General features: G+C 50.6%; 1 protein-coding gene, 5 long non-coding RNA genes and 1 pseudogene across 14 annotated transcripts; 1 reads left to right on the top strand and 6 right to left on the bottom strand.

Moving 5' to 3' along the window:
- Window positions 1-20,767: 20,767 nt before the first annotated feature.
- Window positions 20,768-23,658, bottom strand: LOC146767744 (uncharacterized). The gene is made up of 3 exons (XR_014955057.1): window positions 23,073-23,658; window positions 22,953-22,994; window positions 20,768-22,846 (listed from the first exon to the last, which is right to left on the bottom strand). It is a non-coding gene; the product is annotated as an uncharacterized LOC146767744 (long non-coding RNA).
- A 21-nt stretch (window positions 23,659-23,679) lies between these two features.
- LOC144248925 (uncharacterized) lies at window positions 23,680-132,879 on the bottom strand. Its single transcript, XR_014955056.1, has 3 exons — window positions 132,185-132,879; window positions 24,294-25,453; window positions 23,680-24,215 (listed from the first exon to the last, which is right to left on the bottom strand). It is a non-coding gene; the product is annotated as an uncharacterized LOC144248925 (long non-coding RNA).
- LOC146767743 (uncharacterized) lies at window positions 117,532-119,135 on the bottom strand. Its single transcript, XR_014955055.1, has 2 exons — window positions 118,536-119,135; window positions 117,532-118,190 (listed from the first exon to the last, which is right to left on the bottom strand). It is a non-coding gene; the product is annotated as an uncharacterized LOC146767743 (long non-coding RNA).
- Window positions 132,880-180,545: 47,666 nt separating the features above from the next.
- On the bottom strand, window positions 180,546-181,771 carry LOC146767742 (uncharacterized). Its single transcript, XR_014955054.1, has 2 exons — window positions 181,104-181,771; window positions 180,546-180,853 (listed from the first exon to the last, which is right to left on the bottom strand). It is a non-coding gene; the product is annotated as an uncharacterized LOC146767742 (long non-coding RNA).
- Window positions 181,772-210,718: 28,947 nt separating this feature from the next.
- LOC146767741 (uncharacterized) lies at window positions 210,719-225,675 on the top strand. 2 transcript variants are annotated; one of them, XR_014955049.1, is made up of 9 exons: window positions 210,945-211,083; window positions 211,167-211,239; window positions 211,317-213,538; window positions 214,830-214,893; window positions 214,972-215,646; window positions 216,944-217,044; window positions 224,175-224,238; window positions 224,491-224,568; window positions 225,057-225,675. It is a non-coding gene; the product is annotated as an uncharacterized LOC146767741 (long non-coding RNA). The 2 variants fall into 2 exon arrangements; XR_014955048.1 differs by adding an exon at window positions 210,719-210,829 and having other exon boundaries at window positions 210,917-213,538.
- Window positions 214,607-233,993, bottom strand: LOC146767740 (uncharacterized; annotated as a pseudogene). Its single transcript, XR_014955047.1, has 3 exons — window positions 232,659-233,993; window positions 232,445-232,564; window positions 214,607-230,890 (listed from the first exon to the last, which is right to left on the bottom strand). The product of XR_014955047.1 is annotated as an uncharacterized LOC146767740 (transcript).
- A 3,318-nt stretch (window positions 233,994-237,311) lies between these two features.
- On the bottom strand, window positions 237,312-250,575 carry LOC144248480 (UBX domain-containing protein 1-like). 7 transcript variants are annotated; one of them, XM_085578473.1, is made up of 7 exons: window positions 240,656-240,763; window positions 240,356-240,409; window positions 239,726-239,845; window positions 238,872-239,004; window positions 238,484-238,630; window positions 237,836-237,887; window positions 237,312-237,578 (listed from the first exon to the last, which is right to left on the bottom strand). In XM_085578473.1, the coding sequence occupies exons 1-4, from the start codon at window positions 240,706-240,708 to the stop codon at window positions 238,995-238,997; spliced, it is 237 nt and encodes a 78-aa protein (XP_085434599.1). In that variant the 5' UTR covers window positions 240,709-240,763; the 3' UTR covers window positions 237,312-237,578; window positions 237,836-237,887; window positions 238,484-238,630; window positions 238,872-238,994. The 7 variants fall into 7 exon arrangements, 3 of the variants coding, with proteins under 3 accessions (XP_085434599.1, XP_085434600.1, XP_085434598.1); XM_085578474.1 differs by having other exon boundaries at window positions 238,484-238,627; XR_014955052.1 differs by lacking the exons at window positions 239,726-239,845; window positions 240,356-240,409; window positions 240,656-240,763 and adding exons at window positions 245,438-245,538; window positions 246,796-248,176; window positions 249,829-250,575 and having other exon boundaries at window positions 238,484-239,004.
- Window positions 250,576-263,217: the final 12,642 nt, after the last annotated feature.

Below are 263,217 nucleotides of genomic sequence, written 5' to 3'. Positions count from 1 at the left end.
TGGAATGGAATGGAATGGAATGGAATGGAATGGAATGGAATGGAATGGAATGGAATGGAATGGAACAGAATGGAATGGAATGGAATGGAATGGAATGGAATGGAATGGAATGGAATGGAATGGAATGGAATGGAATGGAATGGAATGGAATGGAATGGAATCAACCCGAGTGGAATGGAATGGAATGGAATGGAATGGAATGGAATGGAATGGAATGGAATGGAATGGAATGGAATGGAATGGAATGGAATGGAATGGAATGGAATGGAATGGAATGGAATGGAATGGAATGGAATGGAATGGAATGGAATGGAATGGAATGGAATGGAATGGAATAGAATGGAATGGAATGGAATGGAATGGAATGGAATGGAATGGAAAGGAATGAAATGGAATGGAATGGAATGGAATGGAATGGAATGGAATGGAATGGAATGGAATGGAATGGAATGGAATGGAAATGGAATGGAATGGAATGGAATGGAATGGAATGGAATGGAATGGAATGGAATGGAATGGAATGGAATGGAATGGAATGGAATGGAATGGAATGGAATGGAATGGAATGGAATGGAATGGAATGGAATGGAATGGAATGGAATGGAATGGAATGGAATGGAATGGAATGGAATGGAATGGAATGGAATGGAATGGAATGGAATGGAATGGAATGGAATGGAATGGAATGGAATGGAATGGAATGGAATGGAATGGAATGGAATGGAATGGAATGGAATGGAATGGAATGGAATGGAATGGAATGGAATGGAATGGAATGGAATGGAATGGAATGGAATGGAATGGAATGGAATGGAATGGAATGGAATGGAATGGAATGGAATGGAATGGAATGGAATGGAATGGAATGGAATGGAATGGAATGGAATGGAATGGAATGGAATGGAATGGAATGGAATGGAATGGAATGGAATGGAATGGTATGGAATGGAATGGAATGGAATGGAATGGAATGGAATGGAATGGAATGGAATGGAATGGAATGGAATGGAATGGAATGGAATGGAATGGAATGGAATGGAATGGAATGGAATGGAATGGAATGGAATGGAATGGAATGGAATGGAATGGAATGGAATGGAATGGAATGGAATGGAATGGAATGGAATGGAATGGAATGGAATGGAATGGAATGGAATGGAATGGAATGGAATGGAATGGAATGGAATGGAATGGAATGGAATGGAATGGAATGGAATGGAATGGAATGGAATGGAATGGAATGGAATGGTATGGAATGGAATGGAATGGAATGGAATGGAATGGAATGGAATGGAATGGAATGGAATGGAATGGAATGGAATGGAATGGAATGGAATGGAATGGAATGGAATGGAATGGAATGGAATGGAATGGAATGGAATGGAATGGAATGGAATGGAATGGAATGGAATGGAATGGAATGGAATGGAATGGAATGGAATGGAATGGAATGGAATGGAATGGAATGGAATGGAATGGAATGGAATGGAATGAATGGAATGGAATGGAATGGAATGGAATGGAATGGAATGGAATGGAATGGAATGGAATGGAATGGAATGGAATGGAATGGAATGGAATGGAATGGAATGGAATGGAATGGAATGGAATGGAATGGAATGGAATGGAATGGAATGGAATGGAATGGAATGGAATGGAATGGAATGGAATGGAATGGAATGGAATGGAATGGAATGGAATGGAATGGAATGGAATGGAATGGAATGGAATGGAATGGACCCTAACCCTAACCCTAACCCTAACCCTAACCCTAACCCTAACCCTAACCCTAACCCTAACCCTAACCCTAACCCTAACCCTAACCCTAACCCTAACCCTAACCCTAACCCTAACCCTAACCCTAACCCTAACCCTAACCCTAACCCTAACCCTAACCCTAACCCTAACCCTAACCCTAACCCTAACCCTAACCCTAACCCTAACCCTAACCCTAACCCTAACCCTAACCCTAACCCTAACCCTAACCCTAACCCTAACCCTAACCCTAACCCTAACCCTAACCCTAACCCTAACCCTAACCCTAACCCTAACCCTAACCCTAACCCTAACCCTAACCCTAACCCTAACCCTAACCCTAACCCTAACCCTAACCCTAACCCTAACCCTAACCCTAACCCTAACCCTAACCCTAACCCTAACCCTAACCCTAACCCTAACCCTAACCCTAACCCTAACCCTAACCCTAACCCTAACCCTAACCCTAACCCTAACCCTAACCCTAACCCTAACCCTAACCCTAACCCTAACCCTAACCCTAACCCTAACCCTAACCCTAACCCTAACCCTAACCCTAACCCTAACCCTAACCCTAACCCTAACCCTAACCCTAACCCTAACCCTAACCCTAACCCTAACCCTAACCCTAACCCTAACCCTAACCCTAACCCTAACCCTAACCCTAACCCTAACCCTAACCCTAACCCTAACCCTAACCCTAACCCTAACCCTAACCCTAACCCTAACCCTAACCCTAACCCTAACCCTAACCCTAACCCTAACCCTAACCCTAACCCTAACCCTAACCCTAACCCTAACCCTAACCCTAACCCTAACCCTAACCCTAACCCTAACCCTAACCCTAACCCTAACCCTAACCCTAACCCTAACCCTAACCCTAACCCTAACCCTAACCCTAACCCTAACCCTAACCCTAACCCTAACCCTAACCCTAACCCTAACCCTAACCCTAACCCTAACCCTAACCCTAACCCTAACCCTAACCCTAACCCTAACCCTAACCCTAACCCTAACCCTAACCCTAACCCTAACCCTAACCCTAACCCTAACCCTAACCCTAACCCTAACCCTAACCCTAACCCTAACCCTAACCCTAACCCTAACCCTAACCCTAACCCTAACCCTAACCCTAACCCTAACCCTAACCCTAACCCTAACCCTAACCCTAACCCTAACCCTAACCCTAACCCTAACCCTAACCCTAACCCTAACCCTAACCCTAACCCTAACCCTAACCCTAACCCTAACCCTAACCCTAACCCTAACCCTAACCCTAACCCTAACCCTAACCCTAACCCTAACCCTAACCCTAACCCTAACCCTAACCCTAACCCTAACCCTAACCCTAACCCTAACCCTAACCCTAACCCTAACCCTAACCCTAACCCTAACCCTAACCCTAACCCTAACCCTAACCCTAACCCTAACCCTAACCCTAACCCTAACCCTAACCCTAACCCTAACCCTAACCCTAACCCTAACCCTAACCCTAACCCTAACCCTAACCCTAACCCTAACCCTAACCCTAACCCTAACCCTAACCCTAACCCTAACCCTAACCCTAACCCTAACCCTAACCCTAACCCTAACCCTAACCCTAACCCTAACCCTAACCCTAACCCTAACCCTAACCCTAACCCTAACCCTAACCCTAACCCTAACCCTAACCCTAACCCTAACCCTAACCCTAACCCTAACCCTAACCCTAACCCTAACCCTAACCCTAACCCTAACCCTAACCCTAACCCTAACCCTAACCCTAACCCTAACCCTAACCCTAACCCTAACCCTAACCCTAACCCTAACCCTAACCCTAACCCTAACCCTAACCCTAACCCTAACCCTAACCCTAACCCTAACCCTAACCCTAACCCTAACCCTAACCCTAACCCTAACCCTAACCCTAACCCTAACCCTAACCCTAACCCTAACCCTAACCCTAACCCTAACCCTAACCCTAACCCTAACCCTAACCCTAACCCTAACCCTAACCCTAACCCTAACCCTAACCCTAACCCTAACCCTAACCCTAACCCTAACCCTAACCCTAACCCTAACCCTAACCCTAACCCTAACCCTAACCCTAACCCTAACCCTAACCCTAACCCTAACCCTAACCCTAACCCTAACCCTAACCCTAACCCTAACCCTAACCCTAACCCTAACCCTAACCCTAACCCTAACCCTAACCCTAACCCTAACCCTAACCCTAACCCTAACCCTAACCCTAACCCTAACCCTAACCCTAACCCTAACCCTAACCCTAACCCTAACCCTAACCCTAACCCTAACCCTAACCCTAACCCTAACCCTAACCCTAACCCTAACCCTAACCCTAACCCTAACCCTAACCCTAACCCTAACCCTAACCCTAACCCTAACCCTAACCCTAACCCTAACCCTAACCCTAACCCTAACCCTAACCCTAACCCTAACCCTAACCCTAACCCTAACCCTAACCCTAACCCTAACCCTAACCCTAACCCTAACCCTAACCCTAACCCTAACCCTAACCCTAACCCTAACCCTAACCCTAACCCTAACCCTAACCCTAACCCTAACCCTAACCCTAACCCTAACCCTAACCCTAACCCTAACCCTAACCCTAACCCTAACCCTAACCCTAACCCTAACCCTAACCCTAACCCTAACCCTAACCCTAACCCTAACCCTAACCCTAACCCTAACCCTAACCCTAACCCTAACCCTAACCCTAACCCTAACCCTAACCCTAACCCTAACCCTAACCCTAACCCTAACCCTAACCCTAACCCTAACCCTAACCCTAACCCTAACCCTAACCCTAACCCTAACCCTAACCCTAACCCTAACCCTAACCCTAACCCTAACCCTAACCCTAACCCTAACCCTAACCCTAACCCTAACCCTAACCCTAACCCTAACCCTAACCCTAACCCTAACCCTAACCCTAACCCTAACCCTAACCCTAACCCTAACCCTAACCCTAACCCTAACCCTAACCCTAACCCTAACCCTAACCCTAACCCTAACCCTAACCCTAACCCTAACCCTAACCCTAACCCTAACCCTAACCCTAACCCTAACCCTAACCCTAACCCTAACCCTAACCCTAACCCTAACCCTAACCCTAACCCTAACCCTAACCCTAACCCTAACCCTAACCCTAACCCTAACCCTAACCCTAACCCTAACCCTAACCCTAACCCTAACCCTAACCCTAACCCTAACCCTAACCCTAACCCTAACCCTAACCCTAACCCTAACCCTAACCCTAACCCTAACCCTAACCCTAACCCTAACCCTAACCCTAACCCTAACCCTAACCCTAACCCTAACCCTAACCCTAACCCTAACCCTAACCCTAACCCTAACCCTAACCCTAACCCTAACCCTAACCCTAACCCTAACCCTAACCCTAACCCTAACCCTAACCCTAACCCTAACCCTAACCCTAACCCTAACCCTAACCCTAACCCTAACCCTAACTAACCCTAACCCTAACCCTAACCCTAACCCTAACCCTAACCCTAACCCTAACCCTAACCCTAACCCTAACCCTAACCCTAACCCTAACCCTAACCCTAACCCTAACCCTAACCCTAACCCTAACCCTAACCCTAACCCTAACCCTAACCCTAACCCTAACCCTAACCCTAACCCTAACCCTAACCCTAACCCTAACCCTAACCCTAACCCTAACCCTAACCCTAACCCTAACCCTAACCCTAACCCTAACCCTAACCCTAACCCTAACCCTAACCCTAACCCTAACCCTAACCCTAACCCTAACCCTAACCCTAACCCTAACCCTAACCCTAACCCTAACCCTAACCCTAACCCTAACCCTAACCCTAACCCTAACCCTAACCCTAACCCTAACCCTAACCCTAACCCTAACCCTAACCCTAACCCTAACCCTAACCCTAACCCTAACCCTAACCCTAACCCTAACCCTAACCCTAACCCTAACCCTAACCCTAACCCTAACCCTAACCCTAACCCTAACCCTAACCCTAACCCTAACCCTAACCCTAACCCTAACCCTAACCCTAACCCTAACCCTAACCCTAACCCTAACCCTAACCCTAACCCTAACCCTAACCCTAACCCTAACCCTAACCCTAACCCTAACCCTAACCCTAACCCTAACCCTAACCCTAACCCTAACCCTAACCCTAACCCTAACCCTAACCCTAACCCTAACCCTAACCCTAACCCTAACCCTAACCCTAACCCTAACCCTAACCCTAACCCTAACCCTAACCCTAACCCTAACCCTAACCCTAACCCTAACCCTAACCCTAACCCTAACCCTAACCCTAACCCTAACCCTAACCCTAACCCTAACCCTAACCCTAACCCTAACCCTAACCCTAACCCTAACCCTAACCCTAACCCTAACCCTAACCCTAACCCTAACCCTAACCCTAACCCTAACCCTAACCCTAACCCTAACCCTAACCCTAACCCTAACCCTAACCCTAACCCTAACCCTAACCCTAACCCTAACCCTAACCCTAACCCTAACCCTAACCCTAACCCTAACCCTAACCCTAACCCTAACCCTAACCCTAACCCTAACCCTAACCCTAACCCTAACCCTAACCCTAACCCTAACCCTAACCCTAACCCTAACCCTAACCCTAACCCTAACCCTAACCCTAACCCTAACCCTAACCCTAACCCTAACCCTAACCCTAACCCTAACCCTAACCCTAACCCTAACCCTAACCCTAACCCTAACCCTAACCCTAACCCTAACCCTAACCCTAACCCTAACCCTAACCCTAACCCTAACCCTAACCCTAACCCTAACCCTAACCCTAACCCTAACCCTAACCCTAACCCTAACCCTAACCCTAACCCTAACCCTAACCCTAACCCTAACCCTAACCCTAACCCTAACCCTAACCCTAACCCTAACCCTAACCCTAACCCTAACCCTAACCCTAACCCTAACCCTAACCCTAACCCTAACCCTAACCCTAACCCTAACCCTAACCCTAACCCTAACCCTAACCCTAACCCTAACCCTAACCCTAACCCTAACCCTAACCCTAACCCTAACCCTAACCCTAACCCTAACCCTAACCCTAACCCTAACCCTAACCCTAACCCTAACCCTAACCCTAACCCTAACCCTAACCCTAACCCTAACCCTAACCCTAACCCTAACCCTAACCCTAACCCTAACCCTAACCCTAACCCTAACCCTAACCCTAACCCTAACCCTAACCCTAACCCTAACCCTAACCCTAACCCTAACCCTAACCCTAACCCTAACCCTAACCCTAACCCTAACCCTAACCCTAACCCTAACCCTAACCCTAACCCTAACCCTAACCCTAACCCTAACCCTAACCCTAACCCTAACCCTAACCCTAACCCTAACCCTAACCCTAACCCTAACCCTAACCCTAACCCTAACCCTAACCCTAACCCTAACCCTAACCCTAACCCTAACCCTAACCCTAACCCTAACCCTAACCCTAACCCTAACCCTAACCCTAACCCTAACCCTAACCCTAACCCTAACCCTAACCCTAACCCTAACCCTAACCCTAACCCTAACCCTAACCCTAACCCTAACCCTAACCCTAACCCTAACCCTAACCCTAACCCTAACCCTAACCCTAACCCTAACCCTAACCCTAACCCTAACCCTAACCCTAACCCTAACCCTAACCCTAACCCTAACCCTAACCCTAACCCTAACCCTAACCCTAACCCTAACCCTAACCCTAACCCTAACCCTAACCCTAACCCTAACCCTAACCCTAACCCTAACCCTAACCCTAACCCTAACCCTAACCCTAACCCTAACCCTAACCCTAACCCTAACCCTAACCCTAACCCTAACCCTAACCCTAACCCTAACCCTAACCCTAACCCTAACCCTAACCCTAACCCTAACCCTAACCCTAACCCTAACCCTAACCCTAACCCTAACCCTAACCCTAACCCTAACCCTAACCCTAACCCTAACCCTAACCCTAAGCCCTAACCCTAACCCTAACCCTAACCCTAACCCTAACCCTAACCCTAACCCTAACCCTAACCCTAACCCTAACCCTAACCCTAACCCTAACCCTAACCCTAACCCTAACCCTAACCCTAACCCTAACCCTAACCCTAACCCTAACCCTAACCCTAACCCTAACCCTAACCCTAACCCTAACCCTAACCCTAACCCTAACCCTAACCCTAACCCTAACCCTAACCCTAACCCTAACCCTAACCCTAACCCTAACCCTAACCCTAACCCTAACCCTAACCCTAACCCTAACCCTAACCCTAACCCTAACCCTAACCCTAACCCTAACCCTAACCCTAACCCTAACCCTAACCCTAACCCTAACCCTAACCCTAACCCTAACCCTAACCCTAACCCTAACCCTAACCCTAACCCTAACCCTAACCCTAACCCTAACCCTAACCCTAACCCTAACCCTAACCCTAACCCTAACCCTAACCCTAACCCTAACCCTAACCCTAACCCTAACCCTAACCCTAACCCTAACCCTAACCCTAACCCTAACCCTAACCCTAACCCTAACCCTAACCCTAACCCTAACCCTAACCCTAACCCTAACCCTAACCCTAACCCTAACCCTAACCCTAACCCTAACCCTAACCCTAACCCTAACCCTAACCCTAACCCTAACCCTAACCCTAACCCTAACCCTAACCCTAACCCTAACCCTAACCCTAACCCTAACCCTAACCCTAACCCTAACCCTAACCCTAACCCTAACCCTAACCCTAACCCTAACCCTAACCCTAACCCTAACCCTAACCCTAACCCTAACCCTAACCCTAACCCTAACCCTAACCCTAACCCTAACCCTAACCCTAACCCTAACCCTAACCCTAACCCTAACCCTAACCCTAACCCTAACCCTAACCCTAACCCTAACCCTAACCCTAACCCTAACCCTAACCCTAACCCTAACCCTAACCCTAACCCTAACCCTAACCCTAACCCTAACCCTAACCCTAACCCTAACCCTAACCCTAACCCTAACCCTAACCCTAACCCTAACCCTAACCCTAACCCTAACCCTAACCCTAACCCTAACCCTAACCCTAACCCTAACCCTAACCCTAACCCTAACCCTAACCCTAACCCTAACCCTAACCCTAACCCTAACCCTAACCCTAACCCTAACCCTAACCCTAACCCTAACCCTAACCCTAACCCTAACCCTAACCCTAACCCTAACCCTAACCCTAACCCTAACCCTAACCCTAACCCTAACCCTAACCCTAACCCTAACCCTAACCCTAACCCTAACCCTAACCCTAACCCTAACCCTAACCCTAACCCTAACCCTAACCCTAACCCTAACCCTAACCCTAACCCTAACCCTAACCCTAACCCTAACCCTAACCCTAACCCTAACCCTAACCCTAACCCTAACCCTAACCCTAACCCTAACCCTAACCCTAACCCTAACCCTAACCCTAACCCTAACCCTAACCCTAACCCTAACCCTAACCCTAACCCTAACCCTAACCCTAACCCTAACCCTAACCCTAACCCTAACCCTAACCCTAACCCTAACCCTAACCCTAACCCTAACCCTAACCCTAACCCTAACCCTAACCCTAACCCTAACCCTAACCCTAACCCTAACCCTAACCCTAACCCTAACCCTAACCCTAACCCTAACCCTAACCCTAACCCTAACCCTAACCCTAACCCTAACCCTAACCCTAACCCTAACCCTAACCCTAACCCTAACCCTAACCCTAACCCTAACCCTAACCCTAACCCTAACCCTAACCCTAACCCTAACCCTAACCCTAACCCTAACCCTAACCCTAACCCTAACCCTAACCCTAACCCTAACCCTAACCCTAACCCTAACCCTAACCCTAACCCTAACCCTAACCCTAACCCTAACCCTAACCCTAACCCTAACCCTAACCCTAACCCTAACCCTAACCCTAACCCTAACCCTAACCCTAACCCTAACCCTAACCCTAACCCTAACCCTAACCCTAACCCTAACCCTAACCCTAACCCTAACCCTAACCCTAACCCTAACCCTAACCCTAACCCTAACCCTAACCCTAACCCTAACCCTAACCCTAACCCTAACCCTAACCCTAACCCTAACCCTAACCCTAACCCTAACCCTAACCCTAACCCTAACCCTAACCCTAACCCTAACCCTAACCCTAACCCTAACCCTAACCCTAACCCTAACCCTAACCCTAACCCTAACCCTAACCCTAACCCTAACCCTAACCCTAACCCTAACCCTAACCCTAACCCTAACCCTAACCCTAACCCTAACCCTAACCCTAACCCTAACCCTAACCCTAACCCTAACCCTAACCCTAACCCTAACCCTAACCCTAACCCTAACCCTAACCCTAACCCTAACCCTAACCCTAACCCTAACCCTAACCCTAACCCTAACCCTAACCCTAACCCTAACCCTAACCCTAACCCTAACCCTAACCCTAACCCTAACCCTAACCCTAACCCTAACCCTAACCCTAACCCTAACCCTAACCCTAACCCTAACCCTAACCCTAACCCTAACCCTAACCCTAACCCTAACCCTAACCCTAACCCTAACCCTAACCCTAACCCTAACCCTAACCCTAACCCTAACCCTAACCCTAACCCTAACCCTAACCCTAACCCTAACCCTAACCCTAACCCTAACCCTAACCCTAACCCTAACCCTAACCCTAACCCTAACCCTAACCCTAACCCTAACCCTAACCCTAACCCTAACCCTAACCCTAACCCTAACCCTAACCCTAACCCTAACCCTAACCCTAACCCTAACCCTAACCCTAACCCTAACCCTAACCCTAACCCTAACCCTAACCCTAACCCTAACCCTAACCCTAACCCTAACCCTAACCCTAACCCTAACCCTAACCCTAACCCTAACCCTAACCCTAACCCTAACCCTAACCCTAACCCTAACCCTAACCCTAACCCTAACCCTAACCCTAACCCTAACCCTAACCCTAACCCTAACCCTAACCCTAACCCTAACCCTAACCCCCCGCTCCGCCCCCCGACACGCCCCCCCGACACGCCCCCTGCTCCGCCCCCCTGCTCCGCCCCCCGACACGCCCCCCGCTCCGCCCCCCGACACGCCCCCCTGCTCCGCCCCCCGACACGCCCCCCTGCTCCGCCCCCCGACACGCCCCCCTGCTCCGCCCCCCGACACGCCCCCCTGCTCCGCCCCCCGCTCCGCCCCCCGACACGCCCCCGCTCCGCCCCCCGACACGCCCCCCGACACGCCCCCCGACACGCCCCCCGCTCCGCCCCCCGACACGCCCCCCGACACGCCCCCCGCTCCGCCCCCCGACACGCCCCCCGCTCCGCCCCCGACACGCCCCCCGCTCCGCCCCCCGACACGCCCCCGGCTCCGCCCCCCGACACGCCCCCGGCTCCGCCCCCCGACACGCCCCCCCGGCTCCGCCCCCCGACACGCCCCCCCGACACGCCCCCCGACACGCCCCCGACACGCCCCCGGCTCCGCCCCCCGACACGCCCCCGGCTCCGCCCCCCGACACGCCCCCGGCTCCGCCCCCCGACACGCCCCCCCGGCTCCGCCCCCCGACACGCCCCCCCGACACGCCCCCCGACACGCCCCCGACACGCCCCCGGCTCCGCCCCCCGACACGCCCCCGGCTCCGCCCCCCGACACGCCCCCGGCTCCGCCCCCCGACACGCCCCCGGCTCCGCCCCCCGACACGCCCCCCTGCCTGGGCGGGGTTAGGGTTAGGGGAGGGGCTGGGGGCGGGGTCGGGGGCGTGGTTAGGGGCGGGGTTAGGGGAGGGGCTGGGGGCGGGGTTAGGGTTAGGGGAGGGGCTGGGGGCGGGGTCGGGGGAGGGGCTGGGGGCGGGGTTAGGGTTAGGGGAGGGGCTGGGGGCGGGGTCGGGGGAGTGGTTAGGGGCGGGGTTAGGGTTAGGGGAGGGGCTGGGGGCGGGGTGAGCGTCGGGGGAGTGGCTGGGGGCGGGGTGAGCGTCGGGGGAGTGGCAAGGGGCGGGGTGAGCGTCGGGGGAGTGGCAAGGGGCGGGGTGAGCGTCGGGGGAGTGGCTAGGGGCGGGGGAGTGGCAGGGGGCGGGGTGAGCGTCGGGGGAGTGGCAAGGGGCGGGGTGAGCGTCGGGGGAGTGGCAAGGGGCGGGGAGAGGAGGAGGGGTCGGGGCTACCTACTAGAACCCCTATTATGTATATAGTATATATATACACACTATAGTATATATAGTGTATATATAGTGTATATATATAGTATATACAGTATATATACTATATAGTATATATATAAAAAGAAGAAAAATATAAAGTCTGGTGCAGCAGTAGAAATTTTGATGCTCCCAGGGAGTAAAAATTTCTCTTTTAAATGTTTTTTTTTTTTTTTTTTTTTTTTTACTCCCTGGGAGCATGAAAATTTCTACTGCTGCTTTTTTATTCTAAGTTTAGAAAGGAAGAGAAAGAGAGGAAAAAGAAGAGAGAGTGAGAGGAAGAAGAGGAGAGAGTGAGAAGAAGAAGAGGAGAGAGTGAGAAGAAGAGAGTGAGAAGAAGAAGAAGAAGAGACAGTGAGAACAAGAGGAGAGAGTGAGGAGGAGAGAGTCAGAGTGAGAAGAAGAAGAGGAGAGAGTGAGGAGGAGAGAATGAGTAGAATAAGAAGAACAGACAGTGAGAACAAGAGGAGAGAGTGAGGAGGAGAGAGTCAGAGTGAGAAGAATAAGAAGAGAGAGTGAGGAGGAGAGAGTGAGTAGAATAAGAAGAAGAGACAGTGAGAACAAGAGGAGAGAGTGAGGAGGAGAGAGTGAGTAGAATAAGAAGAAGAGACAGTGAGAACAAGAGGAGAGAGTGAGGAGGAGACAGAGAAAGAAAAATGAAAGAGTTAGAGAGAAAAGAAAAACCAAAAAAGTCAGATCAGAAAGAGTAAAGAGAAAAAGAGTGAAACGCAAACAGAAAAGGAAGCGCTGGAAATGAAAGAGAAAAGGAAATGGGCGAGGAAAAAAAGAAATAGAGACGGAACAAAAGGTAGGGTTCGAGAGGGAAAGAAATAGAGAGTTAGAAAGACAAAAGAGTTAAAGTTAGACAGAAAACAAAAAAGTGTTAGAGACAAAGAAAAGGATAGCGAGTGTTAGAAAGACAAAGGGTGACAAAGAGAAAGAAAGACAAAGGGTGACAAAGAGAAAAAAAAAAGAAGAAGAAAATGCAGTGAAACCTAGATTGAAAGAGACATACAAAGAGACATGGGGAAATACAAGTAGAGGACTAGAAAAAAATAGACAGGGTTAGAGAAACATAGAGATGTGTTAGAAATGGAAACAAAGGAAACACAGCCAGAGACAGAGAAAGAGTTAGACGTGGAAGGATAAAGTGAGGAATAGACTAAAGAGGAAAGTAAGAGGCAGAGGGAGAAATAGGGTTAAAATGATGACGTGACCACACCAAAGAAAGACAGGACACGAATGGTGGGCGGGGCAGAGGGTAAGGGGAATTGTTATTGGGGCTGATTAATCTTTATTCCTTTAATTTAAACTTCAGCAATACACAGGGAAATAAAGTATACAAATGTGAGTACAGATACAAATACAATTAAAAATACATCGTACCTGGGTACACAAGTACAAGTCCAATTTACATACAGCAAAATACATCAAAAGACAGGAACAACTGCAGATACAGAACAATATAATGTACTACAAGCCAAATACATATTGACACAATATAACCGTTTCAGACGAGCCCTTTACGCTTTTATTGTTATGACACGCCCAGAACAAAAACGGCACGAAACTCTCGGCCGACCTGCACGCCCCCTTCCTGTTGCACAGAAACTCACATTCGCTGCAACTGCATTCTGACCCCTGAGGCGTCGTCTCTCCTCGGGAACGTGGTTCCCTGGAGACTCCCAAAAAATCCTCCTGCCTGACGAAAACCTCGGTCCCGGGGCGGTCGGCACCCTAACTTTGGCGATGAACGTCGCCTCGCTGACCGGCCGGGACCGAGGAAAAAAAAACCCAGCCGGGGGGAAAAAAAAAAAACCCCCCGGCTGGGGATTTTTTATTCTAAATTTAAAAATGAGTGGCAAAACCTGAAAGGCAATATGCACAAGGTTATGACTGCTTCACACACACAGCACTCCTTCGGCTTACACGCAAACCCACCCTCGCTCTCATCTCAACCGCTCCGCTAAGCCCTGGCCGCCGATGCTCGGTCGTGACGCTCCTCGGGAACGTGGCTCCCGGGAGACTCCCAAAAATTCCTCCTGCCTGACGAAAACCTCGGTCCCGGGGCGGTCGGCGCCCTAACTTTGGCGATGAACGTCGCCTCGCTGACCGGCCGGGACCGAGGAAAAAAAAACCCAGCCGGGGGGAAAAAAAAAAAAACCCCCCGGCTGGGGATTTTTTATTCTAAATTTAAAAATGAGTGGCAAAACCTGAAAGGCAATATGCACAAGGTTATGACTGCTTCACACACACAGCACTCCTTCGGCTTACACGCAAACCCACCCTCGCTCTCATCTCAACCGCTCCGCTAAGCCCTGGCCACCGACGCTCGGTCGTGACGCTCCTCGGGAACGTGGCTCCCGGGAGACTCCCAAAAAATCCTCCTGCCTGACGAAAACCTCGGTCCCGGGGCGGTCGGCGCCCTAACTTTGGCAATGAACGTCGCCTCGCTGACCGGCCGGGACCGAGGAAAAAAAAACCCAGCCGGGGGGAAAAAAAAAAAACCCCCCGGCTGGGGATTTTTTATTCTAAATTTAAAAATGAGTGGCAAAACCTGAAAGGCAATATGCACAAGGTTATGACTGCTTCACACACACAGCACTCCTTCGGCTTACACGCAAACCCACCTTCGCTCTCATCTCAACCGCTCCGCTAAGCCCTGGCCACCGACGCTCGGTGGTGACGCTCCTCGGGAACGTGGCTCCCGGGAGACTCCCAAAAATTCCTCCTGCCTGACGAAAACCTCGGTCCCGGGGCGGTAGGCGCCCCAACTTTGGCGATGAACGTCGCCTCGCTGACCGGCCGGGACCGAGGAAAAAAAAACCCAGCCGGGGGGAAAAAAAAAAAAACCCCCCGGCTGGGGATTTTTTATTCTAAATTTAAAAATGAGTGGAAAAACCTGAAAGGCAATACACACAAGGTTATAACTGCTGCAGACACACAGCTGCAGACACAAGTACACACAAACCCTTACAGACAGACACAGACAATCGCACTCTCACACGTTCTTCTGCTGACAGGCTGGCTGCCACCCTTACGTGAAAGAATACGCTGAAGAATATGCTTTAAACGCATCTTCTGACCGCAGCTCCTCGATGTCGAATGGTAGATTCCAGGAAATCCTGTAGGCACCCGGCGACCTATGAGACAAGGGGAGGCGGTCAATGACTGACTATCTGAGAGCTAGGAGCTACACAGACTCTGGGCCCATCGCTGTTGTACCCGAAACCCCGTAGAGGACAGATGAATGGCAAAGTTTTATAACTGCTCTACCTAAGCGTAACTACGTGGCCGGGCAAGGCAGCTCCGATCCTAATTGGCACAACAGAGGTGCATACAACATAAGCCAACGTTAGGTACATACAGTATAAGCGCAAACAACATAAGCCAAGGTAGGTACATACAGTATAAGCGCAAACAACACAAGCCAACGTTAGGTACATACAGTATAAGCGCAAACAACATAAGCCAAGGTAGGTACATACAGTATAAGCGCAAACAACACAAGCCAACGTTAGGTACATACAGTATAAGCGCAAACAACATAAGCCAAGGTAGGTACATACAGTATAAGCGCAAACAACATAAGCCAACGTTAGGTACATACAGTATAAGCGCAAACAACATAAGCCAAGGTAGGTACATACAGTATAAGCGCAAACAACACAAGCCAACGTTAGGTACATACAGTATAAGCGCAAACAACATAAGCCAACCTAGGTAGGTGTAACATGCGCGTGTACGATATAAGCCGATGTAGGTAGGCGCGACATAAGCTGACGGAGATAAGAGATAAGTGAGGACTTGATACAATTCTCCAGAAGACTAATTTTTAAGCCCTATATCCTTTGAGAAGGCAGATGCTACAGAACTACTGTGGTCAGGTGATGAGGGGCTAATAAGCTCTGTACGGAAGTCCAAGAGAAAGGCTACCAAAACTGAGAATGAAGATGAATGAGAACATCTCGTGTACATCTTTCGGTCCCAAAAAAGTAAATATGTAAAGATGCCGGAATAATTGATATCCGGAAAGGTATGTGAGCAAAATATGGCCGATACGGCAAAAAAATGATGCTGCTAAAGCATGGAGATGTAACAAAGACCTATGACACAGACAACGGGACACGGACACAGACAACGGGACACGGACACAGACAACGGGACACGGACACAAGTGGAAACTGCCTGGCAATTTCATCTTATGGACCCAAGATTCCTAAGCCAAGATGAGCCATGGGCTGATGATGCCAAAGGAAAGAGAGCCCTAGGGCAATAGCACTTGATGATGATGTGTAACTCCTTTCAAGATGTTAGTGCCAAAGCACTTAAGAGGAAGCCTAAGAAGCTCAGTAGGCCTAGAGAAGGAAGAAATGACTACAGGGTGACCGTGGCTATAGCTGCGGACGTGAAGGCGTGCTCCTATGGTGAAGAGATCCACGACGACGTCGAGAGTCGAAGAAGGCCGCCGATGCGAACGTCACGAGAACGCGGATAGGGATCGGAACTGCCCTGCCCGGCGACGACTCTGGGGGGGCTGAGGAGAAACCCTCTCCCTTTGCTCCCGAGGGGCCCGTCCCACTATGGGCCTCTTCTCTGAGCTAACATCAAATAGCCTCCTGTGCTAGTAAAGGTTTTCCCCCCCAGCTCCCACCTACTGGCCCCAGCACTTAGCTTTTGCAAGATGACCGGATGGAATCCCATGTCAGTTGGATGTGGACGGCAAGACGTTCTGTGCATCAGCTTCGGTGCTCCCGTTTCCAAACTTCAGCTACGCTCCTCCTCAGGGTACCTAAGACAAAACGGAAAATTCAACTAGTGCACACAAAAAGAGAAATCCCCGAAACTCTGACACACCGCTGCCCCGGCTCACCTGAAATCTCAGTTTGACTCCACCGGCTGCCTGGAGGATACCTGGAAAACAAAAAGGTACACGCTTAAACATGCTGCTGCATAACGGTCACCTGTGAGTCACCGTGCCTAAATGCCAACTCACCCGCTCGCCTCTGTTCCTTCACACAGCTCGGGCAGCGACAGCACCTGCAAAAACACAAAGCAAAAAAAACCCACACTGAGAAACTGTGAAAACAACATCCCCCTGACCTGAAAAATACGCACACCCAGACCTTACACTTGAACCCACCTGGCCTTCGACATCCGGACCGAAGACATCTTGCAAGACGACTGCCTAAAATAAAACAAAGGAACCAAGAATGGATGCTTAGAATTGCACCAGAAATTGAGACCTGATTCAGAACAACTCCTTCTGTCCACTGCTCACCTGGCACACTTGGCCTTGACTGCTGCCGTCTGCCTGGACCTCCTAAAAATAAAGGCAAAGAACACTGTGGTAACACATTCACCATTTAGGCTTCCCCTGCAAATGCAAACAATGACTGACCCGCTCATGGCAACACCCTCCCCCAGGACTGGGGCCCTCTGCCGCAGATTTGAACTGTCAGCATCTGAAAGGAACTTAAGACTAGTGTCAAACAGCTGCAGGAAAATTTAGCTGCAGCAAAAAGTTATATGAATATCCCCATACAATCTAGAGCCCAACTACACCCTGCATTACAAATTTCAAGTCCCCAGGACTTGTGCTATTACAGGCTATGCAACAGGGCAGAGCAGCTCCAGGAAAAATACGTGCAGACACCCGTGACACAGGACAGGGAGAGCTTTTGAGGAGAAAAAAGGACTGAGAGATGCAAAGATAATAGGGTGCACCAGAGACAAGTGACAGGACACACACAGGAACTGCTCTGCCCTGAGCACCTCAGCATTGTGGTCAAAACAGACACTTTCCCTTTAGGTGGCTGAAGGAGACACTTCTTGGACATCCTCTTATCCAAAACTGATGCAAAAACCCCTTCTAGGAAGTCCTAACTCAGCACCCACTTCCATCCCCTCTGTGGGTCATAACCCTCAACTTATCTTGCATGCAGCAAATGCCTGTTGGGTCCAGAAGACGGCCATGGGCCGGTCTGCTAAGTTCCAGCTGTCACCTCTTGGTCTGCCGAGAGAGAGAAAACTAAACATCAGTGCACGGTCTTAGCAGCACATCGGCTAAAACCTGGTAAATCTGTTACTCACCATCCTCCTCAGAATGCCTGGGTTCCTGGCCTGCACACTTCAAGCGTGCTTGGACTCTGATGCCATCATCGCAGGGTACACCTAGGTTAAGTGGAGACAAGACAACATGGCATTGCTGAAACATGAGAGTACTGGGCTGTGGTCCTTTGCTCAAATTACAAACATGTTATGGCAAACTCCTGATACAATCTACAGCCCAACTACACCCAGCATTACCAATTTCAAGTCCCCAGGACTTGTGCTATTACAGGCTATGCAGCAGGGCAGAGTAGCTCCGGGAAAAATATGTGCAGACACCCGTGACACAAGACAGGGACAGAGAGCTTTTGAAGAGAAGAAAGGACTGAGAGATCAAAAGAACACAGAGTGCACCAGAGACAAGTGACAGGACACACACCGGAACTGCTCTGCCCTGAGCACCTCAGCACTGTGGTCAAAACAGACACTTTCCCTTTAGGTGGCCTAAGGAGATGCTTCTTGCACATCCCTGTCTCCAAAATTGACACAAAAACCCCTTCTAGAAAGTCCCAACCCAGCACCCCTCTTTCATCCCCTCTGTGGGTCATAACCCTCCACTTATCTTGTACGCAGCTGCGGATGCAAATCCCTCTTGAGTGTAGAAGGTGGCCATCTGCCTGTCTGCTAAGTTCCAGCTGTCACCTCTGGGTCTGCCAAGACAAAGAAAACTAAACATCAGTGCACGGTCTGAACAGCACATCGGCCAAAAACTTGTAATTCTGCTACTCACCGTTCTCCTCAGAATGCCCGGGTTCTTGGCCTGCACGCTTCAGACGTGCTTGGATTCCGACGCCGTCATTGCAGGGTACGCCTAGGTTAAGTGGAGACAAGGCGACATGACATTGCTGAAACATGACTGTACTCTCACACCCCCCTCCCTACCTCCCGGACTCACCGCAACTCCGCAGCCATTCCTCAGGGCTGCTCAGATGGGACCTTGAAATGCAGGATTGGAAGGCTCCGTCACAGGGTCCTGTAATGCTTCCAGAGAGATCCAAAGTGCATGAAACCTGATCCATCAGCTGGTTGGTAACAGAGTTATGCATACTCCGAGTCGATTCCCTAAAGCCCACAAACAAGAATGGATGCTTAGAGTCACACCAAAAACGGAAAGCTTAGCAAGAACAACTGCTTTGGTCCACTGCTCACCTGGCACACTTGGCATTGACTGCTGCTATCTGCCTGGACCTCCTAAAAATAAAGGCAAAGAACACAGCTGTAACACGGTCACCATTTAAGCTGCCCCTGCAAATGCAGACAATGACTGACCTGCTCATGGGAAAATCTCCACACAAGACTGGGGCCCTCTGCCACTGATTTGGACTGTCTGCATCTGAAAGGAAGTTAGCACTAGTGTCAAATGGCTGCAAGACAACTTAGCAGAACCAAACATGTTATGTCAATATCCTAATACAATCTAGAGCCCAACTGCACCCAGCATTACAAATTTCAAGTCCCCAGGACTTGCGCTATTACAGGCTATGCAGCAGGGCAGATCAGCTCCGGGAAAAATACGTGCAGACACCCGTGACACAGGACAGGGAGAGAGAGCTTTTGTGGAGAAGAAAGGACTGAGAGACCCAAAGATCACAGAGTGCACCAGAGGCAAGTGACAGGACACACACCGGAACTGCTCTGCCCTGAGCACCTCAGCACTGTGGTCAAAACAGACACTTTTCCTTTAGCTGGCCTAAGGGGACGCTTCTCGCACATCCCCGCTCCCAAAGCTGATTCAAAAGATCCTCCCAGCACACCCTCTTTCATCCCTCTATGGGTCTGAGCCCTATACTTATCTCTTGGGCATCTGGGGATGACGATCCATGTCGCATGTGAATGGAGGCTGCCTCGCCTGCAGGGAATGTCCTATGGTCACCGGGCTGTGGTCCCGTGCTCAGCTACAATCGAGAACACCAAACATCACTGCATGATCTTAGCTGCACAATGGACAAAACCCAGCAATCCTGCTACTCACCGTTCTCCTAAGAATGCTCGGGCTGTGCACTTTGGCCAGGCTCGGAGGCTACCACCGTCATCGCAGGGTCTGCCTGGGTTAAGAAGAGACATAGTGACTCAGCATTGCTGAAACCTAAGAGGACCTTGGCTCCCCCTCCCTACCTCGGCGACTCACCGCAACTCCTCAGCCATTGCCAATGGCTTCCTGGATGCCATCGTGAAATACAAAATTTCAAGGCTTCATCTCAGAGTCCTGAAATACTTCCAGAGGGCTCACAAGCACAGGAAATCCAGGCCATCGGCTGTCGGTCACAAAGGCTTGGCATACTCTGAGTGGATTCCCTAAAGCACACAAACAAGAATGGATGCTTACAGTTGAATCAAAAAGTAAAAGCTGAGCAAGAACAACTGCTTTGGTCCACTGCTCACCTGGCACACTTGGCCTTGACTGCTGCTGTCTGCCTGGACCTCCTGAAAATAAAGGTAAAGAGCACCGCTGTAATACAGTCACCATTTAAGCATCCCCTGCAAATGCAAACAATGACTGACCTGCTCATGGAAACACCCTCCCCCAGGACTGAGGCCCTCTTCCACAGATTTGAATTGTCTGCATCTGAAAGGAAGTTAGGACTAAAGTCAAACGGCTGCAAGACAACTTCGCAGAACCAAACATGTTATGTCAATATCCTAATACAATCTAGAGCCCAACTGCACCCAGCATTACAAATTTCAAGTCCCCAGGACTTGCGCTATTACAGGCTATGCAGCAGGGCAGATCAGCTCCAAGAAAAATATGTGCAGACACCCGTGACACAGGACAGGGAGAGAGAGCTTTTGAAGAGAAGAAAGGACTGAGAGATCAAAAGAACACAGAGTGCACCAGAGGCAAGTGACAGGACACACACCGGAACTGCTCTGCCCTGAGCACCTCAGCACTGTGGTCAAAACAGACACTTTCCCTTTAGATGGCCTAAGGAGATGCTTCTTGCACATCCGTGTCTCCAAAACTGACACAAAAACCCCTTCTAGAAAGTCCCAACCCAGCACCCCTCTTTCATCCCCTCTGTGGGTCATAACCCTCCACTTATCTTGTACGCAGCTGCGGATGCAAATCCCTCTTGAGTGTAGAAGGTGGCCATCTGCCTGTCTGCTAAGTTCCAGCTGTCACCTCTGGGTCTGCCAAGACAAAGAAAACTAAACATCAGTGCACGGTCTGAACAGCACATCGGCCAAAAACTTGTAATTCTGCTACTCACCGTTCTCCTCAGAATGCCCGGGTTCTTGGCCTGCACGCTTCAGACGTGCTTGGATTCCGACGCCGTCATTGCAGGGTACGCCTAGGTTAAGTGGAGACAAGGCGACATGACATTGCTGAAACATGACTGTACTCTCACACCCCCCTCCCTACCTCCCGGACTCACCGCAACTCCGCAGCCATTCCTCAGGGCTGCTCAGATGGGACCTTGAAATGCAGGATTGGAAGGCTCCGTCACAGGGTCCTGTAATGCTTCCAGAGAGATCCAAAGTGCATGAAACCTGATCCATCAGCTGGTTGGTGACAGAGTTATGCATACTCCGAGTCGATTCCCTAAAGCCCACAAACAAGAATGGATGCTTAGAGTCACACCAAAAACGGAAAGCTTAGCAAGAACAACTGCTTTGGTCCACTGCTCACCTGGCACACTTGGCATTGACTGCTGCTATCTGCCTGGACTTCCTAAAAATAAAGGCAAAGAACACAGCTGTAACACAGTCACCATTTAAGCTGCCCCTGCAAATGCAGACAATGACTGACCTGCTCATGGGAAAATCTCCACACAAGACTGGGGCCCTCTGCCACTGATTTGGACTGTCTGCATCTGAAAGGAAGTTAGCACTAGTGTCAAATGGCTGCAAGACAACTTAGCAGAACCAAACATGTTATGTCAATATCCTAATACAATCTAGAGCCCAACTGCACCCAGCATTACAAATTTCAAGTCCCCAGGACTTGCGCTATTACAGGCTATGCAGCAGGGCAGATCAGCTCCGGGAAAAATACGTGCAGACACCCGTGACACAGGACAGGGAGAGAGAGCTTTTGTGGAGAAGAAAGGACTGAGAGACCCAAAGATCACAGAGTGCACCAGAGGCAAGTGACAGGACACACACCGGAACTGCTCTGCCCTGAGCACCTCAGCACTGTGGTCAAAACAGACACTTTTCCTTTAGCTGGCCTAAGGGGACGCTTCTCGCACATCCCCGCTCCCAAAGCTGATTCAAAAGATCCTCCCAGCACACCCTCTTTCATCCCTCTATGGGTCTGAGCCCTATACTTATCTCTTGGGCATCTGGGGATGACGATCCATGTCGCATGTGAATGGAGGCTGCCTCGCCTGCAGGGAATGTCCTATGGTCACCGGGCTGTGGTCCCGTGCTCAGCTACAATCGAGAACACCAAACATCACTGCAAGATCTTTAGCTGCACAATGGACAAAACCCAGCAATCCCGCTACTCACCGTTCTCCTAAGAATGCTCCAGCCGCTCACTTTGGCCAGGCTCGGAGTCTGCCACCGTCATCGCAGGGTCTGCCTGGGTTAAGAAGAGACAAAGTGACTCGGCATTGCTGAAACCTAAGAGGACCTTGGCTCCCCCTCCCTACCTCGGCGACTCACCGCAACTCCTCAGCCAGTGCCAAGGGCTACCTGGCAGCCATCGTGAAATACAAAATTTCAAGGCTTCATCTCAGAGTTCAGCAATACTTCCAGAAGGCTCACAAGCACAGGGAATCCAGGCCATCGGCTGTCGGTCAAAAAGGCTTGGCATACTCTGAGTCGATTCCTTAAAGCACACAAACAAGAATGGATGCTTACAGTTGGATCAAAAACTAAAAGCTGAGCAAGAAGTAAAAGCTGAGCAAAAACAACTGCTTTGGTCCACTGCTCACCTGGCACACTTGGCCTTGACTGCTGCTGTCTGCCTGGACCTCCTGAAAGTAAAGGCAAAGAACACTGCTGTAACACGGTCACCATTGAGGCTGCCCCTGCAAATGCAAACCAGGACTGACCTGCACATAGGAAAAACCACACCCAGGACTGGGGCTCTCTGCCACTGATTTCAGTTGTCAGCATCTGAAAGGAAGTTAGGACTAGTGTCAAATGGCTGCAGGACAACTTAGCAGAACCAAACATGTTATGTCTATCTCCCCATAAAATCTAGAGCCCAACTACATCCTGCATTAAAAATTTCAAGTCCCTAGGACTTTTGCTATTACAGGCTACGCAGCAGGGCAGAGCAGCTGCGGGACAAACACATGCAGACACCCGTGACACAGGACAGGGACAGAAAGCTTTTGAGGAGAAGAAAGGACCGAGAGACCCAAAGAACACACAGTGCACCAGAGACAATTGACAGGACACACACCGGAACTGTTCTGCCCTGAGCACCTCAGCACTGTGGTCAAAACAGACACTTTTCCTTTAGCTGGCCTAAGGGGACGCTTCTTGCACATCCCTGCCCCCAAAGCTGATCCTAAAGGCCCTCCCAGCACCCTACTTTAATCCCCTCTGTGGACCTTAGCCCTATACTTATCTCTCAGGCATCTGGGGATGAGAATCCAATGGAGGCTGCCTCGCCTGCAGGGAATGTCCTATGGTCACTGGGCTGTGGTCCCGTGCTCAGCTACAATCGAGAACACCAAACATCACTGCATGATCTTAGCTGCACAATGGACAAAACCCAGCAATCCCGCTACTCACCGTTCTCCTAAGAATGCTCAGGCCGCTCACTTTTGCCAGGCTCGGAGGCTGCCACCGTCATCGCAGGATCTGCCTGGGTTAAGAAGAGACAAAGTGATTCGGCATTGCTGAAACCTAAGAGGACCTTGGCTCCCCCTCCCTACCTCGGCGACTCACCGCAACTCCTCAGCCATTGCCAAAGGCTACCTGGCTGCCATCGTGAAATACAAAATTTCAAGGCTTCATCTCAGAGTCCAGCAATACTTCCTGAAGGCTCACAAGCACAAGAAATCCAGGCCATCAGCTGTTGGGGACAGGGGCTTGGCATACTCTGAGTGGATTCCCTAAAGCACACAAACAAGAATGGATGCTTACAGTTGAATCAAAAAGTAAAAGCTGAGCAAAAACAACTGCTTTGGTCCACTGCTCACCTGGCACACTTGGCCTTGACTGCTGCTATCTGCCTGGACCTCCTGAAAATAAAGGCAAAGAACACTGCTGTAATACAGTCACCATTTAGGCTTCCCCTACAAATGCAAACAATGACTGACCTGCTCATGGAAACACCCTCCCCCAGGACTGGGGCCCTCTGCCACAGATTTGAATTGTCTGCATCTGAAAGGAAGTTAGGACTAGTGTCAAACGGCTGCAGGACAACTTAGCATCACCAAACATGTTATGGCAAACTCCTGATACAATCTAGAGCCCAACTACACCCGGCATTACAAATTTCAAGTCCCCAGGACTTGTGCTAATACAGGCTATGCAGCAGGGCAGAGCAGCTCCAGGAAAAATATGTGCAGACACCCGTGACACAGGACAGGGAGAGAGAGCTTTGGAGGATAAAAAAGGACTGAGAGATGCAAAGATAATAGGGTGCACCAGAGACGAGTGACAGGACACACGCCATCGCTGCTCTGCCCTGAGCAGCTCAGCACTGAGATCAAAACAGACGCTTTCCCTTTAGGTGGCCTTAGGAGACGCTTCTTGGGCAGCCCCATCTCCAAAATTGTCTCAAAAACCCCTCCTGGGGAGTCCCACCCGGCACCTCTCTTCCATTCCCTCTGTGGGTTGTAGCCCTGCACTTATCTTGCACGTATCAGGGGATGAAAATCCCCATCGGGTGCAGAAGGAAGACGCTGCTCCCATCTCCAGGCCCTGGCCCTAACTTATCTTTTGGATGACTGGTGATGTGAATCCACGTTGGACCTGAAATGAGTCTGGCTCAGAGGAGATAGCCTGTTAGCCTCTTAGTCTTCTAAAATAAAGAATGGGAAAATCAATGGTTGTGTTTAGTGCTATGTGGGCCGAATCTCAGCAAGTCAGTTACTTATCCTCTCCTGAGTGTGCCTGGGTGTTCAAGTCTCCGGCCTCATCCTCAGTCTAAGGTATGGCTGTTATGATGAGTGGCACGGGGGTTAGAGAGGCAAAGCTACATGGCATTTGTGTGAGTTCGGTGGAGGAGCTTGTGTGCCGTATGACACGTGGATGCCTCTGCTATGCTTGTGAAAAGCCTTGCAGATACGCACCGTTTCTCACCCTACTGCCTGCAAACCCCCACCGGGATAACTCCTAACTCGGTACCCTGCTTAATCTCCCTCTCCTAGTCACAATCCTCAACTCACCTGAAGCCGCCGTCTGCGTCGTGATGAATCTGCTGGAAAAATGTTGCGCTCGACACAAACTGCAATTACTGGAAGTTGCCCTCCTCCTAAAAAAAGAAGAAAAAAATCAGAAATTACAAAAGCACCTTACCAGCCCTGAATACTCAACCCCAAACTGTGAATTTAAATACTCCCTGTGTTCAACGTTGTTTTCTTTGCAGTATCTTCAAAGTCTCTGTTGCATTAGAAGCCCAAAAGCAGCTGCAGAGAACAAGCTAAGCTAAAGGAGCCTCTTCATCTGAATGAGAGGAGAGCTCTTACCCCAGCTGATCCCACTGAGGGAATGAAGCCCCTTGGGAAAGGCTGGGGTTAATATACCCCTGATTGGGCCCGCCTCTCGTTCCCGTGGCACCTGGGAAAAGGGAGGGGGCAAACCCCACAGTGTATAAAAGCCATCAGAGGAGCTGTGGCTATTTGGCTCCTCTGGCTTGAATTCAAGGAGAAGAAAGGGCTGGATATAGAAGAAAACTCTTCAGGGAAATGACAGCTCTTTCTTTTTTCTACAACTGCTTGGAGCAAAAGGGCAAAAAATCTGGTAAGAAATAAAACTTTGTTTTTAGGCAGCATATCTAGATAAGTTGGGTAATTTGCTGTTAACTTATATAATTATTCCTCAGTGACTACTAAGTAGTACTCAACCTGAGACTAAGGGTGGAGAAAAACACTAATTATATGAACAGTTTAAGTCTCCTTGGGGCTGCTAATTAGGACTAACTACATTATAAATAACAATAAGAAAAACAATAGGCTCCTGGGCAGCATAAAGGTTAAGTACGTGCTAGGCTTGCCTTTCTCTGAGGTACTTAGTCCTAGGGCACAGAAAGAAGTGCCCTGAAAAGTAGTTTTAAATGCTGAAAAAGCATCTTAAAAGAGCCTCCTTCAAATTAATCCCTTAAAATGAAGAAATGGGGAAGTTGCCTCCACTGATACCATGGCAAATAAATGGCTTCCGCCCTTTAACTTAATCCCCTCGAATACTGGGAAAAGAGAGGCTTTCCTCAATTTAAATCTCTCCAGTTATGAAGACAGAGGGATTTTCCCCTCAATCCAAACCCTTAAGAAAGAGAGATAGCTGGGCTTCCCCCTCAATTTAAGCCTTAGGACAACAAAAAGGGTTACTCTTAATTCAAACCCATAAACAACATTGTCAAGGTTTTCCCCCTCTATTTAAACTGGAAAATAATGGAATATGGGGATTCCCTGTCAATTACCACCCCTAACAGCATAGAAAAGGCAGGGACTCTTTCAAATGAGACCATTAAAATTGCAGGGGAAGTGCATTTCCTCATTATTTGAAAGCAAGAAATAATGGAAAAGGAAGTTTTTTCCCATACTTTAAACCCCTTGTCTCTCCATAACCCCTCTTTTTTCTGGGAGTGCTGTGGAAGGTCTTGGGGTTCTAGGGAGGGACTGACACAATAAAAGGGGAAAGTTGAAAGCTCTCCTATGGAACCCCACATGCTGCCCGGCCTGCTCAGGTGCTGCCCCTTGGCAAGAGGGCTCTGCCCTCTGCATTTTCTCAAAGGGATGCTCCGTGCCCGGGTGGGTCCGGCTGCTCCCCGGTCCCAGCTGGATGTTCCGACTGTAGCTCCTGGAGGGACGCTTGGGATACCCCTGTTAGCCCCTCTGGATTAGCAGCTCCCTGTGCAGGTGTGCGCAGGTAGCTGCACTAAAAGCAGCTGCTCGCATGGGGAGCTGCTACACCTGAGTGGGGGATAAGGTGAAGAAAGGTCCTGTGGGGTGTTCCCTCCCCTACACAGCCCTTTGCCAGACCCTTAAACAATGGGGTGCCAGATTTTCATTGCCAAGATAATTAACAATCTTTCCCCTGGCCAAACAGGAATGGTGCTACCAAAATTGCAAACAGTGAATGATTTCTCACAGACCACAGCTGCCAACACCAGGAATTCTCGCTGCCCTTAGAGAGCAGCACACCTCCAGTGAAGAGACATCAACACACAGAGAGGGTGAGGTTGGTTTTATAGGGAAAAAGGGCAGAGGTTGGATCACGAGGTCTGTGGCTGCAAGTGACATTCTACATCATTTTGTTCTGAATGGCACAGGATTTATCCTGGAGCAAAACTGCTCCCACCAAGAATTCTGCCTGCCCCGGAAGAGACAAGCACCTCCTTAAAATTGAAACCAGGAAGTGTAGAGGGTGAGCCATCTTTCACAGAGAATAGGGCCAGTGACAGAGTCCAAGACCCAGGGGCCATGAAAGAAGGGCCGCCCACTGAAAATCTGAATGCAGAAGGATGTGTTGTGGACCCAAGCTGCCCTGATGTTAATCAGGGGTTATCTTAAACATCCCAAGCACAACTCGCAAACTGACATCAGGAACCTGGACTGGTGAGTTTTCTTTCCCAGGCTAAAAGTCTGGAATTGGCACTCAGGACCCCCTGGCCCTGGGTGGGCAGCTGACTGCAACAAATATGACCATCGAAGAATATCTCCCAGACCCCATCTGCCCCCACCTCAAACTTGTACTGCCCTGATGGTCCCAATGGAGCCCTAAAAACTGACATCAGGAACCTGGACTGGTGAGTTTTCTTTCCAAGGGAAAAGGGCAGGAGTATGTGCCCAGGGGCTCCTGGCCCTGAGCAGGAACCTGACTTCAAAAACTCCAATCATCAAAGGATGTATCCCAGAACACAGCTGTCCCCACCTCAAACTTGCACTGCCCTGACAGTCCCATGGGAGCACTACAAACTGACATCAAGAACCGGAACTGGTGAGCTTTCTTTCCCAGGAAAAAGAGCTGGAATTACAGCACTGGACCCCCTGGCCTTGGGCAGGCGCCTGACTGCAACAAATACGAATATGGAAGGATATCACCCAGACACCATCTCCTCCAACCTCAAACTTGTGCTGCCCTGACACTCCCAAGGGAGCCCTGCAAACTGACATTAGTAACCTGGACTGGTGAGTTTTCTTTCCAGGGAAAAGGGCCGGAGTATGTGCTCAGGGATCCCTGGGCATGAGCTGGCACAGAACTACAAAAACTCCAATCATCGAAGGATGCATCCCAGAACAAAGTTGTCCCCATCTCAGACTTGCACTGCCCTGATAGTCCCATGGGAGCACTACAAACCGACATCAAGAAACTGGACTTTGAGTATTCTTTCCCAGGGTAAAGGGCCAGAGTATGTGCCCAGAGGTCCCTGCCCCTGAGCTGGCACCTGACTTCAAAACATCGAAACACTGAAGGATGCATCCCAGGACAAAGCTGTCCCCACCTCAAACTTGCGCTGCCCTGAGAGTCCCAAGGGAGCCCTACAAACTGACATCAGGAACCTGCACTGGTGAGTTTTCTTTCCAGGGAAAAGGCTGGGACATGAGCCCAGGTGCCCCAGTCCCTGTACTAACACCTCACTCCAAAAACTCCAAATATCAAAGGATGCATCCCAGAACAAAGCTGTCCCGGCCTCAAACTTGCGCTGCCCTGACCGTCCCAAGGGAGCCCTACAAACTGACATCAGGAACCTGGACTGGTGAGTTTGCTTTTCAAGGAAAAGGGCTGGAATTAGAGCAAAGGTCCCCCTGGCCTTGGGCAGGCACCTAACTGCAACACATAAGAACATCAAAGGATATCTCAGAGACTTCATCTGCCCCAACATGTAACTTGTGCTTCCCTGAGAGTGCCAAGCGAGCCCTACAAACTCACATCAGGATCCTGGACTGGTGAGCTTTCTTTCCCAGGGAAAAAGTCTGGAACTGGCGCACAGGTCCCCTGACCCCGGGTGGGCGCCTGACTGCAAAAATAAGAACATCAAAGGATATCTCCGAGACTTCATCTGCCCCCACCTCAAACTTGCGCTGCCCTGAGAGTCCCAAAGGGAGCCCTACAAACTGACATCAGGAACCTGGACTGGTGAGTTTCCTTTTCAGGGAAAAGGCTGGAAAATATTTCCAGGTGCCCCTGGCCCTGAGCTGGCGCCTCACTCCAAATACTCCAAACATCGAAGGATGCATCCCAGAACAAAGCTGTCCCCACCTCAAACTTGTGTTGCCCTGATAGACCCAAGGAATCCCTACGAACTGACATCAGGAACCTGGACTTGTGAGTTTTCTTTCCCAGGGAAATTGGCCAAAGTATGTGCCCAGGGCCCCTGGCCCTGAGCTAGCGCCTGAATGCAAAAACTACAAACATCGAAGGAAGCATCCCAGAACAAAGCTGTCCCCACCTCAAACTTGTGCTGCCAGTACAGTGCCAAGGGAGACCTACAAACTGACATCAGGAACCTGGACTGGTGGGTTTCCTTTTCAGGGAAAAGGGCTGGAATTAGAGCAAAGGTCCCCCTGGCCTTGGGCAGGCACCTGACTGCAACTCATAAGAACATCAAAGGATATCTCCGAGACTTCATCTGTCCCCACCTCAAACTTGCGCTGCCCTGAGAGTCCCAAGGGAGCCCTAGAAACTGACATCAGGAACCTGAACTGGTGAGTTTCCTTTTCAGGGAAAAGGGCTGGAATTATAGCAAAGGTCCGCCTGGCCTTGGGCAGGCGCCTGACTGCAACATATAAGAACATCAAAGGATATCTCCGAGACTTCATCTGCCCCCACCTCAAACTTGCGCTGCCCTGAGAGTCCCAAGGGAGCCCTACAAACTGACATCAGGAACCTGGACTGGTGAGTTTTCTTTCCAGGGAAAAGGCTGGGAAATGTGCCCAGGGGCCCCAGGCCCTGAGCTGGCACCTCACTCCAAAACCTCCAAACATCAAAGGATGCATCCCAGAACAAAGCTGTCCCGGCCTCAAACTTCTGCTGCCCTGACAGATCCACAGGGAGCCCTACAAACTGACATCAGGAACCTGGACTGGTGAGTTTCCTTTTCAGGGAAAAGGGCTGGAATTAGAGCAAAGGTCCGCCTGGCCTTGGACAGGCGCCTGGCTGCAACTCATAAGAACATCAAAGGATATCTCCGAGACTTCATCTGCCCCCACCTCAAACTTGCGCTGCCCTGAGAGTCCCAATGCTTCCCTAGAAACTGACATCAGGAACTTGGACTGCTATGTTTCCTTTCCCAGGGAAAAGGCTGGAATTTGCGCTCAGGTCCCCTGACCCCGGATGGGAGTCTGACTGCAACAAATAGGAACATCAAAGAATATCTCTCAGAACGAAGTTGTCCCCACCTCAAACTTGTGCTGCCCGTACCGTGCCAAGGGAGCCCTACAAACTGACATCAGGAACCTGGACTGGTGAGTTTTCTTTCCAGGGAAAAGGCTGGGAAATGTGCCCAGGGGCCCCTGGGCCTGAGCTGGCGCCTCACTCCACAAAATCCAAACATTGAAGGATGCATCCCAGAACAAAGCCGTCCCCACCTCAAACTTGTGCTGCCCTGACAGTCCCAAAGGGAGCCCTACAAACTGACATCAGGAACCTGGACTGGTGAGTTTCCTTTTCAGGGAAAAGGGCTGGAATTAGAGCAAAGGTCCCCCTGGCCTTGGGCAGGCGCCTGACTGCAACACATAAGAACATCAAAGGATATCTCCGAGACTTCATCTGCCCCAACATGTAACTTGTGCTGCCCTGAGAGTACCAAGCGTGCCCTACAAACTGACATCAGGAACCTGCACTGGTGATTTTCCTTTCCAGGGAAAAGGCTGGAAAATATGCCCAGGTGCCCCAGTCCCTGTACTGACACCTCACTCCAAAAACTCCAAATATCAAAGGATGCATCCCAGAACAAAGCTGTCCCGGCTTCAAACTTGCGCTGCCCTGACCGTCCCAAGGGAGCCCTACAAACTGACATCAGGAACCTGGACTGGTGAGTTTGCTTTTCAAGGAAAAGGGCTGGAATTAGAGCAAAGGTCCCCCTGGCCTTGGGCAGGCACCTAACTGCAACACATAAGAACATCAAAGGATATCTCAGAGACTTCATCTGCCCCAACATGTAACTTGTGCTGCCCTGAGAGTGCCAAGCGAGCCCTACAAACTGACATCAGGATCCTGGACTGGTGAGCTTTCTTTCCCAGGGAAAAAGTCTGGAACTGGCGCACAGGTCCCCTGACCCCGGGTGGGCGCCTGACTGCAAAAATAAGAACATCAAAGGATATCTCCGAGACTTCATCTGCCCCCACCTCAAACTTGTGCTGCCCTGAGAGTCCCAAGGGAGACCTACAAACTGAGATCAGGAACCTGGACTGGTGAGTTTTCTTTCCAGGGAAAAGGCTGGGAAATATGACCAGGGGCCCCTGGCCCTGAGCTGGCGCCTCACTCCAAATACTCCAAACATCGAAGGATGCATCCCAGAACAAAGCTGTCCCCACCTCAAATTTGTGCTGCCAGTACAGTGCCAAGGGAGACCTACAAACTGACATCAGGAACCTGGACTGGTGAGTTTTCTTTCCAGGGAAAAGGCTGGAAAATATTTCCAGGTGCCCCTGGCCCTGAGCTGGCGCCTCACTCCAAATACTCCAAACATCGAAGGATGCATCCCAGAACAAAGCTGTCCCCACCTCAAACTTGTGTTGCCCTGATAGACCCAAGGAATCCCTACGAACTGACATCAGGAACCTGGACTTGTGAGTTTTCTTTCCCAGGGAAATTGGCCAAAGTATGTGCCCAGGGCCCCTGGCCCTGAGCTAGCGCCTGAATGCAAAAACTACAAACATCGAAGGATGCATCCCAGAACAAAGCTGTCCCCACCTCAAACTTGTGCTGCCAGTACAGTGCCAAGGGAGCCCTACAAACAGACATCAGGAACCTGGACTGGTGAGTTTCCTTTTCAGGGAAAAGGCTGGGAAATGTGACCAGGGGCCCCTGGCCCTGAGCTGGCGCCTCACTCCAAAAACTCCAAACATCGAAGGAAGCATCCCAGAACAAAGCTGTCCCCACCTCAAACTTGTGCTGCCAGTACAGTGCCAAGGGAGACCTACAAACTGACATCAGGAACCTGGACTGGTGGGTTTCCTTTTCAGGGAAAAGGGCTGGAATTAGAGCAAAGGTCCCCCTGGCCTTGGGCAGGCACCTGACTGCAACTCATAAGAACATCAAAGGATATCTCCGAGACTTCATCTGTCCCCACCTCAAACTTGCGCTGCCCTGAGAGTCCCAAGGGAGCCCTAGAAACTGACATCAGGAACCTGAACTGGTGAGTTTCCTTTTCAGGGAAAAGGGCTGGAATTATAGCAAAGGTCCGCCTGGCCTTGGGCAGGCGCCTGACTGCAACATATAAGAACATCAAAGGATATCTCCGAGACTTCATCTGCCCCCACCTCAAACTTGCGCTGCCCTGAGAGTCCCAAGGGAGCCCTACAAACTGACATCAGGAACCTGGACTGGTGAGTTTTCTTTCCAGGGAAAAGGCTGGGAAATGTGCCCAGGGGCCCCAGGCCCTGAGCTGGCACCTCACTCCACAAAATCCAAACATCAAAGGATGCATCCCAGAACAAAGCTGTCCCCACCTCAAACTTGTGCTGCCCTGACAGTCCCAAAGGGAGCCCTACAAACTGACATCAGGAACCTGGACTGGTGAGTTTCCTTTTCAGGGAAAAGGGCTGGAATTAGAGCAAAGGTCCCCCTGGCCTTGGGCAGGCGCCTGACTGCAACACATAAGAACATCAAAGGATATCTCCGAGACTTCATCTGCCCCAACATGTAACTTGTGCTGCCCTGAGAGTACCAAGCGTGCCCTACAAACTGACATCAGGATCCTGGACTGGTGAGTTTCCTTTTCAGGGAAAAGGGCTGGAATTAGAGCAAAGGTCCCCCTGGCCTTGGGCAGGCGCCTGACTGCAACTCATAAGAACATCAAAGGATATCTCCGAGACTTCATCTGCCCCCACCTCAAACTTGCGCTGCCCTGAGAGTCCCAAGGGAGCCCTACAAACTGACATCAGGAACCTGGACTGGTGAGTTTCCTTTTCAGGGAAAAGGCTGGAAAATATGCCAGGGGCCCCTGGCCCTGAGCTGGCGCCTCACTCCAAATACTCCAAACATCGAAGGATGCATCCCAGAACAAAGCTGTCCCCACCTCAAACTTGCGCTGCCCTGAGAGTCCCAAGGGAGACCTACAAACTGACATCAGGAACCTGGACTGGTGAGTTTTCTTTCCAGGGAAAAGGCTGGGAAATATGCCCAGGGGCCCCTGGCCCTGAGCTGGCGCCTCACTCCAAATACTCCAAACATCGAAGGATGCATCCCAGAACAAAGCTGTCCCCACCTCAAATTTGTGCTGCCAGTACAGTGCCAAGGGAGACCTACAAACTGACATCAGGAACCTGGCCTGAAGAGTTTCCTTATCAGGGAAAAAGGCTGGAATTAAAACAAAGGTCCCCTGGCCTTGGGCAGGCACCTGACTGCAACACATAAGAACATCAAAGGATATCTCCGAGACTTCATCTGTCCCCACCTCAAACTTGCGCTGCCCTGAGAGTCCCAAGGGAGCCCTACAAACTGACATCAGGAACCTGGACTGGTGAGTTTTCTTTCCAGGGAAAAGGCTGGGAAATGTGCCCAGGGGCCCCTGGGCCTGAGCTGGCGCCTCACTCCAAAACCTCCAAACATCAAAGGATGCATCCCAGAACAAAGCTGTCCCGGCCTCAAACTTCTGCTGCCCTGACAGTCCCAAAGGGAGCCCTAAAAACTGACATCAGGAACCTGGACTGGTGAGTTTTCTTTCCAAGGGAAAAGGGCAGGAGTATGTGCCCAGGGGCTCCTGGCCCTGAGCAGGAACCTGACTTCAAAAACTCCAATCATCAAAGGATGTATCCCAGAACACAGCTGTCCCCACCTCAAACTTGCACTGCCCTGACAGTCCCATGGGAGCACTACAAACTGACATCAAGAACCGGAACTGGTGAGCTTTCTTTCCCAGGAAAAAAGAGCTGGAATTACAGCACTGGACCCCCTGGCCTTGGGCAGGCGCCTGACTGCAACAAATACGAATATGGAAGGATATCACCCAGACACCATCTCCTCCAACCTCAAACTTGTGCTGCCCTGACAGTCCCAAGGGAGCCCTGCAAACTGACATCAGGAACCTGGACTGGTGAGTTTTCTTTCCAGGGAAAAGGGCCGGAGTATGTGCTCAGGGATCCCTGGGCATGAGCTGGCACAGAACTACAAAAACTCCAATCATCGAAGGATGCATCCCAGAACAAAGTTGTCCCCATCTCAGACTTGCACTGCCCTGATAGTCCCATGGGAGCACTACAAACCGACATCAAGAAACTGGACTTTGAGTATTCTTTCCCAGGGTAAAGGGCCAGAGTATGTGCCCAGAGGTCCCTGCCCCTGAGCTGGCACCTGACTTCAAAACATCGAAACACTGAAGGATGCATCCCAGGACAAAGCTGTCCCCACCTCAAACTTGCGCTGCCCTGAGAGTCCCAAGGGAGCCCTAGAAATTGACATCAGGAACCTGGACTGGTGAGTTTTCTTTCCAGGGAAAAGGCTGGAAAATATGCCCAGGTGCCCCAGTCCCTGTACTGACACCTCACTCCAAAAACTCCAAATATCAAAGGATGCATCCCAGAACAAAGCTGTCCCGGCCTCAAACTTGCGCTGCCCTGACCGTCCCAAGGGAGCCCTACAAACTGACATCAGGAACCTGGACTGGTGAGTTTGCTTTTCAAGGAAAAGGGCTGGAATTAGAGCAAAGGTCCCCCTGGCCTTGGGCAGGCACCTAACTGCAACACATAAGAACATCAAAGGATATCTCCGAGACTTCATCTGCCCCAACATGTAACTTGTGCTGCCCTGAGAGTGCCAAGCGAGCCCTACAAACTGACATCAGGATCCTGGACTGGTGAGCTTTCTTTCCCAGGGAAAAAGTCTGGAACTGGCGCACAGGTCCCCTGACCCCGGGTGGGCGCCTGACTGCAAAAATAAGAACATCAAAGGATATCTCCGAGACTTCATCTGCCCCCACCTCAAACTTGCGCTGCCCTGAGAGTCCCAAAGGGAGCCCTACAAACTGACATCAGGAACCTGGACTGGTGAGTTTCCTTTTCAGGGAAAAGGCTGGAAAATATGCCAGGGGCCCCTGGCCCTGAGCTGGCGCCTCACTCCAAAAACTCCAAACATCGAAGGATGCATCCCAGAACAAAGCTGTCCCCACCTCAAACTTGCGCTGCCCTGAGAGTCCCAAGGGAGACCTACAAACTGACATCAGGAACCTGGACTGGTGAGTTTTCTTTCCAGGGAAAAGGCTGGGAAATATGCCCAGGGGCCCCTGGCCCTGAGCTGGCACCTCACTCCAAATACTCCAAACATCGAAGGATGCATCCCAGAACAAAGCTGTCCCCACCTCAAATTTGTGCTGCCAGTACAGTGCCAAGGGAGACCTACAAACTGACATCAGGAACCTGGACTGGTGAGTTTTCTTTCCAGGGAAAAGGCTGGAAAATATTTCCAGGTGCCCCTGGCCCTGAGCTGGCGCCTCACTCCAAATACTCCAAACATCGAAGGATGCATCCCAGAACAAAGCTGTCCCCACCTCAAACTTGTGTTGCCCTGATAGACCCAAGGAATCCCTACGAACTGACATCAGGAACCTGGACTTGTGAGTTTTCTTTCCCAGGGAAATTGGCCAAAGTATGTGCCCAGGGCCCCTGGCCCTGAGCTAGCGCCTGAATGCAAAAACTACAAACATCGAAGGATGCATCCCAGAACAAAGCTGTCCCCACCTCAAACTTGTGCTGCCAGTACAGTGCCAAGGGAGCCCTACAAACAGACATCAGGAACCTGGACTGGTGAGTTTCCTTTTCAGGGAAAAGGCTGGGAAATGTGACCAGGGGCCCCTGGCCCTGAGCTGGCGCCTCACTCCAAAAACTCCAAACATCGAAGGAAGCATCCCAGAACAAAGCTGTCCCCACCTCAAACTTGTGCTGCCAGTACAGTGCCAAGGGAGACCTACAAACTGACATCAGGAACCTGGACTGGTGAGTTTCCTTTTCAGGGAAAAAGGCTGGAATTAGAACAAAGGCCCCCCTGGCCTTGCGGAGGCACCTGACTGCAACACATAAGAACATCAAAGGATATCTCCGAGACTTCATCTGCCCCCACCTCAAACTTGTGCTGCCAGTACAGTGCCAAGGCAGACCTACAAACTGACATCAGGAACCTGGACTGGTGAGTTTTCTTTCCAGGGAAAAGTCTGGGAAATGTGCCCAGTGGCCCCTGGCCCTGAGCTAGCACCTGAATGCAAAAAATCAAAACATCGAAGGATGCATCCCAGAACAAAGCTGTCCCCACCTCAAACTTGCGCTGCCCTGAGAGTCCCAAGGGAGCCCTACAAACTGACATCAGGAACCTGGACTGGTGAGTTTCCTTTTCAGGGAAAAGGGCTGGAATTAGAGCAAAGGTCCCCCTGCCCTTGGGCAGGCACCTGACTGCAACACATAAGAACATCAAAGGATATCTCCGAGACTTCATCTGCCCCCACCTCAAACTTGCGCTGCCCTGAGAGTCCCAAGGGAGCCCTACAAACTGACATCAGGAACCTGGACTGGTGAGTTTTCTTTCCAGGGAAAAGGCTGGGAAATGTGCCCAGGGGCCCCTGGCCCTGAGCTGGCGCCTCACTCCAAATACTCCAAACATCGAAGGATGCATCCCAGAACAAAGCTGTCCCCACCTCAAACTTGTGCTGCCACTACAGTGCCAAGGGAGACCTACAAACTGACATCAGGAACCTGGACTGGTGAGTTTTCTTTCCAGGAAAAAGTCTGGGAAATGTGCCCAGGGGCCCCAGGCCCTGGGTCAACACCTGAATGCAAAAAAATCAAAACATCGAAGGATGCATCCCAGAACAAAGCTGTCCCCACCTCAAACTTGCGCTGCCCTGACAGTCCCAATGGTTCCCTAGAAACTGACATCAGGAACCTGGACTGCTATGTTTCCTTTCCCAGGGAAAAGGCTGGAATTTGCGCTCAGGTCCCCTGACCCCGGGTGGGAGTCTGACTGCAACAAATAGGAACATCAAAGAATATCTCCCAGAACAAAGTTGTCCCCCCCTCAAACTTGTGCTGCCCGTACCGTGCCAAGGGAGACCTAAAAACTGACATCAGGAACCTGCACTGGTGAGCTTTCTTTCCCAGGGAAAATGTCTGGAATTGGCGCACCGGTCCCCTGACGCCGGATGGGCGCCTGACTGCAAAAATAAGAACATCAAAGGATATCTCCGAGACTTCATCTGCCCCCACCTCAAACTTGCGCTGCCCTGAGAGTCCCAAGGGAGCCCTACAAACTGACATCAGGAACCTGGACTGGTGAGTTTTCTTTCCAGGGAAAAGGCTGGAAAATATGCCCAGGTGCCCCTGGCCCTGAGCTGGCCCCTCACTCCAAAAACTACAAACATCAAAGGATGCATCCCAGAACAAAGCTGTCCCGTCCTCAAACTTGCGCTGCCCTGACAGTTCCAATGGTTCCCTAGAAACTGACATCAGGAACCTGGACTGGTGAGTTTCCTTTTCAGGGAAAAGGGCTGGGATTAGAACAAAGGTCCCCCTGGCCTTGGGCTGGCACCTGACTGCAACACATAGGAACATCAAAGGATATCTCCGAGACTACATCTGCCCCCACCTCAAACTTGTGCTACCATTACAGTGCCAAGGGAGCCCTACAAACTGACATCAGGAACCTGGACTGGTGAGTTTTCTTTCCAGGGAAAATGGCCAAAGTATGTGCCCAGGGGCCCCCAGCCCTGTTCTGGACCCTGACCGCAAAAAATCCTTATATCTAAGGATGGACCCCAAACCGAAGTTATCCCCACCTCAAACTTGTGCTGCTTGTACAGTGCAAAGGGAGACCTACAAACTGACATCAGGATCCTTGACTGGTGAGTTTTCTTTCCAGGGAAAAGGCTGGGAAATGAGCCCAGGGGCCCCCGGCCCTGGGTGGGCACCTGAATGCAAAAAATCAAAACATCGAAGGCTGCATCCCAGAACACAGCTGTCCCCACCTCAAACTTGCGCTGCCCTGAGAGTCCCAAGGGAGCCCTACAAACTGACATCAGGAACCTGGACTGGTGAGTTTCCTTTCTAGGGAAAAAGGCTGGAATTAGAACAAAGGTCCCCCTGGCCTTGGGCAGGTGCCTGACTGCAACTCATAAGAACATCAAAGGATATCTCCGAGACTTCATCTGCCCCAACATGAAACTTGTGCTGCCCTGAGAGTCCCAAGGGAGCCCTACAAACTGACATCCGGAACCTGGACTGGTGAGTTTCCTTTTCAGGGAAAAGGCTGGGAAATGTGCCCAGGGGCCCCTGGCCCTGAGCTGGCGCCTCACTCCAAAAACTCCAAATATCGAAGGATGCATCCGAGAACAAAGCTGTCCCCACCTCAAACTTGCGCTGCCCTGACAGTCTCAATGGTTCCCTAGAAACTGACATCAGGAACCTGGACTGCTATGTTTCCTTTCCCAGGGAAAAGGCTGGAATTTGCGCTCAGGTCCCCTGACCCCGCGGTGGAGTCTGACTGCAACAAATAGGAACATCAAAGAATATCTCCCAGAACGAAGTTGTCCCCACCTCAAACTTGTGCTGCCCATACCTTGCCAAGGGAGCCCTACAGACTGACATCAGGAACTTGGACTGGTGAGTTTTCTTTCCCAGGCAAAAAGGCTGGAATTAGCGCACAGGACCCCCTGACCCCAGGTGGGAGGCTAACTGCAACAAATAGGAACATCAAAGAATATCTCCCAGAACAAAGCTGTCCCCACCAGAAAATTTGTGCTGCCCGTACCGTGCCAAGGGAGACCTACAAACTGACATCAGGAACCTGGACTGGTGAGTTTCCTTTTCAGGGAAAAGGGCTGGAATTAGACCAAAGGTCCCCCTGGCCTTGGGCAGGCGCCTGGCTGCAACTCATAAGAACATCAAAGGATATCTCCGAGACTTCATCTGCCCCCACCTCAAACTTGCGCTGCCCTGAGAGTCCCAAGGGAGCCCTACAAACTGACATCAGGAACTTGGACTGGTGAGTTTTCTTTCCCAGGCAAAAAGGCTGGAATTAGCGCACAGGACCCCCTGACCCCAGGTGGGAGGCTAACTGCAACAAATAGGAACATCAAAGAATATCTCCCAGAACAAAGCTGTCCCCACCAGAAAATTTGTGCTGCCCGTACCGTGCCAAGGGAGACCTACAAACTGACATCAGGAAGCTGGACTGGTGAGCTTTCTTTCCCAGGGAAAAAGTCTGGAATTGGCGCACAGGTCCCCTGACCCCGGGTGGGCGCCTGACTGCAAAAGTAAGAACATCAAAGGATATCTCTGAGAATTCATCTGCCCCCACCTCAAACTTGCGCTGCCCTGAGAGTCCCAAAGGAGCCCTACAAACTGACATCAGGAACCTGGACTGGTGAGTTTTCTTTCCAGGGAAAAGGCTGGGACATGAGCCCAGGGGCCCACCGGCCCTGGGTGGGCACCTGAATGCAAAAAATCAAAACATCGAAGGCTGCATCCCAGAACACAGCTGTCCCCACCTCAAACTTGCGCTGCCCTGAGAGTCCCAAGGGAGCCCTACAAACTGACATCAGGAATGTGCACTGGTGAGTTTTCTTTTCAGGGAAAAGACTGGAAAATATGCCAGGGGCCCCTGGCCCTGAGCAGGCGCCTCACTCCAAAAACTCCAAACATTAAAGGATGCATCCCAGAACAAAGGTGTCCCTACCTCAAACTTGTGTTGACCTGATAGACCAAAGGGATCCCTAGAAACTGACATCAGGAACCTGGACTGCTATGTTTCCTTTCCCAGGGAAAAGGCTGGAATTAGAACAAAGGTCCCCATGGCCTTGGGCAGGCGCCTGACTGCAACGCATAAGAACATCAAAGGATATCTCCGAGACTTCATCTGCCCCCACCTCAAACTTGCGCTGCCCTGAGAGTCCCAAGGGAGCCCTACAAACTGACATCAGGAACCTGGACTGGTGAGTTTTCTTTCCAGGGAAAAGGCTGGGAAATATGCCCAGGTGCCCCAGGCCCTGAGCTGGCACCTCACTCCAAAAACTCCAAACATCAAAGGATGCATCCCAGAACAAAGCTGTCCCCACCTCTAACTTGTGCTGCCAGTACAGTGCCAAGGGAGCCCTACAAACTGACATCAGGAACCTGGACTGGTGAGTTTTCTTTCCAGGGAAAAGTCTGGGAAATGTGCCCAGGGGCCCCCGGCCCTGGGTGGGCACCTGAATGCAAAAAATCAAAACATCGAAGGATGCATCCCAGAACAAAGCTGTCCCCGCCTCGAACTTGTGCTGCCGTGACAGTTCCAATGGTTCCCTAGAAACTGACATCAGGAACCTGGCCTGGTGAGTTTCCTTTCCAGGGAAAAGGGCTGGAATTAGAGAAAAGGTCCCCCTGGCCTTGGGCAGGCGCCTGGCTGCAACTCATAAGAACATCAAAGGATATCTCCGAGACTTCATCTGCCCCCACCTCAAACTTGCGCTGCCCTGAGAGTCCCAAGGGAGCCCTACAAACTGACATCAGGAACTTGGACTGGTGAGTTTTCTTTCCCAGGCAAAAAGGCTGGAATTAGCGCACAGGACCCCCTGACCCCGGGTGGGCACCTGACTGCAACAAATAGGAACATCAAAGAATATCTCCCAGAACAAAGCTGTCCCCACCAGAAAATTTGTGCTGCCACTACAGTGCCAATGGTTCCCTAGAAACTGACATCAGGAACCTGGACTGGTGAGTTTTCTTTCCCAGGGAAAATGGCCAAAGTATGTGCCCAGGGGCCCCTGACCCTGAGCTAGTGCGTGACTGCAGAAACTACAAACATCGAAGGATTCATCCCAGAACAAAGCTGTCCCCACGTCAAATTTGTGCTGCCAGTACAGTGCCAAGGGAGCCCTACAAACTGACATCAGGAACCTGGACTGGTGAGTTTTCTTTCCAGGGAAAAGTCTGGGAAATGTGCCCAGGGGCCCCCGGCCCTGGGTGGGCACCTGAATGCAAAAAATCAAAACATCGAAGGATGCATCCCAGAACAAAGCTGTCCCCGCCTCGAACTTGTGCTGCCGTGACAGTTCCAATGGTTCCCTAGAAACTGACATCAGGAACCTGGCCTGGTGAGTTTCCTTTCCAGGGAAAAGGGCTGGAATTAGAGCAAAGGTCCCCCTAGCCTTGGGCAGGCGCCTGGCTGCAACTCATAAGAACATCAAAGGATATCTCCGAGACTTCATCTGCCCCCACCTCAAACTTGCGCTGCCCTGAGAGTCCCAAGGGAGCCCTACAAACTGACATCAGGAACTTGGACTGGTGAGTTTTCTTTCCCAGGCAAAAAGGCTGGAATTAGCGCACAGGACCCCCTGACCCCGGGTGGGCACCTGACTGCAAGAAATAGGAACATCAAAGAATATCTCCCAGAACAAAGCTGTCCCCACCAGAAAATTTGTGCTGCCACTACAGTGCCAAGGCAGACCTACAAATTGACATCAGGAACCTGGACTGGTGAGTTTTCTTTCCCAGGGAAAATGGCCAAAGTTTGTGCCCAGGGGCCCCTGACCCTGAGCTAGTGCGTGACTGCAGAAACTACAAACATCGAAGGATTCATCCCAGAACAAAGCTGTCCCCACCTCAAATTTGTGCTGCCAGTACAGTGCCAAGGGAGCCCTACAAACTGACATCAGGAACCTGGACTGGTGAGTTTTCTTTCCAGGGAGAAGTCTGGGAAATGTGCCCAGGGGCCCCCGGCCCTGGGTGGGCACCTGAATGCAAAAAATCAAAACTTCGAAGGATGCATCCCAGAACAAAGCTGTCCCCACCTCAAACTTACACTGCCCTGAGAGTCCCAAGGGAGACCTACAAACTGACATCAGGAACCTGGACTGGTGAGTTTCCTTTTCAGGGAAAAGGCCTGGAATTAGAGCAAAGGTCCCCCTGGCCTTGGGTAGGCGCCTGACTGCAACTCATAAGAACATCAAAGGATATCTCCGAGACTTCATCTGCCCCCACCTCAAACTTGCGCTGCCCTGAGAGTCCCAAGGGAGCCCTACAGACTGACATCCGGAACTTGGACTGGTGAGTTTTCTTTCCCAGGCAAAAAGGCTGGAATTAGTGCACAGGACCCCCTGACCCCGGGTGGGCACCTGACTGCAACAAATAGGAACATCAAAGAATATCTCCCAGAACAAAGCTGTCCCCACCAGAAAATTTGTGCTGCCACTACAGTGCCAAGGCAGACCTACAAACTGACATCAGGAACCTGGACTGGTGAGCTTTCTTTCCCAGGGAAAAAGTCTGGAATTGGCGCACAGGTCCCCTGACCCCGGGTGGGCGCCTGACTGCAAAAATAAGAACATCAAGGGATATCTCCGAGACTTCATCTGCCCCCACCTCAAACTTGCGCTGCCCTAAGAGTCCCAAAGGAGCCCAACAAACTGACATCAGGAACCTGGACTGGTGAGTTTTCTTTCCAGGGAAAAAGGCTGGAATTAGAACAAAGGTCCCCCTGGCCTTGGGCAGGCGCCTGACTGCAACACATAAGAACATCAAAGGATATCTCCGAGACTTCATCTGCCCCAACATGTAACTTGTGCTGCCCTGAGAGTGCCAAGCGAGCCCTACAAACTGACATCAGGAACCTGGACTGGTGAGTTTCCTTTCCAGGGAAAAGGGCTGGAATTAGAGCAAAGGTCCCCCTGGCTTTGGGCAGGCATCTGGCTGCAACTCATAAGAACATCAAAGGATATCTCCGAGACTTCATCTGCCCCCACCTCAAACTTGCGCTGCCCTGAGAGTCCCAAGGGAGCCCTACAAACTGACATTAGGAACCTGGACTGGTGAGTTTTCTTTCCAGGGAAAAGGCTGGGAAATGTGCCCAGGTGCCCCTGGCCCTGAGCTGGCGCCTCACTCCAAAAACTCCAAACATCGAAGGATGCATCCCAGAACAAAGCTGTCCCCGCCTCGAACTTGTGCTGCCGTGACAGTTCCAATGGTTCCCTAGAAACTGACATCAGGAACCTGGCCTGGTGAGTTTCCTTTCCAGGGAAAAGGGCTGGAATTAGAGCAAAGGTCCCCCTGGCCTTGGGCAGGCGCCTGGCTGCAACTCATAAGAACATCAAAGGATATCTCCGAGACTTCATCTGCCCCCACCTCAAACTTGCGCTGCCCTGAGAGTCCCAAGGGAGCCCTACAAACTGACATCAGGAACTTGGACTGGTGAGTTTTCTTTCCCAGGCAAAAAGGCTGGAATTAGCGCACAGGACCCCCTGACCCCGGGTGGGCACCTGACTGCAACAAATAGGAACATCAAAGAATATCTCCCAGAACAAAGCTGTCCCCACCAGAAAATTTGTGCTGCCACTACAGTGCCAATGGTTCCCTAGAAACTGACATCAGGAACCTGGACTGGTGAGTGTTCTTTCCCAGGGAAAATGACCAAAGTATGTGCCCAGGGGCCCCTGACCCTGAGCTAGTGCGTGACTGCAGAAACTACAAACATCGAAGGATTCATCCCAGAACAAAGCTGTCCCCACGTCAAATTTGTGCTGCCAGTACAGTGCCAAGGGAGCCCTACAAACTGACATCAGGAACCTGGACTGGTGAGTTTTCTTTCCAGGGAAAAGTCTGGGAAATGTGCCCAGGGGCCCCCGGCCCTGGGTGGGCACCTGAATGCAAAAAATCAAAACATCGAAGGATGCATCCCAGAACAAAGCTGTCCCCGCCTCGAACTTGTGCTGCCGTGACAGTTCCAATGGTTCCCTAGAAACTGACATCAGGAACCTGGCCTGGTGAGTTTCCTTTCCAGGGAAAAGGGCTGGAATTAGAGCAAAGGTCCCCCTGGCCTTGGGCAGGCGCCTGGCTGCAACTCATAAGAACATCAAAGGATATCTCCGAGACTTCATCTGCCCCCACCTCAAACTTGCGCTGCCCTGAGAGTCCCAAGGGAGCCCTACAAACTGACATCAGGAACTTGGACTGGTGAGTTTTCTTTCCCAGGCAAAAAGGCTGGAATTAGCGCACAGGACCCCCTGACCCCGGGTGGGCACCTGACTGCAACAAATAGGAACATCAAAGAATATCTCCCAGAACAAAGCTGTCCCCACCAGAAAATTTGTGCTGCCACTACAGTGCCAAGGCAGACCTACAAATTGACATCAGGAACCTGGACTGGTGAGCTTTCTTTCCCAGGGAAAAAGTCTGGAATTGGCGCACAGGTCCCCTGACCCCGGGTGGGCGCCTGACTGCAAAAATAAGAACATCAAGGGATATCTCCGAGACTTCATCTGCCCCCACCTCAAACTTGCGCTGCCCTAAGAGTCCCAAAGGAGCCCAACAAACTGACATCAGGAACCTGGACTGGTGAGTTTTCTTTCCAGGGAAAAAGGCTGGAATTAGAACAAAGGTCCCCCTGGCCTTGGGCAGGCGCCTGACTGCAACACATAAGAACATCAAAGGATATCTCCGAGACTTCATCTGCCCCAACATGTAACTTGTGCTGCCCTGAGAGTGCCAAGCGAGCCCTACAAACTGACATCAGGAACCTGGACTGGTGAGTTTCCTTTCCAGGGAAAAGGGCTGGAATTAGAGCAAAGGTCCCCCTGGCCTTGGGCAGGCGCCTGACTGCAACTCATAAGAACATCAAAGGATATCTCCGAGACTTCATCTGCCCCCACCTCAAACTTGCGCTGCCCTGAGAGTCCCAAAGGAGCCCTACAAACTGACATCAGGATCCTGGACTGGTGAGTTTTCTTTCCAGGGAAAAGTCTGGGAAATGAGCCCAGGGGCCCCCGGCCCTGGGTGGGCACCTGAATGCAAAAAATCAAAACATCGAAGGATGCATCCCAGAACAAAGCTGTCCCCGCCTCGAACTTGTGCTGCCGTGACAGTTCCAATGGTTCCCTAGAAACTGACATCAGGAACCTGGCCTGGTGAGTTTCCTTTTCAGGGAAAAGGGCTGGAATTAGAGCAAAGGTCCCCCTGGCTTTGGGCAGGCATCTGGCTGCAACTCATAAGAACATCAAAGGATATCTCCGAGACTTCATCTGCCCCCACCTCAAACTTGCGCTGCCCTGAGAGTCCCAAGGGAGCCCTACAAACTGACATTAGGAACCTGGACTGGTGAGTTTTCTTTCCAGGGAAAAGGCTGGGAAATGTGCCCAGGTGCCCCTGGCCCTGAGCTGGCGCCTCACTCCAAAAACTCCAAACATCGAAGGATGCATCCCAGAACAAAGCTGTCCCCGCCTCGAACTTGTGCTGCCGTGACAGTTCCAATGGTTCCCTAGAAACTGACATCAGGAACCTGGCCTGGTGAGTTTCCTTTCCAGGGAAAAGGGCTGGAATTAGAGCAAAGGTCCCCCTGGCCTTGGGCAGGCGCCTGGCTGCAACTCATAAGAACATCAAAGGATATCTCCGAGACTTCATCTGCCCCCACCTCAAACTTGCGCTGCCCTGAGAGTCCCAAGGGAGCCCTACAAACTGACATCAGGAACTTGGACTGGTGAGTTTTCTTTCCCAGGCAAAAAGGCTGGAATTAGCGCACAGGACCCCCTGACCCCGGGTGGGCACCTGACTGCAACAAATAGGAACATCAAAGAATATCTCCCAGAACAAAGCTGTCCCCACCAGAAAATTTGTGCTGCCACTACAGTGCCAAGGGAGACCTACAAACTGACATCAGGAACCTGGACTGGTGAGTTTTCTTTCCCAGGGAAAATGGCCAAAGTATGTGCCCAGGGGCCCCTGACCCTGAGCTAGTGCGTGACTGCAGAAACTACAAACATCGAAGGATTCATCCCAGAACAAAGCTGTCCCCACGTCAAATTTGTGCTGCCAGTACAGTGCCAAGGGAGACCTACAAACTGACATCAGGAACCTCGACTGGTGAGTTTTCTTTCCAGGGAAAACGCTGGGAAATATGCCCAGGTGCCCCAGGCCCTGAGCTGGCACCTCACTCCAAAAACTCCAAACATCAAAGGATGCATCCCAGAACAAAGCTGTCCCCACCTCTAACTTGTGCTGCCAGTACAGTGCCAAGGGAGCCCTACAAACTGACATCAGGAACCTGGACTGGTGAGTTTTCTTTCCAGGGAAAAGTCTGGGAAATGTGCCCAGGGGCCCCCGGCCCTGGGTGGGCACCTGAATGCAAAAAATCAAAACATCGAAGGATGCATCCCAGAACAAAGCTGTCCCCGCCTCGAACTTGTGCTGCCGTGACAGTTCCAATGGTTCCCTAGAAACTGACATCAGGAACCTGGCCTGGTGAGTTTCCTTTCCAGGGAAAAGGGCTGGAATTAGAGCAAAGGTCCCCCTGGCCTTGGGCAGGCGCCTGGCTGCAACTCATAAGAACATCAAAGGATATCTCCGAGACTTCATCTGCCCCCACCTCAAACTTGCGCTGCCCTGAGAGTCCCAAGGGAGCCCTACAAACTGACATCAGGAACTTGGACTGGTGAGTTTTCTTTCCCAGGCAAAAAGGCTGGAATTAGCGCACAGGACCCCCTGACTCCGGGTGGGCACCTGACTGCAAGAAATAGGAACATCAAAGAATATCTCCCAGAACAAAGCTGTCCCCACCAGAAAATTTGTGCTGCCACTACAGTGCCAAGGCAGACCTACAAATTGACATCAGGAACCTGGACTGGTGAGCTTTCTTTCCCAGGGAAAAAGTCTGGAATTGGCGCACAGGTCCCCTGACCCCGGGTGGGCGCCTGACTGCAAAAATAAGAACATCAAAGGATATCTCCGAGACTTCATCTGCCCCCACCTCAAACTTGTGCTGCCCTGAGAGTCCCAAAGGAGCCCTACAAACTGACATCAGGAACCTGGACTGGTGAGTTTTCTTTCCAGGGAAAAAGGCTGGAATTAGAACAAAGGTCCCCCTGGCCTTGGGCAGGCGCCTGACTGCAACACATAAGAACATCAAAGGATATCTCCGAGACTTCATCTGCCCCAACATGTAACTTGTGCTGCCCTGAGAGTGCCAAGCGAGCCCTACAAACTGACATCAGGAACCTGGACTGATGAGTTTCCTTTTCAGGGAAAAGGGCTGGAATTAGAGCAAAGGTCCCCCAGGCCTTGGGCAGGCGCCTGACTGCAACTCTTAAGAATATCAAAGCATATCTCCGAGACTTCGTCTGCCCCCACCTCAAACTTGCACTGCCCTGAGAGTCCCAAGGGAGCCCTACAAACTGACATCAGGAACCTGGACTGGTGAGTTTTCTTTCCAGGGAAAAGTCTGGGAAATGTGCCCAGGTGCCCCAGGCCCTGAGCTGGCGCCTCACTCCAAAAACTCCAAACATCAAAGGATGCATCCCAGAACAAAGCTGTCCCCACCTCAAACTTGCGCTGCCCTGACAGTCCCAATGGTTCCCTAGAAACTGACATCAGGAACCTGGACTACTATGTTTCCTTTCCCAGGGAAAAGGCTGGAATTTGCGCTCAGGTCCCCTGACCCCGGTGTGGAGTCTGACTGCAACAAATAGGAACATCAAAGAATATCTCCCAGAACGAAGTTGTCCCCACCTCAAACTTGCGCTGCCCTGAGAGTTCCAATGGTTCCCTAGAAACTGACATCAGGAACCTGGCCTGGTGAGTTTCCTTTCCAGGGAAAAGGGCTGGAATTAGAGAAGAGGTCCCCCTGGCCTTGGGCAGGCGCCTGGCTGCAACTCATAAGAACATCAAAGGATATCTCCGAGACTTCATCTGCCCCCACCTCAAACTTGCGCTGCCCTGAGAGTCCCAAGGGAGCCCTACAAACTGACATCAGGAACTTGGACTGGTGAGTTTTCTTTCCCAGGCAAAAAGGCTGGAATTAGCGCACAGGACCCCCTGACCCCGGGTGGGAGGCTGACTGCAACAAATAGGAACATCAAAGAATATCTCCCAGAACAAAGCTGTCCCCACCAGAAAATTTGTGCTGCCACTACAGTGCCAAGGGAGACCTACGAACCGACATCAGGAACCTGGACTGGTGAGTTTTCTTTCCCAGGGAAAATGGCCAAAGTATGTGCCCAGGGGCCCCTGACCCTGAGCTAGTGCGTGACTGCAGAAACTACAAACATCGAAGGATTCATCCCAGAACAAAGCTGTCCCCACCTCAAATTTGTGCTGCCAGTACAGTCCCAAGGGAGCCCTACAAACTGACATTAGGAACCTGGACTGGTGAGTTTTCTTTCCAGGGAAAAGGCTGGGAAATGTGCCCAGGTGCCCCTGGCCCTGAGCTGGCGCCTCACTCCAAAAACTCCAAACATCCAAGGATGCATCCCAGAACAAAGCTGTCCCCGCCTCGAACTTGTGCTGCCGTGACAGTTCCAATGGTTCCCTAGAAACTGACATCAGGAACCTGGCCTGGTGAGTTTCCTTTCCAGGGAAAAGGGCTGGAATTAGAGAAAAGGTCCCCCTGGCCTTGGGCAGGCGCCTGGCTGCAACTCATAAGAACATCAAAGGATATCTCCGAGACTTCATCTGCCCCCACCTCAAACTTGCGCTGCCCTGAGAGTCCCAAGGGAGCCCTACAAACTGACATCAGGAACTTGGACTGGTGAGTTTTCTTTCCCAGGCAAAAAGGCTGGAATTAGCGCACAGGACCCCCTGACCCCGGGTGGGCACCTGACTGCAACAAATAGGAACATCAAAGAATATCTCCCAGAACAAAGCTGTCCCCACCAGAAAATTTGTGCTGCCACTACAGTGCCAATGGTTCCCTAGAAACTGACATCAGGAACCTGGACTGGTGAGTTTTCTTTCCCAGGGAAAATGGCCAAAGTATGTGCCCAGGGGCCCCTGACCCTGAGCTAGTGCGTGACTGCAGAAACTACAAACATCGAAGGATTCATCCCAGAACAAAGCTGTCCCCACGTCAAATTTGTGCTGCCAGTACAGTGCCAAGGGAGCCCTACAAACTGACATCAGGAACCTGGACTGGTGAGTTTTCTTTCCAGGGAAAAGTCTGGGAAATGTGCCCAGGGGCCCCCGGCCCTGGGTGGGCACCTGAATGCAAAAAATCAAAACATCGAAGGATGCATCCCAGAACAAAGCTGTCCCCGCCTCGAACTTGTGCTGCCGTGACAGTTCCAATGGTTCCCTAGAAACTGACATCAGGAACCTGGCCTGGTGAGTTTCCTTTCCAGGGAAAAGGGCTGGAATTAGAGCAAAGGTCCCCCTAGCCTTGGGCAGGCGCCTGGCTGCAACTCATAAGAACATCAAAGGATATCTCCGAGACTTCATCTGCCCCCACCTCAAACTTGCGCTGCCCTGAGAGTCCCAAGGGAGCCCTACAAACTGACATCAGGAACTTGGACTGGTGAGTTTTCTTTCCCAGGCAAAAAGGCTGGAATTAGCGCACAGGACCCCCTGACCCCGGGTGGGCACCTGACTGCAAGAAATAGGAACATCAAAGAATATCTCCCAGAACAAAGCTGTCCCCACCAGAAAATTTGTGCTGCCACTACAGTGCCAAGGCAGACCTACAAATTGACATCAGGAACCTGGACTGGTGAGTTTTCTTTCCCAGGGAAAATGGCCAAAGTTTGTGCCCAGGGGCCCCTGACCCTGAGCTAGTGCGTGACTGCAGAAACTACAAACATCGAAGGATTCATCCCAGAACAAAGCTGTCCCCACCTCAAATTTGTGCTGCCAGTACAGTGCCAAGGGAGCCCTACAAACTGACATCAGGAACCTGGACTGGTGAGTTTTCTTTCCAGGGAGAAGTCTGGGAAATGTGCCCAGGGGCCCCCGGCCCTGGGTGGGCACCTGAATGCAAAAAATCAAAACTTCGAAGGATGCATCCCAGAACAAAGCTGTCCCCACCTCAAACTTACACTGCCCTGAGAGTCCCAAGGGAGACCTACAAACTGACATCAGGAACCTGGACTGGTGAGTTTCCTTTTCAGGGAAAAGGCCTGGAATTAGAGCAAAGGTCCCCCTGGCCTTGGGTAGGCGCCTGACTGCAACTCATAAGAACATCAAAGGATATCTCCGAGACTTCATCTGCCCCCACCTCAAACTTGCGCTGCCCTGAGAGTCCCAAGGGAGCCCTACAGACTGACATCCGGAACTTGGACTGGTGAGTTTTCTTTCCCAGGCAAAAAGGCTGGAATTAGTGCACAGGACCCCCTGACCCCGGGTGGGCACCTGACTGCAACAAATAGGAACATCAAAGAATATCTCCCAGAACAAAGCTGTCCCCACCAGAAAATTTGTGCTGCCACTACAGTGCCAAGGCAGACCTACAAACTGACATCAGGAACCTGGACTGGTGAGCTTTCTTTCCCAGGGAAAAAGTCTGGAATTGGCGCACAGGTCCCCTGACCCCGGGTGGGCGCCTGACTGCAAAAATAAGAACATCAAGGGATATCTCCGAGACTTCATCTGCCCCCACCTCAAACTTGCGCTGCCCTAAGAGTCCCAAAGGAGCCCAACAAACTGACATCAGGAACCTGGACTGGTGAGTTTTCTTTCCAGGGAAAAAGGCTGGAATTAGAACAAAGGTCCCCCTGGCCTTGGGCAGGCGCCTGACTGCAACACATAAGAACATCAAAGGATATCTCCGAGACTTCATCTGCCCCAACATGTAACTTGTGCTGCCCTGAGAGTGCCAAGCGAGCCCTACAAACTGACATCAGGAACCTGGACTGGTGAGTTTCCTTTCCAGGGAAAAGGGCTGGAATTAGAGCAAAGGTCCCCCTGGCTTTGGGCAGGCATCTGGCTGCAACTCATAAGAACATCAAAGGATATCTCCGAGACTTCATCTGCCCCCACCTCAAACTTGCGCTGCCCTGAGAGTCCCAAGGGAGCCCTACAAACTGACATTAGGAACCTGGACTGGTGAGTTTTCTTTCCAGGGAAAAGGCTGGGAAATGTGCCCAGGTGCCCCTGGCCCTGAGCTGGCGCCTCACTCCAAAAACTCCAAACATCGAAGGATGCATCCCAGAACAAAGCTGTCCCCGCCTCGAACTTGTGCTGCCGTGACAGTTCCAATGGTTCCCTAGAAACTGACATCAGGAACCTGGCCTGGTGAGTTTCCTTTCCAGGGAAAAGGGCTGGAATTAGAGCAAAGGTCCCCCTGGCCTTGGGCAGGCGCCTGGCTGCAACTCATAAGAACATCAAAGGATATCTCCGAGACTTCATCTGCCCCCACCTCAAACTTGCGCTGCCCTGAGAGTCCCAAGGGAGCCCTACAAACTGACATCAGGAACTTGGACTGGTGAGTTTTCTTTCCCAGGCAAAAAGGCTGGAATTAGCGCACAGGACCCCCTGACCCCGGGTGGGCACCTGACTGCAACAAATAGGAACATCAAAGAATATCTCCCAGAACAAAGCTGTCCCCACCAGAAAATTTGTGCTGCCACTACAGTGCCAATGGTTCCCTAGAAACTGACATCAGGAACCTGGACTGGTGAGTGTTCTTTCCCAGGGAAAATGACCAAAGTATGTGCCCAGGGGCCCCTGACCCTGAGCTAGTGCGTGACTGCAGAAACTACAAACATCGAAGGATTCATCCCAGAACAAAGCTGTCCCCACGTCAAATTTGTGCTGCCAGTACAGTGCCAAGGGAGCCCTACAAACTGACATCAGGAACCTGGACTGGTGAGTTTTCTTTCCAGGGAAAAGTCTGGGAAATGTGCCCAGGGGCCCCCGGCCCTGGGTGGGCACCTGAATGCAAAAAATCAAAACATCGAAGGATGCATCCCAGAACAAAGCTGTCCCCGCCTCGAACTTGTGCTGCCGTGACAGTTCCAATGGTTCCCTAGAAACTGACATCAGGAACCTGGCCTGGTGAGTTTCCTTTCCAGGGAAAAGGGCTGGAATTAGAGCAAAGGTCCCCCTGGCCTTGGGCAGGCGCCTGGCTGCAACTCATAAGAACATCAAAGGATATCTCCGAGACTTCATCTGCCCCCACCTCAAACTTGCGCTGCCCTGAGAGTCCCAAGGGAGCCCTACAAACTGACATCAGGAACTTGGACTGGTGAGTTTTCTTTCCCAGGCAAAAAGGCTGGAATTAGCGCACAGGACCCCCTGACCCCGGGTGGGCACCTGACTGCAACAAATAGGAACATCAAAGAATATCTCCCAGAACAAAGCTGTCCCCACCAGAAAATTTGTGCTGCCACTACAGTGCCAAGGCAGACCTACAAATTGACATCAGGAACCTGGACTGGTGAGCTTTCTTTCCCAGGGAAAAAGTCTGGAATTGGCGCACAGGTCCCCTGACCCCGGGTGGGCGCCTGACTGCAAAAATAAGAACATCAAGGGATATCTCCGAGACTTCATCTGCCCCCACCTCAAACTTGCGCTGCCCTAAGAGTCCCAAAGGAGCCCAACAAACTGACATCAGGAACCTGGACTGGTGAGTTTTCTTTCCAGGGAAAAAGGCTGGAATTAGAACAAAGGTCCCCCTGGCCTTGGGCAGGCGCCTGACTGCAACACATAAGAACATCAAAGGATATCTCCGAGACTTCATCTGCCCCAACATGTAACTTGTGCTGCCCTGAGAGTGCCAAGCGAGCCCTACAAACTGACATCAGGAACCTGGACTGGTGAGTTTCCTTTCCAGGGAAAAGGGCTGGAATTAGAGCAAAGGTCCCCCTGGCCTTGGGCAGGCGCCTGACTGCAACTCATAAGAACATCAAAGGATATCTCCGAGACTTCATCTGCCCCCACCTCAAACTTGCGCTGCCCTGAGAGTCCCAAAGGAGCCCTACAAACTGACATCAGGATCCTGGACTGGTGAGTTTTCTTTCCAGGGAAAAGTCTGGGAAATGAGCCCAGGGGCCCCCGGCCCTGGGTGGGCACCTGAATGCAAAAAATCAAAACATCGAAGGATGCATCCCAGAACAAAGCTGTCCCCGCCTCGAACTTGTGCTGCCGTGACAGTTCCAATGGTTCCCTAGAAACTGACATCAGGAACCTGGCCTGGTGAGTTTCCTTTTCAGGGAAAAGGGCTGGAATTAGAGCAAAGGTCCCCCTGGCTTTGGGCAGGCATCTGGCTGCAACTCATAAGAACATCAAAGGATATCTCCGAGACTTCATCTGCCCCCACCTCAAACTTGCGCTGCCCTGAGAGTCCCAAGGGAGCCCTACAAACTGACATTAGGAACCTGGACTGGTGAGTTTTCTTTCCAGGGAAAAGGCTGGGAAATGTGCCCAGGTGCCCCTGGCCCTGAGCTGGCGCCTCACTCCAAAAACTCCAAACATCGAAGGATGCATCCCAGAACAAAGCTGTCCCCGCCTCGAACTTGTGCTGCCGTGACAGTTCCAATGGTTCCCTAGAAACTGACATCAGGAACCTGGCCTGGTGAGTTTCCTTTCCAGGGAAAAGGGCTGGAATTAGAGCAAAGGTCCCCCTGGCCTTGGGCAGGCGCCTGGCTGCAACTCATAAGAACATCAAAGGATATCTCCGAGACTTCATCTGCCCCCACCTCAAACTTGCGCTGCCCTGAGAGTCCCAAGGGAGCCCTACAAACTGACATCAGGAACTTGGACTGGTGAGTTTTCTTTCCCAGGCAAAAAGGCTGGAATTAGCGCACAGGACCCCCTGACCCCGGGTGGGCACCTGACTGCAACAAATAGGAACATCAAAGAATATCTCCCAGAACAAAGCTGTCCCCACCAGAAAATTTGTGCTGCCACTACAGTGCCAAGGGAGACCTACAAACTGACATCAGGAACCTGGACTGGTGAGTTTTCTTTCCCAGGGAAAATGGCCAAAGTATGTGCCCAGGGGCCCCTGACCCTGAGCTAGTGCGTGACTGCAGAAACTACAAACATCGAAGGATTCATCCCAGAACAAAGCTGTCCCCACGTCAAATTTGTGCTGCCAGTACAGTGCCAAGGGAGACCTACAAACTGACATCAGGAACCTCGACTGGTGAGTTTTCTTTCCAGGGAAAACGCTGGGAAATATGCCCAGGTGCCCCAGGCCCTGAGCTGGCACCTCACTCCAAAAACTCCAAACATCAAAGGATGCATCCCAGAACAAAGCTGTCCCCACCTCTAACTTGTGCTGCCAGTACAGTGCCAAGGGAGCCCTACAAACTGACATCAGGAACCTGGACTGGTGAGTTTTCTTTCCAGGGAAAAGTCTGGGAAATGTGCCCAGGGGCCCCCGGCCCTGGGTGGGCACCTGAATGCAAAAAATCAAAACATCGAAGGATGCATCCCAGAACAAAGCTGTCCCCGCCTCGAACTTGTGCTGCCGTGACAGTTCCAATGGTTCCCTAGAAACTGACATCAGGAACCTGGCCTGGTGAGTTTCCTTTCCAGGGAAAAGGGCTGGAATTAGAGCAAAGGTCCCCCTGGCCTTGGGCAGGCGCCTGGCTGCAACTCATAAGAACATCAAAGGATATCTCCGAGACTTCATCTGCCCCCACCTCAAACTTGCGCTGCCCTGAGAGTCCCAAGGGAGCCCTACAAACTGACATCAGGAACTTGGACTGGTGAGTTTTCTTTCCCAGGCAAAAAGGCTGGAATTAGCGCACAGGACCCCCTGACTCCGGGTGGGCACCTGACTGCAAGAAATAGGAACATCAAAGAATATCTCCCAGAACAAAGCTGTCCCCACCAGAAAATTTGTGCTGCCACTACAGTGCCAAGGCAGACCTACAAATTGACATCAGGAACCTGGACTGGTGAGCTTTCTTTCCCAGGGAAAAAGTCTGGAATTGGCGCACAGGTCCCCTGACCCCGGGTGGGCGCCTGACTGCAAAAATAAGAACATCAAAGGATATCTCCGAGACTTCATCTGCCCCCACCTCAAACTTGTGCTGCCCTGAGAGTCCCAAAGGAGCCCTACAAACTGACATCAGGAACCTGGACTGGTGAGTTTTCTTTCCAGGGAAAAAGGCTGGAATTAGAACAAAGGTCCCCCTGGCCTTGGGCAGGCGCCTGACTGCAACACATAAGAACATCAAAGGATATCTCCGAGACTTCATCTGCCCCAACATGTAACTTGTGCTGCCCTGAGAGTGCCAAGCGAGCCCTACAAACTGACATCAGGAACCTGGACTGATGAGTTTCCTTTTCAGGGAAAAGGGCTGGAATTAGAGCAAAGGTCCCCCTGCCCTTGGGCAGGCGCCTGACTGCAACTCTTAAGAATATCAAAGCATATCTCCGAGACTTCGTCTGCCCCCACCTCAAACTTGCACTGCCCTGAGAGTCCCAAGGGAGCCCTACAAACTGACATCAGGAACCTGGACTGGTGAGTTTTCTTTCCAGGGAAAAGTCTGGGAAATGTGCCCAGGTGCCCCAGGCCCTGAGCTGGCGCCTCACTCCAAAAACTCCAAACATCAAAGGATGCATCCCAGAACAAAGCTGTCCCCACCTCAAACTTGCGCTGCCCTGACAGTCCCAATGGTTCCCTAGAAACTGACATCAGGAACCTGGACTACTATGTTTCCTTTCCCAGGGAAAAGGCTGGAATTTGCGCTCAGGTCCCCTGACCCCGGTGTGGAGTCTGACTGCAACAAATAGGAACATCAAAGAATATCTCCCAGAACGAAGTTGTCCCCACCTCAAACTTGCGCTGCCCTGAGAGTTCCAATGGTTCCCTAGAAACTGACATCAGGAACCTGGCCTGGTGAGTTTCCTTTCCAGGGAAAAGGGCTGGAATTAGAGAAGAGGTCCCCCTGGCCTTGGGCAGGCGCCTGGCTGCAACTCATAAGAACATCAAAGGATATCTCCGAGACTTCATCTGCCCCCACCTCAAACTTGCGCTGCCCTGAGAGTCCCAAGGGAGCCCTACAAACTGACATCAGGAACTTGGACTGGTGAGTTTTCTTTCCCAGGCAAAAAGGCTGGAATTAGCGCACAGGACCCCCTGACCCCGGGTGGGCACCTGACTGCAAGAAATAGGAACATCAAAGAATATCTCCCAGAACAAAGCTGTCCCCACCAGAAAATTTGTGCTGCCACTACAGTGCCAAGGGAGACCTACGAACCGACATCAGGAACCTGGACTGGTGAGTTTTCTTTCCCAGGGAAAATGGCCAAAGTATGTGCCCAGGGGCCCCTGACCCTGAGCTAGTGCGTGACTGCAGAAACTACAAACATCGAAGGATTCATCCCAGAACAAAGCTGTCCCCACCTCAAATTTGTGCTGCCAGTACAGTCCCAAGGGAGCCCTACAAACTGACATTAGGAACCTGGACTGGTGAGTTTTCTTTCCAGGGAAAAGGCTGGGAAATGTGCCCAGGTGCCCCTGGCCCTGAGCTGGCGCCTCACTCCAAAAACTCCAAACATCCAAGGATGCATCCCAGAACAAAGCTGTCCCCGCCTCGAACTTGTGCTGCCGTGACAGTTCCAATGGTTCCCTAGAAACTGACATCAGGAACCTGGCCTGGTGAGTTTCCTTTCCAGGGAAAAGGGCTGGAATTAGAGAAAAGGTCCCCCTGGCCTTGGGCAGGCGCCTGGCTGCAACTCATAAGAACATCAAAGGATATCTCCGAGACTTCATCTGCCCCCACCTCAAACTTGCGCTGCCCTGAGAGTCCCAAGGGAGCCCTACAAACTGAAATCAGGAACTTGGACTGGTGAGTTTTCTTTCCCAGGCAAAAAGGCTGGAATTAGCGCACAGGACCCCCTGACCCCGGGTGGGCACCTGACTGCAACAAATAGGAACATCAAAGAATATCTCCCAGAACAAAGCTGTCCCCACCAGAAAATTTGTGCTGCCACTACAGTGCCAAGGGAGCCCTACAAACTGACATCAGGAACCTGGACTGGTGAGCTTTCTTTCCCAGGGAAAAAGTCTGGAATTGGCGCACAGGTCCCCTGACCCCGGGTGGGCGCCTGACGGCAAAAATAAGAACATCAAAGGATATCTCCGAGACTTCATCTGCCCCCACCTCAAACTTGCGCTGCCCTGAGAGTCCCAAAGGAGCCCTACAAACTGACATCAGGAACCTGGACTGGTGAGTTTTCTTTCCAGGGAAAAAGGCTGGAATTAGAACAAAGGTCCCCCTGGCCTTGGGCAGGCGCCTGACTGCAACACATAAGAACATCAAAGGATATCTCCGAGACTTCATCTGCCCCAACATGTAACTTGTGCTACCCTGAGAGTGCCAAGCGAGCCCTACAAACTGACATCAGGAACCTGGACTGGTGAGTTTTCTTTCCTGGGAAAAGTCTGGGAAATGTGCCCAGGTGCCCCAGGCCCTGAGCTGGTGCCTCACTCCAAAAACTCCAAACATCAAAGGATGCATCCCAGAACACAGCTGTCCCCACCTCAAACTTGCGCTGCCCTGAGAGTCCCAATGGTTCCCTACAAACTGACATCAGGAACCTGGACTGGTGAGTTTCCTTTTCAGGGAAAAGGGCTGGAATTAGAGCAAAGGTCCCCCTGGCCTTGGGCAGGCATCTGGCTGCAACTCATAAGAACATCAAAGGATATCTCCGAGACTTCATCTGCCCCCACCTCAAACTTGCGCTGCCCTGAGAGTCCCAAGGGAGCCCTACAAACTGAAATCAGGAACTTGGACTGGTGAGTTTTCTTTCCCAGGCAAAAAGGCTGGAATTACCGCACAGGACCCCCTGACCCCGGGTGGGCACCTGACTGCAACAAATAGGAACATCAAAGAATATCTCCCAGAACAAAGCTGTCCCCACCAGAAAATTTGTGCTGCCACTACAGTGCCAAGGGAGACCTACAAACTGACATCAGGAACCTGGACTGGTGAGTTTTCTTTCCCAGGGAAAATGGCCAAAGTATGTGCCCAGGGGCCCCTGACCATGAGCTAGTGCGTGACTGCAGAAACTACAAACATCGAAGGATTCATCCCAGAACAAAGCTGTCCCCACCTCAAATTTTGCTGCCAGTACAGTGCCAAGGGAGAGCTACAAACTGACATCAGGAACCTCGACTGGTGAGTTTTCTTTCCAGGGAAAACGCTGGGAAATGTGCCGAGGTGCCCCAGGCCCTGAGCTGGCGCCTCACTCCAAAAACTCCAAACATCAAAGGATGCATCCCAGAACACAGCTGTCCCCACCTCAAACTTGCGCTGCCCTGAGAGTCCCAAGGGAGCCCTACAAACTGACATCAGGAACCTGGACTGGTGAGTTTCCTTTTCAGGGAAAAAGGCTGGAATTAGAGCAAAGGTCCCCCTGGCCTTGGGCAGGCGCCTGGCTGCAACTCATAAGAACATCAAAGGATATCTCCGAGACTTCATCTGCCCCCACCTCAAACTTGCGCTGCCCTGAGAGTCCCAAGGGAGCCCTACAAACTGACATCAGGAACCTGGACTGGTGAGTTTTCTTTCCAGGGAAAAGGCTGGGAAATGTGCCCAGGTGCCCCTGGCCCTGAGCTGGCGCCTCACTCCAAAAACTCCAAACATCGAAGGATGCATCCCAGAACAAAGCTGTCCCCGCCTCGAACTTGTGCTGCCGTGACAGTTCCAATGGTTCCCTAGAAACTGACATCAGGAACCTGGACTGGTGAGTTTTCTTTCCAGGGAAAAGTCTGGGAAATGTGCCCAGGGGCCCCCGGCCCTGGGTGGGCACCTGAATGCAAAAAATCAAAACATCGAAGGATGCATCCCAGAACAAAGCTGTCCCCACCTCAAACTTGCACTGCCCTGAGAGTCCCAATGGTTCCCTAGAAACTGACATCAGGAACCTGGCCTGGTGAGTTTCCTTTCCAGGGAAAAGGGCTGGAATTAGAGCAAAGGTCCCCCTGGCCTTGGGCAGGCGCCTGGCTGCAACTCATAAGAACATCAAAGGATATCTCCGAGACTTCATCTGCCCCCACCTCAAACTTGCGCTGCCCTGAGAGTCCCAAGGGAGCCCTACAAACTGACATCAGGAACTTGGACTGGTGAGTTTTCTTTCCCAGGCAAAAAGGCTGGAATTAGCGCACAGGACCCCCTGACCCCGGGTGGGCACCTGACTGCAAGAAATAGGAACATCAAAGAATATCTCCCAGAACAAAGCTGTCCCCACCAGAAAATTTGTGCTGCCACTACAGTGCCAAGGCAGACCTACAAACTGACATCAGGAACCTGGACTGGTGAGCTTTCTTTCCCAGGGAAAAAGTCTGGAATTGGCGCACAGGTCCCCTGACCCCGGGTGGGCGCCTGACTGCAAAAATAAGAACATCAAAGGATATCTCCGCCGAGACTTCATCTGCCCCCACCACAAACTTGCGCTGCCCTGAGAGTCCCAAAGGAGCCCTACAAACTGACATCAGGAACCTGGACTGGTGAGTTTTCTTTCCAGGGAAAAAGGCTGATATTAGAACAAAGGTCCCCCTGGCCTTGGGCAGGCGCCTGACTGCAACACATAAGAACATCAAAGGATATCTCCGAGACTTCATCTGCCCCAACATGTAACTTGTGCTGCCCTGAGAGTGCCAAGCGAGCCCTACAAACTGACATCAGGAACCTGCACTGATGAGTTTCCTTTTCAGGGAAAAGGGCTGGAATTAGAGCAAAGGTCCCCCAGGCCTTGGGCAGGCGCCTGACTGCAACTCTTAAGAATATCAAAGCATATCTCCGAGACTTCGTCTGCCCCCACCTCAAACTTGCACTGCCCTGAGAGTCCCAAGGGAGCCCTACAAACTTACATCAGGAACCTGGACTGGTGAGTTTTCTTTCCAGGGAAAAGTCTGGGAAATGTGCCCAGGTGCCCCAGGCCCTGAGCTGGCGCCTCACTCCAAAAACTCCAAACATCAAAGGATGCATCCCAGAACACAGCTGTCCCCACCTCAAACTTGCGCTGCCCTGAGAGTCCCAAGGGAGCCCTACAAACTGACATCAGGAACCTGGACTGGTGAGTTTCCTTTCCAGGGAAAAAGGCTGGAATTAGAGCAAAGGTCCCCCTGGCCTTGGGCAGGCGCCTGGCTGCAACTCATAAGAACATCAAAGGATATCTCCGAGACTTCATCTGCCCCCACCTCAAACTTGCGCTGCCCTGAGAGTCCCAAGGGAGCCCTACAAACTGACATCAGGAACCTGGACTGGTGAGTTTTCTTTCCAGGGAAAAGGCTGGAAAATGTGCCCAGGTGCCCCTGGCCCTGAGCTGGCGCCTCACTCCAAAAACTCCAAACATCGAAGGATGCATCCCAGAACAAAGCTGTCCCCGCCTCGAACTTGTGCTGCCGTGACAGTTCCAATGGTTCCCTAGAAACTGACATCAGGAACCTGGACTGGTGAGTTTCCTTTCCAGGGAAAAGGGCTGGAATTAGAGCAAAGGTCCCCCTGGCCTTGGGCAGGCGCCTGGCTGCAACTCATAAGAACATCAAAGGATATCTCCGAGACTTCATCTGCCCCCACCTCAAACTTGCGCTGCCCTGAGAGTCCCAAGGGAGCCCTACAAACTGAAATCAGGAACTTGGACTGGTGAGTTTTCTTTCCCAGGCAAAAAGGCTGGAATTAGCGCACAGGACCCCCTGACCCCGGGTGGGCACCTGACTGCAACAAATAGGAACATCAAAGAATATCTCCCAGAACAAAGCTGTCCCCACCAGAAAATTTGTGCTGCCACTACAGTGCCAAGGGAGACCTACAAACTGACATCAGGAACCTGGACTCGTGAGTTTTCTTTCCCAGGGAAAAAGGCTGGAATTGGTGCACAGGTCCCCTGACTGAGGGTGGTCGCCTGAATAAAAAAAGAAGAACATATATCTCCGAGACTTCATCTGCCCCCACCTCAAACTTGCACTGCCCTGATGGTCCCAAGGGAGCCCTTGAAAGTGACATTAGGAACCTGGACTGGTGAGTTTTCTTTCCAGGGAAAAGGCTGGGAAATGTGCCGAGGTGCCCCAGGCCCTGAGCTGGCGCCTCACTCCAAAAACTCCAAACATCGAAGGATGCATCCCAGAACAAAGCTGTCCCCGCCTCGAACTTGTGCTGCCGTGACAGTTCCAATGGTTCCCTAGAAACTGACATCAGGAACCTGGACTGGTGAGTTTTCTTTCCAGGGAAAAGTCTGGGAAATGTGCCCAGGGGCCCCCGGCCCTGGGTGGGCACCTGAATGCAAAAAATCAAAACATCGAAGGATGCATCCCAGAACAAAGCTGTCCCCACCTCAAACTTGCACTGCCCTGAGAGTCCCAAGGGAGACCTACAAACTGACATCAGGAACCTGGCCTGGTGAGTTTCCTTTTCAGGGAAAAGGGCTGGAATTAGAGCAAAGGTCCCCCTGGCCTTGGGCAGGCGCCTGGCTGCAACTCATAAGAACATCAAAGGATATCTCCGAGACTTCATCTGCCCCCACCTCAAACTTGCGCTGCCCTGAGAGTCCCAAGGGAGCCCTACAAACTGACATCAGGAACTTGGACTGGTGAGTTTTCTTTCCCAGGCAAAAAGGCTGGAATTAGCGCACAGGACCCCCTGACCCCGGGTGGGCACCTGACTGCAAGAAATAGGAACATCAAAGAATATCTCCCAGAACAAAGCTGTCCCCACCAGAAAATTTGTGCTGCCACTACAGTGCCAAGGCAGACCTACAAACTGACATCAGGAACCTGGACTGGTGAGCTTTCTTTCCCAGGGAAAAAGTCTGGAATTGGCGCACAGGTCCCCTGACCCCGGGTGGGCGCCTGACTGCAAAAATAAGAACATCAAAGGATATCTCCGAGACTTCATCTGCCCCCACCACAAACTTGCGCTGCCCTGAGAGTCCCAAAGGAGCCCTACAAACTGACATCAGGAACCTGGACTGGTGAGTTTTCTTTCCAGGGAAAAAGGCTGGAATTAGAACAAAGGTCCCCCTGGCCTTGGGCAGGCGCCTGACTGCAACACATAAGAACATCAAAGGATATCTCCGAGACTTCATCTGCCCCAACATGTAACTTGTGCTGCCCTGAGAGTGCCAAGCGAGCCCTACAAACTGACATCAGGAACCTGCACTGATGAGTTTCCTTTTCAGGGAAAAGGGCTGGAATTAGAGCAAAGGTCCCCCAGGCCTTGGGCAGGCGCCTGACTGCAACTCTTAAGAATATCAAAGCATATCTCCGAGACTTCGTCTGCCCCCACCTCAAACTTGCACTGCCCTGAGAGTCCCAAGGGAGCCCTACAAACTGACATCAGGAACCTGGACTGGTGAGTTTTCTTTCCAGGGAAAAGTCTGGGAAATGTGCCCAGGTGCCCCAGGCCCTGAGCTGGCGCCTCACTCCAAAAACTCCAAACATCAAAGGATGCATCCCAGAACACAGCTGTCCCCACCTCAAACTTGCGCTGCCCTGAGAGTCCCAAGGGAGCCCTACAAACTGACATCAGGAACCTGGACTGGTGAGTTTCCTTTCCAGGGAAAAAGGCTGGAATTAGAGCAAAGGTCCCCCTGGCCTTGGGCAGGCGCCTGGCTGCAACTCATAAGAACATCAAAGGATATCTCCGAGACTTCATCTGCCCCCACCTCAAACTTGCGCTGCCCTGAGAGTCCCAAGGGAGCCCTACAAACTGACATCAGGAACCTGGACTGGTGAGTTTTCTTTCCAGGGAAAAGGCTGGAAAATGTGCCCAGGTGCCCCTGGCCCTGAGCTGGCGCCTCACTCCAAAAACTCCAAACATCGAAGGATGCATCCCAGAACAAAGCTGTCCCCGCCTCGAACTTGTGCTGCCGTGACAGTTCCAATGGTTCCCTAGAAACTGACATCAGGAACCTGGACTGGTGAGTTTCCTTTCCAGGGAAAAGGGCTGGAATTAGAGCAAAGGTCCCCCTGGCCTTGGGCAGGCGCCTGGCTGCAACTCATAAGAACATCAAAGGATATCTCCGAGACTTCATCTGCCCCCACCTCAAACTTGCGCTGCCCTGAGAGTCCCAAGGGAGCCCTACAAACTGAAATCAGGAACTTGGACTGGTGAGTTTTCTTTCCCAGGCAAAAAGGCTGGAATTAGCGCACAGGACCCCCTGACCCCGGGTGGGCACCTGACTGCAACAAATAGGAACATCAAAGAATATCTCCCAGAACAAAGCTGTCCCCACCAGAAAATTTGTGCTGCCACTACAGTGCCAAGGGAGACCTACAAACTGACATCAGGAACCTGGACTCGTGAGTTTTCTTTCCCAGGGAAAAAGGCTGGAATTGGTGCACAGGTCCCCTGACTCAGGGTGGTCGCCTGAATAAAAAAAGAAGAACATATATCTCCGAGACTTCATCTGCCCCCACCTCAAACTTGCACTGCCCTGATGGTCCCAAGGGAGCCCTTGAAAGTGACATTAGGAACCTGGACTGGTGAGTTTTCTTTCCAGGGAAAAGGCTGGGAAATGTGCCCAGGTGCCCCAGGCCCTGAGCTGGCGCCTCACTCCAAAAACTCCAAACATCGAAGGATGCATCCCAGAACAAAGCTGTCCCCACCTCTAACTTGTGTTGCCAGTACAGTGCCAAGGGAGACGTACAAACTGACATCAGGAAGCTGGACTGGTGAGGTTTCTTTCCCAGGGAAAAAGTCTCGAATTGGCGCACAGGTCCCCTGACCCCGGGTGGGCGACTGACTGCAAAAGTAAGAACATCAAAGTATATATCCGAGACTTCATCTACCCCCACCTCAAATTTGCGCTGCCCTGAGAGTCCCAAAGGAGCCCTACAAACTGACATCAGGAACCTGGACTGGTGAGTTTTCTTTCCAGGGAAAAGTCTGGGAAATGTGCCGAGGTGCCCCAGGCCCTGAGCTGGCGCCTCACTCCAAAAACTCCAAACATCAAAGGATGCATCCCAGAACAAAGCTGTCCCCACCTCTAACTTGTGTTGCCAGTACAGTGCCAAGGGAGCCCTACAAACTGACATTAGGAACCTGGACTGGTGAGTTTTCTTTCCAGGGAAAAGTCTGGGAAATGTGCCCAGGGGCCCCCGGCCCTGGGTGGGCACCTGAATGCAAAAAATCAAAACATCGAAGGATGCATCCCAGAACAAAGCTGTCCCCACCTCAAACTTGCACTGCCCTGAGAGTCCCAAGGGAGACCTACAAACTGACATCAGGAACCTGGCCTGGTGAGTTTCCTTTTCAGGGAAAAGGGCTGGAATTAGAGCAAAGGTCCCCCTGGCCTTGGGCAGGCGCCTGGCTGCAACTCATAAGAACATCAAAGGATATCTCTGAGACTTCATCTGCCCCCACCTCAAACTTGCGCTGCCCTGAGAGTCCCAAGGGAGCCCTACAAACTGACATCAGGAACTTGGACTGGTGAGTTTTCTTTCCCAGGCAAAAAGGCTGGAATTAGCGCACAGGACCCCCTGACCCCGGGTGGGCACCTGACTGCAAGAAATAGGAACATCAAAGAATATCTCCCAGAACAAAGCTGTCCCCACCAGAAAATTTGTGCTGCCACTACAGTGCCAAGGCAGACCTACAAACTGACATCAGGAACCTGGACTGGTGAGCTTTCTTTCCCAGGGAAAAAGTCTGGAATTGGCGCACAGGTCCCCTGACCCCGGGTGGGCGCCTGACTGCAAAAATAAGAACATCAAAGGATATCTCCGAGACTTCATCTGCCCCCACCACAAACTTGCGCTGCCCTGAGAGTCCCAAAGGAGCCCTACAAACTGACATCAGGAACCTGGACTGGTGAGTTTTCTTTCCAGGGAAAAAGGCTGGAATTAGAACAAAGGTCCCCCTGGCCTTGGGCAGGCGCCTGACTGCAACACATAAGAACATCAAAGGATATCTCCGAGACTTCATCTGCCCCAACATGTAACTTGTGCTGCCCTGAGAGTGCCAAGCGAGCCCTACAAACTGACATCAGGAACCTGCACTGATGAGTTTCCTTTTCAGGGAAAAGGGCTGGAATTAGAGCAAAGGTCCCCCAGGCCTTGGGCAGGCGCCTGACTGCAACTCTTAAGAATATCAAAGCATATCTCCGAGACTTCGTCTGCCCCCACCTCAAACTTGCACTGCCCTGAGAGTCCCAAGGGAGCCCTACAAACTGACATCAGGAACCTGGACTGGTGAGTTTTCTTTCCAGGGAAAAGTCTGGGAAATGTGCCCAGGTGCCCCAGGCCCTGAGCTGGCGCCTCACTCCAAAAACTCCAAACATCAAAGGATGCATCCCAGAACACAGCTGTCCCCACCTCAAACTTGCGCTGCCCTGAGAGTCCCAAGGGAGCCCTACAAACTGACATCAGGAACCTGGACTGGTGAGTTTCCTTTCCAGGGAAAAAGGCTGGAATTAGAGCAAAGGTCCCCCTGGCCTTGGGCAGGCGCCTGGCTGCAACTCATAAGAACATCAAAGGATATCTCCGAGACTTCATCTGCCCCCACCTCAAACTTGCGCTGCCCTGAGAGTCCCAAGGGAGCCCTACAAACTGACATCAGGAACCTGGACTGGTGAGTTTTCTTTCCAGGGAAAAGGCTGGAAAATGTGCCCAGGTGCCCCTGGCCCTGAGCTGGCGCCTCACTCCAAAAACTCCAAACATCGAAGGATGCATCCCAGAACAAAGCTGTCCCCGCCTCGAACTTGTGCTGCCGTGACAGTTCCAATGGTTCCCTAGAAACTGACATCAGGAACCTGGACTGGTGAGTTTCCTTTCCAGGGAAAAGGGCTGGAATTAGAGCAAAGGTCCCCCTGGCCTTGGGCAGGCGCCTGGCTGCAACTCATAAGAACATCAAAGGATATCTCCGAGACTTCATCTGCCCCCACCTCAAACTTGCGCTGCCCTGAGAGTCCCAAGGGAGCCCTACAAACTGAAATCAGGAACTTGGACTGGTGAGTTTTCTTTCCCAGGCAAAAAGGCTGGAATTAGCGCACAGGACCCCCTGACCCCGGGTGGGCACCTGACTGCAACAAATAGGAACATCAAAGAATATCTCCCAGAACAAAGCTGTCCCCACCAGAAAATTTGTGCTGCCACTACAGTGCCAAGGGAGACCTACAAACTGACATCAGGAACCTGGACTCGTGAGTTTTCTTTCCCAGGGAAAAAGGCTGGAATTGGTGCACAGGTCCCCTGACTGAGGGTGGTCGCCTGAATAAAAAAAGAAGAACATATATCTCCGAGACTTCATCTGCCCCCACCTCAAACTTGCACTGCCCTGATGGTCCCAAGGGAGCCCTTGAAAGTGACATTAGGAACCTGGACTGGTGAGTTTTCTTTCCAGGGAAAAGGCTGGGAAATGTGCCCAGGTGCCCCAGGCCCTGAGCTGGCGCCTCACTCCAAAAACTCCAAACATCGAAGGATGCATCCCAGAACAAAGCTGTCCCCACCTCTAACTTGTGTTGCCAGTACAGTGCCAAGGGAGACGTACAAACTGACATCAGGAAGCTGGACTGGTGAGGTTTCTTTCCCAGGGAAAAAGTCTCGAATTGGCGCAGAGGTCCCCTGACCCCGGGTGGGCGACTGACTGCAAAAGTAAGAACATCAAAGTATATATCCGAGACTTCATCTACCCCCACCTCAAATTTGCGCTGCCCTGAGAGTCCCAAAGGAGCCCTACAAACTGACATCAGGAACCTGGACTGGTGAGTTTTCTTTCCAGGGAAAAGGCTGGGAAATGTGCCGAGGTGCCCCAGGCCCTGAGCTGGCGCCTCACTCCAAAAACTCCAAACATCAAAGGATGCATCCCAGAACAAAGCTGTCCCCACCTCTAACTTGTGTTGCCAGTACAGTGCCAAGGGAGCCCTACAAACTGACATTAGGAACCTGGACTGGTGAGTTTTCTTTCCAGGGAAAAGTCTGGGAAATGTGCCCAGGGGCCCCCGGCCCTGGGTGGGCACCTGAATGCAAAAAATCAAAACTTCGAAGGATGCATCCCAGAACAAAGCTGTCCCCACCTCAAACTTGCGCTGCCCTGAGAGTCCCAAGGGAGACCTACAAACTGACATTAGGAACCTGGACTGGTGAGTTTCCTTTTCAGAGAAAAGGGCTGGAATTAGAGCAAAGGTCCCCCTGGCCTTGGGCAGGCGCCTGGCTGCAACTCATAAGAACATCAAAGGATATCTCCGAGACTTCATCTGCCCCCACCTCAAACTTGCGCTGCCCTGAGAGTCCCAAGGGAGCCCTACAGACTGACATCAGGAACTTGGACTGGTGAGTTTTCTTTCCCAGGCAAAAAGGCTGGAATTAGCGCACAGGACCCCCTGACCCCGGGTGGGAGGCTGACTGCAAGAAATAGGAACATCAAACAATATCTCCCAGAACAAAGCTGTCCCCACCTCAAACTTGCGCTGCCCTGAGAGTCCCAAGGGAGCCCTACAAACTGACATCAGGAACCTGGACTGGTGAGTTTCCTTTTCAGGGAAAAAGGCTGGAATTAGAGCAAAGGTCCCCCTGGCCTTGGGCAGGCGCCTGACTGCAACTCATAAGAACATCAAAGGATATCTCCGAGACTTCATCTGCCCCCACCTCAAACTTGCGCTGCCCTGAGAGTCCCAAGGGAGCCCTACAAACTGACATTAGGAACCTGGACTGGTGAGTTTTCTTTCCAGGGAAAAGGCTGGGAAATGTGCCCAGGTGCCCCTGGCCCTGAGCTGGCGCCTCACTCCAAAAACTCCAAACATCGAAGGATGCATCCCAGAACAAAGCTGTCCCCGCCTCGAACTTGTGCTGCCGTGACAGTTCCAATGGTTCCCTAGAAACTGACATCAGGAACCTGGCCTGGTGAGTTTCCTTTCCAGGGAAAAGGGCTGGAATTAGAGAAAAGGTCCCCCTGGCCTTGGGCAGGCGCCTGGCTGCAACTCATAAGAACATCAAAGGATATCTCCGAGACTTCATCTGCCCCCACCTCAAACTTGCGCTGCCCTGAGAGTCCCAAGGGAGCCCTACAAACTGAAATCAGGAACTTGGACTGGTGAGTTTTCTTTCCCAGGCAAAAAGGCTGGAATTAGCGCACAGGACCCCCTGACCCCGGGTGGGAGGCTGACTGCAAGAAATAGGAACATCAAAGAATATCTCCCAGAACAAAGCTGTCCCCACCAGAAAATTTGTGCTGCCACTACAGTGCCAAGGCAGACCTACAAACTGACATCAGGAACCTGGACTGGTGAGCTTTCTTTCCCAGGGAAAAAGTCTGGAATTGGTGCACAGGTCCCCTGACCCCGGGTGGGCGCCTGACTGCAAAAATAAGAACATCAAAGGATATCTCTGAGACTTCATCTGCCCCCACCTCAAACTTGCGCTGCCCTGAGAGTCCCAAAGGAGCCCTACAAACTGACATTAGGAACCTGGACTGGTGAGTTTTCTTTCCAGGGAAAAGGTCTGGGAAATGTGCCCAGGTGCCCCAGGCCCTGAGCTGGCGCCTCACTCCAAAAACTCCAAACATCAAAGGATGCATCCCAGAACACAGCTGTCCCCACCTCAAACTTGCGCTGCCCTGAGAGTCCCAAGGGAGCCCTACAAACTGACATCAGGAACCTGGACTGGTGAGTTTCCTTTCCAGGGAAAAAGGCTGGAATTAGAGCAAAGGTCCCCCTGGCCTTGGGCAGGCGCCTGACTGCAACTCATAAGAACATCAAAGGATATCTCCGAGACTTCATCTGCCCCCACCTCAAACTTGCGCTGCCCTGAGAGTCCCAAGGGAGCCCTACAAACTGACATTAGGAACCTGGACTGGTGAGTTTTCTTTCCAGGGAAAAGGCTGGGAAATGTGCCCAGGTGCCCCTGGCCCTGAGCTGGCGCATCACTCCAAAAACTCCAAACATCGAAGGATGCATCCCAGAACAAAGCTGTCCCCACCTCTAACTTGTGCTGCCGTGACAGTTCCAATGGTTCCCTAGAAACTGACATCAGGAACCTGGCCTGGTGAGTTTCCATTCCAGGGAAAAGGGCTGGAATTAGAGAAAAGGTCCCCCTGGCCTTGGGCAGGCGCCTGGCTGCAACTCATAAGAACATCAAAGGATATCTCCGAGACTTCATCTGCCCCCACCTCAAACTTGCGCTGCCCTGAGAGTCCCAAGGGAGCCCTACAGACTGACATCAGGAACTTGGACTGGTGAGTTTTCTTTCCCAGGCAAAAAGGCTGGAATTAGCGCACAGGACCCCCTGACCCCGGGTGGGAGGCTGACTGCAAGAAATAGGAACATCAAAGAATATCTCCCAGAACAAAGCTGTCCCCACCAGAAAATTTGTGCTGCCACTACAGTGCCAAGGCAGACCTACAAACTGACATCAGGAACCTGGACTGGTGAGCTTTCTTTCCCAGGGAAAATGGCCAAAGTATGTGCCCAGGGGCCCCTGACCCTGAGCTAGTGCGTGACTGCAGAAACTACAAACATTGAAGGATTCATCCCAGAACAAAGCTGTCCCCACCTCAAATTTGTGCTGCCAGTACAGTGCCAAGGGAGACCTACAAACTGACATCAGGAACCTCGACTGGTGAGTTTTCTTTCCAGGGAAAAGTCTGGGAAATGTGCCCAGGGGCCCCCGGCCCTGGGTGGGCACCTGAATGCAAAAAATCAAAACTCCGAAGGATGCATCCCAGAACAAAGCTGTCCCCACCTCAAACTTGCACTGCCCTGAGAGTCCCAAGGGAGACCTACAAACTGACATCAGGAACCTGGACTGGTGAGTTTCCTTTTCAGGGAAAAGGGCTGGAATTAGAGCAAAGGTCCCCCTGGCCTTGGGCAGGCGCCTGGCTGCAACTCATAAGAACATCAAAGGATATCTCCGAGACTTCATCTGCCCCCACCTCAAACTTGCGCTGCCCTGAGAGTCCCAAGGGAGCCCTACAAACTGACATCAGGAACTTGGACTGGTGAGTTTTCTTTCCCAGGCAAAAAGGCTGGAATTAGCGCACAGGACCCCCTGACCCCGGGTGGGCACCTGACTGCAAGAAATAGGAACATCAAAGAATATCTCCCAGAACAAAGCTGTCCCCACCAGAAAATTTGTGCTGCCACTACAGTGCCAAGGGAGACCTACAAACTGACATCAGGAACCTGGACTGGTGAGCTTTCTTTCCCAGGGAAAAAGTCTGGAATTGGCGCTCAGGTCCCCTGACCCCGGGTGGGCGCCTGACTGCAAAAATAAGAACATCAAAGGATATCTCCGAGACTTCATCTGCCCCCACCTCAAACTTGCGCTGCCCTGAGAGTCCCAAAGGAGCCCTACAAACTGACATCAGGAACCTGGACTGGTGAGTTTTCTTTCCAGGGAAAAGGCTGGGAAATGTGCCCAGGTGCCCCTGGCCCTGAGCTGGCGCCTCACTCCAAAAACTCCAAACATCGAAGGATGCATCCCAGAACAAACCTGTCCCCGCCTCGAACTTGTGCTGCCGTGACAGTTCCAATGGTTCCCTAGAAACTGACATCAGGAACCTGGCCTGGTGAGTTTCCTTTCCAGGGAAAAGGGCTGGAATTAGAGAAAAGGTCCCCCTGGCCTTGGGCAGGCGCCTGGCTGCAACTCATAAGAACATCAAAGGATATCTCCGAGACTTCATCTGCCCCCACCTCAAACTTGCGCTGCCCTGAGAGTCCCAAGGGAGCCCTACAAACTGACATCAGGAACTTGGACTGGTGAGTTTTCTTTCCCAGGCAAAAAGGCTGGAATTAGCGCACAGGACCCCCTGACCCCGGGTGGGAGGCTGACTGCAAGAAATAGGAACATCAAAGAATATCTCCCAGAACAAAGCTGTCCCCACCAGAAAATTTGTGCTGCCACTACAGTGCCAAGGCAGACCTACAAACTGACATCAGGAACCTGGACTGGTGAGTTTTCTTTCCCAGGGAAAATTGCCAAAGTATGTGCCCAGGGGCCCCTGACCCTGAGCTAGTGCGTGACTGCAGAAACTACAAACATCGAAGGATTCATCCCAGAACAAAGCTGTCCCCACCTCAAATTTGTGCTGCCAGTACAGTGCCAAGGGAGACCTACAAACTGACATCAGGAACCTCGACTGGTGAGTTTTCTTTCCAGGGAAAACGCTGGGAAATATGCCCAGGTGCCCCAGGCCCTGAGCTGGCACCTCACTCCAAAAACTCCAAACATCAAAGGATGCATCCCAGAACAAAGCTGTCCCCACCTCTAACTTGTGCTGCCAGTACAGTGCCAAGGGAGCCCTAGAAACTGACATCAGGAACCTGGCCTGGTGAGTTTTCTTTCCAGGGAAAAGTCTGGGAAATGTGCCCAGGGGCCCCCGGCCCTGGGTGGGCACCTGAATGCAAAAAATCAAAACTTCGAAGGATGCATCCCAGAACAAAGCTGTCCCCACCTCAAACTTGCACTGCCCTGAGAGTCCCAAGGGAGACCTACAAACTGACATCAGGAACCTGGACTGGTGAGTTTCCTTTTCAAGGAAAAGGGCTGGAATTAGAGCAAAGGTCCCCCTGGCCTTGGGCAGGCGCCTGGCTGCAACTCATAAGAACATCAAAGGATATCTCCGAGACTTCATCTGCCCCCACCTCAAACTTGCGCTGCCCTGACAGTCCCAAGGGAGCCCTACAGACTGACATCAGGAACTTGGACTGGTGAGTTTTCTTTCCCAGGCAAAAAGGCTGGAATTAGCGCACAGGACCCCCTGACCCTGGGTGGGAGGCTGACTGCAACAAATAGGAACATCAAAGAATATCTCCCAGAACAAAGCTGTCCCCACCAGAAAATTTGTGCTGCCACTACAGTGCCAAGGCAGACCTACAAACTGACATCAGGAACCTGGACTGGTGAGCTTTCTTTCCCACGGAAAAAGTCTGGAATAGGCGCACAGGTCCCCTGACCCCGGGTGGGCGCCTGACTGCAAAAATAAGAACATATATCTCCGAGACTTCATCTGCCCCCACCACAAACTTGCACGGCCCTGATGGTCCCAAGGGAGCCCTAGAAAGTGACATTAGGACCCTGGACTGGTGAGTTTTCTTTCCAGGGAAAAGGCTGGGAAATGTGCTGAGGTGCCCCAGGCCCTGAGCTGGCGCCTCACTCCAAAAACTCCAAACATCAAAGGATGCATCCCAGAACAAAGCTGTCCCCACCTCTAACTTCTGTTGCCAGTACAGTGCCAAGGGAGACCTACAAACTGACATCAGGAAGCTGGACTGGTGAGGTTTCTTTCCCAGGGAAAAAGTCTGGAATTGGCGCACAGGTCCCCTGACCCCGGGTGGGCGCCTGACTGCAAAAGTAAGAACATAAAAGTATATATCCGAGACTTCATCTACCCCCACCTCAAACTTGCGCTGCCCTGAGAGTCCCAAGGGAGCCCTACAAACTGACATCAGGAACCTGGACTGGTGAGTTTTCTTTCCAGGGAAAAGTCTGGGAAATGTGCCGAGGTGCCCCAGGCCCTGAGCTGGCGCCTCACTCCAAAAACTCCAAACATCAAAGGATGCATCCCAGAACAAAGCTGTCCCCACCTCCAACTTGTGTTGCCAGTACAGTGCCAAGGGAGCCCTACAAACTGACATCAGGATCCTGGACTGGTGAGTTTTCTTTCCAGGGAAAAGTCTGGGAAATGTGCCCAGGGGCCCCCGGCCCTGGGTGGGCGCCTGAATGCAAAAAATCAAAACTTCGAAAGATGCATCCCAGAACAAAGCTGTCCCCACCTCAAACTTGCACTGCCCTGAGAGTCCCAAGGGAGACCTACAAACTGACATCAGGAACCTGGACTGGTGAGTTTCCTTTTCAGGGAAAAGGGCTGGAATTAGAGCAAAGGTCCCCCTGGCCTTGGGCAGGCACCTGGCTGCAACTCATAAGAACATCAAAGGATATCTCCGAGACTTTATCTGCCCCCACCTCAAACTTGCGCTGCCCTGAGAGTCCCAAGGGAGCCCTACAGACTGACATCAGGAACTTGGACTGGTGAGTTTTCTTTCCCAGGCAAAAAGGCTGGAATTAGCGCACAGGACCCCCTGACCCCGGGTGGGAGGCTGACTGCAACAAATAGGAACATCAAAGAATATCTCCCAGAACAAAGCTGTCCCCACCAGAAAATTTGTGCTGCCACTACAGTGCCAAGGGAGACCTACAAACTGACATCAGGAACCTGGACTGGTGAGCTTTCTTTCCCAGGGAAAAAGTCTGGAATTGGCGCTCAGGTCCCCTGACCCCGGGTGGGCGCCTGACTGCAAAAATAAGAACATCAAAGGATATCTCCGAGACTTCATCTGCCCCCACCTCAAACTTGCGCTGCCCTGAGAGTCCCAAAGGAGCCCTACAAACTGACATCAGGAACCTGGACTGGTGAGTTTTCTTTCCAGGGAAAAGGCTGGGAAATGTGCCCAGGTGCCCCTGGCCCTGAGCTGGCGCCTCACTCCAAAAACTCCAAACATCGAAGGATGCATCCCAGAACAAAGCTGTCCCCGCCTCGAGTGACAGTTCCAATGGTTCCCTAGAAACTGACATCAGGAACCTGGCCTGGTGAGTTTCCTTTCCAGGGAAAAGGGCTGGAATTAGAGAAAAGGTCCCCCTGGCCTTGGGCAGGCGCCTGGCTGCAACTCATAAGAACATCAAGGGATATCTCCGAGACTTCATCTGCCCCCACCTCAAACTTGCGCTGCCCTGAGAGTCCCAAGGGAGCCCTACAGACTGACATCAGGAACTTGGACTGGTGAGTTTTCTTTCCCAGGCAAAAAGGCTGGAATTAGCGCACAGGACCCCCTGACCTCGGGTGGGCACCTGACTGCAACAAATAGGAACATCAAAGAATATCTCCCAGAACAAAGCTGTCCCCACCAGAAAATTTGTGCTGCCACTACAGTGCCAAGGGAGACCTACAAACTGACATCAGGAACCTGGACTCGTGAGTTTTCTTTCCCAGGGAAAATGGCCAAAGTATGTGCCCAGGGGCCCCTGACCCTGAGCTAGTGCGTGACTGCAGAAACTACAAACATCGAAGGATTCATCCCAGAACAAAGCTGTCCCCACCTCAAATTTGTGCTGCCAGTACAGTGCCAAGGGAGAGCTACAAACTGACATCAGGAACCTCGACTGGTGAGTTTTCTTTCCCGGGAAAACGCTGGGAAATATGCCCAGGTGCCCCAGGCCCTGAGCTGGCACCTCACTCCAAAAACTCCAAACATCAAAGGATGCATCCCAGAACAAAGCTGTCCCCACCTCTAACTTGTGCTGCCAGTACAGTGCCAAGGGAGCCCTACAAACTGACATCAGGAATCTGGACTGCTGAGTTTTCTTTCCAGGGAAAATGGCCAAAGTATGTGCCCAGGGGCCCCCAGCCCTGTTCTGGACCCTGACCGCAAAAAATCCTTATATCTAAGGATGGACCCCAAACCGAAGTTATCCCCACCTCAAACTTGTGCTGCTTGTCCAGTGCAAAGGGAGACCTACAAACTGACATCAGGATCCTTGACTGGTGAGTTTTCGTTCCCAGGGAAAAAGGCTGGAATTGGTGCACAGGTCCCCTGACCCAGGGTGGGCGCCTGAATACAAAAAGAAGAACATATATCTCCGAGACTTCATCTGCCCCCACCTCAAACTTGCACTGCCCCGATGGTCCCAAGGGAGCCCTAGAAAGTGACATTAGGAAACTGGACTGGTGAGTTTTCTTTCCAGGGAAAAGGCTGGGAAATGTGCCCAGGGGCCCCTGGCCCTGGGTGGGCACCTAAATGCAAAAAATCAAAACATCGAAGGATGCATCCCAGAACAAAGCTGTCCCCACCTCAAACTTGTGCTGCCAGTACAGTGCCAAGGGAGACCTACAAACTGACATCAGGAACCTGGACTCGCGAGTTTTCTTTCCAGGGAAAAGGCTGGGAAATGTGCTCAGGGGCCCCTGGCCCTGAGCTGGCGCCTCACTCCAAAAACTCCAAACATCAAAGGATGCATCCCAGAACAAAGCTGTCCCCACCTCAAACTTGCGCTGCCAGTACAGTGCCAAGGGAGACCTACAAACTGACATCAGGAAGCTGGACTGGTGAGTTTTCTTTCCCAGGCAAAAAGGCTGGAATTACCGCACAGGACCCCCTGACCCCGAGTGGGCACCTGACTGCAACAAATAGGAACATCAAAGAATATCTCCCAGAACAAAGCTGTCCCCACCTCAAATTTTGCTGCCAGTACAGTGCCAAGCGAGCCCTACAAACTGACATCAGGAACCTGGACTGGTGAGTTTCCTTTTCAGGGAAAAGGGCTGGAATTAGAGCAAAGGTCCCCCTGGCCTTGGGCAGGCGCCTCACTGCAACTCATAAGAACATCAAAGGATATCTCCGAGACTTCATCTGCCCCCACCTCAAACTTGCGCTGCCCTGAGAGTCCCAAAGGAGCCCTACAAACTGACATCAGGAACCTGGACTGGTGAGTTTTCTTTCCAGGGAAAAGTCTGGGAAATGAGACCAGGGGCCCCCGGCCCTGGGTGGGCACCTGAATGCAAAAAATCAAAACATCGAAGGCTGCATCCCAGAACAAAGCTGTCCCCACCTCAAACTTGCGCTGCCCTGAGAGTCCCAAGGGAGCCCTACAAACTGACATTAGGAACCTGGACTGGTGAGTTTTCTTTCCAGGGAAAAGGCTGGGAAATGTGCCCAGGTGCCCCAGACCCTGAGCTGGCACCTCACTCCAAAAACTCCAAACATCAAAAGATGCATCCCAGAACAAAGCTGTCCCGGCCTCAAACTTGCGCTGCCGTGACAGTTCCAATGGTTCCCTACAAACTGACATCAGGAACCTGGCCTGGTGAGTTTCCTTTCTAGGGAAAAAGGCTGGAATTAGAACAAAGGTCCCCCTGGCCTTGGGCAGGCGCCTGACTGCAACTCATAAGAACATCAAAGGATATCTCCGAGACTTCATCTGCCCCCACCTCAAACTTGCGCTGCCCTGAGAGTCCCAAGGGAGCCCTACAAACTGACATCAGGAAGCTGGAATGGTGAGGTTTCTTACCCAGGGAAAAAGTCTGGAATTGGCGCACAGGTCCCATGACCCCAGGTGGGCGCCTGACTACAAAAGTAAGAACATCAAAGTATATCTCCGAGACTTCATCTGCCCCCACCTCAAACTTGCGCTGCCCTGAGAGTCCCAAGGGAGCCCTACAAACTGACATCAGGAACCTGGACTGGTGAGTTTCCTTTTCAGGGAAAAAGGCTGGAATTAGAGCAAAGGTCCCCCTGGCCTTGGGCAGGCGCCTGACTGCAACTCATAAGAACATCAAAGGATATCTCCGAGACTTCATCTGCCCCCACCTCCAACTTGTGCTGCCCTGAGAGTCCCAAGGGAGCCCTACAAACTGACATTAGGAACCTGGCCTGGTGAGTTTCCTTTCCAGGGAAAAGGGCTGGAATTAGAGAAAAGGTCCCCCTGGCCTTGGGCAGGCGCCTGGCTGCAACTCATAAGAACATCAAAGGATATCTCCGAGACTTCATCTGCCCCCACCTCAAACTTGCGCTGCCCTGAGAGTCCCAAGGGAGCCCTACAAACTGACATCAGGAACCTGGACTGGTGAGTTTCCTTTTCAGGGAAAAAGGCTGGAATTAGAGCAAAGGTCCCCCTGGCCTTGGGCAGGCGCCTGACTGCAACTCATAAGAACATCAAAGGATATCTCCGAGACTTCATCTGCCCCCACCTCCAACTTGTGCTGCCCTGAGAGTCCCAAGGGAGCCCTACAAACTGACATTAGGAACCTGGCCTGGTGAGTTTCCTTTCCAGGGAAAAGGGCTGGAATTAGAGAAAAGGTCCCCCTGGCCTTGGGCAGGCGCCTGGCTGCAACTCATAAGAACATCAAAGGATATCTCCGAGACTTCATCTGCCCCCACCTCAAACTTGCGCTGCCCTGACAGTCCCAATGGTTCCCTAGAAACTGACATCAGGAACCTGGACTGCTATGTTTCCTTTTCCAGGGAAAAAGGCTGGAATTACCGCACAGGACCCCCTGACCCCGGGTGGGCACCTGACTGCAACAAATAGGAACATCAAAGAATATCTCCCAGAACAAAGCTGTCCCCACCAGAAAATTTGTGCTGCCACTACAGTGCCAAGGGAGACCTACAAACTGACATCAGGAACCTGGACTCGTGAGTTTTCTTTCCCAGGGAAAATGGCCAAAGTATGTGCCCAGGGGCCCCTGACCCTGAGCTAGTGCGTGACTGCAGAAACTACAAACATCGAAGGATTCATCCCAGAACAAAGCTGTCCCCACCTCAAATTTGTGCTGCCAGTACAGTGCCAAGGGAGAGCTACAAACTGACATCAGGAACCTCGACTGGTGAGTTTTCTTTCCAGGGAAAAGGCTGGGAAATATGCCCAGGTGCCCCAGGCCCTGAGCTGGCACCTCACTCCAAAAACTCCAAACATCAAAGGATGCATCCCAGAACAAAGCTGTCCCCACCTCTAACTTGTGCTGCCAGTACAGTGCCAAGGGAGCCCTACAAACTGACATCAGGAATCTGGACTGCTGAGTTTTCTTTCCAGGGAAAATGGCCAAAGTATGTGCCCAGGGGCCCCCAGCCCTGTTCTGGACCCTGACCGCAAAAAATCCTTATATCTAAGGATGGACCCCAAACCGAAGTTATCCCCACCTCAAACTTGTGCTGCTTGTCCAGTGCAAAGGGAGACCTACAAACTGACATCAGGATCCTTGACTGGTGAGTTTTCGTTCCCAGGGAAAAAGGCTGGAATTGGTGCACAGGTCCCCTGACCCAGGGTGGGCGCCTGAATACAAAAAGAAGAACATATATCTCCGAGACTTCATCTGCCCCCACCTCAAACTTGCACTGCCCCGATGGTCCCAAGGGAGCCCTAGAAAGTGACATTAGGAAACTGGACTGGTGAGTTTTCTTTCCAGGGAAAAGGCTGGGAAATGTGCCCAGGGGCCCCTGACCCTGGGTGGGCACCTAAATGCAAAAAATCAAAACATCGAAGGATGCATCCCAGAACAAAGCTGTCCCCACCTCAAACTTGTGCTGCCAGTACAGTGCCAAGGGAGACCTACAAACTGACATCAGGAACCTGGACTCGCGAGTTTTCTTTCCAGGGAAAAGGCTGGGAAATGTGCTCAGGGGCCCCTGGCCCTGAGCTGGCGCCTCACTCCAAAAACTCCAAACATCAAAGGATGCATCCCAGAACAAAGCTGTCCCCACCTCAAACTTGCGCTGCCAGTACAGTGCCAAGGGAGACCTACAAACTGACATCAGGAAGCTGGACTGGTGAGTTTTCTTTCCCAGGCAAAAAGGCTGGAATTACCGCACAGGACCCCCTGACCCCGAGTGGGCACCTGACTGCAACAAATAGGAACATCAAAGAATATCTCCCAGAACAAAGCTGTCCCCACCTCAAATTTTGCTGCCAGTACAGTGCCAAGCGAGCCCTACAAACTGACATCAGGAACCTGGACTGGTGAGTTTCCTTTTCAGGGAAAAGGGCTGGAATTAGAGCAAAGGTCCCCCTGGCCTTGGGCAGGCGCCTCACTGCAACTCATAAGAACATCAAAGGATATCTCCGAGACTTCATCTGCCCCCACCTCAAACTTGCGCTGCCCTGAGAGTCCCAAAGGAGCCCTACAAACTGACATCAGGAACCTGGACTGGTGAGTTTTCTTTCCAGGGAAAAGTCTGGGAAATGAGACCAGGGGCCCCCGGCCCTGGGTGGGCACCTGAATGCAAAAAATCAAAACATCGAAGGCTGCATCCCAGAACAAAGCTGTCCCCACCTCAAACTTGCGCTGCCCTGAGAGTCCCAAGGGAGCCCTACAAACTGACATTAGGAACCTGGACTGGTGAGTTTTCTTTCCAGGGAAAAGGCTGGGAAATGTGCCCAGGTGCCCCAGACCCTGAGCTGGCACCTCACTCCAAAAACTCCAAACATCAAAAGATGCATCCCAGAACAAAGCTGTCCCGGCCTCAAACTTGCGCTGCCGTGACAGTTCCAATGGTTCCCTACAAACTGACATCAGGAACCTGGACTGGTGAGTTTCCTTTTCAGGGAAAAAGGCTGGAATTAGAACAAAGGTCCCCCTGGCCTTGGGCAGGCGCCTGGCTGCAACTCATAAGAACATCAAAGGATATCTCCGAGACTTCATCTGCCCCCACCTCAAACTTGCGCTGCCCTGAGAGTCCCAAGGGAGCCCTACAAACTGACATCAGGAACCTGGACGGGTGAGTTTCCTTTTCAGGGAAAAGGCTGGGAAATGTGACCAGGGGCCCCTGGCCCTGAGCTGGCGCCTCACTCCAAAAACTCCAAACATCAAAGGATGCATCCCAGAACAAAGCTGTCCCCGCCTCGAAATTGCGCTGCTGTGACAGTTCCAATGGTTCCCTAGAAACTGACATCAGGAACCTGGCCTGGTGAGTTTCCTTTCCAGGGAAAAGGGCTGGAATTAGAGAAAAGGTCCCCCTGGCCTTGGGCAGGCGCCTGGCTGCAACTCATAAGAACATCAAAGGATATCTCCGAGACTTCATCTGCCCCCACCTCAAACTTGCGCTGCCCTGAGAGTCCCAAGGGAGCCCTACAAACTGACATCAGGAACCTGGACTGGTGAGTTTTCTTTCCAGGGAAAAGTCTGGGAAATGAGCCCAGGGGCCCCCGGCCCTGGGTGGGCACCTAAATGCAAAAAATCAAAACATCGAAGGCTGCATCCCAGAACAAAGCTGTCCCCACCTCAAACTTGCGCTGCCCTGAGAGTCCCAAGGGAGCCCTACAAACTGACATCAGGAACCTGGACTGGTGAGTTTCCTTTTCAGGGAAAAAGGCTGGAATTAGAGCAAAGGTCCCCCTGGCCTTGGGCAGGCGCCTGACTGCAACTCATAAGAACATCAAAGGATATCTCCGAGACTTCATCTGCCCCCACCTCCAACTTGTGCTGCCCTGAGAGTCCCAAGGGAGCCCTACAAACTGACATTAGGAACCTGGCCTGGTGAGTTTCCTTTCCAGGGAAAAGGGCTGGAATTAGAGAAAAGGTCCCCCTGGCCTTGGGCAGGCGCCTGGCTGCAACTCATAAGAACATCAAAGGATATCTCCGAGACTTCATCTGCCCCCACCTCAAACTTGCGCTGCCCTGACAGTCCCAATGGTTCCCTAGAAACTGACATCAGGAACCTGGACTGCTATGTTTCCTTTTCCAGGGAAAAAGGCTGGAATTACCGCACAGGACCCCCTGACCCCGGGTGGGCACCTGACTGCAACAAATAGGAACATCAAAGAATATCTCCCAGAACAAAGCTGTCCCCACCAGAAAATTTGTGCTGCCACTACAGTGCCAAGGGAGACCTACAAACTGACATCAGGAACCTGGACTCGTGAGTTTTCTTTCCCAGGGAAAATGGCCAAAGTATGTGCCCAGGGGCCCCTGACCCTGAGCTAGTGCGTGACTGCAGAAACTACAAACATCGAAGGATTCATCCCAGAACAAAGCTGTCCCCACCTCAAATTTGTACTGCCAGTACAGTGCCAAGGGAGACCTACAAACTGACATCAGGAACCTCGACTGGTGAGTTTTCTTTCCAGGGAAAAGGCTGGGAAATATGCCCAGGTGCCCCAGGCCCTGAGCTGGCACCTCACTCCAAAAACTCCAAACATCAAAGGATGCATCCCAGAACAAAGCTGTCCCCACCTCTAACTTGTGCTGCCAGTACAGTGCCAAGGGAGCCCTACAAACTGACATCAGGAATCTGGACTGCTGAGTTTTCTTTCCAGGGAAAATGGCCAAAGTATGTGCCCAGGGGCCCCCAGCCCTGTTCTGGACCCTGACCGCAAAAAATCCTTATATCTAAGGATGGACCCCAAACCGAAGTTATCCCCACCTCAAACTTGTGCTGCTTGTACAGTGCAAAGGGAGACCTACAAACTGACATCAGGATCCTTGACTGGTGAGTTTTCGTTCCCAGGGAAAAAGGCTGGAATTGGTGCACAGGTCCCCTGACCCAGGGTGGGCGCCTGAATACAAAAAGAAGAACATATATCTCCGAGACTTCATCTGCCCCCACCTCAAACTTGCGCTGCCCTGAGAGTCCCAAGGGAGCCCTACAAACTGACATCAGGAACCTGGACTGGTGAGTTTTCTTTCCAGGGAAAAGTCTGGGAAATGAGCCCAGGGGCCCCCGGCCCTGGGTGGGCACCTAAATGCAAAAAATCAAAACATCGAAGGCTGCATCCCAGAACAAAGCTGTCCCCACCTCAAACTTGCGCTGCCCTGAGAGTCCCAAGGGAGCCCTACAAACTGACATCAGGAACCTGGACTGGTGAGTTTCCTTTTCAGGGAAAAAGGCTGGAATTAGAGCAAAGGTCCCCCTGGCCTTGGGCAGGCGCCTGACTGCAACTCATAAGAACATCAAAGGATATCTCCGAGACTTCATCTGCCCCCACCTCCAACTTGCGCTGCCCTGAGAGTCCCAAGGGAGCCCTACAGACTGACATCAGGAACTTGGACTGGTGAGTTTTCTTTCCCAGGCAAAAAGGCTGGAATTAGCGCACAGGACCCCCTGACCCCGGGTGGGAGGCTGACTGCAACAAATAGGAACATCAAAGAATATCTCCCAGAACAAAGCTGTCCCCACCAGAAAATTTGTGCTGCCACTACAGTGCCAAGGCAGACCTACAAACTGACATCAGGAACCTGGACTGGTGAGCTTTCTTTCCCAGGGAAAAAGTCTGGAATAGGCGCACAGGTCCCCTGACCCCGGGTGGGCGCCTGACTGCAAAAATAAGAACATCAAAGGATATCTCCGAGACTTCATCTGCCCCCACCTCAAACTTGCGCTGCCCTGAGAGTCCCAAAGGAGCCCTACAAACTGAAATCAGGAACCTGGACTGGTGAGTTTTCTTTCCAGGGAAAAAGGCTGGAATTAGAACAAAGGTCCCCCTGGCCTTGGGCAGGCGCCTGACTGCAACACATAAGAACATCAAAGGATATCTCCGAGACTTCATCTGCCCCAACATGTAACTTGTGCTGCCCTGAGAGTGCCAAGCGAGCCCTACAAACTGACATCAGGAACCTGGACTGATGAGTTTCCTTTTCAGGGAAAAGGGCTGGAATTAGAAAAAAGGTCCCCCTGGCCTTGGGCAGGCGCCTCACTGCAACTCATAAGAACATCAAAGGATATCTCCGAGACTTCATCTGCCCCCACCTCAAACTTGCGCTGCCCTGAGAGTCCCAAAGGAGCCCTACAAACTGACATCAGGAACCTGGACTGGTGAGTTTTCTTTCCAGGGAAAAGTCTGGGAAATAAGCCCAGGGGCCCCCGGCCCTGGGTGGGCACCTAAATGCAAAAAATCAAAACATCGAATGCTGCATCCCAGAACAAAGCTGTCCCCACCTCAAACTTGCGCTGCCCTGAGAGTCCCAAGGGAGCCCTACAAACTGACATCAGGAACCTGGACTGGTGAGTTTCCTTTTCAGGGAAAAGGCTGGGAAATGTGCCCAGGTGCCCCAGGCCCTGAGCTGTCACCTCACTCCAAAAACGCCAAACATCAAAGGATGCATCCCAGAACAAAGCTGTCCCGGCCTCAAACTTGTGTTGCCCTGATAGACCCAAGGCATCCCTACGAAGTGACATCAGGAACTTGGACTGGTGAGTTTTCTTTCCCAGGGAAAAAGGCTGGAATTAGCGCACAGGATCCCCTGACCCAGGGTGGGAGGCTGACTGCAACAAATAGGAACATCAAAGAATATCTCCCAGAACAAAGCTGTCCCCACCTCAAATTTGTGCTGCCACTACAGTGCCAAGGGAGACCTACAAACTGACATCAGGAACCTGGATTTGTGAGTTTTCTTTCCCATTCAAAAAGTCTGGAATTTGCGCACAAGATCCTGTGGCCCTGGGCTGGGCCCTGACAGCAACAAGTACAAACATCAAAGGAGATCTCCGAGACTTCATCTGCCCCAACTTATAACTTGTGCTGCCCTGATAGACCCAAGGGAGCCCTACAAACTGACATCAGGAACCTGGACTGGTGAGTTTTCTTTCCCAGGGAAAAGAAGCACTGTTTGTGCTCACGGCCTTGTGGACACCACTGGGCCTCCTGAAATTTCAAATGGGATGCCAGATGCCTTCCACACCAAAGCTGCCCCCGGCTCATGGCCTGACTGCTCTTGCCGTGGTCCTCGGTGGCCCCGGGATCTCCGTCTGGAATATCCCATGGCACTGGGATGACTTCGGCTCCCTTTGTCTCCTTTTCCACAGGAGATCTCTCCCAGGTGTCCCCAAGTCGTCTCAGCTGCCCCAGTTCCCTCCCAGTGTGCCACCCAACATTCCCACTTCCCTCCTGATTTTCCCAGTGTCCCTCCCAGTGCTCCCATAGCAGGTACAGGACGCAGTAGAAGCAGTTCTGTCACTGCTTGTAGCCCTTACTGACACCACAGGAAGGCTCTGCGGGTTCTTGGGGATGGTGGGGAGGGATGCAGGGGTCCCAGCGATGTCACTCTGGGGGTTGGAAATCCAGATGGATTTCGGGAGGGGGGCATGGAGTGTTCAAGGGGGTCTCTCAATGGTCATATGGGGAGGGGTCCCAAGGGCATCCCAGGGTGTCCTGGGGACCACTGGGGGGTACCAGGGATCCCTTAGGGTTACTGGGGATCATTCAGAGGGTCCCAGAAAGATCAAGGTAGGTCCCTGGGGGATCTTTTTAGGGGTACCGAGAGAGTTTTGTAGGGTCCCAGGGGTCAGATCTCCCAATTGAGATATGGGGAGGAAGGGGGAGTCCCAGAGGGACTGGCAGGGGGGAGAACAACTTAGCATCACCAAACATGTTCTGGCAATCTCCCCATACAATCTAGAGCCCAACTACACCCTGCACTGCCAATTTCAAGTCCCCAGGACTTGTGTTGTTACAGGCTATGCAGCAGGGCAGAACAGCTCCAGGAAAAATACGTGCAGACATCCACGACACAGGACAGGGAGAGAGAGCTTTTGAGGAGAAGAAAGGACCGAGAGACCCAAAGAACACACAGTGCACCAGAGACAAGTGACAGGACACACACCGCAACTGCTCTGCCCTGAGCACCTCAGCACTGTGATCAAAACAGACACTTTTTGCCTTTAGATGGCCTTAGGAGATGCTTCTTGCACATCCCTGCCCCCAAAGCTTATTCATAAGGCCCTCCCAGCACCCCACTTTCACCCCCAATGTGGGCCTGAGCCCTCAACTTATCTCTCAGCCATCTGGGGATGAGAGCACCCCGCTTTCATCCCCACTGTGGGCCTGAGCACTCAACTTATCTCTCAGGCATCTGGGGATGAGAATCCACATCGCGTGCCAATGGAGGCTGCCTCGCCTGCGGGGAATGTCCTATGGTCATCGGGCTGTGGTCCCGCGCTCAGCTACAATCGAGAACACCAAACATCACTGCATGATCTTAGCTGCACAATGGACAAAACCCAGCAATCCTGCTACTCACCGCTCTCCTAAGAATGCTCGGGCCACGCACTTTGGCCAGGCTCGGAGGCTGCCACCGTCATCGCAGGGTCTGCCTGGGTTAAGAAGAGACAAAGTGATTCGACATGGCTGAAACACGAGTGGACCTTGGCTCCCCCTCCCTACCTCGGCAACTCACCGCAACTCCTCAGCCATTGCCAAAGGCTCCCTGGATGCCATCGTGAAATACAAAATTTCAAGGCTTCATCTCAGAGTCCTAAAATACATCCAGAGGGCTCACAAGCACAGGAAATCCAGGCCATCAGCTGTTGGTGACAGGGGCTTGGCATACTCTGGGTGGATTCCCTAAACACACAAACAAGAACAGATACATACAATTGCTCCAAAACCTGAAACCTGAGCACAAACAACTGCTTTGGCCCACTGCTCACCTGGCACACTTGGCCTTGACTGCTGCTATCTGCCTGGACCTCCTGAAAATAAAGGCAAAGAACACCGCTGTGGCAAAGACACCCTTCAAGCATCCCCTGCAAATGCAAAAAATGACTGACCTGCTCATGGGAAAACCCTCACCCAGGACTGGGGCCCTTGGCCACAGATTTGAACTGTCAGCATCTGAAAGAAAGTTAGGACTGGTGTCAAACGGCTGCAGGACAACTTAACACGACTAAACATATTAAGCCAATCTCCCCATACAATCTAGAGCCCAACTACACCCTGCACTGCCAATTTCAAGTCCCCAGGACTTGTGTTGTTACAGGCTATGCAGCAGGGCAGAACAGCTCCAGGAAAAATACGTGCAGACATCCACGACACAGGACAAGGAGAGAGAGCTTTTGAGGAGAAGAAAGGACCGAGAGACCCAAAGAACACACAGTGCACCAGAGACAAGTGACAGGACACACACCGCAACTGCTCTGCCCTGAGCACCTCAGCACTGTGATCAAAACAGACACTTTTTGCCTTTAGATGGCCTTAGGAGATGCTTCTTGCACATCCCTGCCCCCAAAGCTTATTCATAAGGCCCTCCCAGCACCCCACTTTCACCCCCAATGTGGGCCTGAGCCCTCAACTTATCTCTCAGCCATCTGGGGATGAAAGCACCCCGCTTTCATCCCCACTGTGGGCCTGAGCACTCAACTTATCTCTCAGGCATCTGGGGATGAGAATCCACATCGCGTGCCAATGGAGGCTGCCTCGCCTGCGGGGAATGTCCTATGGTCACCGGGCTGTGGTCCCGCGCTCAGCTACAATCGAGAACACCAAACATCACTGCATGATCTTAGCTGCACAATGGACAAAACCCAGCAATCCTGCTACTCACCATTCTCCAGAGAATGCTCGGGCCACGCACTTTGGCCAGGCTCGGAGGCTGCCACCGTCATCGCAGGGTCTGCCTGGGTTAAGAAGAGACAAAGTGATTCGACATGGCTGAAACACGAGTGGACCTTGGCTCCCCCTCCCTACCTCAGCAACTCACCGCAACTCCTCAGCCATTGCCAAAGGCTCCCTGGATGCCATCGTGAAATACAAAATTTCAAGGCTTCATCTCAGAGTCCTAAAATACATCCAGAGGGCTCACAAGCACAGGAAATCCAGGCCATCAGCTGTTGGTGACAGGGGCTTGGCATACTCTGGGTGGATTCCCTAAACACACAAACAAGAACAGATACATACAATTGCGCCAAAACCTGAAACCTGAGCACAAACAACTGCTTTGGCCCACTGCTCACCTGGCACACTTGGCCTTGACTGCTGCTATCTGCCTGGACCTCCTGAAAATAAAGGCAAAGAACACCGCTGTGACAAAGACACCCTTCAAGCATCCCCTGCAAATGCAAAAAATGACTGACCTGCTCATGGGAAAACCCTCACCCAGGACTGGGGCCCTTGGCCACAGATTTGAACTGTCAGCATCTGAAAGAAAGTTAGGACTGGTGTCAAACGGCTGCAGGACAACTTAACACGACTAAACATATTAAGCCAATCTCCCCATACAATCTAGAGCCCAACTACACCCTGCACTGCCAATTTCAAGTCCCCAGGACTTGTGTTGTTACAGGCTATGCAGCAGGGCAAAACAGCTCCAGGAAAAATACGTGCAGACATCCACGACACAGGATAGGGAGAGAGAGCTTTTGAGGAGAAGAAAGGACCGAGAGACCCAAAGAACACACAGTGCACCAGAGACAAGTGACAGGACACACACCGCAACTGCTCTGCCCTGAGCACCTCAGCACTGTGATCAAAACAGACACTTTTTGCCTTTAGATGGCCTTAGGAGATGCTTCTTGCACATCCCTGCCCCCAAAGCTCATTCATAAGGCCCTCCCAGCACCCCACTTTCACCCCCAATGTGGGCCTGACCCCTATAGTTATCTCTCAGCCATCTGGGGATGAGAGCACCCCGCTTTCACCCCCACTGTGGGCCTGAGCACTCAACTTATCTCTCAGGCATCTGGGGATGAGAATCCACATCGCGTGCCAATGGAGGCTGCCTCGCCTGCGGGGAATGTCCTATGGTCACCGGGCTGTGGTCCCGTGCTCAGCTACAATCGAGAACACCAAACATCACTGCATGATCTTAGCTGCACAATGGACAAAACCCAGCAATCCTGCTACTCACCGTTCTCCTAAGAATGCTCAGGCCACGCACTTTGGCCAGGCTCGGAGGCTGCCACCGTCATCGCAGGGTCTGCCTGGGTTAAGAAGAGACAAAGTGATTCGACATGGCTGAAACACGAGTGGACCTTGGCTCCCCCTCCCTACCTCAGCAACTCACCGCAACTCCTCAGCCATTGCCAAAGGCTCCCTGGATGCCATCGTGAAATACAAAATTTCAAGGCTTCATCTCAGAGTCCTAAAATACATCCAGAGGGCTCACAAGCACAGGAAATCCAGGCCATCAGCTGTTGGTGACAGGGGCTTGGCATACTCTGGGTGGATTCCCTAAACACACAAACAAGAACAGATACATACAATTGCTCCAAAACCTGAAACCTGAGCACAAACAACTGCTTTGGCCCACTGCTCACCTGGCACACTTGGCCTTGACTGCTGCTATCTGCCTGGACCTCCTGAAAATAAAGGCAAAGAACACCGCTGTGACAAAGACACCCTTCAAGCATCCCCTGCAAATGCAAAAAATGACTGACCTGCTCATGGGAAAACCCTCACCCAGGACTGGGGTCCTTGGCCACAGATCTGAACTGTCAGCATCTGAAAGAAAGTTAGGACTGGTGTCAAACGGCTGCAGGACAACTTAACACAACTAAACATATTAAGCCAATCTCCCCATACAATCTAGAGCCCAACTACACCCTGCACTGCCAATTTCAAGTCCCCAGGACTTGTGTTGTTACAGGCTATGCAGCAGGGCAGAACAGCTCCAGGAAAAATACGTGCAGACATCCGTGACACAGGAAAGGGAGAGAGAGCTTTTGAGGAGAAGAAAGGACCGAGAGACCCAAAGAACACACAGTGCACCAGAGACAAGTGACAGGACACACACCGCAACTGCTCTGCCCTGAGCACCTCAGCACTGTGATCAAAACAGACACTTTTTGCCTTTAGATGGCCTTAGGAGATGCTTCTTGCACATCCCTGCCCCCAAAGCTCATTCATAAGGCCCTCCCAGCACCCCGCTTTCACCCCCATTGTGGGCCTGAGCACTCAACTTATCTCTCAGCCATCTGGGGATGAGAATCCACATCGCGTGCCAATGGAGGCTGCCTCGCCTGCGGGGAATGTCCAATGGTCACCGGGCTGTGGTCCCGTGCTCAGCTACAATCGAGAACACCAAACATCACTGCATGATCTTAGCTGCACAATGGACAAAACCCAGCAATCCTGCTACTCACCGTTCTCCTAAGAATGCTCGGGCCACGCACTTTGGCCAGGCTCGGAGGCTGCCACCGTCATCGCAGGGTCTGCCTGGGTTAAGAAGAGACAAAGTGACTCGGCATTGCTGAAACACGAGTGGACCTTGGCTCCCCCTCCCTACCTCGGCAACTCACCACAACTCCTCAGCCATTGCCAAAGGCTCCCTGGATGCCATCGTGAAATACAAAATTTCAAGGCTTCATCTCAGAGTCCTAAAATACATCCAGAGAGCCCACAAGCACAGGAAATCCAGGCCATCAGCTGTTGGTGACAGGGGCTTGGCATACTCTGGGTGGATTCCCTAAACACACAAACAAGAACAGATACATACAATTGCTCCAAAACCTGAAACCTGAGCACAAACAACTGCTTTGGCCCACTGCTCACCTGGCACACTTGGCCTTGACTGCTGCTATCTGCCTGGACCTCCTGAAAATAAAGGCAAAGAACACCGCTGTGGCAAAGACACCCTTCAAGCATCCCCTGCAAATGCAAAAAATGACTGACCTGCTCATGGGAAAACCCTCACCCAGGACTGGGGCCCTTGGCCACAGATTTGAACTGTCAGCATCTGAAAGAAAGTTAGGACTGGTGTCAAACGGCTGCAGGACAACTTAACACGACTAAACATATTAAGCCAATCTCCCCATACAATCTAGAGCCCAACTACACCCTGCACTGCCAATTTCAAGTCCCCAGGACTTGTGTTGTTACAGGCTATGCAGCAGGGCAGAACAGCTCCAGGAAAAATACGTGCAGACATCCACGACACAGGACAAGGAGAGAGAGCTTTTGAGGAGAAGAAAGGACCGAGAGACCCAAAGAACACACAGTGCACCAGAGACAAGTGACAGGACACACACCGCAACTGCTCTGCCCTGAGCACCTCAGCACTGTGATCAAAACAGACACTTTTTGCCTTTAGATGGCCTTAGGAGATGCTTCTTGCACATCCCTGCCCCCAAAGCTTATTCATAAGGCCCTCCCAGCACCCCACTTTCACCCCCAATGTGGGCCTGAGCCCTCAACTTATCTCTCAGCCATCTGGGGATGAAAGCACCCCGCTTTCATCCCCACTGTGGGCCTGAGCACTCAACTTATCTCTCAGGCATCTGGGGATGAGAATCCACATCGCGTGCCAATGGAGGCTGCCTCGCCTGCGGGGAATGTCCTATGGTCACCGGGCTGTGGTCCCGCGCTCAGCTACAATCGAGAACACCAAACATCACTGCATGATCTTAGCTGCACAATGGACAAAACCCAGCAATCCTGCTACTCACCATTCTCCAGAGAATGCTCGGGCCACGCACTTTGGCCAGGCTCGGAGGCTGCCACCGTCATCGCAGGGTCTGCCTGGGTTAAGAAGAGACAAAGTGATTCGACATGGCTGAAACACGAGTGGACCTTGGCTCCCCCTCCCTACCTCAGCAACTCACCGCAACTCCTCAGCCATTGCCAAAGGCTCCCTGGATGCCATCGTGAAATACAAAATTTCAAGGCTTCATCTCAGAGTCCTAAAATACATCCAGAGGGCTCACAAGCACAGGAAATCCAGGCCATCAGCTGTTGGTGACAGGGGCTTGGCATACTCTGGGTGGATTCCCTAAACACACAAACAAGAACAGATACATACAATTGCGCCAAAACCTGAAACCTGAGCACAAACAACTGCTTTGGCCCACTGCTCACCTGGCACACTTGGCCTTGACTGCTGCTATCTGCCTGGACCTCCTGAAAATAAAGGCAAAGAACACCGCTGTGACAAAGACACCCTTCAAGCATCCCCTGCAAATGCAAAAAATGACTGACCTGCTCATGGGAAAACCCTCACCCAGGACTGGGGCCCTTGGCCACAGATTTGAACTGTCAGCATCTGAAAGAAAGTTAGGACTGGTGTCAAACGGCTGCAGGACAACTTAACACGACTAAACATATTAAGCCAATCTCCCCATACAATCTAGAGCCCAACTACACCCTGCACTGCCAATTTCAAGTCCCCAGGACTTGTGTTGTTACAGGCTATGCAGCAGGGCAAAACAGCTCCAGGAAAAATACGTGCAGACATCCACGACACAGGATAGGGAGAGAGAGCTTTTGAGGAGAAGAAAGGACCGAGAGACCCAAAGAACACACAGTGCACCAGAGACAAGTGACAGGACACACACCGCAACTGCTCTGCCCTGAGCACCTCAGCACTGTGATCAAAACAGACACTTTTTGCCTTTAGATGGCCTTAGGAGATGCTTCTTGCACATCCCTGCCCCCAAAGCTCATTCATAAGGCCCTCCCAGCACCCCACTTTCACCCCCAATGTGGGCCTGACCCCTATAGTTATCTCTCAGCCATCTGGGGATGAGAGCACCCCGCTTTCACCCCCACTGTGGGCCTGAGCACTCAACTTATCTCTCAGGCATCTGGGGATGAGAATCCACATCGCGTGCCAATGGAGGCTGCCTCGCCTGCGGGGAATGTCCTATGGTCACCGGGCTGTGGTCCCGTGCTCAGCTACAATCGAGAACACCAAACATCACTGCATGATCTTAGCTGCACAATGGACAAAACCCAGCAATCCTGCTACTCACCGTTCTCCTAAGAATGCTCAGGCCACGCACTTTGGCCAGGCTCGGAGGCTGCCACCGTCATCGCAGGGTCTGCCTGGGTTAAGAAGAGACAAAGTGATTCGACATGGCTGAAACACGAGTGGACCTTGGCTCCCCCTCCCTACCTCAGCAACTCACCGCAACTCCTCAGCCATTGCCAAAGGCTCCCTGGATGCCATCGTGAAATACAAAATTTCAAGGCTTCATCTCAGAGTCCTAAAATACATCCAGAGGGCTCACAAGCACAGGAAATCCAGGCCATCAGCTGTTGGTGACAGGGGCTTGGCATACTCTGGGTGGATTCCCTAAACACACAAACAAGAACAGATACATACAATTGCTCCAAAACCTGAAACCTGAGCACAAACAACTGCTTTGGCCCACTGCTCACCTGGCACACTTGGCCTTGACTGCTGCTATCTGCCTGGACCTCCTGAAAATAAAGGCAAAGAACACCGCTGTGACAAAGACACCCTTCAAGCATCCCCTGCAAATGCAAAAAATGACTGACCTGCTCATGGGAAAACCCTCACCCAGGACTGGGGCCCTTGGCCACAGATCTGAACTGTCAGCATCTGAAAGAAAGTTAGGACTGGTGTCAAACGGCTGCAGGACAACTTAACACAACTAAACATATTAAGCCAATCTCCCCATACAATCTAGAGCCCAACTACACCCTGCACTGCCAATTTCAAGTCCCCAGGACTTGTGTTGTTACAGGCTATGCAGCAGGGCAGAACAGCTCCAGGAAAAATACGTGCAGACATCCGTGACACAGGAAAGGGAGAGAGAGCTTTTGAGGAGAAGAAAGGACCGAGAGACCCAAAGAACACACAGTGCACCAGAGACAAGTGACAGGACACACACCGCAACTGCTCTGCCCTGAGCACCTCAGCACTGTGATCAAAACAGACACTTTTTGCCTTTAGATGGCCTTAGGAGATGCTTCTTGCACATCCCTGCCCCCAAAGCTCATTCATAAGGCCCTCCCAGCACCCCGCTTTCACCCCCATTGTGGGCCTGAGCACTCAACTTATCTCTCAGCCATCTGGGGATGAGAATCCACATCGCGTGCCAATGGAGGCTGCCTCGCCTGCGGGGAATGTCCAATGGTCACCGGGCTGTGGTCCCGTGCTCAGCTACAATCGAGAACACCAAACATCACTGCATGATCTTAGCTGCACAATGGACAAAACCCAGCAATCCTGCTACTCACCGTTCTCCTAAGAATGCTCGGGCCACGCACTTTGGCCAGGCTCGGAGGCTGCCACCGTCATCGCAGGGTCTGCCTGGGTTAAGAAGAGACAAAGTGACTCGGCATTGCTGAAACACGAGTGGACCTTGGCTCCCCCTCCCTACCTCGGCAACTCACCACAACTCCTCAGCCATTGCCAAAGGCTCCCTGGATGCCATCGTGAAATACAAAATTTCAAGGCTTCATCTCAGAGTCCTAAAATACATCCAGAGAGCCCACAAGCACAGGAAATCCAGGCCATCAGCTGTTGGTGACAGGGGCTTGGCATACTCTGGGTGGATTCCCTAAACACACAAACAAGAACAGATACATACAATTGCTCCAAAACCTGAAACCTGAGCACAAACAACTGCTTTGGCCCACTGCTCACCTGGCACACTTGGCCTTGACTGCTGCTATCTGCCTGGACCTCCTGAAAATAAAGGCAAAGAACACTGCTGTGGCAAAGACACCCTTCAAGCATCCCCTGCAAATGCAAAAAATGACTGACCTGCTCATGGGAAAACCCTCACCCAGGACTGGGGCCCTTGGCCACAGATTTGAACTGTCAGCATCTGAAAGAAAGTTAGGACTGGTGTCAAACGGCTGCAGGACAACTTAACACGACTAAACATATTAAGCCAATCTCCCCATACAATCTAGAGCCCAACTACACCCTGCACTGCCAATTTCAAGTCCCCAGGACTTGTGTTGTTACAGGCTATGCAGCAGGGCAGAACAGCTCCAGGAAAAATACGTGCAGACATCCACGACACAGGACAAGGAGAGAGAGCTTTTGAGGAGAAGAAAGGACCGAGAGACCCAAAGAACACACAGTGCACCAGAGACAAGTGACAGGACACACACCGCAACTGCTCTGCCCTGAGCACCTCAGCACTGTGATCAAAACAGACACTTTTTGCCTTTAGATGGCCTTAGGAGATGCTTCTTGCACATCCCTGCCCCCAAAGCTTATTCATAAGGCCCTCCCAGCACCCCACTTTCACCCCCAATGTGGGCCTGAGCCCTCAACTTACCTCTCAGCCATCTGGGGATGAAAGCACCCCGCTTTCACCCCCACTGTGGGCCTGAGCACTCAACTTATCTCTCAGGCATCTGGGGATGAGAATCCACATCGCGTGCCAATGGAGGCTGCCTCGCCTGCGGGGAATGTCCAATGGTCACCGGGCTGTGGTCCCGTGCTCAGCTACAATCGAGAACACCAAACATCACTGCATGATCTTAGCTGCACAATGGACAAAACCCAGCAATCCTGCTACTCACCGTTCTCCTAAGAATGCTCAGGCCACGCACTTTGGCCAGGCTCGGAGGCTGCCACCATCATCGCAGGGTCTGCCTGGGTTAAGAAGAGACAAAGTGACTCGGCATTGCTGAAACACGAGTGGACCTTGGCTCCCCCTCCCTACCTCAGCAACTCACCGCAACTCCTCAGCCATTGCCAAAGGCTCCCTGGATGCCATCGTGAAATACAAAATTTCAAGGCTTCATCTCAGAGTCCTAAAATACATCCAGAGAGCCCACAAGCACAGGAAATCCAGGCCATCAGCTGTTGGTGACAGGGGCTTGGCATACTCTGGGTGGATTCCCTAAACACACAAACAAGAACAGATACATACAATTGCTCCAAAACCTGAAACCTGAGCACAAACAACTGCTTTGGCCCACTGCTCACCTGGCACACTTGGCCTTGACTGCTGCTATCTGCCTGGACCTCCTGAAAATAAAGGCAAAGAACACTGCTGTGGCAAAGACACCCTTCAAGCATCCCCTGCAAATGCAAAAAATGACTGACCTGCTCATGGGAAAACCCTCACCCAGGACTGGGGCCCTTGGCCACAGATTTGAACTGTCAGCATCTGAAAGAAAGTTAGGACTGGTGTCAAACGGCTGCAGGACAACTTAACACGACTAAACATATTAAGCCAATCTCCCCATACAATCTAGAGCCCAACTACACCCTGCACTGCCAATTTCAAGTCCCCAGGACTTGTGTTGTTACAGGCTATGCAGCAGGGCAAAACAGCTCCAGGAAAAATACGTGCAGACATCCACGACACAGGATAGGGAGAGAGAGCTTTTGAGGAGAAGAAAGGACCGAGAGACCCAAAGAACACACAGTGCACCAGAGACAAGTGACAGGACACACACCGCAACTGCTCTGCCCTGAGCACCTCAGCACTGTGATCAAAACAGACACTTTTTGCCTTTAGATGGCCTTAGGAGATGCTTCTTGCACATCCCTGCCCCCAAAGCTCATTCATAAGGCCCTCCCAGCACCCCACTTTCACCCCCAATGTGGGCCTGACCCCTATAGTTATCTCTCAGGCATCTGGGGATGAGAATCCACATCGCGTGCCAATGGAGGCTGCCTCGCCTGCGGGGAATGTCCAATGGTCACCGGGCTGTGGTCCCGTGCTCAGCTACAATCGAGAACACCAAACATCACTGCATGATCTTAGCTGCACAATGGACAAAACCCAGCAATCCTGCTACTCACCGTTCTCCTAAGAATGCTCAGGCCACGCACTTTGGCCAGGCTCGGAGGCTGCCACCATCATCGCAGGGTCTGCCTGGGTTAAGAAGAGACAAAGTGACTCGGCATTGCTGAAACACGAGTGGACCTTGGCTCCCCCTCCCTACCTCAGCAACTCACCGCAACTCCTCAGCCATTGCCAAAGGCTCCCTGGATGCCATCGTGAAATACAAAATTTCAAGGCTTCATCTCAGAGTCCTAAAATACATCCAGAGAGCCCACAAGCACAGGAAATCCAGGCCATCAGCTGTTGGTGACAGGGGCTTGGCATACTCTGGGTGGATTCCCTAAACACACAAACAAGAACAGATACATACAATTGCTCCAAAACCTGAAACCTGAGCACAAACAACTGCTTTGGCCCACTGCTCACCTGGCACACTTGGCCTTGACTGCTGCTATCTGCCTGGACCTCCTGAAAATAAAGGCAAAGAACACTGCTGTGGCAAAGACACCCTTCAAGCATCCCCTGCAAATGCAAAAAATGACTGACCTGCTCATGGGAAAACCCTCACCCAGGACTGGGGCCCTTGGCCACAGATTTGAACTGTCAGCATCTGAAAGAAAGTTAGGACTGGTGTCAAACGGCTGCAGGACAACTTAACACGACTAAACATATTAAGCCAATCTCCCCATACAATCTAGAGCCCAACTACACCCTGCACTGCCAATTTCAAGTCCCCAGGACTTGTGTTGTTACAGGCTATGCAGCAGGGCAGAACAGCTCCAGGAAAAATACGTGCAGACATCCACGACACAGGACAAGGAGAGAGAGCTTTTGAGGAGAAGAAAGGACCGAGAGACCCAAAGAACACACAGTGCACCAGAGACAAGTGACAGGACACACACCGCAACTGCTCTGCCCTGAGCACCTCAGCACTGTGATCAAAACAGACACTTTTTGCCTTTAGATGGCCTTAGGAGATGCTTCTTGCACATCCCTGCCCCCAAAGCTTATTCATAAGGCCCTCCCAGCACCCCACTTTCACCCCCAATGTGGGCCTGAGCCCTCAACTTATCTCTCAGCCATCTGGGGATGAGAGCACCCCGCTTTCACCCCCACTGTGGGCCTGAGCACTCAACTTATCTCTCAGGCATCTGGGGATGAGAATCCACATCGCGTGCCAATGGAGGCTGCCTCGCCTGCGGGGAATGTCCTATGGTCACCGGGCTGTGGTCCCGTGCTCAGCTACAATCGAGAACACCAAACATCACTGCATGATCTTAGCTGCACAATGGACAAAACCCAGCAATCCTGCTACTCACCGTTCTCCTAAGAATGCTCAGGCCACGCACTTTGGCCAGGCTCGGAGGCTGCCACCGTCATCGCAGGGTCTGCCTGGGTTAAGAAGAGACAAAGTGATTCGACATGGCTGAAACACGAGTGGACCTTGGCTCCCCCTCCCTACCTCAGCAACTCACCGCAACTCCTCAGCCATTGCCAAAGGCTCCCTGGATGCCATCGTGAAATACAAAATTTCAAGGCTTCATCTCAGAGTCCTAAAATACTTCCAGAGGGCTCACAAGCACAGGAAATCCAGGCCATCAGCTGTTGGTGACAGGGGCTTGGCATACTCTGGGTGGATTCCCTAAACACACAAACAAGAACAGATACATACAATTGCTCCAAAACCTGAAACCTGAGCACAAACAACTGCTTTGGCCCACTGCTCACCTGGCACACTTGGCCTTGACTGCTGCTATCTGCCTGGACCTCCTGAAAATAAAGGCAAAGAACACCGCTGTGACAAAGACACCATTCAAGCATCCCCTGCAAATGCAAAAAATGACTGACCTGCTCATGGGAAAACCCTCACCCAGGACTGAGGCCCTTGGCCACAGATTTGAACTGTCAGCATCTGAAAGAAAGTTAGGACTGGTGTCAAACGGCTGCAGGACAACTTAACACGACTAAACATATTAAGCCAATCTCCCCATACAATCTAGAGCCCAACTACACCCTGCACTGCCAATTTCAAGTCCCCAGGACTTGTGTTGTTACAGGCTATGCAGCAGGGCAGAACAGCTCCAGGAAAAATACGTGCAGACATCCGTGACACAGGAAAGGGAGAGAGAGCTTTTGAGGAGAAGAAAGGACCGAGAGACCCAAAGAACACACAGTGCACCAGAGACAAGTGACAGGACACACACCGCAACTGCTCTGCCCTGAGCACCTCAGCACTGTGATCAAAAGAGACACTTTTTGCCTTTAGATGGCCTTAGGAGATGCTTCTTGCACATCCCTGCCCCCAAAGCTCATTCATAAGGCCCTCCCAGCACCCCACTTTCACCCCCAATGTGGGCCTGACCCCTATAGTTATCTCTCAGGCATCTGGGGATGAGAATCCACATCGCGTGCCAATGGAGGCTGCCTCGCCTGCGGGGAATGTCCAATGGTCACCGGGCTGTGGTCCCGTGCTCAGCTACAATCGAGAACACCAAACATCACTGCATGATCTTAGCTGCACAATGGACAAAACCCAGCAATCCTGCTACTCACCGTTCTCCTAAGAATGCTCAGGCCACGCACTTTGGCCAGGCTCGGAGGCTGCCACCATCATCGCAGGGTCTGCCTGGGTTAAGAAGAGACAAAGTGACTCGGCATTGCTGAAACACGAGTGGACCTTGGCTCCCCCTCCCTACCTCAGCAACTCACCGCAACTCCTCAGCCATTGCCAAAGGCTCCCTGGATGCCATCGTGAAATACAAAATTTCAAGGCTTCATCTCAGAGTCCTAAAATACATCCAGAGAGCCCACAAGCACAGGAAATCCAGGCCATCAGCTGTTGGTGACAGGGGCTTGGCATACTCTGGGTGGATTCCCTAAACACACAAACAAGAACAGATACATACAATTGCTCCAAAACCTGAAACCTGAGCACAAACAACTGCTTTGGCCCACTGCTCACCTGGCACACTTGGCCTTGACTGCTGCTATCTGCCTGGACCTCCTGAAAATAAAGGCAAAGAACACTGCTGTGGCAAAGACACCCTTCAAGCATCCCCTGCAAATGCAAAAAATGACTGACCTGCTCATGGGAAAACCCTCACCCAGGACTGGGGCCCTTGGCCACAGATTTGAACTGTCAGCATCTGAAAGAAAGTTAGGACTGGTGTCAAACGGCTGCAGGACAACTTAACACGACTAAACATATTAAGCCAATCTCCCCATACAATCTAGAGCCCAACTACACCCTGCACTGCCAATTTCAAGTCCCCAGGACTTGTGTTGTTACAGGCTATGCAGCAGGGCAGAACAGCTCCAGGAAAAATACGTGCAGACATCCACGACACAGGACAAGGAGAGAGAGCTTTTGAGGAGAAGAAAGGACCGAGAGACCCAAAGAACACACAGTGCACCAGAGACAAGTGACAGGACACACACCGCAACTGCTCTGCCCTGAGCACCTCAGCACTGTGATCAAAACAGACACTTTTTGCCTTTAGATGGCCTTAGGAGATGCTTCTTGCACATCCCTGCCCCCAAAGCTCATTCATAAGGCCCTCCCAGCACCCCACTTTCACCCCCAATGTGGGCCTGACCCCTATAGTTATCTCTCAGGCATCTGGGGATGAGAGCACCCCGCTTTCATCCCCACTGTGGGCCTGAGCACTCAACTTATCTCTCAGGCATCTGGGGATGAGAATCCACATCGCGTGCCAATGGAGGCTGCCTCGCCTGCGGGGAATGTCCAATGGTCACCGGGCTGTGGTCCCGCGCTCAGCTACAATCGAGAACACCAAACATCACTGCATGATCTTAGCTGCACAATGGACAAAACCCAGCAATCCTGCTACTCACCGTTCTCCTAAGAATGCTCGGGCCACGCACTTTGGCCAGGCTCGGAGGCTGCCACCGTCATCGCAGGGTCTGCCTGGGTTAAGAAGAGACAAAGTGATTCGACATGGCTGAAACACGAGTGGACCTTGGCTCCCCCTCCCTACCTCGGCAACTCACCGCAACTCCTCAGCCATTGCCAAAGGCTCCCTGGATGCCATCGTGAAATACAAAATTTCAAGGCTTCATCTCAGAGTCCTAAAATACTTCCAGAGGGCTCACAAGCACAGGAAATCCAGGCCATCAGCTGTTGGTGACAGGGGCTTGGCATACTCTGGGTGGATTCCCTAAACACACAAACAAGAACAGATACATACAATTGCTCCAAAACCTGAAACCTGAGCACAAACAACTGCTTTGGCCCACTGCTCACCTGGCACACTTGGCCTTGACTGCTGCTATCTGCCTGGACCTCCTGAAAATAAAGGCAAAGAACACCGCTGTGACAAAGACACCATTCAAGCATCCCCTGCAAATGCAAAAAATGACTGACCTGCTCATGGGAAAACCCTCACCCAGGACTGGGGCCCTTGGCCACAGATTTGAACTGTCAGCATCTGAAAGAAAGTTAGGACTGGTGTCAAACGGCTGCAGGACAACTTAACACGACTAAACATATTAAGCCAATCTCCCCATACAATCTAGAGCCCAACTACACCCTGCACTGCCAATTTCAAGTCCCCAGGACTTGTGTTGTTACAGGCTATGCAGCAGGGCAGAACAGCTCCAGGAAAAATACGTGCAGACATCCACGACACAGGATAGGGAGAGAGAGCTTTTGAGGAGAAGAAAGGACCGAGAGACCCAAAGAACACACAGTGCACCAGAGACAAGTGACAGGACACACACCGCAACTGCTCTGCCCTGAGCACCTCAGCACTGTGATCAAAACAGACACTTTTTGCCTTTAGATGGCCTTAGGAGATGCTTCTTGCACATCCCTGCCCCCAAAGCTCATTCATAAGGCCCTCCCAGCACCCCACTTTCACCCCCAATGTGGGCCTGACCCCTATAGTTATCTCTCAGGCATCTGGGGATGAGAATCCACATCGCGTGCCAATGGAGGCTGCCTCGCCTGCGGGGAATGTCCAATGGTCACCGGGCTGTGGTCCCGTGCTCAGCTACAATCGAGAACACCAAACATCACTGCATGATCTTAGCTGCACAATGGACAAAACCCAGCAATCCTGCTACTCACCGTTCTCCTAAGAATGCTCAGGCCACGCACTTTGGCCAGGCTCGGAGGCTGCCACCATCATCGCAGGGTCTGCCTGGGTTAAGAAGAGACAAAGTGATTCGACATGGCTGAAACACGAGTGGACCTTGGCTCCCCCTCCCTACCTCAGCAACTCACCGCAACTCCTCAGCCATTGCCAAAGGCTCCCTGGATGCCATCGTGAAATACAAAATTTCAAGGCTTCATCTCAGAGTCCTAAAATACATCCAGAGAGCCCACAAGCACAGGAAATCCAGGCCATCAGCTGTTGGTGACAGGGGCTTGGCATACTCTGGGTGGATTCCCTAAACACACAAACAAGAACAGATACATACAATTGCTCCAAAACCTGAAACCTGAGCACAAACAACTGCTTTGGCCCACTGCTCACCTGGCACACTTGGCCTTGACTGCTGCTATCTGCCTGGACCTCCTGAAAATAAAGGCAAAGAACACTGCTGTGGCAAAGACACCCTTCAAGCATCCCCTGCAAATGCAAAAAATGACTGACCTGCTCATGGGAAAACCCTCACCCAGGACTGGGGCCCTTGGCCACAGATTTGAACTGTCAGCATCTGAAAGAAAGTTAGGACTGGTGTCAAACGGCTGCAGGACAACTTAACACGACTAAACATATTAAGCCAATCTCCCCATACAATCTAGAGCCCAACTACACCCTGCACTGCCAATTTCAAGTCCCCAGGACTTGTGTTGTTACAGGCTATGCAGCAGGGCAGAACAGCTCCAGGAAAAATACGTGCAGACATCCACGACACAGGACAAGGAGAGAGAGCTTTTGAGGAGAAGAAAGGACCGAGAGACCCAAAGAACACACAGTGCACCAGAGACAAGTGACAGGACACACACCGCAACTGCTCTGCCCTGAGCACCTCAGCACTGTGATCAAAACAGACACTTTTTGCCTTTAGATGGCCTTAGGAGATGCTTCTTGCACATCCCTGCCCCCAAAGCTTATTCATAAGGCCCTCCCAGCACCCCACTTTCACCCCCAATGTGGGCCTGAGCCCTCAACTTATCTCTCAGCCATCTGGGGATGAGAGCACCCCGCTTTCACCCCCACTGTGGGCCTGAGCACTCAACTTATCTCTCAGGCATCTGGGGATGAGAATCCACATCGCGTGCCAATGGAGGCTGCCTCGCCTGCGGGGAATGTCCTATGGTCACCGGGCTGTGGTCCCGTGCTCAGCTACAATCGAGAACACCAAACATCACTGCATGATCTTAGCTGCACAATGGACAAAACCCAGCAATCCTGCTACTCACCGTTCTCCTAAGAATGCTCAGGCCACGCACTTTGGCCAGGCTCGGAGGCTGCCACCGTCATCGCAGGGTCTGCCTGGGTTAAGAAGAGACAAAGTGATTCGACATGGCTGAAACACGAGTGGACCTTGGCTCCCCCTCCCTACCTCAGCAACTCACCGCAACTCCTCAGCCATTGCCAAAGGCTCCCTGGATGCCATCGTGAAATACAAAATTTCAAGGCTTCATCTCAGAGTCCTAAAATACTTCCAGAGGGCTCACAAGCACAGGAAATCCAGGCCATCAGCTGTTGGTGACAGGGGCTTGGCATACTCTGGGTGGATTCCCTAAACACACAAACAAGAACAGATACATACAATTGCTCCAAAACCTGAAACCTGAGCACAAACAACTGCTTTGGCCCACTGCTCACCTGGCACACTTGGCCTTGACTGCTGCTATCTGCCTGGACCTCCTGAAAATAAAGGCAAAGAACACCGCTGTGACAAAGACACCATTCAAGCATCCCCTGCAAATGCAAAAAATGACTGACCTGCTCATGGGAAAACCCTCACCCAGGACTGGGGCCCTTGGCCACAGATTTGAACTGTCAGCATCTGAAAGAAAGTTAGGACTGGTGTCAAACGGCTGCAGGACAACTTAACACGACTAAACATATTAAGCCAATCTCCCCATACAATCTAGAGCCCAACTACACCCTGCACTGCCAATTTCAAGTCCCCAGGACTTGTGTTGTTACAGGCTATGCAGCAGGGCAGAACAGCTCCAGGAAAAATACGTGCAGACATCCACGACACAGGACAGGGAGAGAGAGCTTTTGAGGAGAAGAAAGGACCGAGAGACCCAAAGAACACACAGTGCACCAGAGACAAGTGACAGGACACACACCGCAACTGCTCTGCCCTGAGCACCTCAGCACTGTGATCAAAACAGACACTTTTTGCCTTTAGATGGCCTTAGGAGATGCTTCTTGCACATCCCTGCCCCCAAAGCTTATTCATAAGGCCCTCCCAGCACCCCACTTTCACCCCCAATGTGGGCCTGAGCCCTCAACTTATCTCTCAGCCATCTGGGGATGAGAGCACCCCGCTTTCACCCCCACTGTGGGCCTGAGCACTCAACTTATCTCTCAGGCATCTGGGGATGAGAATCCACATCGCGTGCCAATGGAGGCTGCCTCGCCTGCGGGGAATGTCCTATGGTCACCGGGCTGTGGTCCCGTGCTCAGCTACAATCGAGAACACCAAACATCACTGCATGATCTTAGCTGCACAATGGACAAAACCCAGCAATCCTGCTACTCACCGTTCTCCTAAGAATGCTCAGGCCACGCACTTTGGCCAGGCTCGGAGGCTGCCACCGTCATCGCAGGGTCTGCCTGGGTTAAGAAGAGACAAAGTGATTCGACATGGCTGAAACACGAGTGGACCTTGGCTCCCCCTCCCTACCTCAGCAACTCACCGCAACTCCTCAGCCATTGCCAAAGGCTCCCTGGATGCCATCGTGAAATACAAAATTTCAAGGCTTCATCTCAGAGTCCTAAAATACTTCCAGAGGGCTCACAAGCACAGGAAATCCAGGCCATCAGCTGTTGGTGACAGGGGCTTGGCATACTCTGGGTGGATTCCCTAAACACACAAACAAGAACAGATACATACAATTGCTCCAAAACCTGAAACCTGAGCACAAACAACTGCTTTGGCCCACTGCTCACCTGGCACACTTGGCCTTGACTGCTGCTATCTGCCTGGACCTCCTGAAAATAAAGGCAAAGAACACCGCTGTGACAAAGACACCATTCAAGCATCCCCTGCAAATGCAAAAAATGACTGACCTGCTCATGGGAAAACCCTCACCCAGGACTGGGGCCCTTGGCCACAGATTTGAACTGTCAGCATCTGAAAGAAAGTTAGGACTGGTGTCAAACGGCTGCAGGACAACTTAACACGACTAAACATATTAAGCCAATCTCCCCATACAATCTAGAGCCCAACTACACCCTGCACTGCCAATTTCAAGTCCCCAGGACTTGTGTTGTTACAGGCTATGCAGCAGGGCAGAACAGCTCCAGGAAAAATACGTGCAGACATCCGTGACACAGGAAAGGGAGAGAGAGCTTTTGAGGAGAAGAAAGGACCGAGAGACCCAAAGAACACACAGTGCACCAGAGACAAGTGACAGGACACACACCGCAACTGCTCTGCCCTGAGCACCTCAGCACTGTGATCAAAACAGACACTTTTTGCCTTTAGATGGCCTTAGGAGATGCTTCTTGCACATCCCTGCCCCCAAAGCTCATTCATAAGGCCCTCCCAGCACCCCACTTTCACCCCCAATGTGGGCCTGACCCCTATAGTTATCTCTCAGGCATCTGGGGATGAGAATCCACATCGCGTGCCAATGGAGGCTGCCTCGCCTGCGGGGAATGTCCAATGGTCACCGGGCTGTGGTCCCGTGCTCAGCTACAATCGAGAACACCAAACATCACTGCATGATCTTAGCTGCACAATGGACAAAACCCAGCAATCCTGCTACTCACCGTTCTCCTAAGAATGCTCAGGCCACGCACTTTGGCCAGGCTCGGAGGCTGCCACCATCATCGCAGGGTCTGCCTGGGTTAAGAAGAGACAAAGTGACTCGGCATTGCTGAAACACGAGTGGACCTTGGCTCCCCCTCCCTACCTCAGCAACTCACCGCAACTCCTCAGCCATTGCCAAAGGCTCCCTGGATGCCATCGTGAAATACAAAATTTCAAGGCTTCATCTCAGAGTCCTAAAATACATCCAGAGAGCCCACAAGCACAGGAAATCCAGGCCATCAGCTGTTGGTGACAGGGGCTTGGCATACTCTGGGTGGATTCCCTAAACACACAAACAAGAACAGATACATACAATTGCTCCAAAACCTGAAACCTGAGCACAAACAACTGCTTTGGCCCACTGCTCACCTGGCACACTTGGCCTTGACTGCTGCTATCTGCCTGGACCTCCTGAAAATAAAGGCAAAGAACACTGCTGTGGCAAAGACACCCTTCAAGCATCCCCTGCAAATGCAAAAAATGACTGACCTGCTCATGGGAAAACCCTCACCCAGGACTGGGGCCCTTGGCCACAGATTTGAACTGTCAGCATCTGAAAGAAAGTTAGGACTGGTGTCAAACGGCTGCAGGACAACTTAACACGACTAAACATATTAAGCCAATCTCCCCATACAATCTAGAGCCCAACTACACCCTGCACTGCCAATTTCAAGTCCCCAGGACTTGTGTTGTTACAGGCTATGCAGCAGGGCAGAACAGCTCCAGGAAAAATACGTGCAGACATCCACGACACAGGACAGGGAGAGAGAGCTTTTGAGGAGAAGAAAGGACCGAGAGACCCAAAGAACACACAGTGCACCAGAGACAAGTGACAGGACACACACCGCAACTGCTCTGCCCTGAGCACCTCAGCACTGTGATCAAAACAGACACTTTTTGCCTTTAGATGGCCTTAGGAGATGCTTCTTGCACATCCCTGCCCCCAAAGCTTATTCATAAGGCCCTCCCAGCACCCCACTTTCACCCCCAATGTGGGCCTGAGCCCTCAACTTATCTCTCAGCCATCTGGGGATGAGAGCACCCCGCTTTCACCCCCACTGTGGGCCTGAGCACTCAACTTATCTCTCAGGCATCTGGGGATGAGAATCCACATCGCGTGCCAATGGAGGCTGCCTCGCCTGCGGGGAATGTCCTATGGTCACCGGGCTGTGGTCCCGTGCTCAGCTACAATCGAGAACACCAAACATCACTGCATGATCTTAGCTGCACAATGGACAAAACCCAGCAATCCTGCTACTCACCGTTCTCCTAAGAATGCTCAGGCCACGCACTTTGGCCAGGCTCGGAGGCTGCCACCGTCATCGCAGGGTCTGCCTGGGTTAAGAAGAGACAAAGTGATTCGACATGGCTGAAACACGAGTGGACCTTGGCTCCCCCTCCCTACCTCAGCAACTCACCGCAACTCCTCAGCCATTGCCAAAGGCTCCCTGGATGCCATCGTGAAATACAAAATTTCAAGGCTTCATCTCAGAGTCCTAAAATACTTCCAGAGGGCTCACAAGCACAGGAAATCCAGGCCATCAGCTGTTGGTGACAGGGGCTTGGCATACTCTGGGTGGATTCCCTAAACACACAAACAAGAACAGATACATACAATTGCTCCAAAACCTGAAACCTGAGCACAAACAACTGCTTTGGCCCACTGCTCACCTGGCACACTTGGCCTTGACTGCTGCTATCTGCCTGGACCTCCTGAAAATAAAGGCAAAGAACACCGCTGTGACAAAGACACCATTCAAGCATCCCCTGCAAATGCAAAAAATGACTGACCTGCTCATGGGAAAACCCTCACCCAGGACTGGGGCCCTTGGCCACAGATTTGAACTGTCAGCATCTGAAAGAAAGTTAGGACTGGTGTCAAACGGCTGCAGGACAACTTAACACGACTAAACATATTAAGCCAATCTCCCCATACAATCTAGAGCCCAACTACACCCTGCACTGCCAATTTCAAGTCCCCAGGACTTGTGTTGTTACAGGCTATGCAGCAGGGCAGAACAGCTCCAGGAAAAATACGTGCAGACATCCGTGACACAGGAAAGGGAGAGAGAGCTTTTGAGGAGAAGAAAGGACCGAGAGACCCAAAGAACACACAGTGCACCAGAGACAAGTGACAGGACACACACCGCAACTGCTCTGCCCTGAGCACCTCAGCACTGTGATCAAAACAGACACTTTTTGCCTTTAGATGGCCTTAGGAGATGCTTCTTGCACATCCCTGCCCCCAAAGCTCATTCATAAGGCCCTCCCAGCACCCCACTTTCACCCCCAATGTGGGCCTGACCCCTATAGTTATCTCTCAGGCATCTGGGGATGAGAATCCACATCGCGTGCCAATGGAGGCTGCCTCGCCTGCGGGGAATGTCCAATGGTCACCGGGCTGTGGTCCCGTGCTCAGCTACAATCGAGAACACCAAACATCACTGCATGATCTTAGCTGCACAATGGACAAAACCCAGCAATCCTGCTACTCACCGTTCTCCTAAGAATGCTCAGGCCACGCACTTTGGCCAGGCTCGGAGGCTGCCACCATCATCGCAGGGTCTGCCTGGGTTAAGAAGAGACAAAGTGACTCGGCATTGCTGAAACACGAGTGGACCTTGGCTCCCCCTCCCTACCTCAGCAACTCACCGCAACTCCTCAGCCATTGCCAAAGGCTCCCTGGATGCCATCGTGAAATACAAAATTTCAAGGCTTCATCTCAGAGTCCTAAAATACATCCAGAGAGCCCACAAGCACAGGAAATCCAGGCCATCAGCTGTTGGTGACAGGGGCTTGGCATACTCTGGGTGGATTCCCTAAACACACAAACAAGAACAGATACATACAATTGCTCCAAAACCTGAAACCTGAGCACAAACAACTGCTTTGGCCCACTGCTCACCTGGCACACTTGGCCTTGACTGCTGCTATCTGCCTGGACCTCCTGAAAATAAAGGCAAAGAACACTGCTGTGGCAAAGACACCCTTCAAGCATCCCCTGCAAATGCAAAAAATGACTGACCTGCTCATGGGAAAACCCTCACCCAGGACTGGGGCCCTTGGCCACAGATTTGAACTGTCAGCATCTGAAAGAAAGTTAGGACTGGTGTCAAACGGCTGCAGGACAACTTAACACGACTAAACATATTAAGCCAATCTCCCCATACAATCTAGAGCCCAACTACACCCTGCACTGCCAATTTCAAGTCCCCAGGACTTGTGTTGTTACAGGCTATGCAGCAGGGCAGAACAGCTCCAGGAAAAATACGTGCAGACATCCACGACACAGGACAGGGAGAGAGAGCTTTTGAGGAGAAGAAAGGACCGAGAGACCCAAAGAACACACAGTGCACCAGAGACAAGTGACAGGACACACACCGCAACTGCTCTGCCCTGAGCACCTCAGCACTGTGATCAAAACAGACACTTTTTGCCTTTAGATGGCCTTAGGAGATGCTTCTTGCACATCCCTGCCCCCAAAGCTTATTCATAAGGCCCTCCCAGCACCCCACTTTCACCCCCAATGTGGGCCTGAGCCCTCAACTTATCTCTCAGCCATCTGGGGATGAGAGCACCCCGCTTTCACCCCCACTGTGGGCCTGAGCACTCAACTTATCTCTCAGGCATCTGGGGATGAGAATCCACATCGCGTGCCAATGGAGGCTGCCTCGCCTGCGGGGAATGTCCTATGGTCACCGGGCTGTGGTCCCGTGCTCAGCTACAATCGAGAACACCAAACATCACTGCATGATCTTAGCTGCACAATGGACAAAACCCAGCAATCCTGCTACTCACCGTTCTCCTAAGAATGCTCAGGCCACGCACTTTGGCCAGGCTCGGAGGCTGCCACCGTCATCGCAGGGTCTGCCTGGGTTAAGAAGAGACAAAGTGATTCGACATGGCTGAAACACGAGTGGACCTTGGCTCCCCCTCCCTACCTCAGCAACTCACCGCAACTCCTCAGCCATTGCCAAAGGCTCCCTGGATGCCATCGTGAAATACAAAATTTCAAGGCTTCATCTCAGAGTCCTAAAATACTTCCAGAGGGCTCACAAGCACAGGAAATCCAGGCCATCAGCTGTTGGTGACAGGGGCTTGGCATACTCTGGGTGGATTCCCTAAACACACAAACAAGAACAGATACATACAATTGCTCCAAAACCTGAAACCTGAGCACAAACAACTGCTTTGGCCCACTGCTCACCTGGCACACTTGGCCTTGACTGCTGCTATCTGCCTGGACCTCCTGAAAATAAAGGCAAAGAACACCGCTGTGACAAAGACACCATTCAAGCATCCCCTGCAAATGCAAAAAATGACTGACCTGCTCATGGGAAAACCCTCACCCAGGACTGGGGCCCTTGGCCACAGATTTGAACTGTCAGCATCTGAAAGAAAGTTAGGACTGGTGTCAAACGGCTGCAGGACAACTTAACACGACTAAACATATTAAGCCAATCTCCCCATACAATCTAGAGCCCAACTACACCCTGCACTGCCAATTTCAAGTCCCCAGGACTTGTGTTGTTACAGGCTATGCAGCAGGGCAGAACAGCTCCAGGAAAAATACGTGCAGACATCCGTGACACAGGAAAGGGAGAGAGAGCTTTTGAGGAGAAGAAAGGACCGAGAGACCCAAAGAACACACAGTGCACCAGAGACAAGTGACAGGACACACACCGCAACTGCTCTGCCCTGAGCACCTCAGCACTGTGATCAAAACAGACACTTTTTGCCTTTAGATGGCCTTAGGAGATGCTTCTTGCACATCCCTGCCCCCAAAGCTCATTCATAAGGCCCTCCCAGCACCCCACTTTCACCCCCAATGTGGGCCTGACCCCTATAGTTATCTCTCAGGCATCTGGGGATGAGAATCCACATCGCGTGCCAATGGAGGCTGCCTCGCCTGCGGGGAATGTCCAATGGTCACCGGGCTGTGGTCCCGTGCTCAGCTACAATCGAGAACACCAAACATCACTGCATGATCTTAGCTGCACAATGGACAAAACCCAGCAATCCTGCTACTCACCGTTCTCCTAAGAATGCTCAGGCCACGCACTTTGGCCAGGCTCGGAGGCTGCCACCATCATCGCAGGGTCTGCCTGGGTTAAGAAGAGACAAAGTGACTCGGCATTGCTGAAACACGAGTGGACCTTGGCTCCCCCTCCCTACCTCAGCAACTCACCGCAACTCCTCAGCCATTGCCAAAGGCTCCCTGGATGCCATCGTGAAATACAAAATTTCAAGGCTTCATCTCAGAGTCCTAAAATACATCCAGAGAGCCCACAAGCACAGGAAATCCAGGCCATCAGCTGTTGGTGACAGGGGCTTGGCATACTCTGGGTGGATTCCCTAAACACACAAACAAGAACAGATACATACAATTGCTCCAAAACCTGAAACCTGAGCACAAACAACTGCTTTGGCCCACTGCTCACCTGGCACACTTGGCCTTGACTGCTGCTATCTGCCTGGACCTCCTGAAAATAAAGGCAAAGAACACTGCTGTGGCAAAGACACCCTTCAAGCATCCCCTGCAAATGCAAAAAATGACTGACCTGCTCATGGGAAAACCCTCACCCAGGACTGGGGCCCTTGGCCACAGATTTGAACTGTCAGCATCTGAAAGAAAGTTAGGACTGGTGTCAAACGGCTGCAGGACAACTTAACACGACTAAACATATTAAGCCAATCTCCCCATACAATCTAGAGCCCAACTACACCCTGCACTGCCAATTTCAAGTCCCCAGGACTTGTGTTGTTACAGGCTATGCAGCAGGGCAGAACAGCTCCAGGAAAAATACGTGCAGACATCCGTGACACAGGAAAGGGAGAGAGAGCTTTTGAGGAGAAGAAAGGACCGAGAGACCCAAAGAACACACAGTGCACCAGAGACAAGTGACAGGACACACACCGCAACTGCTCTGCCCTGAGCACCTCAGCACTGTGATCAAAACAGACACTTTTTGCCTTTAGATGGCCTTAGGAGATGCTTCTTGCACATCCCTGCCCCCAAAGCTCATTCATAAGGCCCTCCCAGCACCCCACTTTCACCCCCAATGTGGGCCTGACCCCTATAGTTATCTCTCAGGCATCTGGGGATGAGAGCACCCCGCTTTCATCCCCACTGTGGGCCTGAGCACTCAACTTATCTCTCAGGCATCTGGGGATGAGAATCCACATCGCGTGCCAATGGAGGCTGCCTCGCCTGCGGGGAATGTCCAATGGTCACCGGGCTGTGGTCCCGCGCTCAGCTACAATCGAGAACACCAAACATCACTGCATGATCTTAGCTGCACAATGGACAAAACCCAGCAATCCTGCTACTCACCGTTCTCCTAAGAATGCTCGGGCCACGCACTTTGGCCAGGCTCGGAGGCTGCCACCGTCATCGCAGGATCTGCCTGGGTTAAGAAGAGACAAAGTGATTCGACATGGCTGAAACACGAGTGGACCTTGGCTCCCCCTCCCTACCTCGGCAACTCACCGCAACTCCTCAGCCATTGCCAAAGGCTCCCTGGATGCCATCGTGAAATACAAAATTTCAAGGCTTCATCTCAGAGTCCTAAAATACATCCAGAGGGCTCACAAGCACAGGAAATCCAGGCCATCAGCTGTTGGTGACAGGGGCTTGGCATACTCTGGGTGGATTCCCTAAACACACAAACAAGAACAGATACATACAATTGCTCCAAAACCTGAAACCTGAGCACAAACAACTGCTTTGGCCCACTGCTCACCTGGCACACTTGGCCTTGACTGCTGCTATCTGCCTGGACCTCCTGAAAATAAAGGCAAAGAACACCGCTGTGACAAAGACACCATTCAAGCATCCCCTGCAAATGCAAAAAATGACTGACCTGCTCATGGGAAAACCCTCACCCAGGACTGGGGCCCTTGGCCACAGATTTGAACTGTCAGCATCTGAAAGAAAGTTAGGACTGGTGTCAAACGGCTGCAGGACAACTTAACACGACTAAACATATTAAGCCAATCTCCCCATACAATCTAGAGCCCAACTACACCCTGCACTGCCAATTTCAAGTCCCCAGGACTTGTGTTGTTACAGGCTATGCAGCAGGGCAAAACAGCTCCAGGAAAAATACGTGCAGACATCCACGACACAGGATAGGGAGAGAGAGCTTTTGAGGAGAAGAAAGGACCGAGAGACCCAAAGAACACACAGTGCACCAGAGACAAGTGACAGGACACACACCGCAACTGCTCTGCCCTGAGCACCTCAGCACTGTGATCAAAACAGACACTTTTTGCCTTTAGATGGCCTTAGGAGATGCTTCTTGCACATCCCTGCCCCCAAAGCTCATTCATAAGGCCCTCCCAGCACCCCACTTTCACCCCCAATGTGGGCCTGACCCCTATAGTTATCTCTCAGCCATCTGGGGATGAGAGCACCCCGCTTTCACCCCCACTGTGGGCCTGAGCACTCAACTTATCTCTCAGGCATCTGGGGATGAGAATCCACATCGCGTGCCAATGGAGGCTGCCTCGCCTGCGGGGAATGTCCAATGGTCACCGGGCTGTGGTCCCGTGCTCAGCTACAATCGAGAACACCAAACATCACTGCATGATCTTAGCTGCACAATGGACAAAACCCAGCAATCCTGCTGCTCACCATTATTCTCCTGAGAACGCCAGGCTCCTCGGGCCACACGCTTCACCCACGCTCTCATGGCAGGGTCTGCCTGGCTGAAGAGCAGGCGAGGTGAGGTGGCGTTCCCAAAACTCGAGTGGACCCTGGTCCCCCTCACTAGTAGTTCCCCGACTTACAGCAACTCCTCGTCTGCTCCTGAGGCTCCCTGGTGCCACCTTCAAGTGACAAAGGTCAAGGCTTCGTCGCAGAGCCGTGTGCCGCTCCCCGAATTCCCAGGAGAGCGAAGGAGCGGCTCTGCGGCCGCTTGCAGGGGGGACTCGCTGGTACACGAGTGGACTGCCTAACACACACAAACATGAATGGATACTGAGAGACACTACAACTGCAGGCACACAAATTCATAAATAAATAAACTAACAAAATCCAAAAATTCTACCAAAATATTAATTTTATTTACCCAGTATCCAAATAGATTGACAGAGACACCCTGTCCTATCCCCTCAATAAGACCTCTTAATCTATGCCAAAAAATCCTTGAAACTAAGATAACCCTGCCTGTATCGAAATAAAAAAAAAAAAAAGTCTTGTAAACTTTATAAATTCATTAACCTAACACATCAGAACCATAAAAATATTAAACTTTTATGAACACCAGTACGCATTACACACTACTCTCATTTCAACGTATAAGAGTAAAGCTATTCCTATTACTAACCTAACACAAATATCACAAAATATAGCAGTAAGAAAAGAAAAAAAAAAATAAACCTCACTAAAAATAAAATATAAAATTTTTATTTTAAGCAAAAAAAAAAATCATACATTCTAAACAGGAACTTCCTCAAAATCAAGTATTTCAATAAACCCAAAAAACTCTAACATATTTCAAACAACTACTAAAAAGCCAAAAAACATAAAACAATTAAGCAACCCACCACAACTATCTAAAACTATCTACAATAAACCTTCTTGAAAAAAAAACAACAAATACCCCTTACGACTTCAACAATACATCACCAGCAATACCAAACAACTCAAAATACCGTAACTCCCATCCAAAAAATGCTCTATAAACTGAAACACTAAAATTAATCTACAAAACCCACTCACCCTTCAACAACCTCCTCTAACCTACACACAAATCTAAAACAAATAAGAATTAACTATAAACTATCATACCTTAAATAACGCCACCATTAAACACTACTGTACCAGACTTACTATAAATCAAAAACCACAAAATAACACACCACTGTTAACATTACCAATATTTTTCTCCATTCCTCTAACAACTGAATACAAACCTCAATTTACCTTCACTTGAAAAACATACAATACACCTACAACCAACTACCCCAAAAATAAAAACACAATCCTACCATCTAGCATAAATTCATCCAAATGAAACTTAAAAAAATAAAACTCCAAAACATCTGTAATAATCCAACAACATTAGATGAAAAGTATAACAAAAATATTTTTTAAAATCATCCAAATTCTTCTAAAAGACTATTACACCACCAAAAAAAAAAAAAAGGAATATCAAAAAGCCTACTGAAAAGATCCAATTCCTAAAAATAAAATAACAAAAGAAACATCAAATTCCCACCAATTTCATCAAAAACAGCCAGAATGGCTCCATGAGCCAACAAAAAGAACCCCAACCTATAAGAAAATGCCAAACCACCTCAGAAACAAACAATAAAACACAGACAAAAATGTCCTCTACCCTGCCATCAATGCCACATAAAGCAAATAAATTAACTGTTATCATACAGGACATCCATATAAAAAATCTCAATCGCCCTAAAACCTTAAAAATAATTACAAATTAACCCCAAAATAAAAACTTTAATCTCTAACAAAAGAAACCCAAAAACAAACAACAGAAACTAAAAATACACCACCATAGAACCAACTACCAGCAAAAAAAACCCCAAACTACTCTTTTTACTACCAGTTGTTAGTGAGGCACATCACAAAAATGAAACAAAAATAAAAAATAGCCCTATAGAAACCCACAAATCACAAAACCCCCTAGAAAAAGAAGTCCAACCAACATACTAAACTTCAAACCATACAAGAGACCCTGAAAGCTACTAAAAATGAAAACCAGATCTCTACACTAACTCAAAGAGTAACCAGTACTCTGCTAAGTTATCTTTAAAAACCAAAGTAATAAACGATATTAAAAAAATCTAAACCACTAGACAATAAAAAGCACCCAAATAAAAAACTACCTAAAAAATCCACCGTATAAATACACAAGTTCCTAAAAAAAACCACTAATAAAAAGCAACCAACAAATACATCAAACTAAAACAAAAACTCAAATAAATAAACTGAAATTAACAACCAAAAAAATTACTCCTAACTCAATAAACCCATAATGCCTCAATCCATCAAAATACCAATACCACCAAGAAATAAACACGTCACCAAAAGATAAATGTAACCATAAACGATAACTCCCAAATTACCGGTAACAATATAACATCCACGACAATTAAACAAACCAAATGAATAAAACCTCTATAAGAGAATTTTTAAAAAAGCAATACTCAACATTTAAAAAAAACCCCTCACTAATTCACTACAGGACACTACCTCAAACCCACCAAAACTAACACTACATACTCGCGCTAATAAAAGCCACCACAACCTAATTAAAAACCAACCCTGTACTTCATGCTACGACCCATAAAAACTATTGTAAACCTTAAAAAAAATATCCTTTAAGAAGATAACAACAATTATATTTTTATAATATAAAAACAACGAAAAAAAAAAAATCCAACATATCGCACAAAAAAAAAAAAAAATCCAACAACAAACTCAATCCAAAAAAACCCTTGTCACAGCACCTGAACCAAGAACCGTAACAACCAACAAGTACACCGTGACCCTTCTCATACACCAACTACGACCCAATAAACTCCTCAGGAGCGCCTCAAAAGCAGCGCAGCGAGGGAGGCTGGAAGATGCGGAGCCGCGCTCCCGGCCCCGGGCGCAGCGCGGCTCCGGCAGGAAAGCGGCTCCTCCGGCAGGCAGAGGCGGCGCCGCGCCGGCAGACCCCCGCCCGCTGCCCCCGGCCCGGCGGGGCCGGCACCGGGCCCGGGGGGCCCCGGCGGCGCCCGAGCCCCGCGCCCGGAGCGGACGGAGCGGCGGCACCGGCCGGCACCGGCCCCGCCCGCGCCGCCTCCCCCGCCCGCCGGCCCGGCCAAAGCTCCGCTCGGCTCCGCACGGCTCGCACCGGCGCGGCTCCGGCGGGCCCGCGGCAGCCCAGCCGCGCCCAGCTCCCCTTCCGCCCCGGCCAGCCCCGGCACTGCCGGCAGGGCTCCGCGCCGGACCCTTCGCTGCCGGGCCGGGGGCAGAAGAAGCGCCCCGAATGCAGCGGCACAGCCCGATCCCCGCCCTGCCAGCGCTGCCACGGCTGCAGCTCCCTTCCTCTGAAGCCCCGACACTGACGCCACGCTCCGGCGCTCACCTCCCTCCAACAAGGGAAAAGAAATGTGGGATCCCCTTCAACTGCGTCCCCTAGAAGAGCAGAAAAGAAGCGGCTTGCCTCAAATGATGGCAAAAGGGGGCTTCTTACCTCAATCCAAACCCCTTAAAAGGCGGGACCACAGGACTGCCCCCTCCAATTCAACCTCAGGATGACGAAATTTCAAGGGAAAGGAGAAAAGTCCCGGCTAAAAAAGCGCACCAGCTCACCTGCTCGGCTGCTGCTTCTCGGCACAAAGGTTTGTCCCTCGGCTCCTCCTTTGAGCAATGCTCCACGAATCCAGGTGATCCCCCAGACCCTGTCCAAAGCACTCACCGTCCTTCCAGGAGACAGCCCCGGGAGCCCCTCATAAACTCCTCTCCTCCAGCAGCTCCGTGCAAAAGAGATGTGAGGAAAACCCCCTAAATCATCCGCCGGAGGAGCCACCCCCTCCTCATCATCCTCTCAGCTCACACCTGTGGCTGCTCTGAGCCCTCATCATCTTAACAACTCACACCTGTGGCTGGTCTGAGCCCTCATCATCCTAATAACTCACACCTGGGGCTGCTCTGAGCCCTCCTCATCATCCTCACAGCTCACACTTGGGGCCTGCTCTGAGCCCTCATCATCCTAATAGCTCACACCTGCCGCTGTTTCCACTCTCCAAAAGCGTCTCTCCGTCTCCAGCACACAGCCCACTTCTCACAGATACAGATTCAACAGAAATCTGCTACGGCTGTCGGCTTTTCTTAATCCACCTGGTTACACAATTAAAACACATACATGCACTGATGGTGATTGAAAGAAAGCTTTCCCCTGGAGAAAACAGTCCTTTTGCTGGCACACTTTGCTACACCTTCGGAAAAAGCAGAATCGGCACCGACTCCTAAGACCCCTGCCGAGGAACCCAGCCCTGCTTGGGACACCCAAAGCAGCAGACCTCGAAAAAGGAGGGGAAAAGTCAAGCTTGGAGTGGAAAAAGAGGACAGAAGTACAGCAGCCTTTAAAAATGCATGCATGGAGCAATAGTGGGAACCAGACATATTTATTCTTTCCTTGCTTTCTGTGATGATATAAATAGGAAGTAAAAACACGTTAAACAAAAGGCAGAACTAGGATTTTACAGGTCTTTATTTTGGCAGGCTGCATGACAAACGCCTCTTCCGGGACTGCGACACGTTTGGGGGAATGGCAGAGAACGAAGGCAAAAGGTGCCGGGAGCCCTTTCTGTTCCCTTCAGCCCCTGCAGCTGCTCCGCTGGTTTCAGGGCACTTGCTTGGTTCGTTCCTAGAGAAAAAGGCTAGGGCATGATTTTCAAAACTACTGCCCATCCACAGTCAGAGTTTCCTACATTCCTGGGTACAAATGAGTGGATAGAGAGAGGGCTTCTTTCCAAAAGAGGTTAGCCATAGCTTCCTATTCTTTACCAATAGCTGTGAAAACGAAACACTTGCCAGGTTTTAGTATTCTACACACACCCCTCCCAGGGAATTTTGGGGCAGCTTTGGGTCCCTCTGCGGGACGGCACCCAGCGTGACCCCCTCCCCTCATTCGCCACCCACCCGCTCCTCCACCGCAGTGTGCGTCCCTCTCCTAGCGACCTTGGGGTGCCCCAAATGCCATCAGAGGCCCGAGGCTTCAGCCCCTAACCCTGACCCCCGAAGAAGGCACAGGACGAGTCCAACTGCCCCGGACAGCAGCCCAGCACTCCCTTCCAGCCCTTCCCACACCTCCATCCCCCCAGAAAGGGACTCCGCCGCAACAAGGAAGGGGGGGCAGCCCCCAGAAGGCTCGAAGCTCCTGCCCCGCCTCGCTGTCGCGGGCCAGGGGCAGAAACAGGGAGCGGCAGAGGCGGCGGGGACGCGGCACGGCCGGCACGGCACGGAGCGGGGACCGCTCGCAGCGCGATGCCGGCGGAGCCGCAGGTCCGGCAGCGCCGGGGCGGGGTCCGAGCGGCGCGGGGGATCCGCCGAGAGCTCCGGGCCCGTGCGGGGACTCCCGCAAGGCCCGGGGGGCGCCGGGCTCCGGCCCTCGGGGCTTTATTCTCCGGCGCCCCGAGCCCCGCGGCTGCGGGGGAAAGAAGCGAAGGGGCGACGGGAAGAGAGGAGGGAGAGCGGGACATGCGAAAGGGCGGGGAGGGAGGTCGGGCTGCGGAGGAAAGCGGGCGGGGAAGGGAAAGGCCGGCAGGGCAGCAAGAGGGACGGGGCACAGAGGAGGGAGAGAGGGGGAATGGAACGGAGCAGCGGGGCAGGGACAGGACAGGACAGGAAGGAGCCGGGTTTGGGGGGGACACGGAAACGGGGGAAAGAGAGGGTACACTCAGGGGAATACGGGCAGGAGGATGGAGCGGGAGAGAGAGGGACAGGAGGGGATCCTCCCGGCGCCCCGGCCCCGCCCCAGCGCCCCGCCCGGCCCGGGCGGCTGCGCTCGGCAGAGCTCGACTCCGTTCGGCTGGACTCGGCTCCTCGGCCAGCTTCGGCTACTTTCGGCCACGCTCGGCTATTTCCGGCCGCATTCGCCTCCATTCGCCTCTTCGGCAAAGCTCGGCTCGCCTCGGCTGAACTCGGCAGAGCTCGGCTCCGCTCGCCTCCTCGGCCCCTTTCGGCCGCTTTCGCCCACGCTCGCCTAGTCCCGCCCGCACCCGCCTCCATTCGCCCATTCCCACAGCTCGGCTCCCTCCGCCCGGCCCCGGCTCCCTCCGGCTCACACATTTCCTCAGGGCACCTCAGCACAGGGCACACAAACTGCAGCCCCTAAAGGCTTGCGGCTCTTTCAACACACACACTCGTAACTCAGCTCTCGGGACAGAGCTGATGGCCCCTTTAGGACAAGAACAGTTGCACGTAAAAGCAATTCCCTCATTTTAAATCTCCTTTTTATTGACCCCCCCCAAAATCCCATCCCTACCACAAAGAATGTGCAGCTCCGGTGACGCTATTTGTACAAAGGCCCTGGGGCAGCACACAGCCGGGATTCCACGGAAGAAAGCCCGGTTTGCATTGCAGAGGTTCTCGCTCCGGCACTGCCTGTTTGCAGCTGGGCTCCGCTCCCCTCATGGCCACATCCCCGAACGATGTGCCAGATTTCCCAGAGAGCTCCCAGTAAAACTCAGCTACAGTCACTGAGCAGAAAATCCTTTGGGCTTTAGTTCCACCTCTCACCTGTTCCGAGCGCTGGGAACGCGGGTTTTGGTCCCACATCGCAGCAGCAGGGATGGATTAGGGTTTTGTTTTGGTTTGGTTTGTGGTTTTTTTGTGTGTGTGTGGGTTTTTTTTAAATTAAAAAAAGGGTAATAAAAACAAACCATGTCTGACATAAATGTCTTGAAGTGCCATTCAAGCTTTTTAAACCCAAGCAAACCGTCCTAATTCCCTAGCCCAGTCTTCTATTCATACTGGCTACTTACACCCCAGTGTAGGAAGCTCTGCAGCCTTCTTCTCCTGTCCTGTATTAGACAGAGGATGGATATGAAGGGCACACACGCAGTCTTTTTGGTTCTTCAAAAAGATAAAAATGCCTGTAATAAAAATTACAGAAGTAATATTGTTTCTCAAAGTGTTCCAGAAAAGGGAATTTGGAGCTTTAATGTCCCACTGAGAGATGTTGAATAAAATCTTCCCCCTGAGTTTGCACCCAGTAATAAAATACTGATTTGTTTTTTGACCAGGCAAGGTAGGTCTATAGGAGAACAGCTCAGGAGGCTCTCATGGCTCACGGCGATGAGGATGGAGCAGGGCAGAACGTTAAAGGTGAAGTGTCAGTCCCCTGAATTAATGCCCTGATGGAGCCAATTTTTTTGCTAAGAGACATAACAGATCCTTCCCTTTGTTCCCCAGTTTCCAAGTCACCTGTAATTCGTTACCTGCACCAACCTGCCGCAGCTAATTGACAAATCCAGCTCCTGTACTCCAAGCCACGTGTCCCTGACGTGAAGGGAAGTCAGGGATACAGAATCAGCTGTGGAAGAAAGAGAAGACAAAAATCAGAACAGATATTCTTCTATTTCCCCACAGGATCACCAAGCCAAGCTGCTTGCTACCTCTCCAGGACTATGTTTAAAAAGAGTTCCCTAACTCTTTTCTTAGCCTGAAATTCCGGAGTGGCTTTGCCCATGCAAAGCCAACGATCCTACTCACAAGAAGGAACAAACCAGCTTCCTGTTAAATAAAGCACTTGGAAATATGAGCTGCCACGTGGAGCTGGGTTTTTAAATATCACAAATAAACTTAACAAAAAATTATTCCTGACTCAAACCCACAATGCCTCAAACCATCAAAACAAAAATAGTTCTGGAATGACAGCTACACCTCTGCAGACCACAGCACAAAAATAACACTAAAGAATTTCTGACACCTTCCTTTTGAAGATGCTCTTACAGCATATTATCATAGTAAAGGGGCATTCCCTACATCTCTAACCAGAACTAGAGCTAGAGCTATCAGTTACTTTCACATACTCGCATGTCTGTATGGTGGCCTTAGGAGAAGCTGGCAACACCTCTTCTGGTACCACACCTTGGAGGCTCAGATTGCGTCAAAAGCACCACTGAAACCAGCGTGCCAGGAGCTAACTGAATAATGAAAGTCATTTTCTCCATTTCTGTGACAGAAAAGCCCTCCATTTGGACAGCATTATTTGCAGCCAATTATTCTGCTACTTCCAGCAGTGCTCCAGGGAGCTGTATCACTTCTCCGCAGAGCTCAGGAGCTGTTCATTAGGTTGATCTCCTATAGTCTCCAGTTCTTCCTTTTGCTTGTACAATGTGCACCCTCAGTGCCATATGACAGGAGCTTTGAGTGCTGTCTGTTGCTCTGTATTACCCTCATAGGACTGAGGAACCCGTCCCAGCCAGGGAAAGAACAGCTTTTGATTCTTGGATTAGGACACAAAGTGCCACAGTTTAATCTAACAGTGGGAGGAATAAAGAGGAATACCTGGCATACTTAGAATTCCACCTTAGGGCAAAGCCCAAGTGACACTGCCCTACAGCAGGATTTGAAAAATTCAGGGTCCATCTCCTAATAAATACATTTTGGCAAGAACCTGCACGATTCTCTTTGACATGTATTTCTCCTTTGTAATGACTCAGTGCTTGGTCTCTAGGACTTCCATATCCCTGACACACTTGCACTCGGATTACTAGCAGGAGGATCACAAACTTAGGTAGTCTCATATCTGTGCAGCATTTAAAGTCAAGGAACACTGGGCTTGGTCAGCAAGACGTCCAGTTTTACAATTTTCCATCACAGCTGCCTACACCTTTTAACATAAACTCGAAAAAGAGACAAAATTCCACCCTACCACTGTTGCAATAGGGAACTGAACTCTGATTTCAGACATTTTCCTCCTGCTTGAGCAGGGACATTGTACAAGATGACTCCACTGGTGGGTCCCTTTCAACCTTAATGATTTTGTGATTTTCAGGGTCTTCAGAGCAAGCCTGCTGAGTTTATAATGTTTTATTTAATTAAAAAAGCTGGAAGTGCAGCTCGAACCCTGAAAGTCAAAATGCGTTTATTCCTTACTTACTCATTACCCCCCAAAGTAGAGCTGCAGCTCAGCAGACAGAGAGGGACTTCTGTGGACACTGCATTTGTCACCTGTGACTAATTTAATTCAGCAAGCTCTAAACCACAGGTCAGCCTGTTCCATTACAGCATCATCAGGGCAACTTACAAGAACTGAAGCCAACTGAGAGCCCCTTCATCCCAAAGAGGACAAATATAAGCCTTTTACTTCAGCTCAGCAGAACTCTTAGATCATCCTAACAAGAGGTAATGCATCCCAGCAGGTGTCAGTGAACCCAACCTCTTTAAATACTCATTTAACCCTACCTCAGCTGGTAATCAAAGTCGTGGGGGTGAGGCTAGGCTGAATTTCTCTTTTCTGTCCTTCTCCAGAGTAGTCCTAGTGAAGTGGCCTTGGACTCTGTTTTCTGAAGAGCCTAAGTGCTGCTCATGAAAGCCTCTAGGAGATTTTTCTCCTGCTGCTGCTAGAGCTGTGACTTTGAAGAACTCACTCCTAAGAGCTGGAAATGTAAAAGTCAATTGGATGTGCTGGGCTGCAGTGCCCCAGCGCCCCAGGACAGGCAGTGCCCCTCACCGTGCCTGTGAGAAGGTGAAGCCAACCCACGCCAGGTGCCTGTGCTGGACAAGTGGGAACACTGAAGCCAAGGCTGCTTCCTTCTTGAGGCTTTCTGAGGTGGCTGCTAGGAGAATTTTTCTTAGGCAGTCACTCTCTCGAACCCAGTCTCTCAATAACCTTCTGACACAAATAGAGGAGGATTTTTGTTCACTATCTCCATGTGTGCAAGGTAGGAAAAGTTAATTAATTGCCAGCATACCAGAGGATTCCGCCAGAGGAATCCTCTATACCAAGGCCTTCCATCAGAGCAGAAGGCACTAACCACGCAAAACCTCCAGCGGGAAGGATCCTAGCAGTCCTCTTCTTTCCTCCTTTGCAAGAAACTGTGCTTAAACATTCCCCAGTAATTAAATATGCTTATGACTCTTAGAACATTTAAAGTTCCTTGAGGGAAGAAGGCGTGTAGAGGCACTATATGATCCACTGTGTTTGTTACGTTTGGGGTTATGTTATATATTCTTACGTAATGGTTTGAAACTTATCTTTATCCCTGCACCGTGTCCTTAGAACAAGGCTGTGAACACTCTTTTTCTCCAAATACAAGAATAATTGAGGAAACAGAACAGTGTTTGTCAGAAATAATGAGGGTAGAGACTGAGGGTGCCAGCATGCTGACTTGTACCACCTTAGGACACTTTTGGAAGTCATCACTCCTGTAATATACTGGATCCAATTTCAGCAAGAGCTCCACTCTCTCCTGTGGTTTCCACAGGGCCAAAAAAGGCAAGAGCTCCTTGAGACTGAGGGCTCCTCATGCCCTCCAGCAAGGAGAGGGTGGGCAAAGACCCATCGGTAGGAAACAGATGATCCTCAGACTGAGCAAGTTGCTAACATCCTCTTGAATGTGCTGTGGAATTGTGCAGGCATTGCCATGGCCAGGGAGAGAGCAAATGGATGCTCTGATAATCTGCAACCTAAATTTAGCTGCAATTCCAGAGGGACAGTCTGATAGCCTGTTCCTAAGACATTTCATTTCCTGGACCTCAAAGATCCCCTCAGCCACTGCAGCTGCATTCTCTGAGGGTATATCGTGCGTTTCAGGCAGTTGGTGTTGGGTCCCTCCTCACTGATTCTGCCCCACATCTTGTGTTCCCAGGCTGAGGTGGGAAACTTGAGTGTAGAAGCAATTATTTATCTCTGCCTAAGAGAGACTTCTGAGTATGATCTAGCTTAAATGCCTGCTTGTAGGGCAGGCTGCACAGCTGAACTTGCCAAACACGGAGAAGCTAAACAGGCACCAAACCCTTGGCTTATTTCTGGGGGAGGCCCTCAGATGGCTTCTGAGCTTCTCCAATCTACGCTCTACAGGGAGTCTGCACATCTCTCCAGCAATTGAAATCTTGAGCAGGGAAGCAGGCTGGTAGCAAAAGACTGAGCTAACACATAGCGAGGCCAAAGGAAACCGAGTGTCAGAAGCACAGCTTTGAGTCCAGAAACACAATCAAAGCCCGGGGAAGAGTGTGGCAAATGCTGGGGTCAGCAGTGCAAGTACAGGGCAAGGCTGGACGGTCCCTGAGCAAAGCACCGGGCACTGCCCAGACCAAACCAAAGACCAGAGTCTAAGCAGGAATACAGGGAGATTTCCAGGAGCTGTGCTGGGCTGGGATAGGCTCCCATGGTAAGCTGAGAGGATGGAGACTCGGCCCCCAAGCTACAGCCACTGGGACAACTCTCCATCACGGGGCCAGGGAACTGTGCAGGGCACAGACTCACCTCATCCCCAGCACTGCTGTCCCCGGAGAGCCCGCTGGCTCTCTGCTCCTGAGAAACACTCTCTTCTCGCAAAAATCCAACTCCCTCACCACCTGCATCTGCTTCTTCTTCAGTATTGCCCGCAACCTTCATTTCTGCTCTCTCAAAGCACTGTTCATCTCCACCTCTTTTTCATCACAACACCTTTCAGTTGACACCTTTGAAGTGAAGAGGCCACTGAATTCTACCATTACAGAGTAAAACCACTCAGTATTGACACAGCCAGCTATTAGTTTTAATCCTCAGTTCTGCATTCCAAGGGATACTTTTGGAAACACACTGAAAACTCATAAAAATATGTGGCATTCACTGGAGCCAGGGCTCACTTCTGCACTGTGCCTTGGCACAAACACGCTCCATCACCTGTGACATCTCTCCTGCATTGACCATTGTTCAAAGCTTTCCTGCAGGGGCCTGACGGAGCAACAGGAGCTTGCTGAGCTTCTGTCAGGGCAGGAGCATAACAGGGTGCAGATCCTGTCCTGAACCCACCAAAGAGGGGTTTTTCCTGCATTCCTTCCTGCTGTGACACTCAATGACAAACATCCTCTGGGCCTCTATGTTACCAAATACAAGTACATGCCAACGTTTAGCGAGGACAATTTCAGCTTTCCCAATCTAAACTTTCCATATGATGCAATGACACTGTCACTTATTTACTGAGAACCCCAGCCCACATAGCCTAGAGAAGTGTCTGTTGGCTCAGAGCAAGCTTTAGGAGCCTGGAAGAAGTTTGTTTTGGTTTAGATGCCAGGCCCAAGACTGCATTTGAACTCCTGTCTCCCCACCAGAGGTTTCTAACCCATCCCCCGTGTCACACGTGCAACACCAAATTCAGCAGAAAAGCACTTCTGGGAGCAGCTTAGGAATGGAGGAAAGTATAGTTATTATAAGTGTTTCATGTATCTGTATGTAAAGATAGATAAATAGATAGCTAAATATGTACAGACATCTGTACACCCACCTACACCGGTATCTATATGAAGTCCTTTTTAGACCCCTCCCCAAATTTCTAAGTGATTGGTGCTTATAGAGGCAAACAAAATGAACTTTTAAGTTAAGCCAACTTGGGTGGCTATTTGTGTCACAACAGTCTCTGAAAAAATTACGACAGCACTTAAAAGTCACCAATAGTAATAATAATAACAACAGTAATAAAGTATTTTGCTGCTATTTTGGCAGCTTATGCTGCGTCTTGTACTTACTGCTCAATGCCTTGCTATTTCAGTAGTTCACTATGAAGCAATAAAGCAAAAGCCTTAAGGCTGGCTTGCTTAGCTTACAAGAAGCTCTGTTCCAATTTGGAGAAAAAATAAAACTTGGAGCATTATCAGTAAAACAGAGATTCTACCCATACCCATTAAAAATGCAGTATTTGCTCTGCAGACCTGCAAAAACTTACTTTAAAAGGTTAACTGCGACCTTTCATAAACCCAGTCTCATTTTAGCAGAAGAGTTTCCTGCTTCTCTGTGACTGTGAGATGTATCTATTAAGTTCCTTTCAAAGGCCTTGCCTGACCTATTCATTTTGCAATTGAGAGCCAAAATAGCTCAATATCAAATATCTGCAAGCACCTTAGTACTTTTGGAAGAGTGGAACTGCTCGATCAAATCCTCACGCTGACCACACTGTTTCAAAATGCAACAATTAATTATGTCATTATGTCTCCATTTGGAAAGGATTATAATGTAAAATTAAGACAAGAGCCTGCCCTACTCTGAAGGCATGGGGACAATGGGGATTTGAGTCCCCAGTATGTAACTACTGTTGCAAATGGAAGACATCTATCAAGAACAGAGACGTGCGTTACTGCACGAGATACAGTGCCCAAGTCCCAGACTTCATTAACCTTAATTAAATGGTTTTGAAACCAAAATTTTTCCGTAGCAGTTCAACTGCATTAAAAGAGCCCTCCCTCTCTGTAAATGGTTTTGATACATAAACATGCAAGCACTCCCAGAAGGGCCACATCCTTAAGGACTGCTACTATATATTTACTTTATGAAGACACTGCCCCATCTGCTGGGTCAGCCACGCACACGGCCCCACTGCTACGCTTGAGTGTGGCACTGGAATAAAACTTTTCTTCTGTTCAGGAACAAAACCCCGTCAGTCAAATCCACAATCATTCCAGCAGCAAGTAGGGATGCACCAAACTGCTCGGGTTTCCATCCCTGTTTATTCTGGAAACTGACCACAAACTCCTACGGAGATTTTGAAGGGCACAAGGGCTTCTTGTGAAAGCACAAAGGAAAGAATAAATGACTAAACTGGTATGTTCAGAAGAATAGGTGGGAGGTTTGTACCTAAGCACGTAAGGCCACAGCCTCCTTTTTCAACATGTACAATCGTAGAATCAGAGAATGGTTTGGGCTGGAAGGGACCCCAAAGCTTTTCTCATCCCATCCCCTGCAGGGACACCTTCCACTAGAGCAGGTTGTTCCAAACCCCATCCAACCTGGCCTTGGACAATTCCACGGGTGGGGCTGCCTCAGCTTCTCTGGGCAACCTCTGCTAGGGCCTCGCCACCGTAACAGGGACGAATTTCTTCTGTATATAGGATTTCTTTAAGCTTTAAAGTCCTAAAGCAGAGGCCACCTCAGGCAGGCATTCACAGATGTAAAGGGTCCTTCTCAAAGGTAACTGTAAAACATGTTCAATGTTCATTAACCTTTCATATGCTGCTCACCAATTACGGAGTGCTTTGAAGAATTTTTAATGAACGTAAATTTTAACCAAAAATACTGCAAAGCCATTATTAATACTGTATGTAGGCACAGGGTACCTGACTTGTAAAGCTGCCAGGAACCTAAACTCTTCTGATAAGATTTGCCACATTTTTTTCTTTAAATAAATACATTTTAAAAAATCATCAAATGTCCCTGCTTTATTTCACCGCGGCAACGAAATAAGCACAGTCTCAAGTCTGTGCTTCTGTTTCCTATTACATTAATTTCTCCCACCCTGTTTCTCCCTCAAAGCAGTGAACGTGCAGGCAAGTAATCCTGCCATTGCTCCAGCTCTATGGAGGATACAAACCTGCCTGAAGCCTCTGTCCCTCTGCTACTAGGCAGTCACTGCTGCACCCAGGCTCTTTATTCACGGTTGTAACAGAAATACTTTCATTTTTTTTCTCTTAAAAAGACACCTAACATTTCACCAGATGGTATCAGCACTTCCAAGTGCCTGTAAACCAGACTCCCCAAGCCCAGCCCATTAGGAGCTGCTCTGTGAGTGGCAAAGGAATCCAGAAATTAATCGCCTACCTTACACCGCTTCTCACCTGGTCTTGGCTACTTCCTTTCCTCAGGCTCTGGCAAGAAACCCAGACATGAAGCAATTCCCCAACCACAATGACAGCCATGAAAACTATTTAAGCTGCTGACAGTTCGGCTGTATCATTGGGCAGTCTGACTGAATTAGCACAGAGAATTTTAGGCTCCCCACACTCTTCTGAGCAGAGGTAGGGTGCGTTATGTTCCTGTCTTGTGGAAACCTGTCACGTGGCAGAATGGGAGTTGGGTTTGTGCATCCTTTGCTGCTTACTCCTCTCCTTACCCCCAAAAACTGGACGTGGAGCTGCAGACATCCTTTTTACCTTTGTACTGGGGAACAAAGAGGTGGCAGATCCCCACCATTAATAGCCTGTGCAGACAGACCAACAATGAAATACAACTGTACTGGGTTTGCAAGGCAAAGCTTTGGTAGCAGGGTGGGGGGCAGAGCGGCGGCTTCTGCAAGAAGCTGCTGGCAGCTTCCTCCATGTCTGGCAGAGCCAGTCCCTGGCAGCTCCAAAGATGGATGTGCTTCAGGACGAGGCTGAGCCCATGAGAAATGGTGGTGGTGCCTCTGTGATCATGTGTTTCAGAAAAAAGAAAAAAATAAGTTTCTGCACAGTTGTAATTGCAGCCAGAGAAGAGTGGAGTGAGAGTACGTGAAAGGAACAACTCTGCAGACACCGAGGTCAGTGAAGAAGGAGGGGGAGAAGGTGTTCCAGGCACAGGAGCCTGGTGAGGCAGCTGTGCCCCTGCAGCCCATGGAGATCCATGGGGATGCAAAGATCCACCTGCAGCCTGTGGAGGAGACCCATGCCAGAGCAGGGGGATGCCTGCAAGGAGGCTGTGACCCCGTGGGAGGCCTGTGGAAGGAGGAGCCCCTGCTGGAGCAGCTTGTCCCTGAAAGGCTGTACCCGTGGTAGGGTGGCCCACGCTGCAGCAGCCTGAAGGGACTTTCACCCACTGGAGGGACACAGACTGCAGCAGTGTGATGGGGAGTGTTGCCTGTGGGATGGACTCGCACTGCAGCAATTCACAGGGATCTGCTGCCTGTGAGACGGACTCATGCTGCAAAAGTTCATGGAGAACTGTCTCCCATGGGAGAGACCCCATGGAGCAGCAGGGGAGCGACTGCTTTCCCTGATGAACTGATTGTCACCTCCATTGCCTGTGTCCCTGAACAGATGGGGTAGGAGGTAGAGCTGGGAAGGAGGGTGTGGGAAGATGATGTTTTTAAGGTTTTATGTTGTTTCTCATTATCCTGCTCTGACTATTTAGCCATAAATTCAATTAGTATCTCTAATAAGACTCTCTTTTGCCTGTGACAGTATTTGACGAGCAATCTCTCCTGGTCCTTATCTCAACCCTTTTTTGTATTTTCTCTCCTCTGTCCAGCTGTGGCGGCAAGTGATAAGAGAGGCTTTGGTGGGTGCCTTGCATCCAACCTACTACATGGGAGCCTGCTCCTGGATCATGGAGCACCTCCTGCCCCACTGCTCTGGGAATTACAGCCTATTGGAAAGCACTTGCTAGCACAGCACTATGTAGAACAAAGATTAAATATTCCTCTTAAGCGTTTCTGATAGCCACCAGCAGAAGAATGACATATTCACCACCCCATCCAGCTGCCTCGAGATGTTGGCAATTGGTGGGTTACACTGATGGAAAAAATATTTACCCTAAAAATCCTGCAATGCACCAGAGCAGAGAACTAAGCACAGAACTCACTCACAATGGCTGGAGACAAAAGAGCTACAGCTAAAGCTATCACAGCCTCTAGTCATCATGCACACCCTAAAACATGTCTCATCTATGGCAAGAGACAAGAAACAAGCCTGGCTGCTGGCTGTTCTTGCTCTCCAGCTGATTCTCATTGATGTTTGCCTTACATAATCCCACTTCAGGGCCTTAGCTGGATTTCCATCTGGCCATCACTCTCTCATGGCTGATTCCTTCCATTTTAAACCTTTGCTCCATCCCTGTGACATCTGCTGTTTTGTAATACCCCACACCCATCCCGAGCGCCTCCTTCAGTCCGTGGACAAGCCCCCTGTCATCTGCTGAGCTCCTCTGCCACATAAGCCTCTCTGCATTCACCTTCACCAGAGGCTGCTTCAGTTCTGGCTGGACAGCTGCACACACATTGCCTCAAGTAGCTCCTCACTCATCTGTGTATGAGTATCATCAGAAACAACTATTAAGCACCCAAACTGCTTTTAATTGACCAGCAGTAACTCAGTGTTTCTCTCAGTACTTATAAAAGGTCACAGTTCTGTGTTTTCCAGTTCTGACTGATAGCACCTGTAACCCCCAGAAGTGGCAATATTGCTCAGCTGCTTTTCACATCTCTCTTTAGCACATGCTATTAAGAGACCATTTACCTAATCAATTACACATTGAAAAGTATCTCTAGTGTCTAAAGGTACTCTAAAAGCTGGATGCAATGGAGGAACTACTTCCTGAAACTGATGGATGTGCTAAATCAATGACTGGTCACTGATTAAAGGCTGGAGCACTCACCTTGAGCTTTAACACTTCAGCTGATTAGCATGTGCACATGAGTACATATCGATGCAAAGGATTGTCTTCTGCTTCAACTGACAAACTGCTGGATAGCTTTTAAATTAAAAAAATCAAAAAATAAAATAAATAAAATCGGTATTCCTCCAGACCCAGGGGAACAAACAAGCCAGACTTTCCGGACCCAAGCCCCAGGCCCTGCCAGTAACACACACAGCACTAAGGGATGCACAGCCCGGCTGGGTGCTTAGGTTACCAACTTCTGAACTCAGGAAAGAAAGGAGGAAAAGGCAAACTTCTGGATTATTTAACAGAGTAATTTCAGCAACGATCACTCTTGGTAACTTAATGGAACAGAGGAGCAAAGTCCTCTGCCCAGAGACAAGAAGTGACTGTGTATGGCTCAGCTCACGGCCACATAACACACTCTGACCTCAGTCTGCTGGAGCATCCTCCATATGGGGACAGCAGGGGCAACCTGGATGGCTGGACTCACCCTTGACTACCAGCAAAATGCTGAAACAGTCCTGACCTGGTGCTGTGCGAAAGGAAACACTGCCAGGAAGCATTGACGGGATCAGTTCTGAAAGCAAAGCAAGGTCCTGGCCTCATGCATTGCCCTGTTTTAACCACACAGGCAAACAGCTAAGAAATGTAACTATTTTCTGCTTAAAAGCCGCAAATTCCTTGGAGAAAAGGAAAACTCAATCTGACAAAAAGAAACAGGCAATGGTGAGAATCTGGCACATACCGGATAACAATCATTGCCCAAACGCTCCCAGAGAAAACTGAAATTAAAAGTCACAAGGCAGATGCAGAATAACATCTGTTGTGAAAATACATTATTCAGCCAGCACTGGTGGCGGAGACTTTTGGTGCAGTGCAATCTGCACACCCTGGTGACCACATATGCAGCAAGATGTGCTGCTTGGCATAGCCAAAGAGAGAGCAGCAGCCTTGCTTGGGAGGCATTTGGGAACCAGTGCCCTTACAGGTCAGAACTACTTGTTATGCCACTCTCTGGAGCATCGCAGCCTTCTGGAACTCGAGTAACACAGACCAACCCTGCCTCGGGGCATGCAAGAAATCATATGGGGACAAGCTGCAGACAAATGGGCCACTAGTCCTTGCCACATGCATCACCAATGGCACAGCATATGCTCCCGGTTACACTGTGGGTCACATTCTGGATGGAGATCTGCAGTCCTCCATCAGCCTTAGAAGAGACAGATGCACACACTCTACAGCCAATCATCCAATTTGCACCCATCTTCGAGACAAAATCACAGACCACTCACAGACAAACCTATGGCAGCGAAGTTACATTATGGCTTACTTAGTGGAGAAGAAGCCTCAGGAGTTGTCACCAGCTCTCTACAGCTTTTGTTTGCTCTACAGCACTGTTTGCTTGTCTAAGCCCACCCAGCACATGCTCTGGACGAGACCACAGTGGTCCTTGGAGCAGCAAGTGCTGCCAGGAGCTGGAGCCTTCCTGTAGCGCAGAGCTGCTCGGGAGCTGCTGCTCTCCCTGCACCACAGAGCCCTGTCCTGAAGCCTCCTGCTCCCGTGCCTCCATCTGCCGTGGCCGTGCCCAGCCCTCGAAGGAAAAGCTCACAGCTCTGGCTCTTACGGCACTGCAGGAACTCGCACACGAGGAGGAGGAAGCACGGGGCTCTCTCACCTCCAGTGCCCGCCTTGCTCCAGCATGTCAGTCCTGCAGGGACAATTATTCAAAGTAAGGAACTTACTCGGAGGCTTCAAATACAGTGCTTAGGATTCTGCAGAAGCTGAGCAGCCAGTTCATTCAATAAGACCCAACAAAAATAATGGTATGCATTTCTTCCTTTTATAGGTTTACGGCTAGAGGTGTCCAATTCCCACCTAAGTGACTCTCCTGGGCATAGGCCAGAGCAGTCTAATAAGCTCCTGTGGCTTTCCATGAACTGAACAAATGAAACAACACAAAGATGAGTGTACCTCAAGAGCTGTTTATGGAATACATTTGAGCTGGACTTAGTTTATCTGCATCCACAAATGCTTTAGGACTGTCACATTACACTTGCAGGCAAATACACACACGCAGAGAAAGGCATGTGCAGCCCCATGCAGAGATCACCTATGAGCTGCCAAAGAATAAGATGCCATGTTTAATATCCAAGAGAATAAATCTTCTTGTGTTTTTTAGGCTGCCTGCTGAAGTTGTTGCTGACCTATACACTTTAGGCTCATCTAACATTGCTGGGGAATTGATGACTTTTAAGTCTGAGCATTCAAGACTTTTACCCAGCCTTGGGTGTTTTCTCATTTATGTTTTAAGAAAGTCCATCTTATATTTATCTTCAGGCAGCTACTCAAAAAGAAAAAAGGAAGGCACAGCCCTCCTTCAGTGCATCCAGACTGTTTTGAAGAGACATCCAAGTAAAGCTTTTGAAGAGCCACAAACATTAACCTGACTGCTGTTACCCACTTGTGAGGATTTGTGACATTGCCTTTCAGTGACACTTCCCTTTGAAATCATTAATGAGCATCCTCCAAGATGCTGCACCCCTCCAGGGTAACTGAATCTACTCCAAGAATTTTCTCCTTTTCTGAAATACACTCGAATAGACTGAGCAGACATGTCAGCTGTACCTTCTGGATTTTTTTTAAGTTTTACTATTTCAGGTAGCAACACCATTTTCATCACCAGTATCCATCCCTGTGAGCCAGAGAGCAGCAGATCACCTGTCTGTCTTGAAACTTTGCAGCTACTCTTGAGGAGGCTGAGCTGCCATGAGTCCCAGAACACGTGAGCCCTACAAACTGACATCAGGAACCTGGACTGGTGACTTTTCTTTCCCAGGGAAAATGGCCAAAGCACGTCCCCAGGGACCCCTGGCCCTGAGCTGGGACCTAACAGCAAAGAATCCATACATCCGAGGACATACCTGAGACCGAAGTTGTCCCCACCTCAAACTTGTGCTGCCCTGATAGACCCAAGGGAGCCCTACAAACTGACATCAGGAACCTGGACTGGTGAGTTTTCTTTCCCAGGGAAAATGGCCTGTGTTTCTGCCCAGAGCCCCCTGGGACTTCGGGTGAGGCTGACTGAAAAAAATCCGAACACGGAAGGATATGTTCAGACCCCAGCTGCCCCCACCCCAAACTTGTGCTTCCCTGACAGTCCCAAGGGAGCCCTACAAACTGACACCAGGAACCTGGGCTGCTGAATTTGCTTTCACCATGTAGATATCCCTCATTTATTCCCAGGGCCCTGCAATCCCCCTGGGTTGTCTGGTCCCAGGTTTCCTTTTGCCTCCCTAATGTCAAAACGGCCCAGGATTTCTCCCAGTCCAAATCTCCCACCCCCAAGTACTCAGGGTTTTTGTTTTTTTTTTTTTTTTTCATTCCAAATACATGTTGCAAACTGACAGTACTAAGCTTGGGGCTTGATTTTTTCTGTGCTGGAGAAATCTGCCACCATATAACCCTAACCACAACAACCTTGCTTTGCTCAGAAATCACAACCTTCAGACCACCATCATGGCACCTTACCCACTGGCCCTCCACTGGCACCTTCCCAAAGCACTCCAGTAATACTCCACATTTTCAGTGGGCATCCTGTCAGACCCTCATCCTCACCCTAAAAATGCACCAAGGAATTCAAAAAATAGCCATTAGGAAGGTATAACAATTCTCTAAAAGTCACCAGAGAAAGCCTTCAAAATTCCCCTAAATATTCCTAATAGCCCTGAAAAAAAAAAAAAAAACACTCAAGGAAGCCTGCTCAGCCTCCAAACCCCTTCCTGTTGCTCTCTAGCCCACAGATGTCATCCCTACCTTTTAGCAGCGGGTCCTGTTGTCCTCTGAGGGTTCTGGCGTTGTCCTGGTGCGAGGGTCGCTGCCCTGTCCCACTGGGAGGCTTCCGGTGTGGTCTCGCTGTCAGGCTTGCTGTGCTGTGCTGCTGTTGTTGGGGCTGAAAAGGGAAAAGGCTGCTTAGGGTGAGGTACGGGTGGCGTGAGGGGTGCCGTACCTGTACCCTAACTTGCCTCCTAAGCTGTACCCTGTAGCCCTGATCTCCACTGGACTGTCCAGCCCTCAAGGCCTCACCCTTTACCCCTGACCCCTCCCTCTGCCCCCCAGCCCTCAGGCTCTGGCTGTCACCCTCAAGCCCCCTCTCAGCTGCCCCTCAGCTCCTGTGTGCCACCCTTAATCCCTCTCCTCTGCCCCTCAGCCCCCAGCTTCTCTGTGTCACCCTCCAGCTGCCCCTGCCCCCCTCAGCATCTCTCTGTGTCACCCACTGTCCCCTCCCCTGTTCCCCCCTCAGCTCCCAGCCTCCGTCACCCTCAAGGCCCCACAGTGCCCCTCAAGCTGCCCCTCAGCCTCTATGCCATGAAAAGACCCTAAAACCCCATAAAAATGCCCTAAAAAACCCCCTCATCTTCAAAATGCCTTAAAACCCCCACAGAACGCCCTTAAAATACAATAAAAATACCCTACTTTAAGACACCCCTAAAAGCCCCCAAAGAAGCTTTTAAAAAAAAATCCCTACATATTCCTAAGAGCTCGTAGAACAGCTCCATAATCCTTAAAACACATCGATAAGACCCTAAAAACCAGCGCAGCGAGGGAGGCTGGAAGATGCGAAGCCGCGCTCCCGGCCCCGGGCGCAGCGCGGCTCCGGCAGGAAAGCGGCTCCTCCGGCAGGCAGAGGCGGCGCCGCGCCGGCAGACCCCCGCCCGCTGCCCCCGGCCCGGCGGGGCCGGCACCGGGCCCGGGGGGCCCCGGCGGCGCCCGAGCCCCGCGCCCGGAGCGGACGGAGCGGCGGCACCGGCCGGCACCGGCCCCGGCCGCCCTCGGCCCGCGGAGCCGCCTCCAGCCCTCCCCTCACTCACAGACACCGCCCCGCTCGCCGCTCGCTCCCGCCCCTCGCCCCTCCCGCCGCTTCGGCCGGGCTCCGGCTGGGGGGCTGCAGTACCGCCCTGTGCCCACAAGGCGGCAGCACTTGTCCAGAGGGTCCGCGACACGATGGCGGCCCGTGGGGACCTTGACGGAGAGAGGCGTTTTTCGCCCATGCCTGTCGGCTCCCGCCAAAAACCCGCACGCTCGCGGTGCTGCTGACCCCACAGCCCGTGTGCACGGCACCAGAACCGCCGCGGAAAATCCCGTCGGGGGACGCCGGCGGTGCGCGCAATTCAGGCAGTGTAAAAAACAGACACGGGTCCTCGAATTTCAACGTCCTCGTTTTCGCGCCCTCTCGAGAAGGTCAAGCGAGGCCGCGCCACGCCACTCCCAAGATGGCGGCCGCGGGCGGCGGGCTGCAGTACCGCTCTCTGCCCACACGGCGGCAGCACCGCGCCGTCCCCGCCGGCACGGCCTCGGCAGCGAACGCCCCAAAGCGTCCGCGCGGGAAAGAACGGAACAAAAAGCCTGCCTGCGACCCGATAGGAACCGAAAGAAAAAAGCTTTCCTCCTAAACTGCATTTCAACAAGGCTTGTTTTTATATTTTTCAGATTTATACTCACATTCGATTTTGTAATGGATACTGATGGAAAATTGTATTTTTATCATTTCTTAGATTTATTCCTATTCTATTTTATTACATTTTATTTTTTATACATATCTTATTAGATTGCTTACATATTTCTATAGTTAGATTTAGATTTAAAAAAGGTTTGTATTGCTTAAAATAAAACCCTGCCTCTATCCAAGTAAAAATCTTTTAAAAAAAACCCTTTATTTAAACTACATTTAAATGTATCTCTACTTTTCACATTTATATTCAAATTTATATTTTAAATGTAGATTGATGTATGATGCTATCTATAGTCTCTCTCTTCCTAATACTAATTTTTATTTCTATTTTATATTTTTATATATACACCTGTATACATTGATTATATATTTCCACATTTAGAATGATATCAAACTAAAATGTATATTCATATCTTTTCCATTAAAACCCTGCCTCCAACCAAATAAAAACAAAAAAGCCCTTTCTTTAAACGATTTTCGAATATTTTTATTTTTTTTTCATCATTATAGCAACCTTTTAACTTCTACTTTATATTGATGTATTTATAAATATATTTGATACATATATAATAAGGTAGCGAGATAGATAAACTATTTTTTAAATTCTATTTCATACACACTGCTAATACTTATGTTTACTTACCTTTGAATTTTTATATAGATCTTAACGTATTTAGGATATATTTCTATACAAAGATTTCTAATTTTATTTTATTTCCATTTATAATTTTTATAATAAAACCCCTACCTAATACCAAATAGAAAATAAAAATCCCCTTTATTCTAAATTATATTTAAATATTTCTATATTCCTATTTTTGATTTTTACAAGTACTTATCTATTCTATCACAACATATTGAGGTACTATATTTCGATATATAGTATTTATGACATGAAATGCGTTATAATAAGACACATACAGTAAAATACGCATTAGGTACTGTATTGATTCCTATTGTTTTGTAATATTCATATATCCACATGTATTAATTATACATTTCTATATGGATATTTATGTTTATAATCGATATTTATATGCATATAAACATATAAAATACTCCATATCAAACAAGGTTATACCTAATAGTAATGGACGGCATTATTTATATTACACATTTAATTTATATGTTTTCCATTTACATTTAAAATTGAAGTTTTATATTCCCATTGTCATGTTTATGCATGTGTTCTATTTCATTAGAGTTCTAGTTAAAACTTTGCAGTTATAATCTAATTCCTAAAAATAAAATGCCAAAACAAACAGCATCAAATTCCCACCAATACCATCCAAAAAATTCAGAAAGGCTCCACCAGCCAACCAACTACCAGCAAAAAAACCCGCACTACATTCCTTTCACCAGCAGCTCTTATCACGCCACAAAAACGAAACAAACATTTTAAAAACCCTATAGAAACCCACAGAGCAAATCACAAAAACCACTATAAAGGAAAAAAAAAAAAAGCCAACTAACTTACCATACTCCAAACCATACAAGAGATCCCCAACGTTTCTAAAAAAAATAATAACCAAAACTCTACCACTACACTAACTCATAAAGAGAACCCAACGCTCTATAAAATTAACTAAAAAAACCCACCAAATAATTACAGATATAAAAATATGGGAACCACGAAGAAACAAAAAAATTCACCCCCCAAATAAAATAAACACCTAAAGAGATCCACCATGGAAATGCCCATGCTCCCAAAAATAAAACCAATAAAAAACAACAACCAAACACATCAAACTACAAAAAAAATATATATATTAACAACAACAAAATAGGTATTCCTAACTCAAGAAACAAAAATTGCCTCAAACCATCAAAACACAAATACCACCTAGAAAGAAACACGTCGCCAAAGGAGAAATGTAACCACAAACAATATCTCCCAAGTACTCTGCAACAATGAAACATACACGGCAATCAAATAAGCCAAATGAATGAAACCCCTATAGTGTAATAAACAAGAATGCATTCATCAATATTAAAAAAAACCTCACCGATTAACTCCAGGGCACTCCCTCAAGCCCACCAAAACAAACACTACGCACTCGCGCTAATAAAAGCCTCACAAACCGAATTGAAAAACGACCCTCTACTCCATGCTCCGACCCATAAAAATCAGTGTAAACCTTTAGAAACACAACCTTAAAAAACATAAGAATCGATCAAAAAGAAATCCAACAACAACACTCAACCCAAAAACAAAAACCTTGCCATGAGCAGCCGAAGCAAGAACCGTAACAACCAAGAAGCGCCCGGGGCCCTTCTCCTACAGCGACGCCGATCAAAAGCCACCGATCCCAGGAGCTCCTCAGGAGCGCCTCAAAAGCAGCGCAGCGAGGGAGGCTGGAAGATGCGGAGCCGCGCTCCCGGCCCCGGGCGCAGCGCGGCTCCGGCAGGAAAGCGGCTCCTCCGGCAGGCAGAGGCGGCGCCGCGCCGGCAGACCCCCGCCCGCTGCCCCCGGCCCGGCGGGGCCGGCACCGGGCCCGGGGGGCCCCGGCGGCGCCCGAGCCCCGCGCCCGGAGCGGACGGAGCGGCGGCACCGGCCGGCACCGGCCCCGCCCGCGCCGCCTCCCCCGCCCGCCGGCCCGGCCAAAGCTCCGCTCGGCTCCGCACGGCTCGCACCGGCGCGGCTCCGGCGGGCCCGCGGCAGCCCAGCCGCGCCCAGCTCCCCTTCCGCCCCGGCCAGCCCCGGCACTGCCGGCAGGGCTCCGCGCCGCACCCTTCGCTGCCGGGCCGGGGGCAGAAGAAGCGCCCCGAATGCAGCGGCACAGCCCGACCCCCGCCCTGCCAGCGCTGCCACGGCTGCAGCTCCCTTCCTCTGCAGCCCCGACTCTGACGCCACGCTCCGGCGCTCACCTCACCCCAACAAGGGAAAAGAAATGTAGGCTTCCCTTCAATCGCGTCCTCTAGAAGAGAAGAAAAGAAGCGGCTTGCCTCAAACGATGGCAAAAGGGGGCTTCTTACCTCAATCCTAACACCTTAAAAGGCGGGACCAGAGGACTGCCCCCTCCAATTCAACCTCAGGATGACAAAATCTCAAAGGGAAAGGGGAAAAGTCCCCGCTACAAAGGCGCACCGGCTCACCTCCTTGGCTGCTGCTTCTCGGCACGAAGACTTGTCCCTCGGCTCCACCTTTGAGCAATGCTCCACGTATCCAGGTGGGGATCCAGGTGATCCCCCGGACCCTGTCCGAAGCGCTCACCGTCCTTCCAGGAGACAGCCCCGGGAACCCCCAAAAACTCCTCTCCTCCAGCAGCTCCGTGCAAAAGAGATGTGAGGAAAACCCCCTAAATCAGCCACCGAAGGAGCTGCCCCCTCCTCATTATCCTCACAGCTCACACCTGGGGCTGCTCAGAGCCCTCATCATCCTAACAGCTCACACCTGCCGCTGTTGCCACTCTCCAACAGCGTCTCTCCATCTGCAGCACGCATCCCAATTCTCACAGACACAGATCCAACAGAAATCTGCTACGGGTGTCTGCTTTTCTTAATCCATCTGATTACACAATTAAAAAACATATACACCAAACATCCTGATCCAGTTTCAGTCACAAGCCCAGCCCCAGCATCCATGTCAGAGGCATAAAAGGGATGTGGCGGCAAGAACCCCACAGTCCCTGTGCCAGCCCTTCGGATCCTATGGAGTGTGCAGCCCCCTTTCCCAGCCCTGCAGTGATTACAGCAGCCGCCCTACAAATCCCCTTTCCCAGCCCCAGTGATTTCAGCTCTTCACCCACAAGCTTTATTTAACTGCCAGCTCTCTTCGTTAGCTCCAGCTGTGCATTTCTCCATCTTCAGCGTGCAGGATCTTGGCCTTGGCTCCAGCTCTGCAACACTTCAGCTCGTGCCCCAAGGTGTCTAAGCCCACCCCACCATCAATATCCCAGTCCTGCAGTGACTTCAGCTCCTACCCAAAAATGCCCAGCCACTGGGCCTACCATGTATTATTACAATTCAAAGCCCAGAACCCCGCTCTCAGCAATAGAAATCTTTTTCCATTTTCAGACACAATCCCAGCCCCACAGTCCATTTGCCAGCCCCACAGTGACTTTGCCCCCAGCCCCACAGGTGCCGTCGCAGACCGAGAACATATCACTGCATTGCCGGGATTTTCAGGCGCAATCTTAGAGCCCCCACGTGCGCACTACACATCCTGTTCTAGTTTCAGTCACAAGCCCAGCCCCAGCATCCATGTCAGAGGCATAAAAGGGATGTGGCAGCAAGAACCCCACAGTCCCTGTGCCAGCCCTTCGGATCCTATGGAGTGTGCAGCCCCCTTTCCCAGCCCTGCAGTGATTACAGCAGCCGCCCTACAAATCCCCTTTCCCAGCCCCAGTGATTTCAGCTCTTCACCCACAAGCTTTATTTAACTGCCAGCTCTCTTCGTTAGCTCCAGCTGTGCCTTTCTCCATCTTCAGCGTGCAGGATCTTGGCCTTGGCTGCAGCTCTGCAACACTTCAGCTCGTGCCCCAGGGTGTCTAAGCCCACCCCAGAATCAATATCCCAGTTCTGAAGTGATTTCAGCTGCCACCCACCAATGCCCAGCCACTGTGCCTAGCCTGTATCATTTCAATTCAAAGCCCAGAACCCCGCTCTCAGCAATAGAATTCTTTTTCCATTTTCAGACACAATCCCAGCCTCACAGTGACTTTGCCCCCAGCCCCACAGGTGCCGTCGCAGACCGAGAACATATCACTGCATTGCCGGGATTTTCAGGCGCAATGTTAGAGCCCCCACATGCGCACTACGCATCCTGTTCTAGTTTCAGTCACAAGCCCAGCCCCAGCATCCATGTCAGAGGCATAAAAGGGATGTGGCAGCAAGAACCCCACAGTCCCTGTGCCAGCCCTTCAGATCCTATGGAGTGTGCAGCCCCCTTTCGCAGCCCTGCAGTGATTACAGCAGCCGCCCTACAAATCCCCTTTCCCAGCCCCAGTGATTTCAGCTCTTCACCCACAAGCTTTATTTAACTGCCAGCTCTCTTCATTAGCTCCAGCTGTGCCTTTCTCCATCTTCAGCGTGCAGGATCTTGGCCTTGGCTCCAGCTCTGCAACACTTCAGCTCGTGCCCCAGGGTGTCTAAGCCCACCCCACCATCAATATCCCAGTTCCGAAGTGATTTCAGCTGCCACCCACCAATGCCCAGCCACTCTGCCTACGCTGTATTATTTCAATTCAAAGCCCAGAACCCCGCTCTCAGCAATAGAATTCTTTTTCCATTTTCAGACACAATCCCAGCCTCACAGTGACTTTGCCCCCAGCCCCACAGGTGCCGTCGCAGACCGAGAACATATCCCTGCATTGCCGGGATTTTCAGGCGCAATCTTAGAGCCCCCACGTGCGCACTACACATCCTGTTCTAGTTTCAGTCACAAGCCCAGCCCCAGCATCCATGTCAGAGGCATAAAAGGGATGTGGCAGCAAGAACCCCACAGTCCCTGTGCCAGCCCTTCAGATCCTATGGAGTGTGCAGCCCCCTTTCCCAGCCCTGCAGTGATTACAGCAGCCGCCCTACAAATCCCCTTTCCCAGCCCCAGTGATTTCAGCTCTTCACCCACAAGCTTTATTTAACTGCCAGCTCTCTTCGTTAGCTCCAGCTGTGCCTTTCTCCATCTTCAGCGTGCAGGATCTTGGCCTTGGCTGCAGCTCTGCAACACTTCAGCTCGTGCCCCAGGGTGTCTAAGCCCACCCCAGAATCAATATCCCAGTTCTGAAGTGATTTCAGCTGCCACCCACCAATGCCCAGCCACTGTGCCTAGCCTATATTATTTCAATTCAAAGCCCAGAACCCCGCTCTCAGCAATAGAATTCTTTTTCCATTTTCAGACACAATCCCAGCCTCACAGTGACTTTGCCCCCAGCCCCACAGGTGCCGTCGCAGACCGAGAACATATCACTGATTTGCCGGGATTTTCAGGCGCAATCTTAGAGCCCCCACGTGCGCACTACACATCCTGTTCTAGTTTCAGTCACAAGCCCAGCCCCAGCATCCATGTCAGAGGCATAAAAGGGATGTGGCAGCAAGAACCCCACAGTCCCTGTGCCAGCCCTTCAGATCCTATGGAGTGTGCAGCCCCCTTTCCCAGCCCTGCAGTGATTACAGCAGCCGCCCTACAAATCCCCTTTCCCAGCCCCAGTGATTTCAGCTCTTCACCCACAAGCTTTATTTAACTGCCAGCTCTCTTCGTTAGCTCCAGCTGTGCCTTTCTCCATCTTCAGCGTGCAGGATCTTGGCCTTGGCTCCAGCTCTGCAACACTTCAGCTCGTGCCCCAGGGTGTCTAAGCCCACCCCAGAATCAATATCCCAGTTCTGAAGTGATTTCAGCTGCCACCCACCAATGCCCAGCCACTGTGCCTAGCCTATATTATTTCAATTCAAAGCCCAGAACCCCGCTCTCAGCAATAGAATTCTTTTTCCATTTTCAGACACAATCCCAGCCTCACAGTGACTTTGCCCCCAGCCCCACAGGTGCCGTCGCAGACCGAGAACATATCCCTGCATTGCCGGGATTTTCAGGCGCAATCTTAGAGCCCCCACGTGCGCACTACACATCCTGTTCTAGTTTCAGTCACAAGCCCAGCCCCAGCATCCATGTCAGAGGCATAAAAGGGATGTGGCAGCAAGAACTCCACAGTCCCTGTGCCAGCCCTTCGGATCCTATGGAGTGTGCAGCCCCCTTTCCCAGCCCTGCAGTGATTACAGCAGCCGCCCTACAAATCCCCTTTCCCAGCCCCAGTGATTTCAGCTCTTCACCCACAAGCTTTATTTAACTGCCAGCTCTCTTCGTTAGCTCCAGCTGTGCCTTTCTCCATCTTCAGCGTGCAGGATCTTGGCCTTGGCTGCAGCTCTGCAACACTTCAGCTCGTGCCCCAGGGTGTCTAAGCCCACCCCAGAATCAATATCCCAGTTCTGAAGTGATTTCAGCTGCCACCCACCAATGCCCAGCCACTGTGCCTAGCCTATATTATTTCAATTCAAAGCCCAGAACCCCGCTCTCAGCAATAGAATTCTTTTTCCATTTTCAGACACAATCCCAGCCTCACAGTGACTTTGCCCCCAGCCCCACAGGTGCCGTCGCAGACCGAGAACATATCACTGATTTGCCGGGATTTTCAGGCGCAATCTTAGAGCCCCCACGTGCGCACTACACATCCTGTTCTAGTTTCAGTCACAAGCCCAGCCCCAGCATCCATGTCAGAGGCATAAAAGGGATGTGGCAGCAAGAACCCCACAGTCCCTGTGCCAGCCCTTCGGATCCTATGGAGTGTGCAGCCCCCTTTCCCAGCCCTGCAGTGATTACAGCAGCCGCCCTACAAATCCCCTTTCCCAGCCCCAGTGATTTCAGCTCTTCACCCACAAGCTTTATTTAACTGCCAGCTCTCTTCGTTAGCTCCAGCTGTGCCTTTCTCCATCTTCAGCGTGCAGGATCTTGGCCTTGGCTCCAGCTCTGCAACACTTCAGCTCGTGCCCCAGGGTGTCTAAGCCCACCCCAGAATCAATATCCCAGTTCTGAAGTGATTTCAGCTGCCACCCACCAATGCCCAGCCACTGTGCCTAGCCTATATTATTTCAATTCAAAGCCCAGAACCCCGCTCTCAGCAATAGAATTCTTTTTCCATTTTCAGACACAATCCCAGCCTCACAGTGACTTTGCCCCCAGCCCCACAGGTGCCGTCGCAGACCGAGAACATATCCCTGCATTGCCGGGATTTTCAGGCGCAATCTTAGAGCCCCCACGTGCGCACTACGCATCCTGTTCTAGTTTCAGTCACAAGCCCAGCCCCAGCATCCATGTCAGAGGCATAAAAGTGATGTGGCAGCAAGAACCCCACAGTCCCTGTGCCAGCCCTTCGGATCCTATGGAGTGTGCAGCCCCCTTTCCCAGCCCTGCACTTATTACAGCAGCCACCCTACAAATCCCCTTTCCCAGCCCCAGTGATTTCAGCTCTTCACCCACAAGCTTTATTTAACTGCCAGCTCTCTTCTTTAGCTCCAGCTGTGCCTTTCTCCATCTTCAGCGTGCAGGATCTTGGCCTTGGCTGCAGCTCTGCAACACTTCAGCTCGTGCCCCAGGGTGTCTAAGCCCACCCCAGAATCAATATCCCAGTTCTGAAGTGATTTCAGCTGCCACCCACCAATGCCCAGCCACTGTGCCTACCCTGTATTATTTCAATTCAAAGCCCAGAACCCCGCTCTCAGCAATAGAATTCTTTTTCCATTTTCAGACACAATCCCAGCCTCACAGTGACTTTGCCCCCAGCCCCACAGGTGCCGTCGCAGACCGAGAACATATCCCTGCATTGCCGGGATTTTCAGGCGCAATCTTAGAGCCCCCATGTGCGCACTACACATCCTGTTCTAGTTTCAGTCACAAGCCCAGCCCCAGCATCCATGTCAGAGGCATAAAAGGGATGTGGCAGCAAGAACCCCACAGTCCCTGTGCCAGCCCTTCGGATCCTATGGAGTGTGCAGCCCCCTTTCCCAGCCCTGCAGTGATTACAGCAGCCACCCTACAAATCCCCTTTCCCAGCCCCAGTGATTTCAGCTCTTCACCCACAAGCTTTATTTAACTGCCAGCTCTCTTCGTTAGCTCCAGCTGTGCCTTTCTCCATCTTCAGCGTGCAGGATCTTGGCCTTGGCTGCAGCTCTGCAACACTTCAGCTCGTGCCCCAGGGTGTCTAAGCCCACCCCAGAATCAATATCCCAGTTCTGAAGTGATTTCAGCTGCCACCCACCAATGCCCAGCCACTGTGCCTATGCTGTATCATTTCAATTCAAAGCCCAGAACCCCGCTCTCAGCAATAGAATTCTTTTTCCATTTTCAGACACAATCCCAGCCTCACAGTGACTTTGCCCCCAGCCCCACAGGTGCCGTCGCAGACCGAGAACATATCCCTGCATTGCCGGGATTTTCAGGCGCAATCTTAGAGCCCCCACGTGCGCACTACACATCCTGTTCTAGTTTCAGTCACAAGCCCAGCCCCAGCATCCATGTCAGAGGCATAAAAGGGATGTGGCAGCAAGAACTCCACAGTCCCTGTGCCAGCCCTTCGGATCCTATGGAGTGTGCAGCCCCCTTTCCCAGCCCTGCAGTGATTACAGCAGCCGCCCTACAAATCCCCTTTCCCAGCCCCAGTGATTTCAGCTCTTCACCCACAAGCTTTATTTAACTGCCAGCTCTCTTCGTTAGCTCCAGCTGTGCCTTTCTCCATCTTCAGCGTGCAGGATCTTGGCCTTGGCTGCAGCTCTGCAACACTTCAGCTCGTGCCCCAGGGTGTCTAAGCCCACCCCAGAATCAATATCCCAGTTCTGAAGTGATTTCAGCTGCCACCCACCAATGCCCAGCCACTGTGCCTAGCCTATATTATTTCAATTCAAAGCCCAGAACCCCGCTCTCAGCAATAGAATTCTTTTTCCATTTTCAGACACAATCCCAGCCTCACAGTGACTTTGCCCCCAGCCCCACAGGTGCCGTCGCAGACCGAGAACATATCACTGATTTGCCGGGATTTTCAGGCGCAATCTTAGAGCCCCCACGTGCGCACTACACATCCTGTTCTAGTTTCAGTCACAAGCCCAGCCCCAGCATCCATGTCAGAGGCATAAAAGGGATGTGGCAGCAAGAACCCCACAGTCCCTGTGCCAGCCCTTCGGATCCTATGGAGTGTGCAGCCCCCTTTCCCAGCCCTGCAGTGATTACAGCAGCCGCCCTACAAATCCCCTTTCCCAGCCCCAGTGATTTCAGCTCTTCACCCACAAGCTTTATTTAACTGCCAGCTCTCTTCGTTAGCTCCAGCTGTGCCTTTCTCCATCTTCAGCGTGCAGGATCTTGGCCTTGGCTCCAGCTCTGCAACACTTCAGCTCGTGCCCCAGGGTGTCTAAGCCCACCCCAGAATCAATATCCCAGTTCTGAAGTGATTTCAGCTGCCACCCACCAATGCCCAGCCACTGTGCCTAGCCTATATTATTTCAATTCAAAGCCCAGAACCCCGCTCTCAGCAATAGAATTCTTTTTCCATTTTCAGACACAATCCCAGCCTCACAGTGACTTTGCCCCCAGCCCCACAGGTGCCGTCGCAGACCGAGAACATATCCCTGCATTGCCGGGATTTTCAGGCGCAATCTTAGAGCCCCCACGTGCGCACTACGCATCCTGTTCTAGTTTCAGTCACAAGCCCAGCCCCAGCATCCATGTCAGAGGCATAAAAGTGATGTGGCAGCAAGAACCCCACAGTCCCTGTGCCAGCCCTTCGGATCCTATGGAGTGTGCAGCCCCCTTTCCCAGCCCTGCACTTATTACAGCAGCCACCCTACAAATCCCCTTTCCCAGCCCCAGTGATTTCAGCTCTTCACCCACAAGCTTTATTTAACTGCCAGCTCTCTTCTTTAGCTCCAGCTGTGCCTTTCTCCATCTTCAGCGTGCAGGATCTTGGCCTTGGCTGCAGCTCTGCAACACTTCAGCTCGTGCCCCAGGGTGTCTAAGCCCACCCCAGAATCAATATCCCAGTTCTGAAGTGATTTCAGCTGCCACCCACCAATGCCCAGCCACTGTGCCTACCCTGTATTATTTCAATTCAAAGCCCAGAACCCCGCTCTCAGCAATAGAATTCTTTTTCCATTTTCAGACACAATCCCAGCCTCACAGTGACTTTGCCCCCAGCCCCACAGGTGCCGTCGCAGACCGAGAACATATCCCTGCATTGCCGGGATTTTCAGGCGCAATCTTAGAGCCCCCATGTGCGCACTACACATCCTGTTCTAGTTTCAGTCACAAGCCCAGCCCCAGCATCCATGTCAGAGGCATAAAAGGGATGTGGCAGCAAGAACCCCACAGTCCCTGTGCCAGCCCTTCGGATCCTATGGAGTGTGCAGCCCCCTTTCCCAGCCCTGCAGTGATTACAGCAGCCACCCTACAAATCCCCTTTCCCAGCCCCAGTGATTTCAGCTCTTCACCCACAAGCTTTATTTAACTGCCAGCTCTCTTCGTTAGCTCCAGCTGTGCCTTTCTCCATCTTCAGCGTGCAGGATCTTGGCCTTGGCTGCAGCTCTGCAACACTTCAGCTCGTGCCCCAGGGTGTCTAAGCCCACCCCAGAATCAATATCCCAGTTCTGAAGTGATTTCAGCTGCCACCCACCAATGCCCAGCCACTGTGCCTATGCTGTATCATTTCAATTCAAAGCCCAGAACCCCGCTCTCAGCAATAGAATTCTTTTTCCATTTTCAGACACAATCCCAGCCTCACAGTGACTTTGCCCCCAGCCCCACAGGTGCCGTCGCAGACCGAGAACATATCCCTGCATTGCCGGGATTTTCAGGCGCAATCTTAGAGCCCCCACGTGCGCACTACACATCCTGTTCTAGTTTCAGTCACAAGCCCAGCCCCAGCATCCATGTCAGAGGCATAAAAGGGATGTGGCAGCAAGAACCCCACAGTCCCTGTGCCAGCCCTTCGGATCCTATGGAGTGTGCAGCCCCCTTTCCCAGCCCTGCAGTGATTACAGCAGCCGCCCTACAAATCCCCTTTCCCAGCCCCAGTGATTTCAGCTCTTCACCCACAAGCTTTATTTAACTGCCAGCTCTCTTCGTTAGCTCCAGCTGTGCCTTTCTCCATCTTCAGCGTGCAGGATCTTGGCCTTGGCTGCAGCTCTGCAACACTTCAGCTCGTGCCCCAGGGTGTCTAAGCCCACCCCAGAATCAATATCCCAGTTCTGAAGTGATTTCAGCTGCCACCCACCAATGCCCAGCCACTGTGCCTAGCCTATATTATTTCAATTCAAAGCCCAGAACCCCGCTCTCAGCAATAGAATTCTTTTTCCATTTTCAGACACAATCCCAGCCTCACAGTGACTTTGCCCCCAGCCCCACAGGTGCCGTCGCAGACCGAGAACATATCACTGATTTGCCGGGATTTTCAGGCGCAATCTTAGAGCCCCCATGTGCGCACTACACATCCTGTTCTAGTTTCAGTCACAAGCCCAGCCCCAGCATCCATGTCAGAGGCATAAAAGGGATGTGGCAGCAAGAACCCCACAGTCCCTGTGCCAGCCCTTCGGATCCTATGGAGTGTGCAGCCCCCTTTCCCAGCCCTGCAGTGATTACAGCAGCCACCCTACAAATCCCCTTTCCCAGCCCCAGTGATTTCAGCTCTTCACCCACAAGCTTTATTTAACTGCCAGCTCTCTTCTTTAGCTCCAGCTGTGCCTTTCTCCATCTTCAGCGTGCAGGATCTTGGCCTTGGCTGCAGCTCTGCAACACTTCAGCTCGTGCCCCAGGGTGTCTAAGCCCACCCCAGAATCAATATCCCAGTTCTGAAGTGATTTCAGCTGCCACCCCCCAATGTCCAGCCACTGTGCCTAGCCTGTATCATTTCAATTCAAAGCCCAGAACCCCGCTCTCAGCAATAGAATTCTTTTTCCATTTTCAGACACAATCCCAGCCTCACAGTGACTTTGCCCCCAGCCCCACAGGTGCCGTCGCAGACCGAGAACATATCCCTGCATTGCCGGGATTTTCAGGCGCAATCTTAGAGCCCCCACGTGCGCACTACACATCCTGTTCTAGTTTCAGTCACAAGCCCAGCCCCAGCATCCATGTCAGAGGCATAAAAGGGATGTGGCAGCAAGAACCCCACAGTCCCTGTGCCAGCCCTTCGGATCCTATGGAGTGTGCAGCCCCCTTTCCCAGCCCTGCAGTGATTACAGCAGCCACCCTACAAATCCCCTTTCCCAGCCCCAGTGATTTCAGCTCTTCACCCACAAGCTTTATTTAACTGCCAGCTCTCTTCGTTAGCTCCAGCTGTGCCTTTCTCCATCTTCAGCGTGCAGGATCTTGGCCTTGGCTGCAGCTCTGCAACACTTCAGCTCGTGCCCCAGGGTGTCTAAGCCCACCCCAGAATCAATATCCCAGTTCTGAAGTGATTTCAGCTGCCACCCACCAATGCCCAGCCACTGTGCCTAGCCTATATTATTTCAATTCAAAGCCCAGAACCCCGCTCTCAGCAATAGAATTCTTTTTCCATTTTCAGACACAATCCCAGCCTCACAGTGACTTTGCCCCCAGCCCCACAGGTGCCGTCGCAGACCGAGAACATATCACTGATTTGCCGGGATTTTCAGGCGCAATCTTAGAGCCCCCACGTGCGCACTACACATCCTGTTCTAGTTTCAGTCACAAGCCCAGCCCCAGCATCCATGTCAGAGGCATAAAAGGGATGTGGCAGCAAGAACCCCACAGTCCCTGTGCCAGCCCTACAGATCCTATGGAGTGTGCAGCCCCCTTTCCCAGCCCTGCAGTGATTACAGCAGCCGCCCTACAAATCCCCTTTCCCAGCCCCAGTGATTTCAGCTCTTCACCCACAAGCTTTATTTAACTGCCAGCTCTCTTCGTTAGCTCCAGCTGTGCCTTTCTCCATCTTCAGCGTGCAGGATCTTGGCCTTGGCTGCAGCTCTGCAACACTTCAGCTCGTGCCCCAGGGTGTCTAAGCCCACCCCAGAATCAATATCCCAGTTCTGAAGTGATTTCAGCTGCCACCCACCAATGCCCAGCCACTGTGCCTAGCCTATATTATTTCAATTCAAAGCCCAGAACCCCGCTCTCAGCAATAGAATTCTTTTTCCATTTTCAGACACAATCCCAGCCTCACAGTGACTTTGCCCCCAGCCCCACAGGTGCCGTCGCAGACCGAGAACATATCCCTGCATTGCCGGGATTTTCAGGCGCAATCTTAGAGCCCCCATGTGCGCACTACACATCCTGTTCTAGTTTCAGTCACAAGCCCAGCCCCAGCATCCATGTCAGAGGCATAAAAGGGATGTGGCAGCAAGAACCCCACAGTCCCTGTGCCAGCCCTTCAGATCCTATGGAGTGTGCAGCCCCCTTTCCCAGCCCTGCAGTGATTACAGCAGCCGCCCTACAAATCCCCTTTCCCAGCCCCAGTGATTTCAGCTCTTCACCCACAAGCTTTATTTAACTGCCAGCTCTCTTCGTTAGCTCCAGCTGTGCCTTTCTCCATCTTCAGCGTGCAGGATCTTGGCCTTGGCTGCAGCTCTGCAACACTTCAGCTCGTGCCCCAGGGTGTCTAAGCCCACCCCAGAATCAATATCCCAGTTCTGAAGTGATTTCAGCTGCCACCCACCAATGCCCAGCCACTGTGCCTAGCCTATATTATTTCAATTCAAAGCCCAGAACCCCGCTCTCAGCAATAGAATTCTTTTTCCATTTTCAGACACAATCCCAGCCTCACAGTGACTTTGCCCCCAGCCCCACAGGTGCCGTCGCAGACCGAGAACATATCCCTGCATTGCCGGGATTTTCAGGCGCAATCTTAGAGCCCCCACGTGCGCACTACACATCCTGTTCTAGTTTCAGTCACAAGCCCAGCCCCAGCATCCATGTCAGAGGCATAAAAGGGATGTGGCAGCAAGAACCCCACAGTCCCTGTGCCAGCCCTTCAGATCCTATGGAGTGTGCAGCCCCCTTTCCCAGCCCTGCAGTGATTACAGCAGCCGCCCTACAAATCCCCTTTCCCAGCCCCAGTGATTTCAGCTCTTCACCCACAAGCTTTATTTAACTGCCAGCTCTCTTCGTTAGCTCCAGCTGTGCCTTTCTCCATCTTCAGCGTGCAGGATCTTGGCCTTGGCTGCAGCTCTGCAACACTTCAGCTCGTGCCCCAGGGTGTCTAAGCCCACCCCAGAATCAATATCCCAGTTCTGAAGTGATTTCAGCTGCCACCCACCAATGCCCAGCCACTGTGCCTAGCCTATATTATTTCAATTCAAAGCCCAGAACCCCGCTCTCAGCAATAGAATTCTTTTTCCATTTTCAGACACAATCCCAGCCTCACAGTGACTTTGCCCCCAGCCCCACAGGTGCCGTCGCAGACCGAGAACATATCACTGATTTGCCGGGATTTTCAGGCGCAATCTTAGAGCCCCCACGTGCGCACTACACATCCTGTTCTAGTTTCAGTCACAAGCCCAGCCCCAGCATCCATGTCAGAGGCATAAAAGGGATGTGGCAGCAAGAACTCCACAGTCCCTGTGCCAGCCCTTCGGATCCTATGGAGTGTGCAGCCCCCTTTCCCAGCCCTGCAGTGATTACAGCAGCCGCCCTACAAATCCCCTTTCCCAGCCCCAGTGATTTCAGCTCTTCACCCACAAGCTTTATTTAACTGCCAGCTCTCTTCGTTAGCTCCAGCTGTGCCTTTCTCCATCTTCAGCGTGCAGGATCTTGGCCTTGGCTCCAGCTCTGCAACACTTCAGCTTGTGCCCCAGGGTGTCTAAGCCCACCCCAGAATCAATATCCCAGTTCTGAAGTGATTTCAGCTGCCACCCACCAATGCCCAGCCACTGTGCCTAGCCTATATTATTTCAATTCAAAGCCCAGAACCCCGCTCTCAGCAATAGAATTCTTTTTCCATTTTCAGACACAATCCCAGCCTCACAGTGACTTTGCCCCCAGCCCCACAGGTGCCGTCGCAGACCGAGAACATATCCCTGCATTGCCGGGATTTTCAGGCGCAATCTTAGAGCCCCCACGTGCGCACTACGCATCCTGTTCTAGTTTCAGTCACAAGCCCAGCCCCAGCATCCATGTCAGAGGCATAAAAGTGATGTGGCAGCAAGAACCCCACAGTCCCTGTGCCAGCCCTTCGGATCCTATGGAGTGTGCAGCCCCCTTTCCCAGCCCTGCACTTATTACAGCAGCCACCCTACAAATCCCCTTTCCCAGCCCCAGTGATTTCAGCTCTTCACCCACAAGCTTTATTTAACTGCCAGCTCTCTTCTTTAGCTCCAGCTGTGCCTTTCTCCATCTTCAGCGTGCAGGATCTTGGCCTTGGCTGCAGCTCTGCAACACTTCAGCTCGTGCCCCAGGGTGTCTAAGCCCACCCCAGAATCAATATCCCAGTTCTGAAGTGATTTCAGCTGCCACCCACCAATGCCCAGCCACTGTGCCTAGCCTGTATCATTTCAATTCAAAGCCCAGAACCCCGCTCTCAGCAATAGAATTCTTTTTCCATTTTCAGACACAATCCCAGCCTCACAGTGACTTTGCCCCCAGCCCCACAGGTGCCGTCGCAGACCGAGAACATATCCCTGCATTGCTGGGATTTTCAGGCGCAATCTTAGAGCCCCCACGTGCGCACTACACATCCTGTTCTAGTTTCAGTCACAAGCCCAGCCCCAGCATCCATGTCAGAGGCATAAAAGGGATGTGGCAGCAAGAACCCCACAGTCCCTGTGCCAGCCCTTCAGATCCTATGGAGTGTGCAGCCCCCTTTCCCAGCCCTGCAGTGATTACAGCAGCCGCCCTACAAATCCCCTTTCCCAGCCCCAGTGATTTCAGCTCTTCACCCACAAGCTTTATTTAACTGCCAGCTCTCTTCGTTAGCTCCAGCTGTGCCTTTCTCCATCTTCAGCGTGCAGGATCTTGGCCTTGGCTGCAGCTCTGCAACACTTCAGCTCGTGTCCCAGGGTGTCTAAGCCCACCCCAGAATCAATATCCCAGTTCTGAAGTGATTTCAGCTGCCACCCACCAATGCCCAGCCACTGTGCCTACCCTGTATTATTTCAATTCAAAGCCCAGAACCCCGCTCTCAGCAATAGAATTCTTTTTCCATTTTCAGACACAATCCCAGCCTCACAGTGACTTTGCCCCCAGCCCCACAGGTGCCGTCGCAGACCGAGAACATATCCCTGCATTGCCGGGATTTTCAGGCGCAATCTTAGAGCCCCCACGTGCGCACTACGCATCCTGTTCTAGTTTCAGTCACAAGCCCAGCCCCAGCATCCATGTCAGAGGCATAAAAGGGATGTGGCAGCAAGAACCCCACAGTCCCTGTGCCAGCCCTTCGGATCCTATGGAGTGTGCAGCCCCCTTTCCCAGCCCTGCAGTGATTACAGCAGCCGCCCTACAAATCCCCTTTCCCAGCCCCAGTGATTTCAGCTCTTCACCCACAAGCTTTATTTAACTGCCAGCTCTCTTCGTTAGCTCCAGCTGTGCCTTTCTCCATCTTCAGCGTGCAGGATCTTGGCCTTGGCTCCAGCTCTGCAACACTTCAGCTCGTGCCCCAGGGTGTCTAAGCCCACCCCAGAATCAATATCCCAGTTCTGAAGTGATTTCAGCTGCCACCCACCAATGCCCAGCCACTGTGCCTAGCCTGTATCATTTCAATTCAAAGCCCAGAACCCCGCTCTCAGCAATATAATTCTTTTTCCATTTTCAGACACAATCCCAGCCTCACAGTGACTTTGCCCCCAGCCCCACAGGTGCCGTCGCAGACCGAGAACATATCCCTGCATTGCCGGGATTTTCAGGCGCAATCTTAGAGCCCCCACGTGCGCACTACACATCCTGTTCTAGTTTCAGTCACAAGCCCAGCCCCAGCATCCATGTCAGAGGCATAAAAGGGATGTGGCAGCAAGAACCCCACAGTCCCTGTGCCAGCCCTTCGGATCCTATGGAGTGTGCAGCCCCCTTTCCCAGCCCTGCAGTGATTACAGCAGCCGCCCTACAAATCCCCTTTCCCAGCCCCAGTGATTTCAGCTCTTCACCCACAAGCTTTATTTAACTGCCAGCTCTCTTCGTTAGCTCCAGCTGTGCCTTTCTCCATCTTCAGCGTGCAGGATCTTGGCCTTGGCTGCAGCTCTGCAACACTTCAGCTCGTGCCCCAGGGTGTCTAAGCCCACCCCAGAATCAATATCCCAGTTCTGAAGTGATTTCAGCTGCCACCCACCAATGCCCAGCCACTGTGCCTAGCCTATATTATTTCAATTCAAAGCCCAGAACCCCGCTCTCAGCAATAGAATTCTTTTTCCATTTTCAGACACAATCCCAGCCTCACAGTGACTTTGCCCCCAGCCCCACAGGTGCCGTCGCAGACCGAGAACATATCACTGATTTGCCGGGATTTTCAGGCGCAATCTTAGAGCCCCCATGTGCGCACTACACATCCTGTTCTAGTTTCAGTCACAAGCCCAGCCCCAGCATCCATGTCAGAGGCATAAAAGGGATGTGGCAGCAAGAACCCCACAGTCCCTGTGCCAGCCCTACAGATCCTATGGAGTGTGCAGCCCCCTTTCCCAGCCCTGCAGTGATTACAGCAGCCGCCCTACAAATCCCCTTTCCCAGCCCCAGTGATTTCAGCTCTTCACCCACAAGCTTTATTTAACTGCCAGCTCTCTTCGTTAGCTCCAGCTGTGCCTTTCTCCATCTTCAGCGTGCAGGATCTTGGCCTTGGCTGCAGCTCTGCAACACTTCAGCTCGTGCCCCAGGGTGTCTAAGCCCACCCCAGAATCAATATCCCAGTTCTGAAGTGATTTCAGCTGCCACCCACCAATGCCCAGCCACTGTGCCTAGCCTGTATCATTTCAATTCAAAGCCCAGAACCCCGCTCTCAGCAATAGAATTCTTTTTCCATTTTCAGACACAATCCCAGCCTCACAGTGACTTTGCCCCCAGCCCCACAGGTGCCGTCGCAGACCGAGAACATATCCCTGCATTGCCGGGATTTTCAGGCGCAATCTTAGAGCCCCCACGTGCGCACTACACATCCTGTTCTAGTTTCAGTCACAAGCCCAGCCCCAGCATCCATGTCAGAGGCATAAAAGGGATGTGGCAGCAAGAACCCCACAGTCCCTGTGCCAGCCCTTCGGATCCTATGGAGTGTGCAGCCCCCTTTCCCAGCCCTGCAGTGATTACAGCAGCCACCCTACAAATCCCCTTTCCCAGCCCCAGTGATTTCAGCTCTTCACCCACAAGCTTTATTTAACTGCCAGCTCTCTTCGTTAGCTCCAGCTGTGCCTTTCTCCATCTTCAGCGTGCAGGATCTTGGCCTTGGCTGCAGCTCTGCAACACTTCAGCTCGTGCCCCAGGGTGTCTAAGCCCACCCCAGAATCAATATCCCAGTTCTGAAGTGATTTCAGCTGCCACCCACCAATGCCCAGCCACTGTGCCTAGCCTGTATCATTTCAATTCAAAGCCCAGAACCCCGCTCTCAGCAATAGAATTCTTTTTCCATTTTCAGACACAATCCCAGCCTCACAGTGACTTTGCCCCCAGCCCCACAGGTGCCGTCGCAGACCGAGAACATATCCCTGCATTGCCGGGATTTTCAGGCGCAATCTTAGAGCCCCCACGTGCGCACTACACATCCTGTTCTAGTTTCAGTCACAAGCCCAGCCCCAGCATCCATGTCAGAGGCATAAAAGGGATGTGGCAGCAAGAACCTCACAGTCCCTGTGCCAGCCCTTCGGATCCTATGGAGTGTGCAGCCCCCTTTCGCAGCCCTGCAGTGATTACAGCAGCCGCCCTACAAATCCCCTTTCCCAGCCCCAGTGATTTCAGCTCTTCACCCACAAGCTTTATTTAACTGCCAGCTCTCTTCGTTAGCTCCAGCTGTGCCTTTCTCCATCTTCAGCGTGCAGGATCTTGGCCTTGGCTCCAGCTCTGCAACACTTCAGCTCGTGCCCCAGGGTGTCTAAGCCCACCCCAGAATCAATATCCCAGTTCTGAAGTGATTTCAGCTGCCACCCACCAATGCCCAGCCACTGTGCCTAGCCTATATTATTTCAATTCAAAGCCCAGAACCCCGCTCTCAGCAATAGAATTCTTTTTCCATTTTCAGACACAATCCCAGCCTCACAGTGACTTTGCCCCCAGCCCCACAGGTGCCGTCGCAGACCGAGAACATATCACTGATTTGCCGGGATTTTCAGGCGCAATCTTAGAGCCCCCACGTGCGCACTACACATCCTGTTCTAGTTTCAGTCACAAGCCCAGCCCCAGCATCCATGTCAGAGGCATAAAAGGGATGTGGCAGCAAGAACCCCACAGTCCCTGTGCCAGCCCTTCGGATCCTATGGAGTGTGCAGCCCCCTTTCCCAGCCCTGCAGTGATTACAGCAGCCGCCCTACAAATCCCCTTTCCCAGCCCCAGTGATTTCAGCTCTTCACCCACAAGCTTTATTTAACTGCCAGCTCTCTTCGTTAGCTCCAGCTGTGCCTTTCTCCATCTTCAGCGTGCAGGATCTTGGCCTTGGCTGCAGCTCTGCAACACTTCAGCTCGTGCCCCAGGGTGTCTAAGCCCACCCCAGAATCAATATCCCAGTTCTGAAGTGATTTCAGCTGCCACCCACCAATGCCCAGCCACTGTGCCTAGCCTATATTATTTCAATTCAAAGCCCAGAACCCCGCTCTCAGCAATAGAATTCTTTTTCCATTTTCAGACACAATCCCAGCCTCACAGTGACTTTGCCCCCAGCCCCACAGGTGCCGTCGCAGACCGAGAACATATCCCTGCATTGCCGGGATTTTCAGGCGCAATCTTAGAGCCCCCACGTGCGCACTACACATCCTGTTCTAGTTTCAGTCACAAGCCCAGCCCCAGCATCCATGTCAGAGGCATAAAAGGGATGTGGCAGCAAGAACTCCACAGTCCCTGTGCCAGCCCTTCAGATCCTATGGAGTGTGCAGCCCCCTTTCCCAGCCCTGCAGTGATTACAGCAGCCGCCCTACAAATCCCCTTTCCCAGCCCCAGTGATTTCAGCTCTTCACCCACAAGCTTTATTTAACTGCCAGCTCTCTTCGTTAGCTCCAGCTGTGCCTTTCTCCATCTTCAGCGTGCAGGATCTTGGCCTTGGCTGCAGCTCTGCAACACTTCAGCTCGTGCCCCAGGGTGTCTAAGCCCACCCCAGAATCAATATCCCAGTTCTGAAGTGATTTCAGCTGCCACCCACCAATGCCCAGCCACTGTGCCTAGCCTATATTATTTCAATTCAAAGCCCAGAACCCCGCTCTCAGCAATAGAATTCTTTTTCCATTTTCAGACACAATCCCAGCCTCACAGTGACTTTGCCCCCAGCCCCACAGGTGCCGTCGCAGACCGAGAACATATCACTGATTTGCCGGGATTTTCAGGCGCAATGTTAGAGCCCCCATGTGCACACTACACATCCTGTTCTAGTTTCAGTCACAAGCCCAGCCCCAGCATCCATGTCAGAGGCATAAAAGGGATGTGGCAGCAAGAACCCCACAGTCCCTGTGCCAGCCCTTCGGATCCTATGGAGTGTGCAGCCCCCTTTCCCAGCCCTGCAGTGATTACAGCAGTCGCCCTACAAATCCCCTTTCCCAGCCCCAGTGATTTCAGCTCTTCACCCACAAGCTTTATTTAACTGCCAGCTCTCTTCGTTAGCTCCAGCTGTGCCTTTCTCCATCTTCAGCGTGCAGGATCTTGGCCTTGGCTGCAGCTCTGCAACACTTCAGCTCGTGCCCCAGGGTGTCTAAGCCCACCCCAGAATCAATATCCCAGTTCTGAAGTGATTTCAGCTGCCACCCACCAATGCCCAGCCACTGTGCCTAGCCTGTATCATTTCAATTCAAAGCCCAGAACCCCGCTCTCAGCAATAGAATTCTTTTTCCATTTTCAGACACAATCCCAGCCTCACAGTGACTTTGCCCCCAGCCCCACAGGTGCCGTCGCAGACCGAGAACATATCCCTGCATTGCCGGGATTTTCAGGCGCAATCTTAGAGCCCCCACGTGCGCACTACACATCCTGTTCTAGTTTCAGTCACAAGCCCAGCCCCAGCATCCATGTCAGAGGCATAAAAGGGATGTGGCAGCAAGAACCCCACAGTCCCTGTGCCAGCCCTTCGGATCCTATGGAGTGTGCAGCCCCCTTTCCCAGCCCTGCAGTGATTACAGCAGCCGCCCTACAAATCCCCTTTCCCAGCCCCAGTGATTTCAGCTCTTCACCCACAAGCTTTATTTAACTGCCAGCTCTCTTCGTTAGCTCCAGCTGTGCCTTTCTCCATCTTCAGCGTGCAGGATCTTGGCCTTGGCTGCAGCTCTGCAACACTTCAGCTCGTGCCCCAGGGTGTCTAAGCCCACCCCAGAATCAATATCCCAGTTCTGAAGTGATTTCAGCTGCCACCCACCAATGCCCAGCCACTGTGCCTAGCCTGTATCATTTCAATTCAAAGCCCAGAACCCCGCTCTCAGCAATAGAATTCTTTTTCCATTTTCAGACACAATCCCAGCCTCACAGTGACTTTGCCCCCAGCCCCACAGGTGCCGTCGCAGACCGAGAACATATCCCTGCATTGCCGGGATTTTCAGGCGCAATCTTAGAGCCCCCACGTGCGCACTACACATCCTGTTCTAGTTTCAGTCACAAGCCCAGCCCCAGCATCCATGTCAGAGGCATAAAAGGGATGTGGCAGCAAGAACCCCACAGTCCCTGTGCCAGCCCTTCGGATCCTATGGAGTGTGCAGCCCCCTTTCCCAGCCCTGCAGTGATTACAGCAGTCGCCCTACAAATCCCCTTTCCCAGCCCCAGTGATTTCAGCTCTTCACCCACAAGCTTTATTTAACTGCCAGCTCTCTTCGTTAGCTCCAGCTGTGCCTTTCTCCATCTTCAGCGTGCAGGATCTTGGCCTTGGCTGCAGCTCTGCAACACTTCAGCTCGTGCCCCAGGGTGTCTAAGCCCACCCCAGAATCAATATCCCAGTTCTGAAGTGATTTCAGCTGCCACCCACCAATGCCCAGCCACTGTGCCTAGCCTGTATCATTTCAATTCAAAGCCCAGAACCCCGCTCTCAGCAATAGAATTCTTTTTCCATTTTCAGACACAATCCCAGCCTCACAGTGACTTTGCCCCCAGCCCCACAGGTGCCGTCGCAGACCGAGAACATATCCCTGCATTGCCGGGATTTTCAGGCGCAATCTTAGAGCCCCCACGTGCGCACTACACATCCTGTTCTAGTTTCAGTCACAAGCCCAGCCCCAGCATCCATGTCAGAGGCATAAAAGGGATGTGGCAGCAAGAACCCCACAGTCCCTGTGCCAGCCCTTCGGATCCTATGGAGTGTGCAGCCCCCTTTCCCAGCCCTGCAGTGATTACAGCAGCCGCCCTACAAATCCCCTTTCCCAGCCCCAGTGATTTCAGCTCTTCACCCACAAGCTTTATTTAACTGCCAGCTCTCTTCGTTAGCTCCAGCTGTGCCTTTCTCCATCTTCAGCGTGCAGGATCTTGGCCTTGGCTGCAGCTCTGCAACACTTCAGCTCGTGCCCCAGGGTGTCTAAGCCCACCCCAGAATCAATATCCCAGTTCTGAAGTGATTTCAGCTGCCACCCACCAATGCCCAGCCACTGTGCCTAGCCTATATTATTTCAATTCAAAGCCCAGAACCCCGCTCTCAGCAATAGAATTCTTTTTCCATTTTCAGACACAATCCCAGCCTCACAGTGACTTTGCCCCCAGCCCCACAGGTGCCGTCGCAGACCGAGAACATATCACTGATTTGCCGGGATTTTCAGGCGCAATCTTAGAGCCCCCATGTGCGCACTACACATCCTGTTCTAGTTTCAGTCACAAGCCCAGCCCCAGCATCCATGTCAGAGGCATAAAAGGGATGTGGCAGCAAGAACCCCACAGTCCCTGTGCCAGCCCTACAGATCCTATGGAGTGTGCAGCCCCCTTTCCCAGCCCTGCAGTGATTACAGCAGCCGCCCTACAAATCCCCTTTCCCAGCCCCAGTGATTTCAGCTCTTCACCCACAAGCTTTATTTAACTGCCAGCTCTCTTCGTTAGCTCCAGCTGTGCCTTTCTCCATCTTCAGCGTGCAGGATCTTGGCCTTGGCTGCAGCTCTGCAACACTTCAGCTCGTGCCCCAGGGTGTCTAAGCCCACCCCAGAATCAATATCCCAGTTCTGAAGTGATTTCAGCTGCCACCCACCAATGCCCAGCCACTGTGCCTAGCCTGTATCATTTCAATTCAAAGCCCAGAACCCCGCTCTCAGCAATAGAATTCTTTTTCCATTTTCAGACACAATCCCAGCCTCACAGTGACTTTGCCCCCAGCCCCACAGGTGCCGTCGCAGACCGAGAACATATCCCTGCATTGCCGGGATTTTCAGGCGCAATCTTAGAGCCCCCACGTGCGCACTACACATCCTGTTCTAGTTTCAGTCACAAGCCCAGCCCCAGCATCCATGTCAGAGGCATAAAAGGGATGTGGCAGCAAGAACCCCACAGTCCCTGTGCCAGCCCTTCGGATCCTATGGAGTGTGCAGCCCCCTTTCCCAGCCCTGCAGTGATTACAGCAGCCACCCTACAAATCCCCTTTCCCAGCCCCAGTGATTTCAGCTCTTCACCCACAAGCTTTATTTAACTGCCAGCTCTCTTCGTTAGCTCCAGCTGTGCCTTTCTCCATCTTCAGCGTGCAGGATCTTGGCCTTGGCTGCAGCTCTGCAACACTTCAGCTCGTGCCCCAGGGTGTCTAAGCCCACCCCAGAATCAATATCCCAGTTCTGAAGTGATTTCAGCTGCCACCCACCAATGCCCAGCCACTGTGCCTAGCCTGTATCATTTCAATTCAAAGCCCAGAACCCCGCTCTCAGCAATAGAATTCTTTTTCCATTTTCAGACACAATCCCAGCCTCACAGTGACTTTGCCCCCAGCCCCACAGGTGCCGTCGCAGACCGAGAACATATCACTGATTTGCCGGGATTTTCAGGCGCAATCTTAGAGCCCCCACGTGCGCACTACACATCCTGTTCTAGTTTCAGTCACAAGCCCAGCCCCAGCATCCATGTCAGAGGCATAAAAGGGATGTGGCAGCAAGAACCTCACAGTCCCTGTGCCAGCCCTTCGGATCCTATGGAGTGTGCAGCCCCCTTTCGCAGCCCTGCAGTGATTACAGCAGCCGCCCTACAAATCCCCTTTCCCAGCCCCAGTGATTTCAGCTCTTCACCCACAAGCTTTATTTAACTGCCAGCTCTCTTCGTTAGCTCCAGCTGTGCCTTTCTCCATCTTCAGCGTGCAGGATCTTGGCCTTGGCTCCAGCTCTGCAACACTTCAGCTCGTGCCCCAGGGTGTCTAAGCCCACCCCAGAATCAATATCCCAGTTCTGAAGTGATTTCAGCTGCCACCCACCAATGCCCAGCCACTGTGCCTAGCCTATATTATTTCAATTCAAAGCCCAGAACCCCGCTCTCAGCAATAGAATTCTTTTTCCATTTTCAGACACAATCCCAGCCTCACAGTGACTTTGCCCCCAGCCCCACAGGTGCCGTCGCAGACCGAGAACATATCCCTGCATTGCCGGGATTTTCAGGCGCAATCTTAGAGCCCCCACGTGCGCACTACACATCCTGTTCTAGTTTCAGTCACAAGCCCAGCCCCAGCATCCATGTCAGAGGCATAAAAGGGATGTGGCAGCAAGAACCCCACAGTCCCTGTGCCAGCCCTTCGGATCCTATGGAGTGTGCAGCCCCCTTTCCCAGCCCTGCAGTGATTACAGCAGCCGCCCTACAAATCCCCTTTCCCAGCCCCAGTGATTTCAGCTCTTCACCCACAAGCTTTATTTAACTGCCAGCTCTCTTCGTTAGCTCCAGCTGTGCCTTTCTCCATCTTCAGCGTGCAGGATCTTGGCCTTGGCTCCAGCTCTGCAACACTTCAGCTCGTGCCCCAGGGTGTCTAAGCCCACCCCAGAATCAATATCCCAGTTCTGAAGTGATTTCAGCTGCCACCCACCAATGCCCAGCCACTGTGCCTAGCCTATATTATTTCAATTCAAAGCCCAGAACCCCGCTCTCAGCAATAGAATTCTTTTTCCATTTTCAGACACAATCCCAGCCTCACAGTGACTTTGCCCCCAGCCCCACAGGTGCCGTCGCAGACCGAGAACATATCCCTGCATTGCCGGGATTTTCAGGCGCAATCTTAGAGCCCCCACGTGCGCACTACACATCCTGTTCTAGTTTCAGTCACAAGCCCAGCCCCAGCATCCATGTCAGAGGCATAAAAGGGATGTGGCAGCAAGAACCCCACAGTCCCTGTGCCAGCCCTTCGGATCCTATGGAGTGTGCAGCCCCCTTTCCCAGCCCTGCAGTGATTACAGCAGCCGCCCTACAAATCCCCTTTCCCAGCCCCAGTGATTTCAGCTCTTCACCCACAAGCTTTATTTAACTGCCAGCTCTCTTCGTTAGCTCCAGCTGTGCCTTTCTCCATCTTCAGCGTGCAGGATCTTGGCCTTGGCTCCAGCTCTGCAACACTTCAGCTCGTGCCCCAGGGTGTCTAAGCCCACCCCAGAATCAATATCCCAGTTCTGAAGTGATTTCAGCTGCCACCCACCAATGCCCAGCCACTGTGCCTAGCCTGTATCATTTCAATTCAAAGCCCAGAACCCCGCTCTCAGCAATATAATTCTTTTTCCATTTTCAGACACAATCCCAGCCTCACAGTGACTTTGCCCCCAGCCCCACAGGTGCCGTCGCAGACCGAGAACATATCCCTGCATTGCCGGGATTTTCAGGCGCAATCTTAGAGCCCCCACGTGCGCACTACACATCCTGTTCTAGTTTCAGTCACAAGCCCAGCCCCAGCATCCATGTCAGAGGCATAAAAGGGATGTGGCAGCAAGAACCCCACAGTCCCTGTGCCAGCCCTTCGGATCCTATGGAGTGTGCAGCCCCCTTTCCCAGCCCTGCAGTGATTACAGCAGCCGCCCTACAAATCCCCTTTCCCAGCCCCAGTGATTTCAGCTCTTCACCCACAAGCTTTATTTAACTGCCAGCTCTCTTCGTTAGCTCCAGCTGTGCCTTTCTCCATCTTCAGCGTGCAGGATCTTGGCCTTGGCTGCAGCTCTGCAACACTTCAGCTCGTGCCCCAGGGTGTCTAAGCCCACCCCAGAATCAATATCCCAGTTCTGAAGTGATTTCAGCTGCCACCCACCAATGCCCAGCCACTGTGCCTAGCCTATATTATTTCAATTCAAAGCCCAGAACCCCGCTCTCAGCAATAGAATTCTTTTTCCATTTTCAGACACAATCCCAGCCTCACAGTGACTTTGCCCCCAGCCCCACAGGTGCCGTCGCAGACCGAGAACATATCACTGATTTGCCGGGATTTTCAGGCGCAATCTTAGAGCCCCCATGTGCGCACTACACATCCTGTTCTAGTTTCAGTCACAAGCCCAGCCCCAGCATCCATGTCAGAGGCATAAAAGGGATGTGGCAGCAAGAACCCCACAGTCCCTGTGCCAGCCCTACAGATCCTATGGAGTGTGCAGCCCCCTTTCCCAGCCCTGCAGTGATTACAGCAGCCGCCCTACAAATCCCCTTTCCCAGCCCCAGTGATTTCAGCTCTTCACCCACAAGCTTTATTTAACTGCCAGCTCTCTTCGTTAGCTCCAGCTGTGCCTTTCTCCATCTTCAGCGTGCAGGATCTTGGCCTTGGCTGCAGCTCTGCAACACTTCAGCTCGTGCCCCAGGGTGTCTAAGCCCACCCCAGAATCAATATCCCAGTTCTGAAGTGATTTCAGCTGCCACCCACCAATGCCCAGCCACTGTGCCTAGCCTGTATCATTTCAATTCAAAGCCCAGAACCCCGCTCTCAGCAATAGAATTCTTTTTCCATTTTCAGACACAATCCCAGCCTCACAGTGACTTTGCCCCCAGCCCCACAGGTGCCGTCGCAGACCGAGAACATATCCCTGCATTGCCGGGATTTTCAGGCGCAATCTTAGAGCCCCCACGTGCGCACTACACATCCTGTTCTAGTTTCAGTCACAAGCCCAGCCCCAGCATCCATGTCAGAGGCATAAAAGGGATGTGGCAGCAAGAACCCCACAGTCCCTGTGCCAGCCCTTCGGATCCTATGGAGTGTGCAGCCCCCTTTCCCAGCCCTGCAGTGATTACAGCAGCCACCCTACAAATCCCCTTTCCCAGCCCCAGTGATTTCAGCTCTTCACCCACAAGCTTTATTTAACTGCCAGCTCTCTTCGTTAGCTCCAGCTGTGCCTTTCTCCATCTTCAGCGTGCAGGATCTTGGCCTTGGCTGCAGCTCTGCAACACTTCAGCTCGTGCCCCAGGGTGTCTAAGCCCACCCCAGAATCAATATCCCAGTTCTGAAGTGATTTCAGCTGCCACCCACCAATGCCCAGCCACTGTGCCTAGCCTGTATCATTTCAATTCAAAGCCCAGAACCCCGCTCTCAGCAATAGAATTCTTTTTCCATTTTCAGACACAATCCCAGCCTCACAGTGACTTTGCCCCCAGCCCCACAGGTGCCGTCGCAGACCGAGAACATATCCCTGCATTGCCGGGATTTTCAGGCGCAATCTTAGAGCCCCCACGTGCGCACTACACATCCTGTTCTAGTTTCAGTCACAAGCCCAGCCCCAGCATCCATGTCAGAGGCATAAAAGGGATGTGGCAGCAAGAACCTCACAGTCCCTGTGCCAGCCCTTCGGATCCTATGGAGTGTGCAGCCCCCTTTCGCAGCCCTGCAGTGATTACAGCAGCCGCCCTACAAATCCCCTTTCCCAGCCCCAGTGATTTCAGCTCTTCACCCACAAGCTTTATTTAACTGCCAGCTCTCTTCGTTAGCTCCAGCTGTGCCTTTCTCCATCTTCAGCGTGCAGGATCTTGGCCTTGGCTCCAGCTCTGCAACACTTCAGCTCGTGCCCCAGGGTGTCTAAGCCCACCCCAGAATCAATATCCCAGTTCTGAAGTGATTTCAGCTGCCACCCACCAATGCCCAGCCACTGTGCCTAGCCTATATTATTTCAATTCAAAGCCCAGAACCCCGCTCTCAGCAATAGAATTCTTTTTCCATTTTCAGACACAATCCCAGCCTCACAGTGACTTTGCCCCCAGCCCCACAGGTGCCGTCGCAGACCGAGAACATATCACTGATTTGCCGGGATTTTCAGGCGCAATCTTAGAGCCCCCACGTGCGCACTACACATCCTGTTCTAGTTTCAGTCACAAGCCCAGCCCCAGCATCCATGTCAGAGGCATAAAAGGGATGTGGCAGCAAGAACCCCACAGTCCCTGTGCCAGCCCTTCGGATCCTATGGAGTGTGCAGCCCCCTTTCCCAGCCCTGCAGTGATTACAGCAGCCGCCCTACAAATCCCCTTTCCCAGCCCCAGTGATTTCAGCTCTTCACCCACAAGCTTTATTTAACTGCCAGCTCTCTTCGTTAGCTCCAGCTGTGCCTTTCTCCATCTTCAGCGTGCAGGATCTTGGCCTTGGCTCCAGCTCTGCAACACTTCAGCTCGTGCCCCAGGGTGTCTAAGCCCACCCCAGAATCAATATCCCAGTTCTGAAGTGATTTCAGCTGCCACCCACCAATGCCCAGCCACTGTGCCTAGCCTATATTATTTCAATTCAAAGCCCAGAACCCCGCTCTCAGCAATAGAATTCTTTTTCCATTTTCAGACACAATCCCAGCCTCACAGTGACTTTGCCCCCAGCCCCACAGGTGCCGTCGCAGACCGAGAACATATCCCTGCATTGCCGGGATTTTCAGGCGCAATCTTAGAGCCCCCACGTGCGCACTACACATCCTGTTCTAGTTTCAGTCACAAGCCCAGCCCCAGCATCCATGTCAGAGGCATAAAAGGGATGTGGCAGCAAGAACTCCACAGTCCCTGTGCCAGCCCTTCAGATCCTATGGAGTGTGCAGCCCCCTTTCCCAGCCCTGCAGTGATTACAGCAGCCGCCCTACAAATCCCCTTTCCCAGCCCCAGTGATTTCAGCTCTTCACCCACAAGCTTTATTTAACTGCCAGCTCTCTTCGTTAGCTCCAGCTGTGCCTTTCTCCATCTTCAGCGTGCAGGATCTTGGCCTTGGCTGCAGCTCTGCAACACTTCAGCTCGTGCCCCAGGGTGTCTAAGCCCACCCCAGAATCAATATCCCAGTTCTGAAGTGATTTCAGCTGCCACCCACCAATGCCCAGCCACTGTGCCTAGCCTATATTATTTCAATTCAAAGCCCAGAACCCCGCTCTCAGCAATAGAATTCTTTTTCCATTTTCAGACACAATCCCAGCCTCACAGTGACTTTGCCCCCAGCCCCACAGGTGCCGTCGCAGACCGAGAACATATCACTGATTTGCCGGGATTTTCAGGCGCAATCTTAGAGCCCCCATGTGCACACTACACATCCTGTTCTAGTTTCAGTCACAAGCCCAGCCCCAGCATCCATGTCAGAGGCATAAAAGGGATGTGGCAGCAAGAACCCCACAGTCCCTGTGCCAGCCCTTCGGATCCTATGGAGTGTGCAGCCCCCTTTCCCAGCCCTGCAGTGATTACAGCAGTCGCCCTACAAATCCCCTTTCCCAGCCCCAGTGATTTCAGCTCTTCACCCACAAGCTTTATTTAACTGCCAGCTCTCTTCGTTAGCTCCAGCTGTGCCTTTCTCCATCTTCAGCGTGCAGGATCTTGGCCTTGGCTGCAGCTCTGCAACACTTCAGCTCGTGCCCCAGGGTGTCTAAGCCCACCCCAGAATCAATATCCCAGTTCTGAAGTGATTTCAGCTGCCACCCACCAATGCCCAGCCACTGTGCCTAGCCTGTATCATTTCAATTCAAAGCCCAGAACCCCGCTCTCAGCAATAGAATTCTTTTTCCATTTTCAGACACAATCCCAGCCTCACAGTGACTTTGCCCCCAGCCCCACAGGTGCCGTCGCAGACCGAGAACATATCCCTGCATTGCCGGGATTTTCAGGCGCAATCTTAGAGCCCCCACGTGCGCACTACACATCCTGTTCTAGTTTCAGTCACAAGCCCAGCCCCAGCATCCATGTCAGAGGCATAAAAGGGATGTGGCAGCAAGAACCCCACAGTCCCTGTGCCAGCCCTTCGGATCCTATGGAGTGTGCAGCCCCCTTTCCCAGCCCTGCAGTGATTACAGCAGCCGCCCTACAAATCCCCTTTCCCAGCCCCAGTGATTTCAGCTCTTCACCCACAAGCTTTATTTAACTGCCAGCTCTCTTCGTTAGCTCCAGCTGTGCCTTTCTCCATCTTCAGCGTGCAGGATCTTGGCCTTGGCTGCAGCTCTGCAACACTTCAGCTCGTGCCCCAGGGTGTCTAAGCCCACCCCAGAATCAATATCCCAGTTCTGAAGTGATTTCAGCTGCCACCCACCAATGCCCAGCCACTGTGCCTAGCCTGTATCATTTCAATTCAAAGCCCAGAACCCCGCTCTCAGCAATAGAATTCTTTTTCCATTTTCAGACACAATCCCAGCCTCACAGTGACTTTGCCCCCAGCCCCACAGGTGCCGTCGCAGACCGAGAACATATCCCTGCATTGCCGGGATTTTCAGGCGCAATCTTAGAGCCCCCACGTGCGCACTACACATCCTGTTCTAGTTTCAGTCACAAGCCCAGCCCCAGCATCCATGTCAGAGGCATAAAAGGGATGTGGCAGCAAGAACCCCACAGTCCCTGTGCCAGCCCTTCGGATCCTATGGAGTGTGCAGCCCCCTTTCCCAGCCCTGCAGTGATTACAGCAGTCGCCCTACAAATCCCCTTTCCCAGCCCCAGTGATTTCAGCTCTTCACCCACAAGCTTTATTTAACTGCCAGCTCTCTTCGTTAGCTCCAGCTGTGCCTTTCTCCATCTTCAGCGTGCAGGATCTTGGCCTTGGCTCCAGCTCTGCAACACTTCAGCTCGTGCCCCAGGGTGTCTAAGCCCACCCCAGAATCAATATCCCAGTTCTGAAGTGATTTCAGCTGCCACCCACCAATGCCCAGCCACTGTGCCTATGCTGTATCATTTCAATTCAAAGCCCAGAACCCCGCTCTCAGCAATAGAATTCTTTTTCCATTTTCAGACACAATCCCAGCCTCACAGTGACTTTGCCCCCAGCCCCACAGGTGCCGTCGCAGACCGAGAACATATCCCTGCATTGCCGGGATTTTCAGGCGCAATCTTAGAGCCCCCACGTGCGCACTACACATCCTGTTCTAGTTTCAGTCACAAGCCCAGCCCCAGCATCCATGTCAGAGGCATAAAAGGGATGTGGCAGCAAGAACCCCACAGTCCCTGTGCCAGCCCTTCGGATCCTATGGAGTGTGCAGCCCCCTTTCCCAGCCCTGCAGTGATTACAGCAGCCGCCCTACAAATCCCCTTTCCCAGCCCCAGTGATTTCAGCTCTTCACCCACAAGCTTTATTTAACTGCCAGCTCTCTTCGTTAGCTCCAGCTGTGCCTTTCTCCATCTTCAGCGTGCAGGATCTTGGCCTTGGCTGCAGCTCTGCAACACTTCAGCTCGTGCCCCAGGGTGTCTAAGCCCACCCCAGAATCAATATCCCAGTTCTGAAGTGATTTCAGCTGCCACCCACCAATGCCCAGCCACTGTGCCTAGCCTATATTATTTCAATTCAAAGCCCAGAACCCCGCTCTCAGCAATAGAATTCTTTTTCCATTTTCAGACACAATCCCAGCCTCACAGTGACTTTGCCCCCAGCCCCACAGGTGCCGTCGCAGACCGAGAACATATCACTGATTTGCCGGGATTTTCAGGCGCAATCTTAGAGCCCCCATGTGCGCACTACACATCCTGTTCTAGTTTCAGTCACAAGCCCAGCCCCAGCATCCATGTCAGAGGCATAAAAGGGATGTGGCAGCAAGAACCCCACAGTCCCTGTGCCAGCCCTACAGATCCTATGGAGTGTGCAGCCCCCTTTCCCAGCCCTGCAGTGATTACAGCAGCCGCCCTACAAATCCCCTTTCCCAGCCCCAGTGATTTCAGCTCTTCACCCACAAGCTTTATTTAACTGCCAGCTCTCTTCGTTAGCTCCAGCTGTGCCTTTCTCCATCTTCAGCGTGCAGGATCTTGGCCTTGGCTGCAGCTCTGCAACACTTCAGCTCGTGCCCCAGGGTGTCTAAGCCCACCCCAGAATCAATATCCCAGTTCTGAAGTGATTTCAGCTGCCACCCACCAATGCCCAGCCACTGTGCCTAGCCTGTATCATTTCAATTCAAAGCCCAGAACCCCGCTCTCAGCAATAGAATTCTTTTTCCATTTTCAGACACAATCCCAGCCTCACAGTGACTTTGCCCCCAGCCCCACAGGTGCCGTCGCAGACCGAGAACATCTCCCTGCATTGCCGGGATTTTCAGGCGCAATCTTAGAGCCCCCACGTGCGCACTACACATCCTGTTCTAGTTTCAGTCACAAGCCCAGCCCCAGCATCCATGTCAGAGGCATAAAAGGGATGTGGCAGCAAGAACCCCACAGTCCCTGTGCCAGCCCTTCGGATCCTATGGAGTGTGCAGCCCCCTTTCCCAGCCCTGCAGTGATTACAGCAGCCACCCTACAAATCCCCTTTCCCAGCCCCAGTGATTTCAGCTCTTCACCCACAAGCTTTATTTAACTGCCAGCTCTCTTCGTTAGCTCCAGCTGTGCCTTTCTCCATCTTCAGCGTGCAGGATCTTGGCCTTGGCTGCAGCTCTGCAACACTTCAGCTCGTGCCCCAGGGTGTCTAAGCCCACCCCAGAATCAATATCCCAGTTCTGAAGTGATTTCAGCTGCCACCCACCAATGCCCAGCCACTGTGCCTAGCCTGTATCATTTCAATTCAAAGCCCAGAACCCCGCTCTCAGCAATAGAATTCTTTTTCCATTTTCAGACACAATCCCAGCCTCACAGTGACTTTGCCCCCAGCCCCACAGGTGCCGTCGCAGACCGAGAACATATCCCTGCATTGCCGGGATTTTCAGGCGCAATCTTAGAGCCCCCACGTGCGCACTACACATCCTGTTCTAGTTTCAGTCACAAGCCCAGCCCCAGCATCCATGTCAGAGGCATAAAAGGGATGTGGCAGCAAGAACCTCACAGTCCCTGTGCCAGCCCTTCGGATCCTATGGAGTGTGCAGCCCCCTTTCGCAGCCCTGCAGTGATTACAGCAGCCGCCCTACAAATCCCCTTTCCCAGCCCCAGTGATTTCAGCTCTTCACCCACAAGCTTTATTTAACTGCCAGCTCTCTTCGTTAGCTCCAGCTGTGCCTTTCTCCATCTTCAGCGTGCAGGATCTTGGCCTTGGCTCCAGCTCTGCAACACTTCAGCTCGTGCCCCAGGGTGTCTAAGCCCACCCCAGAATCAATATCCCAGTTCTGAAGTGATTTCAGCTGCCACCCACCAATGCCCAGCCACTGTGCCTAGCCTATATTATTTCAATTCAAAGCCCAGAACCCCGCTCTCAGCAATAGAATTCTTTTTCCATTTTCAGACACAATCCCAGCCTCACAGTGACTTTGCCCCCAGCCCCACAGGTGCCGTCGCAGACCGAGAACATATCACTGATTTGCCGGGATTTTCAGGCGCAATCTTAGAGCCCCCACGTGCGCACTACACATCCTGTTCTAGTTTCAGTCACAAGCCCAGCCCCAGCATCCATGTCAGAGGCATAAAAGGGATGTGGCAGCAAGAACCCCACAGTCCCTGTGCCAGCCCTTCGGATCCTATGGAGTGTGCAGCCCCCTTTCCCAGCCCTGCAGTGATTACAGCAGCCGCCCTACAAATCCCCTTTCCCAGCCCCAGTGATTTCAGCTCTTCACCCACAAGCTTTATTTAACTGCCAGCTCTCTTCGTTAGCTCCAGCTGTGCCTTTCTCCATCTTCAGCGTGCAGGATCTTGGCCTTGGCTGCAGCTCTGCAACACTTCAGCTCGTGCCCCAGGGTGTCTAAGCCCACCCCAGAATCAATATCCCAGTTCTGAAGTGATTTCAGCTGCCACCCACCAATGCCCAGCCACTGTGCCTAGCCTATATTATTTCAATTCAAAGCCCAGAACCCCGCTCTCAGCAATAGAATTCTTTTTCCATTTTCAGACACAATCCCAGCCTCACAGTGACTTTGCCCCCAGCCCCACAGGTGCCGTCGCAGACCGAGAACATATCCCTGCATTGCCGGGATTTTCAGGCGCAATCTTAGAGCCCCCACGTGCGCACTACACATCCTGTTCTAGTTTCAGTCACAAGCCCAGCCCCAGCATCCATGTCAGAGGCATAAAAGGGATGTGGCAGCAAGAACCCCACAGTCCCTGTGCCAGCCCTTCGGATCCTATGGAGTGTGCAGCCCCCTTTCCCAGCCCTGCAGTGATTACAGCAGCCGCCCTACAAATCCCCTTTCCCAGCCCCAGTGATTTCAGCTCTTCACCCACAAGCTTTATTTAACTGCCAGCTCTCTTCGTTAGCTCCAGCTGTGCCTTTCTCCATCTTCAGCGTGCAGGATCTTGGCCTTGGCTGCAGCTCTGCAACACTTCAGCTCGTGCCCCAGGGTGTCTAAGCCCACCCCAGAATCAATATCCCAGTTCTGAAGTGATTTCAGCTGCCACCCACCAATGCCCAGCCACTGTGCCTAGCCTATATTATTTCAATTCAAAGCCCAGAACCCCGCTCTCAGCAATAGAATTCTTTTTCCATTTTCAGACACAATCCCAGCCTCACAGTGACTTTGCCCCCAGCCCCACAGGTGCCGTCGCAGACCGAGAACATATCACTGATTTGCCGGGATTTTCAGGCGCAATCTTAGAGCCCCCACGTGCGCACTACACATCCTGTTCTAGTTTCAGTCACAAGCCCAGCCCCAGCATCCATGTCAGAGGCATAAAAGGGATGTGGCAGCAAGAACCCCACAGTCCCTGTGCCAGCCCTTCGGATCCTATGGAGTGTGCAGCCCCCTTTCGCAGCCCTGCAGTGATTACAGCAGTCGCCCTACAAATCCCCTTTCCCAGCCCCAGTGATTTCAGCTCTTCACCCACAAGCTTTATTTAACTGCCAGCTCTCTTCGTTAGCTCCAGCTGTGCCTTTCTCCATCTTCAGCGTGCAGGATCTTGGCCTTGGCTGCAGCTCTGCAACACTTCAGCTCGTGCCCCAGGGTGTCTAAGCCCACCCCAGAATCAATATCCCAGTTCTGAAGTGATTTCAGCTGCCACCCACCAATGCCCAGCCACTGTGCCTAGCCTGTATCATTTCAATTCAAAGCCCAGAACCCCGCTCTCAGCAATAGAATTCTTTTTCCATTTTCAGACACAATCCCAGCCTCACAGTGACTTTGCCCCCAGCCCCACAGGTGCCGTCGCAGACCGAGAACATATCACTGATTTGCCGGGATTTTCAGGCGCAATGTTAGAGCCCCCACGTGCGCACTACACATCCTGTTCTAGTTTCAGTCACAAGCCCAGCCCCAGCATCCATGTCAGAGGCATAAAAGGGATGTGGCAGCAAGAACCCCACAGTCCCTGTGCCAGCCCTTCGGATCCTATGGAGTGTGCAGCCCCCTTTCCCAGCCCTGCAGTGATTACAGCAGCCGCCCTACAAATCCCCTTTCCCAGCCCCAGTGATTTCAGCTCTTCACCCACAAGCTTTATTTCACTGCCATCTCTTCCGTTTCACTTCCTCCTCAACACCTTCCCAGCAGTGCTACGTAACACTGCTTCTGGCTCTCAGGGCAGGATCTTTGCTTTTGCTTTAGCTCTGTATGGTTTCAGTTCAGCTCTTGAGCCCATATTCCTGCCCCATCCTAACCATCCCTCCCCCAGTAACTGCTCTACACTCTCTATCAGAGCCCTTGAAGCAATTTCAGCTCCAGCCATGCAATTCCCATCCCAGCTCCATATTCCCTATCCCAGCTGCACAGGGGTTTTACCCCGAACCCTACCACATTTCTGTGTCCTCCGGCTCTGCTGCCTCAGCTCCAGCTCCTCAGCTTCCTACTGCCTGCATCTAAAAGCTGCTCCTGCTTCTCACTGCTGCTTGGAGCTGTTGATAAGGGCAGAAATCAGTTACTTTCATAATGTCAATGCCTCTTGCAGCTATCCCACCCACCCTAATGGGATCCCAACTTTAGGGACCCTTGAGCCCTGAAGCCAAACATCTACCTTCCCCCACAGCCTGGGTTTCAGCCGAGCACCTCCCCAAAGGCCCCCTCACCTCCCCCAGGCAGCCCCAGGGGCTGGGAATAGCCACCGGGCCCCTGCTCCCACATCCCAATAGGTGCCCTTGTGCTGCTGCGTGGGCCCTGGAACCCTCCGAGCCCCCACATCCTCAGCCTCTGCTTGGTACCACGGGGCAGGAGCTGGGAACCCCCAGGCATCTCCTGCAGGCCCTGCACTGCGGCTCCATGCCCCTCTCCCAGGGCATTTATCCAACTCCAGCCCCAGCATTTCCACTGCTCCACATTGTTTCGGGCTTGACTCGTGCCAAAGTCCTTATTCCACACCCTGAGCCTTTATGTCTCCGGTGACCTCACAACCCGTGATTCAGCCCCAGCCGCACAACCCTTACTAAATCAAAATCGGAAAAAGAAAACAAACAGAAACAAATTAAACTTAATAAAACGAACAAAACAATGAAGTAATGCAATATAGATAAAATTATTAAGTAAAATCAAAATCAAATAGTAAGAAAGCAAACAACCGGCTTTATTCCCAGTATTCTCAATGTTACTTTAAATCCAGAAAGCGCGAAAGGGCTACTCCCCAGTGACAGCAGCCGGTCCCCCCTGCGCCACGCCAGGCCCCGCACCAGCCTCTGGCCGCCCGAGCCGGGCAGGGCGCGGCGCAAACAACTGGACACCGCCGGCCCCCGGACGCCGCCGCAGGCAGACGCGGGAGTCGCGTGCGTGCTCACCAGCGCTCCTCGGATCGGCAGCCGCGGGGGACCCGTCCCGGCGCAGCGGCGCTCCTCCTCGGAACGCGCTTCCGCAGCTCCCGTCGCCTCCAGCCCCGCCGCCGAACTGACGCCCCCGCCTCCCCCACGCGCGCTACTTATGCCTCAGAGCCGGGCCAGCCAGCCAATCACAACCCGAGGCAGCGCCGGCCCCACCAATCCGAGCCCGCCCATTCCCGCCGCGCTCGGCTCGCGACCACCCCGCGCTCCCCTCACGCGCCGCTCCCGCCGCCGCCATTGCAGGGGCCGGGTCCGCCCGCTCCCCGCCGTCAGCCCGTTTCCCTGGGAGAAATCCCGGCCGGCGCCTGACGGGGAGCTCCCGCCCGCCCTTCCCGGCCCCAGCGCCTGCCGAGGTTGCGGCAGCAGGGATAGCGCTCCGCCGGCTCCCAAAGCGGCGCCGGGAGCGGCGCCTCAAGCGCACGGGGGAGCGGGGCCAGGCTGAGGAGTCGGGCCGCGACTGAGCGGGCCGAAATCGCAGGAACCGCGCCCGGATTGGAAGGGCGGCCGGGATTGGACAGGGCGGAGAAAGGCGGGCCGGGATTGGCGGGGCTCGGGAGCTGCGCGGCCGGGCCCGTGGCAGCATGGGGCGGAGCCCGCGCTGCTCGAAGGGCCCGCGGGCGCCCCGGGTCCCGCTCGGAGACCCCCTGTCCCCTTCTCGGCCCGTGCTCGTGCCCGGCTCCCGGCGAAAAGGGCCCCGCAGAGCCCGAACTGCAGCCGCCCGTCGGCACTCGGGGCAGGGGAGAGGCGCAGCCCGGCATTGGTTCCGGGCGGCAAAGGCGGACTCCGCGCTAGCAGCTCGGATCGGGGAGCGGCGGCGACGCGGCGGGGAGGCGACTCGGTGGCGGGGAGTGGGGAGGGCGCGCAAAAACAGTGAAGTGCCCGCGTCCCCCTGCCCGCCCTCCGCCTGTTGCGAGCCCGCTGCTCACCCTCTTTCTCCCGACACAGTCGTCGGATGCTATAGAGGGGACAATAATATTGACGTTCACATTCATAGATCAGCTTTTTGCAGCACAAGTATTTCGATATGGTACAACTTACTTTTAACTGCTTTGTATAGTATAATTTTTATAATAAAACCCCTACCTACTACCAAATAGAAAATAAAAATCCCCTTTATTCTAGACTATATTTAATTATTTCTATATTTCTATTTTTGATTTTTACAAGTACTTATCTATCACAACATATTGAGGTACTATATTTCGATATATAGTATTTATGACACGTAATGTGTTATAATAAGACACATACAGTAAAATACGCATTACGTACTGTATTGATTCCTATTGTTTTGTAGTATTCATATATCCACACATATTAATTATACATTTCTAGATGGATATTTATATTATATAAACATATAAAATACTCTACAGCAAACAATATAATACCTAATAGTAATGGATAGCATTATTTATGTTACATGTTTAATTTATAGGTTTGCCGTTTATATTTAAAATTGAAGTTTTATATTCCCATTTTCATGTTTATGCATTTGTTTTGTTTCATTAGAGTTCTAGTTAAAACACTGCAGTTATAATCGAATTCCTAAAAATAAAATGCCAAAACAAACAGCATCAAATTCCCACCAGTACCGTCCAAAAAATTCAGAAAGGCTCCACCAGCCAGCCAACTACCAGCAAAAAAACCCGCACTACACTCCTTTTACTAGCAGCTCTTATCACGTCACAAAAACGAAACAAACATTTTAAAAAAGACAGATAGAAACCCACACAGCAAATCACAAAAACCACTAAAAAGAAAAGAAAACGCCAACTAACTTACCATACTCCAAAACCATACAAGAGACCCCCAACGTTTCTAAAAAAAATAATAACCAAAACTCTACCACTACGCTAACTCATAAAGAGAACCCAATGCTCTATAAAATTAACTAAAAAACCCCACCAAATCATTACAGATATTAAAAAATCGGAACCACGAAGAAACAAAAAAATCACCACCAAATAAAATAAATACCTAAAGAGATCCACCACGGAAATGCCCATGTTCCCAAAAATAAAACTAATTAAAAAAACCAACAACCAAATACATCAAACTACAAAAAAAAAAAAAATTAAATTAACAACAACAAAATAGGTATTCCTAACTCAAGAAACAAAAATTGCCTCAAACCATCAAAACACAAATACCACCTAGAAAAAAAAAACACGTCGCCAAAAGAGCAATGTAACCACAAACAATATTTCCCAAATTCTCTCCAACAATAAAACATACACGGCAACCAAATAAGCCAAATGAACGAAATCCCTATAATATAATAAACAAGAATGCAATCATCAATATTAAAAAAACCTCACCGATTAACTCCAGGACACTCCCCTCAAGCCCACCAAAACAAATACTACGCACTCGCTCGAATAAAAGCCTCCACAACCGTATTAAAAACCTACCCTCTACTACATGCTACGACCCAGAAAAAACATTGGAAGCCTTTAAAAACACATCCTTTAAAAACATATGAACCGATCAAAAAGAAATCCAACAACACTCCACCCAAAAACAAAAACCGTGCCACGAGCACCCGAAGCAAGAACCGTAACAACCAAGAAGCGCCCGGGGCCCTTCTCCTACAGCGACGCCGATCAAAAGCCACCGATCCCAGGAGCTCCTCAGGAGCGCCTCAAAGCCACCGCAGCGAGGGAGGCTGGAAGATGCGGAGCCGCGCTCCCGGCCCCGGGCGCAGCGCGGCTCCGGCAGGAAAGCGGCTCCTCCGGCAGGCAGAGGCGGCGCCGCGCCGGCAGACCCCCGCCCGCTGCCCCCGGCCCGGCGGGGCCGGCACCGGGCCCGGGGGGCCCCGGCGGCGCCCGAGCCCCGCGCCCGGAGCGGACGGAGCGGCGGCACCGGCCGGCACCGGCCCCGGCCGCCCTCGGCCCGCGGAGCCGCCTCCAGCCCTCCCCTCACTCACAGACACCGCCCCGCTCGCCGCTCGCTCCCGCCCCTCGCCCCTCCCGCCGCTTCGGCCGGGCTCCGGCTGGGGGGCTGCAGTACCGCCCTGTGCCCACAAGGCGGCAGCACTTGTCCAGAGGGTCCGCGACACGATGGCGGCCCGTGGGGACCTTGACGGAGAGAGGCGTTTTTCGCCCATGCCTGTCGGCTCCCGCCAAAAACCCGCACGCTCGCGGTGCTGCTGACCCCACAGCCCGTGTGCACGGCACCAGAACCGCCGCGGAAAATCCCGTCGGGGGGCGCCGGCGGTGCGCGCAATTCAGGCAGTGTAAAAAACAGACACGGGTCCTCGACTTTCAACGTCCTCGTTTTCGCGCCCTCTCGAGAAGGTCAAGCGAGGCCGCGCCACGCCACTCCCAAGATGGCGGCCGCGGGCGGCGGGCTGCAGTACCGCTCTCTGCCCACACGGCGGCAGCACCGCGCCGTCCCCGCCGGCACGGCCTCGGCAGCGAACGCCCCAAAGCGTCCGCGCGGGAAAGAACGGAACAAAAAGCCTGCCTGCGACCCGATAGGAACCGAAAGAAAAAAGCTTTCCTCTTAAACTGCATTGCAACAAGGCTTGGTTTTATATTTTTCAGATTTATACTCACAGTCGGATTGGTAATGGATATTGATGGAAAATTGTATTTTTATCATTTCTTACATTTATTCCTATTAGATTTTATTACATTTTATTTTTTTATACATATCTTATTAGATTGCTTATATATTTCTATAGTTAGATTTAGATTTCTAAAAGGTTTATATTGCTTAAAAAAAAACCCTGCCTCTATCCAAGTAAAAATCTTTTAAACAAAACCCTTTATTTAAACTCCATTTAAATGTATCTCTATTTTTCGCATTTATATTCAAATGTATATTTTAAATGTAGATTGAAGTATGATGCTATCTATAGTCTCTCTCTTCCTAATACTCATTTTTATTTCTATTTTATATTTCTATATATACACCTGTAGACATTGATTATATATTTCCATATTTAGAATGATATCAAACTAAAATATATATTCATATCTTTTCCATTAAAGCCCTGCCTCCAACCAAATAAAAACAAAAAAAGCCCTTTCTTTAAACGATTTTCGAATATTTTTATATTTTTTTCATCATTATAGTCACATTTGAACTTCTACTTTATATAGATGTATTTATAAATATATTTTATATATATATAATAAGGTAGCGAGATAGATAAATTATTTTTTAAATTCTATTTCGTACACACTGCTAATACTTATATTTACTTACCTTTGAATTTTCATATAGATCTTAACGTATTTAGGATATATTTCTATACAAAGACTTCTAATTTTATTTTATTTCTAGTCATAATTTTAATAATAAAACCCCTACCTACTACCAAATCGAAAATAAAAATCCCCTTTATTCTAAATTATATTTAAATATTTCTATACTTCTATTTTTGATTTTTACAAGTACTCATCTATTCTATCACAACATATTGAGGTACTATATTTCGATATACAGTATTTATGACATGAAATGCGTTATAATAAGACACATACAGTAAAATACGCATTAGGTACTGTATTGATTCCTATTGTTTTGTAATATTCATATATCCACATGTATTAATTATACATTTCTGTATGGACATTTAAGTTTATAATCGATATTTATATGCATATAAACATATAAAATACTCCATATCAAACAAGGTTATACCTAATTGTAATGGACAGCATTATTTATGTTACATGTTTAATGTATATGTTTTCCATTTACATTTAAAATTGAAGTTTCATATTCCCATTATCATGTTTATGCATGTGTTCTATTTCATCAGAGTTATAGTTAAAACACTGCAGTTATAATCGAATTCCTAAAAATAAAATGCCAAAACAAACAGCATCAAATTCTCACCAATACCGTCCAAAAAATTCAGAAAGGCTCCACCAGCCAAACAACTACCAGCAAAAAAAAACCCGCACTACACTCCTTTCACTAGCAGCTCTTATCACGTCACAAAAACGAAACAAACATTTTAAAAACCCTATAGACACCCACACAGCAAATCACAAAAACCACTCTAAAGGAAAAAAAAAAAGCCAACTAACTTACCATACTCCAAACCATACAAGAGACTCCCAACGATTCTAAAAAAAATAATAACCAAAACTCTACCACTACTTTAACTCATAAAGAGAACCCAATGCTCTATAAAATTAACTAAAAAAAACCCACCAAATAATTACAGATATAAAAATATGGGAACCACGAAGAAACAAAAAATTCACCCCCCAAATAAAATAAACACCTAAAGAGATCCACCATGGAAATGCCCATGCTCCCAAAAATAAAACCAATAAAAACAACAACCAAACACATCAAACAACAACAAAAAAAAATTAAATTAACAACAACAAAATAAGTATTCCTAACTCAAGAAACAAAAATTGCCTCAAACCATCAAAACACAAATACCACCTAGAAAGAAACACGTCGCCAAAAGAGATATGTAACCACAAACAATATCTCCCAAGTTCTCTGCAACAATGAAACATACACGGCAATCAAATAAGCCAAACGAATGAAACCCCTATAGTGTAATAAACAAGAATGCATTCATCAATATTAAAAAAAACCTCACCGATTAACTCCAGGGCACTCCCTCAAGCCCAGCAAAACAAATACTACGCCCTCGCGCTAATAAAAGCCTCCACAACCGAATTGAAAAACGACCCTCTACTCCATGCTCCGACCCATAAAAACCAGTGTAAACCTTTAGAAACGCATCCTTAAAAAACCTAAGAACCGATCAAAAATAAATCCAACAACAACACTCAACCCAAAAACAAAAACCTTGCCATGAGCAGCCGAAGCAAGAACCGTAACAACCAAGAAGCGCCCGAGGCCCTTCTCCTACAGCGACGCCGATCAAAAGCCACCGATCCCAGGAGCTCCTCAGGAGCGCCTCAAAGCCACCGCAGCGAGGGAGGCTGGAAGATGCGGAGCCGCGCTCCCGGCCCCGGGCGCAGCGCGGCTCCGGCAGGAAAGCGGCTCCTCCGGCAGGCAGAGGCGGCGCCGCGCCGGCAGACCCCCGCCCGCTGCCCCCGGCCCGGCGGGGCCGGCACCGGGCCCGGGGGGCCCCGGCGGCGCCCGAGCCCCGCGCCCGGAGCGGACGGAGCGGCGGCACCGGCCGGCACCGGCGCGGCGCCCGCGCCGCCTCCCCCGCCCGCCGGCCCGGCCAAAGCTGCGCTCGGCTCCGCACGGCTCGCACCGGCGCGGCTCCGGCGGGCCCGCGGCAGCCCAGCCGCGCCCAGCTCCCCTTCCGCCCCGGCCAGCCCCGGCACTGCCGGCAGGGCTCCGCGCCGGACCCTTCGCTGCCGGGCCGGGGGCAGAAGAAGCGCCCCGAATGCAGCGGCACAGCCCGACCCCCGCCCTGCCAGCGCTGCCACGGCTGCAGCTCCCTTCCTCTGAAGCCCCGACTCTGACGCCACGCTCCGGCGCTCACCTCACCCCAACAAGGGAAAAGAAACGTAGGCTTCCCTTCAATCGCGTCCTCTAGAAGAGAAGAAAAGAAGCGCCTTGCCTCAAACCATGGCAAAAGGGGGCTTTTTACCTCAGTCCAAACCCCTTAAAAGGGGGGACAACAGGACTGCCCCCTCCAATTCAACCTCAGGATGACGAAATTTCAAAGGGAAAGGGGAAAAGTCCCCGTTATAAAAGCGCACCGGCTCACCTGCTCGGCTGCTGCTTCTCGGCACAAAGGTTTGTCCCTCAGCTCCTCCTTTGAGCAATGCTTCACGTGCCCAAGTGTGTATCCAGGGGATTCCCCGGACCCTGTCCGAAGCGCCCACCGTCCTTCCAGGAGACAGCCCCGGGAGCCCCCCAAAAACTCCTCTCCTCCAGCAGCTCCGTGCAAAAGCCAGCAAAGACAAACCCTCGCCCTAAAATAACCTCCCCCCGGCAGGAGCCGCCCCTCCTCCTCATCCTCACAGCTCACACCTGGGGCTGCTCTGAGCCCTCATCATCCTCACATCAGCTCACACCTGCCGCTGTTGCCACCCTCCAACAGCGTCTCTCCATCTCCAGCACACAGCCCACTTCTCACAGACACTGATCCATTGGAAATCTGCTACGGGTGTTGTCTTTTCTTAATCCATCTGGGTACACGATTAAAGCACGTACATGCATTGATGGTCATTGAGAGAAAGCTTTCCCCTGGAGAAAACAGTCCTTTTGCTGGCACACTTTGATACACCTTCGCAAAAAGCAGAATCAGCACCAATTCCTAAGACCCCTGCCGAGGAACTCAGCCCTCCTTGGGACACCCAAAGCAGCAGACCTCGAAAAAGGAGGGGAAAAGTCAAGCTTGGAGGGGAAAAAGAGGATAGAAGTACAGCAGCCTTTAAAAATGCCTGCACGGAGCAATAGTGGGAACCAGTCACATTTCTTCCTTCCTTGCTTTCTGTGATGACATAAATAGGAAGTAAGAACACGTTAAACAAAAGGCAGAGCTAGGATTTGACAGGTCTTTATTTTGGCAGGCTGCATGGCAAACGCCTCTTCCAGGACTGCGACACGTTTTGGGGAATAGCTGAGAACGGAGGCAAAAGGTGCCGGGAGACCTTTCTGTTCCCTTCAGCCCCTTGCTCCGCTGGTTTCAGGGCACTCGCTTGGTTCGTTCCTAGAGAAAAACGCTAGGGCATGATTTTCAAAACTACTGCCCGTCCCCAGTCAGAGTTTCCTACATTCGTGGGTACAAATGAGTGGATAGAGAGAGGGCTTCTTTCCAAATGAGTTTAGCCATAGATTCCTGTTCTTTACCAATAGCTATAAAAACGAAACACTTGCCAGGTTTTGGTATTCTACACACACCCCTCCCTGGGAATTTTGGGGCAGCTTTGGGTCCCTCTGCGGGACGGCACCCAGCGTGACCCCCTCCCCTCATTCGCCACCCACCCGCTCCTCCACCGCAGTGTGCGTCCCTCTCCTGGGGACCTTGGGGTGCCCCAAATGCCATCAGAGCCCCGAGGCTTCAGCCCCTAACCCTGACCCCCGAAGAAGGCACAGGGCGAATCAAACTGCCCCGGACAGCAGCCCAGCACTCCCTTCCAGCCCTTCCCACACCTCCATCCCCCCAGAAAGGGACTCCGCCGCAACAAGAAAGGTGGGGGCAGCCCCCAGAAGGCTCGAAGCTCCCGCCCCGCCTCGCTGTCGCGGGCCAGGGGCAGAAAGAGGGAGCGGCAGAGGCGGCGGGGACGCGGCACGGCCGGCACGGCACGGAGCGGGGACCGCTCGCAGCGCGATGCCGGCGGAGCCGCAGGTCCGGCAGCGCCGGGGCGGGGTCCGAGCGGCGCGGGGGATCCGCCGAGAGCTCCGGCCCCGTGCGGGGACTCCCGCAAGGCCCGGGGGGCGCCGGGCTCCGGCCCTCGGGGCTTTATTCTCCGGCGCCCCGAGCCCCGCGGCTGCGGGGGAAAGAAGCGAAGGGGCGACGGGAAGAGAGGAGGGAGAGCGGGACATGCGAAAGGGCGGGGAGGGAGGTCGGGCTGCGGAGGAAAGCGGGCGGGGAAGGGAAAGGCCGGCAGGGCAGCAAGAGGGACGGGGCACAGAGGAGGGAGAGAGGGGGAATGGAACGGAGCAGCGGGGCAGGGACAGGACAGGACAGGAAGGAGCCGGGTTTGGGGGGGACACGGAAACGGGGGAAAGAGAGGGTACACTCAGGGGAATACGGGCAGGAGGATGGAGCGGGAGAGAGAGGGACAGGAGGGGATCCTCCCGGCGCCCCGGCCCCGCCCCAGCGCCCCGCCCGGCCCGGGCTGCTGCGCTCGGCAGAGCTCGACTCCGTTCGGCTGCACTCGGCTCCTCGGCCAGCTTCGGCTACTTTCGGCCACGCTCGGCTATTTCCGGCCGCATTCGCCTCCATTCGCCTCTTCGGCAAAGCTCGGCTCGCCTCGGCTGAACTCGGCAAAGCTCGGCTCCGCTCGCCTCCTCGGCCCCTTTCGGCCGCTTTCGCCCACGCTCGCCTAGTCCCGCCCGCACCCGCCTCCATTCGCCCATTCCCACAGCTCGGCTCCCTCCGCCCGGCCCCGGCTCCCTCCGGCTCACACATTTCCTCAGGGCACCTCAGCACAGGTTGCACACAAACTGCAGCCCCTAAAGGCTTGCGGCTCTTTCAACACACACACTCGTAACTCAGCTCTCGGGACAGAGCTGATGGCTCCTCTAGGACAAGAATAGTTACACGTAAAAGCAATTCCCTCATTTTGCATCTCCTTTTTATTGAACCCCCCCTAAATCCCATCCACATCACAAGGAACGTGCAGCTCCGGTGACGCTATTTGTACAAAGGCCCTGGGGCAGCACACAGCCGGGATTCCACGGAAGAAAGCCCGGTTTGCATTGCAGAGGTTCTCGCTCCGGCACTGCCTGTTTGCAGCTGGGCTCCGCTCCCCTCACGGCCACATCCCCGAACGATGTGCCAGATTTCCCAGAGAGCTCCCAGTAAAACTCAGCTACAGTCACTGAGCAGAAAATCCTTTGGGCTTTAGTTCCACCTCTCACCTGTTCCGAGCGCTGGGAACGCGGGTTTTGGTCCCACATCGCAGCAGCAGGGATGGATTAGGGTTTTGTTTTGGTTTGGTTTGTGGTTTTTTTGTGTGCGTGTGTTTGTTTTTTTTTTTTAATTAAAAAAAGGGTAATAAAAACAAACCATGTCTGACATAAATGTCCTGAAGTGCCATTCAAGCTTTTTAAACCCAAGCAAACCGTCCTAATTCCCTAGCCCAGTCTTCTATTCATACTGGCTACTTACACCCCAGTGTAGGAAGCTCTGCAGCCTTCTTCTCCTGTCCTGTATTAGGCAGAGGATGGATATGAAGGGCACACGCATGCAGTCTTTTTGGTTCTTCAAAAAGATAAAAATGCCTGTAATAAAAATTACAGAAGTAATATTGTCTCTCAAAGTGTTCCAGAAAAGGGAAATTGGAGCTTTACCGTCCCACTGAGAGATGTTGAATAAAATCTTCCCCCTGAGTTTGCACCCAGTAATAAAATACTGATTTTTTTTTTTTGACCAGACAAGGTAGGTCTATAGGAGAACAGCTCAGGAGGCTCTCATGGCTCACGGCAATGAGGATGGAGCAGGGCAGAACGTTAAAGGTGAAGTGTCAGTCCCCTGAATTAATGCCCTGATGGAGCCAATTTTTTTGCTAAGAGACATAACAGATCCTTCCCTTTGTTCCCCAGTTTCCAAGTCACCTGTAATTCGTTACCTGCACCAACCCGCCGCAGCTAAGTGACAAATCCAGCTCCTGTGCTCCAAGCCACGTGTCCCTGACGTGAAGGGAAGTCAGGGATACAGAATCAGCTGTGGAAGAAAGAGAAGACAAAAATCAGAACAGATATTCTTCTATTTCCCCACAGGATCACCAAGCCAAGCTGCTTGCTACCTCTCCAGGACTATGTTTGAAAAGAGTTCCCTAACTCTTTTCTTAGCCTGAAATTCCGGAGTGGCTTTGCCCATGCAAAGCCAACGATCCTACTCACAAGAAGGAACAAACCAGCTTCCTGTTAAATAAAGCACTTGGAAATATGAGCTGCCAGATGCTCTCACTGACCAGCACAAGGGATCAGCATCCAGGCCCACGTGGAGCTGGGTTTTTAAATATCACAAATAAACTTAACAAAAAATTATTCCTGACTCAAACCCACAATGCCTCAAACCATCAAAACAAAAATAGTTCTGGAATGACAGCTACACCTCTGCAGACCACAGCACAAAAATAACACTAAAGAATTTCTGACACCTTCCTTTTGAAGATGCTCTTACAGCATATTATCATAGTAAAGGGGCATTCCCTACATCTCTAACCAGAACTAGAGCTAGAGCTATCAGTTACTTTCACATACTCACATGTCTGTATGGTGGCCTTAGGAGAAGCTGGCAACACCTCTTCTGGTACCACACCTTGGAGGCTCAGATTGCGTCAAAAGCACCACTGAAACCAGCGTGCCAGGAGCTAACTGAATAATGAAAGTCATTTTCTCCATTTCTGTGACAGAAAAGCCCTCCATTTGGACAGCATTATTTGCAGCCAATTATTCTGCTACTTCCAGCAGTGCTCCAGGGAGCTGTATCACTTCTCCGCAGAGCTCAGGAGCTGTTCATTAGGTTGATCTCCTATAGTCTCCAGTTCTTCCTTTTGCTTGCACAATGTGCACCCTGCAGTGCCATATGACAGGAGCTTTGAGTGCTGTCTGTTGCTCTGTATTACCCTCATAGGACTGAGGAACCCGTCCCAGCCAGGGAAAGAACAGCTTTTGATTCTTGGATTAGGACACAAAATGCCACAGTTTATCCTAACAGTGGGAGGAATAAAGAGGAATACCTGGCATACACAGAATTCCACCTTAGGGCAAAGCCCAAGTGACACTGCCCTACAGCAGGATTTGAAAAATTCAGGGTCCATCTCTTAATAAATACATTTTGGCAAGAACCTGCACGATTCTCTTTGACATGTATTTCTCCTTTGTAATGACTCAGTGCTTGGTCTCTAGGACTTCCATATCCCTGACACACTTGCACTCGGATTACTAGCAGGAGGATCACAAACTTAGGTAGTCTCATATCTGTGCAGCATTTAAAGTCAAGGAACACTGGGCTTGGTCAGCAAGACGTCCAGTTTTACAATTTTCCATCACAGCTGCCTACACCTTTTAACATAAACTCGAAAAAGAGACAAAATTCCACCCTACCACTGTTGCAATAGGGAACTGAACTCTGATTTCAGACATTTTCCTCCTGCTTGAGCAGGGACATTGTACAAGATGACTCCACTGGTGGGTCCCTTTCAACCTTAATGATTTTGTGATTTTCAGGGTCTTCAGAGCAAGCCTGCTGAGTTTATAATGTTTTATTTAATTAAAAAAGCTGGAAGTGCAGCTCGAACCCTGAAAGTCAAAATGTGTTTATTCCTTACTTACTCATTACCCTCCAAAGTAGAGCTGCAGCTCAGCAGGCAGAGAGGGACTTCTGTGGACACTGCATTTGTCACCTGTGACTAATTTAATTCAGCAAGCTCTAAACCACAGGTCAGCCTGTTCCATTACAGCATCATCAGGGCAACTTACAAGAACTGAAGCCAACTGAGAGCCCCTTCATCCCAAAGAGGACAAATATAAGCCTTTTACTTCAGCTCAGCAGAACTCTTAGTTCATCCTAACAAGAGGTAATGCATCCCAGCAGGTGTCAGTGAACCCAACCTCTTTAAATACTCATTTAACCCTACCTCAGCTGGTAATCAAAGTCGTGGGGGTGAGGCTAGGCTGAATTTCTCTTTTCTGTCCTTCTCCAGAGTAGTCCTAGTGAAGTGGCCTTGGACTCTGTTTTCTGCAGAGCCTAAGTGCTGCTCATGAAAGCCTCTAGGAGATTTTTCTCCTGCTGCTGCTAGAGCTGTGACTTTGAAGAACTCACTCCTAAGAGCTGGAAATGTAAAAGTCAATTGGATGTGCTGGGCTGCAGTGCCCCAGCGCCCCAGGACAGGCAGTGCCCCTCACCGTGCCTGTGAGAAGGTGAAGCCAACCCACGCCAGGTGCCTGTGCTGGACAAGTGGGAACACTGAAGCCAAGGCTGCTTCCTTCTTGAGGCTTTCTGAGGTGGCTGCTAGGAGAATTTTTCTTAGGCAGTCACTCTCTCGAACCCAGTCTCTCAATAACCTTCTGACACAAATAGAGGAGGATTTTTGTTCACTATCTCCATGTGTGCAAGGTAGGAAAAGTTAATTAATTGCCAGCATACCAGAGGATTCCGCCAGAGGAATCCTCTATACCAAGGCCTTCCATCAGAGCAGAAGGCACTAACCACGCAAAACCTCCAGCGGGAAGGATCCTAGCAGTCCTCTTCTTTCCTCCTTTGCAAGAAACTGTGCTTAAACATTCCCCAGTAATTAAATATGCTTATGACTCTTAAAACATTTAAAGTTCCTTGAGGGAAGAAGGTGTGTGGAGGCACTATATGATCCACTGTGTTTCTTACGTTTGGGGTTATGTTATATATTCTTACGTAATGGTTTGAAACTTATCTTTATCCCTGCACCGTGTCCTTAGAACAAGGCTGTGAACACTCTTTTTCTCCAAATACAAGAATAATTGAGGAAACAGAACAGTGTTTGTCAGAAATAATGAGGGCAGAGACTGAGGGTGCCAGCATGCTGACTTGTACCACCTTAGGACACTTTTGGAAGTCATCACTCCTGTAATATACTGGATCCAATTTCAGCAAGAGCTCCACTCTCTCCTGTGGTTTCCACAGGGCCAAAAAAGGCAAGAGCTCCTTGAGACTGAGGGCTCCTCATGCCCTCCAGCAAGGAGAGGGTGGGCAAAGACCCATCGGTAGGAAACAGATGATCCTCAGACTGAGCAAGTTGCTAACATCCTCTTGAATGTGCTGTGGAATTGTGCAGGCATTGCCATGGCCAGGGAGAGAGCAAATGGATGCTCTGATAATCTGCAACCTAAATTTAGCTGCAATTCCAGAGGGACAGTCTGATAGCCTGTTCCTAAGACATTTCATTTCCTGGACCTCAAAGATCCCCTCAGCCACTGCAGCTGCATTCTCTGAGGGTATATCGTGCGTTTCAGGCAGTTGGTGTTGGGTCCCTCCTCACTGATTCTGCCCCACATCTTGTGTTCCCAGGCTGAGGTGGGAGACTTGAGTGTAGAAGCAATTATTTATCTCTGCCTAAGAGAGACTTCTGAGTATGATCTAGCTTAAATGCCTGCTTGTAGGGCAGGCTGCACAGCTGAACTTGCCAAACACGGAGAAGCTAAACAGGCACCAAACCCTTGGCTTATTTCTGGGGGAGGCCCTCAGATGGCTTCTGAGCTTCTCCAATCTACGCTCTACAGGGAGTCTGCACATCTCTCCAGCAATTGAAATCTTGAGCAGGGAAGCAGGCTGGTAGCAAAAGACTGAGCTAACACATAGCGAGGCCAAAGGAAACCGAGTGTCAGAAGCACAGCTTTGAGTCCAGAAACACAATCAAAGCCCGGGGAAGAGTGTGGCAAATGCTGGGGTCAGCAGTGCAAGTACAGGGCAAGGCTGGACGGTCCCTGAGCAAAGCACCGGGCACTGCCCAGACCAAACCAAAGACCAGAGTCTAAGCAGGAATACAGGGAGATTTCCAGGAGCTCTGCTGGGCTGGGATAGGCTCCCATGGTAAGCTGAGAGGATGGAGACTCGGCCCCCAAGCTACAGCCACTGGGACAACTCTCCATCACGGGGCCAGGGAGCTGTGCAGGGCACAGACTCACCTCATCCCCAGCACTGCTGTCCCCGGAGAGCCCGCTGGCTCTCTGCTCCTGAGAAACACTCTCTTCTCGCAAAAATCCAACTCCCTCACCACCTGCATCTGCTTCTTCTTCAGTATTGCCCGCAACCTTCATTTCTGCTCTCTCAAAGCACTGTTCATCTCCACCTCTTTTTCATCACAACACCTTTCAGTTGACACCTTTGAAGTGAAGAGGCCACTGAATTCTACCATTACAGAGTAAAACCACTCAGTATTGACACAGCCAGCTATTAGTTTTAATCCTCAGTTCTGCATTCCAAGGGATACTTTTGAAAACACACTGAAAACTCATAAAAATACGTGGCATTCACTGGAGCCAGGGCTCACTTCTGCACTGTGCCTTGGCACAAACACGCTCCATCACCTGTGACATCTCTCCTGCATTGACCATTGTTCAAAGCTTTCCTGCAGGGGCCTGACGGAGCAACAGGAGCTTGCTGAGCTTCTGTCAGGGCAGGAGCATAACAGGGTGCAGATCCTGTCCTGAACCCACCAAAGAGGGGTTTTTCCTGCATTCCTTCCTGCTGTGACACTCAATGACAAACATCCTCTGGGCCTCTATGTTATCAAATACAAGGACATGCCAACGTTTAGCGAGGACAATTTCAGCTTTCCCAATCTAAACTTTCCATATGATGCAATGACACTGTCACTTATTTACTGAGAACCCCAGCCCACGTAGCCTAGAGAAGTGTCTGTTGGCTCAGAGCAAGCTTTAGGAGCCTGGAAGAAGCTTGTTTTGGTTTAGATGCCAGGCCCAAGACTGCATTTGAACTCCTGTCTCCCCACCAGAGGTTTCTAACCCATCCCCCGTGTCACATGTGCAACACCAAATTCAGCAGAAAAGCACTTCTGGGAGCAGCTTAGGAATGGAGGAAAGTATAGTTATTATAAATGTTTCATGTATCTGTATGAAAAGATAGATAAATAGATAGCTAAATATGTACAGACATCTGTACACCCACCTACACCGGTATCTATATGAAGTCCTTTTTAGACCCTTCCCCAAATTTCTAAGTGATTGGTGCTTATAGAGGCAAACAAAATGAACTTTTAAGTTAAGCCAACTTGGGTGGCTATTTGTGTCACAACAGTCTCTGAAAAAATGATGACAGCACTTAAAAGTCACCAATAGTAATAATAATAATAATAACAACAGTAATAAAGTATTTTGCTGCTATTTTGGCAGCTTATGCTGCTTCTTGTACTTACTGCTCAATGCCTTGCTATTTCAGTAATTCACTGTGAAGCAATAAAGCAAAAGCCTTAAGGCTGGCTGCTTAGCTTACAAGAAGCTCTGTTACAATTTGGAGAAAAAATAAAACTTGGAGCATTATCAGTAAAACAGAGATTCTACCCATACCCATTAAAAATGCAGTATTTGCTCTGCAGACCTGCAAAAACTTACTTTAAAAGGTTAACTGCGACCTTTCACAAACCCAGGCTCATTTTAGCAGAAGAGTTTCCTGCTTCTCTGTGACTGTGAGATGTATCTATTAAGTTCCTTTCAAAGGCCTTGCCTGACCTATTCATATTGCAATTGAGAGCCAAAATAGCTCAATATCAAATATCTGCAAGCACCTTAGTACTTTTGGAAGAGTGGAACTGCTCGATCAAATCCTCACGCTGACCACACTGTTTCAAAATGCAACAATGAATTATGTCATTATGTCTCCATTTGGAAAGGATTATAATGTAAAATTAAGACAAGAGCCTGCCCTACTCTGAAGGCATGGGGACAATGGGGATTTGAGTCCCCAGTATGTAACTACTGTTGCAAATGGAAGACATCTATCAAGAACAGAGACGTGCGTTACTGCACAAGATACAGTGCCCAAGTCCCAGACTTCATTAACCTTAATTAAATGGTCTTGAAACCAAAATTTTTCCGTAGCAGTTTGACTGCATTAAAAGGTCCCTCTCTGTAAATGGTTTTGATACGTAAACATGCAAGCACTCCCAGAAGGGCCACATCCTTAAGGACTGCTACTATATATTTACTTTATGAAGACACTGCCCCATCTGCTGGGTCAGCCACGCACACGGCCCCACTGCTACGCTTGAGTGTGGCACTGGAATAAAACTTTTCTTGTGTTTAGGAACAAAACCCCGTCAGTCAAATGCACAATCATTCCAGCAGCAAGTAGGGATGCACCAAACTGCTCGGGTTTCCATCCCTGTTTATTCTGGAAACTGACCACAAACTCCTACGGAGATTTTGAAGGGCACAAGGGCTTCTTGTGAAAGCACAAAGGAAAGAATAAATGACTAAACAGGTATGTTCAGAAGAATCGGTGGGAGGTTTGTACCTAAGCACATAAGGCCACAGCCTCCTTTTTCAACATGTACAATCGTAGAATCAGAGAATGGTTTGGGTTGGAAGGGACCCCAAAGCTTTTCTCATCCCATCCCCTGCAGGGACACCTTCCACTAGAGCAGGTTGTTCCAAACCCCATCCAACCTGGCCTTGGACAATTCCACGGGTGGGGCTGCCTCAGCTTCTCTGGGCAACCTCTGCTAGGGCCTCGCCACCGTAACAGGGACGAATTTCTTCTGTATATAGGATTTCTTTAAGCTTTAAAGTCCTAAAGCAGAGGCCACCTCAGGCAGGCATTCACGGATGTAAAGGGTCCTTCTCAAAGGTAACTGTAAAACATGTTCAATGTTCATAAACCTTTCATATGCTGCCCACCAATTACGGAGTGCTTTGAAGAATTTTTAATGAACGTAAATTTTAACCAAAAATACTGCAAAGCCATTATTAATACTGTACGTAGGCACAGGGTACCAGACTTGTAAAGCTGCCAGAAACCTAAACTCTTCTGATAAGATTTGCCACATTTTTTTCTTTAAATAAATACATTTTAAAAAAATCATCAAATGTCCCTGCTTTATTTCACCACGGCAACGAAATAAGCACAGTCTCAAGTCTGTGCTTCTGTTCCCTATTACATTAATTTCTCCCACCCTGTTTCTCCCTCAAAGCAGTGAACGTGCAGGCAAAGTAATCCTGCCATTGCTCCAGCTCTATGGAGGATACAAACCTGCCTGCAGGCAGCCTCTGTCCCTCTGCTACTAGGCAGTCACTGCTGCGCCCAGGCTCTTTATTCAGCGTTGTAACAGAAACACTTTCATTTTTTTCTCTTAAAAAGACACCTAACATTTCACCAGATGGTATCAGCACTTCCAAGTGCCTGTAAACCAGACTCCCCAAGCCCAGCCCATTAGCAGCTGCTCTGTGAGTGGCAAAGGAATCCAGAAATTAATCGCCTACCTTACACCGCTTCTCACCTGGTCTTGGCTACTTCCTTTCCTCAGGCTCTGGCAAGAAACCCAGACATGAAGCAATTCCCCAACCACAATGACAGCCATGAAATGCTATTTAGGCTGCTGACAGTTCGGCCCGTATCATTGGGCAGTCTGACTGAATTAGGATAGAGAATTTTAGGCACACATTAAAAAGTATCTCTAGTGTCTAAAGGTACTCTAAAAGCTGGATGCAATGGAGGAACTACTTCCTGAAACTTGTGGATGTGCTAAATCAATGACTGGTCATTGATTAAATGCTGGAGCACTCACCTTGAGCATTAACACCTCAGCTGATCAGCATGTGCACATGAGTACGTATCGGTGCAAAGGATTGTCTTCTGCTTCAACCGACAAACTGCTGGATAGCTTTTAAAGGAAAAAAAAAAAAAAAAACAAAATAAATAAAATCTGTATTCCTCCAGACCCAGGGGAACAAACAAACCAGATCTTCCGGACCCAAGCCCCAAGCCCTGCCAGTAACAGACACAGCACTAAGGGATGCACAGCACGGCTGGGTGCTTAGGTTACCAACTTCTGAACTCAGGAAAGAAAGGAGGAAAAGGCAAACTTCTGGATTATTTAACAAATTAACTTCAGCTACGATCACTCTTGGTAACTTAATGGAACAGAGGAGCAAAGTCCTCTGCCCAGAGACAAGAAGTGACTGTGTATGGCTCAGCTCACGGCCACATAACACACTCTGACCTCAGTCTGCTGGAGCATCCTCCATATGGGGACAGCAGGGGCAACCTGGATGGCTGGACTCACCCTTGACTACCAGCAAAATGCTGAAACAGTCCTGACCTGGTGCTGTGAGAAAGGAAACACTGCCAGGAAGCATTGACAGGATCAGTTCTGAAAGCAAAGCGAGGTCCTGGCCTCATGCATTGCCCTGTTTTAACCACACAGGCAAACAGCTAAGAAATGTAACTATTTTCTGCTTAAAAGCCGCAAATTCCTTGGAGAAAAGGAAAACTCAATCTGACAAAAAGAAACACTCAGGCAATGGTGATAATCTGGCACATACTGGATAACAAACATTGCCCAAAAGCTGCCAGAGAAAACGGAAATTAAAAGTCACAAGGCAGATGCAGAATAATATCTGTTGTGAAAATACATTATTCAGCCAACACTGGTGGCGGAGACTTTTGGTGCAGTGCAATCTGCACACCCTGGTGACCACATATGCAGCAAGATGTGCTGCTTGGCATAGCCAAAGAGAGAGCAGCAGCCTTGCTTGGGAGGCATTTGGGAACCAGTGCCCTTACAGGTCAGAACTACTTGTTATGCCACTCTCACTGCATCGCAGCCTTCTGGAACCTGAGTAACACAGACCAGCCCTGCCTCGGGGCATGCAAGAAATCATATGGGGACAAGCTGCAGACAAATGGGCTACTAGTCCTTGCCACATGCATCACCAATGGCACAGCATATGCTCCCAGTTACACTGTGGGCCACATTCTGGATGGAGATCTGCAGTCCTCCATCAGCCTTAGAAGAGACAGATGCACACACTGTACAGCCAATCATCAACTATTGCCCAATTCCATCTTTACTGCACAAGGGCTTTAGCAGACCTGCATTAACTTCATACTGCCTGGACGTCTGCTCTCATGTGTTCAGAGGAGAAACAAGAGAAATGTCTCACTGCTTGTTCCAAGGCTTTCTTCTCTTCACCTAAACAAGGCTGAGGAGTGATACAGAAGGAATGAGGGAAGTATTTTTTTCTTGGAGCCCAACAATCAACCGACAAGACAACAAGGAAGCCTCTAGGGGACTTCTGACCACTCAGGTCATTGATATATTATTATTTTAACAGTCATAAAATCACTTTTGTGATATTTCTCTCCTTGTTTCTTGCCATTCCCCGTTTGTCCATCCAGATACATCTACTCTCATGTATCAGGCTGCACAATCTGTAGTGCAGAGACCATGCCTTCACTGTGTTTATGCAGTGCTCATGCAAGAAGACTCTTGTCTAGCAATGAAGGAGGCTTAGGGATATCTGGTGTCCAGTAGCACAAGCAGCTGACAGTTCTGAGTTCTTCCTCAAGCAAAATTTCATCTGTTTTATGCAATAGCCACTCCAAGTACAACCGCATTTTGCAAAGCACTTTTCTGACAGATTTCAGCCAGGCTAAATGATGGCTCTTCCTCTTGTCAGAGGAAGTACCCTTGCTTTTTGCTTTGACTGTGGATCAGAAAAGCATCAAAGCACAAGGCTCTGCCTAATGACTTCAAACCAGAGGCCTCTGGAGCCACTCTCAAGAGCACGTTCCCTCTCTGGGTACCTGCCACAGCTTCCACCCTCTTCTTGGTGGATGGCCATTCTCAGCCAAAGCACAGCCATGGCCAGCCACTTGGGGATCATGCCAAAGCCACAACTGGGGGCACTGGGCAGAGCTGCCCACACAGCTGGCACAATCTGGCACATCACCGTACCCGTGTGCTACACAAGTTTTGCTGCCACTGCCGTGTAGCTCACTGGTAACAGAAGATTCACAACAGATAATGGTTTAAATCAAATAATGTGATCCGAGCCCTGCTCTACTAACACCATTATCTCTTTACCTTTCCATTGCTTGCAATAATCAGGTAGCGGCAAGTTAATGAATTTCACAGCACGCGTCACATAGCACCTTGTTACATAGCTGTTTCTTCTGCATCTGCAACAAAATGAAGGGTAAGACTGTGAAATTACTGACAGAAGGCAAGTAACAGTGTCTACTGACCACGGGAGAAAAGATGCCTCCAAGAGACTCATTCCATCATTCCCCTCTCTTTGGCAAATTACAAGAAATTAGCCCTTTTTATTTCTGGAAGAAATACACCACAGAGCAGTTGTGCCACCAGTGCACTGTCACCACGCTGCACCCGTGGGCAGCTGATTCTGCACTGGAAACCAGAGAGCAGGAGAGTAGAAGCCTGGGGATGGGGGCTTGGTGGTATGCCAGAGAAGGCAGCTCCATACCTTTCACAATTCTTTCCCTTCTCAGTGCACCTGCGGCAGAGAAGGCCAAAGCTAAGACATTTTATATACATTTTTTTGATCACCCTGTTAGCTTAAGCGGAAACTTAAGTCTTCCCAGAACAATAAAATTATATAGCATGCAGAGAGAAACGGGCAAGCACCAGAAGCCCAGGGATCACTCCCAAGGGAAAACTAAATTCAGTTAGGGATGAAAAGAGCCAGAAGGTAACATGAGGGAAGGTAACAGGACCTCGCAGCCAGCAAGAGGATGGGAGAAGAAGCTGTGCTATCAGCAAGTACCAGTGCTGCAAATGCAGGGAGCGCCATGCAGCCCCGTCTCTGCCAGGAAAGGCTCATGGAACAGAAGAATGAGCACACGGGCTGCCTCTCAATCTCCTGGCAGGAAGCTTCTCTACTCCCCTTGTGCCTGGACACAAAGCTTTGGGCAGTAAAGAAGGGAGAGGCACGGTGGCACCCGTTCAGGGACGAGCCAAGCTACGGCACACCCTGCCCTGGTTCAGTGCTGGGAACCGACGGTGATCTGGCTACAAAAACCACAGGAAAGATCGTGTTTGACCCCGTGCAGCTTTTCTCTTAGAAATCACTTTAGACACTCTTCTTGTGACTAGCGCTCAGCGAATCCTACCAGGACACAATGGGACGTGCTGCAGCAGCAACCCTGACCATGGCATGGCTGTCCCTGCTACCTGCACGGACACAGCTCGGCCACAGAGAGAAAATCCTTTGTGCCAGGAATGTTTACCAGTGCCAGGTGCTGGTAAGCACTGCTCAGGGTGCTGCTGGCACCTGGGATGGCTCAAAGCTCCATGGTTTGTGGCAACAGCCAAAAAGCACGTGCCACCTCCTGAGGAGCTCCACCTGCAGTATCCTGGGCTATTCAAAACCCACTATTCCCTTGTGCCTTTGTCTACCTGGAGTCATTCAGGGAAATGAAAATACACTAACTGAATTAAGAAATCTGTTAAGAGACATTTGTCTTAGGCCTCTGATGGAGAATTGAAGCACCATCAATTGCCTTCCTTCCTGCTCCTTTAATTTGCAGAATGAGTGTCCATACAGACTTCTAATGAGGTTTAGTTCTTCTTCCTGAAAAGGTAGCTTAGTTTAACTTTCTTCTATTCCTCCTCTAGACAACTTATGAATTACAGTATTAAAGCACCCTGACTCAAAGGATTCTTGCACTGTGGGAACACTTCCTGCTCAGAGTTTTTCAACAGTTAAAATCTCTGTGCTATCTTTTATGCCAGATTTAGTCAACTAGCCCAAATGGGTCCACAAAAGACATCTGTATGGATGAATGCAATTAAAATCTTCTCCTTCTCCTACTTTCACTCCATTGCTGGAAATGACACAAAACATAAGAAAAAACCCAGTACCTGTTCCATTTTCAGACTGAAGCAACAGCATATTCCTGGCTGCTAATGCAGCAGGGGCAACAGCACTGCAGGGAACTGTTTGGATAATCACATCTTCATTTAAAGAGAACCCAACTTCTTGATCTAAGCCATCACTGCCCTCCATCAGAACAGCCAGCATATCCATGAAATCTAATAAGTGAAGGGAAAAACGTAAGCAGAGGATCCAGACTAACTGGGAAAACAACAGAGGTAGAATGCAACATTCCAGGAACACAAGGTATCTTTCTAGATTCCCCCCCCAAAAAAACCCAAAACAAAACAAAACCGAAGATAAAACCAACCAACCAAACAACAACAAAAAAACACCAACAAAAAAAAAAACCCTTAAATTAGTAACAACAAGATAAATGTTTCTACCTCAATAAACCCATAACGCCTCGAACCATTCCAGGGAGGGCGGCAGGAGGGGCGGGCAGAGCCAGGGCCCCGCTCCACCGCCCCGGCGGCATTTTCCGGCACGCGGCCGCTCCCGGCGTCTGGAGAGGGGCGCGGGGCCGGGAAAGGCGGCGCAGCCCTGCTCCGATGCCGCTCGGCCGCGGCCCGGGAGCGCTGCGACCGCGCCTCCACCGCCCGCCGGCACCGGCCCCGGCCGCCCTCGGCCCGCGGAGCCGCCTCCAGCCCTCCCCTCACTCACAGACACCGCCCCGCTCGCCGCTCGCTCCCGCCCCTCGCCCCTCCCGCCGCTTCGGCCGGGCTCCGGCTGGGGGGCTGCAGTACCGCCCTGTGCCCACAAGGCGGCAGCACTTGTCCAGAGGGTCCGCGACACGATGGCGGCCCGTGGGGACCTTGACGGAGAGAGGCGTTTTTCGCCCATGCCTGTCGGCTCCCGCCAAAAACCCGCACGCTCACGGTGCTGCTGACCCCACAGCCCGTGTGCACGGCACCAGAACCGCCGCGGAAAATCCCGTCGGGGGGCGCCGGCGGTGCGCGCAATTCAGGCAGTGTAAAAAACAGACACGGGTCCTCGAATTTCAACGTCCTCGTTTTCGCGCCCTCTCGAGAAGGTCAAGCGAGGCCGCTCCACGCCACTCCCAAGATGGCGGCCGCGGGCTGCAGTACCGCTCTCTGCCCACACGGCGGCAGCACCGCGCCGTCCCCGCCGGCACGGCCTCGGCAGCGAACGCCCCAAAGCGTCCGCGCGGGAAAGAACGGAACAAAAAGCCTGCCTGCGACCCGACAGGAACCGAAAGAAAAAAGCTTTCCTCCTAAACTGCATTTCAACAAGGCTTGGTTTTATATTTTTCAGATTTATACTCACAGTCGGATTGGTAATGGATATTGACGTATAATCGTATTTTTTAAATTTCTTAACATTTATTCCTATTCTAATTTTTATTTCACTTTTATGTTTTTATATATACACCTGTAGACATTGATTATATATTTCCATATTTAGAATGATATCAAACTAAAATGTATATTCATATCTTTTCCATTAAAGCCCTGCCTCCAACCAAATAAAAACAAAAAAAGCCCTTTTTTTAAACGATTTTCGAATATTTTTATATTTTTTTCATCATTATAGTCACATTTGAACTTCTACTTTATATAGATGTATTTATAAATATATTTTATATATATATATAATAAGGTAGCGAGATAGATAAATTATTTTTTAAATTCTATTTTGTACACACTGCTAATACTTATATTTACTTACCTTTAAATTTTCATATAGATCTTAACGTATTTAGGATATATTTCTATACAAAGACTTCTAATTTTATTTTATTTCTAGTCATAATTTTAATAATAAAACCCCTACCTACTACCAAATCGAAAATAAAAATCCCCTTTATTCTAAATTATATTTAAATATTTCTATACTTCTATTTTTGATTTTTACAAGTACTCATCTATTCTATCACAACATATTGAGGTACTATATTTCGATATACAGTATTTATGACATGAAATGCGTTATAATAAGACACATACAGTAAAATACGCATTAGGTACTGTATTGATTCCTATTGTTTTGTAATATTCATATATCCACATGTATTAATTATACATTTCTGTATGGACATTTATGTTTATAATCGATATTTATATGCATATAAACATATAAAATACTCCATATCAAACAAGGTTATACCTAATTGTAATGGACAGCATTATTTATGTTACATGTTTAATGTATATGTTTTCCATTTACATTTAAAATTGAAGTTTCATATTCCCATTATCATGTTTATGCATGTGTTCTATTTCATTAGAGTTATAGTTAAAACACTGCAGTTATAATCGAATTCCTAAAAATAAAATGCCAAAACAAACAGCATCAAATTCCCACCAGTACCGTCCAAAAAATTCAGAAAGGCTCCACCAGCCAAACAACTACCAGCAAAAAAAAACCCGCACTACACTCCTTTCACTAGCAGCTCTTATCACGTCACAAAAACGAAACAAACATTTTAAAAACCCTATAGACACCCACACAGCAAATCACAAAAACCACTCTAAAGGAAAAAAAAAAAAGCCAACTAACTTACCATACTCCAAACCATACAAGAGACTCCCAACGATTCTAAAAAAAATAATAACCAAAACTCTACCACTACTTTAACTCATAAAGAGAACCCAATGCTCTATAAAATTAACTAAAAAAACCCACCAAATAATTACAGATATAAAAATATGGGAACCACGAAGAAACAAAAAATTCACCCCCCAAATAAAATAAACACCTAAAGAGATCCACCATGGAAATGCCCATGCTCCCGAAAATAAAACCAATAAAAACAACAACCAAACACATCAAACAACAACAAAAAAAAATTAAATTAACAACAACAAAATAAGTATTCCTAACTCAAGAAACAAAAATTGCCTCAAACCATCAAAACACAAATACCACCTAGAAAGAAACACGTCGCCAAAAGAGATATGTAACCACAAACAATATCTCCCAAGTTCTCTGCAACAATGAAACATACACGGCAATCAAATAAGCCAAACGAATGAAACCCCTATAGTGTAATAAACAAGAATGCATTCATCAATATTAAAAAAAACCTCACCGATTAACTCCAGGGCACTCCCTCAAGCCCAGCAAAACAAATACTACGCCCTCGCGCTAATAAAAGCCTCCACAACCGAATTGAAAAACGACCCTCTACTCCATGCTCCGACCCATAAAAACCAGTGTAAACCTTTAGAAACGCATCCTTAAAAAACCTAAGAACCGATCAAAAATAAATCCAACAACAACACTCAACCCAAAAACAAAAACCTTGCCATGAGCAGCCGAAGCAAGAACCGTAACAACCAAGAAGCGCCCGGGGCCCTTCTCCTACAGCGACGCCGATCAAAAGCCACCGATCCCAGGAGCTCCTCAGGAGCACCTCAAAGCCACCGCAGCGAGGGAGGCTGGAAGATGCGGAGCCGCGCTCCCGGCCCCGGGCGCAGCGCGGCTCCGGCAGGAAAGCGGCTCCTCCGGCAGGCAGAGGCGGCGCCGCGCCGGCAGACCCCCGCCCGCTGCCCCCGGCCCGGCGGGGCCGGCACCGGGCCCGGGGGGCCCCGGCGGCGCCCGAGCCCCGCGCCCGGAGCGGACGGAGCGGCGGCACCGGCCGGCACCGGCCCCGCCCGCGCCGCCTCCCCCGCCCGCCGGCCCGGCCAAAGCTCCGCTCGGCTCCGCACGGCTCGCACCGGCGCGGCTCCGGCGGGCCCGCGGCAGCCCAGCCGCGCCCAGCTCCCCTTCCGCCCCGGCCAGCCCCGGCACTGCCGGCAGGGCTCCGCGCCGCACCCTTCGCTGCCGGGCCGGGGGCAGAAGAAGCGCCCCGAATGCAGCGGCACAGCCCGACCCCCGCCCTGCCAGCGCTGCCACGGCTGCAGCTCCCTTCCTCTGCAGCCCCGACTCTGACGCCACGCTCCGGCGCTCACCTCACCCCAACAAGGGAAAAGAAACGTAGGCTTCCCTTCAATCGCGTCCTCTAGAAGAGAAGAAAAGAAGCACCTTTCCTCAAACGATGGCAAAAGGGGGCTTTTTACCTCAGTCCAAACCCCTTAAAAGGGGGGACAACAGGACTGCCCCCTCCAATTCAACCTCAGGATGACGAAATTTCAAAGGGAAAGGGGAAAAGTCCCCGTTATAAAAGCGCACCGGCTCACCTGCTCGGCTGCTGCTTCTCGGCACAAAGGTTTGTCCCTCAGCTCCTCCTTTGAGCAATGCTTCACGTGCCCAAGTGTGTATCCAGGGGATTCCCCGGACCCTGTCCGAAGCGCCCACCGTCCTTCCAGGAGACAGCCCCGGGAGCCCCCCAAAAACTCCTCTCCTCCAGCAGCTCCGTGCAAAAGCCAGCAAAGACAAACCCTCGCCCTAAAATAACCTCCCCCCGGCAGGAGCCGCCCCTCCTCCTCATCCTCACAGCTCACACCTGGGGCTGCTCTGAGCCCTCATCATCCTCACATCAGCTCACACCTGCCGCTGTTGCCACCCTCCAACAGCGTCTCTCCATCTCCAGCACACAGCCCACTTCTCACAGACACTGATCCATTGGAAATCTGCTACGGGTGTTGTCTTTTCTTAATCCATCTGGGTACACGATTAAAGCACGTACATGCATTGATGGTCATTGAGAGAAAGCTTTCCCCTGGAGAAAACAGTCCTTTTGCTGGCACACTTTGATACACCTTCGCAAAAAGCAGAATCAGCACCAATTCCTAAGACCCCTGCCGAGGAACTCAGCCCTCCTTGGGACACCCAAAGCAGCAGACCTCGAAAAAGGAGGGGAAAAGTCAAGCTTGGAGGGGAAAAAGAGGATAGAAGTACAGCAGCCTTTAAAAATGCCTGCACGGAGCAATAGTGGGAACCAGTCACATTTCTTCCTTCCTTGCTTTCTGTGATGACATAAATAGGAAGTAAGAACACGTTAAACAAAAGGCAGAGCTAGGATTTGACAGGTCTTTATTTTGGCAGGCTGCATGGCAAACGCCTCTTCCAGGACTGCGACACGTTTTGGGGAATAGCTGAGAACGGAGGCAAAAGGTGCCGGGAGCCCTTTCTGTTCCCTTCAGCCCCTTGCTCCGCTGGTTTCAGGGCACTCGCTTGGTTCGTTCCTAGAAAAAAACGCTAGGGCATGATTTTCAAAACTACTGCCCGTCCCCAGTCAGAGTTTCCTACATTCGTGGGTACAAATGAGTGGATAGAGAGAGGGCTTCTTTCCAAATGAGTTTAGCCATAGATTCCTGTTCTTTACCAATAGCTATAAAAACGAAACACTTGCCAGGTTTTGGTATTCTACACACACCCCTCCCTGGGAATTTTGGGGCAGCTTTGGGTCCCTCTGCGGGACGGCACCCAGCGTGACCCCCTCCCCTCATTCGCCACCCACCCGCTCTTATCTTTTCTTTTTAGTGGTTTTTGTGATTTGCTGTGTGGGTTTCTATCTGTCTTTTTAAAAATATTTGTTTCGTTTTTGTGACGTGATAAGAGCTGCTATTAAAAGGAGTGTAGTGCGGGTTTTTTTGCTGGTAGTTGGCTGGCTGGTGGAGCCTTTCTGAATTTTTTGGACGGTACTGGTGGGAATTTGATGCTGTTTGTTTTGGCATTTTATTTTTAGGAATTAGATTATAACTGCAGTGTTTTAACTAGAACTCTAATGAAACAAAACAAATGTATAAACATGAAAATGGGAATATAAAACTTCAATTTTAAATATAAACGGCAAACATATAAATTAAACATGTAACATAAATAATGCTATCCATTACTATTAGGTATTATATTGTTTGCTGTAGAGTATTTTATATGTTTATATAATATAAATATCCATCTAGAAATGTATAATTAATATGTGTGGATATATGAATACTACAAAACAATAGGAATCAATACAGTACGTAATGCGTATTTTACTGTATGTGTCTTATTATAACACATTACGTGTCATAAATATTATATATCGAAATATAGTACCTCAATATGTTGTGATAGATAAGTACTTGTAAAAATCAAAAATAGAAATATAGAAATAATTAAATATAGTTTAGAATAAAGGGGATTTTTATTTTCTATTTGGTAGTAGGTAGGGGTTTTATTATAAAAATTATACTATACAAAGCAGTTAAAAGTAAGTTGTACCATATCGAAATACTTGTGCTGCAAAAAGCTGATCTATGAATGTGAACGTCAATATTATTGTCCCCTCTATAGCATCCGACGACTGTGTCGGGAGAAAGAGGGTGAGCAGCGGGCTCGCAACAGGCGGAGGGCGGGCAGGGGGACGCGGGCACTTCACTGTTTTTGCGCGCCCTCCCCACTCCCCGCCACCGAGCCGCCTCCCCGCCGCGTCGCCGCCGCTCCCCGATCCGAGCTGCTAGCGCGGAGTCCGCCTTTGCCGCCCGGAACCAATGCCGGGCTGCGCCTCTCCCCTGCCCCGAGTGCCGACGGGCGGCTGCAGTTCGGGCTCTGCGGGGCCCTTTTCGCCGGGAGCCGGGCACGAGCACGGGCCGAGAAGGGGACAGGGGGTCTCCGAGCGGGACCCGGGGCGCCCGCGGGCCCTTCGAGCAGCGCGGGCTCCGCCCCATGCTGCCACGGGCCCGGCCGCGCAGCTCCCGAGCCCCGCCAATCCCGGCCCGCCTTTCTCCGCCCTGTCCAATCCCGGCCGCCCTTCCAATCCGGGCGCGGTTCCTGCGATTTCGGCCCGCTCAGTCGCGGCCCGACTCCTCAGCCTGGCCCCGCTCCCCCGTGCGCTTGAGGCGCCGCTCCCGGCGCCGCTTTGGGAGCCGGCGGAGCGCTATCCCTGCTGCCGCAACCTCGGCAGGCGCTGGGGCCGGGAAGGGCGGGCGGGAGCTCCCCGTCAGGCGCCGGCCGGGATTTCTCCCAGGGAAACGGGCTGACGGCGGGGAGCGGGCGGACCCGGCCCCTGCAATGGCGGCGGCGGGAGCGGCGCGTGAGGGGAGCGCGGGGTGGTCGCGAGCCGAGCGCGGCGGGAATGGGCGGGCTCGGATTGGTGGGGCCGGCGCTGCCTCGGGTTGTGATTGGCTGGCTGGCCCGGCTCTGAGGCATAAGTAGCGTGCGTGGGGGAGGTGGGGGCGTCAGTTCGGCGGCGGGGCTGGAGGCGACGGGAGCTGCGGAAGCGCGTTCCGAGGAGGAGCGCCGCTGCGCCGGGACGGGTCCCCCGCGGCTGCCGATCCGAGGAGCGCTGGTGAGCACGCACGCGACTCCCGCGTCTGCCTGCGGCGGCGTCCGGGGGCCGGCGGTGTCCAGTTGTTTGCGCCGCGCCCTGCCCGGCTCGGGCGGCCAGAGGCTGGTGCGGGGCCTGGCGTGGCGCAGGGGGGACCGGCTGCTGTCACTGGGGAGTAGCCCTTTCGCGCTTTCTGGATTTAAAGTAACATTGAGAATACTGGGAATAAAGCCGGTTGTTTGCTTTCTTACTATTTGATTTTGATTTTACTTAATAATTTTATCTATATTGCATTACTTCATTGTTTTGTTCGTTTTATTAAGTTTAATTTGTTTCTGTTTGTTTTGTTTTTCCGATTTTGATTTAGTAAGGGTTGTGCGGCTGGGGCTGAATCACGGGTTGTGAGGTCACCGGAGACATAAAGGCTCAGGGTGTGGAATAAGGACTTTGGCACGAGTCAAGCCCGAAACAATGTGGAGCAGTGGAAATGCTGGGGCTGGAGTTGGATAAATGCCCTGGGAGAGGGGCATGGAGCCGCAGTGCAGGGCCTGCAGGAGATGCCTGGGGGTTCCCAGCTCCTGCCCCGTGGTACCAAGCAGAGGCTGAGGATGTGGGGGCTCGGAGGGTTCCAGGGCCCACGCAGCAGCACAAGGGCACCTATTGGGATGTGGGAGCAGGGGCCCGGTGGCTATTCCCAGCCCCTGGGGCTGCCTGGGGGAGGTGAGGGGGCCTTTGGGGAGGTGCTCGGCTGAAACCCAGGCTGTGGGGGAAGGTAGATGTTTGGCTTCAGGGCTCAGGGGTCCCTAAAGTTGGGATCCCATTAGGGTGGGTGGGATAGCTGCAAGAGGCATTGACATTATGACAGTAACTGATTTCTGCCCTTATCAACAGCTCCAAGCAGCAGTGAGAAGCAGGAGCAGCTTTTAGATGCAGGCAGTAGGAAGCTGAGGAGCTGGAGCTGAGGCAGCAGAGCCGGAGGACACAGAAATGTGGTAGGGTTCGGGGTAAAACCCCTGTGCAGCTGGGATAGGGAATATGGAGCTGGGATGGGAATTGCATGGCTGGAGCTGAAATTGCTTCAAGGGCTCTGATAGAGAGTGTAGAGCAGTTACTGGGGGAGGGATGGTTAGGATGGGGCAGGAATATGGGCTCAAGAGCTGAACTGAAACCATACAGAGCTAAAGCAAAAGCAAAGATCCTGCCCTGAGAGCCAGAAGCAGTGTTACGTAGCACTGCTGGGAAGGTGTTGAGGAGGAAGTGAAACGGAAGAGATGGCAGTGAAATAAAGCTTGTGGGTGAAGAGCTGAAATCACTGGGGCTGGGAAAGGGGATTTGTAGGGCGGCTGCTGTAATCACTGCAGGGCTGCGAAAGGGGGCTGCACACTCCATAGGATCCGAAGGGCTGGCACAGGGACTGTGGGGTTCTTGCTGCCACATCCCTTTTATGCCTCTGACATGGATGCTGGGGCTGGGCTTGTGACTGAGACTGGATCAGGATGTTTGGTATATATATATTTTTTAATTGTGTAACCAGATGGATTAAGGAAATCGGACACCCGTAGTAGATTTCTGTTGGATCTGTGTCTGTGAGAACTGGGATGCGTGCTGGAGATGGAGAGACGCTGTTGGAGAGTGGCAACAGCGGCAGGTGTGAGCTGTGAGGATGATGAGGAGGGGGCGGCTCCTTCGGTGGCTGATTTAGGGGGTTTTCCTCACATCTCTTTTGCACGGAGCTGCTGGAGGAGAGGAGTTTTTGGGGGTTCCCGCGGCTGTCTCCTGGAAGGACGGTGGGCGCTTCGGACAGGGTCTGGGGGATCACCTGGATCCCCACCTGGATACGTGGAGCATTGCTCAAAGGAGGGGCCGAGGGATAAATCTTTGTGTCGAGAAGCAGCAGCCAAGGAGGTGAGCCGGTGCGCCTTTGTAGCGGGGATTTTTCCCCTTTCCCTTTGAGATTTCGTCATCCTGAGGTTGAATTGGAGGGGGCAGTCCTGTTGTCCCCCCTTTTAAGGGGTTTGGACTGAGGTAAAAAGCCCCCTTTTGCCATGGTTTGAGGCAAGGCGCTTCTTTTCTTCTCTTCTAGAGGACGCGATTGAAGGGAAGCCTACGTTTCTTTTCCCTTGTTGGGGTGAGGTGAGCGCCGGAGCGTGGCGTCAGAGTCGGGGCTGCAGAGGAAGGGAGCTGCAGCCGTGGCAGCGCTGGCAGGGCGGGGGTCGGGCTGTGCCGCTGCATTCGGGGCGCTTCTTCTGCCCCCGGCCCGGCAGCGAAGGGTGCGGCGCGGAGCCCTGCCGGCAGTGCCGGGGCTGGCCGGGGCGGAAGGGGAGCTGGGCGCGGCTGGGCTGCCGCGGGCCCGCCGGAGCCGCGCCGGTGCGAGCCGTGCGGAGCCGAGCGGAGCTTTGGCCGGGCCGGCGGGCGGGGGAGGCGGCGCGGGCGGGGCCGGTGCCGGCCGGTGCCGCCGCTCCGTCCGCTCCGGGCGCGGGGCTCGGGCGCCGCCGGGGCCCCCCGGGCCCGGTGCCGGCCCCGCCGGGCCGGGGGCAGCGGGCGGGGGTCTGCCGGCGCGGCGCCGCCTCTGCCTGCCGGAGGAGCCGCTTTCCTGCCGGAGCCGCGCTGCGCCCGGGGCCGGGAGCGCGGCTCCGCATCTTCCAGCCTCCCTCGCTGCGCTGGTTTTGAGGCGCTCCTGAGGAATTTTTTGGGTCGTTTTCTTTTGTTCGTAGTTGGTGTATGAGAACGGTCACGGTGTACTTGTTGGTTGTTACGGTTCTTGGTTCAGGTGCTGTGACAAGGGTTTTATTGGATTGAGTTTGTTGTTGGATTTTTTTTTTTTTTTGGTGCGATATGTTGGATGTTTGTTTTGTTTTGATTATTTTCATATTGTGAAAATGATTGTAGTTATCTTCTTAAAGGATATGTTTTTTTAAGGTTTTACACTGATTTTTATGGGTCGTAGCCTGAAGTACAGGGTTGGTTTTTAATTAGGTTGTGGTGGCTTTTATTAGCATGAGTATGTAGTGTTAGTTTTGGTGGGCTTGAGGTAGTGTGCTGTAGTGAATTAGTGAGGTTTTTTTTTAATCTTGGTAATTGCATTTTTTAAATTTTCCGATAGAGGTTTTATTCATTTGGTTTGTTTAATTGTTCTGGACGTTTTATTGTTACCGGTAATTTGGGACTTATTGTTTGTGGTTACATTTCTCTTTTGGTGACGTGTTTATTTCTTGTTGTGACGCGGCAGGCACTCCCCTCGCCGCGGCACCCCGAGCGGTGCCGTGCTGGGCTGCGAGAGGGAAGAGAATGGGCGGCCGCTCCCCCTGTGAAGCTCTGCTGTGGTATTTGTATTTTGATGGTTTGAGGCATTATGGGTTTATTGAGTTAGGAATAATTTTTTGTTGTTGTTACTGTATTTATTTGGGTTTTTGTTTCAGTTTGATGTATTTGTTGGTTGCTTTTTATTAGTGTTTTTTTTTAGGAACTTGTGTATTTATACAGTGGATTTTTTTAGGTAGTTATTTATGTGGGTGCTTCTCTTTTTATTGTCTAGTGGTTTAGGTTTTTGTTAATCTCCTTTATTACTTTGATTTTTAAAGCTAACTTAGCAGAATACTGGTTACTCTTTGAGTTAGTGTAGAGGTACGGTTTTAATTTTTAGCAGCTTTCAGGGTCTGTTGTATGGTTTGAAGTTTAGTAAGTTGGTTGGACTTCTTTTTCTAGTGGGTTTTGTGATTTGTTTTGTGGGTTTCTCTAGGGCTAGGGATTTTCTCTAGGGATTTTTATTTTTGTTTCATTTTTGTGATGTGTCTCACTGACAACTGTTAGTGAAAAGAGTGTAGTGTGGGGTTGTTTTTGCTGGTAGTTAGTTCTATGGTGGTGTATTTTTAGTCTCTGTTGTTTGTTTTTGGGTTTCTTTTGTTAAAGTTTTCATTTTGGGGTTAATTTTTAATTATTTTTAAGGTTTTAGGGTGATTGAGATTTTTTTATATGGATGTCCTGTATGATAACAGTTAATTTATTTGCTTTATGTGGCATTGATGGCAGGGTAGAGGACATTTTTGTATAGAATGTGTATTTTAATCATAGTACTAAAATAATACCATGGTAAGAGGGGCTGTGTTTTATTGTTTGTTTCTGAGGTGGTTTGGCATTTTCTTGTAGGTTGGGGTTTTTTTTTGTTGGCTCGTGGAGCCATTCTGGCTGTTTTTGATGAAATTGGTGGGACTTTGATGCTTTTTGATTTTGCTTTTTTTTTTTTTTTTTTTTTTGTGGTGTAATAGTCTTTTAGAAGAATTTGGATGATTTTAAAAGTATTTTTGTTATACTTTTCATCTAATGTTGCTGGATTATTACAGATGTTTTGGAGCTTTATTTTTTTAAGTTTCATTTGGATGAATTTATGCTGGATGGTAGGACTGTGTTCTTATTTTTGGGGCAGTTGGTTGTAGATGTATTGTATGTTTTTCAAGTGAAGGTAAATCAAGGTTTGTATTTGGTTGTTAGAGGAATAGAGAAAAATGTTTTGGTGATGTTAACAGTGGTGTGTTTTTTTGGGGTTTTTGATTTATAGTAAGTCTGGTACGGTAGTGTTTAATGGTGGAGTTCTTTAAGGTATGATAGTTTATAGTTAATTCTTATTGGTTTTAGATTTGTGTGTAAGTTAGAGGAGGTTATTGAAGGGTAAGCGGGTGTTTTAGATGAGTTTTAGTGTTTCAGTTGATAGGGCATTTTTTGGATGGGAGTTAGAGTATTTTGAGTTGTTTGGTGTCGCTGGTGATGTATTGTTGAGGTGGTAAGGAGTATTTGTTGGGTTTTTTTAAAGAAGGTTTATTGTAGATAGTTTTAGATAGTTGTGGTGGGTTGCTTGATTGTTTTATGTTTTTTAGCCTTTTTGTAGTTATTTGAAATATGTTAGAGTTTTTTGGGTTTATTGAAATACTTGATTTTGAGGAAGTTCCTATTTAGAATGTATGAATTTTTTTGGCTTAAAATAAAAAATTTATATTCTAGTTATAGTGAGGATTATTTTTTTTTTCTTTTCTTACTGCTATATTTTGTGATATTTGTGTTAGGTAGTAGTAGGGATAGCTTTACTTTTATACGTTGAAACGAGGGTAGTGCATACTGGTGTTCATAAAGGTTTAATATTTTTATGGTTCTGATGTGTTAGGTTAACGAATTTATAACGTTTACAAGACTTTTTTTTGTTTTTATTTCAATACAGGCAGGGTTTTCTTAGTTTTCAGGATTTGTTTGGCATAGATTTTAGAGGTGTAATTGAGGGGATAGGACAGGGTGTCTCTGTTAATCTATTTGGCAATTTGGATACTGGGTAAATAAAATTAATATTTTGGTAGAATTTTTGCATTTCATTAGTTTATTTATTTATGGATTTGTGTGCCTGCAGCTGTAGTGTCTCTGCTGCAACTCTCAGTATCCATTCATGTTTGTGTGTGTTAGGCAGTCCACTCGTGTACCAGCGAGTCCCCCCTGCAAGCGGCCGCAGAGCCGCTCCTTCGCTCTCCTGGGAATTTGGGGAGCGGCACACGGCTCTACGACGAAGCCTTGATCTTTGTCACTAGAAGGTGGCACCAGGGAGCCTCAGGAGCGGCCGAGGAGTTGCTGTAAGTGGGGGAACTACTAGTGAGGGGGACCAGGGTCCACTCGAGTTTTGGGAACGCCACCTCACCTCACCTGCTCTTCAGCCAGGCAGACCCTGCCAGGAGGGCGTGGGCGAAGCGTGCGGCCCGAGGAGCCCGGCGTTCTCAGGAGAATAATGGTGAGCAGCAGAATTGCTGAGTTGTGGCTGCTGTGCGGCTGAGATCGTACAGTGATGTTTGGTGTTCTCGATTGTAGCTGAGCACGGGACCACAGCCCGGTGACCATAGGACATTCCCCGCAGGCGAGGCAGCCTCCATTGGCACGCGACATGGATTCTCATCCCCAGATGCCAGAGAGATAAGTGGAGGGCTAAGGCCCACAGTGGGGGTGAAAGTGGGGTGCTGGGAGGGCCTTATGAATGAGCTTTGGGAGTGGGGATGTGCAAGAAGCATCTCCTAAGGCCATCTAAAGGCAAAAAGTGTCTGTTTTGATCACAGTGCTGAGGTGCTCAGGGCAGAGCAGTTCTGGTGTGTGTCCTGTCACTTGTCTCTGGTGCACTCTGTGTTCTTTGGGTCTCTCGGTCCTTTCTTCTCCTCAAAAGCTCTCTCTCCCTGTCCTGTGTCATGGGTGTCTGCACGTATCTGTCCCACAACTGCTCTGCCCTGCTGCATAGCCTGTAATAGCACAAGTCCTGGGGACTTGAAATTTGTAATGCAGGGTGTAGTTGGGCTCTGGATTATATGGGGAGATTGACATAACATGTTTGGTGCTGTTAAGTTGTCCTGCAGCCATTTGACACTAGTCCTAACTTCCTTTCAGGTGCTGACAACTCCAATCAGTGGCAGAGAGCCCCAGTCCTGGGTGAGGGTGTTGCCATGATCAGGTCAGTCATTGTTTGCACTTGCAGGAGCAGCCTAAAGGGTGACCGTGTTACAGCAGTGTTCTTTGCCTTTATTTTTAGAAGGTCCAGGCAGATAGCAGCAGTCAAGGCCCATTGTGCTAGGTGAGCAGTGGACCAAAGCAGTTGTTTTTGCTCAGCTTTTATTTTTTGTGGAACTATAAGCATCCACTGTTGTTTGTGTGCTTTAGGGAATCCACTCAGAGTACTCATACCTCTGTCTCCACCTGGCTGATGGACCGGGTTTCATGCACGTGTGGTCTTGCCAGAAGCATTACAGGACCCTGTGACAGAGCCTTCCAATTTTGCATTTCAAGGTCCCCTCCTGGTAACCCACAGGAATGGGCAAGGAGTTGTGGTGAGGCAGGGAAGAGGAGCGAGGGTACACTTAAGTTGCAGCAGTGCCATGTCACCTTGTCTGCCCTTAACCTAGGTGTGCCTTGAGATGACGGTGTCAGAATCCAAGCACGCCTGAGGTGTGTGGCCCGATACTTCTTGGGAGACGGTGAGTAGCAGAATTGTCAGGTTCTGGCCCATGTGCTGTTAAGGTAGTGCACTGACATTTGGTTTTCTTTCTCTTGGCAGAGCAAGAGATAACAACCTGGTGACAACTGGAATTTCCCAGACAGGCAGGAGGCCTCATTCTGCACCTGATGGGGATTTGTGTCCCCAGATATGTGCAAGATAAGTGGAGGGCTACCACCCACAGAGGGGATGGAAGAGAGGTGCCGGGTTGGGACTCCCCAGGAGGGGTTTTTGAGTCAGTTTTGGAGATGGGGATATCTAAGAAGTGTCTCCTAAGGCCACCTAAAGGGAAAGTGTCTGTTTTGATCACAGTGCTGAGGTGCTCAGGGCAGGGCAGTTCTGGTGTGTGTCCCGCCACTTGTCTCTGGTGCACTCTGTGTTCTTTGGGTCTCTCGGTCCTTTCTTCTCCTCAAAAGCTCTCTCTCCCTGTCCTGTGTCACGGGTGTCTGCACGTATTTGTCCCACAACTGCTCTGTCTTCTGCATAGCCTGTAATAGCACAAGTCCTGGGGACTTGAAATTTGTAATGCAGGGTGTAGTTGGGCTCTAGATTGTATCAGGAGATTGCCTTAATATGTTTTGTGATGCTAATTTGTCCTGCAGCCATTTGACACTAGTCCTAACTTCCTTTCAAGTTGCTGACAACTCCAATCAGTGGCAGAGAGCCCCAGTCTTGTGTGAGGATTTTCCCATGATCAGGTCAGTCATTGTTTGCATTTGCAGGGGCAGCCTAAATGGTGACTGTGTTACAGCAGTGTTCTTTGCCTTTATTTTTAGGAGGTCCAGACAGGTAGCAGCAGTTAAGGCCAAGTGTGCCAGGTGAGCAGTGGACAGAAACAGTTGGTTTTGCTCAGGTCTCAATTTTTGGTGCAATTCTAAGCATTCATTCTTGATTGTGTGCTTTAGGGAATCAACTCGGAGTGTGCATACCTCCGTTACTAACTGGCTGATGGACCAGGTTTCATGCACTTTGGATCTCGCTGGAAGCATTACAGGACCCTGTGATGGAGCCTTCCAATCCTGCATTTCAAGGTCCCATCCTGGTAGCCCTGAGGAATGGCCAAGGTGTTGCAGTGAGTCGGGGAGGAATGAGATTCCACTGGTGTTTCAGCAATGCCATGTCACCTTGTCTGCCCTTAACCCAGGTGTCCCCTGCGATGACGGTGTCAGAATCCAAGCACGCCCAAAGCGTGAGGGCCAAGAACCCGGGCATTCTGAGGAGGATGGTGAGTAGCAGATTTACCAGGTTTTGGCCGATGTGCTGTTCAGATTGTGCACTGATGTTTAGTTTTCTTTCCCTTGGCAGACCAAGAGGTGACAGCTGGAACTTACCAGACAGGGAGACGGCGTTCTTCTGCACCCAACAGGGATTTGCATCCCCAGATATGTGCAAGATAAGTGGAGGGTTATGACCCACAGAGAGGCGTGATAAGCGAGGTGCCAGGTTGGGACTCCCCAGGAGGGGTTTTTCAGTCAGTTTGGAATTGGGGATGTCCAAGAAGTGTCTCCTTAGACCATCTAAAGGTGAAAAGTGTCTGTTTTGATCTTAGTGCTGAGGCATGCAGGGCAGAGCAGTTCTGATGTGTGTCCTGTCACATGTCTCTGGTGTCCTCTGTGTTGTTTGGGTCTCTCGGTCCTTGCAGATATTCTTCTCATCAAGAGCTCTCTCTCCCTGTCCTGTCCCCTGGTTTGTCACATCCTGTCCTGTGTCACGGGTGTCTGCACATATTTTTCCCACAGCTGCTCTGCCCTGCTGCACAGCCTGTAATAGCACAAGTCCTGGGGACTTGGAATTTGTAATTTGCAGGGTGTAGTTGGGCTCTAGATTGTATGAGGAGATTGACATAACATGTTTGGTGCTGTTAAGTTGTCCTGCAGCCATTTGACACTAGTCCTAACTTCCTTTCAGGTGCTGACAACTCCAATCAGTGGCAGAGAGCCCCAGTCCTGGGTGAGGGTGTTGCCATGATCAGGTCAGTCATTGTTTGCACTTGCAGGAGCAGCCTAAATGGTGACCGTGTTACAGCAGTGTTCTTTGCCTTTATTTTTAGAAGGTCCAGGCAGATAGCAGCAGTCAAGGCCCATTGTGCTAGGTGAGCAGTGGACCAAAGCAGTTGTTTTTGCTCAGCTTTTAGTTTTTGGTGGAACTATAAGCATCCACTGTTGTTTGTGTGCTTTAGGGAATCCACTCAGAGTACTCATACCTCTGTCTCCACCTGGCTGATGGACCGGGTTTCATGCACGTGTGGTCTTGCCAGAAGCATTACAGGACCCTGTGACAGAGCCTTCCAATTTTGCATTTCAAGGTCCCCTCCTGGTAACCCACAGGAATGGGCAAGGAGTTGTGGTGAGGCAGGGAAGAGGAGCGAGGGTACACTTAAGTTGCAGCAGTGCCATGTCACCTTGTCTGCCCTTAACCTAGGTGTGCCTTGAGATGACGGTGTCAGAATCCAAGCACGCCTGAGGTGTGTGGCCCGATACTTCTCGGGAGACGGTGAGTAGCAGAATTGTCAGGTTCTGCCCCATGTGCTGTTAAGGTAGTGCACTGACATTTGGTTTTCTTTCTCTTGGCAGAGCAAGAGATAACAGCCTGGTGACAACTGGAACTTCCCAGACAGGCAGGAGGCCTCGTTCTGCACCTGATGGGGATTTGCATCCCCAGATATGTGCAAGATAAGTGGAGGGCTACCACCCACAGAGGGGATGGAAGAGAGGTGCCGGGTTGGGACTCCCCAGGAGGGGTTTTTGAGTCAGTTTTGGAGATGGGGATGTCCAAGAAGTGTCTCCTAAGGCCACCTAAAGGGAAAGTGTCTGTTTTGATCAAAGTGCTGAGGTGTGCAGGGCAGAGAAGTTCTGGTGTGTGTCCTGTCACTTGTCTCTGGTGCACTCTGTGTTCTTTGGGTCTCTCGGTCCTTTCTTCTCCTCAAAAGCTCTCTCTCCCTGTCCTGTGTCACGGGTGTCTGCACGTATTTGTCCCACAACTGCTCTGCCCTGCTGCATAGCCTGTAATAGCACAAGTCCTGGGGACTTGAAATTTGTTATGCAGGGTGTAGTTGGGCTCTGGATTATATGGGGAGATTGACATAATATGTTTGGTGCTGTTAAGTTGTCCTGCAGCCTTTTGACACTAGTCCTAACTTCCTTTCAGGTGCTGACAACTCCAATCAGTGGCAGAGAGCCCCAGTCCTGGGTGAGGGTTTTCCCATGATCAGGTCAGTCATTGTTTGCATTTGCAGGGGCAGCTTAAAGGGTGACCGTGTTACAGCTGTGTTCTTTGCCTTTATTTTTAGGAGCTCCAGGCAGTTAGCAGCAGTCAAGGCCAAGTGTGCCAGGTGAGCAGTGGACAAAAGCAGTTGTTCTTGCTCAGGTTTCAGGTTTTGGTGCAATTGTAAGCATCCATTGTTGTTTGTGTGCTTTAGGGAATCCACTCAGCGTATGCCAAGCCCTTGTCACCAACAGCTGATGGCCTGGATTTTCTGTGCTTGTGAGCTCTTGGGAAGTATTGCAGGACTCTGTGATGAAGCCTTGAAATTTTGTATTTCAAGATTGCATCAGGGTTGCCTTTGGCAATGGCTGAGAAGTTGCGGTGAGTCGCCGAGGTAGGGAGGGGGAGCCAAGGTCCACTCGTGTTTCAGCAATGCCGAGTCACTTTGTCTCTTCTTAACCCAGGCAGACCCTGCGATGACGGTGGCAGCCTCCGAGCCTGGCCAAAGTGTGTGACCCGAGCATTCTCTGGAGAATGGTGAGTAGCAGGATTGCTGGGTTTTGTCCATTGTGCAGCTAAGATCATGCAGTGATGTTTGGTGTTCTCGATTGTAGCTGAGCACGGGACCACAGCCCGGTGACCATAGGACATTCCCCGCAGGCGAGGCAGCCTCCATTGGCACGCGACATGGATTCTCATCCCCAGATGCCAGAGAGATAAGTGGAGGGCTAAGGCCCACAGAGGGGGTGAAAGCGGGGTGCTGGGAGGGCCTTTAGGATCAGCTTTGGGGGTGGGGATGTGCAAGAAGTGTCCCCTTAGGCCAGCTAAAGGGAAAGTGTCTGTTTTGATCACAGTGCTGAGGTGCTCAGGGCAGAGCAGTTGTGGTGTGTGTCCTGTCACTTGTCTCTGGTGCACTCTGTGTTCTTTGGGTCTCTCGGTCCTTTCTTCTCCTCAAAAGCTCTCTCTCCCTGTCCTGTGTCACGGGTGTCTGCACGTATTTGTTCCACAACTGCTCTGCCCTGCTGCATAGCCTGTAATAGCACAAGTCCTGGGGACTTGAAATTTGTAATGCAGGGTGTAGTTGGGCTCTAGATTGTATCAGGAGATTGACGTAACATGTTTGGTGATGCTTAGTTGTCCTCCTTCTGCCAGGCCCTGAAGGACTCCCCCTTCCCCCCCAGATCTTCATTGGGAAATCCCCCTGACCCCTGCGACCCCCCAAAACGATCCCCCAGGGATCCACCTTGAACTCTCTGGGACCCCCTGAATAGTCCCCAGGGATCCCTGAGAATCCCCAGTGGCCCCCAGGACACCCTGGGCCGCCTCCCCAGACCCGCTGGGGCCCCTCCCGGTGTGACAATTGAGAGACCCCCTCAAGCACTCCATGCCCCCCTTCCGGAATCCATCTGGGACCTCCAACCCCCAGAGTGGCACCCCTGGGACCCCCACATCCCTTCCCGCCCTCCCCGAGAACCCTCAGAGCCTTCCCATAGTGGCAATAAAGGCTCAAAGCAGTTACAGAACCACTTCTACTGTGTCCAGTACCTGCACTGGGAACACTGGGAGGGACACTGGGAAAATCAGGAGGGAAGCGGGAACATTGGGTAGCACACTGGGAGGGAACTGGGGCAGCTGGGAGGACTCGGGGACTCCTGGAAGCGATCTGCCATGGAAAAGGAGACAAAGGGAGCTGATGTCATCCCAGAGCCACAGGATATTCCATACTGAGACCCCGGGGCCACCCAGGACCACGGCAAGGGCAGCCAGGCCAAGAGCCAGGGGCAGCTTTGGTGTGGGAGGCATCTGGCATCCCATTCGGAATTTCAGGAGGCCCAGTGGTGGGCACAGGGCCATGAGCACAAACACCTGGGAAAGAAAACTCGCCAGTCCAGGTTCCTGATGTCAGTTTGTAGGGCTCCCTTGGGACTCTCAGGGCAGCACAAGTTTGAGGCGGGGACAGCTTTGGTCTGGGATACGTTCTTTGATATTTGGATTTTGTGAAGTCAGGGGCCAGCTGAGGGCCAGGGGCACCTGGGCACATACTCTGGCCCTTTTCCATGGGAAAGAAAACTCACCAGTCCTGGTTCCTGATGTCAATTTGCAAGTTGTACTTGGGATCTTCAAGGCAACTCCTCATCGACATGAGGGCAGCTTGGGTCCACAACACCTCCTTCTTCATTCAGATTTTCAGGGGGTGGCCCTTCTTTCGGGGCCCCTGGCTCTTGGACTCTGTTGCTGGCCCTATTCTCTGTGAAACACCGCTCACCCTCTACACTTCCTGATGTTGGTTTCGAGGAGGTGCTTGTCTCTTCCAGGGCAGGCAGAACTCTTGCTGGCAGCAGTTTTGCTCCAGGATTAATCCTGTGCCATTCAGAACGAAAAGATGTTGAAAGTCACTTGGGGCCACAGACCTCGTGACCTGACCTCTGCCCTTTTTCCCTGTAAAACCAACCTCACCCTCCCTGTGTGTTGATGTCTGTTCACTCAAGGCGTGCTGCTCTCCAAGGGCTGCGGGAGTTTCTGGTGTCGGCAGGTGTGGTCTGTGAGAAATCATTCGCTGTTTGCAATTTTGGAAGCGCAATTCCTGTTTGGCCAGGGGAAAGACTGTTAATTATCTTTGAAATGAAAATCTGGCACCCCATTGTTTAAGGGTCTGGCAAGGGGCTGTGTAGGGGAGGGAACACCCCACAGGACCTTTCTTCACCTCATCCCTCACTCCTAGGTGTAGCAGCTCCCTGCGTGAGCAGCTGCTTTCAGTGCAGCTACCTGGGCACACCTGCCAGGAGCTATGGTCGGAACATCCAGCAGGGACCAGGGAGCAGCCGGACCCACCCAGGCACGGAGCATCCCTTGGAGAAAATGCCAAGGGAAGAGCCCTCTTGCCAAGGGGCAGCACCTGAGCAGGCCGGGCAGCATGTGGGGTTCCACAGGAGAGCTTTCAACTTTCCCCTTTTATTATGTCAGTCCTCCCCTAGAACCCCCAGACCTTCCACAGCACTCCCAGAAAAAAGAGGGGTTATGGAGAGAAAAGGGGTTTCAAGTATGGGAAAAAGCTTCCTTTTCCGTCATTTCTTGCGTTCAAATAATGAGGAAACGCACTTCCCCTGCAATTTTAATGGTCTCATTTGAAAGAGTCCCTGCCTTTTCTATGCTGTTAGGGGTGCTAATTGACAGGGAATCCCCATATTCCATTTTTTTCCAGTTTAAATAGAGGGGGAAAACCTTGACAGTGTCGTTTATGGGTTTGAATTAAGAGTAACCATTTTTGTTGTCCTAAGGCTTAAATTGAGGGGGAAGCCCAGCTATCTCTCTTTCTTAAGGGTTTGGATTGAGGGGAAAATCCCTCTGTCTTCATCACTGGAGAGATTTAAAGTGAGGAAAGCCTCTCTTTTCCCAGTATTCAAGGGATTAAATGAAAGGGCAGAAGCCATTTATTTGCCACGGTATCCATTTCAGTGGAGGTAAATTCCCCATTTCCTCATTTTAAGGGATTCACTTGAAGGAGGCTCTTTTAAAATGATTTTTCAGCATTTAAAACTACCTTTCAGGGCACTTCTTTCTGTGCCCTAGGACTAAGTACCTCAGAGAAAGGCAAGCCTAGCACATACTTAACCTTTATGCTGCCCAGGAGCCTATTATTTTTCTTATTTATAATGTAGTTAGTCCTAATTAGTAACCCCAAGAAGAAGACTTAGACTGTTCATATAATTAGTATTTTTCTCCACCCTTAGTCTCATGTTGAGCACTACTTAGTAGTCACTGAGGAATAATTATGTAAGTTAACAGCAAATTACCCAACTTATCTAGATATGCTGCCTAAAAACAAAGTTTTATTTCTTACCAGTTTTTTTGCCCTTTCGCTCCAAGTAGTTGTAGAAAAAAGAGCTGTCATTTCCCTGAAGAGTTTCCTTCTATATCCAGCCCTTTATTCCCCTTGAATTCAAGCCAGAGGAGCCGAACAGCTGCAGCTGCTCTGAGGGCTTTTCTACTCGGTGGGGTTTGCCCCTTCCCTTTTCCTGGGTGCCCCGGGAATGAGCGGCGGGCCCAATCAGGGTATATTAACCCCAGCCTTTGCTAAGGGGCTTCATTCCCTCAGCCATTTCACACTAGTCCTAACTTCCTTTCAGATGCAGACAGTTCAAATCTGTGGCAGAGAGCCCCAGTCCTGGGTGAGGGTGCTGCCATGATCAGGTCAGTCATTGTTTGCATTTGCAGGGGAAGCCTAAAGGGTGACCGTGTTAGAGCAGTGTTCTTTGCCTTTATTTTTAGGAGGTCCAGGCAGATAGCAGCAGTCAAGGCCCTGTGTGCCAGGTGAGCAGTGGACAGAAGGAGTTGTTCTTGCTCAGGTTTCAGGTTTTGGTGCAATTGTAAGCATCCACTCTTGGTTACTTTGTTTTATTTTAGGCAGTCATCTTGCAAGATGTCTCTGGTCCGGATGTCTGGATGTCCAAGGCCAGGTGGGTGCAAGCGTAAGGTCTGGGTGGGTGTGCTTTTCAGGGCAGGGGGATGTTGTTTTCACAGTATCTCAGTGTGGGTTGTTTTGCTTTGTTTTTTTGCAGGTGCTGTCGCTGCCCTAGCTGTGTGAAGGAACAGAGGCGAGCGGGTGAGTTGGCATTTTGGCACAGTGACTCACAGGTGACCCTTATGCAGCAGCATGCTAAGTGTGTACCTTTTTGTTTTTCAGGTATCCTCCAGGCAGCTTGTGGAGTCAAATTAAGACTTCAGGTGAGCCGGGGCAGCGGTGTGTCGGAGTTTCGGGGATTCCTCTTTTCGTGGGCACTAGTTGCATTTTCTGTTTTGTCTTAGGTACCCTGAGGAGGAGCGTAGCTGAAGTTTGGAAACGGCAGCACCGAAGCTGATGCAGAGAACGTCTCGCCGTCCACATCCAACTGACATTGGATTCCATCCGGTTGTCTTGCAAAAGCCAAGTGCTGGGGCCAGTAGGTGGGAGATGGGGGGAAAACCTTTACTATCACAGGAGGCTATTTGATGTTAGCTTGGAGAATAGGCCCATAGTGGGACGGGCCCCTCGGGAGCAAAGGGAGAGGGTTTCTCCTCAGCCCCCCCAGAGTCTTCGCTGGGCAGGGCAGTTCCGATCCCTCTCTGGTTCTCGTGACGTTCGCATCGGCGGCCTTCTTTGACTCTTGACGTTGTCGTGGATCTTTTCACCATAGGAGCCCGCCTTCATGTCTGGAGCTATAGCTACAGTCACCCTGTAGTCATTTCTTCCTTCTCTAGGCCTACTGAGCTTCTTAGGCTTCCTCTTAAGTGCTTTGGCACTAACATCTTGAAAGGAGTTGCATGTCATCATCAAGTGCTACTGCCCTAGGGCTTTCTTTTCTTTGGCATCATCAGCCCATGGCTCATCTTGGGCTAGGAATCTTGGGTCCATAAGGTGAAATTGCCAGGCAGTTTCCACTTGTGTCCGTGTCACGTTGTCTGTGTCCGTGTCACGTTGTCTGTGTCATAGGCCTTTGTTACATCTCCATGCTTTAGCAACATCATTTTGTGCCGTATTGGCCATATTTTGCTCACGTACCTTCCCGGATATCAATTATTCTGGCATTTTTACATATTCACTTTTTGGGTCCGGACGATGTACACGAGATGTTCTCATCCATCTTCATTCTCAGTTTTGGTAGCCCTTCTCATGGACTTCCGTACGGAGCTTATTAGCCCCTCATCACCTGACCACAGTAGTTCCGTAGCATCTGCCTTCTCAAAGGATATAGGGCTCAAAAATTAGTCTTCTGGAGAATTATATCAAGTCCCCACTTATCTTGTATCTCTGTCAGCTTACGTTGTATGCACTTATGATGCACCTACCTGTGTCGGCTTCTATTGTATGTGCGTATGTTGCGCCTACCTATGTTAGCTTATGTTGTTTGTGCTTACACTGTATGTACCTACGTTGGCTTATGTTGTTTGTGCTTATACTGTACGTACCTACGTTGGCTTATGTTGTTTGCGCTTATACTGTACGTACCTACGTTGGCTTATGTTGTTTGTGCTTATACTGTATGTACCTACGTTGGCTTATGTTGTATGCACCTCTGTTGTGGCAATTATGATCGGAGCTGCCTTGCCCGGGCAAGTAGTCACGCTCAGGTAGAGCAGTTATAAAGCTTTGCCGTTCATCTGTTCTCTACGGGGTTTGGGGTACAACACTGATGGGCCCAGAGTTGGTATAGCTCCTAGCTCTCAGATAGTCAGTCACTGACCGCCTCCCCTTGTCTCGTAGGTCCCCGGGTCCCTACAGAATTTCCTGGAATCTACCATTTGACATGGAGGTCCTGCGGTCAGAAGAAGCGTTTAAGCATATTCTTCAGTGCAGCGTTTCACGTAAGGGTGGCAGCCAGCGTGTCAGCAGAAGAATGTGTGAGAGTGTGACTGTCTGTGTCTGTCTGTGAGAGTTTGTGTGTGCTTGTGTCTGCAGCTGTGTGTGTGTGTGGAGCAGATACAACCTTGTGTGTATGGCCTTTGCCTTTCAGGGGGGGTTTTCATCAGGCAGGAGGATTTTTTGGGAGTCTCCGGAGCGAGTTGCCGTGAATGTGAGTTTGTGCGTAACGCGAAGGGGGCGTGCACGTCGGCGGAGCGTTTTGCGCCGTTTTTGTTCCGGGTGCGTCATAACAATAAAAGCGTTGTGGACTTTTCTGAAATGGAGACACGGTTATATTGTGTCAATATGTATTTGGCTTGTAGTACATTATATTGTTCTGTCTTTGCAGTTGTTCCTATCTTTTGATGTATTTTGCTGTATGTAAATTGGACTTGTACTTTTGTGCCTAGGTATGATGTATTCTTTGTTGTATTTGTCTCTGTACTTGCATTTGTATGCATTGTTTCCCTGTGTATTGCTGAAGTTTAAGGGAATAAAGATTAATCAGCCCTAATAATGATGCCTCTTACCCTCTGCCCTGCCCACCATTCATCTCCTGTCTTTCTTTGGTGTGGTTGAGTCCTATCATTTTCACCCTTTTTCTCCTTTTGCCTCTTACTTTCCTCTTTAGTCTATTCCTCACTTTATCCTTCCATGTGTAACTCTTTGTCTCTGGCTGTGTTTTCCTTTGTTTCCATTTCTAACACATCTCTATGTTTCTCTAACCCTATTTCCTTCTCACCCTATTTTCTTCCATTCCTCTACATGTATTTCCCCATGTCTCTTTGTCTGTCTCTTTCAATCTAGGTTTCACTATGTTTTCTTCTTTTTTTTTTCTTTGTCAGCCTTTGTCTTTCTAACACTTGCTATCATTGTCTTTGTCTCTGACCCTTTTTCCTTTTCTGTCCAACTTTAACTTTTTTGTCTAACTCTCTATTTCTTTCTCTCTTGAACCCTACCTTGTGTTCAGTCTCTCCATTTGTTTTCCTGTAGGTTTTCAGCTCTATTTCTTCTTTTTCTTGTCTCTCTATTTGCTTTTCTCTTTCATTTCAAGTGCTTCCTTTTCTGTTTGTCTTTCACTCTTTTTCTCTTTACCCCACCTTTCTTTCCTCTTTCTCTGCCTTTCTCTTTCCAATCTGACTTTTTTGGTTTTTCTTTTTATCTCTGACTCTTATTTTTCTTGCTCTGTTTTCTTCTTACTCTCTCCTCTTCATTTTTTTTTTCTCACTCTCTCCTCTTTCTTCTCACTCTCTCCTCTTTCTTCTCACTCTCTCCTCTTTCTTCTCACTCTCTCCTCTTTCTTCTCACTCTCTCCTCTTTCTTCTCCTTCTTCCTCCCTTCTCTTTTTCTTCCTCTTACTCTCTCCTCCTCTCTCCTCTTCTTCTTCCTCTTAGGCTAAATACTTGTATCAGACATTTTAAACAGGTCTTTTATACAGAAGTGAATACATTAAAAGAGAAAGGAAAAGAAAATAACTGGTAATATATTTCAAAAGTCAAACCAGTATTTAATTTCTGCATCAAGTATTGCAATCAAAGACACCTAAAAGTTTCACCTTTCCATAAAATCAAGGTTTTAGTTAGTGAGATGGTGGTTTACTTATTTAGGTGGTTGTTTTTTGTCCTTCCAACAGCTTGTATTTTTAACTGTTCAGTCCATCAGCAGACAGACACCCTGTCCATCTTAACATAGGCTAAGATGGCCATAAAAATAGTGCAGGTGATGACATTGGTTAGCAACCTTTTCTTCTTCATCATCATCATCTCACATTAACAAAGAGAGACGAAAGGCACAAGGAATTCAAATTATTAGCTTTGAGAACTGAAATAAAAATCTTCTTTCCACAATTAGCCTACATATAGTGGCATTAGAAATACCACTTTAAGTTCTGAAAGTACTGGAAGGAATTTATACCCAAAGGATCCTAATTCTTTGGTAAGTCAAAGCTGCCATTTGTACCTGTGAACAGTATCACTTGGAGAAAATGCAACACTTAGGAAGAGTTTTAATTGTTTTTTTCATTACTTGACTCTGTCATTTTTTTCTGAAGTTTTTACAGCTTCTTGCATTCAAATGAAGGAAGATTAAGGCTGGATGGTTAAGGTTGTAATGCAGCATTTCAAAGTAATATTAGTGAAGATGTACTAGAAACTGCATTGCTTAGAAACCTATTATTTCAATAATCCTTTCTCAGAACTTCACAAAGGTCCTTTTATTGTGTCTCTGATAAATAAAATGTGATTTCTATTTAGAAAGAATTAAGGTAGTGAAGACTAACTGGAGAAGAACATGCAACCTTATAGATACTGAGGCAAAAAATAAAGCAAAATGGTTAGTTGCTGGTTCCAACTGGTATTTTTAAGTCTGTACGGCTAAGCATCTCTATCTTATATTTGTGATCTTTCTGCAATTTTGTATTTATGGGGTTTATGCCTGTTCAGAGTAATTAGTGTTGTTTACATTAGAACAAATACTGAAATACAAAAAATGAAAAGGTATTGGCAAATGGGATACAGAGTAGCAAATCTGGAAATTAGACGCTGCTGATATTTATCTGTAATGAAATTTGGCATAGGACCAGCAATAGCCAGAAGTAGGTAGAATATCCTGTGATACAGCATCTGAAATTCATCAAAACCCCCCTCCAAATTACCTTCAGTATTGTAAAAGTTTCCATTCTTTTTATTATTTGTACTTTATTAGAGGCATCTTGTCAGTACTACTTTTTCTTAGCCTTATCCGGAGATGCTTTCTTATGTCTGACTCCTGAAAGCCTCTGTGCAGAACCAGAGTTCTGCAGAGCTTTTTCCCCTGTATTCCTTCCCTTTTCTGTCTTCCCAAAAGCTTTTGGGATTTTGGCTTTTACACCATAATTTACTTAATTGCCTTTTCGTGTCAGATAATTCTTATGCATATAACATCTCATTTTTAACTACCTGCTTGGTATTGCTACAACATCAAAGAATTTATAAAATTATTCTTTGTTCTCTTATTAGATTTTTTGCTTTGTCCTTACAGAATCTTCTCTGATAAATAGAAGTGGTAGTGCTTTTTATTTACCGCCTTAATTTCCTGCAGTAAAAAAACACTCTATGTTCATTAATCATTCAACGACAAAGGATATTCTGTATTGGAGCCAAAATTGTATACATTTCTAAGCAACTACAGCATTTTGCTTTATTTTCTTAAATCTGTTTCAGAGCTTTGATCAAATTGCACTCTCCAATTGTTTTCCAAAGGGTGTAATAAGAGAAAAAAAATAACCATTTTTATAACGAAATTTCAAGCAAATAAAATCCTTAAAGGAAATTTGATTCTGTAAATGAGGACTAGGAAGAGGAAGGTCATAAGAAGTTACATCATCGGAGTTTAACCATCCCCTTAGCACACTGATCTAAAACAGGAAAAGCGTATGAAAAACTGCAGAGGTGTCTTCTGAGAAGGTATATGCACATTTCACATACTTCTTGTTCTGTATCTTTCTTCTAAACAGTGATTAAAGCAGCTCCCAGTACAGATCTGTAACAAATTCATGAGCAAATCTGATAAAACGTGTCTTTGAGTAAACTGTGAACCTAACCTGACAACTAAGATAAATAGTTTGTCAGTTGATCTAACCACACCATTCTTTTCTCCTGTATCTGGTTTCTTTTCTTCAGAATTAACCCAGTACTTTCTCCCCCATCGTGCTTTACAAACAACCTCCCTATCTGCTTTTTGTGCCCTATGAAGCCAAGAGGAGCAGTGATGCACAGGAACACTGAAACTCCAATGTCTGGTCAACTAAATCTGGATGATGCTCTTTAGGAGCAGCAGAATGATTTTTCTAACTGCAGAAACTGTTATAATACCACTTATTTAAACTTGATTTCCTGTTCACTTGTGAATTGATTATTTGACCTTAAATTGTTATGGTTTTTTTGACCATAAAGCCAGTTCTGATTTGCTGAGTTGATGCAGTAGAAAATACTTATATTTACATTGTCCAGCTGTTCGCAGGTAAAGTTGCATGATTCAATAGCCACTGGACATGCTGAGTTCTGACTGGCGTGTTAAAATTTTTCTAATATGTGGGAACTCAAAATGTCTCTCAGACATTTTTAGAGGTTCCAGGCCTTGGTCAGAGGCATTCTAGACCCTGGCAGACAGCTGAAAAACAGCTGTGATTTTGAGTTTGAGCCATGGAATGAATTGCCAACTTTGGAGGTGGAACAAGCAATCACAAAAGGTTAGATAGTATAGTAAAAGTAGTTACAAAGTAGAGGGGAAATTTTTTTAGTATTGTACAGGGGGGTTTTCACTTTGTAGGTGGGGGTCAGAAGTTCTAAGATGGAGGAAAGTGGGCTGATCCTGTTCTTCCTCCTTCTTTTTCCTTACCTCCATGTTCTTGGTGATGTTGGCACTGACAGATCGGTTTAGAGTAGAAAAACACTTGGCAACGTAGGTAGTAGGTATTGGGGAATAATTGTAAACATGTTATACGTAATATATCTTATAAAAGATAGCAGCAGCCCTGGGCGGAGAGGGAGACGAAGAAGACAGCAGATCGAGAGGATGTCAGGGGGTGTGTGTGCCTCTACCCAGGCCGCTGATCAAACAGCCGCAGTCCAAGAACATAATCTGTTAGATAACTAGCGATAAACTGCCTTGAGACCGAACAGCTAAAGCCTGCGGAGTTTTTCTTTGGAAGCACGGGTTGGAGGAGGAATTTCACCACCACATGAGACCCCAGAGCAAGGCCGGGGTTCTCACAGTAATAAAGATGCACCCTTTGTTTATCCACCTTTGTCATTTATACATCCAGCTGTGAAGCTCTCCAGCTTTGCAGTGCTGTTTACTAGGACAATTGAATACCATAACTTCCCAAATTTTGTGTACGTGACCAATCAATATGCAGATTTTATAGCCATAATTTCACACACAGATAATTTGTTAATCGGGCTGCACGCTAAGCTGAGGAAAGCAACACAGCAAATAGTTTTTGCTTTTTTGATAGTTTCTGCCATGTTGAGCTCCCATTCTGTCCATTGGTAATGATTGTACCTCTCATGGGAGGAAATCTGACGGACAAACATACAAAACAATCCACTATTTGGCATAGAGGGAACTAACAACAATAACAGAAGTTTAATATTTTGCTTTCTTTGTCACCTAAGGGTGTGAAAGGTATTCTAGTTCATTGAGTTTATATTCTGCCGCTGATCTTTAGCTGAGGGACACAAAGATATATGTGTTATGCGTGTTTGCATATTTATGTGTTTATATATGCATGTAGATATAGACATATAAAAACACATAAATACACACAGGTGGGGGTGTATGTATATGTATGTATTTATATATATATATATGCCTGAGGTCATATGTGTGTGGGATTCAGTTTGTGTTCTGTTAAACCCAGCCCTCTGTGTGTGTGTGTTTGCACCTCGTCCACAGGAGCTGGTTACAGTGCTGGCTATTGAACTGTTGTTGTTTTCAAGCTGTAATTTATTTGGTAATGATATACAATGTTTCACAGTGATAAGGAGTCAATAATGAATATGTTATGCTTTAACATCATAAAGACATCCTTAGGAAAAAGTCCCTGTCTTTCTCCAACAGTGATCCATATGGTGTGCTACTAAAAGGAGAAGATCTCTGAGTGAACAAATGTGAAATAATACAGACTTAATCTTTATTGCTCTTTTCCTATCAAGATAGCCTTTGTTGTCTGGCCTATGAAGACACTGCAAGACTACTCACTCATACAGCATTGTTTTATTGTTCACTTTTATTTTCTCTAAAGCAGACCGGGGTTGTTTTTTTCTTTTTCCTTTGCATATGTCTTAAGAAGTTGACCTTTAGCTTTACTAATGCAATTAATAGTTTTTGCTTCCTATCTCCTATAAATGATGTTGGTGAAATAGGTCACCTGATTTCATGTTCTAGTAGGTACAGTCAGAGAAAATTCTGGATATGTAAATTATCATATTTAATTAGCATTATTTCTATCCTCTTTATTACACATTTTGCAATACTATTGATTGTTGGACCTAGAGTATCTTTTGTCCTCAAGCCACACACCTAGAAGTCACCTAAATCTTCATTTTTTCTGAGGATAATTCAGCTTGGAATAATTTTTTTAAATCTAGATTAAGAGTAAATAATTTAAATGGAAGTTTTGACAGGACCACACGTATAAGGTTTTGAAGTATTTCAAGACTACGAAAAATTGCTACCCTGTCATCTGACTTTTTAGTCTTTATCTAAGACATAAACCACATGTTTGTTTGATGTTTGATTTTTTGTCCTAAAAGGAGTAGGTGCTTTATCAATAGACTTTATTTTAATCAATACTGCCTCGATTATTCCCTACATGAATCCAATTTTTATTTCTACTGTCTAGAGTGGGAAAATATGAGAAAGAGTTCCCCACATCAAATCCATCTGCATCATCTCAGAGGCTGCCTTCAGTAGCTTAAACATGACTAAACCCCTCCCACTGTTACACTGGAAAGAGTCTTGATGACTCAAAACTTTAAAAAAACCTTGTCGTTTTCACTCCATTTAAATGTGTCACTTTTAATAGCAAAACAAGTAGAGAAATTCCAATGTGAACTCATTTTAGAGCAATGACCAAGTATTATGAATATTTGACTGTATTTAATCTTTCAGCTCCTTTTCTTATTGCATCCTTAACCCTACTCCTGAAGGGACTTGGATTTAAATACAGTAGAATTTCCAGTGTTGAGCAAATCTCTGGTTTCATACCTGAAGATCTCCTTAGTTCAAAAATCCACTTTGTAATTAATTTTATTTATGCTGTGCAACTCTGCTTTCCCAGATATTAAAAAGCATATTGGCAAAGAATATGACATTATTTCTTGAATAAAATGACAGGAAGTAATGCAGCAAGATTTTCTGCCTTGAGAGTCACCTGACTTCTCCATTCAGTGACTTTATATTCCTATTCAGGGATTATTATACCTAAGAATCCAGAGTATAGCCAAGAGAATAGTAATAGAGAAGTTCTAACTGTAATGCTGATTTTCTACTGTTTGTTACTATTTCCTCACCCATAAAAGGCACTTGTAATTAATTTTCTGTTCCCTAGGACCACCTGTAGAAGTAAACTTCACTATTGGTGATGAGATTTAAACACGAAGAAAAAAAGCTGGGTAAGTATGAAGTTGTTAAACTCGCTGTCACGAGACTGTATTGTTGAAGACTGTTACAGGGATGATGGGAGTCTGGGATAAGTTTAGCTATGAAAACTTAGTTCCATTTCATCAAGGAGGCTTAAAAGAAGACCCAAATTGGGTTGTTTTTTTTTGCTGTTGTTGTTGGGTTTTTTTTGGTTTTTTTTTTTTTTAAACTGAATATTTTTGGAAAAAATATGAAGTAGTTATCTCTGACATTTCTATTGACAGGTGGCCAAGACATGTCTGGGGAATCGTAATGATTCAACATCTCGTTTGGAAGCAGCAGAAACAGAGACAAGCTTTCAGGTATTCTCTTCCAGAGTAATTTTTGGGGTTTTACTAAAAGGTCTCATGAGATTCAGTTACTTAAAGTAGACTTACACATTCTTCACCAAGTTCTGTCTCAAAAGAGAAGACTACTTAATTCAGACTTTGACTGTGTCTGATTGTAATTGATCTGTTCAAAATTATTTCTGGCTGGTAACAATTTGCAAACTATTAAATATTTAGAAAGCTGGTAGTCAAATTACTTAATTTGACAGTGTCATGTGTATAGCCCTGGAAGCAGGAGTAAGGAGAGTTTTCCAAAATAATTAAATATTAAATACCTATGTGGTTGTTTATATATATATATATAATATGCAGTGATATGAAGCTGTATGTAGCATCAGACTTGTATGGTTTTGCACTTAGAGATCAGGACCCTTTTCTAGGGACAATTCCAATTTTAACAGACTTTTTTATTTCTGTTTATGTATATATGTATTCTATACACCATATTTTTACCTTTACAGAAGTTTCGCAGCCCTCCATGGACTAAACCTGAAGATGAAAAATCACCTGAAGAAAAAGAGAAAAAATACAAAGAATCAGTTAGTACACCAGAATAAAAACTCTAAATGCTACTAACCTACATTGAAAAATGCCAATCACTTCCATTTTCATGTTCTGCTAGCACAAAGGCATGAAATGTCCCAGGTTTCTAAAGCATGCATTTTTCACTATTTTATGAATGTCTGTAAATTAGTCTATAACAGACCAGTTAGTACCTTCCAGCAATAATCCAAAATTGATGTTTGAAGAAGTGCTTTGTAATGCAGTCCAGTTTTTGAACTCTTGTTCTACCTTATCAGTAATTGTATACTATAAATTACCCATTTCGTAAACAACAGTCATTCTCAAGTATATTTCTCACTGTTTTATTTCATGTAATTTTGTGGCAGATTAGTTCTAATATTAAGAGGCAGTCAATGTGGAGGGGGGAAGATATCTGTGTAACCATATTTGAAGTACAATCCTTAAGTGCAACTGCAAAAAGACAACTGTGTGTGTGGGGGGTCCATGTATGCTTACCTTTTAGTAATTCCATCTCAAATCTAATTACTTACACAATAAAATATGCTTATTTTCTTCTTTCTTTCCTCAGTGCTATCTTAACTAGTTCATTTTTGAACACTGAAAAGCTGACAGAATTGGATTTTAAGGGATGGAGATGGAGAGAATCATTACTTTAAGGATTCAAGCAAAAAAAATGTGCAGGTGGTACTGAGTTACAGTGTCATAGCTTGGATGGCAGCTGTGGGAAGTCGGTTTCATCCCTTGTGTTTGTGCTGATCTCGACGGGATGGAATACACTTCCAAGAGGAAAGCCCTGTTTGGTCCACTACAGTTGGCCTTTGATCCCTCCATCGGGGAGGACTGATTGGAATCAGCTCTGTCACTCATGGATTCTTTCAGTTTCTCCTTAGTCACACTATGACAAGAAAGCAGAAAAGAAAGGGAGAAGAGAGAATGTTTTTCTTTTTTGGGTGCATGTCATTATTGGTCTAATTTAAGAATTCATATGCCATATCTTTTTGAGATGCACATCTTTCAGGAATGGTTGGAATAGTAAACTGCCTGATGCAATGCTATCTATCCCTAGCAAGAATTGTCTTAAGCATTTGTAACTTGTAAACTTCCACCTTGGTCTTAATGCACACCTCAGCACATTTTCAACTAGATTTGAAGTAGTTATAATAATTTACTTTGTCTTGCTTTGTATCAGTTTAAAAGCAAATAGACAAATCTTTAACTTAGTGATGCTCTGTCTTCAGTTTTAGCATTTAAGACTTTACCTCTCCTTCAACAGTCTCCTTCAATACCTCCTTGTCCTTGCTGGTGTGAAAAATGCATATTTTATGATTGGCTTTTCGCAAAGGCTATAATGAATATTCTATGTGTAATGTTAGAACGTTATGCTGTGTTAATTCACTTAAGTAGTGTGTTAAATACAGTTTTAGGTTCTAACCTAATGTTAAAATAGAGACTATGTATGTGGGGAAGTTTTTTTTTAGGAATGAGATACTTACTTCAAAGAACACCTAAATCTTCCAAAGCAGAGGAATTTATGGCTTTTATCAGAAGAAGTTAATTTCTTCAGGCCTTACTCAGACTCAAAGATGCCAGGGGATTAAAGGAAACAATTAACATACAACAAACAGAGTTTCTTGTTTAAAATAGAATGCATTCGTAACCATAAAAGATATATAAATATGCAACAAGTATATTAGTTTAAGGGTGATTCCTTTATTCACAAGTCATGCTTTTCGTAACTTAATGTCCGAGAACATCCGGACGTCCGTAATTCTTTACTTTTTTTATTGTCTTGTAATTGTCCTAACTCTAAACTTTAGTACTCTAGTGATATTATTATTTTTATAACCATTTTATTATTATTAAACTTTTAAACTTTTAAAAACCAAGTGATTAGCGTTTTTCACACTGGTATGAGTAATCTTTCACCCTGACATTTTGTATGTGCTCCTCTACTCAAAGATAGATAGTTGCAGTTTCTCTGCCTTTTTTAAAACTAAAAAACCTCATGAGCTGACCAAATGATGACAAAGTACAGCTTAAGACTATCCATGTTAAGAGCCAAAAGACACGAAATCGTGGCTATGAAATTAATCAGGTAAGAGATATGTGGCTCTTTGCATTTGATCCTAAATCTTGCTGAAGACAGTCTGCTTTCTTTCAAAATTTTCAGTGGGCAAGACACTTGTGGTTTTGTCATATCTACAGCTGGCATTAATTTCTAGTGATGCTAAAAGCAGCATTTCTTTGCATGTGACAGACCTTAACTGAGAAGGTCACTGGAACTCTGTTTCAGTCACCTGTCAAGAAAGGATCTGCACTGCGCAGTGGTTGAAGCCCTCCAGCAGGACGAAAGCCAACGAGCACAATGCTTCCTGTAGCTTTAGAAAGAAGCCTTTGTCAGCAGGATCCCCTTCATCAGGCAGCCTGGAGTAGATACTATCCACAGGGCTCCTTGGCTGCCTTGGTCACGGGTTCTTGCCTACAGGCTTTGGACTTGCTCGTGGCTGTTCTTCAAACACGGCTCCTCACGTGGAATCCACTTCTTGGTGCAGAGGGCAATCCCTCCATCTCCCCTTCCTCCCCTGTATCTTCTGACCAGGCTGGAGCTCTCAGTAGTGACACTGCAGTCATGGGATTCAGCCCACCACATCCCAGAGATGCAAAAGGCCGTAACTTTCCTGCAGCACAGCGGCTTCCAGCTCCTCCTGTTTCTTGCCCGTGCTGCAGGTGTTGATGGAAGGCGCCTCAGCCTGCCTGTCAGCCGTGTCACCTTCCCAGAGGAACACCCCTTTTCTTCCTTTCTCACAATTTTCTGGTGTTTTCCCGCCAGCTTTTATTCCCTTGGCTTTCCTGACAAAGCCAACCCTAGACTTGCCTTGGCCTCTTACCACTCCCTGGCACTTCACTGCCTTGCATGCCCATCTCCCGCCTTGGATAAATGAGGTTTTTGTTTTAAATTGGTAACTATTTTTATATTAAGAGTTAATAATGTAAGGGCTTTTTAATTATATGGATTATTTGTAATGTTTTTTATTGGTATATTAAGTAAGTAGGTAAAAAATGGATTTTTTTGAGAAGTGCTAGATAAATACAAAGTATTTAAACTTGAAACTTTAGTGAAAGTTACTTAAATGTTTGTTTTAGGTTGGTTAATTGGTAAAGTGATATAATTAAAAGTAAATAAAGTAAATAGAGTAGAAGTATAATATTTGATAGAATTTTATACTTTGAAAGTTATTAAATAAGATTTTTATAATATTGATTTTTATATTTATAAAGAAACCTAAAGTTTATATATTTTGGTGGGTGCAGTACAAGACGTCAGGTGTAAGTTGCAATTCTTGCATAATCTACATTTGTATTTACATAGTGTAATTTATCTGTGTATTTACATTGGTGTTTTGTGGAGTGGTGAGTGTGTTTTTTGTGTGATCTGGTTTTATGTTCCTTATTGAAATTTACTTGGGTTTTTGTACTTGTTGAGATATAAGTAAACTTTATGTTTTGATATAAGAAATAAGTATTGTTAAGTTTTGTTTTATAAAATTGTATAGACTTGCAAGATAATGGTATAAGTTGTTATAATTTTTCAGTTATAAGCATGAAGAAATATAAGAATAAAATAATATATGTAGTAAAGAAGAAATTGATAATAATTAGGAATTACTTAGATAATATCTATAATTAGTAACATAGGTGAAATTATATCATTAGTAAGTATTAAAAGATGGTACATTATTTTAGAGTTTTTAACAATTGATAAATGTTAAATTAGTAGTAAGTTAAATAATTATGTGTGGATAATGATTTTTTAAGTTTAAAATAATAAGTTTATTTGTTATATTGATAAAGTTAAATTGTTAAGTTAAAATTATTTGAATTTTATTTTTGACGTAGAAAATATTTGGGTTTCCTGTTAATTATTTTATTTAGGTAGATATAGGGTTAGGTTATAGTTTAAATTTTAATTGGTGTATGTTACTTAATATATTTTTATATAATGTTTTTAAAAATAGTAGTTAAGAGTAAAAATGTTAGGATTAAAGATGAATCACATTATTTAATAATTGGATTTTTTAGAAGTGTTTTTAGAATATATTTGAATATAGTAAACTTTTTTTTAAAGATTTGAAAGTGGTTATGGACAGGATTGTGAGTTTGGATTTGGATATTGAGAGTGTGAAGGTGGAGGAAATGTATGAGAGAGCGATTACTTAGTGTGAAACTTAGAAAAAGAAATTAATGTTGTAGTTGAGTTTTATATTGAAGTGATTTTGTAATAATAACTGAGGAAAGTGATCAGATTAACAGTTTGGAGGAGGTTTTTAATGAAATATATTTTTTTTAGTCTTGAAAAATATTTAAAACTATGAGATAAATTTAGGTTAAATTATAGAGTTAGTGTAGAGATTAGTTAGAGAGTTAACTTGTTTTAAGAGCTGTAAAAGTAGAGAAAAAAAAAGTAGGAATTAGAAATTTTATGTAAGAGTAGAGATTGTAATGAAGAACAGAATTTTTGATGAAATTGATGATACAATACACTGTATTTTTTTTACTTCTGAATAGGCGTTTGGTAGTGTTTTCTTTTAGTTGTTTTAATTTGAGTTGTTTTATTTTTTTTAAGAATATTAACCATATACTGTATAGTTTAGAGAAGTGATTTTTAATAAAACTTAGGATAGGTTATATTAAATAACATTTAAATTTAGATTGAATGAATTTTGATAGTAAGGAATAATAAACTTAATTTTAATAGATAAAAAGAAACTTAATGTATTTATTTAAATGTATTGACATTTAATTTTGTTTGATTTTATTAACACTTAACATATTGAATGTTGTTATTTATAAATATTGAAGGTATTTTAAGTCTTTTGGTTTTGGAGACATTTTAGCTTGTTGAGTTAAGATTATTACTTATATCTTTACAGGGTGGTTTTATTTATTGGGAAATATGTTTCTCAGTAATAGATTTTTATTTATGTTACATTTTAAATGGTACTAATTTGTGTAGTGGGTTTTGTTAAATGTAGGATATTGATTAGATTGTTTTATATTTTTTGTGGGCTTGGACAAATATTTATCTATACAGTTAGGCTTTTCTATATTTGAAGTAAGTTTTGATGGGGTTTTTTTTTAAGAGTTATTGATTTAGAATTTTAAGAATATTTGGTGTTTGGAATAAATAAAATCGGGGGTTTTTTGGATACGGTCGAGCTGTATTTTTAGTGTTAGCAAGGACTAGTTTTGGTACGTTATTTTGATTTTTTTTGTTTGCTTACGGGGAGGGTCTCCTGTTAGATGTGGAAGCCTGAGACTGGCACAAGGACTTTTTATCTAATGCTTGATGAGTCTGTTTTATGGGGAGGAGGTGTTATTTTAAGTTTTATAAAATACACTGAGAATTAGTTAAAATCATGGAAGAAACATTATGGTAATTAAAGGGTGCTACGTTTGAAGAGCTATAAATCTTTTTAAATACCTGCTTGATGTAAGGTGAGCTTAATCTCCTTTTTCTGCCCCAGAAAGCATCGGGCACATCCACATCGATGGCACCACCTCTGCCTACTGCTCCTGCTCCACCTGACCAAAAGCAAGAGCAAAAGTTGGTTGGGCTTTAAGAACTTGCAATAACTTTGAAGCAAAATAAATCCCATTTTCCCCTGTGTTTTTTCCTTTCAGGTGCTGCACTCACCTCTGCAGACACGCACCGAGCTCTCGCTGCAGGAACCCGTCAGGCCTCGGTGGCTGTGAGTTCATGTTCTTCTCCCTGGGGAAGAGGAGAAGAATGTGATTAAATAAGTAAATAAATAAATAAATAAATAAATAATTGCTGAGGAATTGCAGAAATGTTTTCTGGAGCCTTTCCCCTTCGGTGCCCCTGTGCTGTGTGGGACACGGGCAGAGGAGCCTCGGGCTGGAAAGGGGCAGGAGAAAGGCAAAGGGACCCCCCGGTGTCCCCAGGGCACCGTGGGGACAGAACGGACACTGCGCGGGCACGGGGAGGCGAGGAGTGACAGTCTGGGCCAAAATCCCAGCTCACCCCAGGGAAATTAGTGAGGGACATTTTGGAGGGGAAAGCTGAGGTCACGAGTTCACCCAGCCCGGCCACGTTGTGTTTGCACAAAGAGGCACCAGAGGTGAAGGTCAATCCTGAGCCAACCCTGCTCAACCTCTAAGTCCCAGAATAAATCCTACAAGCTGCCCACTGAGGGACTAAAAATACATAAAAGAGAACCAAGAGCATTCCGAGAGCAAACCAGAAGGTTCCTGGGAATCCCGTTGCAGTGATGTCACAGCCTTTTTGACAGAGCTGTAAGATTTTTATTTCAATGCTGCGTTTCTCTCCTGGGATCATTCACTCCGTGGGCTGTGGGGATTTTTTGGGTTTGAACTCCCTCACAGTGGCCCTGACACTGCTCAGAAGCTGGAGGAAGAGCAGAGCCAGTGCTCCTGGCAGGGGCAGGGAGTTTTCCCCCAGAGCAGATCCAGCAGCTGCCCTCCAGCCCGGCCAGGAGGGATCTGCTTTGGCTCCTGCAGGGACAGAACGTGTTCAGGTGCTCCAGGTGACATTCCAGCAGCCTCATCTCCCATCCCTGTTCCTGCCCCTCCTGCTCTCAGCTCCTGCCCCACCAGCTGTGCCAAGGGAATTTGTCCCACCAGCAGCAGGGGAAGGACAAGAGCTCCCACCCTGGCACTTGGATTGTCCCGCTGGGGGATGCTGCCTGCTGGGATTTAGATCATTCCATACATTTGGCTGCTGAAATTTCCCAGCCCAGGGGCTTTAGCACAAAGATTGTTCTTTGTATGGTGCCTGGATTTGGGGTTCAGTATCAGCTTTGCTAGTTCAGATGAATTATACCCACAGCCCCAGGTTCCCTGCTGAATTCCTGCTGGAATAACCTGACAGTGCCTCGTGGAGATTGGAAACTCCCATGCAGAGCTGCCACTTTAGCACCAGCTGTGTCAGGAACCAGCAGAGGTTCCAGGGAAGCTCAGTGGGATCAGGACAAGGACAGGTCTCTATTCCACAGAACTTGCTATTTAAAACCCTCATCCCCCAGCCCCAGGGATGTGTCTGGGGTCACTTGACAGAGTTCCCTGGAATTCAACTGATTTCACTCCCCGGAGCTCAGGCTCCAGTTGATGTTTTAAAGCAGGACAAGGCAGTGGCTGGATGAGCTCCCGGCCTGTGCTGAGGCAGAACATCTCTCCTGCAGAAGCTCAGCTCCTTTCAGAGCCTCGGCAGTGGCCTCTGCATGTCCTTTCCCCTCAGGAAAGGGATGCACATCCCTGCCTGCAGCACATCTCCAGTGGGACCCACCTGTGAGAGTTTTCCATCCCTTCTGCACCTCCAGCTGGCTCCCTGGAAATCTCCAAACGTAATTGCACTCCAACCTCTGATTTCAAGGCATCTCCAAGGCTCTTGCTTGGCATTTAGTACCTGTGAAGGAAGATTGCCTTGGCTCAAATGCTGCTGGTGAATGATAGCCTCCGGCTGGAAAAGAGGGAGGAGATTTGGGGTGGCTGGAACATACCTGGCAGCTGTGTGGGAGGTCAGAAACAGGGATTGCTGTCAGAGCCCCTCTGCAAACGGCCGTGCCTCCATTCCCAGGTAATGCCAGCCGTTCCCTGGGGTCCCTGTGGGCTGTCGGTGGCGTCTGTCCGGGCTGAAGCATCCCTGCGTGCCTGTGGGGAGCAGCCCCTGGCCGAGGAGCCGCGGGCAGCCCTTCAGCCGTGTCCGTGCCAGCGCTGTCCCGTGCGCCGGTGCCCGTGCCGGGACGTGCGCTCGGCACGCTGCGAGCCACGGGCAGGGCACGGCAGCTCCCGCCCCGCAGAGCCAAGGACAGGAGGTGCTCTCTGCCCTTCGGAGCTCCGGCTCCTCCAGCCCCGCACCGGGCACAGCCGGAGCGGGAGCAGCGGCCCCGGCGGAGCGGCCGCTCCCGGCCGCGGCGCCGCAGCCCCGCTCGTCCGGCGGGGCTCCCCCGGGGATGCGGACACGGGGCGGGGGAGGCGGGCGCTGCTGCTCGCAGGGGAGCGCGGTGGCCACGGGGCTACCGGGGCGGGGGGGCTCGGCATCCCGCGGGGGCTGCGGGGCGGCTCCGTGTCCGCCCGCGGGGCCGGAGGCGGCGCTGCGGGAGCGGCGGTGCCGATGGGGTCCCGGCCCCGACGCAGCCCCGGCTCCCCGCGGCCACAGCGAGAACGGGACCCGAGCCCCGGCGGGACCCGAGCCCCGCGCCGGCCGCAGCTGGAGCGGCGGCGCCCGTCCCGGAGCGGCTCCTCCCGGCCGCGGCGCTGCCGGTCCCGATCCCAGCCCCGATCCCGCCTCGACCCCCCGGCCCCGGCACCCCCTCCCTGCCCGCCGAGGAAGGAGCGGCTCCGCCCGGCTCCCCCAGCAGACACCGGCGGGACCAGAACCCGAATCCCGATCCCGATCTCAGCTGAGCGCCTCGGACGCCGCGCAGGCCGGGAGCTGCCCCGATCCGATCCCCGCACGGAGCTCCGAGCGCCGGTCCCGCCGCAGTCCGTCCGAGCATCCACACAGAACACGGGGCGGGCGCGGAGCCGCCGCCATTTACGGGCGGGGGGCGGGGCCGGGGGCGGGGCCAGCACAGGTGCGCGCACAGGTGCGCGGGGCCCCAGCGCGCCTGCGCGGGGCGGGGCCGCGGGTATTTAAACCGCGGGGCGAGCCCGGCGGAGCCATTTGGTGCTGGGCGCTCGGAGCGGGAGGTTGCGGCCGGTCGGGCTCTATATCTCTTTTTCTTTTGCTTTTGTTGCGCGTTTCTTTTCTTTTGTATTTTTTTTTCTCTATGCCTCTCTTATCGACCCTCCCTTCCTCCCCTCCCCCACCCCCTACACCCTCCCCCCCCCCAAACCCCCCCCCCTCCCTCTCCCCCCTAGCCCTCCCCTCCCTCCCTCCCGGGCGGGCCCCCCTACTCTCCTTTCCTTGTCCTCCCTCTCTATTCCCCTACTCACCCCTACGCTACCCTGTTCCTCCATCCTTTCCCTGTTCCTTCTCTCCCCAGCCGGGCTCCCCCGTGCCCCCTCTCCCTGCTCCCCCCCACGCGCTCCCGGTTCCTCCTGCCGCCTTTCCGTGATACCTTTCCCCCTCCACATATTCCGCCTCCTTCCCCAAAGCTGCCTTCAATCTTTCTCTTCCTTCACCCTGCCTTCCCCCAGCCCCCTGCACACCCCGACCTGCCCCCACCTGCCCCCTGTCCCTGTCACCCTCCCCTTGAGCGCCCCCTCTGCTCCCCTGTTCTCGTTCCCCATTCCCCTTTTCCTTCTTTCCTCGCAGCCGCGGGGCTCGGGGCGCCGCAGAATAAAGCCCAGAGGGCCGGAGCCGGCGCCCCCCGCCCTCGCTGGGGTCCCCACACGGGGCCGGAGCCGCTCTGCGGGTCCCCCCATTGCAGTCTAATACACGGCCCGACACTGCCGGGGTGCGGCTTTCCCGACATCACACTGGGGGTCGGGCTGGGGGTCGGGAGGGGGTCCTGGGGGGAGGAGGGTGGGGGGGTTAGGAAGGGCCCCCTCATTAGGAGGGGGTCCCGGGGGAGGAGGGTGGGGGGGGGGGGGATAGGAAGGGCCCCCTCCGGAGGAGGGGGTCCGGGGGAGGGGGGCGGGGTGGAGGGGGGGGCCTTCCCCCCTCCAGCCCCGGCCCCTCCCCGGGACCCCCTCCTCCGGACCGGGGCCCGGGGGGGTTGGGGGGGGAGGGTGGGGGGGGGGCGGGGGGGTGGGGTGGGGTGGGAGGGGGGGGGTGGGGTGGGAGGGGGGGGCGGGGGGGGGTGGGGTGGGAAGGGGGGAACGGCCGGCCATTTGGTTTTTTTTTTTTTTTTTTAATGTCTGTTCACGGCACAGAGTGACGTGCCCCCCCCTGCTCCCCCCCCCCCACCCCCCCCGCCCCCCCCCCCCCCCCCCCCCCCCCCCGCCCCCTCCCCCCCGCCCCCTCCCCCCCGCCCCCTCCCCCCCCGCCCTCCCCCCCCCCCCCCCAACCCCCCCGGGCCCCGGTCCGGAGGAGGGGGTCCCGGGGAGGGGCCGGGGCTGGAGGGGGGAAGGCCCCCCCCTCCACCCCGCCCCCCTCCCCCGGACCCCCTCCTCCGGAGGGGGCCCACCCTGGCCCCCCTCCCCCGGACCCCCTCCTCCGGAGGGGGCCCTTCCTATCCCCCTCCCCCCACCCTCCTCCCCCGTGACCCCCTCCTAATGAGGGGGCCCTTCCTAACCCCCCCACCCTCCTCCCCCCAGGACCCCCTCCCGACCCCCAGCCCGACCCCCAGTGTGATGTCGGGAAAGCCGCACCCCGGCAGTGTCGGGCCGTGTATTGGACTGCAATGGGGGGACCCGCAGAGCGGCTCCGGCCCCGTGTGGGGACCCCAGCGAGGGCGGGGGGCGCCGGCTCCGGCCCTCTGGGCTTTATTCTGCGGCGCCCCGAGCCCCGCGGCTGCGAGGAAAGAAGGAAAAAGGGACGGGAAGAGAGGAGGCAGAGCGGGGCATGCGGGAAGGTGGGGAGGGAGGTCGGGCTGCGGAGGAAAGCGGGCGGGGAAGCGAAAGGCCGGCAGGGGGAAAGAGGGACGGGACAGAGGAGGGAGAGAGGGGGAATGGAACGGAGCAGCGGGGCAGGGACAGGTGAGGGACGAGTGGGGGGCGTCGCGTTTGGGGGAGGAGGGAGAGTGGGTTTAGGGGATAAAAAACAGAAATATGGAGAAAACGAAGGAAGGGTAGATGGTGGGACGGGAGGCCGAAATGGGACGAGAAGGAAAAGGAGGAAGACAAAGAAGGGGAATAGGAGCAGAAGGAAGGAAGAGTAGAAGGGGGCACAAAAGGGGAGCGAAAGCAGTCGGCTTTGGGGAGGACAGGAAAACGGGGGAAAGGCAGGGAAAGAAGGGGAATGGGAGCAGGAGGAAGGAAGAGTAAAGGGGGAGAAGGAGAGACGGGCGAAGCTGCGGAGCCCGCACAGAAGCCACCACCCTCACCGCGCTCCGAGTGAGCAAATGGCGGCTGCAGCGATTCCCGGCACTTAAATAAGCTCGGCCCCACCCCACGCAGGTGCCCCGCGGTCCCGCGCACCTGAGCCAGCGCCGGCCCCGCCCCTGAGGCTCCGGCCCGCCCGGGATGGAGGCGGGGCCATCGCTCCCGGCCCGCCGGGATGGGCCCGGGGCTGCCGCTTCGGCTCCCGGCGGTGCCGCCTCTGCCCCGGCGGGCGGGTCGGGGTCTCTCTCGGGCCGGAGCACCGGGGCGGCGCCGGGGCCGAGCCGGCGGCGGCGGCGATTTCCCGGGGCTGACCGAGACCGGCCGGGGCGCGGGGACCCCCGTGCCGCCCCAGCACCCCCAAACCCCGCCGCTCCCCGCCGTGCCAGGGAATTTTCTTTTTCCCGGTGCAGGCCGAGACATTTCTGTGAGGAAACTCAGAACTCAGGGGTACGGGGTCTGAGGGGAGAGAAGAGATTCTGGTATAAATCCAAAACGCGTTGTGAAAAACAACATGGAACGGCTCATTTGCTCTCCCAGCCCGATTTCTGTGTGACCGTCTGTGATTCCAGCTGCTCCGCTGGCACTGGCAGCCTGCGGGGCTCTAAGGACTTGCCAAGTGCCCAGCACGACAGAAAAGAACGGGAGAACTCCCCGGCTCTGGCAGCGGAGCCTCTCGGCAGTGTCCCGAAAGCCCCGCAGTGCCAGCATCTCTGCATGGAAGCTGAGGGGCTCCAGCGCAGCCCCTCTGCAGCGTTCCTCTGCAGCTGGCACTGCCCAGCGCCCCTGACCAGGGTTTGGGGTCCCTGCACAGCCCCCGGCGCAGCCCCCTGGCTTCTTCCAGTTCCCTTCAGCCAGGATGATTTTCTCGGGGGTAGGAGCACCCAAAGCCAGCGGAACTGGCCTCAGCCACTTTCCGTGGGATCTCTCCTCTTCCTTCCTCACCAAATTCCCACTGTCAAAACCCAGCTTGAGGCACAGATCCCCATCCCCTCAATCTCTCCAAGGAATTGGGCTCGGATTTCCCAATCCAGCAGGGCAGAAATGCTCTTGTCCTTACTGTACATCCTAATTGCAGTAATGGCTCAAGAAATAATTGAAAGAAATTAAAGGAATGAAGAGAAATTAAATAAGAGCTGCCAGCTCCAACTAAGGGATGTTCAAACCCCTTACCAACAATTTGCTTTAATTAACCGACTCAAACAAAGTAATTAACACCACATTGATACAGTATGATTCTTTTTAATCGAGTTATAGATAAATATTGCAGAATGTAAAAACCTTTGTAAATCCAGAAACTCTTTCAAGAGAGAGACAGGGCACAGCTGCAGAGAGTCTTGGGGAGTTCAGGGGAAAAACCCCAAAGTTTTCAGTGTTTAGCATCTCCCACCCTGTCGTCACTGACAGCAAACACGGCTTCAGCCTCAGGAAAACACGGAGAGTCAGGGATTTTACAGATCCTGGTCTCACCTCAGCCTCTCAGCAGGTACAGTCTGCAGGGAGAGGGAAGAAAAAGGGTCAGAATGGACAGCCTACTTCCAGAAAATCATCACCATTCATAAAGCACTAAGCAGAGCTGTAAGAACTTCCCCAAAGGTTCACTTCCCTGCGGACTGAGGGCTCTCAGTTGAAGCACAGGCTGGACCTGCCAGGGACAGACTCCAGGAACCCCAGAAGTAAAAGCCACTGGGCCAATTCCATAAAACATTCCAAAATCAGGCTCCTAGGATGTGACCATCTCCTCTCTCACCTGGAGGTGGAAGCACAAGGAATGATCTTCCCTCCTGTGGGTTTTCTGGGATCTGCAGTGAACCGCAGGGGGAAGAAAACAAAGCCTGAATGTTTCGCACGACTGGAACAGAAAAGTGGGGAAAAGGGAGGCAGGGGCACTGCTGGGGTGATAACTGGGATCCAGCCTCTCCACACCAATGGAAGCAGAGACTGAGTGACAGAGCCTTTGGGACCACTTTGCTGGGATTCATAGGAAAACGGGTGAGTTTTATTTTGGCAGTAAAGCCAAGCTGCTTCTCACCTCATCAGCCGGGTACAGCAGCAGCACCCGCAGGAACCTGGCCAGGTGGCTCTGCCTGGCAGAGGGCTCCCCACTTCCTGGGAATTGTGTGCTACGGGGCTGTGCCACTGGCCATTAAAACAGTTCCCACCTGGCCCTTCACAAAGGCAAGGTGCTTTTTCCATACAGCAAATGGTTTTTGAATTAAGAAGGTAACACTGGTAATACTCAACTGGAGAAGAAAAAAGTGAGAGCTGTAAAATTTTCCTACGCCAGGCAAAAAAGAAAGCCAAATTAAAACCAAAACAAAAACTAACATAACAATGAAAAAAACAAACCATATCAAGCATGCTTCAAGAGAGTTTAAATCTGAATGAAGTAACTTACTTAGAAGCTTGAAAAGCTGCAATGCTGCAAAAATCTAATGCTGCAAAAAAAAAGGTGCCTTCCCATCCAAACCCATCTGGAATTCCACAATTCTGTGAACAGCTCCGGGCAGAAGGACTAGATTTCCATTGTGGTTCGAAAATGCTGCTGCAAGAACACGAAGAGAGATTTCATATACTGTTAAAGTGGCACAACCACATCAAAAATTACGTTTGGAGGTAAAGTGGCAACTCTGCAATTCCAGCTTCTGATACCAAGGACACACGGAGGGCTGAAACCTGGAGGTCCTTACATGACAGGATTTCTAGATTTCTAGAGTTACCCATCCCCAGTTTGCTGCTTAGGGTTAGAAAAGGTGGAATTCTGTTCTTAAGGGGTTACCACATACCATCAACGTGAGAGACGGGGATGCTGATGTTTGATCAGAGTCCTGGAGCAGCCTGGAGCACGCTGGCTTCCCGAACCAGGTCTGCTGCCTTGTCCGTGTAGGGGTAGGGCTTTGTCCTCAGCCTCAGCAGGATCTGTCAGCAAAGGAGGAGAGAAAAGTAGAGTGCACCGGCTCCCAAGTGTGGGGTACCATGTGCTGCTAAGGAAGACCACGTGCTGAAAGTGGTTGGAAGCCGGGTGGGTTTTGGGAGGACAAATTCCATATTACTTCTGCAGGATTCTGTCTACAGTTCCTGCTCTACAAACCAAATACATCAAACGACAACAACAAACAAACAAAAAAACACCACATTAAATCAACAACAACAAAATAATTACTCCTACCTCAATAACCCCATACTGCCCCAAACCATTCCAAGGAGGGCGGCAGGAGGGGCTGGCAAAGGCAGGGCCCCGCCGGGCCCCCCTCGCCGCTGCCATCCTTCTCCAGCGCCGCCGCTGAGCCGCCTTCAGCCCAAAACCCACCCAAAAATACCCCAAAATCGTCCTAAATGCCCCCAAAAAACCCACCCAAAACTACCCAAACCCTCCTAAAAATATCCAAAAAACTCACCATAAAATGCCTCAAAACCAACCCAAAACCGTCCCAAAAATATCCCAAAAAATCCACCCAAAAATACCCTAAAACCCACCAAAGAATACCCCAAAGCCCTCCCGAGAATACCCGAAAACCCTGCCCATAAACACCCTGAAACCCCAAATTAACCACTCTGAACCCCAAAATATCCCTGAGCTCCCCATACCCCAAAATTTCCTTCCCAAACCCCAAATTCCCCCCCGACCCCCAAAATTCACTTCTGGGTCTCGTCCTCGGGGGCCGGCGGCTGCCGGGGCCCCCCCAGGCCCGCGGGCGGCGCCCCCAAACCCGGGGGGAGTTCGGGGTCCGAGTCGGGGTCGTCCTCATGAGCCACCAGCCTGGGGACCCAAAAACCGGGGGGAACCCCGAATCGGGGGGGGACCCAAAATTGGAGGGGGTCCTGGGGGGTTCTGGAAGGTTTTTGGGGCATCCCAGGAGGACTTTTGGGGTCTCAGGGGGTTTTGGGGGTCCCAGGAGGAATTTCAGGGGTCCCAGGAGGAATTTCAGGGGTCCTAAAGGGAAATTTGGAGGTCACAGGGGGAGTTTTGGGGTCCCAAAGAGAATTTTGGGCGTCCCAGGGAGGGCTTTGGAGTCCTGGGGAGAATTTTGGAGGTTTCAGGGGGTTTTTGGGAGGAATTTTGGGGGTCCTGGGGGGGGGGGGGGTTGGGGTCCTGAAGGGAATTTTGGGGGTCTCAGGGGGTTTTTGAGGGTCCCAGGGGGATTTTTGGGGCTTCTGAAGGGAATTTTTGGGTTCCCGAGGCTGTTTTTGGTGATCCCGGGGCTGTTTTTGGGGGATCCCGCCGGGTATTTTTGGGGGTCCCGGGAGTGTTCTTGGGGTCCCCCCTCACCAGTCCATGGCCGGCTCCACTCCCCGGTTCCCGGTCAGCGCCAGCGCCTTCGCCCTGCGGGACCGGGGGGCTCCCGGTTATTTTTGGGGGGTCCCAGAGGGTTCTGAGGGGTTCCCGGGGGGTTTTTTGGGGGTCCCGGTGGAGTTTTGGGGGTCCCGGGGGCTCCGGGGCCTGTCCGTGTGTCCCGCCCCCCCCCCAATCCCATTCCCGGTGCCGGGTCCCCTCCGGCTGCTCCCGCCCGCCCTCCCCCGCTGTCCCCCCGGTGCCGCCGCCCTCAGCGCGCCGGGCCCCGAATCCCACCTCCAGCAGCGCCTCCAGAGCCGCCCGAGCCCGGTCCCACCGCCCGCCGCCATCACGGCGGCGCCGGGCTCCCGACACGTGGGGGACGGCGGCCGGCGAGGGACAGAAAGACACAAAGCGTTCCGGTACGGACGGCGGCCGGAACGGGACAGAAAGCCTCCCTCGCCGCTGCCATCCTAATCCGGCGCCGCCGCGGAGCCGCCTCCAGCCCTCCCCTCACTCACAGACACCGCCCCGCTCGCCGCTCGCTGCCGCCCCTCGCCCCTCCCGCCGGTTTTGCCGGGCGCTGGCTGGGGGGGCTGCAGTACCGCCCTGTGCCCACAAGGCGGCAGCACTTTTCAAGCGAGTCCGCGCCAAGCCACTCGCAAGAGGGAGGCCGCGGGCGGCCGGGCTGCAGTACCGCCCTTTGTCCACAAGGCGGCAGCACTTTTCAAGCGAGTCCGCGCCAAGCCACTCCCAAGAGGGCGGCCGTGGGTGGTGGGGCCACAGTACCGCCCTGTGTTCACAAGGCGGCAGCACTTTTCAAGCGAGTCTGCGCCAAGCCACTCGCAAGAGGGCGGCCATGGGTGGCGGGGCTGCAGTACCGCCCTGTGCCCACAAAGCGGCAGCACTTTTCAAGCGAGTCCGTGCCTAGCCGCTCCCAAGAAGGCGGCCGGGCTGCAGTACCGCCCTGTGCCCACAAGGCGGCAGCACTTTTCAAGCGAGTCCGCGCCAAGCCACTCGGTGGTTTTGCCGGGCACTGGCTGGGGGGCTGCAGTACCGCTCTCTGCCCACACGGCGGCAGCACCGCGCCGTCCCCGCCGGCACGGCCTCGGCAGCGAACGCCCCAAAGCGTCCGCGCGGGAAAGAACGGAACAAAAAGCCTGCCTGCGACCCGACAGGAACCGAAAGAAAAAAGCTTTCCTCCTAAACTGCATTTCAATATGCTTTATTTTTCTATTTTTCATATTTATATTCACATTCGGATTTGTAATGGATATTGATGGAAAATTATATTTTCATAATTTCTTACATTTATTCCTATTATATTTTATTTCAGATTTTTATACGTATCTTAATAGGTATCAGTAGAAGTCTGGGGAGGGTGTGTGGCTGGGGGCGGGGCCAGGGGAGGGGGTAAGGACGGGGTGGGTTAGGGGGAGGGGGTCAGCATTGGGGGCGTGGTTAGGGGCGGGGTCAGGGTGTGGGGGAGGGGGTGGAGGGTGGGTCAGGGAAGGGGTTAGGGTAGAGGGAGGATTCAGGGTGGGGGTGTGGCTACCAGACAGACCCCTCCCCTACCCAAAAATATTGTCAGGCGCAGCAGTAGAAAATCTGATGCTACCAGGGAGTAAAAATTTTTATTTTTACTTTGATGCTCCCAGGGAGTAGAAATTTTTATTTTTAAAGTTGTTTTCTTTTTTTACTTCCTCGGAGCACAGTATTTTCTACTCCTGCTTTTTTATTCTAAGTACAGAAAGGAAAAAAAAGAGAGAAAGAGAAGGAGACAGTGAGAAGAAGAGGAGAGAGTGATAAGGAGAGAGAGAGGGAGAAGAAGAAAAGGAGAGAGCAGGAAGAGGAGAGAGTAAGGAAAAAGAGAGATGAGGAAGACAAGAGAGTGAGAAGAAAAAGAGGAGAGAGGAGGAAGAGAAGTGAGAAGAAAGGGAGAGAGATGAAGAAGAGTGTGAGAAGGACAGGAGAGAGCAAGAAGAAGAGGAAAGCGTGAGAGGAAGAAGAGAGTGTGAGAAGGAAAGGAGAGTGACAAGAGGAAGAGAGAGGAGGAAGAGGAGTAAGTGAGAGGAAGAAGAGGAGAGAGGAGGAAGATGAGAGAGAGGAGAGAGTGAGAAGGAGAGAGTGAGATGAAGAGGAGAGAGTGAGAAGGAGAGAGTGAGATGAAGAGGAGAGAGTGAGAAGTGGAGAGAGTGGGAGGAAGAAATGAGAAGAAGAAGAAAGGAGGAAGAAGAGAGAGGAGGAAGAGGAGAAAGTGAGAGGAAGAAGAGGAGACGGAGAGGAGGAAGAGGAGAGAGAAGAAGAATAGGAGAGAGGAGGAAGAGCAGCGAGTGTGAAGGAGGAGAGAAGAGGAAGAGGAAAGAGAGAGAAGGAAAGGAGAGAGTGAGATGAAGAGAGTGTGAGAAGAAGAGGACAGAGTGAGAAAAGAGAGTGAGAAGAAGAGGAGAGAGGAGAAAGAGGAGAGAGTGAGAAGAAAAGGAGAGATGAAGAGAGTGTGAGAAGAAGAGAGGAGAGAGTGACAAGAGGAAGAGAGGAGGAAGAGGAGTAAGTGAGAGGAAGAGAAGGAGAGAGAGAGGAGGAAGATAAGAGAGAGAAGGAGAGTGAGAAGAGGAGAGAGGAGGAAGAGGAGAGAGGAGGAAGAGGAGAGAGGAGGAGAAAAGGAGAGAGAGAGATGAAGAAGAGAGTGTGAGAAGAGGAGAGAGTGAGAAGAAGAGAGAGAAGGAAGAAGTGAGAGGAGGAAGAGGAGAAAGTGAGGAGAGGAGGAAGAGAAGAGACTGAGAAGAAAAGGAGAAAGATGAAGAAGAGAGTGAGAAGAAGAGGAGAGCGTGAGAAGAAGAAAAGAGAGTGAGAACAAGAAGAGGAGAGGAAGAGGAGAAAGTGAGAAAAGGAGAGAGGAGGAAGAGGAGCAAGTGAGAAGGAGAGAGTGAGATGAAAAGGAGAGTGTGAGAAGAAGAGAGAGTGAGATGAAGAAGAGGAGAGTGAGAGGAGAGAGTAAGATGAAGAGGAGAGAGTCAGAGGAAGAAGAAAGAGGAGGAAGAAGAGAAAGTGAGAAGAAGAGGAGAGGAAAAGGAGAGAGAGAGGAGGAAAAGGAGAGAGAGAAGAAAAGGAGAGAGGTGAGAAGTGGAGAGAGTGAGGAAGAAGAAGAGAGAGGAAGAAGAGGAGAAAGTGAGGAGAAAGGAGGAAGAGGACAGAGTGAGAAGAAAAGGAGAGAGTGAGATGAAGAAGAGGAGAGGGTGAGAAGAATAAGAGGAGAGAGTGAGAGGAAGAAGAGGAGAGAGGAGGAAGAGGACAGAGTGAGGAGAAAAGGAGAGAGAGATGAAGAGAGTGTGAGAAGAGGAGAGAGTGTGAGGAGAGAGTGTGAGAAGAGGACAGAGTGAGAAGAAGAGAGAACAAGAAGAGGAGAGAGGAAGAAGAGGAGAGGAGGAAGAGGACAAAGTGAGGAGAGAGGAGGAAGAGGAGCGAGTGAGAAGGAGAGAGTGAGATGAAGAAAAGGAGAGTGTGAGAAGAAGAGGAGAGTGAAAGGAGAGAGTAAGAAGAAGAGGAGAGTGTCAAAGGAAGAAGAAAGAGGAGGAAGAGGAGAAAGTGAGAAGAGGAGAGGAGGAAGAGGAGTGAGAAGAAAAGGAGAGAGCGAGAAGAGGAGGAGAGTGTGAGAAGAAGAGGAGAGAGAGTGAGAAGAAGAGGAGAGAGGAGGAAGAGGAGTGAGGAGAGAGGAGGAAGAGGAGTGAGGAGAGAGGAGGAAGAGGAGTGAGGAGAAGAGGAGAGAGCGAGGAGAAGACGAGGATAGTGAGAGGAAGAAGAGAGAAGAAGAGAGCAAGAAGAAAGAGTGAGAAGAAGAAAAGGAAGAGAGTAAGAAGAAAACAGAGCAAGAAAAATAAAAGAGAGATAAAAAGAAAAACTAAAAAAGTCAGATTGGAAAGAGAAAGGCAAAAGAAAGGAGGGGTAAAGAGAAAAAGAGTGAAAGACAAACAGAAAAGGAAGCACTTGAAATGAAAGAGAAAAGCAAATAGAGAGACAAGAAAAAGAAGAAATAGAGCTGAAAACCTACAGGAAAACAAATGGAGAGACTGAACACAAGGTAGGGTTCAAGAGAGAAAGAAATAGAGAGTTAGACAAAAAAGTTAAAGTTGGACAGAAAAGGAAAAAGGGTCAGAGACAAAGACAATGATAGCAAGTGTTAGAAAGACAAAGGCTGACAAAGGAAAAAAAAAGAAGAAAACATAGTGAAACCTAGATTGAAAGAGACAGACAAAGAGACACGGGGAAATACATGTAGAGGAATGGAAGAAAATAGGGTGAGAAGGAAATAGGGTGAGAGAAACATGGAGATGTGTTAGAAATGGAAACAAAGGAAAACACAGGCAGAGACAAAGAGTTACACATGGAAGGATAAAGTGAGTAATATACTAAGGAGGAAAGTAAGAGGCAAAGGGAGAAAAAGGGTGAAAATGATAGGACTCAACCACACCAAAGAAAGACAGGAGATGAATGGTGGGCAGGGCAGAGGGTAAGAGGCATCATTATTAGGGCTGATTAATCTTTATTCCTTTAATTTAAACTTCAGCAATACACAGGGAAACAATGCATACAAATGCAAGTACAGAGACAAATACAACAAAGAATACATCATACCTAGGCACACAAGTACAAGTCCAATTTACATACAGCAAAATACATCAAAAGACAGGAACAACTGCAAAGACAGAACAATATAATGTACTACAAGCCAAATACATATTGACACAATATAACCGTATCTCCATTTCAGAAAAGTCCACAACGCTTTTATTGTTATGACGCACCCGGAACAAAAACGGCGCAAAACGCTCCGCCGACGTGCACGCCCCCTTCGCGTTACGCACAAACTCACATTCACGGCAACTCGCTCCGGAGACTCCCAAAAAATCCTCCTGCCTGATGAAAACCCCCCCTGAAAGGCAAAGGCCATACACACAAGGTTGTATCTGCTCCACACACACACACAGCTGCAGACACAAGCACACACAAACTCTCACAGACAGACACAGACAGTCACACTCTCACACATTCTTCTGCTGACACGCTGGCTGCCACCCTTACGTGAAACGCTGCACTGAAGAATATGCTTAAACGCTTCTTCTGACCGCAGGACCTCCATGTCAAATGGTAGATTCCAGGAAATTCTGTAGGGACCCGGGGACCTACGAGACAAGGGGAGGCGGTCAGTGACTGACTATCTGAGAGCTAGGAGCTATACCAACTCTGGGCCCATCAGCGTTGTACCCCAAACCCCGTAGAGAACAGATGAACGGCAAAGCTTTATAACTGCTCTACCTGAGCGTGACTACTTGCCCGGGCAAGGCAGCTCCGATCATAATTGCCACAACAGAGGTGCATACAACATAAGCCAACGTAGGTACATACAGTATAAGCACAAACAACATAAGCCAACGTAGGTACGTACAGTATAAGCACAAACAACATAAGCCAACGTAGGTACATACAGTGTAAGCACAAACAATATAAGCTAACATAGGTAGGCGCAACATACGCACATACAATAGAAGCAGACACAGGTAGGTGCATCATAAGTGCATACAACGTAAGCTGACAGAGATACAAGATAAGTGAGGACTTGATATAATTCTCCAGAAGACTAATTTTTGAGCCCTATATCCTTTGAGAAGGCAGATGCTACGGAACTACTGTGGTCAGGTGATGAGGGGCTAATAAGCTCCGTACGGAAGTCCATGAGAAGGGCTACCAAAACTGAGAATGAAGATGGATGAGAACATCTCGTGTACATCGTCCGGACCCAAAAAGTGAATATGTAAAAATGCCAGAATAATTGATATCCGGGAAGGTACGTGAGCAAAATATGGCCAATACGGCACAAAATGATGTTGCTAAAGCATGGAGATGTAACAAAGGCCTATGACACAGACAACGTGACACGGACACAGACAACGTGACACGGACACAAGTGGAAACTGCCTGGCAATTTCACCTTATGGACCCAAGATTCCTAGCCCAAGATGAGCCATGGGCTGATGATGCCAAAGAAAAGAAAGCCCTAGGGCAGTAGCACTTGATGATGACATGCAACTCCTTTCAAGATGTTAGTGCCAAAGCACTTAAGAGGAAGCCTAAGAAGCTCAGTAGGCCTAGAGAAGGAAGAAATGACTACAGGGTGACTGTAGCTATAGCTCCAGACATGAAGGCGGGCTCCTATGGTGAAAAGATCCACGACAACGTCAAGAGTCAAAGAAGGCCGCCGATGCGAACGTCACGAGAACCAGAGAGGGATCGGAACTGCCCTGCCCGGCAAAGACTCTGGGGGGGCTGAGGAGAAACCCTCTCCCTTTGCTCCCGAGGGGCCCGTCCCACTATGGGCCTATTCTCCAAGCTAACATCAAATAGCCGCCTGTGATAGTAAAGGTTTTCCCCCCATCTCCCACCTACTGGCCCCAGCACTTGGCTTTTGCAAGACAACCGGATGGAATCCAATGTCAGTTGGATGTGGACGGCGAGACGTTCTCTGCATCAGCTTCGGTGCTGCCGTTTCCAAACTTCAGCTACGTTCCTCCTCAGGGTACCTAAGACAAAACAGAAAATGCAACTAGTGCCCACGAAAAGAGGAATCCCCGAAACTCCGACACACCGCTGCCCCGGCTCACCTGAAGTCTCAATTTGACTCCACAAGCTGCCTGGAGGATACCTGAAAAACAAAAAGGTACACACTTAGCATGCTGCTGCATAAGGGTCACCTGTGAGTCACCGTGCCAAAATGCCAACTCACCCGCTCGCCTCTGTTCCTTCACACAGCTAGGGCAGCGACAGCACCTGCAAAAAAACAAAGCAAAACAACCCACACTGAGATACTGTGAAAACAACATCCCCCTGACCTGAAAAGCACACCCACCCAGACCTTACGCTTGCACCCACCTGGCCTTGGACATCCAGACATCCGGACCAGAGACATCTTGCAAGATGACTGCCTAAAATAAAACAAAGTAACCAAGAGTGGATGCTTAGAATTGCACCAAAACCTGAAACCTGAGCAAGAACAACTCCTTCTGTCCACTGCTCACCTGGCACACAGGGCCTTGACTGCTGCTATCTGCCTGGACCTCCTAAAAATAAAGGCAAAGAACACTGCTGTAACATGGTCACTATTTAGGCTTCCCCTGAAAATGCAAACAATGACTGACCCGATCATGGGAAAACCCTCACCCAGGACTGGGGCTCTCTGCCACTGATCTGAACTGTCTGCATCTGAAAGGAAGTTAGGACTAGTGTCAAATGGCTGCAGGACAACTTAACAGCACCAAACATGTTATGTCAATCTCCTGATACAATCTAGAGCCCAACTACACCCTGCAAATTACAAATTTCAAGTCCCCAGGACTTGTGCTATTACAGGCTATGCAGCAGGGCAGAGCAGCTGTGGGACAAATACGTGCAGACACCCGTGACACAGGACAGGGAGAGAGAGCTTTTGAGGAGAAGAAAGGACCGAGAGACCCAAAGAACACAGAGTGCACCAGAGACAAGTGACAGGACACACACCAGAACTGCTCTGCCCTGAGCACCTCAGCACTGTGATCAAAACAGACACTTTCCCTTTAGCTGGTCTAAGGGGACACTTCTTGCACATCCCTGCCCCCAAAGCTGATTCAAAAGGCCCTCCCAGCACCCCACTTTCACCCCCTCTGTGGGCCTTAGCCCTCCACTTATCTCTCTGGCATCTGGGGATGAGAATCCACGTCGCGTGGCAATGGAGGCTGCCTCGCCTGCGGGGAATGTCCTATGGTCACCGGGCTGTGGTCCCGTGCTCAGCTACAATCGAGAACACCAAACATCACTGCATGATCTTAGCTGCACAGCAGCCACAACCCAGCAATTCTGCTGCTCACCATTATTCTCCTGAGAACGCCGGGCAAATAATCCACTTTGCTGTGTTGTGCCAAAAACACGCCCGGCCCTTAACAGGGAGAGACCCTGTCAGGCACCGCCTCAGAGAAGAACCGAGCTGTACTGGGGGGACACACCCAGCCAACGTGTACAAGTTAAACAGAATTTTCTCTCAGAACTGGGACTTTCAGCACCCCCCAGGTGCTACTCGACTGCCACAGACACACAGAGGGCTTCGTGAGGCGCTCTGGGGTTGGCCAGTCCTGCTCCAAGCTCTGCTGATGCCTCTGTGGTTTTAACACTGTCCTCAAGGAGGTGGTAGAACCTCACAGTATTTGCCCCTGGAGCTTAATTTCTGAAGTTTTCTTTGGGAAACACATCCACTTCCTACTTAACAATGCAGTCCCCTCTCCTGCTCTCGGGAAGAGCTGCCCACAGGCATGGGAACCACCTCTCCTCTCCTCTGCCCTTAAAACACTGTGTTACTGAGGCCAACTACTTCCAGACCAAGACTGTCCATGCAGGGACAGTGTCTCTTCTCTTTAGGGTCAGGGAAAAAGGGCAGAAGCACCCACAGAGATTCACTGCCCCTCTTGAGCACAAAGCACCGTGAATCTGCACCTCCTTCTGCTTGCAGGGAAGATAATAAAATATATTTTATTTAATATTATATTATATTTAATATTAATTATAGTTAATATTATAATAAAGATAATATAAAATATAATAGGGAGCCCTACAAACTGACATCAGGAACCTGGACTGGTGAGTTTTCTTTCCCAGGGAAAATGGCCTGTGATTGTGCCCAGAGCTCCTTGGGTCTTAGGGTGAGGCTGACTGGAAATAATCCAAATATTAAAGGATATATTCAGACCCCAGCTGCCCCCCCCCCCCAAACTTGTGCTTTTCTGACAGTGCCAAGGGAGCCCTTCAAACTGACGCCAGGAACCTGGGCTGCTGAATTTGCTTTCACCAAGTAGATATCCCTCATTTATTCACAGGGCCCTGCAATGCCCCTGGGTTGTCAGGTCCTAAATTTCCTTTTGCCTCCTCAATGTCAAAACAGGGCAGGATTTCTCCCAGTCCAAATCTCCCATCCCCAAGTACTCAGGGTTTTTTATTTCTTACCAAATACCTGTTGCAAACTGACAGTACAAAGCTTGGGGCTTGATATTTTCTGTGCTGGATTTCACCTCAAGAAATCTGCCACCATAAAACCCTAACCACAACCACCTTGCTTTGCTCACAAATCACAACCTTCAGACCAGCATTATGGCACCTTACCCACTGGCCCTCCACTGGCACCTTCCCAAAGCATTCCAGTACATTCCAGTAGTACTCTGCATTTTCAGTGGGCATTCTGTCAGACCCACATCCTGACACTAAAAATGCACCAAGGAATTCTACAATAGCCATTAGGAAGGCATAACAATTCTCTAAAAGTCACCAGAGAAAGCCTTCAAAATTCCCCTAAATATTCCTAATAGCCCTGCAAAAAAAAAACAAACACTCAAGGAAGCCTGCTCAGCCTCCAAACCCCTTCCTGTTGCTCTCTAGCCCACAGATGTCATCCCTACCTTTTAGCAGCGGGTCCTGTTGTCCTCTGAGGGTTCTGGCGTTGTCCTGGTGCGAGGGTCGCTGCCCTGTCCCACTGGGAGGCTTCCGGTGTGGTCTCGCTGTCAGGCTTGCTGTGCTGTGCTGCTGTTGTTGGGGCTGAAAAGGGAAAAGGCTGCTTAGGGTGAGGTACGGGTGGCGTGAGGGGTGCCGTACCTGTACCCTAACTTGCCTCCTAAGCTGTACCCTGTAGCCCTGATCTCCACTGGACTGTCCAGCCCTCAAGGCCTCACCCTTTACCCCTGACCCCTCCCTCTGCCCCCCAGCCCTCAGGCTCTGGCTGTCACCCTCAAGCCCCCTCTCAGCTGCCCCTCAGCTCCTGTGTGCCACCCTTAATCCCTCTCCTCTGCCCCTCAGCCCCCAGCTTCTCTGTGTCACCCTCCAGCTGCCCCTGCCCCCCTCAGCATCTCTCTGTGTCACCCACTGTCCCCTCCCCTGTTCCCCCCTCAGCTCCCAGCCTCCGTCACCCTCAAGGCCCCACAGTGCCCCTCAAGCTGCCCCTCAGCCTCTATGCCATGAAAAGACCCTAAAACCCCATAAAAATGCCCTAAAAAAACCCCACATCTTCAAAATGCCTTAAAACCCCCACAAAAACATAAAAATAGCCTCAGAACGCCCTTAAAATACAATAAAAATACCCTACTTTAAGACACCCCTAAAAGCCCCCAAAGAAGCTTTTAAAAAAAAAAATCGCTACATATTCCGAAGAGCTCTTAGAACAGCTCCATAATCCTTAAAACACATCGATAAGACCCTACAAACCAGCGCAGCGAGGGAGGCTGGAAGATGCGAAGCCGCGCTCCCGGCCCCGGGCGCAGCGCGGCTCCGGCAGGAAAGCGGCTCCTCCGGCAGGCAGAGGCGGCGCCGGGCCGGGAGACCCCCGCCCGCTGCCCCCGGCCCGGCGGGGCCGGCACCGGGCCCGGGGGGCCCCGGCGGCGCCCGAGCCCCGCGCCCGGAGCGGACGGAGCGGCGGCACCGGCCGGCACCGGCCCCGGCCGCCCTCGGCCCGCGGAGCCGCCTCCAGCCCTCCCCTCACTCACAGACACCGCCCCGCTCGCCGCTCGCTCCCGCCCCTCGCCCCTCCCGCCGCTTCGGCCGGGCTCCGGCTGGGGGGCTGCAGTACCGCCCTGTGCCCACAAGGCGGCAGCACTTGTCCAGAGGGTCCGCGACACGATGGCGGCCCGTGGGGACCTTGACGGAGAGAGGCGTTTTTCGCCCATGCCTGTCGGCTCCCACCAAAAACCCGCACGCTCGCGGTGCTGCTGACCCCACAGCCCGTGTGCACGACACCCGAAACTCCGCGGAAAATCCCGTCGGGGGGCGCCGGCGTTGCGGGCAATTCAGGCAGTGTAAAAAACAGACACGGGTCCTCGAGTTTCAACGTCCTCGTTTTCGCGCCCTCTCGAGAAGGTCAAGCGAGGCCGCGCCACGCCACTCCCAAGATGGCGGCCGCGGGCGGCGGGCTGCAGTACCGCTCTCTGCCCACACGGCGGCAGCACCGCGCCGTCCCCGCCGGCACGGCCTCGGCAGCGAACGCCCCAAAGCGTCCGCGCGGGAAAGAACGGAACAAAAAGCCTGCCTGCGACCCGACAGGAACCGAAAGAAAAAAGCTTTCCTCCTAAACTGCATTTCAACAAGGCTTGGTTTTATATTTTTCAGATTTATACTCACAGTCGGATTTGTAATGGATACTGATGGAAAATTGTATTTTTATAATTTCTTAGATTTATTCCTATTCTATTTTATTACATTTTATTTTTTATACATATCTTATTAGATTGCTTACATATTTCTATAGTTAGATTTAGATTTCTAAAAGGTTTATATTGCTTAAAATAAAACCCTGCCTCTATCCAAGTAAAAATCTTTTAAAAAAAACCCTTTATTTAAACTCAATTTAAATGTATCTCTACTTTTCGCATTTATATTCAATTTTATATTTTAAATGTAGATTGATGTATGATGCTATTTATAGTCTATCTCTTCCTAATACTAATTTTTATTTCTATTTCATATTTTTATATATACACCTGTATACATTGATTATATATTTCCACATTTAGAATGATATCAAACTAAAATGTATATTCATATCTTTTCCATTAAAACCCTGCCTCCAACCAAATAAAAACAAAAAAGCCCTTTCTTTAAACGATTTTCGAATATTTTTATATTTTTTTCATCATTATAGCCACCTTTTAACTTCTACTTTATATTGATGTATTTATAAATATATTTTATACATATATAATAAGGTAGCGAGATAGATAAACTATTTTTTAAATTCTATTTCATACACACTGCTAATACTTATGTTTACTTACCTTTGAATTTTTATATAGATCTTAACGTATTTAGGATATATTTCTATACAAAGATTTCTAATTTTATTTTATTTCTATTTATAATTTTTATAATAAAACCCCTACCTAATACCAAATAGAAAATAAAAATCCCCTTTATTCTAAATTATATTTAAATATTTCTATATTCCTATTTTTGATTTTTACAAGTACTTATCTATTCTATCACAACATATTGAGGTACTATATTTCGATATATAGTATTTATGACATGAAATGCGTTATAATAAGACACATACAGTAAAATACGCATTAGGTACTGTATTGATTCCTATTGTTTTGTAATATTCATATATCCACATGTATTAATTATACATTTCTATACGGATATTTATGTTTATAATCGATATTTATATGCATATAAACATATAAAATACTCCATATCAAACAAGGTTATACCTAATAGTAATGGACGGCATTATTTATATTACACGTTTAAGTTATATGTTTTCCATTTACATTTAAAATTGAAGTTTCATATTCCCATTATCATGTTTATGCATGTGTTCTATTTCATTAGAGTTCTAGTTAAAACACTGCAGTTATAATCGAATTCCTAAAAATAAAATGCCAAAACAAACAGCATCAAATTCCCACCAGTACCGTCCAAAAAATTCAGAAAGGCTCCACCAGCCAAACAACTACCAGCAAAAAAAAACCCGCACTACACTCCTTTCACTAGCAGCTCTTATCACGTCACAAAAACGAAACAAACATTTTAAAAACCCTATAGACACCCACACAGCAAATCACAAAAACCACTCTAAAGGAGAAAAAAAAAGCCAACTAACTTACCATACTCCAAACCATACAAGAGACTCCCAACGATTCTAAAAAAAATAATAACCAAAACTCTACCACTACTTTAACTCATAAAGAGAACCCAATGCTCTATAAAATTAACTAAAAAAACCCACCAAATAATTACAGATATAAAAATATGGGAACCACGAAGAAAAAAAAATTCACCCCCCAAATAAAATAAACACCTAAAGAGATCCACCATGGAAATGCCCATGCTCCCAAAAATAAAACCAATAAAAAACAACAACCAAACACATCAGACTACAAAAAAAAAATATATATATTAACAACAACAAAATAGGTATTCCTAACTCAAGAAACAAAAATTGCCTCAAACCATCAAAACACAAATACCACCTAGAAATAAACACGTCGCCAAAAGAGAAATGTAACCACAAACAATATCTCCCAAGTTCTCTGCAACAATGAAACATACACGGCAATCAAATAAGCCAAATGAATGAAACCCCTATAATGTAATAAACAAGAATGCATTAATCAATATTAAATAAACCTCACCGATTAACTCCAGGCCACTCCCTCAAGCCCAGCAAAACAAATACTACGCCCTCGCGCTAATAAAAGCCTCCACAACCGAATTGAAAAACGACCCTCTACTCCATGCTCCGACCCATAAAAATCAGTGTAAAGCTTTAGAAACACAACCTTAAAAAACATAAGAACCGATCAAAAATAAATCCAACAACAACACTCAACCCAAAAACAAAAACCGTGCCACGAGCACCCGAAGCAAGAACCGTAACAACCAAGAAGCGCCCGGGGCCCTTCTGCTACAGCGACTCTGATCAAAAGCCACCGATCCCAGGAGCTCCTCAGGAGTGCCTCAAAAGCAGCGCAGCGAGGGAGGCTGGAAGATGCGGAGCCGCGCTCCCGGCCCCGGGCGCAGCGCGGCTCCGGCAGGAAAGCGGCTCCTCCGGCAGGCAGAGGCGGCGCCGCGCCGGCAGACCCCCGCCCGCTGTCCCCGGCCCGGCGGGGCCGGCACCGGGCCCGGGGGGCCCCGGCGGCGCCCGAGCCCCGCGCCCGGAGCGGACGGAGCGGCGGCACCGGCCGGCACCGGCGCGGCGCCCGCGCCGCCTCCCCCGCCCGCCGGCCCGGCCAAAGCTCCGCTCGGCTCCGCACAGCTCGCACCGGCGCGGCTCCGGCGGGCCCGCGGCAGCCCAGCCGCGCCCAGCTCCCCTTCCGCCCCGGCACTGCCGGCAGGGCTCCGCGCCGGACCCTTCGCTGCCGGGCCGGGGGCAGAAGAAGCGCCCCGAATGCAGCGGCACAGCCCGACCCCCGCCCTGCCAGCGCTGCCACGGCTGCAGCTCCCTTCCTCTGAAGCCCCGACTCTGACGCCACGCTCCGGCGCTCACCTCACCCCAACAAGGGAAAAGAAACGTAGGCTTCCCTTCAATCGCGTCCTCTAGAAGAGAAGAAAAGAAGCGCCTTGCCTCAAACCATGGCAAAAGGGGGCTTTTTACCTCAGTCCAAACCCCTTAAAAGGGGGGACAACAGGACTGCCCCCTCCAATTCAACCTCAGGATGACGAAATTTCAAAGGGAAAGGGGAAAAGTCCCCGCTACAAAGGCGCACCGGCTCACCTCCTTGGCTGCTGCTTCTCGACACAAAGATTTGTCCCTCGGCTCCACCTATGAGCAATGCTCCACGTATCCAGGTGGGGATCCAGGTGATTCCCCAGACCCTGTCCGAAGCGCCCACCGTCCTTCCAGGAGACAGCCCCGGGAGCCCCCCAAAAACTCCTCTCCTCCAGCAGCTCCGTGCAAAAGAGATGTGAGGAAAACCCCCTAAATCAGCCACCGAAGGAGCCGCCCCCTCCTCATCATCCTCACAGCTCACACCTGGGGCTGCTGTGAGCCCTCCACATCCTCACAGCTCACACCTGCTGCTCTTGCCACTCTCCAACAGCGTCTCTCCATCTCCAGCACGCATCCCAATTCTCACAGACACAGATCCAACAGAAATCTGCTACGGGTGTCTACTTTTCTTAATCCATCTGATTACACAATTAAAAAACATATACACCAAACATCCTGATCCAGTTTCAGTCACAAGCCCAGCCCCAGCATCCATGTCAGAGGCATAAAGGGATGTGGCAGCAAGAACCCCACAGTCCCTGTGCCAGCCCTTCGGATCCTATGGAGTGTGCAGCCCCCTTTCCCAGCCCTGCAGTGATTACAGCAGCCGCCCTACAAATCCCCTTTCCCAGCCCCAGTGATTTCAGCTCTTCACCCACAAGCTTTATTTAACTGCCAGCTCTCTTCGTTAGCTCCAGCTGTGCCTTTCTCCATCTTCAGCGTGCAGGATCTTGGCCTTGGCTCCAGCTCTGCAACACTTCAGCTCATGCCCCAGGGTGTCTAAGCCCACCCCACCATCAATATCCCAGTTCTGAAGTGATTTCAGCTGCCACCCACCAATGCCCAGCCACTGTGCCTAGCCTGTATCATTTCAATTCAAAGCCCAGAACCCCGCTCTCAGCAATAGAATTCTTTTTCCATTTTCAGACACAATCCCAGCCTCACAGTGACTTTGCCCCCAGCCCCACAGGTGCCGTCGCAGACCGAGAACATATCCCTGCATTGCCGGGATTTTCAGGCACAATCTTAGAGCCCCCACATGCGCACTACACATCCTGTTCTAGTTTCAGTCACAAGCCCAGCCCCAGCATCCATGTCAGAGGCATAAAAGGGATGTGGCAGCAAGAACTCCACAGTCCCTGTGCCAGCCCTTCGGATCCTATGGAGTGTGCAGCCCCCTTTCCCAGCCCTGCAGTGATTACAGCAGCCGCCCTACAAATCCCCTTTCCCAGCCCCAGTGATTTCAGCTCTTCACCCACAAGCTTTATTTAACTGCCAGCTCTCTTCATTAGCTCCAGCTGTGCCTTTCTCCATCTTCAGCGTGCAGGATCTTGGCCTTGGCTGCAGCTCTGCAACACTTCAGCTTGTGCCCCAGGGTGTCTAAGCCCACCCCAGAATCAATATCCCAGTTCTGAAGTGATTTCAGCTGCCACCCACCAATGCCCAGCCACTGTGCCTAGCCTATATTATTTCAATTCAAAGCCCAGAACCCCGCTCTCAGCAATAGAATTCTTTTTCCATTTTCAGACACAATCCCAGCCCCACAGTCCATTTGCAAGCCCCACAGTGACTTTGCTCCCAGCCCCACAGTTGTCGTCGCAGACCGAGAGCATATCACTGCATTGCCGGGATTTTCAGGCGCAATCTTAGAGCCCCCACGTGCGCACTACGCATCCTGTTCTAGTTTCAGTCACAAGCCCAGCCCCAGCATCCATGTCAGAGGCATAAAAGGGATGTGGCAGCAAGAACCCCACAGTCCCTGTGCCAGCCCTTCGGATCCTATGGAGTGTGCAGCCCCCTTTCCCAGCCCTGCAGTGATTACAGCAGCCGCCCTACAAATCCCCTTTCCCAGCCCCAGTGATTTCAGCTCTTCACCCACAAGCTTTATTTAACTGCCAGCTCTCTTCGTTAGCTCCAGCTGTGCCTTTCTCCATCTTCAGCGTGCAGGATCTTGGCCTTGGCTGCAGCTCTGCAACACTTCAGCTCGTGCCCCAGGGTGTCTAAGCCCACCCCAGAATCAATATCCCAGTTCTGAAGTGATTTCTGCTGCCACCCACCAATGCCCAGCCACTGTGCCTAGCCTGTATCATTTCAATTCAAAGCCCAGAACCCTGCTCTCAGCAATAGAATTCTTTTTCCATTTTCAGACACAATCCCAGCCTCACAGTGACTTTGCCCCCAGCCCCACAGGTGCCGTCGCAGACCGAGAACATATCACTGATTTGCCGGGATTTTCAGGCGCAATCTTAGAGCCCCCACGTGCGCACTACACATCCTGTTCTAGTTTCAGTCACAAGCCCAGCCCCAGCATCCATGTCAGAGGCATAAAAGGGATGTGGCAGCAAGAACCCCACAGTCCCTGTGCCAGCCCTTCAGATCCTATGGAGTGTGCAGCCCCCTTTCGCAGCCCTGCAGTGATTACAGCAGCCGCCCTACAAATCCCCTTTCCCAGCCCCAGTGATTTCAGCTCTTCACCCACAAGCTTTATTTAACTGCCAGCTCTCTTCGTTAGCTCCAGCTGTGCCTTTCTCCATCTTCAGCGTGCAGGATCTTGGCCTTGGCTCCAGCTCTGCAACACTTCAGCTCATGCCCCAGGGTGTCTAAGCCCACCCCAGAATCAATATCCCAGTTCTGAAGTGATTTCAGCTGCCACCCACCAATGCCCAGCCACTGTGCCTAGCCTATATTATTTCAATTCAAAGCCCAGAACCCCGCTCTCAGCAATAGAATTCTTTTTCCATTTTCAGACACAATCCCAGCCTCACAGTGACTTTGCCCCCAGCCCCACAGGTGCCGTCGCAGACCGAGAACATATCACTGATTTGCCGGGATTTTCAGGCGCAATCTTAGAGCCCCCACGTGCGCACTACACATCCTGTTCTAGTTTCAGTCACAAGCCCAGCCCCAGCATCCATGTCAGAGGCATAAAAGGGATGTGGCAGCAAGAACTCCACAGTCCCTGTGCCAGCCCTTCGGATGCTATGGAGTGTGCAGCCCCCTTTCCCAGCCCTGCAGTGATTACAGCAGCCGCCCTACAAATCCCCTTTCCCAGCCCCAGTGATTTCAGCTCTTCACCCACAAGCTTTATTTAACTGCCAGCTCTCTTCGTTAGCTCCAGCTGTGCCTTTCTCCATCTTCAGCGTGCAGGATCTTGGCCTTGGCTCCAGCTCTGCAACACTTCAGCTCGTGCCCCAGGGTGTCTAAGCCCACCCCAGAATCAATATCCCAGTTCTGAAGTGATTTCAGCTGCCACCCACCAATGCCCAGCCACTGTGCCTATGCTGTATTATTTCAATTCAAAGCCCAGAACCCCGCTCTCAGCAATAGAATTCTTTTTCCATTTTCAGACACAATCCCAGCCTCACAGTGACTTTGCCCCCAGCCCCACAGGTGCCGTCGCAGACCGAGAACATATCCCTGCATTGCCGGGATTTTCAGGCGCAATCTTAGAGCCCCCACGTGCGCACTACACATCCTGTTCTAGTTTCAGTCACAAGCCCAGCCCCAGCATCCATGTCAGAGGCATAAAAGGGATGTGGCAGCAAGAACTCCACAGTCCCTGTGCCAGCCCTTCGGATCCTATGGAGTGTGCAGCCCCCTTTCGCAGCCCTGCAGTGATTACAGCAGCCGCCCTACAAATCCCCTTTCCCAGCCCCAGTGATTTCAGCTCTTCACCCACAAGCTTTATTTAACTGCCAGCTCTCTTCGTTAGCTCCAGCTGTGCCTTTCTCCATCTTCAGCGTGCAGGATCTTGGCCTTGGCTCCAGCTCTGCAACACTTCAGCTCGTGCCCCAGGGTGTCTAAGCCCACCCCACCATCAATATCCCAGTTCCGAAGTGATTTCAGCTGCCACCCACCAATGCCCAGCCACTGTGCCTAGCCTATATTATTTCAATTCAAAGCCCAGAACCCCGCTCTCAGCAATAGAATTCTTTTTCCATTTTCAGACACAATCCCAGCCTCACAGTGACTTTGCCCCCAGCCCCACAGGTGCCGTCGCAGACCGAGAACATATCACTGATTTGCCGGGATTTTCAGGCGCAATCTTAGAGCCCCCACATGCGCACTACACATCCTGTTCTAGTTTCAGTCACAAGCCCAGCCCCAGCATCCATGTCAGAGGCATAAAAGGGATGTGGCAGCAAGAACTCCACAGTCCCTGTGCCAGCCCTTCGGATCCTATGGAGTGTGCAGCCCCCTTTCCCAGCCCTGCAGTGATTACAGCAGCCGCCCTACAAATCCCCTTTCCCAGCCCCAGTGATTTCAGCTCTTCACCCACAAGCTTTATTTAACTGCCAGCTCTCTTCGTTAGCTCCAGCTGTGCCTTTCTCCATCTTCAGCGTGCAGGATCTTGGCCTTGGCTCCAGCTCTGCAACACTTCAGCTCGTGCCCCAGGGTGTCTAAGCCCACCCCAGAATCAATATCCCAGTTCTGAAGTGATTTCAGCTGCCACCCACCAATGCCCAGCCACTGTGCCTAGCCTATATTATTTCAATTCAAAGCCCAGAACCCCGCTCTCAGCAATAGAATTCTTTTTCCATTTTCAGACACAATCCCAGCCTCACAGTGACTTTGCCCCCAGCCCCACAGGTGCCGTCGCAGACCGAGAACATATCCCTGCATTGCCGGGATTTTCAGGCGCAATCTTAGAGCCCCCACATGCGCACTACACATCCTGTTCTAGTTTCAGTCACAAGCCCAGCCCCAGCATCCATGTCAGAGGCATAAAAGGGATGTGGCAGCAAGAACCCCACAGTCCCTGTGCCAGCCCTTCGGATCCTATGGAGTGTGCAGCCCCCTTTCCCAGCCCTGCAGTGATTACAGCAGCCGCCCTACAAATCCCCTTTCCCAGCCCCAGTGATTTCAGCTCTTCACCCACAAGCTTTATTTAACTGCCAGCTCTCTTCGTTAGCTCCAGCTGTGCCTTTCTCCATCTTCAGCGTGCAGGATCTTGGCCTTGGCTCCAGCTCTGCAACACTTCAGCTCGTGCCCCAGGGTGTCTAAGCCCACCCCAGAATCAATATCCCAGTTCCGAAGTGATTTCAGCTGCCACCCACCAATGCCCAGCCACTGTGCCTAGCCTATATTATTTCAATTCAAAGCCCAGAACCCCGCTCTCAGCAATAGAATTCTTTTTCCATTTTCAGACACAATCCCAGCCTCACAGTGACTTTGCCCCCAGCCCCACAGGTGCCGTCGCAGACCGAGAACATATCACTGATTTGCCGGGATTTTCAGGCGCAATCTTAGAGCCCCCACATGCGCACTACACATCCTGTTCTAGTTTCAGTCACAAGCCCAGCCCCAGCATCCATGTCAGAGGCATAAAAGGGATGTGGCAGCAAGAACTCCACAGTCCCTGTGCCAGCCCTTCGGATCCTATGGAGTGTGCAGCCCCCTTTCCCAGCCCTGCAGTGATTACAGCAGCCGCCCTACAAATCCCCTTTCCCAGCCCCAGTGATTTCAGCTCTTCACCCACAAGCTTTATTTAACTGCCAGCTCTCTTCGTTAGCTCCAGCTGTGCCTTTCTCCATCTTCAGCGTGCAGGATCTTGGCCTTGGCTGCAGCTCTGCAACACTTCAGCTCGTGCCCCAGGGTGTCTAAGCCCACCCCAGAATCAATATCCCAGTTCTGAAGTGATTTCAGCTGCCACCCACCAATGCCCAGCCACTGTGCCTAGCCTATATTATTTCAATTCAAAGCCCAGAACCCCGCTCTCAGCAATAGAATTCTTTTTCCATTTTCAGACACAATCCCAGCCTCACAGTGACTTTGCCCCCAGCCCCACAGGTGCCGTCGCAGACCGAGAACATATCCCTGCATTGCCGGGATTTTCAGGCGCAATCTTAGAGCCCCCACGTGCGCACTACACATCCTGTTCTAGTTTCAGTCACAAGCCCAGCCCCAGCATCCATGTCAGAGGCATAAAAGGGATGTGGCAGCAAGAACCCCACAGTCCCTGTGCCAGCCCTTCAGATCCTATGGAGTGTGCAGCCCCCTTTCCCAGCCCTGCAGTGATTACAGCAGCCGCCCTACAAATCCCCTTTCCCAGCCCCAGTGATTTCAGCTCTTCACCCACAAGCTTTATTTAACTGCCAGCTCTCTTCGTTAGCTCCAGCTGTGCCTTTCTCCATCTTCAGCGTGCAGGATCTTGGCCTTGGCTCCAGCTCTGCAACACTTCAGCTCGTGCCCCAGGGTGTCTAAGCCCACCCCAGAATCAATATCCCAGTTCTGAAGTGATTTCAGCTGCCACCCACCAATGCCCAGCCACTGTGCCTAGCCTATATTATTTCAATTCAAAGCCCAGAACCCCGCTCTCAGCAATAGAATTCTTTTTCCATTTTCAGACACAATCCCAGCCTCACAGTGACTTTGCCCCCAGCCCCACAGGTGCCGTCGCAGACCGAGAACATATCACTGCATTGCCGGGATTTTCAGGCGCAATCTTAGAGCCCCCACATGCGCACTACACATCCTGTTCTAGTTTCAGTCACAAGCCCAGCCCCAGCATCCATGTCAGAGGCATAAAAGGGATGTGGCAGCAAGAACCCCACAGTCCCTGTGCCAGCCCTTCGGATCCTATGGAGTGTGCAGCCCCCTTTCCCAGCCCTGCAGTGATTACAGCAGCCGCCCTACAAATCCCCTTTCCCAGCCCCAGTGATTTCAGCTCTTCACCCACAAGCTTTATTTAACTGCCAGCTCTCTTCGTTAGCTCCAGCTGTGCCTTTCTCCATCTTCAGCGTGCAGGATCTTGGCCTTGGCTCCAGCTCTGCAACACTTCAGCTCGTGCCCCAGGGTGTCTAAGCCCACCCCAGAATCAATATCCCAGTTCTGAAGTGATTTCAGCTGCCACCCACCAATGCCCAGCCACTGTGCCTAGCCTATATTATTTCAATTCAAAGCCCAGAACCCCGCTCTCAGCAATAGAATTCTTTTTCCATTTTCAGACACAATCCCAGCCTCACAGTGACTTTGCCCCCAGCCCCACAGGTGCCGTCGCAGACCGAGAACATATCCCTGCATTGCCGGGATTTTCAGGCGCAATCTTAGAGCCCCCACGTGCGCACTACACATCCTGTTCTAGTTTCAGTCACAAGCCCAGCCCCAGCATCCATGTCAGAGGCATAAAAGGGATGTGGCAGCAAGAACTCCACAGTCCCTGTGCCAGCCCTTCGGATCCTATGGAGTGTGCAGCCCCCTTTCCCAGCCCTGCAGTGATTACAGCAGCCGCCCTACAAATCCCCTTTCCCAGCCCCAGTGATTTCAGCTCTTCACCCACAAGCTTTATTTAACTGCCAGCTCTCTTCGTTAGCTCCAGCTGTGCCTTTCTCCATCTTCAGCGTGCAGGATCTTGGCCTTGGCTCCAGCTCTGCAACACTTCAGCTCGTGCCCCAGGGTGTCTAAGCCCACCCCAGAATCAATATCCCAGTTCTGAAGTGATTTCAGCTGCCACCCACCAATGTCCAGCCACTGTGCCTATGCTGTATTATTTCAATTCAAAGCCCAGAACCCCGCTCTCAGCAATAGAATTCTTTTTCCATTTTCAGACACAATCCCAGCCTCACAGTGACTTTGCCCCCAGCCCCACAGGTGCCGTCGCAGACCGAGAACATATCACTGCATTGCCGGGATTTTCAGGCGCAATCTTAGAGCCCCCACATGCGCACTACACATCCTGTTCTAGTTTCAGTCACAAGCCCAGCCCCAGCATCCATGTCAGAGGCATAAAAGGGATGTGGCAGCAAGAACCCCACAGTCCCTGTGCCAGCCCTTCGGATCCTATGGAGTGTGCAGCCCCCTTTCGCAGCCCTGCAGTGATTACAGCAGCCGCCCTACAAATCCCCTTTCCCAGCCCCAGTGATTTCAGCTCTTCACCCACAAGCTTTATTTAACTGCCAGCTCTCTTCATTAGCTCCAGCTGTGCCTTTCTCCATCTTCAGCGTGCAGGATCTTGGCCTTGGCTGCAGCTCTGCAACACTTCAGCTCGTGCCCCAGGGTGTCTAAGCCCACCCCACCATCAATATCCCAGTTCCGAAGTGATTTCAGCTGCCACCCACCAATGTCCAGCCACTGTGCCTATGCTGTATTATTTCAATTCAAAGCCCAGAACCCCGCTCTCAGCAATAGAATTCTTTTTCCATTTTCAGACACAATCCCAGCCTCACAGTGACTTTGCCCCCAGCCCCACAGGTGCCGTCGCAGACCGAGAACATATCCCTGCATTGCCGGGATTTTCAGGCGCAATCTTAGAGCCCCCACGTGCGCACTACACATCCTGTTCTAGTTTCCGTCACAAGCCCAGCCCCAGCATCCATGTCAGAGGCATAAAAGGGATGTGGCAGCAAGAACCCCACAGTCCCTGTGCCAGCCCTTCAGATCCTATGGAGTGTGCAGCCCCCTTTCCCAGCCCTGCAGTGATTACAGCAGCCGCCCTACAAATCCCCTTTCCCAGCCCCAGTGATTTCAGCTCTTCACCCACAAGCTTTATTTAACTGCCAGCTCTCTTCATTAGCTCCAGCTGTGCCTTTCTCCATCTTCAGCGTGCAGGATCTTGGCCTTGGCTGCAGCTCTGCAACACTTCAGCTCGTGC

The sequence above is a fragment of the Lonchura striata genome, chromosome 4, assembly GCF_050655825.1.
Source record: "Lonchura striata isolate lonStrDom1 chromosome 4, ASM5065582v1, whole genome shotgun sequence".
Classification (NCBI taxonomy): Eukaryota; Metazoa; Chordata; class Aves; order Passeriformes; family Estrildidae; genus Lonchura; species Lonchura striata.
This window is presented reverse-complemented; position numbering and strand designations above follow the sequence as displayed.

Coding starts and splice junctions, on each gene's coding strand:
- LOC144248480 (XM_085578472.1), bottom strand. CDS start 240,708: ATGGCGGCGGGCGGTGGGACCGGGCTCGGGCGGCTCTGGAGGCGCTGC. Junction 240,410..240,655: donor CTCTGGAGGCGCTGCTGGAG/GTGGGATTCGGG, acceptor CCGGTCCCGCAG/GGCGAAGGCGCTGGCGCTGA. Junction 239,846..240,355: donor GTGGAGCCGGCCATGGACTG/GTGAGGGGGGAC, acceptor TTGGGTCCCCAG/GCTGGTGGCTCATGAGGACG.